A 248,680-nucleotide genomic window follows, 5' to 3' on the forward strand; every position below is an offset into this window, starting at 1 on the left:
CTTGGCAATACAATAAATACATAACCTACATAGACAAATGCCAGACCGCTGGTACTCATTAAATTCTTTATTACAAAAAACATTATAATTTAATAACATACATGATTAAAATAATCTTTTGGTATTGTGGAAGCAGGCATATAGAAACCCTTAAACAATACTTGGTGGAAGCATGTATATTGCACCCCTTAATCAGTATTTTGTGGAAGCAGGTATATCAAACCCCTTAATCAGTATTTTGTGGAAGTAGATATATCGCACCCCTCAATCAGCATTTTGTGGAAGAAGGTATATAGAACCCCTTAATCAATATTTAGTGGAAGCAGGTATATCGCACCCCTCAATCTGTATTTTGCGGAAGCTGGTATATCAAACCCCTTAATCAGAATTTTGTGGAAGCAGGTGTATCGCAGGCCTCAATCAATATTTGGTGGAAGCAGGTTTATCAAACCTCTTAATCAGAATATTGTGGAAGCAGGTGTATTGCAGGCCTCAATCAATATTTGGTGGAAGCAGGTATATCAATCTCCTTAATCAGCATTTTGTGGAAGCAGGTATATCAATCCCCTTAATCAGTATTTTTGTGAAAGCAAGTGTATCGCAGGCCTTAATCAGTATTTGGTGTAAGCAGGTATATCAAAACCGTCAATCAGTATTTTGTGTAAGCAGGTATATAGAACCCCTTAATCAATATTTGGTGGAAGCAGGTACATCGCACCCCACAATTAGTATTTTGTGGAAGCAGGTATATAAAACCCCTTAATGAATATTTGGTTGAAAATACACAATATTTAACGTAGTCAATATGTACCAGCTACACGCACAAGTGAAAACCCTTCCTCAGGTGCGAGTAGGCGACAGAAACTGCAGCGGTATTTGGTCGGGCCTAATGCGGCTCTACAAATGGTGAGGCCTGAACATATACAGGCAATAGTAGATTGGGTTGCTGACAGTGGATCCAGTTCCTTTACAATGTCTCCCACTCAGTCTCCTGCTGAAAGACCACAGTTGGCACCTGCAGCCGATGTCCATCAGTAAAAAGAATTCAATAATTTGCCTGTTACATTTTCTGGTGAAATTCAAAAAATTTTGGGTGTGAAGTACCACTGCTATACCTAGTAGACCGAAATTTGTACATTTGCGCCTTAAAAGCTTTTCCCACATTTTCGCTTGACTCTTTTGGCCCACATTTGGGCTCCTCAAATTTGTACAACATTTGCGCCTTAATAGCTTTTCCCACATTTCCGCTTGACTTTTTTGGCCCACATTTGGGCTTCCATAATTTGTCAACATTTGCGCCTCAATAGCTTTCCCCACATTGTGTATTGTCTGAACGCGTGTTTAGCACGACTGGAGGGTTATATTTACCAATGTTTTGGGGTGCACCCTAATTAAAAACTAGGCTACCTCCTCCACCGCCACTTCCACCTACACTGCCACATCCACCTACACCGCCACATCCACCTCCTCCTCAACCTCCTACTCCATATGGACCTCGTCCTCCTAGATCAAGATTATTATTTTTTATTTTTATGTATTTTATGTTATTTAAAGTAACTTCCCTATCCACATTTGTTTGCAGAGCACTTGTCATGCTCTTAACCACATTTTGATGACATTTGCAGCCCTCTAGCCCTTTCCATTACATTTTTACAGCCATTTTAGTGCTCAAAAGTTCGGGTCCCCATTGACTTCAATGGGGTTCGGGTTCAGGGTCAAGTTCGGGTCCCGAACTCAAACTTTTTTCTGAAGTTCGGCCGAAGCCATCGAACCCGAACATCCAGGTGTCCGCTCAACTCTACCCCTTAATCAATATTTGGTGGAAGCAGGTATATCGCAACATTCAATCTGTATTTTGTAGATGCAGGCATATCAAAACCCTTTAATCAATATTTTGAGTAAGCAGGTATATCGCAGGCCTTAATCAATATTTGGTGGAAGTAGGTATAGCAATCCCCTTAATCAGTATTTTGTGGAAGCAGGTATATAGAACCCCTTAATCAATATTTGGTGGAAGCAAGTATATTGCAACCCTCAATCTGTATTTTGTAGAAGCAGGTATATCAAACCCTTTATTCAGTATTTTGTGGAAGCAGGTATATCTCACCCCCAATCAGTATTTTGTAGAAGCAGGTATGTCAAATTCCTTAATCAGTATTTTGTGTAAGCAGGTATATCACATCCCTCATTAAGTATTTTATGGAAACAGGTATATAGAACCCCTTAATCAATATTTTGTGGAAGCAGGTATATGAAACCCCTTAATCAGTATTTTCTGGAAACAGGGGTATCGCAGGCCTCAATCAATATTTGGTGGAAGCAGGCCTATCATTCCCCTTAATCAGTATTTTGTGGAAACAGGTATATAGAACCCCTTAATCAGTATTTTGTGTAAGCAGGTATATCGCACCCCTCAGTCAGTATTTTGTGGAACCGTATATATAGAACCCCCTTAATCAATATTTTGTGGAAGCTGGTATATTGCACCCCTCAATCAGTATTTTGTGGAAACATGTATAGAACCCCTGAATCAATATTTGGTGGAAGCAGGTATATTGCACCACTCAAGCAGTATTTTGTGGAAACCTGTATATAGAACCCCTGAATCAATATTTTGTGGAAGCAGGTATATCACACCCCTCAATCAGTATTTTGCGGAAGCAGGTATATAGAACCCCTTAATCAATATTTGGTGGAAGCAGGGATATCGCACCCCTCAATTAGTATTTTGTGGAAGCAGGTATATAGAACCCCTTAATCAATATTTGGTGGAAGCAGGTATATTGCACCCCTCAATCTGTATTTTGTGGATGCAGGCATATCAAACTCCTTAATCAGTATTTTGTGGAAGCAGGTGTATCGTAGGCCTCAATCAATATTTGGTGGAAGCAGGTATATTAATCCCCTTAATCAGTATATTGTAGAAGGAGGTTTATAGAACCCCTTAATCAATTTTTGGTGGAAGCAGGTATATCGCAACCCTCATTCTGTATTTTGTGGAAGCAGGTATATCAAACCCTTTATTCAGTATTTTATGGAAGCAGGTATGTCAAATTCCTTAATCAATATTTTGTGTAAGCAGGTATATTGCACCCCTCAATCAGTATTTTATAGAAGCCGGCATATAGAACCCTTGAATCAATATTTTGCGGAAGCAGGCATATCGTACCCCTCAATCTGTATTTTGTGGAAGCAGGTATATCAAATTCCTTAATTAGTATTTTGTGGAAGCAGGTATATCGCACCCCTCAATCAGTATTTTATGGAAGCTGGCATATAGAACCCCTTAATCAATATTTTGTGGAAGCAGGCATATCATACCTCTCAATCTGTATTTTGTGGAAGGAGGTATATATCAAACCCCTTAATCAGTATTTTGTGGAAGCAGGTATATCGCACCCCTCATTCAGTATTTTGTGGAAGCAGGTATATAAAAACCGCTTAATCAGTAATTTGTGGAAGCAGGTATATCGCACCCCTAAATCTGTATTTTGAGGATGCAGTTATATACAACACCTTAATCAATATTTGGTGAAAGCAGGTATATCGCACCCCTCAATCAGTATTTTGTGGAAGCAGGTATATCGCAGGCCTCAATCAATATTTGGTGGAAGCCGGTATATCGCACCCCTGAATCATTATTTTGCAAAAGCAGGTATATAGAGCCCCTTAATTAATATTTGGTGGAAGCAGGTATATCGCACCCCTCAATCTGCATTTTGTGGAAGCAGATATACTAAACCCCTAATCATTATTTTGCGGAAGCAGGTATATCTCAGGCCTCAATCAATATTTTGTGGAAGCAGGTATATCAATCCACTTCATCAGTATTTTGTGTAAGCAGGTGTATCTCAGGCCTCAATCAATATTTGGTGGAAGTAGGTATATCAATCCCCTTAATCAGAATTTTGTGAAAGCAGGTTTATAGAACCCCTTAATCAATTTTTGGTGGAAAAAGGTATATTGCAACTCTTAATCTGTATTTTGTGTAAGCAGGTATATCAAACCATTTATTCAGTATTTTGTGGAAGCAGGTATATCGCACCCCTCAATCAGTATTTTGCGGAAGCAGGTATGTCAAATTCCTTAATCAGTATTTTGTGTAAGCAGGTATATTGCACCCCTCAATCAGTATTTTATGGAAGGAGGTATATCAAACTTCTTAATGAGTATTTTGTGGAAGCAGGTATATTGCAGCCTTTAATCAGTATTTTGTGGAAACAGGTATGTCAAACCATTTATTCAGTATTTTGTGGAAGCAGTTATATTGTACTCCTTAATCAGTATTTTATGGAAGGAGCTATATAAAAGCCCTTAAATTAGTATTTTGTGTAAGGCATTTTGTGTAAGGCGGTATATCGCACCCCTCAATCAGTATTCTGTGTAAACAGGTATATAGAATCCCTTAATCAATATTTTGTGGAAGCAGGTATATAAAAACACCTTAATTAGTAATTTGTGGAAGCAGGTATATCGCACCCCTCAATCTGTATTAAGTGGAAGCAGGTATATCGCAGGCCTCAATCAATATTTGGTGGAAGCAGGTATATCGCACCCCTGAATCTGTATTTTGTGTAAGGCGGTATATCGCACCCCTCAATCAGTATTTTGTGTAAACAGGTATATAGAATCCCTTAATCAATATTTTGTGGAAGCAGGTATATAGAACACCTTAATCATTATTTGGTGGAAGCAGTTATATTGCAACCCTCAATCAGTATTATGTGGAAGCAGGTATATCGCAGGCCTCAATCAATATTTGGTGGACGCAGGTATATCGCACCCCTGAATCTGTATTTTGTGAAAGCTGGTATATAGAACCCCTTAATCAATATTTGGTGGAAGCAGGTATATCGCAACCCTCAATCTGTATTTTGTGGAAGCAGGTATATAGAACCCCATAATCATAATTTGGTGGAAGCAGTTATATCGCACCACTCAATCTGTATTATGTGGAAGCAGGTATATCAAACCCCTTAATCAGTATTTTGTGGAAGCAGGTATATCGCACCCCTCAATCGGTATTTTGTGGAAAGAGGTATATAGAACCCCTTAATCAATATTTGGGGAAATAAGTATATCGCACCCTTCTGTGACGAATACCTTACCCTGACTGACGTTGGACGTCAACTACATAGAGCGAGATACGTTATGGTCACAGTTTACCAAGGCGCAAAGTTACTCCCTCCTGGAGAAGCAGGTAAGGTCAGCTTGATACAGTTTACACAGACACCTCCTGTCCACGCAGGCACAGAGAGGCAACAAGCTAAGAGAGCCTTTTCACTGCCCCAGTGAAACAGCGTGTTCTCAGCCTGGGTATACTGCCACCATACCAACCCACGGTAGAGTATTACTAGGCCGAAATACGCACATGGGGATTCGTGATCAAGATACAAGACAGCACAAGATTAAATTATATATTTAATCGCCTTAAGGGCTCGCTAGAAATAACACTATACACACAAACAATATACACAGTGGTCTGAGGTTACAAATACAGGTAGTATGGTACACACAGGATTAAACACAGCAAAAAGTCAGTTTACCAGGTATATGAGTCCTTTGGGTTGTAATGGATAATAGTGGTTGTAATCCTTGGGCGTCTTTACCTGGGAGGCAGTGATGTCGGCTGTTTCCAGGTCCCTTCCAAACACCTGGTGTAGCGTGACCCCCCCTTCGGAAAAAGACACGCCGGCTTGCTGCTACAAGTCTTTTAACCAATTAAGGCTCATGGCTCCAGACCAGAATGACACAGGGAGGTGGTTCTGGGACCAATGGATCCGACTGGGTTCCGGCTACCATTAGAGTCCAAGCATGGAACCTTTATTTGGTTTCTGTGGGAGATATATATATTTCCTCTCCCTGGCATCCCACCACCAAGCTAGGACCACGGGCCTGTTCATCATTTCCACAGGGACACAAATATGCATCTGTTTTATGTCTGTGATGGAAAGGCGATTTACAATTCCTTATGAACTGCCGGTTCCATGATGTTTGATAATGTTCATTGAACTGGGGAATGGCATAAACTCCCTTCAGGGATGTTTTTCCTGATCCATTAATTGGGTTCCTGACTGGTTGAATGGAAGTGAGAAACGTAAACAAAGGTGGACTGCTAGAGGCTCTCTGCCATCTGGCTGGCTTTGAAGCAGGGCCCTCCTGTGGAGTTTGCTACCTCTGCTATCTTTCAGCAGATGGTTGGTGTGGGTACATGGCTGACATTAAATATTAATCCATACTTATCACACCTCCCCCTTTTAGAGGGCACTAGGGGCAGCACATTGCTGTGTTTCCCGTGCGCCCATTTGCACCCTCTCTGGTGGCGATTGGCAAAGTGGTACGGCGGGTACCTTTCATTCGTTCCTGACCAATGGAGTCCCCCTGACTGAGCATGACACCGAGGCCACAATTACTGGCATCAGTCGGTACTATAAATGGACCCGTGAAGTCGGCTGCCTGGGGTACCTGGAAGCTAAAAAGTGCGTCCTTCAGCGCCTGGAAGGCCGTCTTGCAGTCGTTTGTCCAATCGACTGCGGAGGGCAGCTTCTTTCTGGTGTGGTCTGTCAGTGGTCTCGCCAGGCTACTATAGTGGGGCGCGAACCCTCTATAGTATCCGGCGGTGCCCAGGAAGGACATCACCTGGTTCTTGTCCTAGAGGGTGAGTCAGGATGTGCTGGCATCCACACTCCCGGGCTCCGGTTCCAAAGTTTCCATGCCTGCCTGGGGCCCCTTGCTTATGCCCAGCTGGCACTTTCCTGGCATAAGGGTCAAGGCTGCCTGGCATATCTGCCTGAGCATCTGCACCAGATGCTCTCGGGGATCCTCCTATGTAGGACCGAAGATGGCAATGACCTCCCTGTATGCCACCACGTACCCTTCGAGTCCCTTAAGCAGCTTGACCATCCACTTAGAAGTGGCAGGGGCATATTCCATGCCCAAAAGCATCTTGGTGAACTCCATTTTGGTAAACATTTCCCGGAAGGGGCGGCATTCCGGGAGGGCAGCTGCCTCCCGCTCATGATTCACCTGCATCAGGTCCACAGGGAAGGCCTTCTGCCTTCCCCGGGCGTGGTTCAGGGTGACCAGGTACATCCTGACATTGAGCCGCTGGTGCGCCAGGTACGGGCCTTCCCAAGCCGCCTGAAGCTTGTCCTGAGGTACGGGAACCAGTATGCACGCTTGCTGACCCACCTGGTGGGTCTTCTCACAAGCCTTTAGGTCGTACTCCCGCTTCTAATCAGTCTGGGCCTGCCCCATACTGTTGTGCGGCGACCGCGACAAGGCCTGCACCTTTTCCTGGAAGCGCACGACACACTCTATGACCGACACCCCAGGGGTGGCTAAGTCTCCCAACCAGGCCTCTGACTTAGCGCAACCCACAAAACCTCCGCCCTGAATGGATAGGGTACCACAAATTGTCGGTCCCTAGGCCACGCCTCCTTAACCCCTGCTGGACCGTTTCCCAGCACAACCATCCTTGGACCCAGACGTCCTCTGGAGGTCTGAGTCCAAGGGAGGCCATGCCACCTGCTCCGTGAGAGCTTTCAAGCTAGCCCCTAAGGCCACCTGAAACCACTGGTGGGACGTGACCAGAATAGACAAGACTGCCACGTCCCCTATCAGTTCTACTACCTGCCGGTCCCTAGGCCACTCCTCCGGTGAGCCTTGCTGGAGCGTGACCCGGTATAGCAGTCCTTGGTCCCAGACCACCCGCTCGAGGTCTGAGTCCGAGGGAGGCTGTGCCACCCCTGCTTCTTGAGAGCGGTCAAGCTGGCGTCAGCCACTAAAGCTGCCTGAAATTCCTGACTGGACGTTGCCAGAATGGATGAGACTGCCACATCCTCTCTCAGGTCCCTGGGACCTGTCTCCTGGCCTCCTTTTGACTCAGAAGCCACTTGGTCGGAGGGGGGAAAGCCATCAGACCCCTGAGGGGCCCCTAAGGCCCCAGCACTCCCACTGTGCGTGAAAACAGCTATGGCCGCTTCCACCGCTGGTAGTGCCTGCTTTCCCTTAGCGTCGCCAGTCCAGACAGACTAAACTGGCCCTCTGACATCCCACTTGTGGAGGAACCCTGCACTGAGGCTTTACCTGGGAGCCCTGCTTCTCCTGGGACAGCCCTGACCTAATTTGCATCCTCCTCCTCCGCAGCTGTCTGCCCCCTGCTTGTCCCCTCAGTAGCCCTACCTGAGGACAACAAGTTCCAGCATGCTTTCTGGCCACACCCTGGGGCCTCAGCACAGCTGGCGTGAATGACCCCCTCTCCCCTGAGGCAAGAGGCACACATTACATCCCCCACCCCTACATCCTCATCAACAGGCATGTTATAAACATAAACAGTATCAACAGGGGTGGACATGGCATCACATTCTGGGGAATCGGACCTCGGGGTGTCAGCGGCGACATACTTAGACACAAGCCCCCCCAGGTCCGTCCCCAGCAAAACACTAGCAGGATATTTGAGGATACCCCCACCTCCCTTACTCCTCAACAGGCGCCCCAGTCCAAATAGACCTTGGTGACGGGCAGCGCCGGTTCTACGCCTCCAATTCTGGAGACAGTAAGGGATCTCCTGGGCAATATATTATGGGGTGCCACCAGTTCAGGCCGTACCAGAGTCATCTCAGCGCCGGTGTCTCTGAGTCCCATGGCCACGGCCTAGCCCAAGGTGACCGGTTGAAAATTGTCAAGGGACCTCCCACTACTGCCACCCACACACAACACAGTGGCCAGTTTCCGGGTCGATGACTGGGACAGGTCTCTCGGGCGCTGGGGACACATGGCCTTGAAGTGTCCTGGTTGTTTACAGAGGTTGCAAAGTCGGTGTTCCCCCACCGACGTGGAAAGTGAAGCCGGGGCCAGTGCCTACTTGGGCCTAGGGGCAGGGGCAGCAGGAGCAGAGTGTGTCTTACCCCCTCTCCAGCCAACAGGTTTCCACGCCTCTGAAGTCCTGTTGGTAGTGTCATGGAGGCTTCCGGTCATGGAGGTACTGCTGGAGGTCCTCCAGACAATTCCACAAGAACTGCTCTGTGGCGATGAGCTCCTTCAGCTGTTGGACAGTGGAGAGGTCCAATCCCGTGGTCCATTGATCAACCACTTTCAGCAAGGCCCGCATGTGATTGGCCCAGCTCTGGGTAGGACCCCACTGCAAACTTCAGAGCTTTTTCCGGTACGACTCAGGGGTTAAGTTGTACTGCCGGACCAGAGCCTCCTTGCTGTTCTCATAGCTCAGGATGGTCTCGCTAGGCATAAACCCAAAGACCCAGATTGGATCTCTCAGGCTGAGACCAAGTTGCGGGGTTTGCGGCAGGGAGAACGTTCGGCGGAGACCTATTGCTCTGAATTTTGGAGATGGGCTATCGATACTGAGTGAAACGATCCTGCTCTCTGTAGCCAATTTTGTCAGGGTCTCTCTAAGAGACTGCAGGACGCGTTGGTTTTCATGAAAATCCTGTGTCATTGGAAGCAGCTATGTCCCTTGCTGTACGTCTAGATAGACGCCTGAGGGAGAGATCTAGGGGTCCTCACCTTCAGGACATACTGTCCAATAAGGGTACTGCTTCCTTTGACACTTATGGTGGAGAGACACTAGTGGTTGCGCCTTGCGAGGAGCCTATGCAGTTAGTAGGAGCTACTCCTGGTACTACTGGCAAAAGTTTGGGTCATATGAAAGGAGTCTGCTTTTATTGTGGCAAGAAGGGACATTTTGTGAATATTTGTCCGTACTTGCAGCATCAAGGTGTAAACAAAAAGGAAAAAACATTTAATTCTCAAATTACTATTGGTGGTGTGGATGGGGAACAAGAAAACCTACTTTTGTCTTTTACTGGTAGTACCCGTTTTCTCCTGTCTGCCGAGGTGGCGCTAGAGTCCAAAACTGTGAAAATCAAAGCATTTATCGACAGTGGGGCAGGAGTTAACTTGATTGATGGACAGTTTGTACGCATTCACGGGTTAACTACTAATGCATTAGAGAAAAGTATTTCTGTCTTTGCAATTGACTCAGCACCTCTCACCCAAAAATGCCTGTCGCAGGGAGTAAATGACATTCATTTAAGAGTGGGTGATTTGCATCAGGAATCTATCTCCTGTTATGTGTTGGAGGGTCTGCCTGCTCCGTTGGTGTTGGGCTTACCATGGTTAGGCCCCATGCACACTGCCGTGTTTCACGGCCGTGTGCGGGCCGTGGAACCGCGGCCTGGATCTCTCCTGAGAGCAGGAGCGCACGGCGTCACTGGTTGCTATGACGCCGTGCGCTCCCTGCTGCCGCCGCAATACAGTAATACACTGGTATGATCTATACCAGTGTATTACTATACTGTGCCGGCAGCAGGGAGCGCACGGCGTCATAGCAACCAGTGACGCCGTGCGCTCCTGCTCTCAGGAGAGATCCAGGCCGCGGTTCCACGGCCCGCACACGGCCGTGAAACACGGCAGTGTGCATGGGGCCTTAGGCAAACATAACCCTAACATCGACTGTCAAGCGAGACAGATTCTCGATTGGAGTGATTTTTGCATGGACAACTGTCTTAATGCATCGTTCTCTATGGTTACCACTAAAACTGTACCCTCGCTCATTTCAGAATTTTTTGATGTTTTCTCTGAGAGTGGTAATCAGGAGTTGCCTCCGCACCAGTAGTATGACTGTCCCGTCAATCTTATTCCCGGAGCTAAATTGCCCAAATCTCGGTTGTATAATCTTTTGGAACCCAAAAGAAAGGCCATGCAAGAGTATATTATCGAGAGTTTGGCAAAGGGACATATTAGACCATCCAAGTCCCCAGTGGCTGCTGGGTTTTTCTTTGTAAAGAAAAAAGATGGTACCCTGAGACCATGCCTGGACTTCCGTGAGCTCAATTGTATTACCGTCCGTGATCCTTACCCCCTTCCTTTGATTCCGGATTTGTTTAGTCAGATTGTCGGTGCCAAGGTGTTCTCTAAATTGGATCTGAGGGGGGCATATAATCTGGTAAGGATCAAGTTGGGGAATGAGTGGAAGACGGCATTTAATACCTCTGAGGGTCATTTTAAAAACCTGGGCATGCCCTTTGGGTTAACCTGCGGTTTTTCAACACTTTGTCAATGACATCTTTCATCATCTGGTAGGGAGGTTTGTCATTGTATACCTTAATGACATACTAATTTATTCACCTAATATGGAGACTCATCAGGATCATGTGAGACAGGTGTTACAGATCCTAAGAGAGAATAAGTTGTATTCTAAGATGGAAAAGTGTGTATTTGCTGTACAGGAAGTGTTATTTCTGGGTTACCTGCTCTCATCCTCAGGTTTTCGTATGGATCCCTATAAGGTCCGTGCTGTGTTGGACTGGGATCGACCCGAAAATCTGAAAGCGCTTATGCGGTTTACCAACTTCTACCGTAAATTTCTCTTGAACTATTCATCGGTGGTTAAACCTTTAACAGACATGACTAGGAAGGGTGCAGATATTTCTGTCTGGTCTGATGCGGCATTACAGGCCTTTTCTGCTGTGAAAGAATGTTTTGCTTCGGCCCCTATTCTGGTGCAACCGGACATGTCTCAGCCATTTATTGTTGAGGTTGACACGTCCAAGGTAGGGGTAGGAGCAATCTTGTCCCAGGGTCCTTCACCTAGTAAATGGAGCCCATGTGCATTTTTCTCTAAAAAACTTTCTACCGCTGAAAGGAATTATGATGTGGGGAATAGGGAATTGCTGGCCATAAAGTTGGCGTTCGATGAATGGTTGCATTGGTTGGAAGGAGCAATTCACCCTATTACGGTAATTACGGATCACAAGAATCTGGCCTACCTGGAGTCAGCTAAGCGGCTGAACCCAAGGCAGGCCAGATAGTCATTGGTTATTTAGACCGGATGCACACGGCCGTGTGACGTAATTCGGAGGGAACAAACAATTTCCCCGGAGGACAAGAGTCCAGAGCATCCTCCTGTGCCTCCAACACCCTGGCCTCGAGATCAGGATAAAGAGCAGATATGACTACCCCTTCAGATAAAATGGGACTAGGGTCATTAGACTCAACCCCCCAGGAAAGCTACGCGACAAAGCGTCCGCCTTGATGTTCTTAACCCCATGCGCTTCATGCCGCCGCTGGAGTACAGTAATACACTATACGAGTGTATTACTGTAGTCCTTCGGCGGCATGAAGTGCACGGCGTCATAGCAACCAATGACGCCGTGCGCTCCGGCTCTCAACAGGATGCCAGGCCGTGTTACCACGGACGGCTCTCGGCCGCGGAACACGGCCGCGTGCATTCGGCCTTAACTTCATAGTCACTTACCGCCCTGGGGTTAAGAACACCAAGGCGGACGCTTTGTCGCGTAGCTTTCCTGGGGGGGGTTGAGTCTAATGACCCTAGTCCCATTTTATCTGAAGGGGTAGTTATATCCGCTCTTTATCCTGATCTCGAGGCCAGGGTGTTGGAGGCACAGGAGGATGCTCCGGACTCTTGTCCTCCGGGGAAATTGTTTGTTCCCTCCGAATTACGTCACAAGGTGTTTGAGAAGCATCACTGTACGGTGCTTGCTGAGCACTCTGGGAGCAGATCGACTGTCGATCACATATCTCGCAGATTTTGGTGGCCAGGGTTGCGTAAGTGTGTTGAGGACTATGTGTCAGCCTGTGGTACCTGTGCACGTGCTAAGGTGACACATACTCGCCCTTCCGGATCTCTGCTTCCATTGCCCATCCCGTCCAGACCTTGGACCCATTTGTCCATGGATTTTATCACGGATTTACAGAATTCTTCAGGACCAACCGTGATTCTGGTGGTTGTAGATCGTTTTAGTAAAATGGCACACTTTATTGCATTACCTAGTCTACCCAATGCTAAAACTCTTGCACAGGTGTTTGTCGGCAACATCATAAAAACTATATGGCATTCCCTCTTATTTGGTGTCCGATAGAGGGAGGGATTTGTTTCCAGATTCTGGAAAGCGTTCTGTACTCGTCTGGGTGTACAATTGTCCTTTTCTTTGGCTTTTCATCCTCAGTCGAATGGACAGACGGAGCGCACTGATCAGAATCTGGAGATTTGTGATGTTTTGTTTCAGAGAATCAGGAAGAGTGGTCTTCATTTTTGTCGTTAGCTGAGTTTGCTATAAATACCGTAGACAAGAATCCACTGATAAGTCAACGTTTTTTGGGGCATATGGGTTCCATCCACAGTTTGGTACATTTTCTGGTGCTCAAACTTCCAGCATTCCTGAGGAGGAACAATTTTCCTCTTCTTTATCTTCTATTGGCGGAAAATACAAAATAACCTGAAAAAGATGGGCAACAGGTATAAGCGTGCGGCTGACAGGAGACGTATGAGTAGTCCGGACCTGAGAGTGGATGATTCTGTGTGGTTGTCTACAAGAAACATTAAACTTAATGTACCTTCTTGGAAGTTGGGCCCAAGATTTATTGGTCCATATAAGATCACTGCCATTGTTAACCCTGTAGCCTTCCGTCTTGAACTTCCTCAGGCATTGAAAATCCATAACATATTTCATAAATCATTGCTAAAGAAATGTGTCGAACCTGTTGAGCCGTCCTCCTTACCTCCCGCTCCTGTCATGGTGGATGGCAATTTAGAATTTCAGATCAGCAGGATTGTGGACTCCCGAGTTCTCCGGAGATCCCTCCATTATCTTGTACATTGGAGAAAGTACGGACCAGAGGAGAGAATGTGGGTTCCAGCGACCGATGTTAATGCTAGTCGTCTGGTGAGAGCATTCCACAGAGCTCATCCTGATAAGGTCGGTCCTGGGTGGCCGGAGGTCACTCGTAGAAGGGGGGGGGGGGGGGTACTGTTACAGCTGTGACAGGTCTCAGAAGGTCTGAAAGATTATCTACGCATTAGTGATTTGACAGCCTCTTTTTGGTTTCACTTTGTGTGTTGCTGGTATGTCCACACCTCCTGTTCAGGTGTGGATCATGTGACCTTCACCTCGCCCTATTTAGTCTGACTTTACCCATCACTCCTTGCTTGAGATAGCTTTATTTGGTTTTGGAAGAGCTGGAGTGTGGTTCTTGTTGAAGTTCTGTTCATCCATCATCCACAGAAGTTGTGTTTCGCTTGTTGTGTTTTTGTATTCCCCCCCCCCCTTTGTTGTTTACTAGGCCTCAGCGAGATGCTTGTTCCTTTACCAGGGAAGGAGCAGGTTTCCTCTGCCCTGTCATTACCTTTAGGGCATCCGAGGGCCATCAGGGTTTTCTAGGTTCCTGTGTATGGGCATCTCTACCATCGAGAGGTGCCCATACGGATAGGAGTTAGGGCCAGGAGCAGGGTTTTATAGGTGGTGACCCTTTTCCTTCCCTAGCGGTGAGGCCTAGTGTCTTTTCCCTTCCTTCTTGTTGTCTTTTGGTGCTCTCCCCTACTACATCCGTGACATTGGCTGATTTGCAAGGGGGTGAGGTGAAGGACTGATGGACATGGGCTGCAGGTGCCAACTCTGATCTTTCAGCAGGAGACTGGGTGGGTGGCAATGTGAAGGAACTGGAGGCACTGTCAGCCACCCAATCTACTATCGCCTGTACTTGTTCTGGCCTCACCATTCGTAGAGCCACATTCAGCCCTACCAAATAACGCTGAAGGTTCTGTCGCCTACTCGCACTTGAGGAAGGTGTTTCAATTGCGCGTGTAGCTGGCACAAATCGACCACATCCTCCCCCTGCTACAGGAGCTCCATCACCGGGGCCACGTCCCTTATTCAACGCTTTCCTCATTCTCCCCAAATTTAGGATCTTGCCCAAAATGTTTTTTTTTTTTTAAATAACAGAATATAAAAGCAGTCTCTAACTCGTGTATTTCACACTGGCAGATGCAGCAAAGGCCGCAAATTTTGTATTTGCCTAAAAATTGGTGTTGTTTTTAATAACAGAGGAGAACAGCAGTATCTAATGGGGGCATTTCACACTGACAGATGCAGCAAAGGCCGCAAATTTAGTATTTTGCCCAAAATGGGTGTTTTTTTAATAACAGAAAATTATTGCAGTAATTTAAGATTATATTTCAAACTGACAAATGCAGCATAGGCCCCAGATGTAGGGTGTTGTCAAAAATGGGTGCTTTTTTAAACTCAGAAAATTATGCTGACCACATTATTTGAGGACCCATAAAAATGAATGGGTCCATGTGCAATCTACAAAAAATAACAATAGGACGCGGACCATGAGCATGAGGCCTAATCCATATGCAAATGGTCAGTTAGTGCATTGAGGGCATACCCAGGACATACTGTGCACCCTTGCTCCTCTGGCTTCCTCTGCAAGCTCATCCCTCTCCTTTGATTGACAGACTCAGCGAGATGACTATGCAGGAACTTGCTGTCTAGGCATAGAGTTTCATGGCAGTAATATAGCTGTTTACACAGGGTAATGTGCTGCCAATAAAATTATGTAAAACGTCCAATGTATAAATGGGCCTTAAAAGTTCAGGCTTGGTACCCTGGTCTTCCTTTCTGACTACATACATTTGGCAGCCGGGAGCTTCCACCTATTGCAGAATGCATGGATCTGGATGCCAGGGTGTAGCTAAAGGCTCATGGGCCCCGGTGCAAGAATTCAGCTTGGGGCCCCCTTCCCTCGCTTTTTGGCCAGATAACCTTCATGCTGCTTGAGGCAAAAATTTAAAAACGGCACCTCCCCAATGCCCTCAATTATTGACCTAACCCCTTCCCTCCAGCCAGAGGTGTAACTTGACCACCCAGCACTTTCTATAATACCGGTGTCTTACTATGTGGCATAAGAGTTTTTGGCGACTGCTACCTCTGCACCCCCTATAGCTACGCCTTAGCTGGATGCTCTAACTGATAGCATCCAGCTCCATCTAACTCGGTAGAGGCACTTCTTAGCTCACAGTACAAACATTGGGCAAAAACATATGGAGGGAGTTACAGGGGTTGCCCTGGATCAGAAGAACAGGACCAGTGTCTTACTAAAACCGAACTGTCCATGGGTTGCATCTGATACTACAGCTCAGTGCATTGAACTGAATGGGGCTGATCTGCAACACCATTTATAACCTGTAGTTGGGAGTGGCACTGTTTTTAGAATAAAGTAGCTGTATTTGTTCTAATCCTGGACAGCCCCTTTACATTTGCAAGTGTATGTCCTTACAATAATGTGTTATGTAACAACAAATGTACAATGAAAAAGAAGATCATATTTTATGGTTTTCCCAATTAAAACTTAGAGACAAATGGAATTTTTAGTTAAACCAGATGAGTAGATATAATAAAAAAGAAGGAATATGAGTCTCTAAAAAAAAAAAAAAAAAAAAAATGTACCAAAACCAGACATAATACTGTTAATTTTCAGAAATCCCACATCTTTCTTTCCTGTAGTTACTTCTCAGGCTTCAAGTTATATTAATCTATATATATATATATATATATCTATATATATACACACATACACACACATATACAGTGCTGCCCATAATTATTCATACCCCTGGCAAATTTTGACTTAAAGTTACTTTTATTCAACCAGCAAGTAATTGACATAGGTGTCTCCCAAAAGATAATAAGACGATGTACAAGAGGCATTATTGTGGAAAAAAAACATTTTTCAGCTTTTATTTACATTTGAGCAAAAAGTGTCCAGTCCAAAATTATTCATACCCTTCTCAATAATCAATAGAAAAGCCTTTATTGGCTATTGCAGCAATCAAACGTATCCTATAATTGCAGACCAGCTTTTTGAATGTCTCCACAGGTATTTTTGCCCATTCATCATTAGCAATGAGCTCCAAATATTTCAGGTTGAAGGGTCTTCTTGCCATCACCCTGATCTTTAGCTCCCTCCACAAATTCTCAATTGGATTCAAGTCTGGATTCTGGCTGGGCCACTCTAAAACGTTAATGTTGTTGTCTGCTAACCATTTCTTCACCACTTTTGCTGTGTGTTTTGGGTCATTGTCATGCTGAAATGTCCACTGGTGCCCAAGGCCAAGTTTCTCTGCAGACTGCCTGATGTTGTCGTTGAGAATCCTCATGTATTTCTCTTTTTTCATTGTGCCGTTTACTGTGATTAGGTTTCCTGGACTATTGGCTGAAAAACACCCCCAAAGAATTAGGTTCCCACCACCATGTTTCACAGTGGTGATGGTGTTCTTTGGGTTGAAGGCTTCTCCTTTTTTACGCCAAATGAAGGAAACATCATTGTGACCAAACAATTCAATTTTTGTTTCATCTGACCATAACACAGAAGACCAGAAGTCTTCTTCTTTGTCCAGATGAGCTTTCGCAAAGGCCAAGCAAGCTTTTGTGTGCCTTATCTGGAGAAGTGGAACCCAGCAGTGTGCAGTGTCTGTTGGGTTGTCTGCCTTGAGACATTGCCACCAGCAGAGCCCAGATTCACCAGGATGGCCTTGGTGGTGATCCTTGATTCTTTTTCACCTCTCTAACTATCCTCCTGGCCAACACAGGTGTCACTTTTGGCTTCCAACCACGTCCTCTGAGATTTTCCACAGTGCGGAACATCTTGTATTTTTTGCTCAAATGTAAATAAAAGCTGAGAAATGTTTTTTTTCAACAATAATGCCTCTTGTACATCGTCATTGTACATTATTATTTTTTGGGAGACACCTATGTCATTTCCCATCAAAAAATTACAAACCGGAGTCCAAAAAAGTTGGGACACTAAACAAATTGTGAATAAAAACTGAATGCAATGATGTGGAGATGGCAAATGTCAATATTTTATTTGTAATAGAACGTAGATGACAGATCAAACATTTAATCCGAGTAAATGTATCATTTTAAAGGAAAAATACGTTGATTCAAATTTTCACGGTGTCAACAAATCCCCAAAAAGTTGGGACAAGTAGCAATAAGAGGCTGGAAAAAGTAAATTTGAGCATAACGAAGAGCTGGAAGACCAATTAACACTAATTAGGTCAATTGGCAACATGATTGGGTATAAAAAGAGCTTCTCAGAGTGGCAGTGTCTCTCAGAAGCCAAGATGGGTAGAGGATCACCAATTCCCACAATGTTGCGCAGAAAGATAGTGGAGCAATATCAGAAAGGTGTTACCCAGCGAAAAATTGCAAAGACTTTGCATCTATCATCATCAACTGTGCATAACATCATCCAAAGATTCAGAGAATCTGGAACAATCTCTGTGCGTAAGGGTCAAGGCCTTAAAACCATACTGGATGCCCGTGATCTCCGGGCCCTTAAACAACACTGCCCCACAAACAGGAATGCTACTGTAAAGGAAATCACAGAATGGTCTCAGGAATACTTCCAGAAACCATTGTCAGTGAACACAATCCACCGTGCCATTCGCCGTTGCCAGCTGAAACTCTACAGTGCAAAGAAGAAGCCATTTCTAAGCAAGATCCACAAGCTCAGGCGTTTTCACTGGGCCATGGATCATTTAAAATGGAGTGTGGCAAAATGGAAGACTGTTCTGTGGTCAGACGAGTCACGATTTGAAGTTTGTTTTGGAAATCTGGGACGCCATGTCATCCGGACCAAAGAGGACAAGGACAACCCAAGTTGTTATCAACGCTCAGTTCAGAAGCCTGCATCTCTGATGGTATGGGGTTGCATGAGTGCGTGTGGCATGGGCAGCTTGTATGTCTGGAAAGGCACCATCAATGCAGAAAAATATATTCAGGTTCTAGAACAACATATGCTCCCATCCAGACGTCATCTCTTTCAGGGAAGACCCTGCATTTTTCAACAAGATAATACCAGACCACATTCTGCATCAATCACAACATCATGGCTGCCTAGGATCCGGGTACTGAAATGGCCAGTCTGCAGTCCAGATCTTTCACCTATAGAGAACATTTGGCGCATCATAAAGAGGAAGGTGCAACAAAGAAGGCCCAAGACGATTGAACAGTTAGAGGCCTGTATTAGACAAGAATGGGAGAGCATTCCTATTTCTAAACTTGAGAAACTGGTCTCCTCGGTCCCCAGACGTCTGTTGAGTATTGTAAGTTGTCCCAACTTTTGGGGATTTGTTGACACCATGAAATTCTGATTCAACATATTTTTCCCTTAAAATGGTACATTTTCTCAGTTTAAACTTTTGTTCCGTGATTTATGTTCTATTCTGAATAAAATATTAGAAGTTGGCACCTCCACATCTTTGCATTCAGTTTTTATTCACGATTTGTATAGTGTTCCAACTTTTTTGGAATCCGGTTTGTATTTGCTAGTTGAATAAAAGTAACTTTAAGTCCAAATTTTCCAGAGGTATGAATAATTATGGGCAGCACTATATATATAAAGCAAAAAAGCAAAAAAGCAAAAAAAGAAGGCAGCACTCCAAATAGTGAAGAAAAGTGGACGATTTATTCACCCAACCAGCAGCAACGTTTCAGCTCTCACAATGGAGCCTTTATCCAGCTGAGTAACATGTGCAAAAGAGCATACATAAATAGGGACAGTGATTAACAAAACAATACATTAATTCATAATACAATAAAGTGCAAGTGCTTAAAAAGTACAGTCACATTGATAATATAATCCATCCATAATCGTAATATGAATCTGTTAATACATGAATAGCATCATACAAAATCCATAATAAATTCATGAAGCGCAGAAAAATCGATAACTTGCATAATTAATAATCAGTGTAAAGTGAATACAAGTGATGACAATATAAATAATTGAAAATTCAGATTAAAAACCTTTGAATGGATCAATGTTGGTTGAAGAGACATAATGGAGACTTGGCGTCCGGAAGAAACAACGGCGCATGCGCCGCTGGATCTATCATCGCGAGATTGACATTACTTCTGGGTAACCAAAAACCACAACAAAGATGGCCGCCGTGGAAGCATTTACCTCAGGGCGCATGTGCAATCAGCGCAGCCACCCATACAGCATCAGCGACATCAATTATATCGGAAAAACACTGCAGTACATAGCAGAATGAACTGGTCCATGAATTGGGGACCAGCAAGTCAATGCCAGTCACCGAAAGGATATCTGTGTGAGCAGGGGGCTGTGGTTGTCACAACGCCACCACCCTGCACCCCAGATCTGCCAGCAAATCCGCTCCGTGTCACCTCACCACTGCCGTGTGAAATCCACATTGTGAATAAGCCACACATACAAAAGTGGGAGGTGCCCGGATACACTGCATCAGTGAACAATAGTATCAAAATAAATAAATAGATATGTCAAACACACGTCAGTCCGATGTCACCCGAGTCCCAACACACACACAAAAAAATAAAATAAAATATATGGCACATTACATGACCCATATTAGCCAAGAGAAGATTGCGGGTCCTTCATTCTTTGACTAACTGGCATACAAACAGTCACATGACCCAATTGGCCAATAGGAGCTTGCAGGTTCTTTACTCTAAACCTCACTGACACACACAGTTTTACAGCAGGTTTCCATAACAACCCAGTTATTTATAACCTGTATCATATCCTAACATACACAAGGTCACATGACCCCAATTGGCCAATAATGCTCACAGGTTATGGGGGCTCTGTAAATATCACTGTTATGGGGACACAGTGGATGTCACTGTTATGGGCCAACACAACCAGTGGCGTAACTAGAAATGACTGGGCCCCACAGCAAATTTTTGAATGGGGTTCCCCAATCAACATCTTTGCAACTCCTCCTCTGGTGCATACAGTTTTTAGTCCTTCTCCTGGGTGGACCTCTTCTAAGTACAGGCCCCAAGGCAGCTGCTTTCCCTATAGCTAGGACTCAAGATGTTGGAGGTCATGTGATTAATCCACATGACTACTTCTGTGGCTGCATGCCTTTCTGTGCAGGCGCTGAACAATAATTGAACATGTTCAGTAGATGTGCAGATGCAGGAGATTCTGTGGCCTGCATCTATGCATGCACTGAACATGTTCTACAACTTGTTTCTGACCATATGCTGGAGTTGCTCTACAGCCTGTACCTGCGCATTCGGAAAGACACTCTTTGTAGTGTATTCTTCCAGGGCTGTGAAGTCGGAGTCAAAGCTGGTTTTTGGTGGAGTCAGAGTCAGTAGAAAAGTACGGACTCTAATTCCAGCTTAAATAAATATCTGTTATTAATATTGTGTAATTTACTTTTATAGGAACTTAGAAAATTTAGGACAGGAGCGTGCAATGCTGGCTGGACAGGGTGCCAGCCATTATCAGTGATGTCATGTATAGTGGATGCAGCGGCCACAGCCATTGTTTATAGGAGCAGCAGCAAAGACCAAAAAAAGAAGGAACAGAATATAGATGCAAGTTAAAGGGAACCTGTCAACATCATGATGCCCCTCAACCACATGCAGTACCTTACAGCTGAAGTCATCTTGTCTCTTATGGTGTTTTTTGCTATTTGGTCTGATGGTCAAGTTCACAGCAAAAATAACTTTATTCCCCCTGCTCGGTGTATGCAAATGTGTAGCTGTAAGATAATGCGGACGGTTGGGGAGAAATTATAGTGATGACAGGTTTGCTTTAATGAATAAAACAGGAGCAGTGACTGTGAAATAGTGAGTAACATAAAAAGATTGCAAAGTGGTCAACACTATTATTTTGGAATTAGATTGCGAGCTCCAATGAAGTTGGCGTGACAGCACCTGGAGAGAGTGGGGCTCCGCGCTAAAAAGCCATCATCCTTGTGCTGCCATGCAAGCTCTGTGCATGGGGCATATAATTGATTAAAATAAGGCAGTAAGTTTAAAAGACAGTGGCCCATGTTTACTATTGTGAGTGCATCTAGATTCTGGTGTAAATTGGCCACATCTAGGTTTAGAGAAATTGGTTGTCATTTATTAAAGACCAGAGTTTAATGTCAGTCTTTGATAGTCCCCTGGAGGACTTGTTTACTTTATGACAAGTCGTAGGCCTCATCATAAATTAGGCACATCCTCCGGCAGTCTGTCTGCCTAGATAGAAATCTATTCCAGCCCCTAACTGGAGTAGATTTTGATCATCATTAATCCCATGACACTGGCATAAATTATTGTGAATATGCCGGGGGCATCATAATCCCTTATGACTAAGAACACTGCTGTTCGAAACGCGCAAATCTACTGGGAGTGAGTGGGAACCAGTGCCACTGTTTGCTGTATCTATTTGGAATATTTTCGTGAATAAAGATCGGGATTGTTGAAACGTCAACACCTGGTGCTGGAGCTTTTTTTTCTGTTCATGTGGATCTACATTGGGACTGGCTTGGGTCCGCCCCGTGCACCGTCATATAGGATGCTAGAGGTGAGCTGGCTGTAACCTTTTCTTCTAGGCTAACCAATAGTTGCTCTAAAGTAAGACAAAAGTGTCTACCCCTGCATAAAATTCAAGTCCCTGTGATTAACGTTTATCTAAAGTCACATCGTCTATAGGATCAGTTAATCCGCCCCATTGTATCTTACAGAATACAATATTAATAGAGTCCAGACACCAAGACTTCCATTCCTTATAATCAATAGAGAAGGGAGAATGGGTGGAGCAAAGCACCCTGAGAAGCCCAAGAGGAAGCATAATTCTTTATTAAGATATATTACAAAGTTTCTAATATTCACCTGTACCTTCTCTGCCTTCAGTCCGATGCCATCTCCAAGTTAGGGTCTTTTCACATTGTATCTACAGTGTATGATTACTATATGAGCTGAGAAATCTCCTAGCACTTATGTTAAAAGGCCCCCAATAAATCAACAAAGGCTAAAATTGTTCTTTTGGCCTCCATTTGGTAGTATCCAATGGTGTTTCTACCACTTCAACATGCTAGGACTTCTAGTTTTACAACGGCTGTTTGGAGAACATTAGGTTAGTGTATTCCAAATCAAAAGAAGCTGGTAAAGATTGGCAGCAAGGATGCTGCTTCATTCTTCTTTCCGGACAGTGCATTATATTGTTTTTCTGCAATTTAGGGGAAAATCTCTTTCATGTTTTAACAATATTTCACAACAATAATTTACTGTATATAAACTTTGCTTTATTTATTACCCAGATGTTAAATGTTGCAATATCTACTTCTCCATTCATATAAATAGCTGCCTAGAACATGCGGCCGGCTGTCCCGGTAAAACTGGCAATGACTAGCATTTAGTAAGACTGGCATGGGTAAACGTGTCCTATTTCCATGTACTCCAATTGATACATTTTGGAGGCCACCAATATATTTTTCATGACTTGAATAAGAAGAAAGGTAAAGATTCCTTGGGAAAATTTGCCACACAGTCCGACTGGTAGTACTCAAATTTTACACCATGAACTGCCATGAACACATTGATAAATGAGGCCCACTATGAACAATAGCAATTGTGTTCAGCTAACCACAATTAGTATCTGAAGTTGCTTCGCTCAAAACTTTGGATCAATGCTGTACAGAGATCTGTCTCCATACAGCAATAGAATGTACAGCCTCCGATGAGGTTAAGTCAGTTATGCCTCATTCACATGTCAGTGTTCAGTCAGTGATTTCCATCAGTGATTTTGAGCCAAAACCAGATGCGGCTCTAAACACAGAACAGGTGCAGATCTGTTTTGGCACCGTTTAAATTTTTTATTTACAACATTCATCTGACAGGTTAGATCATATGGTATTTTTATAGAGCAGGTTGCCACGGATGCGGCGATACCTAATATGTATAATTTTTATTTATTTATGGAAATTTTACACAATGATTTCATTTTTTAAACTTATAAAATCATGTTTTAGGCCTCTTTCACACTTCAGTGTTTGGTCAGTTATTTCCATCAGTGATTTGTGAGCCAAAAGCAGAAGTGAAGCCTACACAAAGTTAAGGTATAATGGAAAGATCTGCACATGTTCTGTGGCTTTTACCCATACCTGGCTTTGGCTCACAAATCACTGATGGAAATCACTGACAAAACACTGAAGTGTGGACGAGGCCTTAGGCCCCTTTCACACGGGCGAGTATTCCGTGCGGATGCGATGCGTGAGTTGCATAAACAAAAGTCCCTTTTAGAGACCCTCGGGATATTTATATATATATGGCGATGGTCTAATGAGACCTTGAATCCCTGTAGGGGTCCCTAACTGATATTAAAACTTATATCTTTAATGGTTATTAATTAAAAATTTGAAACGAAAAAGAAAAAACACGCTCAGAAGAACAGTTATTTAAAATTATCAGTGTCTGATATTGGCTAGGGTTAATTCGGAGTGGTGTGGTCGCGTTCCCTTTAAATCAGCGGGATGTTTTGATGGATGTGAATACGTCCCACCTAGTGTTGTGGGATAATATTGGAACCAGCAATTGGATTGAGGGTGATTTGCTTTATTCAGAGTGATTCTTGGTCACATTACATGTGCTGGCTGAAGTGTCACTCCTACTATGGGTTCACTGTGACCTTTAGTAACACTCTGCTAACAATGTTGCCGTTTCCACTCCTGCAGATGTAGCAGTCAGCTTCTCACACGCAGCTATCGCTACTATCATGTGCTGGCTGAAGTGTCACTCCTACTATAGGTTCACTGTGCCCTTTAGTAACGCTCTGCTAACAATGTTGCCGTTTCCACTCCTGCAGATGTAGCAGTCAGCTTCTCACACATCGCTATCGCTACATCACCATTCATCCTCTATCTGTGCTGGCTCCCTGTCATCTCCCTCTGCTTTTACTCTAGCGTGGCCTCTATTAACATTCATAGAGGCACGCTGTAGCACTATCTATCCCTGTTAGGGTTCGCTCTCACACTCTCTCCTATGTTTGCAATGCTGCTGATTGCAGCGTACTAAATACTTCGTTTCCCTGCCGGTCAGACACTGCTTAAAATTGACAACACATTTCCCTCCCTCCCGACATGTTTCGCCACACCGTGGCTTCGTCAGGGGATAGAGGTGTATGTGTCCGCGCGCTCATTATGACCCTCCTATATGTCCTTGTGGGTCCCGCCCACCTCTCAACGTTCACCATTCCAGCCAATCACTGTAGCCTGCATCAAGTCATTCATCCATGACACAGGCTTCGTTCACCGACGCGCTTCCTGTGCGCTCCTCTCCTACTTCTCCGTCATCTATTAGTGACAGGTAAACAATAATGTTGCATGGTGCATAGGCGGTTCTGATCCATTTGAGATCGCATTGCAGAGGCTCCACCCTATCACCACATTCTCTCCTCCTCCATGACTAATCCCATTAACCCTTTAGTGCCCCACAGTATTGTCACTCCATACATACTATATATCATATAGATATCCTTGGGTGAGGGCACTGTCGGATCAGGACTATGACAATTATCTATGTTAATGGGTGTGTATTATGACATATATCAATGTCAGATTTTTTTTTTTTTTTTTTTTTTTTTTTATTATTTTATTATTATATAATTCAATACACCACTAACAGGTTTTTAGTGAAGGCACTAACGAATCTGGACTGTTGCAGATGTCTATGTTGATAAATGTATATTGTAACATCCATCAATGTAACATTTTTATTGTTATTAAATTGTTACGTAATTCTACACATCAATACCAGATTTTAATTGCATAGATGGATGTCATGGTATTCATCTAAGATGGAGGGAGGGGGGGGGGGGAGCGCAGCCATATCGTTTGTGGCTGGAGCGAGGATAGACCACTTCTTGTATCTTTATTTTGATATTAATATGTAATGTCTCAAAGCTGCCTACCTTTTTTATGGACCATCCACCATGATTTATACCGCTCCATAGACTAGTACTCCTATCATCTCTCTTCGTGGATGTGATTCCATGGCAAGCTGCTTCAATCAGAGCTATAACGTAGTCATATACTAGTGAATCAGTGGTTGCTGGAATGAAATTGGGGTCAAATTATGATTCTTCTAGTTTGTTCTTTCAATATGATGTTCAATAATTATTTACTTATAATTCTTATGTCATTTTTTTTAGGCATTTGCTATGTATATTTTATTTTAAATGAAGGCCGTATATGAAAAACCCTCATTTAGTCCTCCAGGGCTCAGAGTCTGTAGTTTGTATATCCATCTGGCCTCTTCCTGCAGTAGTTTAGTATCTAAATTGCCTTTTCTTGGTCCTAGAGTTTTTTTCTCCAGGCCCCAAAACTTCAAAACCTCCAAATTTCCACCATGTACATAGGTGATATGTCTATATAAGGACGTATCTTTGCCCGTATTGATGGCACTGATGTGGCCAGATATTCTGCGCCTCAACTCCTGTGTGGTTTTGCCCACATATAATTTGGGACAATTACATGAGGCAATGTAGATAATGCCACTACTGCGGCAATTGAAAAATTCTCTGATCTCATAGATACGTCCATCCATGGGGTTTTTGAATTGTTTTACTTTTGGCAAAAATTTACAAAACGTGCAACTTCCGCAAGGAAAAGAACCAATGATACTGGACTTTAACCAGCTTGCATCTATCATTTGTCTTTCAGGTAGGAAGCTGTGAACAAGCTTATCCCTCAAATTTGGTCCTCTCCTATATGTGACGCTGGGATGTGATGGTAGTACATCCCTCAGCTGTTCATCACTGGTAAGTATCCTCCAATGCTTCTTTAAAATCTTCATCACCTGTTGGTTACCACAATCATAGGTCCCTATGCATCTAATCCTTTTGTCTTTTTCTTCTTTCTTCTGATTAATTTTGTAATTCTGAGATATTAATTCATCCCTATTTATGCTTTTGACACGATTAAATGCCTTTTTGAGGCATTTACGTGGGTAACCTCTGCTCCTGAATCGATTATAGAGCTCATCCGCCTCTTTCTTAAATGCCTCTTCAGTAGCGCAGTTCCTTCTGGCTCTCAGATACTGCCCTGTTGGTATTCCTTTTCTCAATGCTACTGGATGCCAGCTCGTCCAATGCAAAAGGCTATTGGTTGAGGTTGGTTTTCGAAAGATTTGTGTCAGGATTTGCCCATTTTCGTCCTTCTGGATCACCAGATCCAGGAAGCATATTTGGTTGGGGTGAATTTCAAAGGTGAAGTGCATACCTATATGATTGTGGTTTAACCTGTCTACAAAGGTGACAAACTCATGTTCCTCCCCCTCCCAGAATAACAGAACATCATCGATGAAACGTCCCCAAAATAAAATGTGACTCGTGAATTGTGCCATATTCTCCGTGAAAATTATAGTGTCTTCCCACCACCCCAAAAACAAATTAGCAAAAGTCGGTGCACACGGCGTCCCCATCGCGGTACCTTTCATCTGTTGATAGAAGGTACCGTTACAGAGGAAGTAATTGTGAGTTAGAGAGGTGGGCGGGACCCACAAGGACATATAGGAGGGTCATAATGAGCGCGCGGACACATACACCTCTATCCCCTGACGAAGCCACGGTGTGGCGAAACATGTCGGGAGGGAGGGAAATGTGTTGTCAATTTTAAGCAGTGTCTGACCGGCAGGGAAACGAAGTATTTAGTACGCTGCAATCAGCAGCATTGCAAACATAGGAGAGAGTGTGAGAGCGAACCCTAACAGGGATAGATAGTGCTACAGCGTGCCTCTATGAATGTTAATAGAGGCCACGCTAGAGTAAAAGCAGAGGGAGATGACAGGGAGCCAGCACAGATAGAGGATGAATGGTGATGTAGCGATAGCGATGCGTGAGTTGAACGCATTGCACCCGCACTGAATCCGGACCCATTCATTTCTATGGGGCTGTGCACATGAGCGGTGATTTTCACACAGCACTTGTGAGTGAAAATCGCAGCATGCTCTATATTGTCCGATTTTCACGCGACGCAGGCCCCATAGAAGTTAATGGGAAGCATGAAAATCGCATAGCATCCGCAAGCAAGTGCGGATGCGGTGCGATTTTCACGCACGGTTGCTAGGAGACGATCGGGATGGAGACCCGATCATTATTATTTTCCCTTATAACATGGTTATAAGGGAAAATAATAGCATTCTGAATACAGAATGCATAGTAAAAGAGCGCTAGAAGGGTTAAAAAAAAAATTAAAAAAATTTAACTCACCTTAGTCCACTTGATCGCGAAGCCCGGCATCTCCTTGTGTCTCCTTTGTTGAATAGGACCTGTGGTGAGCATTAAATACAGGTAAAGGACCTTTGATGACGTCACTCCGGTCATCACATGGTCTTTTACCATGGTGAATCACCATGGTAAAAGATCATGTGATGTACCATGTGATGACCGGAGTGACGTCATCAAAGGTCCTTTACCTGTATTTAATGCTCACCACAGGCCCTATTCAACAAAGGAGACACAAGGAGATGCCGGGCTTCGCGATCAAGTGGACTAAGGTGAGTTACATTATTTTTTTTTTAAGCGCTCTTTTACTATGCATTCTGTATTCAGAATGCTATTATTTTCCCTTATAACCATGTTATAAGGGAAAATAATACAATCTACAGAACACTGATCCCAAACCCGAACTTCTGTGAAGAAGTTCGGGTTTGGGTACCAAACATGTGCGATTTTTCTCACGCGAGTGCAAAATGCATGACAATGTTTTGCACTCACGTGGAAAAATCGCGCATTTTCCCGCAACGCACCCGCCTCTTATCCGGGCCAAAAATAAGACGCCCGTGTGAAAGAGGCCTTAGTGTTTCAATAGTCTGAGAGCAATAGTTTTTTCAGTTTTTGGGTGATAATCTTGGGTTGGATACGATTTTTGCAGGATGAGATGACGGTTTGATTGGCACTATTTTGGGGTGCGTATGAATTTTTGATCGCTTGCTATTACACTTTTTGTGATGTAAGGTGACAAAAAATTGCTTTTTTACACTTTTTTTTTTACAGTATTCACCTGAGGGGTTAGGTCATGTGATATTTTTATAGAGCAGGTTATTACGGACGTGGCAATACCTAATATGTATACTTTTTTTATTTATTTAAGTTTTACACAATAATTTCATTTTTGAAACAAAAAAAAGTCATGTTTTAGTGTTTCCATAGTCTGCGAGCCATAGTTTTTTCAGTTTTTGGGCGATTATCTTCGGTAGGGTATAATTTTTGCAGGATGAGATGATGGTTTGATTGGCACTATTTTGGGGTGCATATGAATTTTTGATCGCTTGCTATTACACTTTTTGTGATGTAAAATGACAAAAAATAGCTTTTTTTACACCGTTTTATTTTTGCGGCATTCATGTGATATTTTTTATATAGCAGGTTATTACGGACGCGGCGATACCTAATATGTATACTTTTTTTTATTTATGTAAGTTTTACACAATGATTTCATTTTTGAAACAAAAAAAATCATGTTTTAGTGTTTCCATAGTCTGAGAGCCATAGTTTTTTCAGTTTTTGGGCGATTATCTTGGGTAGGGTATGATTTTTGCGGGATGAGATGACAGTTTGATTGGCACTATTTTGGGGTGCATATGAATTTTTGATCGCTTGGTATTACACTTTTTGTGATGTAAGGTGACAAAAAATGGCTTTTTTTTTACACCGTTTTTATTTTTATTTTTTTAATGGTGTTCACCTGAGGGGTTAGGTCATGTGATATTTTTATAGAGCAGGTTATTACGGACACGGCAATACCTAATATGTATACTTTTTTTTTAATGTAAGTTTTACACAATAACAGCTTTTTTAAAACAAAAAAATTATGTTTTAGTGTCTCCATATTCTGAGCCTTAGTTTTTTATAGCATCCGGCCACTTTTAGAGCATCGCCCGCCCCACCGTTGATCAGCGTTGTACCGCTGATCAGCAAGTTTGAACTTTTTTTTTCTAACACTTTTTATTTTATTTTAGCTTTTTAGTACGTGAACACCCGTGCCCCCACAAACACTCACATTAAGTTTTACACGCACGCACATACACACGCACACACACATACCCATGGCCCACTGGACGTTCTCGGCCGAGGAGTCATATGCCCAGCTTGCCTCCGACTCCGAGAGCCCCAGTGAGGATGAGGATGACCCCACGTTCTGCTTGTCATCCGCATCCTCCTCATCATCATTTGATGACAATGAGCCCCCAAGGCAGAGGAAATGCTGCCAGGCGGAGCCAGGGGCCCCACATGCTAGGGGCCCTGAGGCCCACACCAATACGAGCTGCCCTGGGGCTCGTACTGGTTTCCCGGCCCACCAAATAAGCCCACCGGAGCCCCCTACCAGTGAACTTAGCTGGTGTCCCCCAGTGGATTTTGAGCCTGAGATTCCGGATTTTGTTGGCAATCCAGGAATCCAGATTCCCACAGTGGGCTTCACTGAAATGGACCTTTTTAGTATTTTTTTTCAGTGACCCATTTGTGAATCTGATGGTGGAGCAGACGAACCTGTACACCCAACAGTTCGTTGCTCAGCACCCGGGCTCCTTTTTGGCCAGACCCGGTGGCTGGACGCCAGTCAGTGCAGCCGAGATGAGGACGTTTTAGGGTCTCGTGTTGCACATTGATCTAGTGCAAAAACCGAGTGTCAGGCAATACTCTACCAGACCCCACTCTACAGTATGGCCATGACACGCCCCCGGTTTGAGGCCATCCGTAAATGCCTGCATTATGCAGATAATGCAGCATGTCCCCCCAGAGGTGATCCTGCCTATGACCGTCTGTATAAGATACGGCCGGTCATCGATCACTTCGGGGCCAAATTTGCGCAGGCCTACGTACCTGGAAAGGAGGTTGTGGTTGATGAGTCTCTCGTTGCTTTCAAGGGGAGACTCAGTTTCCGCCAATACATTCCCACTAATCGGGCGAGGTATGGCGTGAAAATGTACAAAATTTGTGAGAGTACCTCAGGGTACACTTACAAATTTCGTGTGTACGAGGGGCGAGAGTCCCGTATTGAACCCCCAGGATGTCCCACCACTCTGGGTGTTAGCGGGAAAAATAGAGAAGGGTTACCACTTGTACGTGGATTACTTTTATACTAGCATTCCCTTGTTCAGGTCCCTTGCCGCCAGATCCACGTCCGCTTGTGGGACCGTGTGGAAAAATCAGCGCGGCCTCCCTGCCCACCCCCTCCAGGTACCTATCCCTTAGGGGTGAGACCCATGCCCTTTCCAGTGGAAACCTGTTACTGGTCCGGTATGAGGACAAGAGAGATGTCCTTATACTGTCCACAATTCACGGTACCAGCATCACCCCTGTCTCTGTGCGAGGTACCGCGGCAACGGTCCTCAAGCCCGATTGTATTGTTGACTACAATCGGTTAATGGGAGGAGTTGATCTCTCTGATCAAGTCCTCAAGCCACATAGTACAATATGTGACGAAAAAACTATCTCAGAACGGCCTGGGTTAGTAAAGTCGTTTTAAAGTTATTCATACATAAAGTGACACTGGTCAGATATTCAAAAAATGTCCTTAAGGTGAAATAGGACTAAGGGGTTAAGTACCGGGACAGCATGCCATACCAGTACGTCATGTGTCCTGAAGAGGTTAAAGCAAGGCGAGAAAACCTTTGTACATACAGAATATGATTGTGCATGCCACAATTTTTTTTCATACGGAATCCAACAGTGAAATCCTCTGCATGTCTCCATAAGAAATTGGAAGCATTATGCTACATGCACACAACGGTTGTGTGTTTTGCGGTCGGCAAATTGCGGATCCGCAAAACACGGATGGCAAATTGCGGAAGCAGCACGGACAGCCATTAATATAACTGCCTATTCTTGTACGCAAAACGGACAAGAATAGAACAGGTTATATTTTTTTTGCGGCCCACGGAACAGAGCAACTGATGCTGTCAGAGTGCTGTCCGCATCTTTTGCGGCCCCATTGAAGTGAATAAGTCCGCATCGGGTGCAGACCAAAACAACGTTTGTGTGCATGAGGCCTTAGAAGTAGAGCTAAACTCCATACACTTTGACTTTGAAATTGTACAAAGCATTAGTCCAGCTGTGTGCATGAACCCGTCATTGTGTGGAATTCTTTTGCTAAGGCAGAGCCAATATCATGAAATGTGTTTTTGATAAGTTTCCTTTCTGCGCTGCTTTTTTACCTAAGAATCTAATTCCAACATTGAACATCACATTTACAAGTAGCATAGATGAGTTTGATGCGGTCATTGCAATGAAGAGAGAAGTAATGTGCAGTTAATGCCCTGTGAATAAAGTGTGCAGTTTTCACAAGAGTTGAACTGGGAACTACTGTCAAGAAAATACATCATGTGTAAATCATCCAAGTTGTACGGATCCGTGATTGGTCAGTGTTTGAGGCCTTATTCTGCCTCTGTATACCATTGATTTCATATGGAGGGACTGTATTTGAAATCTTTTTACTCTTAGATTCCGTATCAATCTCCAAGTTTATGTATTTTGGGACCTCTGGAGCACTATGATAGGCTGTGTTCGGGGAATTTCATGAAATTACAATTTCATACTAAGTCCCAAATGACTAGTCCTATATTTCTCTCTAGCATAGAAAACTAACGCACTGAATAAGGTCAAAGCTAATAATCATATGGGTTGAGGTGGGCAGTTTTATCAATGTCTAATTAGTCACAGCATTAAAGGGGTTCTCCAACCACTACTTAAAAACTGACTTTTCTCAGAACCAGTTCACTTCTGAAGTAACTTTGAGGGGCTTACATAATAGAAACTGCCCATAAATTACCCCCTCAACTTATTCAGAAACTGATTTTATGTAAACCCTTTACGTGTTTTACAGGAATGAAAGAAAATGGAGTTAAAGTAAAAAAAAAACAAAAAAAATACATTTTTGGGCAGAATTTTTCATTTTTTTTCTCTAACACAGCAAGGGTTTACCAACAAAACAAACTTCAATATTTATTACCCTGATTCTTCAGCTTACAGAATCCCACCATATGTGGTTGTAAATTGCTATATGGGCACACGCCAGGGTTTAGAAGGGAAGAAGTGAAATAAGGCTTTGGAAGGGCAAATTTGGGGGGAATGGTTTTTGGGCACCATGTCACATTTAACCTCTTCCGGACATAGAGCATACAGGTACGCCCTGATGTCCGGTACTTAAGGACACAGGGCGTACCTGTACGTCCTATGTATTTCTGAGCACCGCCGCGTGGCGGGCGGTGATCGGAACTGGGTGCCTGCTCAAATCATTGAGCAGGCACCTTGGGTCAATTCTCAGGGGGGTCCTGTGACCCCCCCCCGTGCCGGCGATCGCCGCAAACCGCAGGTCAATTCAGACCTGCGGTTTGAGGCTTTTGCCTTCTGTGGCGGTGGCGGGCGGCGCTGCCATCGGGTCCCCGTGGCCCTGTAAGGGGGACCCGATGGCATGGAAGGCAGCGCGATGCCTTCCTTAGGCATTGCTCTGCCTTACGGTGATGAGCCTGTGAGATCCAGCCCCCTGGATCTCACAGGCAGGAAGCTGTATGATTATTACACACAGTATTACTCATACAGCCAATGCATTCCAATACAGAAGTATTGGAATGCATTGTAAAGGGGATTAGACCCCCAAAAGTTGAAGTCCCAGAGTGGGACAAAAAAATAAGGTGAAAAAAAAGTTGAAAAAATTACGTTTCCCCCCAAAAAAATTAAAAGTTTCAAGTAAGAATAAAGAAAAACATCATTTTCCCCAAATAAAGTAAAAAAAATTGGTAAAAATTAGGGGAAAAAAAGACATATTAGGTATCGCCGCTATAGACCGGCTCTAAAAACATGACCTAACCCCTCAGATCAACACCGTAAAAAATAAAAAATATAAACTGTGCTAAATAAACAATTTTTTTGTCATTCCCAAAATGATCCTAACATGAAGTAGACATATGGGGAATGTAAAGTCTAGTCCTGCCCCTACTAGGTGCTTTTGATTGGCTCTTCTGGTGGAGTCTGGGCGTGCCCTCTGACACATTTCTGACACTGCGGTCATGTGTTTGCTCAGTCTAGTCCTGCCCCTACTAGGTGCTTTTGCCTCCACTGACTGGTCCTCAATTACTGGAGCTTCAACTCCATTGGTGTTGGCGTCATTCAGGTCCTGCAATCTTAATTTTCTTCCACACACCTGTGTGGGCACTATATAGGGGAGAGGTTTTTACATGTTTTCATATCCCCGGAAGAAGCCAGGCTTACTGGCGAAAATGGCGTTGGGTCAGGAGTCGGCCGAGAGATCTTTGCACCACTCAGGGTATGTTTAAGCTTGTCCATGCACTCTAATCTCAATCTCTACAATTGCCTCCTTTGCACTTTGTTTGGGGCGTTGCTGTCGTGAGGCTTTGAGGTATGCTTTTTTAGCTAGCATTCTTTTTTCCCTGTTGTTATTTTTGTGCACTGATCTCCCGACCTCTCCTTGGGGTCCTGCTCCTCATCTGTGTGTCCTGCATTGTGCTGCCTTTTTTTTTATTATGCATGTATGTATTGTTCATATATATTTATAATAAAGTCTTTTGGATTTTCATATATATACGTAAATCAGTTTCATTTTTTGGTGATTAATATGGGGAATGTAAAGTAATAACAATTTTTGTAGGTATTACTATGTATTATAGAAGTAGAGAAATTAAAACTTGGAAATTTGCAAATTTTTCAAAATTTTTGGCAAATTTGATATTTTTTTTTATAAATAAAAATGCTTTTTTTTAACTTCATTTTACCAGTGTCATGAAGTACAATATGTGATGAAAAAACAATATTAGAATGGCCTGGATAAATCAAAGCATTTTAAAGTTATCACCACTTAAAGTGACACTGGTCAGATGAGCAAAAAATGGCCTGGTCCTTAATGTGAAATATGTGTCCTTAAGGAGTTAAAGGGAACCTGTCACCTCCAAAAACCATCCCAAGCTGCCAGCAGTACCTGCGTGTAGCCAGCATCGTGTTTATGATGATGCCTTTCCTCCTGAAGGCAGATGCAGCAAAAGTACTAAAAACGTTGTTTTATCCCATGCCCGGCGCGCTTCTCCACACATGCTTGAAGTCCAGGGAGCAGCGGCCTCTTTGCTTCAAGTCATGGTAACCACGCCCCCTTCCCCGCCCCTTTGCTGTGAACAGTCAGTTGTTCGGCAAAGGCAACCGAACTCTCATGCATAAGCGCTATCAGTCACAGTGAAGGGACAGTAAAGGGGCGTGGTTACCGTGACTTGAAGCAAGGAGGCATGTGTGGAGAAGCGCTGGGCAGGGGATAAAACAACGTTTTCAGTACTTTTGCAGCATCTGCCTTCAGGAAGAAAGGCATCATCAGAAACACAGCTGGCTACACGCAGGTACTGCTGGTGGCTTGGGATGGTTTTGGGAGGTGACAGGTTCCCTTTAAAGAGATCCTGAGAAGCGACCCCAATTTGGAGTGACCCCAAACTACACCCCTCACAGAATTTTTTCAATAAAATGTCACATTAACCAATACATTTTTCATTATCACGAGATACAACAGGAGAAATTGCAGAGCACAATTTGTTACCCATTATCTCCTCAATATAGCAACACTCCATATGAGGTAATTAACTGCTATATTGGCACACTGCAGAGTTCAGAAAGGAAGGAGCACCATATGGTTTTTGAGGGCAGATTTTGCTAGAATGATTTTTGGGTGCCATGTCACATTTGAAGAGACCCTGAGGTACTCCTACAGTGGAAATTCCTTAAAAGCGACCCCATTTTGGTAACTACACACCTCAAAGAATTTTTCACATGATGAGGAGCACTATATGATTTTTGGAGGGTAGATTTTGCTGGAATGGTTTTTGGATGCCAGTTTGCATTTGAGGTGTTTCTTGGTTATGCTGTGTTTCCTTGTTAAAGAAACATCCTACATGTGCCCTATTCTTTTGCCTGAACATGAGAGGGCTCAGGACAGGAGTATAAGAGCAGCATGCACATTCTGAAGCCTAATGTGGTGATTTCACCACTTGTGCTGACAACTGCGGAGAATTCTTGGGTAAAAAAATGTAACCCAAGGTATTCAGAGGAGTGAGAAATTTGATGCCACCTGAATTTTTCAGAAATGAATGCGCTGTGGACCATGCAAAATAAAAACTTTTTTCCACATCTATGGCATTTATATGTTGCACCCAGCTCATGCTAGCTGGGATTTACCTATAGTATTTGAATTCATAGGCAGGTTCTACTGGGTGTGGAAATACCATAAATGCCATAAAGTATGAGCACATTGCAGGGCTCAGAAGGGAATGAGCGCCATTTGGCTTTTGGAGTGTGGATTTTGCTGGAATGGTTTTCGATGGAGTTCTATATCACATTTGCAGAGCCCTGTGTCATGGAACCATGAACCAGACGTACAACAAGAGATAAGTGGAAATAAGAAGGCTTTATTGAAAATCAAGCTGTAAGCAAAAGTCCAAACGGATGGCTAAACCGAAGCAGGGTCTTGCGTAGACAGAGGTCAGGAACCAGAAGGGTAGTCAGACGAAGCCTGGATCAGGAACCAGCAGGGTAGTCAGACGAAGCCGGGATCAGGAACCAACGGGGTAGTCAGACGAGGCCAGGATCAGGAACCAGAAGCAGCAGCAGTCTTAGAAGCATGTGAACACAGGAGGACCAAGCAAGGAACTGAAGCCACAGACCTCCTATATATATGAGCTAGGCATCCAGCTCCTCCCAGTGGGAAGGAGAAGCCGCAGGGTGGGAGGCTACAAGAAACCCAGAAACCAAGATGGCCGCTAGCACATGTCAAACGAAGGAGAACAGTAAGAAGGTAGAACCATGACAGTACCTCCCCCTCAAGGGCCCCTCCTCCGCGGAGTAAGGAACGGTTTCTGAGGGAAGCGTGCGTGGAAGGCTCGGAGCAAAGCAGGAGCATGGACATCTGCGGAGGGAACCCAGGAACGCTCCTCTGGACCATAACCACGCCAATGGACCAAAAACTGCAACCGACCGCGGGCCAGGCGTGAGTCCAGGATATTGCTCACCTCATATTCTTCACGATTGCCCACTTGGACTGGACGGGGCCGAGGAACCGAGGAAGTGAAACGATTACACACCAATGGCTTCAACAGGGAGACATGAAACACGTTGGAGATCCGCATGCCAGGAGGAAGCGCAAGGGCATAGGCTACCGGGTTTACCCTGCGAAGCACTCGGAAGGGACCAACAAAGCGAGGCGCCAGCTTGGGAGTGGGCACTCGAAGGTTGAGGTTGCGGGTGGACAACCATACACGGTCTCCGACCTGGTAGGAAGGAGCGGGCGCTCGTCTGCGATCAGCCTGGAGTCTCTGGCGCTGCGCAGAGACCTCAAGGGACCTCTGGATCTGTACCCAAGAAGCACGTAGGACGGAAAGGTGATCCTCCACAGCCGGAATATCCTGGGGAGAGAATACCTCCGGTAACACGGCAGGTTGGAACCCATAATTGGCCATGAAGGGAGACGTCCCAGAGGAAGAGTTCACCGCCGTGTTCCTGGCAAACTCAGCCCAAGGCAGGAGGTCAACCCAATTGTCTTGGTGATCGGAGACATAGCAACGAAGGAATTGCTCCAAGGCCTGATTGGATCGTTCTGCGGCCCCATTGGACTGAGGGTGGTAGGCCGAGGAGAAAGAGAGATGAATCCCCAACTGGGAGCAAAAGGCGCGCCAGAACCTGGACACAAACTGACTCCCCCGATCCGACACAATCTCCTTGGGCAAACCGTGCAACCGGAAGACCTCCCTGGCGAAAATCGTGGCCAACTCTTGTGCAGAGGGTAACTTCTTGAGAGGAACACAGTGGCACATTTTGGAAAACCGATCCACAATCATGAGAATGACCGTATGGCCTCGGGATGCAGGGAGGTCCACAATGAAATCCATCCCCAGGTGTGACCATGGGCGCTCCCCGGTGGCTATGGGTTGCAAAAGGCCCAACGGAAGGTGCCGAGGGGACTTACTCTGGGCACAAACGGAGCATGCCGCTACATATGCGGCGATGTCGGAACGTAGAGAAGGCCACCAGAACAGACGTGAAACAGCCCAGGACAGCTGATTCTTTCCAGGATGCCCCGCGGCCTTGGAGTTATGGTAGGTTCGCAACAACCGAGTGCGCAACTCCTCAGGCACAAAACACCTGCCGTTGGGTCTCCCAGAGGGAGCACCAGATTGAGCCGCCAAAATCTGCTCACCCAGGGGAGAGGTCAGGCTGGTGCGAATGGCGGCCAGGATCTGATTCGGAGGTATGACCGAAGTCGGAATCGACTCCTCCCCGGACAGCTCGGAGTACTGCCGTGATAAGGCATCCGCTCTGATGTTCTTGGAACCGGGTAGGTAGGAGACCACGTAATTAAATCGTGACAAGAACAGAGCCCATCTGGCCTGACGTGGTGTCAATCTCTTGGCCTCAGAAAGGTAGGTCAGATTCTTGTGGTCCGTCAGGATGAGAACCGGAACCACCGAACCCTCGAGCAAGTGCCTCCATTCCTTAAGGGCCTGCACGATGGCCAATAACTCCCTGTCACCAATCTGATAGTTGCACTCCGCGGAAGACAGTTTCCGGGAGTAAAACCCACAAGGAAGCAGAGGACCCTCTGGTGTTCTACGCTGAGACAGAAGGGCGCCTACTCCCGTCTCAGACGCGTCCACCTCGAGGACAAAGGGCAACCCAGGGTTGGGATGCGACAGAATCGGAGCCGACACAAAGGCGGACTTTAGAGCCTCAAAAGCTCGGATGGCCTCGAGCGGCCAGACCTGGAAATTACTGCCCTTCCTGGTCAGATCCGTGAGAGGCTTGGCTAGCATAGAAAAGTCCCTGATGAACTTCCGATAATAATTGGCGAAGCCCAAAAAGCGCTGCAGGGCACGGAGACCACTGGGCTGGGGCCACTGTAAGACAGCCGAAACCTTCTCAGGATCCATGGAGAACCCCTCAGCGGAAATGATGTAACCTAAGAAGGTTACCTGGGATCGGTGAAATTCGCATTTCTCAAGCTTACCGAACAGCCTGTTCTCTTGTAACCGTTGCAACACTCGTCTGACATCCATAATGTGGGCCTCCATGGATTCAGAATATACCAAGATGTCATCCAAATAGACCACCACACACTGCTGCAACAGGTCACGGAAAACATCGTTGATGAATTCCTGGAAGACTGCGGGCGCATTGCACAACCCAAAGGGCATAACCAAGGATTCATAATGACCGGTCCTGGTGTTAAACGCGGTCTTCCACTCATCGCCCGCCTTGATCCTTACCAGGTTATATGCCGCCCTCAGGTCGAGTTTGGTAAAGACCGTGGCCCCTTTGAGGCGATCGAACAGCTCGGAAATCAAGGGTATCGGGTAAGCGTTCTTGATCGTGATGCAATTGAGACCCCTGTAATCGATGCAAGGCCTCAACTCACCGCCCTTCTTTTTCACAAAGAAAAATCCAGCCCCTGCCGGGGACGAGGATTTGCGAATGTGTCCGCATGAAAGCGCCTCCCTCACGTACTCCTCCATGGCCTCATTCTCCGCTACCGACAGTGGATAGACTTTGCCACGAGGAGGAACGGCACCAGATTGTAACTCTATGGCACAATCGTATGGGCGGTGCGGAGGTAGGGCAACCGCGCGCACCTTATCGAATACATCCCGGTACTCTTCGTATTCAGGAGGCAACAGAGAGTCCGAGGAAGTACACAGCAACTTGACAGGCCCATGGATGCAACTAGCCCCACACTGCGGTGACCACGAGAGGATCTCGGCCGATCTCCAATCGAAAGTCGGATTATGCTTCTGGAGCCAGGGGTACCCCAAGACCACCGAGTAGTGTGGAGACGAAATCACCTGGAGACAGACCGACTCTCTGTGAACGGCACCAATGGCTATCCCCACTGGAAGGGTCTCATGAGTCACGTGTGGCGGCAGAAGGGGTCTGCCGTCTATCGCCTCAAGAGCCAGTGGGGAACCTCGAGGCTGCAGAGGAATGGAATTGGCGGCAGCGAACACACTATCAATGAACAAACCACCAGCACCAGAGTCCACCAACGCCTGGGTCGTCACCGAGCCCCCGACCCAGGAGAGGACAACAGTGATCAGTGGTTTGTCAACACAGGAAACCGGGGATGAGGAGACTCCACCCAAGATCTGCCCCCGACAGGATCTCAGGTGCGAGCGTTTCCCGGACGGTTCGGACATGCCAACCGAAAATGCCCACCGAGACCACAGTACATGCATCGGCCCTCGCGTCTCCGGAGTACCCTCTCCCCCTCGGACAGGCGAGCAAACCCCAGCTGCATGGGTTCACCCCCCGATGAGTCATCCCCAGGAGGCGTGGGAGGAGAGGGAGGCACGGGTGGGACAGCAAACGTAGGCGCCAATCTGTTAGAAGACCTCCGCAGGCTCTCCTTAAAGGAAGGTCTCTCCCTGAGTCTGGTGTCAATCAAAATCAGGAAAGAAATAAGAGACTCGAGCTCCACAGGTAGGTCCTTAGCTGCAAACTCATCCTTCAAGGCATCCGAGAGACCATGAGAGAAAGCAGCGACCAGGGCCTCATTATTCCAGCCCACCTCTGCTGCCAGGGTACGAAACTCAATGGCGTATTCAGCTACGGATCGTGAACCCTGTCTGATGGACATAAGGAGCTTCGCAGCAGAGGCAGCACGAGCCGGCACATCGAATACCTTCCGAAGAGAAGCAACAAAACCGGAAAACTCGGATTGTTGTTCTCCCATAAAGGGCTGGCCCAGGCCAAGGCCTTGTCCGAGAGCAGCGAGATCAAGAAGCCCACCTTTGATCTCTCAGTAGGAAAGGCATGTGGCAGCAACTCGAAATAAATGCCCACCTGGTTAAGGAAACCTCGGCACTGAGTTGGCTCTCCCCCAAAGCGCTGTGGAAGGGGGGCAGAACCGGTCATACCCCGAGACACCGCAGGCGCAGCAACAGGTGTCGGGGTAGACTCTGGCGCAACAACCGGAGCGGCAGTAGGAGCGGGCCCAGGAGCGACAACCGACCCATCGGCAACGGAAGCGAAATGAGCCGTGCGTTCAAGCAGGGTTTGCAACGCCACAGCGAACCGACCCAACAGGTGATCCTGCTAATCAAGTCTGGCAACCAGCGTAGGTAGCGAGGATGGCCCTGTACCGTCAAAATTCATGGCTTGGTCCTAATGTCATGGAACCATGAACCAGACGTACAACAAGAGATAAGTGGAAATAAGAAGGCTTTATTGAAAATCAAGCTGTAAGCAAAAGTCCAAACGGATGGCTAAACCGAAGCAGGGTCTTGCGTAGACAGAGGTCAGGAACCAGAAGGGTAGTCAGACGAAGCCTGGATCAGGAACCAGCAGGGTAGTCAGACGAAGCCGGGATCAGGAACCAACGGGGTAGTCAGACGAGGCCAGGATCAGGAACCAGAAGCAGCAGCAGTCTTAGAAGCATGTGAACACAGGAGGACCAAGCAAGGAACTGAAGCCACAGACCTCCTATATATATGAGCTAGGCATCCAGCTCCTCCCAGTGGGAAGGAGAAGCCGCAGGGTGGGAGGCTACAAGAAACCCAGAAACCAAGATGGCCGCCAGCACATGTCAAACGAAGGAGAACAGTAAGAAGGTAGAACCATGACACCCTGTGGTATCCGTACAGTTAAAACCCCAAATAAATGACCACATTTTAAAAACTACACCCCTTAAGCTATTTATTAAGGGGTGGAGTGAGCATTTTGACACAACAGGTACTTTGCATAAATTAATGAGCAGGGGACTGTGCAAAATGAAAATTGCAATTTTCCACAGATAAGGAATTTCAGTGCCCAATGTGCTGTGCTCAGATTGTGCCAACACCACAAGCCTTCAATGGTTAGGCAGGCATTTTTTTTAAAGTAATCATGTTTTTGTGTTGCCATTTTCTGACAGCCACATTTTTTGTTTTGGCGATAGTCTTGTGTCAAGGCTTGTTTTTTGAGGGATGGTGATGTTTTCATTAGTAGTAATTTCGTGTACGTATGATTTTTTTGATTGTTTGACATTATATTTTTTGGGAGGCGAGGTGTCCAAGAAATGGCTTTTCTTGGCATAGTTTTTATGCATTTTTTACAGTGTTCACCTGATAGGTAAATCATGTGATATTTTTATGGAGCTGGTCATTGGGATGTGGCGATACCAAATATGTCAATTTTTTTTTTCTTTGTAGTCAATAGCTTGAAGGGGGAAAGGGGGCTCTTTTTTCTTCAAACTTTTATTTTTTAATTTTATAACACTTTTACAAATATAACACAAAAACAGGGAGTCCCAGGCTATGAGCTGTGCGCTACGATTGGCCAACGCTGCAGCAAGGGACAACCCTAATACAAAAACTCCACAACAGAGGGAGCTGCAGACACCGGAGCCTATACCGGGCGAACGGAGAGGCGCCCAGACATACTAGTAAGTGCAGGGGGACCCCTGGGCGCTGCTCTGCCCACTGATATAGTTAGTTTTTAGTTTTTAAACTAGTGAAAGGTCCTCTATAAATAGAAAAAAAGTTACGGGGTCAGACCGCGGATCCGCAAAAAACGGAATCCACGGTCGTCCGTGTTGCCTTCCGCAATTTGTGGAACGGAACGGGCGCCGGCAATATAAAAGCCTATTCTTGTCTGCAAAGTGCGGACAAGAATAGGACATGTTATATTTTTTTTGCGGAGCCGTGGAACTCTGTGTGCTGTCCGCATCTTTTGTGGCGCCATTGAAGTGAATGGGTCCGCATCTGAGCCGCCGAAACGGCGGCTCGGATGCGGACCCAAACAACGGTTGTGTGCATGAGGCCTTAAAGGGAAATTCTCAGAAATGTGCCCTGTTGGAGCCTAGAAAAATGTTATTTTAGGCCACAGGAGTATGGCATTTAAAAATTAAGCATTCACCTGACATAAAAGAAATTGTGATTATGTGGCTAGAGGTACATTATGCGGTCACTGAATAACAATTTCACTGTAGCCCACTTTTTTTTTCCACTTATTTTGGGGGCAACTCGTATATCACACCATTAGAAATTATTTGTTCCAATGTTGTTTGTCACTATCTGTAGCTGAGGTAACGCAGCAAAAGCAAATGCACTACCTAAATGCACTATATAGAAAGTATATAATTGGTATATAGCACTCCTGCTTCAATCAATTTTTTGGGGGGCAACTGGTATATCACACAAGTAGAAATCAGGGCCGTCTTTAATATTGATTGGACCCTGGGCAAAAATTTACTTGGGCCCCCTGGATCCCGCCTTCCCACACCTTAGCAGGCAATCACACCCTCCACCACAACACACACACACAGTGAACTTCCAGTTCTGAAGACTCCAGCAGCTCAGGATCAGTGCTCTGGGCAGCTGGGCTCAGGCTGGAAGTGGGCACCGCTCAGCAGGAAGGAGACCAGGGCTCAGCTCACCCTAGTGTTACAGTGCACCCCAGCACCCCACAGTATGCAGTATAGCACCCTATAGTATACAGCACCACACAGTATGCAGTATAGCACCCCACACTATACAGTACCCCACAGTATATAGTAGAGCAGTATAGCAGCCCACAGTATACAGCACCCCACAGTATACAACACCTCACAGTATAGCACCTCACCGTATACAGCACCCCAAACTATACACGATACAGACCCCCACACTATACAGTCCAGCAGTATAGCACTCCACACTATACAGCACCCACAGTATACAGACCCCCACAGTATACAGTACAGCAGTATAGCACTCCACAATATACAGCCCCCCCCCCACAGTATACAGCCCCCCACACTATAAAGGGCCCCCCACAGTATACAGACCCCCCACAGTATACAGACCCCCCCCACAGTATACAGGTCCCCCCACAGTATACAGGCCTCCACAGTATACAGCCAACCCCACAGTATACACCCCCCCACAGTATACAGGCCCTCCACAGTATACAGTCCCACACAGTATACAGGCCCCCCACAGTATACAGCCCCCTACAGTATACAGGCCCCCCACACTGTATACAGCACCCCACTATACAGTAGTATACAGTATATTAACATACCAGCCCCTGTCACCTTTTTCTGATGTAATCTTCACACACAAAAAACTCCACAGTTAACTTCTGCAACACTCCTGGTAGGACCTGTGATGACCTCATAGCCATGTGACCAGTAATATTGCTAGGTTACTGGTCACATGGTGATGATGTCATCTAAGGTCCTAGATCACAGCTCTAACACAATACGATGCGACACCCGGGGCAGTGGCTAGCAGGGTAAAGACGGCCCTGGTAGAAATTATTTGTTTAATTAGTATTTGTCGCTCTGTAGCTGAGGTAACGCAGAAAACCCACAAACAAATGCTGCACTACCTAAATGCACTATATAGAAAGTATATTATTGATATATACCACCCCTGCTTCAATCAGTTTTTTTGGGGGGCTACTGGTAAATAACACCAGTTGAAAGTATTTGTTTCAATAGTGTTTGGCATTCTGTGTGGCTGCAGTATCTCAGCAGAACCGCACACAACTGCTGCACAGTACAAATGCACTATAATATACTTTCTACAAACCGGATTCCCAAAAAGTTGGGACACTAAACAAATTGTGAATAAAAACTGAATGCAATAATGTGGAGATGGCAAATGTCAATATTTTATTTGTAATAGAACGTAGATGACAGATCAAACGTTTAATCCGAGTAAATGTATCATTTTAAAGGAGAAATATGTTGATTAAAATTTTCACGGTGTCAACAAATCCCAAAAAAGTTGGGACAAGTAGCAATAAGAGGCTGGAAAAAGTAAATTTGAGCATAACGAAGAGCTGGAAGACCAATTAATACTAATTAGGTCAATTGGCAACATGATTGGGTATAAAAAGAGCTTCTCAGAGTGGCAGTGTCTCTCAGAAGCCAAGATGGGTAGAGGATCACCAATTCCCCCAATGTTGCGCAGAAAGATAGTGGAGCAATATCAGAAAGGTGTTACCCAGCGAAAAATTGCAAAGATCATCTGTGCATAACATCATCCGAAGATTCAGAGAATCTGGAACAATCTCTGTGCGTAAGGGTCAAAGCCGTAAAACCTAACTGGATGCCCGTGATCTCCGGGCCCTTAAACGACACTGCACCACAAACAGGAATGCTACTGTAAAGGAAATCACAGAATGGGCTCAGGAATACTTCCAGAAACCATTGTCAGTGAACACAATCCACCGTGCCATCCGCCGTTGCCAGCTGAAACTCTACAGTGCAAAGAAGAAGCCATTTCTAAGCAAGATCCACAAGCTCAGGCATTTTCACTGGGCCAGGGATCATTTAAAATGGAGTGTGGCAAAATGGAAGACTGTTCTGTGCTCAGACAGGTCACAATTCGAAGTTCTTTTTGGAAATCTGGGACGCCATGTCATCCGGACCAAAGAGGACAAGGACAACCCAAGTTGTTATCAACGCTCAGTTCAGAAGCCTGCATCTCTCATGGTATGGGGTTGCATGAGTGCGTGTGGCATGGGCAGCTTGCATGTCTGGAAAGGCACCATCAATGCAGAAAAATATATTCAGGTTCTAGAACAACATATGCTCCCATCCAGACGTCATCTCTTTCAGGGAAGACCCTGCATTTTTCAACAAGATAATGCCAGACCACATTCTGCATCAATCACAACATCATGGCTGCGTAGGAGAAGGATCCGGGTACTGAAATGGCCAGTCTGCAGTCCAGATCTTTCACCTATAGAGAACATTTGGCGCATCATAAAGAGGAAGGTGCAACAAAGACGGCCCAAGACGATTGAACAGTTAGAGGCCTGTATTAGACAAGAATGGGAGAGCATTCCTATTTCTAAACTTGAGAAACTGGTCTCCTCGGTCCCCAGACGTCTGTTGAGTGTAAGAAGAAGGGGAGATGCCACACAGTGGTGAAAATGGCCTTGTCCCAACTTTTTGGGGATTTGTTGACACCATGAAATTCTGATTCAATATATTTTTCCCTTAAAATGGTACATTTTCTCAGTTTAAACTTTTGTTCCGTGATTTATGTTCTATTCTGAATAAAATATTAGAAGTTGGCACCTCCACATCATTGCGTATTACGATTTGTATAGTGTCCCAACTTTTTTGGAATCCGGTTTGTATGTTAGAAAGTATATTATAAGTATATCACACCCCTCAGTATATCACACCTATCGATAGCACACCTATACCAGTCCTTAAAAGGACTTTTGTGGCCTCATTATCTAGCGTCTGGTGTCCCTAACAGTCTGTCCCTGCTCCACACAGCAACCTCTCCCTACACTGGCAAAAGACTGAATGTAAAATGGCGGCCAGATCAGGTTTATTTATAAGGTAGGGGGTGTGTGCATGTGCTGAAATATCTCAATTGGCTGTCCTGTACCACCTGATGGATGTGTCATGGGTCCAAGTTCTTTACAATGTAAAAGAATGTGGCGCCGGCGGACATCGCCATATGTTCGCCTGTTCGGCGAACCGCGAATGAGCAATATTGACCGCAAAACGACCGCCCGGTGAACCGCAAGACCATCTCTACCCCTGGGGTATCTGCAAAGCTTTGGTTTTTTATGGAATGTTAATAATATTAATGCTATGTAATACACACTAAGTTGTTCCAGCATGAGCCAGACATGGCCAGAGTTAACAATCCTAGCTCACCCATTTCTGGAGCTCAGGGCATGGACTGTAGTCAGGAGAGTAGCTGTACAGAAGGAGGAAGCTGCAGTTTCCTTGTGCTCCACTCTGATATACTCCAGGTCCAGGCCCTGGAGCCTCGGTCACCTCCATGAGCTCAAGGAAATGCAAGCAAGTAAGAACTACAGTGTGAGATTCAGCAAGGTAAACCAGCTTAAATAGTTCCAGATCCTGCTGCTGCAGAGGGATAACAAGTTAACTCACCCTTTGCACCCCAGACTAGTGGACACTACAGCCACTGTTGCCAGATTGTACTTGCTAGCCAGAGATGCCATTAACAGAGATTTTAGCAAGAGAAGGTATAACTAGAGGGCCATTGCGAAAACAAGCTGCCTAGCTCATGCTTGGACATCTGGGAAGAATTTGCACTTTGTGCAGATAACTTCCGGATGTACTATAACTCCTATTGTGAACACAGTAAAGAGACTCTCTTAACACCCCATGCTCCCATGCACCCCGTGTCCTGCCTAGCATCATGTGCCCCCCCCCAAACCACCATCAGGCAGGGAGCTCACAGCTACTAAGTGCCCGAAGGGAATAGAGGGTGCCTCTCCTTCACTGCACCAACAGCAGGGATTGATGGCCTGAGGGTGTACACCATGACACATCATCATCAGGGTCACTACCACTCACATCCTCTGGCTCCTCAGGGGCTCGCTGCATTTGTAACCAGATGTTGTGTTGTAACATTTCAGATCCCTGCTTCGATCGTTTTTATAGAGATGAGTATCATGTCCATTTTGGAGGCAAATCTTTGATTGCTGTCAGTGAATATTAGTCTTCATTCTTACATTCAGAGGCTCAAAGTCTTTGCTACCATGGAGGAAATTCAAATGTGCAGAAGTACTGTCCAAGTGATTCAACAGTCTCTCCCCCAGTTCAAGCTGCACCATTTTTTATAAACAATGCCAAATCAGACCCCACAGTGTTTTCAGTTTTTGGGTGAAATTGGAATAACTTAAAAATTGCTTTGACCTGAATAACATATTTTTCTATGCACACAAAAAATATATATATTTATCTGGGCAATCCTAGACTGAAATAAATGTACAGAAAAAGATACAAAACATCCTGCACAATATGATAATAAATATGCGGCTGTGCGTGGCTACATTTATAAAATCACGGAAAATAATACATTAAAATAATAGATGCAAACATAATATATAGACTAAGCCCTCACTCTGATATGCTAAAATCTGAGACTCTCAGCCAATATATTTTGATCAAAACACATCTGTGCCCACCTACCAGTACCAAGGTGGTCTCAGTCAGGCAGGTCCTACTCTAAACCTACCTATGCCGTTCCGCACCTACATGTAGGAGAGCAGACCCCGCACATATAGTGGGCTGCTCCTCGTCACCTCTATGTGCATCCAGCAACCGATGAGAGGAGGAGCAAGCACACCTATATGTACCACCTAATCAAGGTCGCCTAATAGATAGGAGGGGCAAAAGTGCACAAGAATGCTACTCCCAAGATAGAAGCGCATTCGCACATGAAGGTGCCACTCCTTCAGTACCAATCAAAAAATGTACGGAAAAATATATAAAACATGCACAATATGATAGTAAATATGCGGATGTGCATGGCTACATTTATAAAGTCACAGAAAATAATGCACTAAAATAATAGATGCAAGCATAACATATGGACTAAGCCCTCACTCTAATAATAAAATCCTAGACTGAACTATAAGGGGATGCTCACATATGATATATGCGTTGCCAAATTTCACAGTGGAATTACCATATATCTTCCAATATCCCATCCAACGCTGCGGAAAAAAACCTGCAATGAAATCCGCACATAAGTTAACTTCCTGGATGGACTTTAAATCTGCAACATGTTTTATGCTGGTGATTTCCGCCACAGATTGGGCTCTTTTCGATGCATAGGTAAATGCGATGTACAAACAGTAATTTCCTCTTATAGAGTACGGTACTTCCTTTATCCTAATATCTCCATGCATCCTGTTATATAAGGACTGTTTACTATACAAAGTGCACATTCTGGAACTGTAATTGATATGATTTTTATATACAGGTGTATGTTGATCGGTGGTGAATCCATTGGGCAATTGCTGATAATGCGGTTTCTTAAAGGGAATCTGTCACCTGCTTTTACCATTTTAAGCTGTCACCATCGCTATGTTCACTAAAGTACCTTATTTCCAGCAGTCTTCTTTTTACTTTATTTTGCTAATGAGGCTCCAAGGTGCCCAGGGGGGCGTTTTTTTCCTTCTCCGGTGCCCAGTGACGCCCCCCTGCAGTGCCCAAGAACGCCTCCTGATCCTTAAATAACCTCCCACAGCCCCGGCAAATGGTTCCGCCCCCTCCCCACGTCATAGTCTACCTTCTAGAAATGCCCCGTCCTTCTTCCTGTCGGCAGCCAGAAAACTCGCGCAGGCGCAGTACCGCCTGCGCGATAATCAACCTCATCAGGGCAACAGCGCTCAGGTTACATCACTGGGCTCAATGCATGCCCAGTGAGACTTTTGAGGCTGTTGCCCTCAGGAGGTTGATGATCGCGCAGGCTGCAGGCGGTACAGCGCCTGCGCGAGTTTTCTGGCCGTCGACAGAAAGAAGGACGGGGCATTTCTAGAAGGTAGACTATGACGTGGGGAGGGGGCGGAACCGTTCGCCGGGGCTGTGGGAGGTTATTTAAGGATCAGGAGGCGTTCTTGGGCACTGCAGGGGGGCGTCACTGGGCACTGGAGAAGGAAAAAAACGCCCCTCTGGGCACTTTGGAGCCTCATTAGCATAACATAAAAAGCGCTTTTATATCAAAAGGACAAAACAAAATAAAGTAAAAAGAAGACTGCTGGAAATAAGGTACTTTAGTGAACATGGCGATAGTGCCAGCTTAAAATGGTAAAAGCAGGTGACAGATTCCCTTTAATATATCACCAGCTCATCAGGAGATGAGGACCCATATGGTTGGTTAATATAAGTGCTGCTCTGAACGCTATATAGATTTCAAGTACACATTCATACGGCTCACACAAGACAAGTAAACTCTTGTCCAAAAAGGCCACTCAGGAAAATCCAAAATGATTCCTTAAAACATAGCTCCATTCATGACTTGAACGTGGAGACTTCTGGTTCCAGAATTAAACTGTTTACAATCTCACGTCTCCCATTCATTCACAGGGGAAATTGGTGTGTCAGGGGAAAGATGAAAGGGACTATGGATGAAGTCAAAGGCTTGAAGGTTAAGAGACCCTCTTTTCAGGCTCTCCCAGATGTCTGGAGAAGGAGCCCCTCCCTTTCTGTCAGGCAGAATCCTCCCTTTATGCAATGCACATAGTCAGCTGGGTGACAGCCGAGCAAACCCCTTATTGGTTGGAAGTTTTTTTATATTGAGCAGCAGAACTTTTGTCTGAGGCTGTGTTCTCCCTCCCATCCTGTTTCCTCCCCAGGCCCTTCTCCTCCCTCCCACAGCCAGCCCTCCACACCAGAGCAGTGGTCAGTGGTCAGCATCTCAGAGACACCTTCTGCCTCCCCATCTCCAGGGATCCAGCTCTGTGTCCGGCATCTAAAGTCCATGTGAAAAGCTTCAAGCCAAGCAACATGTCCAGGTCCGATGAGGTGAACAGACTGACAGAGAATGTATACAGAGTAAGTACTCTTTGAAGAGATCATTTAGTCTTCACCCTTTGCATACCGTTCATTCTTCTTATACTGCTTCTTTTTATGATGTGAGTACAGATGTAGAGGAGCTGAATTTGTCAGTTAACCCTTTGTGGTTGCATGCTTGCCCCATGATAATGCTGCAGGCTACCGATCATAATGAGTCAAACTCTGCTCTGGAAACACTGTCGGTAAATTACAGATAAAAATCATGTAAAATATCAACAAGCAAAGGTCAGATTTAGATAGCCATACTGGGAACGTTCTACAGTCCTCCATCTGTGCCATGTCTGTAAGACATTGATTTTTTGCCTTGCTCTGGATCAACATTGTGGCATAATAGGCTGAACTGGACGGACATCTGTCTTTTTAATAAAGAAACTTTAATAAAAGTCAATATAAAAGATATAACTAATAATTTGTGAAAAATAACTCTGTTTGTAGTTTACACAGCCTAGCATGAAAGACCCTCTTAGTTTTCTCACAGGGCTGTCTATGGACTCGTACCGGACAGACTGTTTTGGGGTAGACTAATCATCGGCTAATGGGGGCATTGTGCATGGATTGCTGTGGTCCACTTAACCCTTCTGTCATTTAGGATGGGGGAAGGGAGCTATTTTCATTGTATCCTGACACGGTCCCAGCAGTCTTCCTCTATAATGTCTTGAAGTTACAGTACGAGTCCCTCGTTTGGTGGAAAAAGGTCCCCTAATCAGGAGCCTTAATGTGTCTCTAATTGTCAGGTTTGATCTAGAATGAATGCTACATACATTTTGGAATAATTAACATATAGATGACCTCCCGATACTTTCCTTGATGGTTATGTATTTATTCATTTACATAGCACTTACATACGCTGTAGCGTTGTACAAAGATTGCCATCATGAATATCAGTCCTTCTGCCCGTTGGGGCTTAACATCTAGATTCTAGGTCATCAATATCAGATGGGTAAGGTTCCAGAACCTGGCACCCCCACCGATCGGCTGCAGAGCAGGAAACTTTACTGCTCCATACACAGTGTGGTAGTTGGGGTATTGCTGCTCAGCTCTCATTCAAGTGAGTGTCCAAAGCCTTCTGCTTCTGTGCTGTACACTACATTGTTTCTACAGCCCAAAACAGCTGACCAGCAGGGTGCCAGACCCCCACCAATCTGATATGGATAACCTCTCCCGAGGATAGGTCATCAACATCTCTAGCTCAGGAACCCATTCAACCTATTTGTATCTTTTTGGAGGGAACACAAGTAAGGGTGGGTTGACCCATGGCTTCCGTTATAACATGGTTATAGTGGAAAATAACGAAATCCATAAGATGGAAGGACGGATCGATTCTTCTGCCCATAGACTTGTATTATGACGGGATGCAAAACGGAAGCCTTTAAAAGGCATTGCGTTTGCTTTCCGTCCTAATAGAAGTCTATGGGAATCAAAACGGATCCGTCTGGGTCCCGTTATGCAAGACGGAAAACAAAATCCTGTCGACAGGACTTTGTTTTCCGTCTTGCATAACGGGACCCAGACGGATCCGTTATGCTTTCCCGTAGACTTCTATTAGGACGGAAAGCAGACGGAATGCCTTTGAAAGGCTTCCGTTTTGCATTCTGTCTGGGCATTCTGTTATTTTTCGTTATAACCATGTTATCATGGAAAGCCATAACGGAATCCCTAACGCTAGTGTGAACCCACCCTAACCAGTAGAAACCCACACAAACACAGGGAGATCATATAAACTCCATCTACAAAGATGATGTCAAATATTCCCTGTCCTGAAAACTAGTGATGATGAGCAAATCAAAGTCCGTGATCCAAATTTCAGGATAAATTTGATATGCCGCGAAGCCGAATTTATTCGTGCTTCACGATAGCGAATCAATTTAAATTGAAATAGTGTAATAATAATAATACTTACCTGCTCCATTTGTTTGTGACGGGCCAGCTGCCGCCATCTTGCTTGAGGATCTCGGCCGAAATCCCATGTGCGGTGACATATGTCACTATGCTGGCCATTGTGATGACGTCATCTCAGCCCATGCGTTATTTTGCATAGACCATTAACCAAGATGGCGGGGGTCGGCCACTTGCGAGCAAATGGATCAGGTAAGTATTACAACACTGTTGTTAAAATCAAATGCCGCAATCATGTATGAACGCAGCATCTGAGGGATACAATGACGGGGAGCGGCGCAATCGCTGCCCCCTTTCATTGCACCCACTTTCTTACAAAGAAATGCGCTTAAACACCCTTAATAAATGAGTACAATGAAACCCATATCATCTTAAAATTTATATAGTCTTTATTAGAAAATCAGAATGAACATGATTACATAACTTTATAACAATATTTCGTAAAAGTTGTACCAAGCCATAAAAGTGAAAGTAACTAATTTCTACAGAGCCGGTTCATATAATGTGACTATTCTCATAGAAAGGGATCATCTGGGTCTAAAACACTGCACAATGGTGGACTCTATTAGGAATTGTATCTGGGGTGTACTAGAATCTGTATACTAGTAGCAAACACCCATTTAGCTATATAAAAGAGACTGACACCAGGGCGGTGGGCAAAGTGCTAATTAGTGAAGCTGAAATCTAAAGCTACTAACCGTAAGATGAAAATGTAGAACCAGTCAAGAGGGGTCAAAGAATGAGGCTCTGGATCTCCCCGACGTACGTTTCGCCGTTCTGCGTCCTCAGGAGGAGTAAATTAATGGGGCTAGATGACCAGTTTATATTGATATATGTTATCCAATGAAATGGGGCGTTTGGGATCACATGTGTCGACTAGTCGACACATGTGATCCCAAACGCCCCATTTCATTGGATAACATATATCAATATAAACTGGTCATCTAGCCCCATTAATTTACTCCTCCTGAGGACGCAGAACGGCGAAACGTACGTCGGGGAGATCCAGAGCCTCATTCTTTGACCCCTCTTGACTGGTTCTACATTTTCATCTTACGGTTAGTAGCTTTAGATTTCAGCTTCACTAATTAGCACTTTGCCCACCGCCCTGGTGTCAGTCTCTTTTATATAGCTAAATGGGTGTTTGCTACTAGTATACAGATTCTAGTACACCCCAGATACAATTCCTAATAGAGTCCACCATTGTGCAGTGTTTTAGACCCAGATGATCCCTTTCTATGAGAATAGTCACATTATATGAACCAGCTCTGTAGAAATTAGTTACTTTCACTTTTATGGCTTGGTACAACTTTTACGAAATATTGTTATAAAGTTATGTAATCATGTTCATTCTGATTTTCTAATAAAGACTATATAAATTTTAAGATGATATGGGTTTCATTGTACTCATTTATTAAGGGTGTTTATTGATATTTCCGAGTACCCCAGTAACAGTATAGTTACTACTTTTCTGACCGTCTAGGTATTTTTTAAAGAAATGCGCTTTGTGACAAAGTTATTTGTCACAGAGCAGACAATTATTTATTTTTTTATTCGGCGAAGCAGTCAAATCGAATTTATGAATACTTCGCTCATCACTACTGACAACAGTATCCATAAAATAAGGATCGAATTTCCATCTGCTAATATTTTGCAGATAATTGCTACCTGTATGGTAACCTTAAAGAGTACCCCCTCCCCCCCCACATACACTCTGTGCCCTAATTCTAACCACTGATTTTCCAATATCTTGTGCTGGAGACCAGAGGCCACTTCACCATTGCAAAAGGTGCTGCGCTTCGGCTTCGTTCACATCACCGCTAGGCTTTCCGTTATATTTGTAATCCGTTCAAAATAACGGAAAGTAAATAAATAACGAAAAGCCAACGGACTCTAAAGGAATGCATATTTTCAGCCTTTTTAATGGATTGACGAAACGGATCCGTTTTAAAAAACGGACACAATGCAACCGTTTGTTTTCCGTTATGTTCCGTTATTCAATGTTTTCAAATGTTTTTTTTTCTTTCAAATTTCATTTGAGCATGCTCAGAAAAAAAAAAACGAAACAGAAAAACGGATTGCATAACGGATCACATACAAAGCAATCCGTTACAATCCGTCACTCATTGACTTTAATGAAAAACAAAACGGATACGTCACAAATCCTTTTATTTTTTTTTCTGTCAAAAATAACGTGAAGCTGACGGAAAGGAGCCAAACGGAGTGTAACTGACACTTTACCACCTCCATAGAAGAAAATGGGATTTACAACGGATCCGTTTATTTGCGTTTTATTTATCTTCTGAACGGATGAATAGAACAGAAATCCAGACGGTGATGTGAACGAGCCCTTACAGGAGCCTGGAGATTCAATGTAGTCACCCACTGGCTGTAGCTCCTGTTGCTAGGCAACAGCTTGATTTTATTCAACACAAAAATAGAATTTGTCAATAAATAAGTAGAATGGCAAACTCTCTCTTTACTGGAGTTTCCCTTTAACACCAAGTATGCAAGTCACGCAGGAAATTCCATTCACAGTGCCTGCCTGCTACTGCCCCTAATGGCACCCAGTGACATCAAAATTAGTGGTGTCTGAGCAGTCTAAGACCGTTCTGTGTATAACGGGGCCTCATCTTGGCTAACGCTGCCTCCAGTGCTTAAACGTAGGGGCTGCCAAGGAAGAAAGGTTGGATCCTAGAAATAACAGATGTGAAATGATTTTCTTAAATTCCAACAGCAAAAAAACATTAATAGCTAAATATAAGCCATATGATGCTTTGGGAGGCTTCTCACGGTGTTAAACACGGCTATGGACCAATAAAATAGGGAACAATTGTGTGGTTTCCATATTAGACTTGCAGTGGAAGATCACTTCCCGCCTGTACCAGGACTATTGTGTGCGGAAGCAATTTTATATTTTTAATTCAACCTGCACTAAATTGCTAAAACTTGCTAGAGACCCAAAAGTCCTTTTAAGGACTATAGTTGTATCTGGCAGCAATATATATTTTTAGCGCAACCTGCGCTAAATCGCTTGCAATTGTTTGGCCTCTGCAGACAGCGACATTATCTGTGCTACATCTCCTGTGTAACGTGTGCACAGCCTAAAAATATCTGTGACATCCAGTGTACTTTTCCCGTAGACGGTGTCCGCTGCAAATAGTTACATTACCTGCGCTACATCTCCTGTATAACGTTAGCGCATCCAAAATATCAGCGACATTCAGTCTAATTATTTTCGCTGCTGGTGACAGCGACATTATCTGCGCTACATTTCCCATGTATCATGTGCGCAGCCTAAAAATATCTGTGACATCCAGTGTACTTATTCTGTAGACTGTGTCCGCTGCGGACAGTTACATTACCAGCGCTACATCTCCTGTATAACATTTGCGTATCCGAAATATCAGTGACATTCCGTCAATTTTTTTTGCTGCTGGTGACAGCGACATTACCTGTGCTACATCTCCTGTATAATGTTTGTGCATCCTAAATATAAGTGACATTCAGGAGGATGACCAGAGTGAGGAAGTGGAAGAGGAGGTGCTGGACGATGAAGTCACTGACCCAACCTGGGAAGGTGACAAGCCGAGCGAGGAGAGCATTACAGAGGGGGAGGGATCCCCAGCACCACAACAGGCTGGAAGAGGCAGTAGGATGGCAAAAGGGAGAAAGCGGGCCACACCAAACAGGCCCGCAACTGTTCCCCGGAGCACTCCCTTGCGGCAATCTCCCTTGCCAAGTGGTAGGTGTCCCGCAGTCTGGCGCTTTTTTGAGGAAAGTGCGGACGATAAAAGAATTGTCATTTGCAACCTGTGCGGTACCAAAATGAGCAGGGGCGTAAACACTAGCAACCTTACCACCACCAGCATGATCCGCCACATGGCATCAAAGCACCCTAATAGATGGGCCGAACGCCTGGGTCCACAACCATTGTCTGCGGGTCACACCACTGCCTCCTCTTCCCGTGTTACGTGCTGGGCAATCTTCTGTCCAAGACGCAGACCCAGACCGGATGCCATGCTCCTGGACCTTCGCAAGCACCATCAGCTAGCACATCCACTTCTGTGTCCCAGCACAGCGTACAGATGTCTATACCCCAGGCCTTTGAACGAAAGGGCAAATACCCAGCCACCCACCCTGAGATGATAGCACTAAATGCGCACCTTTCAAAATTGCTGGCCCTTAAAATGTTGCCATTTAGGCTTGTGGACACAGAGGCTTTCTTCAGCCTGATGGCGATAGCTGTCCCACGGTACTCTGTCCCCAGCCGCTAATATTTTTCACGGTGTGCACACTGTCCCAGCCTTACACCAGCATGTGTCCCATAACATCACCTGTGCCCCCGACCAACGCAGTTATTGGGAAGGTCCACTTAACGACTGACAAATGGACGCTACATTTCCCTGACGGCACACTGGGTGAGCGTTGTGGAGGCCAGGAGTGGGTCGTACTCTGGGATGGCACAGGTGCTATCGACACCAAGGATTGCGGGCCCTACTTCCATCAGGGTTCCGCCGCCACCTACGTTAGTGGCTGCAACTGACCCTTCTCCTCCTCCACTTCCACCTCTGAATTATCATCTTGCAGCACCAGTCAGCCATCAGTCAGTAGCTGGAAGAATTGTAGCACTGCAGTGGGAAGCGGCAACAGGCCGTGCTTAAACTGATCTGCTTAGGTGACAAACAGCACATCACCACAGAGCTGTGGCAGGGGATAAGAGACCAGACTAAGCTGTGGCTCTCGCCACTCAACCTACAACCAAGCATGGTTGTGTCTGATAATTGCCGTAACATGGTGGCGGCTTTGGAGCTCGGCAAGCTCACATACATACCATGCCTAGCCCACGTGTTCAACCTAGCCTGTTTAGCTGTTTCTCAAAACCTACCCTAATTTGTCTGAGCTACTGGTGAAGGTGCACCACGTGTGTGCCCATTTCCGCAAGTCACCGACAGCTTCCACCGGTCTGGAAACGCTGCAGCAGCGCTAGCAATTGCCAGCTCACCGACTGTTGTGCGACGTGAGCACGCACTGGTACTCGACGTTTCACATGTTGGCCAGACTTTGTGAACAGCAGAGGACAGTAGTGGAATACCAGCTGCAACATGGTCGTCACCTTTTCAGTCAGCTTCCGCTCTTCACAAGCGACGAGTGGGCATTGATGTCTGACCTCTGTGAGGTTTTACGCAACTTTGAGGAATCAAAACAGATGGTGAGCGGCGATGCCGCTATTATCAGCGTAACCATCCCACTTCTGTGTTTACTCAAACGCTCGCTGCTCACAATTAAGGCAGATGCTTTGCATGTTGGAGAGGTGAAAATGGGGGAAGAAAGTACACAGGGTTATAGCCAGACCACCCTCAGTTCGTCTTCTCAGAGCGAATTGGATGAGGATTAGGAGCAGGAGATGGTTGCCGCCGCTACAGAGGGTAGTACCCATGGAAGTTTTATTCCATCTGTTCAGCATGGAAGGATAGAAGAGGAGGAAGAGTATGAGGAGATTGAAAGTCATCCTCCTGATGAGGACAGCAAAGTCTTGTCTGTTGGGACTCTTGCACAGATGGCTGACTTTATGTTATGCTGCCTTTCCCGTGACCCTTGCGTTGTACGTATTTTGGCACCCCGCCAGCACCCTCAACCTGATGCGCGGCCTAGTGTCACAAGGAGGGAAAAATTTTGGAAGATGGTGAAGGAGTGCGTAGCAGACCGTGTCAGTGTCTTCAGCAATCCCTGTGTGCCTTACAACTATTGGGTGTCCAAGCTGGTCTGCCCCGCCCCCAGTGTTTTGTCAGAGTGTGTATTTAGTGCTGCTGGCGGCATAATAACTGATAAGCACATCCGCCTGTCAACTGAACATGCTGACCGGTTAACTCTTATAAAAATGAACAAGGCCTGGATTGCCCCTGACTTCTCTACTCGACCAGAAGAAAGCGGCTGAACATAAAGGCACTTTAAATGTGGCTTTTATGGTGTATTGAATACACTGTATTCCAGGGGCGTTGCTAGGGTCTCAAAAGATCCAGGGCCCAAGCCCCAATGAATATTTCCCAATTCTCAAAGTCAACCAATCGCCCCCCAACCCCTCCCCCTGCAAACACGAGCACTGAAGACATTTTACTGTACTTTTCTATACAGCAGCATGTACCTTTCACATCAAGTGCCTCCCAGGTGATGTCTCCTCTGATAAAGATCTTCTCTGTCATCATCTTCTCCATTCTGTCCGGACAACTTCTCTCAGCTGCGCCTTGTCTCTGCAGAATGTAAAACACAGACATCTTAGCTTTTTTCTACACCCAAATACTATCCTGAAGAAAAATTTGTGCCCCCCATAGTAATATTACTCCTCATAGTCCCACCAATAGTAATTCCCTTCTAGAATGCCCTCATTAGTAATACTGCCCCCTACAGTGCACCCAACAGTGATAGTGCTCCCCAAAAGTGCCTTCATTAGTAGAAGAGCCCACCGGTATTAATAATGTCCTTAACGAGCCCCTAGTAGAAATAAGGCCCCCCTATTGTTATCTCAGTAGTAATAAAGCTCTCTACAGACCCCTCAATAGTAATAAGGCCCCCATAATGCTCTTAATAGAAATAATGTGGATCTATAAGTCCCTCCTATAGAGCCTCCAGTAGTAATAAGAACGTTTAATGTCCCCTGGATTTAAAATGTCCCCACAGTACCCCCAGTATTTATATTGCCCCCTACTGTTATAATGCTCGCCTTGAAGCGATCCCAGTATTTATGGAAATTATAATTCCTCAGCCCCTCCACCATACAGTCCCATGTAAATATTATTATTTCCCTCCTCCGCCATAGAGTCCCATGTAAATGCCATCACACTATTTCTCCAGCCCCCTCCAATATACAGTCCCATGTAAATAACATCCCTTTCTATCTACAGCCCCTCCAAAATACAGTCCCACATAAATAACATCACCTAACATCACCCCCTCCCCATCCACCTTCAACATACAGTCCCATGTAAATAACATCACCGCTCAATATTCAGTCCCATGTAAATAACATCACTCGACCCCACTGTCCCACGTAAATAACTTCAGCCCTAACATACAGTCCCAGTTAAATAACTACAACTCCCAACATTGCTCTGCCTCTCACACTGAGTAATCTACCCCTTCACTTACCTCTCCACATGTAGCAGACCTCACCACAGCTTCTTTTAAGGACTTTTCTTCACTGCTGAGCCATCCTCTCCTGCACTGGTCACATGATGGTGACATCATCGCAAGCCCTTTTCAGCTACTGCATTTAGAACTGATCACATGAACTGTAATGTCAGCACAGGTCCTTCAGCTCTTGCAAGGCATTCGATTCAACTGTATTGCCATCCTGAGGATGGCAATACAGTTGGATCTATCTGGCCCTGAATGTTTTGACCTAGCAATGCCCCTGCTGTATTCCCATGCACCCCTTCCACCACTAAAAAGGGTATATGGTTCAATCTCCCTTTCCTTGTCCTCCTCCTCCTCCCCCATCATATCAACATGCTTATTAGGCTGCCCTCGCTCCTAATGTTTTAGAGGGTCAGCTCAGCAGCAGGCCCTCAACCATAATGTTTTAGAAGGTCACTAGCAGGCCCTCACCCATAATGTTTTTGAGGGTCACCAGCAGGCCCTCAACCATATTGATTTAGAGGGTCAGCTCAGCAGCAGACCCTAACCCCTAAAATTTTAGATGGTCAGCTCGGCAGCAGGCCCTCACCCACAAAATTGCTTAGATGGTCAGCTCGGTAGCAGGCCCTCGCCCACAACATTTTTTAGATGGTCAGCTCGGCAGCAGGCCCTCGTCCATAATGTTTTAGATGGTCAGCTCGTCAGTAGGCCCTCTCCCACAATTTTTTTTAGATGGTCAGCTCGACAGCAGGCCCTCGCCCACAACATTTTTTAGATGGTCAGCTCGGCAGCAGGCCCTCGCCCATAATGTTTTAGATGGTCAGCTCGTCAGTAGGCCCTCTCCCACAATTTATTTGGATGATCAGCTTAGCAGCAGGCCCTCACCCCTAATGTTTAAGAGGGTCACCAGCAGGCCATCAATCATAATTTTTCAAGGGTGTGTATGATGCCCTCCTTTATGTGTAACAAAGGGTGTATTGGTGTGCCGGTTCCTTGTAATTTTTGGCAGCCCTTTCACTTAGTGCATAGGCTTTATGAGTGTAGGAGTCCCACTACCTGGACAATTGTACCACAATGTGAATGAGGCCCTTTATGTGATATACAGGTTGTATCGGAGTGCCTCTTCCTTGTAATTTTTGGCAGCTCTTGCACGTTATATACAAGTAAATATGCAGGAAAGAATGTTTCCTAACAATTTTTCCTCTAAAATCGATTTTATCTTCGGTTTGGTGTGTATTATTGTTAGTCTGTAAAAGTGGCGTACTACTCGGACAACATCGTTCCCAGCAGCGACCTGGGAGTCCAAGGTGCATCTATCCATGCTGTTCTCGAACCATTTCAGTGGTGTTTCCATCAATTTCTGACCTTTTCCTATGAACCAGACACCCTTCCCTCTTCAGAGCAGGGGGTGCCTGGTTTAATGCTCGGGTTCTCCCATTGACTTACAAAGTGCTTGGGTGCTCTGTAGAGCACCCGAGCATCCCGAGATGTTCTACTCGAGCACCCGAGCACTTTGGTGCTCGACCAACACTAATAACTGTAATAACCACAAATATCTATTTATGATTGCTCCTCATATAAGTGAGCGATGATACTAACAGTATAGCTTTAGGTCTCTTTCACGCATGTGTCTTCATTTCAGAGTTTTATTTGGGCCTGTAAGAAAACAACATACTTTTTTTGTGGTGTTTTTTCTAATCTTGATGACATTTTAACCATGCCAATTTTTTATCATTATTTTTTTATTCTATAGAGAAGCCTATGGGTAAAACGTGGTGTTTTTCCCCAAAACACTGTGTGTGAATCCACCCTTAATACGCTTAGTATAATTGCATGCATGCATTATAAATGTACTGGATTCTTTAAATAGTTGCTCCCCTTTGTGTGCTGCTAATCACTGTAAGTTGCAGCTAAAGAGACGGCATAAATCACAGCCTATGGGGTCATTGTTTGGCCAGCAGTGCTGTCTGAGAACAATGCCTAGGCTGCACAGATATTGAGGACACACCATATGCTTTGAGCTGCTTTTTGCTATTGCTTTTTTACTTTAGGACACTGAATGGGCAGATAAATGACAAATGCACTTTCTCACAGCAAGCCATTAGATCACTTATCATATGTAGACCACTAAGGATACCTCCACACGGTAAGGTTTCCTGACGCAGTTTTAGAAGCTAAAATCAGGAGTGGATCTTAAAAAGAGAGAAAGTATAAAGGAAAGATACGTCTTCTTATTTTTTAATTAATTCCTGGTTTTGGCTTTCAAAATTGCATCAATAAACCTGACTGTGTGACTGTACCCCAACAAGCTACTCTGTCAGTAAGGCTACTTTCACACCTGCGTTTAGGTGCGGATCCGTCTGGTATCTGCACAGACGGATCCGCACCTATAATGCAAACGCTTAGATCCGTTCAGAACGGATCAGTTTGCATTACCATGAACAAAACAAAATGCAATGCAAACTGATCCGTTTTGATCATGCAAACTGATCCGTTTTGACTTTACATTGAAAGTCAATGGGGGACGGATCCGTTTGAAATTGAGCCATATTGTATCAACTTCAAACGGATCCGTCCCCATTGACTTACATTGTAAGTCTGGACGGATCTGCTTGCCTCCGCACGGCCAGGCGGACACCCGAACGCTGCAAGCGGCGTTTAGGTGTCCGCCTGCTGAGCGGAGCGGAGGCTGAACGCCGCCAGACTGATGCATTCTGAGCGGATCCGCATCCACTCAGAATGCATTAGGGCTGGACGGATCCGTTCGGGGCCGCTTGTGAGAGCCTTCAAACGGAGCTCACAAGCGGAGCCCCGAACGCAAGTGTGAAAGTAGCCTAACAGGAATATTGAAGGTTTGGTGAAGATCTGCAGTTGTACACTGTCAACGATGTGTTATAATATATTTCTGGTAGAAAGAATGCAGACCCCATGATGGAACATGACACTCCCCATTATAAGCGGTGTCTGTTATATGATGGGTCTATCACAGCTTGGGTTCCATTTTAAGAGCAGAAAAACGACTTTACAACACGCATGTGAACTTGGCCTAAGATGTTGCTATCTGAGTACATAAGAGTAGGATGAACATTATAGTTTATATCCAGTTGTGGTCTTAAAAATGTGCTACCCTTGGCTACTGAGAGTCAGAAGTTAGCTTCTTTCATTTTTGGATGCTTGCTACCCTTTAGTTCTCTTCCATTAGGCCACTATTATGATTTATGGTAGCAATTTATTTGCAGTATGAAAATTAGGTCTGAGGTGGTCTAAAATCCAGTTTTCCTAACAGAGGCTAATGATGCTCTTCCACCCATCCTTTACACTGCAGTTCTGCTTTTTTTTTACACTGTAAAGGTACACCAAGGAAAGAATGATTGATTATAAACTGAAAGATACTAAATCATCTGTGAACATTATTATCAGGGAACTGTCATGCTTTCTTCTGGACAACTTATTCAAAGCTCACGGACAACCAACATTTTTTTACAAACAAATTGGAAAGTTTACTGAATGATAAAGATAATAGGTAATACATACTGTATATGTGGGCCCTCAGGTCCCTGCTCCACCATTCCCCAGCTATCAATGGTTCAGTACAGGCAGGCACCACGCAGTAACATTATCGTGCCTGCTGCGCCTAGCCACAGACAGCCCCGATAGGATAGTGGATCAGACCTGCTCTGGTTTGTTTGGTTTAGGAATGTAGGGTAGGGGAGAGCAGAATAGATCTGTAAGAAATCAGCACCGCTGTATAGGGGCCATATATATGGCATTGCTACCTGTGTGATCCAATACAGTGAGGTAAATGGTCTTCTGTAACTGAGTAGGCTATAGATCTGCTTTACAGGGGGTCTATGAGGTCAATAAACATCCCTACAACAAAAGCGCACAAGCCATTACCTAATGTTCATGCTCGTTATGGAGTGTACATCTATTATATACTTTTTGGGGATATTTTCCCCAAAACTTGCAAACCCACAACTTTTCCATGGACTAAGGATCATCACTGTTCATGTGCCCAGAATGTGTGTAGACAGACCAGAACCTTCTCAGACCCACCCTACATCTGCGGTTACTGACATCATCCACACTTTAAGACAGGAAATATTATATTAATAATATGAAAGATATTGCTTTTGGTGTAATTACATGAGATTTAAACAGATGCCCCTTAGCAACACATTGCCACTTAAAGGGGGGGCCTGTTGGCCGTTAGTCTCATGGGGTGGGCTGTTGTTGTCTATAAAGTGTTCTTGAGAATTTGCCAGAACCGGGATTGTGCTTGCGCTGTATATTCTGGATGACAGATGCCGCTGACATCTTCAGTTTATTGAATAACACAAGAGAACAGAGAAAGTAGGGATCCTCTGTTTTTACTGCATTGTAAACCCCGGTGACTGCTCTCTGTAGACCCTCTTAGATATAATAGAGGGGGCTTACCCACTTGGAACCTCTGTTAGCTAAAGCAGAGAACCACTGCAACGTGTAGCTCTCTTTGGAGCAATGTTTCTTAAAGTTCCCCTCAACAGGCCGTGTCTGCAGGATTTCCTTAGTATAGTCAGAGCGCCAGGCACTTCCAAACCTCTTCTCTCTATGGGATATTTTCAAATCAAAGAAAATTTTTGCTCTAGAAGACCTGGCTTATCAATACATTTCATGAATACCCAACTGATTCCCAAAGGCTGGATCTCAATACCGGAATTAACAACGCAAGTAAAGTAGCCTAACATATTGAGGTTCCTAAACCTCCTCATATAGCGGTATAATTAGTAAAACCAGTGACAGCATGTATTTTAGTGATAAATTGAGCATGACCAGTGCATGTGTTAGCTGTTTGAGAAACTGATGCACTTTTGCAGACATGGAAGCATGGCAGACTACATATTTTTTGCCAAAAAATCAGATGCCGAGATTAGTATGAGAAACCGGAACAGTGCTTTACTGTTCCCACAGTGCTGGTCTGCAGGATCTTCTGCTATTGCCGTATAAAGATGGCCAGTATGAATAGCCTGTTATATCCACCAGGATACCCACTGCAGGATAAACAACTTCATTTCCCAGGGATTAGGAAAAAGAAATGTTGTATTTAATGCGAATATCTAAAAAACATTGGTGTAGCCTGAAGCCCCTAAAGCCCAAATATGTACCAGCCCCTTCCCCCGACATTCACGTGTCATTTATAGTACTGCTGTTCTCCTTCATAGCAGAGAGGTGTATGAACTCCCTCAGGCATCCAAGCTCTGGAGCAACTGCAACCTCTTCAACCCTGTATGTAGCCTATTGCTTATAGCTTTCTTTCAACAAGGCCATAAAGTACTGCTCTCCCTCTGTACTAGTCTGTCACTCAGTTCGTTTATTGTGCTTATCGATGTTCATTTATCTACTGTATGTACAGCACCCTGGAATTAATGGTGAAGCAAAAAGAACAATAGTGAACACATAAGGCTCTGTTCACATCATGTCTGATCCTTCCATCAGATATATCAATAATATTGCCAGACATAGCTCTGATAGAGAGCATTGACATACAGTGGTCCCTCAAGATACAATGGCCTCAGGAAACAATATTTTCAACATACAGTGGTCTTTTCTGAACCATCGTAAGTTGAAACCGGACTCAAAATAACATCAAATGATAATTTAATAAGCTAACATCTTTCGAATAAACAGATGACTACAGTTTAGGCATTAATAATGGAAGTAACAATGCAGTTCCAGATCCATCATGTAATGGATTCCAATGCTGCCTGTTAGACTCCATGGACTTACAGTAGGGTCTGTCGGGGGTTCCGTTGTGCTTCCTGTTGTTTTGAGAGGAAGACTAGGGATGCATGCAGACTAAGGATTCCACTTGAACTGCTGAGAGAACCTCCAACACACTACAATTATAAAAGCTTACCCTTACTACCAGTTATACCAGTCAAAACATTTTAGGATGTTCAGATTTGCTGTAGTCCTTTATGCAGGAGCCAGTTTCACACAAGCAAGCCTGTCTACAAAACATGTTCCTTTGATGGCCGTATTTCCCAAACTGACCACTGCATACCTGGTCCAAACTTACAACATTAAAGGTACTTATGATGCTGTGAGTTCCTATTCAACCGCGGGTATACAGTATTCGCATGATTCTGTGAGTACAGTACATTAAACTCGCAGTTGAGCAGGAACTCACAACATTAAGCACTACAATGTTGTGAGTTCAGGTCAGATGAGTAGCACTTGGTCTAGGAAATGGAGCTATTTTCCTGGACCGAACACTCTCATGTGAAACTGGCCCAAGTTTGACAGACAAAATAAATTGCATGTCTTACCAAGCAGGGAATGATCAGCAGTTTTGTCTGCCCATAAAGGGAATTTGCTAGATAATAAAGTCCTGTGATTACGGCAGCCTCAGCAGTAATTCAAGTAGTGTGTAGGGAGGGAAGAAGTGAGAAGTAAGTGAAATGTGAGCAAGTAGACTTGTAGTAACAGTGACTGGTCACCAGGCCACAGCTTGATTATATTTGTAATATGGCAAATAACTAACAAATTCCTGCTAGTCAGGAAGGAGAGGTCTGCAGCATAGACAACAGAGCTTCAAAGGGAAAGGCTTCTCAAAGGTGACATATAGTTTTTCCACTATACTGTAGGTATTCTTTAAGGTGCAACTATCCTTTAAGTCAGGCATGTCCAAACTGCGGCCCTCCAGCTGTTGCAAAACTACAACTCCCGGCATGCCTGGATAGCTTACAGCTATTAGGGCATGCTGGGAGTTGTAGTTTTGCAACAGCTGGAGGGCCGCCGTTTGGACATGCCTGCTTTAAGTGATATGATACACTCAGAAGTATTGAGGGTCCAGGTGCCGAGGCTCCCACCAATCTCTAAAATGAAAGGACCCCTTTCGCTGTGATTGGCGCCTTATAGAAATGAATTATAAGTATGTATTTTGTGAATGAGAAGAGCTGATCACAGCCACTTCTACACCTTCATTCTAGCAATCAGTGAGGAACAGAGGACCTGGCCGCCCTGTTACTCATCAACACTTCTAACATGTTATTATGGCATGTCAACATTTTTGTGATAGGACAGTTACTCTTTAATTTCATTGTAAGAATTATTATTTTGTATTCTTGGGCGCAACTAATGTTTCTCGAATTTTTTGGACTTGCTGGAATAGGGGATATGGTGTTGTGGAAAAGGCTTGGCCTTAGATGTGACCTTTTGCTCCAAAAAAGTTCTGTCTCGAAGTAAGCCAACTAATAGTTGGTATAAAGTTATACAAAAGTATCTATCCCTGCATCACATTTATCATCCAGCCTGAGCCACTGTGATAAATCTGGTGTAAGTCTAGACAGACTGTTTACTCCATCTATAGGTTTAGTAAATCTGCCCCATAGTATCTTTTTTTTGGAAATGTTATTAATCCGCTCTAATGCAATATATCTCCAAGGGTTCCAAAACGAATGATCTGAACAGGTTGAATACTGTGACATTTTCGTTTGCCTGCTGTCTTTGGGTGTACACAAATGTATCATAAATATTGTACATTATTATTTCCTGCATGTAGCCGCAGATCTACAGGCAGAAGCTGGTTTTGTTTGTAGAGGTGTCATGAAGGATTTCAAGGCAGAAAGCCTGAATCGTAGTGAACGCACAGGGGAAGTTCTAGTTCATGCCAGCTGGTTCCAAACTACAAAGACCACGAAACAAGTAATGTCAGCTTAGAACATCCCTGCAAGTTTGAAGCTGTTTGAGACCCCCTCGGGCTGTTATGAAGTTCAGGAAAATAATGTGAAATGAGATGCAGCTATGGTAACCTCTTCTGTGCCATGGGCATTCACAGCTCGGCTGTTCAGTGCCTGGCATAAGGTGGTTTGAGTGTTTTGCTCGATGTATTGTAATGACCAGGACTCCACGGCTTTTTCATAAGGAACGCTAGGGCTTTTATGGATAATTACCGGGGATTAACAAGAAACCATAGTAATTACACGAATATCAACAGTGAATAAGAAATGCTAATAGGTAAAGATCACGGTCCAACTTGGGCAGACAATTATACATATAATTATGACAGACAATAAAGCAGTCAGCAAAAATCATTCACAACAAAAAAAATGTAATTAAATATGCACATGCAAAGTGATACCAGAAAACATGGTATACGTGTGCCAATACATAAGGTAGCTGATCACTTGTGCATCTATACTGTACATATTAAACCTACACAATGTATTACAAGTTACAACTGCATGCCCACACTATACTGGAACTGGAAGTCCTAGGCCCAAAGTCATTATTAACAAAATGACAACATCACCTAGAGACAGGTTGCCATATAAATACACACAGCGGGAATTACTGTAATAACCACAATACAAAATTATGATTCCACGATAAGTCCTATTTACTTATCACATGAAAATGTCCGGTGTGCTGACCCAGCACATGTATATCATGTAACACTAATGCTTACTGAATGTAATTGATTATATGATGTGAAGAGTGTCACACAACTGATGCAATGTTTCAGTTAGGCCATTATACATTCTGCTGCATATAGAGGTCAACTGTCTGATATAAGAAAGATATCTATACAGAATTCTAAATACATTTATATTTTAAAATAGTTGTAATTTCCTATAATATAAAAAAAAAAAAACCTGGAATAAACCTTTAACCATGCACATGACCGCAATGATGGGGAATGGCGATCATGCTGAACCCTGTCATTTAACCCCTAAGATGCCGCAATCAGCACCGATCATGGCATCTATGAGGTAAGGTAAAGGGATGCAGCTCCCTCTGCCTTCCAATCAGTGCCCCTCACAGTGAAAGCCATGGCAGCTTGGATGCTTCTGAAGCTTACCAGGCCTGCCAGGGTAAGCCTCTTGCTAAGCTGAGCACGAAGCACAGCTCAGCAGGGAGTGTGTCAAAATCCCATTCACCCTAATAGAATCTCTATTAGGGTGAATGGGACACGGGATCAAAAGATTCCAGGTTTTAGCCCCCTAAGGGGGTTAAAATTTATTATTACGAGAATTATTTTTTTTTTAAACCCATTAAAATATAAAAAAAAGTTTAAATCACCCTCCTTTCCCTATTTTACATATAAAATATATAAAAAATAAAAAAATAAGCATATCATGTATCACCCCGTCGGAAAATGTCTGAACTATTAAAATATTTTACCCTTTTTCTATGTGGCGAACAAAAAAAAGTGAATAAGTGATAAAAAGTCACAAATACCGTACCGCAAAAATGGTACCAATAAAATGTACAGTTCGTCCTGCAAAAAAAGCGCCCTCATACACCTACACAGGTGCATTTTATTGATGGCATTTTGAATGCACAGAGATACAGGGACGAGATCCTGAGGCCCATTGTTGTGCCATTCATCCATGACCATCACCTCATGTTGCAGCATGATAATGCACGGCCCCAAATTGCAAAGATCTGTACACAATTCCTGGAAGCTGAAAACATCCCAGTTCTTGCATGGCCACCATACTCACCGGACATGTCACCCATTGAGCATGTTTGGGATGCTCTGGATCGGCGTATATGACAGTGTTCCAGTTCCTGCCAATATTCTGCAACTTCGCACAGCTATTGAAGAGGAGTGGACCAACATTCCACAGGCCACTATCAACAACCTGATCAACTCTATGCGACGGAGATGTGTGGCACTGCGTGAGGCAAATGGTGGCCACACCAGATACTGACTAGTTTTCTAACCCCCCCAGTAAGGCAAAACTGTGCTTTTATTGCGGGCAGTCTAGGGCACACCTGTGCAATATTCATGCTGTCTAATCAGCACCTTGATATGCCACACCTGTGAGGTGGGATGGATCATCTCGGCAAAGGAGAAGTGCTCACTAACACAGATTTAGACAGATTTGTGAACAATATTTGAGATTAATGGGTCTTTTGTGTATGTAGAAAATGTTTCAGATCTTTGAGTTCAGCTCATGCAAAATGGGAGCAAAACCAAAAGTACTGCATTTATATTTTTGTTCAGTGTATAAAAACATTATGGCTGACAGAAAATGGTGATGCAAAGAAAATTTTCATTTTTTTAAAAAGTTTTTATTTTTTAAAAGTAATAAAACAGATTTGGTATGGTCTTATTCGTATTGAGCCACAGAATAAGGACATCATATCAATCTTGGCGCAAAGTGAATGCTTTGATGTCAAAACCCCAAAAACCTTGGTGGAATTATATTTTTTTTTATTAAATCCCACAAAGACTTTTTTCCCATTTTCCAATAACAGACATAGTAAATGAATGAAATGGTGCATAGAACTTAACCTAGAAAAAATTAGCCCACATATAGCTATATGAAAGGAAAAATTAAAAAAGCTATGGTTATTGGAACGTTGGGGGAGGAAGGGGGGGGGGGGGGGCGGGATGAAAATACAAAACTAAAAATGGTCCCAGTATTTAAAGGGGTTCTCCGACCTTTACTTGAAAATGTATCCTTGAAAATAACCGGTGTAGGGAACATTATTATATTAATACTTACTGTCTGAAAATGAGTGAGAAATAGACTAGCAGGATTCATGTATGGGTGTAGCTACTAACTGATCCTCATACAGCAGCATTGTTTCTGAGCAGCAGATTATACTGTCTCACCAGTGATAAAAAGTAAATGATAGTTTACTTGTCTGCATTACTTGTCTGCACTGATGGACGGGATTTGGCTCTGCCCTAGCCAGTAAAACGGCTAGGGCAGAGCTAAAGCCCGCCCCTCAGAGCCGGTGACATCACCGAACACACTGCTGGGCGGAAGTTACCGCCCGGCAGTGTGTTATTGAAAACACAAGAGCCTGTTCCCTGCGCGATCTAGCGCAGGGCACGGGAGCGCATCGGAGCATGAGATGCTCCAATGCCAGGCTCAGGAGGGCTGCCGGGGTGAAAATAAGGGTATGTCCGGGTTCAGCTCTGAACCCGGACAACCCCTTTAACCCTTTGTGACAGAACTGCTCAAGTCCAATTGAAAAAAATATTTTTTTGTCCAAAATGAGTAAAATGCAATCATAACAAAAATTGCCCATGAAGGTGTACATATACTTTATGTCATTAAGATGCCTCATAATAAATTAGGCACATCTCTGCCCTGCCGTACCCCAGAAACTGAAATCTGCACCAGCCGGGGCGAGTGCAGACTTTAGCTATATTTTATGCCGGTTTCTGGTGTGAGTTATCGTAAAACATTGGATATATTTCAGGCAATATCGCTTGGTACAATTTTATAATGAATGAGTTAAAGTGATTTAAAGGGAATCTGTCACCAGGTACCTCACTATCAAACTGCTTACATGGACACATAGCTGTGGTTTGTCTGATTATAAATGCTGTTTTACTTTTGTTAATCAAAGGCTCTGCAAAATATGGTTTTGGTGCATTGAGGGTGTCACTATTACTCTTGTTGCACCCGAGCTCCACTCTTTCCTGTGGCCAGCCCCTCCCTGGCAGCTTTACCACTGTCTTGCCCTGTCAATCAAAGCAGCCAGGGAGAGACTTGCCACAGAGATGAATGGAGCTTGGGAGCAACAAGAGCAATGGTGGTGCCGCCATTGCACCAAAGACCTAATTTGCATATTACGAATAAGCATCATAACTCGGCAGTGGATCCTCAGAAAAACAGCATTTTAATAAGATGAACTACATCTAGGTATCTATGCAAACAACTGGATAGGGAGGTCGCTGGTGACAGATTTTCTTTAATAGTGTTGGTACATTATAAATATTTTGTGTCTTGTTGCAGCAGCGGGATTCTTAGTTCTGATAAGCTTCCTATGGATGCTCTTCCCATCAGGTTGCTGGAATTGCACAGTGTTATAAAATATTGTGCCAGGGAGGCATAAGTCACCTGGAACCTGTTCAGCAGCGTTTGTGCTAACACATTGCAGAGTTGGCTTGCTGGGTTATTCTAGAGAAACCAGAAGGACATCCAAATGCAGAAGTGACATGTAAGTTGCCAGGACTCCTTTTTTTTAGCCAGTGGTCTGACCTCCATCCTGCCTGGTGAGGTCTCACTTTTTTTTTTTTACTTACATTTTGGCTACTAATCTAGATGTTTTTTGCCAGTTCCTTTTGGAGATACTTACATACTAATCCTCATTAGAAAAAGATCTACGGTAATATTTTCCTTCACAGCAGGGAAGTGCCTGTGACAAGCTACAATCCCTACAAAATCGTATCCATATTATTTACGTCACATTGGTGCAATACACATGCATTATTGTGAGCTTGAAAAGCATAAAACTAGACAATAGCGGTGGGGCAGAAAAGTTTGCCATACGTTTCCATAAGGCAATCGATAGCATGCCCTAAGATCTGCATACATTTTCCCTACATGTGAATGGGGATCTGTAAAACCTCATATACTGTAGTGTATTTGATTGCAGATTTTCATTTGTGACTGGGGCCCTAATTGCGCATGCTATTTGATCTTGGTGCATTGTTTGACGTTTCCTCTTTCCTGATTTACCTGGACAGTTGAAATCTTATAGAAATAATAGAGAGTAATTTCCCACCCCTTAAAATACTTTGGGGAACATATATAATTCCCCTACACCAGAAAACCACCATCAAAAAGTTGTAAAGTTTGGTACATGTCATGATTGCACAAAGTTTTTGGGTTTAAAGCCCCACTTGGCACTTTTCCAGAAAGTGGGAGCAGCGGGGTGCTGGTGGTGTAGGGTAGCCATATCTGACCCAGCATATTTATTATAGCATTGATTATACTACATGTTATGGCGGTGGGTGTGGTACTACTGTGTCAACCAACAGATCTGGCATTCTGCTACTCCTAAGTATGTTATCCCGGCAGTCATGCACACGCACCCTATTGACCCAGAAAAAGAGGCCTAGCTGGCAAGCAGGTCACAGCCTATGTAGAAGGACAGAGCAACTCCAGTAGCTGAGCCCACGGAATTGAAGAGTAGGGGGCGGGTTTGCGCTGACCGGGATACAGAAAAACTGGACCAGTGAGTAAAGCAGTGGTAGCTGAGGCCCGCTGCTGTAACACTGGACAGCTCCCTTGTTGGCGTAGATTTCTGTTTTGGTGCAAGAACCTGCACAGATGAGCCACGATTGTTCAGAGCTGAACCCGGACATATCCCCATTTTCACCCAGGCAACCCCCTCGACTTGAGCATTGGAGCAGTTCATGCTCCAATGCTCTCCTTTGCCCTGCGCTGAATCGGGCAGGGCAAAGGCATTTTGTGGAGTTCCGGTGACGTACCGGGCTCGCCTCATGCCTGCAAAGTGGAGGCTTCCGCCCAGCAGTGAGCCTGGTGACGTCACTGGCACTGATGGGTGCGCTTTAGCACCGACCTAGCCTGTAAAACAGCTAGGGCAGCGCTAAAGCCCGCCCCCGAGGAAGCCGGTGACATCACCGTACACACTGCTGGGCGGAAGCGATCCTGCGCAAGGGAGAGCATCAGAGCATATACTGCTCCGATGCTCTTGTCAGGGGGCTGCCTGGGTTAAAATATGGGAGTCTGTCGCCTAATCTGAGGGTTTTAGACCGCTCGGGATCAGGTTATAGACTCTGACCCTCATTACAATGGTGCCTTTCTTTTTTGTGTCCCTCGTCGAGATCATGAAAAAGACACTTTTTAAACGCATGCAAATGAGCTAATTTGCGGAAGTCACGAAGGGCACAAAAGGACCGTGGACTGGCAAGTCTCAGCGCAGTTGGCCCGCACATGCGCACTGCTCTGCGGAGGAACAGCTTTTCATATTGCACATGCGCCGGACAACTAAAGACAGCTGCGCTGAGACTTGCCAGCCCGCCGTCCTCTGGTGCTGCTCGTGACTTCCGCCGGCTGGAGGCAGAGGAGGAGGTAATAATAGGATAAAAGGGCGGGCCAGAGGGCTGAAAGAGGTGTGTTTTTCTGGGCTCATTGCCGAGGGGCCTGGGCACTTGCAGCAGTAACGCCGCCCCTGGGCACTTGCAGATGCTCATTTGCATATGTTTAAAAAGTGTATTTCTCATTATCTCGACGAGGGACACAGAAAAGAAAGGTACCATTGTAATGAGGGTCAAAGAGTTTATAATCTTATCTGAGCAGTCTTAAACGCTCAGATTAGACTCCCTTTAATAATTGTGGCACATCAGGATTAGCATGCAGTATGCTGATCTTCATAAATGGACCCCTATGTATTTGAATTCAACCATGTTTACTATCTCTGCTAGCTGTTAGTTAATTAAAGCATTTGCTGTAGGTTCTCATCCTCTGAATGTAACCTATCATATGTTCTGCTTTCACAAAATTGTATAGTTTATACAATGTATCAGTGTTGGGAATCCTCAGCTGTCTACATTTGTATGTCTTTACTCTGCTTTATTTTATGTCCAAATGTATCATTCTGATGTAACACATGATGATAACGAAAAACAGTGGCAGCAAATATCTCTCGCCTGTTATCTAGATTGATACATTTTAAAAACCTGTAAAAGTAGGACAAAACTATAGACAAGATTGTCCCCACTCACTGAAACCATGAAATCATGAAACAAATATAAATTACGCATTTTTTTTCTGGCAAATATGATGGAATCTGCGATGGAGGCCCTAAACGAAGTCTCCGACGCAGATGTGCAATCACACCCTTTTCTTAACTATTTAAAGAGAATGTGTCATCAGAAAATGACCTACTGTTTACATTTTTTATGTTTAACATATTTTTAAATAATTTTTGATTATGTTATTTTTAATTTATCATGTCACTTTTTATATTTAAACTAAAACTAAAAAAATCCTGCAGTTTTTGCACTGGCCATTATATCTAATAATTGGTTTGTACAGGCCACATTACTGCAGTTATATATTATTCTAATCCTGCCTGTAATGATATCACCTCTGTGTATAGATAAGACAGGATCCACCATTCACAATAGGTGATAGTCAGAGTTCAAATATTCTTCCCTTGTACAAACCGGATTCCAAAAAAGTTGGGACACTAAACAAATTGTGAATAAAAACTGAATGCAATGATGTGGAGATGGCAAATGTCTATATTTTATTTGTAATAGAATGTAGATGACAGATCAAACGTTTAATCCGAGTAAATGTATCATTTTAAAGGAAAAATACGTTGATTCAAATTTTCACGGTGTCAACAAATCCCGAAAAAGTTGGGACAAGTAGCAATAAGAGGCTGGAAAAAGTAAATTTGAGCATAACGAAGAGCTGGAAGACCAATTAACACTAATTAGGTCAATTGGCAACATGATTGGGTATAAAAAGAGCTTCTCAGAGTGGTAGTGTCTCTCAGAAGCCAAGATGGGTAGAGGATCACCAATTCCCACAATGTTGCGCAGAAAGATAGTGGAGCAATATCAGAAAGGTGTTACCCAGCGAAAAATGGCAAAGACTTTGCATCTATCATCATCAACTGTGCATAACATCATCCGAAGATTCAGAGAATCTGGAACAATCTCTGTGCGTAAGGGTCAAGGCCGTAAAACCATACTGGATGCCTGTGATCTCCGGGCCCTTAAACGACACTGCACCACAAACAGGAATGCTACTGTAAAGGAAATCACAGAATGGGCTCAGGAATACTTCCAGAAACCATTGTCAGTGAACACAATCCACCGTGCCATCCGCCGTTGCCAGCTGAAACTCTACAGTGCAAAGAAGAAGCCATTTGTAAGCAAGATCCACAAGCTCAGGCGTTTTCACTGGGCCAGGGATCATTTAAAATGGAGTGTGGCAAAATGGAAGACTGTTCTGTGGTCAGACGAGTCACGATTCAAAGTTATTTTTGGAAATCTGGGACGCCATGTCATTCGGACCAAAGAGGACAAGGACAACCCAAGTTGTTATCAACGCTCAGTTCAGAAGCCTGGATCTCTGATGGTATGGGGTTGCATGAGTGCGCGTGGCATGGGCAGCTTGCATGTCTGGAAAGGCACCATCAATGCAGAAAAATATATTCAGGTTCTAGAACAACATATGCTCCCATCCAGACGTCGTCTCTTTCAGGGAAGACCCTGCATTTTTCAACAAGATAATGCCAGACCACATTCTGCATCAATCACAACATCATGGCTGCGTAGGAGAAGGATCCGGGTACTGAAATGGCCAGTCTGCAGTCCAGATCTTTCACCTATAGAGAACATTTGGCGCATCATAAAGAGGAAGGTGCAACAAAGAAGGCCCAAGACGATTGAACAGTTAGAGGCCTGTATTAGACAAGAATGGGAGAGCATTCCTATTTCTAAACTTGAGAAACTGGTCTCCTCGGTCCCCAGACGTCTGTTGAGTGTTGTAAGAAGAAGGGGAGATGCCACACAGTGGTGAAAATGGCCTTGTCCCAACTTTTTGGGGATTTGTTGACACCATGAAATTCTGATTCAACATATTTTTCCCTTAAAATGGTATATTTTCTCAGTTTAAACTTTTGTTCCGTGATTTATGTTCTATTCTGAATAAAATATGAGAAGTTGGCACCTCCACATCATTGCATTCAGTTTTTATTCACGATTTGTATAGTGTCCCAACTTTTTTGGAATCCGGTTTGTGCAATGACCTCTGCACAGGGTACAGAGCATGTCTAGAAAACTCTCCCATAGAAGTAAATAGGGTTTCCTCCTGTGCATTGTCTATGGACCTTGGGGATGCCATAAAGCAATTTTCTTAATACTTTGTAAATGCTAATAAGAACAGTTCAAGCAAGATGGCTGCCCTCATAATAATGTTTCGGAAACAGGATAAAACAATTCTACAATCAGAAAATAAAAACAGATGAAAAAAAAGGAGACGTGCTACTATCTGATTTTAACTGGCAGATAACATTTTTGGTGACACATTCCCTTTAAGTCTATTTTTCTCTGTAAACTACCAGTAAGGGTTCATTCACACGTCCGCAAAACGGGTCTGCATCTGTTCTGCAATTTTACTGAATGGGTGCGGACCTCTTCATTTTCAATGGGGCCGCACCGTGTGCTGTCCGCATCCGCACTTCCGTTCCGCGGACCCACAAAAAAATAGAACATGTCCTATTCCTGTCCGCATCCACTGGCAAGAAAAGGCATTTCTATTATAGTGTCGGCCATGTGCGGTCCGCAAAATGTGGAACACACATGGCCAATGTCCGTGTTTTGGGGATCCGCAATTTGTGGACCGCAAAACAGTTGCGGACATGTGAATGGACCCTTAGAGGGCTTGCAATATGTTTACTGTAGTATTTACCTGGAATTACCTAGATTTACCACATAAAATGTGGCCTGATTGTTATATAAGTGTCACGTACGTTCCCGCGACAGGTGGCAGGAGATCGGTGAGACACGTGGATTGATCTGACATGTTTTCTGTTTGGATCAAATGACATCTGTATTGTTTCTGGTGCTTGCCACACCTTCTTTCCCCAGGTGTGGGTATTCGGGTCATTTGAATGTTTCTATTTATAGTTACTTCTACCACAATGCTGTGCGGTTTATAGATTCTGTTGGACCTGTGGATAGTTGGTGGTTGGATCTCGGCTGAATTCCTGGTGCTTTCATTGCTTCTTTGAAGTTAAGTCTTTCCTTTGCCTTTTGTATTTTGTTTGGGTTCTGTGTGTTGCATTTCCCTATTGTTTGTATTAGGCCTGACGGAGACTCCTGTTCGTCCCTCCTTTCTGAGGAGCAGGTAGTCTTGTCCCTGCCATTAGTACCAGGGTCCTATAGGGCTTGATAGGACTCTAGGTATTCCTGCGTATGAACTACCTTTGTCGTCTCTTCATACTGGTAGTCAGTCAGGATTTTGGTTAGGGTTTTCACTAGGAGGTGTCCATTTTCCTTCCCTAGTTCTCAGGCCTGATTCCCTATCCCCCCTTCCCTCCTATGCTTGGTGTGGTGTTTCCCTCCCCCACCGAAGCATCACACTAAGTCACAATTATAGCCAAACACAGTGTAACTAACCTAATAACACACATGAACAGTTGTAGCATTCATATCTTTTAATGAGCACATGAAGTAAACATCCACAATACAGTGAGAAAGAGTAAGTGAACCGCTGTATTAATGACTTCTCCAAGACCTTATTGAAGAAACGCGTTTCAGTTAAGGAGATGCAGTTGGAAGCATGGGTTTCACAGGTGATTTGCTCATAAAAAAATTAAAAATACAAAGTCTGGTTACTCACAAATACTTTTCTTCTCAAGAAAGATTATTTACTGTGAACTGTACCTTAATGCAAACAACTTTCAGAAGACCTTAGAAGAAATGTTATAGCATAAAACTAGAAGAAGCTACAAAGGCATTGATGTACACCTGAGTGATTTATCTACAAATGGAGAAAATGTAGTACTGTTGCTACTCTCCCTTGCAGTGAAAATCCTGTTAACGTCACTTCATGAGAAATACAAGCAATCCTGAAAGAGATGAGGAAGAACCCAAGAGTAACAGCAAAATAACTACAGAAGATTCAACTAAATGTCTGTGTATATGTACTGTGTTTAAAAAAAAACACTGAACAAGAATGATATTCATGGAAGGACACCACAAGGAAAGACACTGCTGTCCAAGAAAAACACCGGGCTTGTCTCAAATTTGCCCAATAGCACCTGGATATTCTACAATTTGTCTGGGAAAATGTTCTATGAATAAATTAGATAAAAGTGAACCTTTTTAGCACAATTGCTTAAAGCTATGTCTGGAAGATAAAAACACTGCACATCAAACCAAAACCTCATCCCATCTGTGAAGCATGGTGGAGGGAGCATCATGGTTTGGAGCTGCTTTACTGCCTCATGACTTGGACGTCTTGTGATCATTGAAAGAACAATGAATTCTAAGGTGTAAGAGAACATTTTACAGGAGAATGTAAAGGCAACAGTCCATGACTTTAAGTTGGAGAGACATTGCATAATACTGTATAACTAGACAATGATCCAAAACACACAAGTAAATCAACTAAGGCTACTTTCACACTAGCGTTTTTGATGGATCTGGCAGGGCTCAGCAAAAACACTTCCGTTACTGATAATACAACTATCTGCATCCGTTATGAACAGATCCGTGGGACATCCTAAAACATTTAATGTGAAACTGGCTTAATGTAGCTTAAAGGATAACTGTCACACTTAGACCCTAATTTAAATTTTCATATATGTAGCAATGTACTAATAACATGATATTCCAGAATCAGTTACTATTAGACTGACTTACCCCATATTTAATAAGATTCAGCCCTTAGCAACCAGTCTGCATAAAACGGCAATTTCACTATTCAGTTAAGATGGCCGCCACTGCCCTCACCCTGAGGCTAATCCCGCCTGCCCTCACTAGCCAGTAACAATAGCCCCCGAAAAGTGTCAATAACCAGAGCCCTCCCTCTTAAGGGTTAATCTCCTGCAGCAGAAAGGGGTCCTCTTACCACATGTTGCTTTCATTTATACACTGAGCAGACGGCAGATCTCCCTTCCCTGGTCTGCGCTGCTTCAACTCTGCATTCTCCAGCTCTGCTGAGTGAGGGAGCGTCTGCCAAGCGTAGGGACAGGGAGAAGTGCACACAGCCCAGGCACTGTTATCAGCTGCTGGGGAGGACATGGCTTTAATCATTTACTTACAGTCCCTGGCTGTCAGTAATGTGACCTTGCAGGCAGCCTGCTTCTGTCCTCTGTCCTTCAGGACCCTGCATAGCAACCTGATTTTAAGCAGAGGTAAAAGTAGGCAGTACAGGGAACAAAACTGTGGAATTAAGGGATAATTGAATACACAGTGAAAAGTTGAAATAGGGCCACCAAGGAGATATTAATCACCACAATCCAATACTCCCAAAAAAAATATATGACAGTTATACTTTTGTACCATAATGTGCCTAAACCTCAATCAATTGCCTTGAAACTTTGCACAACCTAAGATCTCAGCTTCCCAAACCTATCTTGGAAGTTTTCTGGATTTTGGCTAACCACAAGGCAAATGAGTGACATTAAGCTTGTTTTTTGGGGAGCTTAATGTGCTAGAGAGACGTAATCTCGCGATACAGTGTCAGCATAGTGTTCCTTCCCTGTCTTGGCATCATCCTCAGGGAATGAACTGCGCATGCGCTAGCTCGTGCATGGCAAGATTATGACGCTCTAGCTTTGTGACGTCTGGGAGCAAGGAGGAGATTCGGAGGATGCGGGCGGTGCTGGGCTCCTTCACGCTGGATTCCTCTCAGGGACAGGACTCATTTCAGGTTAATTTGCATATCTATCAAATAGTTTTTGTGACACAATAAAAGCACACAGAGCTATGGGGACTGGACATTGTGGACGTGCTAGCGGCAATCTAGCAGCCCATGTCCTCAGCTCTATTGCCAAATTCCAGGTGACAGATTTCCTTTAATGTAAAAAGAGCTTAATGTACCATAATGTGCCTAAACCTCAATCAATTGCCTTGAAACTTTGCACAACCTTAGATCTCAGCTTCCCAAACCTATCCTGGAAGTTTCATGGATTTTATTTACCCACAAGGCAAATGAGTGATATTAAGCTTGTTTTTGTGGAGCTTAATATGCCTTAACGTAAAAAAAAAAAAGATGATTTCCCCCAAACTTCCTATACTACAAGACTCTCTCTATGCCAACATATAGAGAAAACATACCAAAAGTTTTTCACTTTAAACTATTTTATTCCCATCTTAAAACATTTAATGTGAACAGCTTAATGTAAAAACAGCTTAATGTACCATAATGTACATAAATTTCAATTAATTGCCTTCAAAATTTGTACAACGTAAGGCTACTTTCAAACTTGCGGCAGGACGGATCCGACAGGCTGTTCACCATGTTGGATCCATCCTGCGGCTATATCGCCGCTCCGCCGCTCTGTCCCCATTGACTATAATGGGGACGGGGGCGGAGCTCCGGCGCAGCACGGCGGTGCATGGCGAAAGCCGCCGGACTACAAAAACCTGACATGCAGTAATTTTAGTCCGGCGGCCTTTCGCCGTGCTGCGCCGGAGCTCCGCCCCATCCCCATTATAGTCAATAGGGATGGAGTGGCGGTCCGGATTTGCCTTGTGGGTAGCCAAAATCCATGAAACTTCCAGGATAGGTTTGGGAAGCTGGGAACTTAGGTTGCGCAAAGTTTCAAGGCAATTGATTGAGGTTTAGGTACATTATGGTACATTAAGCTACATTAAGCCATTTTCACATTACATGTTTTAGGATGTCCCCGGATCCGGTTGTATTATCTTTAACATAGCCAAGACGGATCCGTCTCTATTGAAAGGCAATGGGGAACCGATCTGTTTTTTATTTTGTCAGATAGTGTCAGAGTTAAACGTCCCTTGCATTGTGGGTCATGACGAATCAGTCTTGCTCTACATCCCATGACGGAAAGTAAACCGCAGCTTGTATGAGAACGCAACCAAATGGAAAGAAATGCATTTTGGAGCATTCCATTCTGTTCAGTTACGTTTTGTCCCCATTAACAATGAATGGGGACAAAATGGATGCGTCCTGACTCCTGACCTTAACCCTGTTGCTGTGGAATGACCTGAAGTGGGCTATGTACACAAGTCATCCCAGAAATATTGAGGAAGCCAAACACATTTGAAGGGAGTAAAGGTCCAAAATTCCTCCTCGAAGCTGTGCAAATCTTATTTGAAGCTACAGAAAATATTTTGTGGGGGTAATTGCTGGTTAGGAATCGACAGATTATGGCATTTACTAAGTGATATATGTCAGTTTTCTGGCACATATCTGTCACAGTTTGCGGCACCAGGTCTAAAAAAGGGGATGCGGCGTGGTGGGGAAGGGGACGGGCCATTAGGCCTGTCTCATTTATCATTTTCTATGCCTGTTTTAAGCGTAGAAAATGGTCTGAATTTAAGTCAGCAAGGAAGTCTTAAACACTGGTCTTACTAAATAACCCACTATGAATGTCAAGTGTTCACTTATGTTTTGTCACTTCAGTGTAGAAGCTTACTCAATGTGCTCAATAAGACATGAACAAGACATCAACTGTACAACTGTGTGATTAAATTGTGATTGTCTATAATTGTGACTTAGATAACAATCAGATCACAATTTATTAGTAATCAGTGCAGATATGAATGTCATTCCAAATGGTTCACTTACTTTTTTTTGCAATTGTGTATATTTTCCTTCAGGTCATAGTAAATGTGCACTTCAGAAGACTCAAATAGTCATCCTTTGTAGGTCAGATGTGTGGTTGATGGTTTCCACTTCACTGTTTGTTAAAATTAAAATGTGTCCTTAAAGAGGAATCTCTTGAACCAATCTCATATCTATGAACACTGCCTCATGTCAGTAAATAGAGACAGAAATTTACCATATTTTTCGTTCCATGAGATTCAATAGACCATAAGATGCACCTAGGATATAAAAAATATATAAATATATTTTTCATAAGATCTCAGCTCAGACCCCTAAGCTCCATCAGATCAGGCCCCTAACAGACCCCGAGCTCCATAAAACCTCTGTATCAGACCCCTATTTCTTCTTAGACTTCAGATCAAACCCCCGTTCCTCCTCAGACTGCGGATCAGACCCCCAAGGTTCATCAAACCTCTTATCAGACCCTTATTCCACCTCAGATTAGACCCCCAAGGTTCATCAGACCTCATATCAGACCCTTAGTCCACCTCAGATCAGACCCCCTCCAGACCATACTGACACTCCTGCTCCAGACCATGCTGACACTCACTGCTCCCTGGTGTTCTGTCAGCCTAGCTTTGCACTGTGACCGGATATCGCACAGCGTCACACCATAGTTCGCGCCTCTGTGCACTATGTCCTGACACTGTAGGCAGTCAGGACACATGCAGTGCAGTGCCTGGAAGTATAACAGGGGGCAGTAAGTACAGCCAGCGCAGTGCTACACTCACTGTTCCCTACATCTCCTGGATACTAATGACCTCTCCCATAATGGAAGCGGTCATTAGCATTCACACCATAAGATGCACTGTCATTTTCCTCCCTTCTTTAGGGGGAAAAAGTGTGTCTTGTAGTCCGAAAAATATCTTTTTACAAAGAACTGTTATTTTGGTTTTGCATATTAATAGAAAAGTCATAGTAATATAATTATACAATCATCTAACCAATTATCCTGAAGTGTTGATCCAGAGGAAGGCAAAACATCCCCCAGGGGAAAATTCCTATTGACTAGCCATGTTTAGGTTATCACCATCAATATGTGAGCAGGATGAGACCTGTTATCAAGAATCTATTCTTCACACCTTAAATTATCTCTGTTGTCTGTTCATCATATCACTGCCTGTACATAGAATTAAACTGGGGATAATAGAACAAGAGAAATACTTTGATCTTCTGGCCACAGGCAAGCCAAGCAGCACTCAATGTCAAGCAGCAGATGCAAAAGCAAATGAGATTTTAGGCTGTATAAAACAAGAGAGAAAACCCCATGATCCCAATGTCATATGACACAGCTAAAAGTGTAATATAGCCCTTGTTTTCAAACGTGGTACTAGGCAGCAGTTTCCGTGTTTTCCCAGTAACTCCTATCAGTGACTGCATCCATAACTGATGTGTAAGTCAGTTATATTATTCTGGACTGCAGAAGAATTGTAATCTGCACCTAATCAGATAGATCGGGTTCTTCGCATGTTTTATGTTTATATGATCTTTAAAATAGCCTTTATTCATGTGAAAAATTCTCCAAACTTTTGATGCTAGTTTCAGTTTTTCCGCACAGTAGATTACACTGCTGCATTTGCATTTCCTCCAGAAATTCTCAGACAATGGTAACCAAGGTGCTTGCTATATAACTGCAGAGTGAATCACGAAGGGATCATGGATAATTTACATGGTTCTAGTACTGATGGCAAATAGAAAAGAAAATATGTGAATCATGACACCAGGGACAATCCCCAAAGGAAGTTTGTTTCAGACATTGGATTACTGTGTGTACCCCTTCCCCCCCACCATTTAGTTTATGCCTGCTCGACTATGGCAGGGCTAGTTTGGCTGTGAATGAATGAATAATGATTTGTATAACAATCAATAAAAGTATTGGCTAGAGGCTTCAGAAGATATTCCCTTCTACTCCTGACATTGACATCCATAACTCCACACCCAATTTTGTATATAAACAGACATGAGGTTCATGTTAATGCAAGGTTCCAGGCATTTGATTATTGCCTTTGACCTGGTTGGGAAGACTTATTGCCTTGCATTGTGCATTGTTTGATTGTTCAATTAAACTATTATTTTAGGCAAAAATGAATTAACTTTTGGCTTAAGTTATAATAATCTCAAATCCCATGAAATCTCCCTAGAGCAATGTTCCTGATGTTGCCACTACCTATGCTGAATTTTGTGAAATCTATAGGAGGGAGATGCGTATGTTCAGTACTATGGAAATTGGGCGCCCCATAGCAGATGCAGAAGCTGATAATTATGAAGCGTTCAACTTTCATAAGGTCAAGTTCAGTTGTATTAAGACGTAAATTGAGAAGATCCTCTTTACAGATTGTCTTAAAGGGGTTGAGCCATAAACTACTTTTCACTCTGAAGTGTACTCGAGCTCTTATTCCTACTTGAATCGGGTGTTTTTTTTTTTTTGTTTTTTTTTTAAATTTACATCATTCACCATTTTCTCTTAGCCCCCATGCTTTAATCCTACTTCCTGGTTTGTCATGCGTCTACTACCATCATGCCTTGGAGCAGTGAGATGTGCCCTGACATCAGTAGGACATGTGACACTAACCACATCCCTTGTTCTTACCTATGACACTTCCTACGTCCTACATTACAAGGCTCCAATGCAGGACGTAAACTGTATCAACTGAAAATTAAAACAGATTTGCCACAGGGTACAATGGTAGGCTACTAAATTTAGAATAAGGCAGTTTTGATTAATGGTGATATTTGGGGGACGTAATATAATATCTGTTGGGCGGGATCCATTTATATTTACATTAGTGGCGTAACCGCTTTAATAAAATTCTGCTTAAAGTCCTGCTGATGACTCCTGAATAGCAACCACATGAAATCAGAAATCCCATCAACTATCTAGGCTGCTACACACATAAAAAGATAGCATTTTCCATAATTATGTGATTTGTAAAATATTACAGACAGACCTAGATAAGCTGGTAGCATGGGCAAGAACACGCAGATGAGTTTTTAATGTTGATAAATCCAAAGTAATGCACCTAGGCCCAGGAATCGTATTATTGTATAGAAATTAAATGGAGTAAAACTGGATATAATAGAACAAGAGAATGCCTTGGTTATCCTGGTTACAGGTAAGCTAAGTAGCAGTACTCAATGTCAGGCAGCAGCTGCAAAAGCAAATAAGATTTAGGATGTATAAAAAGATAGATAAAATCCTGCGATTGCTATGTGAAGTGACCCCTCTACAATTCCCATTTAAGGCCACATGTTGAATGCTGGATTCAATGTTCAGTTCCATACTGCAAAAAGGATATTGGAGAGTTGGAATAGGTTCAAAGGTGGGCACTCATATTATTATAGAAGGTCTGTCTTATAATGAGAAGCTTAAATAATCGTCCTTGTTAAGCCTGGGAAAAAGACGCCTTAGAGGCAATCTCATTTACATGTATAAATGCGTGTGTGGTCAATACAGAGATCTGGCATGTCTTATTTTTTCCAGGACAGGGGTCATTCATTACATTTGGAGGGGAGTAGATTTAGATATCAGTACAGGAAAGGATTCTTTGCAGTTAGAGTATTCAAACTATGGAATGCCCTACCCCAAGAGGTAGTAATGGCAGATATTATGTCAGCATTTACAAAAGGGCTAGATGCTTATCTAATGGCAAATTGCACCGATTGTTATAATTAATCTAACAATTAATGTCATATGACTGATCTGAGAAAGGGTGAACTTGATGGTCATGTCTTTTCCCAACCTATGTAACTATGCAGTTATGACCTTTGGTTTACTTATGAATGGCAAGTGACACCTTTTTCCTCTCTTTCACAGGTTATATTAGATCAATTCAACCCAAGTCTTAAGAACTTTGTCACAATGGGGAAACATTATGAGAAAGCACTTTCAGGTATTATTTACTATTGTAATATTGTAATAATATCTCTGTTTGATAATAACTTAATGGAATAGATACAGAATATACTGTAAGTTGGCTTATAAAAATGACAATGTGATTGACTGCTGCAGTTAACATCTAGACTCAACTGATTTATGGTATGGTAAGGTATTACGTTTAGATCAAAATCATCTTAGATTCTATTCACATTGTGTTTGAACTCTACATTCATCATATGTAAGTGGTGTTTGCCACTGTATGCCAATACACTGACATGCCACTGTGCTTGAGATTGGACCTTGTTTTCCAACACATCACACAGATCCTTAATTGGAATGAGATTTGGGGAATTAGGAAGAAGTCAACAACTTCAAATCTTTGTCATATTCTTCAAACTATTCCTGAGCATCAGCATTCTCCTGCTGAAATAAGCCACTGCCATTAGGGAATACCATTCCCATGAACTTGACCTCCAACAATGTTTACCTAGGTAGTACGTTTCAAAGTAACATCCATATGAATGGCATGACCCGAGACTTAGAAAAGTAGTAATAGATGTCCAGCACCGAGATAAATAAAAATCTTCAGTCTTTATTTCATAAATATAAAAGAATGCAGTTTCTTCACATAGATGATGGTGACGCTGCTAACGTGTTTCGATCTATACGATCTTAATACTATGATTAAGATCGTATAGATCGAAACGTGTTGGCAGCGTCACCATCATCTATGAGAAGAAACTGCATTCTTTTAAATTTATGAAATAAAGACTGAAGATTTTTATTTATCTCGGTGCTGGACATCTCTTACTACTTTTCTGGATCTGTACAGACTGGACCGGGTCCTTGCACGAGACACCATATGTGGAGGTGCTGGCTTACTCTTCTAATCGTTATATATGACCCCAGACTTCTCAGCAGGACGTTGCCCAGAGCATCACACTACCTCCACCAATCTTTTTTCTTTCCACAGTGCATCCTGGTGCCATCCTTTCCCCAGGTAACAAATGCACATGCACCTGACCGTTCACTTAATATAAATTCATCAGAGCAGGCCACCTGCTTCCATTGGTCTGTGGTCCAGTTCAGATGCTCACATGTCCATTGTAGGCTTTTTTGGGGACTATGGGTGACATTGTATGCTTTTTAGGGGACTATGGTGAGTATGGACACTCTGGTAGCTTGTCAGCTTCACAGCAACATACATAGCAAGCTGCAATGACTGAGTACGGACACAGTTCTGTCTTAACCAGTGGTAGCTCTTCAGCAGCAGGGATTTGGCTATTGCCTTTTTTTCCCTCTTTACTAACATTATTTGGTGCAGTTCCTATGCAACCTTCTTACACATGTTGGTGGTCAAATGACCACCTTACTAAGCTTGGTTAATTCAGGAGGAGTTCTTGATTGGTTAGCCTGCCTTCAAATGTTTATGTTTTTTGCTCCATAGTTGCTGGGTATAGCATGAGTTAAAAATCCTTAGTATTCTTTGTACCCTGTTCTGAGGATAGATGTGTGTCCTGTTTGTGTAGCTTGGTAGCTGTAGTCCTTCCTAGCCCCTTAATTACTGTTAGCATTTTTCTGCTAAGTCTGTCAATTATCTGCTTGCTCAGTCTGGTTTCTGGTTTGTCTCTGGGTCTTAGGGCTTTCTTGCTCAAGTCAGCATTGCAGATTGGGGTAGTTTCTGTTCACTGTCATTCATCCACTCCCTATCTGTATATGATCACCTTTCATCTTCCATCTCCTCCATTACCTGACTGCCATCTCCATTTACCATCAATATTTTATTTGTGTCATCTATCAGTAAGTTTACTTCAGTATATTTATTTGCCTGCCAGTGTTCCTAATATTTTGACCATCCTGTTGTTATGCAGTTTGGCCCTACTGTAAGTCTTGGGGGTATCCAGGTCTGTTTCATCATAGCCCTCAGTAACTTTTCAGCATTTTGTGCTACAGTAGCTCTGACAAATTAGCCATCTTTCCCCATGTGTAACATGAAACATGTAACATGAAGCCTTGGGCACTCATGGCCCTGCTGCTGGTTTACCAGTTGTCCTTCCTTGGAAACTTTAGGTAGGTGCATTGCTAATTATTGAACATCCCACAAGACCCAGATGCACTGACACAGTTGTCTTGACTATCTGGACCTTTTCAAAGTCTCGCAGAATCTTACCCATGTCTATTTTTACTGATACGAACACTTCGACAACAACAACATCAAGAGCTGACTGTTAATATGAAGATCATGCTAAGCCATGCTGTATGTCCTTCCTTGGTAATGGATTGTTGTGGTGTATGAAATTTTCAGCAAAGGACCCTTCATGGAGACAGAATCTATACAATTAGCTGTTGGGAACTGCATGCTGTATCCTCCAGCACAGTCAGAGGAATGCACCGAGCAGCCTACATCATATGCCTAAAGTAGCTTATTTTCATTGGCACTTCTAATGTCACATAACCATGTCATATCACTCCTCAGTTAAAATCCACTTCATTAGCTTTTTGTGGGAAAAAGCTAACATCTACAGTACAGACCAAAAGTTTGGACACACCTTTTCATTCAAAGAGTTTTCTTTATTTTCATGACTATGAAAATTGTAGATTCACACTGAAGGCATCAAAACTATGAATTAACACATGTGGAATTATATACATAACAAAAAAGTGTGAAACAACTGAAAATATGTCATATTCTAGGTTCTTCAAAGTAGCCACCTTTTGCTTTGATTACTGCTTTGCACATTCTTGGCATTCTCTTGATGAGCTTCAAGAGGTAGTCATCTGAAATGGTTTTCACTTCACAGATGTGCCCTGTCAGGTTTAATAAGTGGGATTTCTTGCCTTATAAATGGGGTTGGGACCATCAGTTGCATTGTGGAGAAGTCAGGTGGATACACAGATAATATTCCAACTGAATAGACTCTTAGAATTTGTATTATGGCAAACAAAAGCAGCAAAGTAAAGAAAAACGAGTAGCCATCATTACTTTAAGAAATGAAGGTCAGTCAGTCTGAAAAATTGGGAAAACTTTGAAAGTGTCCCCAAGTGCAGTCACAAAAACCATCAAGTGCTACAAAGAAACTGGCTCACATGCGGACCGCCCCAGGAAAGGAAGACCAAGAGTCACCTCTGCTGCGGAGGATAAGTTCATCCGAGTCACCAGTCTCAGAAATCGCAGGTTAACAGCAGCTCAGATTAGAGACCAGGTCAATGCCACACAGAGTTCTAGCAGCAGACACATCTCTAGAACAACTGTTAAGAGGAGACTGTGTGAATCAGGCCTTCATGGTAGAATATCTGCTAGGAAACCACTGCTAAGGACAGGCAACAAGCAGAAGAGACTTGTTTGGGCTAAAGAACACAAGGAATGGACATCAGACCAGTGGAAATCTGTGCTTTGGTCTGATGATTTCAAATTTGAGATCTTTGGTTCCAACCACCGTGTCTTTGTACGACGCAGAAAGGGTGAACGGATGGACTCTACATGCCTGGTTCCCACCGTGAAGCATGGAGGAGGAGGTGTGATGGTGTGGGGGTGCTTTGCTGGGATTTATTCAAAATTGAAGGCATACTGAACCAGCATGGCTACCACAGCATCTTGCAGCGGCATGCTATTCCATCCGGTTTGCGTTTAGTTGGACCATCATTTATTTTTCAACAGGACAATGACCCCAAACACACCTCCAGGCTGTGTAAGGGCTATTTGACCCATAAGGAGAGTGATGGGGTGCTGCGCCAGATGACCTGGCCTCCACAGTCACCGGACCTGAACCCAATCCAGATGGTTTGGGGTGAGCTGGACCGCAGAGTGAAGGCAAAAGGGCCAACAAGAGCTAAGCATCTCTGGGAACTCCTTCAAGACTGTTGGAAGACCATTTCAGGTGACTACCTCTTGAAGCTCATCAAGAGAATGCCAAGAATGTGCAAAGCAGTAATCAAAGCAAAAGGTGGCTACTTTGAAGAACCTAGAATATGACATATTTTCAGTTGTTTCACACTTTTTTGTTATGTATATAATTCCACATGTGTTAATTCATAGATTTGATACCTTCAGTGTGAATCTACAATTTTCATAGTCATGAAAATAAAGAAAACTCTTTGAATGAGAAGGTGTGTCCAAACTTTTGGTCTATACTGTATATGAAATGTGACAGCAGTATATGAATTCCATTGATACTGCTTTAGATATTGAGAACTGAGATCATTATAAAGAATTTAGTAATGGAACCCTTAAAATAGCCAAAATAAGTCCAAAAACATTAAAAGTATATTTATATTTGTGGATGATTTGGAGAGGCGAGGTTAAGAGTCACATGCAACACCCTTACATGAAAAATGAGAAAAATTGTAAAAGTATATTCATGAGTTTCATGGCAGAAGGATATGATTTTATACGGCTGAATCTGCATTGCTAAAATAAATCTCTGGCATTATTCTCATGAGCAAGGAAAATTAAAATTAACAGTGCTATAGGCTACCCCTAAAAGGATTTGAAACTGTTATCCATAAATTCACAGTCTGAAATAGTGTACCATTGCCCAGATTATGTAGTGTTCATAATAAAAGTAAGGCAGCCATTATGTTTTTAAGAAGGTGAGGTGTAAAGATGGCAACACACGCTAATCTTGATTTGGTAAGAGCTATGTACATCTACCTTGTGGTGCCTAGCCCATTGCATTTGGCATCATGAAGTCAGTGCAGTATCGTGAACATGTACAATTCCATGCTTCTGGACACCAACCGCAATGAGAGGGGAAACTCCATATCTGGCATGCACCATATGGATGATCCGTGTACTTTCCACATCCTTTAGAACATGTCCTATACTTCAGTGAAATCAGGTGATAGATGGAAGATCTTTCTGGGAACCTTCTTTCAAAGAAACATCCTTTGTCCTTGAAAAAGTCAAATACAACAAACCTCTTTTCAGACAATGGGTTGTGATTGGTGAGATAAAATGCTTATTTATTGTTAAATGTCACCCAAAGAACTATCATTTTGGTGGATAATCCATTTTGATCAACTTTAAACTAATGTGTATGGCCATTAGTGACCACCAATATGACTTTTTACGTAACCCCACTCCAAGCACTCCTAAAAAGAGTTAATAAAAGTTAATCAGTAAGCTATGTGTACCCCATAATAGAGCAATTAAAAACTACAACTTGTCTTGTGAAAAAGAGTGAAAGTTCTTGGAAATAGTTATAGTTCTTGGAAGTTGATGAAAAAATGGCCTGGTCATTAAGGCCCAAAACAGGCTGGTCACTAAGGGTTAATAGGTCATTGTGCCACCTTAAATGCAAATGTTGTTATTAAATATACTTGAACTCGAATGTACCACATAAAAGTCAATGGGGTTCATCAACATCTGTTTGAATCAGTTGAATCAGTTATTTCTATGGGGTTGACTTATATGGCTCTGCTATTTTCAGTGGCGCCATAGAAATGAATGGTTTGTTCTCGTTAAAGGTGCGGGACCCAGCGGTGAAACCCGCACCTATTAGACAATGGGGGCATAGCCTAGCGATATGCCCCCATTGTCTGAGATGGCAATACCCCTTTAACAAAAACATCACTGCCAGCAAACAGTTCTGTTTAGAGACTTAGACAGAGGGAAGGAGTACTTTGACCCCCAACTACTGCTGCTGTCCATACACTTTCATTAGGGATGAATTGCTCTGTGTTTTATGCCGTGGAGCCTTGCCTTCTCATTGCTGGAAGTACGACAACTCTTATGCTGCACTTTAGTAAAAACTGACCTATTTATTAATGCCAACTGACCTGGCTATTGGCTATCATACTTCAGCTGCTGCGCCCACACTCCTGCCTTGCAGCCTGCTAAAACAACTGACATTAAGGACACCCCAACTATCACCAAGCAGGAGCCCCAATACCAGGGTGAGCCCCAAGGGAAAAATAGGTATCCTTTTAGTGACAGCATGGTCCGAGGGAGAGCCAGAAGGGAGATTGCCACTGTAAACTGCTCAGTATTAATACCATCATGTAGGCCACAATCATTACTCACATCCTCCTCCTGCATCCCCCCGATGGACCGCTGCACATGCATGGTACTATTAGAAAGCTTGTGAAGGTACAAGGAATGATTCCGATAACAAGTTATGGAACTTCTACGTATTATGTATTTGAAAATGGCTTCCGGGCACAGTTTTACTTTGTAAGAGTTGGTTCAGTAATCTGATTTCCCATTTGTTTCTCAACTGTTTATGCACAAACAGTTTTACTTTGAATGGAAGTTCTAAATAGCACAAGTATATTTGTTCTTCTGTGGTACTTGGCCGTAGATTTCCAGAAACCTGTTGGGATCTGTCTTTAATTCCTTTGCTAGTGAGTTTCTAAGCCTTGAGGTAGAAAATGCAGGCTGTCTGCCAGTTTATTGCTGGACTACTTACATTGATTATATTCACTGATTGGTTCCTAGGTCTGGATATGAGTTACAAAGAGGATATCCTGTATTGCTCATAAGGAGACTTAGATGAGTACATAGGGCAAGGAACTATATAAAGGCAATAGTGATGGGTTTGAAGCTGTCCTGTGCCCTTAGGTTCTGCTTCTCTTTGACATTGTGAACTCTGCAATTACTAAAAAAATCCCTATGTAATCATGTTTCCAGGTCTAGAAAAGAAACCGTAAAAACAGACACTGCATAATAAAGATTACTTCACAAAATCCCTGGTGAAAACAGATAGAAAAATTGGTTGCCTGGAGTTTTAAGAAATGTGTCTAAGGGCAGGAAATAGTATATATATATATACAGGTCCTTCTAAAAAAATTAGCATAATGTGATAAAGTTCAGTATTTTCTGTAATGTACTGATAAACATTAGACTTTCATATATTTTAGATTCATTACACACCAACTGAAGTAGTTCAAGCCTTTTATTGTTTTAATATTGATGATTTTGGCATACAGCTCATGAAAACCTAAAATTCCTATCTCAAAAAATTAGCATATCATGAAAAGGTTCTCTAAATGAGCTATTAACCTAATCATCTGAATCAACTAATTAACTCTAAACACCTGCAAAAGATTCCTGATGCTTTTAAAAACTCCCAGCCTGGTTCATTACTCAAAACCGCAATCATGGGTAAGACTGCCGACCTGACTGCTGTCCAGAAGGCCATCATTGACACCCTCAAGCAAGAGGGTAGGACACAGAAAGAAATTTCTGAACGAATAGGCTGTTCCCAGAGTGCTGTATCAAGGCACCTCAGTGGGAAGTCTGTGGAAAGGAAAAAGTGTGGCAGAAAACGCTGCACAACGAGAAGAGGTGACCAGACCCTGAGGAAGATTGTGGAGAAGGACCGATTCCAGACCTTGGGGGACCTGCGGAAGCAGTGGACTGAGTCTGGAGTAGAAACATCCAGAGCCACTGTGTACAGGCGTGTGCAGGAAATGGGCTACAGGTGCCGCATTCCCCAGGTCAAGCCACTTTTGAACCAGAAACAGCGGCAGAACCCAACATTCTGGATGAGCTTAAGGCCGCTATCGAAGCATCCTGGGCCTCCATAACACCTCAGCAGTGCCACAGGCTGATTGCCTCTATGCCACGCCGCATTGAAGCAGTCATTTCTGCAAAAGGATTCCCGACCAAGTATTGAGTGCATAACTGAACATAATTATTTAAAGGTTGACTTTTTTTGTATTAAAAACACTTTTCTTTTATTGGTCGGATGAAATATGCTAATTTTTTGAGATAGGAATTTTGGGTTTTCATGAGCTGTATGCCAAAATCATCAATATTAAAACAATAAAAGGCTTGAACTGCTTCAGTTGGTGTGTAATGAATCTAAAATATATGAAAGTCTAATGTTTATCAGTACATTACAGAAAATAATGAACTTTATCACAATATGCTAATTTTTTTAGAAGGACCTGTATATATATATATATGACACATGGTTCGGCTAAGTCTTAGTCAGGGAGAGCTGTGCTGTAGAAGGGACAGATAGTGTAGGAAATTTAATTAAATTTTTTTGTTAGGCAGGTTTGGTGTTAGAGACCCAAAAGTCCTTTTAAGGACTATTATTGTATCTGGCAGCAATATACAGTCAGGTCCATAAATATTGGGACATGGACACAATTCTAACATTTTTGGCTCTATACACCACTACAATGGTTTGAAACAAACAAGATGTGCTTTAACTACAGACTGTCAGCTTTAATTTGAGGATATTTACATCCAAATCAGGTGAACGGTGTAGGAATTACAACAGTTTGCATATGTGCCTCCCACTTGTTAAGGAACCAAAAGTAATGGGATAGAATAATCATCATAAATCAAACTTTGACTTTTTAATACTTGGTTGCAAATCCTTTGCAGTCAATTACAGCCTGAAGTCTGGAACGCATAGACATCACCAGACGCTGGCTTTCATCCCTGGCGATGCTCTGCCAGGCCTCTACTGCAACTATCTTCAGTTCCTGCTTGTTCTTGGGGCATTTTCCCTTCAGTTTTGTCTTCAGCAAGTGAAATGCATGCTCAATCGGATTCAGGTCCGGTGATTGACTTGGCCATTGCATTACATTCCACTTCTTTCCCTTAAAAAACTCTTTGGTTGCTTTTGCAGTATGCTTTGGGTCAGTGTCCATCTGCACTGTGAAGTACCGTCCAATGAGTTCTGAAGCATTTGGCTGAATATGAGCAGATAATATTGCCCGAAACACTTCAGAATTCATCCTGCTGCTTTTGTCAGCAGTCACATCATCAATAAGTACAAGAGAAGCAGTTCCATTGGCAGCCATACATGCCCACGCCATGACACTACCACCACCATGTTTCACTGATGAGGTGATATGCTTAGGATCATGAGCAGTTCCTTTCCTTCTCCATGCTCTTCTCTTCCCATCACTGTGGTACAAGTTGATCTTGGTCTCATCCGTCCATAGGATGTTGTTCCAGAACTGTAAAGGCTTTTTTAGATGTCGTTTGACAAACTATAATCTGGCATTTCTGTTTTTGAGGCTCACCAATGGTTTACATCTTGTGGTGAACCCTCTGTATTCACTCTGGTGAAGTCTTCTCCTGATTGTTGACTTTGACAAACATACACCCACCTCCTGGAGAGTATTCTTGATCTGGCCAACTGTTGTGAACTGTGTTTTCTTCACCAGGGAAAGAATTCTTCGGTCATCCACCACAGTTGTTTCCTGTGGTCTTCCGGGTCTTTTGGTGTTGCTGAGCTCACCGGTGCCTTCCTTCATTTTAAGAATGTTCCAAACAGTTGTTTTGGCCAGGCCTAATGTTTTTGCTATCTCTCTGATGGGTTTGTTGTGTTTTATTTTCAGCCTAATGATGGCTTGCTTCACTGATATTGACAGCTCTTTGGATCTTATCTTGAGAGTTGACAGCAACAGATTCCAAATGCAAATAGCAGACTTGGAATGAACTGAAGACAGTGACATTATCTGCAGTACATCTTCTGTTTAACGTGTGCTCATCCTAAAATATCTGTGACATCCAGTGTACTTTTTCTGTAGACGCTGCGGACAGCGACATTATCTGTGCTACATCTCCTGTTTAACATGTGCGAATCCTAAAAATATCTGTGACATCCAGTGTACTTTTTCCGTAAATGCTGCAGACAGTGACATTACCTGCACTACATTACCTGTATAACGTTTCCGCATCCCAAAAATCGGTGACATCGACTGTAATTTTTTCTTAGCCGCTGTTGACAGCAGCGCCATTACCTGTGGTACCTCTTCAGTTTAACGTTTCCACATCCCAAATATCTGTGACATTGACTGTAATTTCTTCTTAGTCACTGTTGACAGCAGCGCCATTACCTGTGGTACCGCTCCTGTATAACGTTTCCACATACCAAATATCAGTGACATTGACTGTAATTTTTTCTTAGCCGCTGGTGACAGCAGCACCATTACCTGTGGTACCTCTCCTGTATAACGTTTCCGCATACCAAATATCTGTGACATTGACTGTAATTTTTTCTTAGCCGCTGTTGACAGCAGCGCCATTACCTTTGGTACCTCTCCTATATAAAGTTTTCGCATCAAAAATATCTGTGACATTGACTGTATTCACTTAAAAAAACTGTGCTACTGTATGTGTAACATACTTGCAAGCATATATACCATTTAATATGATGAAGGCAAGCAGTAAGGTACGGGGAAGTGGCCGTGCTGCTGAAGAAGCAAGCAGAGGCCGTGGCCCTGGATGCGGTGAAACTGTGCCTGCTGGCAGAGCACAAGAAACACACTGATCCACGATACCTAGCTTCATGTCCCAGTTTGCAGGGCGGCGCAGGACACCACTCTCGAAGTCAGACCATGGCAAGTCCAGACTCAGTAGCCACAAGTCTGGTCAACAGAATCCTTGCCCTGATCCACCTTCCTCCCACCATGGAGAGTCTTTACAAACAAGTGATCTTTGCAAACAAGTGATATTCTGAGGCGCTCTTTTTATCGCCATTTCTAATTTGGGCCTCTCGCCAAGCCCGCTTGAAGAGGGACATGAGAGATCTTGTGCCCTGACTCTTGAGCATGCACAGTCAGAAGAAGTTGGCGGTGAGGAACGACAATTAGTGTTTCACGAGGTGGATGATGATGATGAGACACAGTTGTCAAAAAGTGAGGTTGTTGTTAGGTCAACAAGTCAGAAGGATGACCAGAGTGAGGAAGTGGAAGAGGAGGTGGTGGACGATGAAATCACTGACCCAACCTAGGAAGCCGAGCGAGGACAGCAGTACAGAGGGGGAGGGATCCGCAGCACCACAACAGGCTGGTAGAGGCAGTGGGGTGGCAAAAGGGAGAAGACGGGCCACAACAAACAGGCCCGCAACTGTTCCCCGGAGCACCCCCTTGCGGAAAGTGTGGACAATGAAAGAATTGGCAAATACTTTTTTTGTGCCACTAATACATGCAAAAATTGGATTTGCAACATATAACTGCATCGCTGAACATCAAATATATTTTTATATTGCCACTATTACATGACAAAAATGGCTTTAGAACATATAACTGTACCACTGAACGTCAAATATATATTTTCTTTTTCCACTAATACACTCCACAAAAGGCTTTAGAACATATACCGTAACTGCACCGCTGAACGGCAAATATATATTTTCTTTTTCTACTTATACACTCCACAAAAGGCTTTAGAACATATAACTGCACCGCTGAACGGCAAATATATATTTTCTTTTTCCACTTATACACGTCACAAAAGGCTTTAGAACATACACCGCACCACTGAGCGGCAAATATATATTTTTCTTTTTCCACTAATACACGCCACAAAGGGCTTTAGAATATATAACTGCACCGCTGAACTGCAAATATATTTTACTTTTGCCACTAATACACAACAAAAAGGGCTGTAATTTTAGCACTTAACCACACAACGGCTAATAAGCCTTTCCCCCCCCCCCACTTATACAATCCAAAAAATGCTTTAAAACATATAACTGTACCGCACAAGGGCAAATAAGATGTAGAAATATTTCCTTGTAGTAAAATCTGTTAATGCCTGTATCAAACAGCACTTGCACCCTAATAAGAACAGTTTGCTGGAATTACAGAGCTGTAAAATGGCAATTTGGATCCCCAGTCAGTGCAGCAAGGTGTAATAGGATTGTTCCTATTACCCAGGCTGTAACCTCCCCCACTGAACCCTGTTCAACATAAATGCTGTGGAATGATTCCTCCCTATCCTTTCCCTACACCTTGAATAATCTTTTCTTGCACTTCTAAATCGTTGTTTTTTTTTTGCACAATTAAGTTTTTTCTAGCACTGTCCCTATCGCCTGCTGACGTATCTCCCTGCACTAAGGACACCGGAAAATGGCAGAATCCAAGCTGGCTGAGGCTATTTATAGGGCTGTGACATCACAGGGCTGGCTGGCTGCTGATTGGCTGCATGTATGGCAATATATGTGTGAACCCGCTTTCCCAGAGTTCCTAGCTCCATGTCCTCACACGTGCAGCAGCCATTTTGGGACCACGAATCACGAGGAAATTTGGCTTCGGAGCGAATCGAATTTTTCCTGACCTTGCTGACCTTGAAGGCAATCATTTGTCATAAGGGTCTATTTCTTATGAGGTGATTTATAAATAACTCATTAGACCTTACTGAGGATATGTCCTGTGTCTGTAATAATAACAGCAAACATGTTGCAGATGAAAGTGAATGTATACATTTCTATATAGTTGGGTGAGGACCCTCAGAACAGTGTCCTCTGGTAGGCTCAAGGAACCTCAGTCTGACTTAGTAGTCTTGTGGAAAGCAGTGTTGTTGCCTTCTAGGTAAGAGAACAGCTGATGACTTATTGTTGTCATGCCGCTAATCTCTAGTATTGAAGCAGGAAGCATCGGGTCCACGTTTTACTTGCCCTGGTTTTGATAAATCCTCCCTGCAGTGTTTCTGCAATGGTTTTTTATGGCAGAATTTTTGTATCCAGGCCAGAGAAACTGAGACAGGAATTTTGAAAAGATAATCAATTAAAGGGCTTGTTTTTATTAAAAATTACAACATCACCTGTAGAGACAGGCGGCAATTTAAATACACACATGAAGTCATCTAGTTATTGTAATAACCACTATAATAATCTGTTTTCACCACTAGTCCTATTTAGTTACCACTAGTCCTATTTAGTTTAGTTACTAGTCATGTATTCAGACAGTGCATATACTGTATGTCACGTAACACTACTGCTTACTAAATGTCAGGGGCCACATGATGTGAAGGGTGTCACATGACTGATGTCAGATTTCAGTAAGGGCATGCATACATTACACAGGACTGATTCACGGGTTATACTATTCTACTTTGCATCTCTAAATTACTATCAGTCCATAAACACTGATTTAAGCCACATTATTTTCAATAAGATAAGGATTGAGCTTTAATGAGTGTTTATAAGGTCTGAGAGTAGAGAAAAGGAGTCGTCAGCTCGCTGCCTGATGGAAAGGAGAGAAAATTCAGATCCTGCTAGTAGAGCATCTCAGCTCTGTACAGAGAGAATGACTTCATATTTTAAATAAAGACCAATTGAAAAAAATATTTTAGCTCATAATAAGTAAAATCCACTAATAAAAAAATAATGCCCCCAAAGGTGTACATCGCCTTTAAAGGGGTTAGGCCATGAAATATTCTAAATTTTTCAAACCAGCACCTGGATCTGAATACTTCTGTAATTGCATTTAATTAAAGATTTAGTATATCCACTGTGAAATTCAATAAAATCTATCTGCATAGCGCTGCTGTTTGTTCTTGTCCTTTTTTCTTGTCCACCACAGTGAGGTGGTCGTGCAAGCTCAGTTTAAATCTTCAACTGCCACCAGCTATATCTTCGGTTAGAAGCTGTGGCAGTTACAGAGATAGAGCTTCAGCAGAAAGAACACACTCCCTGAGCTGCCAGTCTGAAATAATTCTAGCAGAGCAACTGAAGAGATCTCTGGATCCATGTGAGGTACGGGGCTAGTTGTAGCTCTGGTAGAAAGGTATTGTTATGTACTATATGATGTCTGATTTTCATTTTTTTACATAAGCCATGGCATAACCCTTTTAATGGAGTTTCTTGGGTGCTGCTGGTGCCTGTTGGGTGAAGAATCCAGAACTTTATTGCGGTATGCATCCAAAATGGAAACCACACTACAGATGTAAACAGAGGCTTACTTAGCTAATGAGCAATCAAAACGACAAACCTGAGAACAGGGGTTGTCCTCTAAAGAAGTGAACTGCTGAGAGTACATAGCCCACAGTGAGGCATCTAGCCTTAGAAATGTATGACTACACCAGTCCACGGAGCAGAGTCAAAGCTGTATGAATTCTTCTTATTTTACCATGAGTTAATTATAGTGAAGAAAGCGATTTCTGACAAACTGTGAGTTTATGATGAGAAACCTGTGCTTTCAGGAAGTTGTGTCACTGTCAGATGGTTCTGAAGGGATGAATCACGTTCCTGTGTCTTATTAATCATTGGTCCTGTCATAAATTTTAACCTTATATGTTTCTGTATAAAGGCCTTCATATACATCAGTGTATTGTTCTCGGCTGACAGTGTGTGTGGGGAGCTCCCGACTATTTTTCATTTCACCCCATCCTTCTCTTCCATGACATCATCTGTCTGAGGGGAGAAGGTTTGGGTGAAATAATTTTTTTCACCCAATCCTTTTGTTCTCCCAGGAGATAAGCTGCAGCCAGAAGTGTCTGAGAGCCTTCTTCTCTCTCTCCATTGAATACACATACATGTTCCCCCAAACAGAACGTGTATGGGGAGTCGGAAGAGCTAGTTGTCAGCCAAGCGATCATTCATCCGACAGCTGTTGAATGTGTGTGTCTATGTAAAGTTACACAGTAATTATATCATAATGTACAAATAATGACCCTAAATTCAGCTCCAATATCCAGCGTCTATGGTCTTTTTAGGTTTGAGAAATTTACACTATATTGATATTCAAAGGGATTATCCAGAAAAAGATATTCATGACCTATCCTTAGGATAGGTCATCAATATCAGATCTGCAGGGTTCCGACACCCGGGATCCACTCCAGTCAGCTGTTAGAAGAGGCCTAGCACTCTCCGTGAGTAGGACCGCCTCTTTCTAGGCCAATGACGTCACCACACATTGGTCACATGGTGTAGTTGCAGCTCTGCCTCATTCAAGTCAATGGGGCCGAGCTGCAATACCAAGCACTGCCACTATACAATTTATGGCACTGTGCTTGGTGAGCTGCCGGGAGCCTGTATTGCTCACCAGAGCTCCGGTGAGAGCAGTTGCTCAGAGAAACAGCGGATTGGCCGGCATGCCGGAACTCGGACTCCTGCTGACGTGATAATGATGGCCTATCCTGAGGATTGGTCGTCATTATCTTTCCCAGGATAAACCCTTTAAAGGAAACCTGTCACATTGAACAGGCAGTTATATCTGTGGCCAGCATGTTATAGAGCAGATTGATATATAGCTTTGTGAGAAAATATTCTTGTCACTTATTTGTTTAAATCTCTGTTATCTCTATGCTTAGGAAGAAGTTCAGTGGACGTCCTTCTCAGTGATTGTCAGCTGTTTCCCAATGCACTCATATAGGGAAGCCTGTCAATCACTGAGAAGGCCCATTGGTATCCTATGTATAGAAAGTTATATTACACTTCCCATGGGAAGCGAGTCAGAAGGCCTCATACACATTAGGTGGTTGGCCAAAGTAGAGTAGTACACAGGAGGAAACCGGTTACGTTGAATGTTAGGTTATGTCTGATCCTTTGCAACATGTTACAGAGCAGGAGAAGGTGAGATTTCCTCTAGTGTAGTACCCTACTTCGGCCAACCCTCGCAGATCAGCTTTTTGAGAGGCACCGGCTTTCACAGTAGCGCCGTGGCCTTCTTGCAGCTTTCCAAGCACAGCACCGTACATTGTATAGTGGCTGTGCTTGGTATTGCAGCTTATCCCCATTCACTTCAATAGGGCTGAGCTGCGCCTAGGTCATGTGACCATTGATGTCAGATGGCCTAGGGAAAGCTGCGAGAAGGTTGTTGTGCTATTGCAAGCGCTGGCGCCGTCTTCTCAAACAGCTGATGGGCGGGGTCCTGGGTGTTAAAAAATCCCGGAAAACCCCTTTAGGCATGGGCAGTAATGTCATAGAACAGAATGAATAAGGCAAAGGGTCATGTATGTCTACTTCAGGGTCTATGGGAAGCTGAGCGACCAACCGATAAGCTCGGGAATGGCTAAGGTACTATTATTTATTCAGCAGCAGTCACTGATATAGGAAACCAATGTGTTTAGCCAAATAAAATATCAAATGACTTCACCTAAGAGGAAAACTTAGGGACTTTCAGACATTGTTAACACAATTGACAAAAGCAAAATACGTTCCTGCTGCTGTATAACTCCAGACAGTCCTAGACAATTATAAAGCTAAATTTATATCTGGTGCTTTCTCCACGCAGGTGTTACTGTAGCGGCAAAAGGCTATTTTGATGCCCTTGTGAAGCTAGGGGAACTTGCCAGCATCAGCCAAGGGTCTAAGGAGCTGGGTGAGTTGCCTATGTTCATTTTTCTATTCAACACCACTCCATCTATATCTTCTACTCTTGCTTTTGGCTCCTTTATGTTCTTTAAGTATAGAGTGTAGGACCCTTCAAGATCAGGGATTCATGACCAGACTCATTAAACAGGAAGCCCTGCCTTCCTGTGGAGAAATTCCTGTTAACTGTCTCCTCTCACATATAACTGCTTGGAAGTCAAAGATAGTGTGGCTCCCGCAGGGGGAATGTAAAATTAAGCGTCCGTCAGTGTCTGCTCTGTTCCTTCCTTGACAACTCTGCCAGCTCCCGGCTTTTCTTAATTTAAATCACATTCCCCGTTTTGCTGCCCTGGCAACCTCCTCGGTGCTAGAATGGATTGTGAGCGGTGCAGACAGTCGGTGCCTGCATTTTCCGCGGCCTCCCTCTTCATGCCAGGGTTTCTTATTTCCATTAACACCTTTTGTTGCCCAAGTGACCTTCATATAGATACAAAACACTTCGGTTTAAATCACCATCTCTGTGAGGACTTCTATCATCGGGGAGCCAGGCAGCATTCACAGCGATTCAAATATCTACTGAACTTCCGATCCACACTAGGCTTGGAGGGGGATTTATCAACCATGCACTCCAGAATTCTGCCTTCAAAAATTACTTTTCCACACATTTTGAGACATTTAGCATTTTTACTGGTGGGCATGGTTAGCCAGATGAGCTGATTTAAGCCAGATTTATCAACTGAGACTTTTTAAAAAGTCCTAAAGAATTGTCTCAGTCATAGGCCTCTTTCACACGTCAGTGAATCATGGCGGTGTCCTGTCTGTGTTCTCCACGGACAGCACACATACCCATTAGTTTTAACCCCTTTACGTCTTTTGTCGTCGCAGCAGATATGGAAAGGTTAAAAGCAGCCAAAGCGCTCAAGTGCTAAGAACCGTCTGTTACTAACAGCTTGGGTTCTTAGTGCATCCTAAGCTTCACAGCTGGGGTTGGAGGAAGTTCTAACCCTGTCTGTTAACCCTTCGATCATGCCGTGGTCGATGATTAAAGGGAACTTCCCGTCCAATCTGGTCCTCCAATCCAGACTCCCCCTCCAATCGGGCCCTCTGAAAGACCCCAGGGCTGTCTGTGCAGTAAGCCTGCTGTTAGAGCACAATAGTGTTACTCTAACAGCAGCCAGTTACATACTGGACCAGAGTATAATGGTTCTTCGAAAAACCACTGACACAACACGGACAATATCCGTGTTTGGTATGTGGTTTTTACGGACCATTGGTAGAAGATGCTCTGGAAATTAATTTTCAGCCTAGCAATGTCTGTGGAATACTGATGAAACATGGAGGGCAAAAAACAGACCTACTGACCAAACATGGATCCTTCACCTACATCTTCAGGGCCGATCTACTTACCATCTTGTCATGGACGTCAGTAACAATAACGTGGTGGTGTAGAAAGAGGAGTACTATCTGCAGACAAAAGTCTCAGACTTGATCCACCCTGGCAGGGTTGATCATGCTGATTAAAATGATACAATTTTTTTCTGTATGTTAAACAGCTGCGGATATATTTGCACTTTTATTCATATACAAACTTTGGAGCACCAGGGGGTGGGGCTGAATCCTTGGGACACTGCTTTTGTATCACCCCCTGTGTCTGCACACATGATACGGCAGTAGTCTGGAGGTAAGTGGTCAGCCTTGCATGTTGATGTCTCAGGTTCAAATACCAGGAGAGACTTCTAGATTTTTTTTTTCAGTTATTTTTTCTCTCCCTTATATAACCCATGGTAAAATGCTACAGCATTACTATATAGAGAATTGAGGTTTATGAGGTCTATGCTTAGAAATCGAATACATATAAGGTTCACACCTTGTGGTTCACCAGAAAACATATATTTTGTCCAAACAGACCTGCAGGCATGATATTCCAGTAGGGCGTCTTAAAGGGGCATTCCCATCATGGGTGTCATATTTGGCACTGTTTGTGTAACTCGAGAGCTATGTATACAGTGTAGCTAATATAGCTCTAATAAACTTCTATAGGATTTACGGAAACAGTCTGCTCCACTGTTTCCGTAACCCCCACCATCTCTGGCCACCATATAGGACAGGTATTCTAATCTCAACCATAAATGCTTAGATGGGGATAACTCATTAACCCCTTAACGCTATATGATGAATATATACATCATGTAGCACTTCTGCTTAGTATTTCATGACGAATATACTCGTCATGGCACTAAACTGTCACCATGTCTATATACATAGTGACAGTGCTGAGATTGCGGCGGTTATACACAGCCAGGCTTCTTAGCTAACCAGCCCGGGATCAATGAGGGCAGTCCCGGGCCGGTGATCACTCTGATTGGTTAGTCTGTACAGACTAGCTAATAATAGCATTGTAAGGCTGGCTACAGGTTTTGAACCTGGTGGCGATCAGAACCTGGTGAAATGTCTAATTGCCCCGCCTGCTGCAGTTCCCTTCAGCCCTCAAAGTGCCTCTATCCTTCCCCTTCAGCCCCTAATGTGCCCCGATCCAGGCCCAAATGTGCCCTGCCGCACCCACAATGCCTGTCCTCCTGTTCCAGGATGACCATACAGCTAACACACTGCTGTAACGGCAGAGATTGATGCTGGCACCGATCCCCACCATTTAAAAATTGAATAAAAAGTCATATGTATGCCAAAATGATACCAATAAAAACTACAGCCTTTCCTGCAAAAAAACAAGTCCTCTACACAGCTGCATTCATGAAAAAATAAAAATGTTATGGATGTTAGTATATGGTGATGCAAAATATATTTTATTTTTAATACAAAAGGGATTTTATGCTAAAAAAAGTTGTAAAACATAAAAAAAACTATACATTTGGTATTGCCATAACCATATCAACCCACAGAATAACATTTAAAAAAAACTGACAGAATTGCAATTTTTGCCCACCTCACCTACTAAAAAATGGTATTAAAAGTAACCAAAAAGTCATTTGTACTCCAAAATAGTAAAAAAAAAAAAATAAGCTTGTCCTGCAACAAACAAACAAACTCCCACACAGCTCAGTCAACAAAATGTTATGGCCCCTAAAAACAATTTCAGCAAATTCCATGTTAGAAAATCCTGATGCCTCTCCTTCCCTTCTGAACACTGCTGTGCCTCCAAACATCAGTCTGGGGTGTTGCTGTGTTCAGGAAAAAATGCATAACAAAATGTGAGGTGCATTTTTCCTATTATGCCTTTGGGCCTAAAATGACATTTTCTTGTAAAACATGTACGTTTTCATTTTTACGGCCAAGTGTTTCTTGAAGCAAAGTGCTCCCTACCCCCCTTGAAATATTCCTTGGGGGGTGTAGTTTCAAACATGGGGTCACTTTTTGGGTGTTTCCATTGTAGAGATGCATCAGGAGGTACTCAAATGCAACATGGGCCCAGTAAAATTTGCCCTCCAAAAGCCATATGGTGCTCCCTCCCATCTGAGCCCTGCGCTGTGGCCACACCACAGTTCACAACCACTTATGGGGTGTTTCTGTAAACTGCATGCATTGTAAGGGTATTTTTAAGTACTGATTGGTTTTGTCCCCTTTAACTCTGTTTAATACTCTGTATAATAGTTTACAAGTTTTCCTTGTGAATCAGAGTAATAAATATTGAGGTTTGTTTGGTTGTAAAACCTTGCTGTTTTACAGGAAAATTGGTTTTGAAATAGAAAATTTGCAAAAAAAAAGTGACATTTTCAAATGTCTCCTCTATTTTCCTTAAATTTATAAAAGAGACCTAAAGTGTTCAGATCCGTTTTGAAAAATGTGAGGGGCGTAGTTTCTAAAATGGGGTCATTTATGCATGATTTCTATTATGTAATCCCCACAAAGTGACCTCAAAACTGAATTGGTCCTTTAAAAAATGGGTTTTGGAAATGTTCTTAAATTTTTTTAAATTTGCATCTAAAGTTCTAAACCTTCTAACGTCCTAAAAAACAAAACGCATTTATAAAATTATGCCAACATAAAATAGACACATGGGGAATGTTAAGTAATAACTATTTTATGAGGTATTAGTCTACTTTCACACTCACGTTTGGTGCGGATCCGTCATGGATCTGCACAGACGGGTCCACACCAATAATACAACCGTCTGCATCCGTTCAGAACGGATCAGTTTGTAATATATTTAACATTGCCAAAACAGATCCGTCTTGAACACCGTTGAAAGTCAATAGGGGGCGTATCTGTTTTCTATTGTGTCAGTGAAAACGGATTCGTCCCCATTGACTTGTGTGTCAGGACGGATCCGTTTGCCTACGCAAACAGCGTTTCGGTGTCCGCCTCTAAAGCGGAATGGAGACTGATCGGAGGCAAACTGATGTATTCTGGGCGGATCCTTTTCCATTCAGAATGCATTAGGGCAAAACTGATCTGTTTTGGACCGCTTGTGAGATCCCTGAACGGATCTCACAAATGGAAACCAAGACGCCAGTGTGAAAGTAGCCTTCTATCCATCTTAAAAGCAGAGAAGTTCAACCTTTTTTGCCTGTATGACATACCCTCCATTCTGGGAATGGCACCAAGACTACTTTGCAGTGAATTACTCATACAGATTTTTGATTTGCTGACCAGCAAACCTAAATTTTTATTTTTTTATTTTTTTTATTCCAAACCTCCCTTTGACCCAAATGTAACCTCAAAAGTCTTTGAACCTTTTGCTCATGCAAAAGACTTCCATGTAATGCCAAACTGGCACGGAACTGAAGTTACAGAGGGGGCAACACATTTTGGGGGAGAGGGGAGATAAACTATCTATATTGTCCACAGCAACCAATCACAGCGCATCTTTTTTTTAAAATACTTTTTTATTGACAGCATCGGATCTGAAAGTTGCACCATGATTGGTCGCTATGGGCAACAAAGAGAGGTTATCTCCTCCAAAATGTACCTTTACAACTCAAAATGGCGAGCCACCTTGCCCGTTCTGCGACCTCTGTTTTTTTGCCTTTTATACAGTTTTCATAAATGTGCCCCATTATGTATCATGCTTAATATACAAAGAGTCTAACGGGCTGTAATAACCCCAGTACAGATATCTTTTCCTTTCAATATGATTATCAGGAAAGTGCTGGACTGTAACTGGCACAGCCCTACTCGGAGTCAAATACGTTATTGTCAATATCAATTTCCTTATCACCTACAATATTGTATTACCATGGAATACCCCACTTATCGGAAGTGCACCCTCCCGTCTAAGACCACAGCCACGTTATAACATTATAATGTGTCCAGACATCGGCATCCCGGCCGGAGTATTTCAGCTATGTGGGAGTAAGCGATTAGTAATGTCTTAGTCTTCTTAAATAGAATGGAACTGGAAGATAATCTGAGTCACGTTGAACTGCAAGAATGTCATAATTAGGGTAGAAACAGTTGGAAACAATATTCATCTTTATTTCTGCTCGGTAGGATAATTATTTATAGCTGCCAAGTAGATGTGTCCATTATTACTACAGCTGCAGTAATAACATACAGAACGTTCTACCAACAGCTACAGTATGTGATCTATACAGTACGGTATAGCATTCCTAGTTCTACCATTAAAGGAAATGGATAACAAACCCTTACATGTTCACACGGTTGTTTTTTATGTGCATTGCAGTGCGCATTCTATGCTAGAATTTGCCTAAAGTCTGCCTTCCATTGTTTTCAGTGGGAATCTGTGCAGTGACCCCGTGGATCACTGCTAAAGGTTAATTACCGTACTTGCAAAAAGTTAAATGAGGTGATTTAATGCTAGAAGCACTTATGTCCCTATGCACTATAGGGCACATTTAAGACAAGCATTTTAGACGCCCCATCGCTGGTGGTGGATCCCCAAAGTTATGAAGAAGTGCAGGCCTCTCCATCACTTTGGCGCATCCAGCACCAGTTCTAAATGTAGGACAGCATTCTTGCTGTCTTACATTTAGACCATTTCTCTGCCTAAAAAATGATGAATGCCGTCCTCTTCCCCGTCAATGCACGCTCACAATTTTAGACCTGGCGTCAGCTGGGAGAAGTTGCAGATAGCGGCACCATCTGTGCCTGAAATACGCCCTATGTATTCAAAATAGTTGGACATAAAACAGTTGACACTGGCAGTCTTGGTTAGGTTGCTGGTCTGGCCTCCTCTAGTCAGTTAACTGGGGCACATTTACTAAAGTATTTGCACCTGTTTTAGTCAAAAAATGCTGTTGTAGGGCTCGTTCACACGACCGTGTGAAGCACGTGCCCGTGCTGTGGACCGCAAATTGCGGTCCGTTAACCATGGGCACCTGCCATGTGGCAGCCACATAGGGATCGCGGCCCCATTCACTTGAATGGGTCAGCGATCCCTCTGTTCCGTAAAAAGATTGAGCAAGCTCTATCTTTTTGCGGTGCAGAAGCACGGAATGGAATCTCAGAAAGCACTCTGTAGTGCTTCCGTAGTGTTCCGTCCCGCACCGTTTGTGATCCGCAAAAAACGGAAACCAAACTGAAAAACGGAACAGCAAAACGGAACGGAAACGGATCCACTACTGAAACAAAAAATGGAAAAGCAGATCCGTTTAAAAAAACTGAACACTTAAAAAGCCATACGGTTCTGTGCAGAAGGCCTAATAGCAATATGCCTATTCTAATTCATCAATTGCTGTGAAACTTTCACTAAATGTTCGGCAAAAAAAAGACAGCGGAAAGAAATACGATATGCCCCCAATGTCTGAGATGGAATAACCCCTTTAACTGAGAAACTAAGCCTGAGAGAACGCAGGACAGATTTCCACACACTGTTTAGGACCCGGTGAGTCCATGTGCAAGGACAGTAAAGATAACCTTGGACTTTGCCGTGCATGTTTAGGGTATATTGCTTCGGCGCCCTCCACACTGGGACTTTCACGCCCATGGTCAAATTTAGGAAGATTGCAAAGTATTTAGACAAGAGACTCAGGGACTACTACTGCCATCATTGCCACTGCTAATACAAAGCCATTGGGAAAAGTAAACACTCAGAACTGTACCTATTGCTGCTAACTATACTGCAATTCTCATCCTGTGTAAAGATAATAGCAACCAATCAGATTCCACCTTTCATTTATCACCGCTCCTTTGGGAAAATGAAAGGTAGAATCTGATTGGTTGCTCTGGGCAACTAAGCCAGTTCTACTTTACACTGGTTTGATAAGTCTCCCCCAATGTGTTTTGCCCTGCATCTGCCCTCCTGCCTTGCACCCTGCCAACTGTACGCCATCACAGGCACTCCAACAATCACCAGGCGGGAGTCCTAAAAGGCACAGGGTGTGCACAAAGTGAAGAAAGGGTACGTCCTCCATTCACTGCTGCATGGCCCCAAGGGGCGCTATAATGAAGACAGCCACAGTGAACTACTATCTGTGCCTCCATTACCACTCTCATCCTCCTCACAGTTCTCCCCCCTTCGAGTCGTTGCATCTGCACCTTAGTTCACCCAGCTATGGAATTTTCTGCCCTGGATATGAAATCCACATTGCAGAAAAAATTGCCAAGTCAATTCTTCATCAGACAAGATACAAATGGACTCTCCCCATTGGAGTGGGACTAATCCACATGCAGACCAACTCAAACTGCAAATCCGTGGCAGAAATCCAAGAGTCAGTGTGTGATTTCTGACACATATTCCACAGATGATTTTTCCTCTTGAAAAAATGAGCCATTTGAACATGCCCTTAAAGGGCTTCTGTCACCCCCCATTGTGCAATTTTCATTAGCCAACATTAGCCATTTGCTAATGTCAGCTGAGTGCAATCATACGTGTCCTACCTTTGTCTGTGGCCTATTTCTTGTAAAAATCATACTTTTATCATATGCAAATTTCTTCACTACCAGCAAGTTGGGCGTGTACTTGCTGGTAGCCGCCGCATCTGCCGCTTCTAGACACGCCCCATCTCCTCCTGATAGACAGGGCCAGCGAGCACTCTCCTGCTTCCGCTGGCCCCGTCTGCTGCTGAATTCCCGCGCCTGCGCTGTAACGTTTTTCGATCGGCGCAGGCGTACTGAGTGAAGGACGCGCGCTTGCCAGCTCCATCCCTAGTGCACCTGCGCCGATTACGTCACACTACACCCGGAAGAGAAGACTGACGATTATCGCTGATGCCAGCAGTCTTCTCTTCCGGGTGTAGTGTGATGTAATCAGCGCAGGCGCACTGAGGAAAGAGCTGGCAAGCGCGTGTCGTTCACTCAGTACGCCTGCGCCGATCGAGGAATGTGTAGGCGCGGAAGTTCAGCAGCAGACGGGACCAGCAGGAGCAGGAGAGCGCTCGCTGGCTCTGTCTATCAAGAGGAGATGGGGCGTGTCTAGAAGCGGCAGATGCGGCGGCTACCAGCAAGTACACGCACAACTTGCTGGTAGTGAAGAAATTTGCATATGATAAAAGTATGATTTTTACAAGCTTGCGGCTTTTACTGTAGGTTGCGGCTTTTACTGCCTTCCATGCCATCGGATCCCCGTGTGGCTGTAGGGGGGACCCGATGGCATGGAAGGCAGTGCAATGCCTTCCTTAGGCATCGGCGCTGCCTTCCGGTGACGAGCCTGTGAGATCCAGCCCCCTGGATTTCACAGGCCGGAAGCTGTATGAGAAAAAAAAAAATGTAGACATATAAGGTATCACTGCATCCGTATCGTCCGGCTCTATAAACATATCACATGACCTAACCCCTCAGATGAACACCTTAAAAAATAAAAAATAAAAACTGTGCTAAATAAACAATTTTTTGTCACCTTACATCACAAAAATTGCAACAGTAAGCGATCAAAAATGCGTATGCCCACCAAAATAGTACCAGTCTAACCGTCACCTCATCCCGCAAAAGAAAATCGCCCAAAAAATAAAAAAACTATGGCTCAGAATATGGAGACACTAAAAAAGCATTTTTTTGTTTTATAAAAGCTGGTATTGTGTAAAACTTAAGTAAATAAAAAAAGTATACATATTAGGCATCGCCGCATCCGTAATAACCTGCTCTAAAAAAAAATCACATGACCTAACCCCTCAGTTAAACACCGTAAAAAAAAAAAAAAGGGTAAAAAAGCCATTTTTTGTCACCTTACATCACAAAAAGTGTAATAGCAAGCGATCAAAAAGTCATATGCACCCCAAAATAGTGCCAATCAAATCGTCATCTCATCCCGCAAAAAATGAGACCCTATCTAAGATAATCTCCCAAAAACTGAAAAAAATTTGGCTCTCAGACTATGGAGACACTAAAACACGATTTATTTTTTTATTAAAAAAATTATATTATTGTGTAAAACTTGCATAAATAAAAAAAGTATACATATTAGGTATCGCCGCGTCCGTAATAACCTGCTAAAAAAAATCACATGACCTAACCCCTCAGATGAACACCGTAAAAAAAAAAAGGGTAAAAAAAGCAATTTTTTGTCACCTTACGTCACAAAAAGTGTAATAGCAAGCGATCAAAAAGTCATATGCACCCCAATATAGTGCCAATCAAACAGTCATCTCATCCCGCAAAAATCATACCCTACCCAAGATAATCGCCCAAAAACTGAAAAAACTATGGCTCTCATTACATTACATGAGAAAAATTACATGAGAAAACATTAATTTTTTGTTTCAAAAATGAAATCATTGTGTAAAACTTACATAAATAATTTTGTTTATACATATTAGGTATCGCCGCGTCCGTGACAACCTGCTCTATAAAAATACCACATGACCTAACCTGTCAGAGGAATGTTGTAAATAGCAACAAAAAAAAAACTGTGCCAAAACAGCTATTTCTTGTTACATTGCCTCACAAAAAGTGTAATATAGAGCAACCAAAAATCATATGTACCCTAAACTAGTACCAACAAAACTTCCACCCTATCCTGTAGTTTCTAAAATGGGGTCTTTTTTTGGAGTTTCTACTCTAGGGGTGCATCAGGGGGGCTTCAAATGGGACATGGTGTAAAAAAAAAAACAGTCCAGCAAAATCTTTCTTCCAAAAACCGTATGGCATTCCTTTCCTTTCCAAATCAGGGCCATAAATATTGAGTTTTGTTTGGCTGTTAATCCTTGCTTTGTTACTGGAAATAAATGGATTAAAATTGAAAATTTGCCCAAAAATTTAAATTCAGAAATTTCATCTCCATTTGCCAATAACTCTTGTGGAACACCTAAAGGGTTAACAACGTTTGTAAAATCAGTTTTGAATACCTTGAGGGGTGTAGTTTCTTAGATGGGGTACATTAATGGAGTTTCTACTCTAGGGTTGCATCAGGGGGGCTTCAAATGGGACATGGTGTAAAAAAAAAAAAAAAAACAGTCCAGCAAAATCTGTCTTCCAAAAACCGTATGGCATTCCTTTCCTTTTGCGCCCTGCCGTGTGCCCGTACAGTAGTTTACGACCACATATGGTGTGTTTCTGTAAACTACAGAATCAGGGCCATAAATATTGTGTTTTGTTTGGCTGTTAACCCTTGCTTTGTAAAGGTAAAAAAAAATATTAAATTGGAAAATCTGCCAAAATCTGCTTTGTAACTGGAAAAAAATTATTAAAATGGAAAATCTGCCAAAAAAGTGAATTTCTGAAATTGTATCTCTATTTTCCATGAATTCTTGTGGAACACCTAAAGGGTTAACAAAGTTAGTAAAATCAGTTTTTAATACCTTGAGGGGTGTAGTTTGTAGAATGGGGTCATTTTTGGGTGGTTTCTATTATGTAAGCCTCGCAAAGTGACTTCGGACCTGAACTGGTCCCTAAAAATTGGGTTTTTGAAAATTTCTGAAAAAGTTCAAGATTTGCTTCTAAACTTCTAAGCCTTGTAACATCCCCAAAAAATAAAATATCATTCCCAAAATTATTCAAACATGAAGTAGACATATGGGGAATGTAAAGTAATAACTATTTTGGAGGTATTACTATGTATTATAGAAGTAGAGAAATTGAAACTTGGAAATTTGCAATTTTTTACAAATTTTTGGTAAATTTGGTATTTTTTATAAATAAAAATGATTTTTTTTTACTTCATTTTACCAGTGTCATGAAGTACAATATGTGACGAAAAAACTATCTCAGAATGGCCTGGATAAGTCAAAGCTTTTCAAGTTATCAGCACTTAAAGTGATACTGGTCAGATTTGCAAAAAAATGGCCAAGTCCTTGAGGTGAAATAGGGCTGAGTCCTTAAGGGGTTAAGGTGAAAATGAGCCCGGTCCCTAATAGGTTAAGAGAGGTCCTCTAAAAGTTTAAAATCAACATATTTAGTGAACCGGTGCTGCTCTGCTGAGTTATGTTGTGCTGTTTTCATCTCTGTTGCCTGCGGCTCCTGAATTATCGGGGCCAGTGGCATACCTACCATGTAGGCAGACCATGTGACTACTATGTGGCCTAGGGCTAAGGTGGTGCCTAGCACTGAACTTCTTCTACTGTTCCCGACATGAAAACACTGCAGTTTTATTTAGCTGCCACTAAGTGGAGCTCAGTGAAAAGATATTTTACAGCTTCCATTTGCAGTGAATGGTACCTGTATAAATTCCTATGCACTGATCGCCCCCTAGTGGTGGCTACAGGCAGAGAATTTTGTAACATAATATGTGAAGGAAAGCAAAGGGCTTTAGAGCTGTATGAGGAGATTTATGAATGTATTCATGCCAGTTGTCTGGTGTAAATACTTTGAGAAATATGATGTTCAGAATGAGCGCCATATTTATATTTTATTTTATATTATTTTTCCAACAGAAGTCAGATAAAGTAGGAGAGGCCAGAGGGTGAACTTTTTTATAGCAATTTTTTTAAATTAGCAATTATTTTGCTTACCCCTTAGAGACCGCCAAAGTTCTGATCTGGGTTGTATACCCGCTTAGCTGCCACAGTCTGTATGAAAAGGTGGCAGTGTATAGCCAAGTGGGCAGTCCACATGACTGGGGGGGTGATCTTCATTGCTCTGATGATGTCCAATGAGCACAAAGAGCATAACACCAGGAAAGATCCCACCTCCTTGAGCACTGAGTGCCCTGACTACCCCCATGGCTATACATGACTGCATTTGGATATCAGCTACCAAAACTATTGGCCTTGATAATTTGGTAATGTGGTGGAGGTGCGGTAAGACAGAGTAAAATATAGCGCCACATTACTCAGCAGAGTGGCGTCAATTCATGGAGGTATATACGTATCTCTTGCTTCATCTTCTCCTGACAGTAGCAGATGATCACCAGGAGTTTCTAAATGTGAATCTGAAGCCGTGACCGGAATGCTGGATTGGACAATGTCCAGCCTATATCATGTGTTGCAGACCAGGAAGAAGAGGGATCTAATGGCCATTTTGAACACAGCAAAATGTTATGCGTTCTTTATACAGATGTAGCACAGGTAACAGTCACTTTCAACTCTGCTACATCTGTAAGTACAGGATAGAGAGAGGATAGCAGCAAAGGGGTAATGTAACAGACTGCTTAGTTGCCTATGCCATGATATGCGCAATGTGACATAAGAAGTCACAAATTACCTCTATCCATATGCCTTATTAGAATATATGGAATTTATAGAGGTGTATCCTCTGCAAAAAGTGACTCTTGCTCTGGAAGACCTTGTATTACATTGACAGCCATTGATATGAATGGGCATTATGCAATGCAACATTGCTCCTTCAGTGGCCGCTGCAGGAGACATACACAGCCACCTGCAACCCTCCATGATAATAATGAAGTACTGTATGTGAGTGGCCGACACTACGCAGCAGGAGTCACACAGCATAGAGGGTTAAAAGGGGTTGTCTCATCTCAGACAATGGGGGCGTATCACTAGGATATGCCCCCATTGTCTTAGAGGTGCGAGTCCCACCACTGGGACCCGCACCTATATCAGGAATGGAGCCCTGCAAAGTGGTAGTTGGAGGACTCCGGTTCGGACACCACTAAGCGGTATCCCTATATAAGTGATTGGGAGCGCACCGCGCATGACCGGGCACCGCTCTCATTCAATTCTATGGGCCTGATGGAAATAGCCAAGCCAGCGGCCCATAGAAAATGAATTGAGGACAGCTGCTCATGCGCAGTGCGCCCTCCACCACTTTCGCGGCTCCGTTCTCGATATAGGTGCGGGTCCCCTTTAATAAATGATTGCTGTTGTTTTGTCAGTCCATACATGTGAATGTTTTTTTTGCAGCATGTGCAATTATGCATAGATTTCTGCAAACCCCATTCGGATATAGAAATTCGCACGAATCTGCAGCGTGTGAATATACCGGTATATGTATAGCTCACTTTCCAGATGCCACCTGTTGTTTAACCATGTGATCTGCCGGACATTTACTAGTCTTCCTGGTTGATTGCAGGTGATACTTTATTTCAAATGGCTGAAGTCCATCGGCAAATCCAAGTCCAGCTGGAGGAAGTGGTGAGTATTTATTTTTTATGGTATTTTCTAATATCCCCCACATTCCAAATCACGAGAGGAGGTCTTGGCCACATTCCTTTCTTTGTTGTAATGAAGGGTGGCATGAAAACTAGTTGGTCTGACGTTGCAAGTATGCCATAGACTAGAACATGGGACTGGCTGGTCCAACATCTAATGTGTATAAAATGCCTAGTCAACATATGTCAGAGGAAGAAAAGATTGGACATGTTGAATTTCAACATGCCTGATTGAAGATAAGGTGGACTGGTAAAACACAACAGTTTACTGACGACAGCTTGACAACTGTTGAAAGTGTACGGCCAGCTTTAGTTCGGTACAAGCTACGTAGTTAGAGTGACTACAGTGTATGGTCTGGGTGTAATTACATTATTACTACTGTTAAATGGGTTGTCTGGGTTCAGCTTATATCCCCTTCTTCTCCCAGGCAGCCCCTCTGAGATGAGCATTGGAGTATTTCATGCGCAGGGCAAGGGCTTTTTCTGCAGATCCAGTGAAATACCGGGTCTCTGCCTAGCACTCTTGCCGGTGATGTCACCGGCACTAATTAGGGCAGCGCTAAAGCCCGCTTATTAGTTTTAACGACGTCACCGGCAACACTGCTAGGCAGAAGTCTCCACCTAGCAGTGTAAAAATGTAAAAAAAAGCCCTTACCCTGCGTGATGCAGCTCAGCGCAAGGGATCGCACATTGGAGCATAAAATGCTCTGATGCTCATCTCAGAGGGTCTGCCTGGGTGAAAAAGGGCATAAGTCTGGGTTCAGTTCTGAACCCTGATTAACTCTTTAAAGGGGTTGTCCCATGACAATAAATTATCCCCTACAACAGGCATGCTCAACCTGCGGCCCTACAGCTGTTGCAAAACTACAACTCCCAGCATGCCCGAACAGTCTACAGCTATCAGCCTACAGCAGGGCATTGTGGGAGTTGTAATTTTACAACAGTTGGAGGGCCGCAGGTAGAGCATGCCTGCCCTACAAGATAGGGAATATGTGTCTGTTTGGCAGGGGTCTGACTGGTGGGACCCTCTTTGATCCCCCAATTCAATGAAGAAGCAGACAATCATGCGTGTCTGCCACTCCAATCTGCATGGGGACTGCCGGAGATAGTCGAGCACTTGTACTCTTGTCGCTGGGACATAAATAAGTTTTCCCACCAAAGTTCTGGTATATTGCAACTTCCACAATTTCCTAATCAGTGGTCCAACTACTGAGATACCACCAGGAGTTGCAGCCCCTCCATAATGATTGCTTGAGGGGTATATCAGTTTTTCAGACTCCCACTAATCAGGAGGCTAGTATAACACTTTTTTTTATGCTGGCAAGTAGAGATGAGCGAAGTTATCAAAAATTTGATTTGGTTGCTTTGCCAAAGTTCACAAATAAATTTGATTAGTTACGAATTACTTAGTCACAAATCGCATTTCATTTTATGTAGCAAGCGCAATGACGGGAAACGGCAATCTGATAGTAACATTGAGACCTTTCAGGGGTTAATCAGGAGTTAAAAACAATCAAATACATACTCACCTCATCCATTTGCTCTCGGAGAGGCCATCCTGGCCATCTAGATTGAAGAAAATGCTCCAAATGTCACGCGCGCTGACCGATCTTGTGCTCACTGATGACGTCACCACACCCGGCCAGCATGATGACGTGGTGACATCATACATCAGCAGGTTTTCTTCAATCAAGATGGCCTCTCCGTGAGAAAATAGATGAGGTATTTTTTTTTTTTACCACCATTCACGAAAAATTGATTCTTTACCACGAAGCGCAAGGAAATGTGTCTTCGTGACTGAACTACACAGCTCCATTCATTTTGTAGTGGAAGGGGCTGGTTACTGCTTCCATTCACTTCAATGGCAGCAGCACTGCAGTAACCAGCTCCGTCCACTACAAGGGTACTGCAGAACGGCAAATTGTTGGGAGTGCGGAATGTAGGACCCTTATCAATCAGATATTGATGGCCTATCCTGAAGATAAGCCATCAGATGGAAAATCCTAGATAGTGTTGATCGCGAATATTCTAATCACGATTATTGGCACTTTGAGAATTCACGAATATCTAGAATATAGTGCTATATCTTCGTAATCGCGAATATTCTAGATTTTTTTTCATCAGTACCCATGATTCCTCACTGCTTCTTGCTTGTGGGCCAATGAGAAGGCTGAAATATCTTTGACTTTAGGAGTAGTGCTGATCGCAAATTTTTGTATTGCGAATTTTCCGATTGCCGATTTTCACAATCAATAAAATAATCACTGGAGATCACGAATTCTGGAATTTGAATATTGCCCCTGCCGCTCATCACTGATAGACAACCTCTTTAAAGATTCCTGTTTCCTTGGGACTGATCTTACATGAAACCTTCTCTGGCCAGTAGAAAAAGCAGTGCTACATGTATTTCATCATTGAAAATGTTGTCAGATTGTGTCACACTGTAGAAAGGTACAGTGTATTAAAACACAAAATAATATATTTTTTCCCTTTTTTTTTCTCAGCTGAAACTTTTCCACTCAGAACTCCTGGCTCAACTGGAACACAAGCTGGAGCTGGACATTAAGTATTTAACCGTGCGTAGTTTGCCTTCCGTTTGGTCACATTGTCTATTGTGATATTTGTCCCACCTTCTTGGTATCAGGGGATTGTCACTTTTTAACTGATAGCATTTCCTTCACTATCCCCAGGCGACACTGAAAAAATATCAAGTTGAGCATCGTTCCAAGTCAGAGTCTATTGAAAAATGTCAGTCTGAGCTGAAGAAACTGAGGAAGAAGTGTCAAAATAGCAAAAACCCCCAGAAATATGGAGACAGAGAGGTGCAGGTACAGTGGAACCATATGTATTGTAGATAAAGTACATGCTATCTACCCTATCATACAGTCATAGTGACATGTATGTTCAAGGACTGGATAGGTAGTAGTTTAGCTCTTCTGCCAAGCTCCTAAAATGTACATTCTTTCCCCTTTTATTGTAATCTTAGCGTATATTTACACCGTGTTTGCAGTGTGGGTTTAAAGTATATGGCAGGAAAGCTCCAAGCACATATGTCAAGCTTATCCATGGGCCCTGATGGAGGCCAAAAGGGTGTCCAGTTCGGGATACATCTGTATACTTTTTTAGGCTGGTTAGACAATCGTAGGAGACTATGCTGTTCTATTTTGATGCATCCCCCAAAAAAGTATATTAGTCTACAAGTTGGAACTCGTAGGCCCTTACAGTACTGTACATATGTTGGGGAATAATCCTGATGTGTGCATCCAACATACAATGCAAGCCTAGTGTGAACCCTCCCTTATATTGTTTCTGGGGTGCAGGTTTATGCCCTTGGACTTGGACTCCTATCACCCTTTCCCCATCTTCTAGATTTGATATGGGTTCTGGAGAAGAAAGATGCTTGTAAAAAGAAGCACTTCTGTAGTCGAGAGTGAAGGTCTTCACCAAAGCTATGATCTTCGTTCTGGTAGCATTTCTGTTTACAGCAGTCTTTTTTACTTTCATACCTGTTTCTGGTTTACTTGTCCTTGGTGAGGAACTTGCCACCGCTTATATACTGTATATTTTTCATGCTGATGACCTATCCTCAGTGTTCAGCGAATGGTGCTAGAGTCAGTACCCAGGCCAGTGGTTTAAAATAAATAAGTTTGTCTTTACTAAAGTGCAGACCGTTAATGCATCTAACAGTATTAAAGCACTGTTCCAAAAAAATCACGGCCTAATTCTTCCCCGATAGAGGAATTATCACAACTCTCCTATGTTTTCAAAGTCTCTCTCTCTGCAGTTATCTAAGGCTGGTAATGGGGTTTTTGCAAACTTGTCTGAGGGGTACAGGATTAAGATACGACTCGCCAAAACCATGTCAAAATGTGGAAGGGTGTATTGGCAGTGTTCGCTTTCACAGCAGCAAAGTCCCTATCAGTCTTATATAAGCATGATACCTTGCTAACTGACTCCATTGCACTGTCTTGCAGAATCTGGACCTTCTAGTTCTTTCTCTTCTCTCTCTCTGGAGTTCCTTAATGTAACAATTGCTTTCTCCCATAGATATCTCAGAGATGATGCTTCTTTAGGGTTTTGGACCTAGTTTTCTGAGGAGTGAGCACATGTAGCTCCTCTCTCTTCCTCAGCTAGCACTAGACTCTCAGTAGGGGTGGTATTAAGTCTATCTCCTAGCTTCCTAAAAGGGGCTTAGTCAGGTTTGTTAACCCTGACCTACCTATACAGAACCATTGGATATACAATACAGCAAATCAGGACAGTACATTTAACCAAATAACATAATAACAACGAATCCTTTTTGCAAGTACTGTATTCTGGCATACTGCATATCCATATCCACTCAGAACATAAAATGGCCATAGATTAGTAAATCAGAAAGCAGTAGCCAAAGTTTGCTTTTTACTTAGCGAGATATTATCATTTTTAGCTGTGTCACTCATTCTTACAAGCAGTGAGTGCTGCCATATTGCCCCAATCCTTTGTTTTACCAGGAGATATCTGATGTCCTGTTCTTGAACCTTACAAGATTCTTCTTTGGGTTCTGGAGAGACCTGTTACACCTGGGTCACTGTTACATCTATATTATAGAATCCCTAGAGTCCTTTGTGGTATTTGGAATTAGGATGAGATTATCCTTTCAAGGAGCTGCTGCTGCTGGATGCTACAAGGATGTGAACTTTAAAGGAAGCACGTCATCAGAAAATGAAATATCAAATTTTTATGTTAGAGATATTTTTTTACATTTCCCATGTCATTATCTAAATACTCTTCTTGGTCTGTAGAGATTACTTCTCAGCAGTCATTTCATTATCATCACAGGTAGTGCCAGGGCCATCTTTAATATTGATTGGACCCTGGGCAAAAATTTACTTGGGCCCCCTGGATCCCGCCTTCCCACACCTTAGCAGGCAATCACGCCCTCCACCACAACACCGACACAGTGAATGACTGTAAATACTTCCAGTTCTGAAGACTCCAGCGGCTCAGGATCAGTGTTCTGGGCAGCTGGGCTCAGGCTGGAAGTGGGCACCGCTCTGCAGGAAAGAGACCAGGGCTCGGCTCACCCTAGTGTTACAGTGCACCCCAGCACCCCACAGTATGCAGTATAGCACCCTATAGTATACAGCACCACACAGTATGCAGTATAGCACCCCACACTATACAGCACCCCACAGTATATAGTAGAGCAGTATAGAAGCCCACAGTATACAGCACCCCACAGTATAGCACCTCACCGTATACAGCACCCCAAACTATACATGATACAGCCCCTCACACTATACAGTACAGCAGTATAGCACCCCACACTATACAGTACACCACAGTATATAGTAGAGCAGTATAGCAGCCGACAGTATACAGCGCCCCAAACTATACACGATACAGCCCCCCACACTATACAGTACAGCAGTATAGCACTCCACACTATACAGCACCCACAGTATACAGTATACAGACCCCCACAGTATACAGTACAGCAGTATAGCACTCCACAATATACAGCCCCCCACACTATACAGGCCCCCCACACTATACAGGCCCCCCCACAGTATACAGTACAGCAGTATAGCACTCCACACTATGCAGCACCCACAGTATACAGTATACAGACCCCCACAGTATACAGTACAGCAGTATAGCACTCCACAATATACAGCCCCCCACAGTATACAGGCCCCCACACAGTATACAGCCCCCACACAGTATACAGCCCCCCACACAGTATGCAGCCCCCCACACAGTATACAGCCCCCACAGTATACGGACCCCACACTATATAGGCCCCCCACACTATACAGGCCCCCCCACACTATACAGACCCCCCCACACTATACAGGCCCCCCACAGTATACAGCCCCCACACAGTATACAGGCCCCCACACAGTATACAGGCCCCCCCACAGTATACAGGCCCCCCACAGTATACAGCACCCCACTATACAGTAGTTTACAGTATATTAACATAACAGCCCCTGTCACCTTTTTCTGATGTAATCTTCACACAAAAAAGCTTGACAGTTAACTTCTGCAACACTCCTGGTAGGACCAGTGATGACCTCATAGCCATGTGACCAGTAATATTGCTAGGTTACTGGTCACATGGTGATGATGTCATCTAAGGTACTAGATCACAGCTCTAACACAGTACGATGCCTGGACTCAGTGCCTGCAGGCATGGCATGGCAGCACCCCCTGTGTAGCTGGCTAGCAGGGCTCAAGAGGCAGCTGCCTTGGGCCCCCCAGGAGCAACTGGGCCCGGGGCAGCTGCCCCTTTTGCCCCTTGGTAAAGACGGCCCTGGGTAGTGCTACAATAAAAAGTAACCACTATATATAGATAACACAGGATCACACCTTCTTCCCTCCCTGTACAATGACTTTGTACTGGTCACAGAGTATGCCCCCAACATTCTCTTATAGAAGTCAAGGAGGCGTCTCCACACTATTTACCATCAGAAATTAAAAACAGATAAGAAAAAACTATATGTATCAGTATATGGTTTGAATAAGTCAAAAATATATGATACATTCCTTTAAGATACTATATATCCTAGGACACATGCAGGTGATCGAGAGTGGCGTTTGGCTCTGTCTCCATCCTTACAGTGAAAAAATTGCTTCATTTTCCCTGCAGGGAAATATCCCTTTATGAAAACATCCCGATCTTCTGATATCTCATTGGTACAAATGCTTGATGTCTGACTGGATCCAAATTTTGCGAGCACACCCGACCTCACACTGCTCTCCTACTGTATATCTCCTCAATGCAAATTTGAGAAAAGTAGCACAGACTGCATTCATTGTATTTTGCTAATCCTCACCCAAGCTGAATACTTTAGAATATTTTTTGACGGGATCTTCGGACGAGCATACAGTTAGATTGATTGAAGCCATATTCTGTATAATTGTTCAAAGACCAGCATGGAAAAGACAACAATATACAAGTATCTATTAACCGGGATGTGGAGGGGAATCAGTCTTTAGGCTCAACACATGTCCCATAAAATGGCCAAATCCCATTAGTAATACAAGGGCTTTGTAATACATTGAAATCTTATGCTGGATCCAGGCAATGGTGCATACCAGCGCTTAACTGTTTAGTGGAATGAATGGGGATGGGAGCATTCAGGTAGCCGAGCGGCCTAGTGGAACTGTGGCTTATGAGTGAAAGCAAATAAATATAAACAGCAGCCATACAAAGACCGGGATCAAAGAGCTTCATTCACAGAATTCAGACTGTTCACCTCGGATGAATCACATGCGTGGCTAACCGACAAAGAAAAGCTCGCAGCAGCCACCCAGCATACAAAGTGCATGGATATAGACAGGAGGGGACATTTAACGTCTGTGCTGGTCCTGGTAATGCAGCAGAGCTACTCCAAAAAAATGATGCCAGGAAATCACTGAGCACCAGCTGGAAAACCGTCACCACTGCCACATTGGTCAAACTTTACTTAGTGAATATATAGCTGGGAAGATATTTCTAATCCAGTTATTCCATTTCATAGGTAATGACAGATTTCGATGTGGTCATAGTTCACACTTTGGCCAATATTAGTAATGTATGATTGTGTGATGTAATAGGTTGCCTAAGGAAAAATAAGGAGGGGAGTCCCAACAAGACAAAGCTTTTCCATATGTCCTATTAGGACATTCGGATGTTATAGAGGATTGTCCAAATCTTGAGAACCCCCCCCCCCCCCTCATCCAAATAGCTATAGACAAGAACTGCTGCACTGACTGGCTTCAATTCTAAAGGGCATGCACCATTGTGATAAATTTGATGACGTTTGTGCATGTCTGGTCTAATTTTATCCTGGCCAATGTTAATAATTCTGCCCCATTGTTCTATGATTTTTACTAGTGTTTCCTTACATGAATAAGCTCTTGGGGGTTACTGTTTATACTTGTGGAGACCACCAGCTATCGTAGGGAGTCACTGTCAGCCATTGTGGGAGACAACAGTCTTACTATAGCCACTACAGGTAGTTATTCTGTAAGTCCAGGTAGATGGGTGTCTTCCTTTTGGAGCAGACTTGCTTGGCTAAAATCCCTACCATAGTTATGTTATATGGGTCTTTAATGGGTTGGACACCTCTTATAGGTGGCTTTAGAGAGACAGTTTTATTCCTTCTAGAGGAGAGCTAGATTGCGCACACACACACACACAATATATATATATATATATATATATATATATATACAGTACAGACCAAAAGTTTGGACACACCTTCTCATTCAAAGAGTTTTCTTTATTTTCATGACTATGAAAATTGTAGATTCACACTGAAGGCATCATAACTATGAATTAACACATGTGGAATTATATACATAACAAAAAAGTGTGAAACAACTGAAAATATGTCATATTCTAGGTTCTTCAAAGTAGCCACCTTTTGCTTTGATTACTGCTTTGCACACTCTTGGCATTCTCTTGATGAGCTTCAAGAGGTAGTCACCTGAAATGGTCTTCTAACAATCTTGAAGGAGTTCCCGGAGATGCTTAGCACTTGTTGGCCCTTTTGCCTTCGCTCTGCGGTCCAGCTCACCCCAAACCATCTCGATTGGGTTCAGGTCCGGTGACTGTGGAGGCCAGGTCATCTGGCGCAGCACCCCATCACTCTCCTTCATGGTCAAATAGCCCTTACACAGCCTGGAGGCGTGTTTGGGGTCATTGTCCTGTTGAAAAATAAATGATGGTCCAACTAAACGCAAACCGGATGGAATAGCATGCCACTGCAAGATGCTGTGGTAGCCATGCTGGTTCAGTATGCCTTCAATTTTGAATAAATCCCCAACAGTGTCACCAGTAAAGCACCCCCACACCATCACACCTCCTCCTCCATGCTTTTTAACGGTGGGAACCAGGCATGTAGAGTCCATCCGTTCACCTTTTCTGCGTCGCACAAAGACACGGTGGTTGGAACCAAAGATCTCACATTTTGACTCATCAGACCAAAGCACAGATTTCCACTGGTCTAATGTCCATTCCTTGTGTTCTTTAGCCCAAACAAGTCTCTTCTGCTTGTTGCCTGTCCTTAGCAGTGGTTTCCTAGCAGATATTCTACCATGAAGGCCTGATTCACACAGTCTCCTCTTAACAGTTGTTCTAGAGATGTGTCTGCTGCTAGAACTCTGTGTGGCATTGACCTGGTCTCTAATCTGAGCTGCTGTTAAACTGCAATTTCTGAGGCTGGTGACTCGGATGAACTTATCCTCTGCAGCAGAGGTGACTCTTGGTCTTCCTTTTCTGGGGCGGTCCGCATGTGAGCCAGTTTCTTTGTAGCGCTTGATGGTTTTTGTGACTGCACTTGGGGTGACTGACCTTCATTTCTTAAAGTTATGATGGCCACTCGTTTTTCTTTACTTAGCTGCTTTTTTCTTGCCATAATACAAATTCTAACAGTCTATTCAGTAGGACTATCAGCTGTGTATCCACCTGACTTCTCCACAACACAACTGATGGTCCCAACCCCATTTATAAGGCAAGAAATCCCACTTATTAAACCTGACAGGGCACACCTGTGATGTGAAAATCATTTCAGGTGACTACCTCTTGAAGCTCATCAAGAGAATGCCAAGAGTGTGCAAAGCAGTAATCAAAGCAAAAGGTGGCTACTTTGAAGAACCTAGAATATGACATATTTTCAGTTGTTTCACACTTTTTTGTTATGTATATAATTCCACATGTGTTAATTCAAAGGGACTGGTGAAAAAATGTACAACTGGAGACGAACAAATAATTGTCCATCTGACAACTATCATGCTAAACTTAAGGAACCATAAGAACCTGAATCAGAACTTCTTGGGCCCTGCTATTCTTGTCCCACCCTTGGTTCCAATCCAGGTTTGAGCAGAACAGATTTAATTTGAGACAGACTAATTTCTAGGGAGTCACAGATTACATAGGACTTCAGCCCAGACTGCCACTGAACTAGGGGCAAAGAGATGCAATTAGGATTGGTAGGTTATCTCTTATTGCCATATCAATCATTAGATACATTGGCCTTTAAGCTTCATATTGTTTTATGTGAACTTCTGGTACCAGATATGGACTTCAAAGGAGAAGTGGAGATGCATTGGTATTTATGGTATTATTCCTGAAGGTCAGGAGGTTACTCCCAGAAGAATGTTGGTCTTCCTGCCAAAGCCTATACTTATAGTTCTCTGCAGACCTCTTTTAATGACATAGCCTAGTCATTTCTGTAGGAGCTGATCGTATGATATTCTATGTCCTTATTTCACCATAGATTCCTATGTTTATAATACGCCTCTTGTCCCTATATAGTCTTTATTGTATCAGGAAATGTGCTTATAGAATAGAGAACAATGGGATTTTGCTCTTCCAAATTCCTTTAAAAAAGAACAAGAGCATTGACATCACATCAGCACAGGAAGGAGTGAAGTGGGGGACCTGGCAATGAATCCGTTCTAGAGGACAGTAACAATGTAAACCTAGAATTCACGACTTCCTCTTTCCTTTTCCAAATAGAATTGTTGTCATACTCTATGCTTGCTATAATGTTATGTTAAAGTTTTTTTTTTTTTTTTTCCGGAAGTTCGATATTGATGACCTGTCCTCAGGATAGATCATCAATATTTGAGTGGTGGGGGTCCAACACCCAGCACCCCCACCGTTCAGCTGTTCAAAGAGGCCAAGGCGCTCCATTGAGTCAGATTCCCATTAATCAGATATTGATGACATATCCTGAGGACAGGTAATCAATATTGAACTCCCAGAAAACCCCTTTAAGTGGAAATCTATATGTACACAATACATGGCATATGATACATATAGCTATATGTAACAGATTATTATTGTCTGTAATACAGCACCCATATAGGTCTACGGACACATGCGGTACCTCAGTATATCTCCCATTTCATATAGCTTTTATCTGGGGGTACTATTGCTCCTTGTGGAGAGCACCTAGTAGCCACAAGAAGTCTTATAGGCCATGCAATGCTCATCTCAGGAAAAGCAAATTAGCTCTTGTTACAAAATAAATAAAGAACAGCTTTTTTTTCTTCTTCGGAAAGAAAGCAAATTTGCATGCCCTTTTCCCAGGAGAGCATTGCATAGCATATAAGACTCCTTACACTACTAGACACTCTACACAAGAAGAAATAGCACCTCCTGGATCCCAGACAAAGGCTTCTTACCCAACTACCGTAAGTCACTTCTCTCTGATCTGCACTCATGAGGGGCAGTCATCCTGCAACAACTGTCTGTAGATGAGAGGCTGGCTTGGGATGGTTAGTTGAGTGAATTGGTAACAACTGGATCCTCATTAGTTGTTCAAAATGGCAAAATCTATGAATCCTTATCCTGAACCAACTCTAACATCTCAATGAATCCACTGTATCTAATTCATGAATAATTCTGGCCATTAATAAGTTAGCGGTTGGTTTCTGGTGGGATAATAATATCCCTGAGGTCTAAAGGAGTAATAATAGTATCACTAGCACCTAGTGATGAGCGGCAGGGGTCATATTCGAATTCGCGATATTTCGCGAATATTTTTTAGAATATTCGTTGAATATTCGAAAATTCCCGAATTTTTTTTTACTAGAAAAATCGGCAAGGTAATGATTGTGTAATATGCAAATTTTCATAATTCGAATTTACGGATTCAAATTTTTTATTGCTAATTTTTCAACTTACAACTATTAGACAAAGAAGATTATAGCACTATATTAGCTAAATTGCTCTATATTCGATTTTTTCTGAATATTTGCTATATTGCTATAACTTCGTTTTTTCGAATATTCGTAATATTCTAAAACAAGAATATATAGCAATATAGCGAATATTCGAAAAAAAAAACAAATATAGAGCAAAATTTGCAAACACTACTACTCCTAAAGTCAAGTATATTGAAGCCTTCTTATTGGCCCACAAGCTAGAAGCAGGGAGGGATCATGTGTACTGATAAAAAAAAAAAAAAAAAGGAAAAATCTAGTGGGTTAACATTGAGTGTAGTTCATCATTTTTATTTTTGGTGCTGTCTGTTTCTAACTTGGGTGCCTAGTGGGCTTAGAATCAAATCCATAGCGTTGAGTGGCTTTCATAACTATTGGCAGTTGCTTAAAAGGTTATTATACCCTTTGTGTCTAGCTGGTTAATAAATATCTAATAGGTTAAAGGGGTTGTCTCACTTCAGCAAACAGTATTTATTATGTAGAGGAAGTTAATACAAGGCACTTACTAATGTATTGTGATTGTCCGTATTGCTTCCTTTGCTGGCTGGCTTCATTTTTCCATCACATTATACACTGCTCGTTTCCATGGTTATGACCACCCTACAATCCAGCACTGGTGGCCGTGCTTGCACACTATGCGAAAAAAGCACTGGCCACTCTAGTGGTCAGGACCGTGGGAGTGCACATACTGTAGGCTAGTGCTTTTTCCTATAGTGTGCAAGCACGACCACCACTGATGGATTGTAGGGTGGTCATAACCATGGAAATGAGCAGTATATAATGTGATGGAAAAATTAATCCAGCCAGCAAAGGAAGCAATATGGACAATCACAATACATTAGTAAGTGCCTTGTTTTAACTTCCGCTACATAATAAATGCTACTTGCTGAAGTGAGACAACCCCTTTAGTTGTAGCTTTCCTAGTCCCCCCTTTTTGTTTTAGCAGAGAAGAAGCCAGATAACATTGTATTGGCAACTATTCTGGTGCCCGTAGGAGTTTATCACCCAGCTTTCTGAAAATCCTGACTGAAATGTTGTTACACTGCTGCCCCCTCTCACGCTCTCTTTTTCTCCTACTGTTGTTCTTGTGGCAATCTTCACTGTATTCCTGGGATTGTATTCAGTGATATCTTCAAATGATTAGACATATAGGTCCTGCTATGACATCTGTAGACCTGGTGGTATCTGGAATAGGTCCTTAAAAACAAATGATTGTTTACATGGTAATAGACAGGGTAGAACATGACTTGGATCGTTTAGTATATATACAAAATGAGTCCTAATTGGTGTTGTCTAGTCCTCTTAGCTATAATTAGGCCTCTGTAACCTCTGTAGTCCGCCTGTGAGATCATCTAGGTGGAGGTAGACGCTGCAACCTGTCAGATTCTATGTTTTTCATAGGAGGTTTAAAAATGAGCGCCTCCATTGCTATGTGTGATGTCATATACATCATTCTTATGGCGGTGCTAACAATCCATTAGAGATACGTAGTCTTGGCTTGGATGTTCATCACCAACATTTTGGATGTGGAGCTGTGCAGCTGAACAGTGACCTCCGGGTCACCCCTCGTACAAGAATCCTGTGCAGGGAGATGCGCTGTGATCTGAATACATAGTCCAGCTGTCCTCTCTACAATGTCATTAGGAAATAAATCCTTTACAAGAGATCACAATACTTCCAGTACCTACAAACTCATTGTTACATCTGTTTCCGGGAAGGTTGTGTGACCGTGGGCAAGATTACAAGTTCCAGACAAGTGGGTTCACGCATAGGTTTTTTAATGACACTTTTGCGGCTTTAGTGACTTTTTTTTTTTTTTTGCTTCTGAGCGTTTTTTGGTAAAAAAAAAAAAATCCAGCTGCAGATGTTAGCTGAAAGTCTATGGGAAATATGAAACGCAAGACACAAGCTTTTTCTTTTTATCTCTAGCGGTGTTTTTGATAATTAGTTGATATTTAGGGTCTCTGGCTTTTTTCTTTTTGTAATGCAGCATGTTGGAGATGCATTTTTCTTTTTTGGCATTTCAGGAAAAAGTAGTTGCGTAAAATGAAAAAACTAAAAATGCTGTAAATCATTTCTGTAGAAATTTTGGAAATTTTTACAGTTGTCCGTTTTGACAACCGAAGAGACGGATCCAGTATTGCAATGCATTTGTGAGATGGATCCAGATCCGTCTACAAATGGTATCCGTTTGCATACAGATTGCCGGCGACGGAACTGCCTGCCGGAATCCAACAACGCAAGTGTGAAAGTACCCTTGGGGCTCATTCAGACAGCTGTATGTTGTCCTCAAAAATGCGGATATGTTTTTTTGCGGACAGTTCAGCATGTCCGCAGAAAAACGGATTGCATTCCGTTTTTTTTGCTGACCCGTACACTTTAATGGGGCCACGTCCTGATTTTCACTGACAAGTATAGGACATGTTTAATTTGTTTTGCTGAGCCGTAGAACAGAAGAAAAGGGCCCCATAGAAGTGAATGGAACAGCGTCTAATCCGCCAAAAAATGGATACACATTTTCGCGGACAGCATACGGCCGTCTGAATGAGCCTGTAATGTGGCACAATGAGCCTAAGTCTAAGGCCTCTTTCAGACGGGCATTGCGGAAACCTGTGCAGGTGCATTGCGGGAACACCCGCGATTTTTCCGCGCCAGTGCAAAACATTGTCGTGCGTTTTGCACTGGCGTGAGAAAAATCGCGCATGTTTGGTACCCAAACCTGAACTTCTTCACAGAAGTTCAGGCTTTGGATCGGTATTCTGTAGATTGTATTATTTTCCCTTATAACATGGTTATAAAGGAAAATAATAGCATTCTGAATACAGAATGCATAGTAAAATAGCGCTGGAGGGGTTAAAAAAAAAAGATTTTTTTTTAACTCACCTTAGTCCACTTGCTCGCGTAGCCGGCATCTCCTTCTGTCTTCATCTTAGCTTTGTGTAGCAACAAGGACCTTTGGTGACGTCACAGTCATCACATGATCCATCACCATGGTAAAAGATCATGTGATGTCTGTGACGTCACCAAAGGTCCTTGTTGCTACACAAAGCTAAGATGAAGACAGAAGGAGATGCCGGGCAGCGCGAGCAAGTGGACTAAGGTGAGTTAAATTTTTTTAAATATTTTTTTTAACCCCTCCAGCGCTATTTTACTATGCATTCTGTATTCAGAATGCTATTATTTTCCCTTATAACCATGTTATAAGGGAAAATAATAATGATCGGGTCTCCATCCCGATCGTCTCCTAGCAACCGTGCGTGAAAATCGCACCACATCCGCACTTGCTTGCGGATGCTTGCGATTTTTACACAACCCCATTTATTTCTAAGGGGCCTGCGTTACGTAAAAAACGCAGAATATAGAGTATGCTGCGATTTTCACGCAACGCACCAGTGATGCGTGAAAATCACAGCTCATGTGAACAGCCCCATAGAAATGAATGGGTCGGTATTCAGTGCGGGTGCAATGTGTTTAACTCACGCATCGCATCCGCGCGGAATACTCGCCCGTGTGAAAGGGGCCTAAGTCTGTAATGTGGCACAATATCATGACATGTTCTCAGGTGAACAGTATTTGCTAAATGAATAAAGGCTAACTGATTGATATGACTTTCTCCCAGTTGCCAGAATAAGAGATCCCAGTTACAACCAGCTGTTAAGACTGTGGCTAGGAAGTGATTGAATAGAATGGCGCCCTGCCACTCCATTCAAAGTCTACAGCACTGGTGGAAACAAGTGACCACATTACATAGTTTGAATGGACCTTTCAAGGTCAGATATTGCAGGATACCTTCAGAGGTCTTAAGTCCATACCGTGAAGAGTCAGAGCCGTTTTAGCAACACAATGCGGGGTGTTTTTAGGGTTATGGCTGATTGGTGTGCATATATATATATATATATATATATATATATATACGCACTGTATTGCACTTTATATGTGCCACTAGCCTGTTGACATACCTCACAGACACAGCTATAATCACTGACAAAAAGAGTTGACCCCAAAAAGTAGAAGTGAAATCTTGAGCCTTGACTTATAGGATAATATTGTCTTTGATACCCACTTGGCCAAGATCTCAGCTGGAATGCATGAAGAAATGGAGTATAATTGAATCTGGTGTCATCGTCAACACATATTAATAGCCCCTTCCTTCATTATCCAGCTCAGGCCTTTGATTTTGTGTGTGCCTAGATCTTTCTGCATCACTCTTCGTCCATTTTTCATTAGCATGTCAGCTGTGTAAGGGGGCTGAGGGAGGAACAACATTTGGCTCCAGTGATTTAGAAAGGCTAGGCCATTATCTCTGCATCCCCTTTGTAAACAGGGTTGTCATGGGAACCATTACTTTTGGATCATGGCTTGCCTACTTGAGGCCAGTTTTGTAGAAGAGCGGTCTGGGGGAGGTGAACTGGGGAGGGAAGATGAGAGCAGTGCTGGAGGCAGCAGAAAAGAGGGAGGGGGCAATGAATAGTTACTGTTTCTTAAAAAGAATGTAAGGATGTCCCCCTCCCTCCCCCGCCCCTACCCCAGCTTAATGATTTGGTACCATCCTGTTTATTGAATCACAGATCAGGAGGCCAGAGACCTCATTGTAACCCTTTCTCTGTCAAATTGTCCTTCATGCTGAGGATTGCCTTATTAAATCCTGCTGAAGTCTACTGGAGGGCTCAGAGGCCTCATAGACAGATTCTGACTCAGCAAGACGTCTTCTAATTTTCTTAAGTATTTGGTTAAGTTCAAAATGGCTGTGATAGACTGTGATAGGAGACTGCCAGATGTGTAAGAATTGTTCTAGTCAGGAGCTCTGGTAAATAAGCAATTGTCAAGAACCTTATCATTGTGGAAGTGAAGCAACCTGGGGTTTGTCTGCCCGCTGACATTTTGACATCCTTATCAGTGACCAGTCATTTTGTTTTTGTAGATAAAGATTTAATGGCAGAAATTCCACCAACTAAACTGTTCACCTCTGAAATTAAGAAAACAGTTCTTTTCTCAGATATTTTTTTACTTCATATACTTTTTTAGGTGAATTGTGCATTTAGGTCCAGAAAAAATAATAATGTGTATATATCATGAAAATGGTAAAAAAAATTCAATAAAATGGGGAACTTCAAATTATTTGCTCATTGATCTAATTTGACCCAAAATTACAAATGTATAAAATTCATTCTGAATCCTTTCTTTATGCAGTGTTTTTATTGTTTTTCAACACCTGCCAAAAAAGTATTATGAATGTGTTTTTGGTGGCATTTCTTTTATTCTGTGACCTTTTGCATATGCTTTCTTCAGTTCGAGAAGCCTATGGGGAAAAAACTGTACAAAAAAAATGCCATAACAAGAGTATGCATAGTTGCCAACAATCCCGAATTTGCAGGTACTGTCCCTATTTATCAGAGACAGACCCTGCAAATTTGGGCTGCCCCTGGCCAACATGGGTGTGATTTATATAGGTACTGTACATAAATGCGTGGTCCCACGCTGTTTATTCCCAGGGAGGGCCTATTTACTAACTGCAAAGTTGGTCAATATGGAGCATGCTGTGTTTTGGCCACAAACTAAAATGCTCTGTAGTTAGACTTTTCAATATTTCACCATAAACTTTAAAGCAACATTTTTACCTACAAAAACTGTGTAAAACACCAACGGAAATGGCATGAAAGTGCAACAAAAACACTCTGGAAAGGTTTCGCGTACAGTGTTTTTTTTTTTAGCAATATGCCACATGGAGTTTTTCCTAACACTATTTTTTAACTTTTTGTTTCTACAAAAATATTGTGGCCAGATGTTATATGTAAGTCAATAGGGAAATATAAAATGCACCACAAATAGTGCATTTTTCCTAACTTTTGGTGCACTTTTTTGGAGTTGCTTTTAAAAATCTAGTATTCTAGAGTTCTTTTCATGTAAAAATGCATGTAAAAGAATATATATATAAAAAAAAAACACTTGTAAAAAATGCATAAAATTCATGGTGTTTTTTACAGGCCTAAATAACTATCAAGTGGAATTTATTGACAGCTCTGCACCTGTTATTTTGGTGTAAAAAACTGATTTGTGCTACAGTTTTGATATTTTCTCCCCTGCCTCCACTTTTTTTTAAAGTGGTAAGAAAAGTGGTTGTAGTTAAATGAGAACCAGCAAGTTTCTGACAAGTAGTTAAGGCTGCCGTGCAGCCTGTATTTGTGGGAGGGGCATAGGCCCTGCCCCCTGGCTACTTATGCTGAGGAGTGCAAGGGATGGGACGTGCAGCCAGGTACCTGTTACTTCCGGTCACGTCTGGTTCTGCACGTCCCGCTCCTTTAAGCTCGGTCTGGGTAAGTATTAGGTCGGCGTTTTTTCAGCGACTCGCACGGCTCAGGTAAGCGGGGATCCGGTGCCGGGCATCGGCAGCATTGGCGAGCGCACGGCTGGTCGGGTCCTTACCCCACTGCGGGAGCGATGTACGTACGTTGGGGGGAGTGCCGTGGTCCCGCCTCACTTCATCTCGTCATGTCGGGTTGAAGTATGTGTTGTTTTTCCACGGCCATAACAGTCACAGGTCTGGGGTCCACCGCACTTCTGTTGGGGGCAATAGAACTAGCGCAAGTTGGAAGCAGGCCTCCGCCGGCCGGTCGTGTGCGGGCGTGTGTTCCGTGGGGCGGCCGCGTGTGCCGGTTGCTAGGCGCGCTCGGCGGCTCCGCCCCCGGCAGCGCACGCACCGTACATGAGGACCGGGGGATCTGCGGGCATGTTTGTCGGAGGCACGGGGTTACAGGCATGTACACAGCAGCAGGCAAGTTCCGGTGGCTATTGGGCAGAGGATCACATATCAGAGTTACCTTATCAGGCATGTCTAGATATGACCAAGCACCAGGTGGTCACATTGAGTTCAGTACCACAGGATCCAACAGGGATCCGGTGGTTTCCAGCATGAATGCATTGGTCAGTTGTTAGGTTATCACACAGAATTGTTGCTTGCTGAAGCTGCCCCGTGCTGGAGCAGCAGTTGCCTGCGTTCGGTGACAGGCCTGTGGCTCCAGCAGGGGAGCTTGGCTGGCCCTGCAAAAAAAAAAAAAAAAGGGGGGGGGGGAGTTTCGCCTTACCTGTTACATTGTTGTAATGCGTCATCATATTTCAGTGGCTGTGTTCTGGTCGGTTATCTGACGTCTCTCACCATTCCAGGATTCCTTACTTACAAGTAGGTGGCACGTCCGGAGTCCCATACGGGTTTGGAATGTGTCACGGGGGTTTGGCTGCAGGCACGTTCACACGTCTTCCATGTCATGCCCGCTGCACCAGTGGCATGTGGTTCCCCTTGGCACGTCCAGGTTGTCACACCCGTTGCTCGTTTGCTTGAAACGTTCAGGCGCTGTTCTGTGGGCCACCCCAGGACTCAGGTCTCTCCCTGGAACGTCCAGGTTGTCACTTTGTCTGTGTGTGGTACGTCTGCTTGAAGCGTTCAAGCTATGTTGCATTTGTCTCTTCTGTGGCCTGTGGTCCTGCTCTGAACTCCAGGTTGTCACTTTGTTCATTGTGGGTCGCCTGTTTATTGTGGTTCGTCTGCTTGAAGCGTTCAGGCATCGTTGCGTCCGCCACTCCGGTGGCATGTGGTCCTGCCTGGAACCCCAGGTTGTCACTTTGTTTATTGTGGTACGTCTGCCTGAAGCGTTCAGGCAATAGTACATCCTCCACTCCGTGTCCTGCCTGGATCAGGGTGTCTGTTATCTCATGTGGTACGTCCGCTTGAAGTGTTCAAGTGTCATTGTGTTGGTCACTCCGGGACAGCGGGTCCCGCCTGGAACGTCCAAGTGCCATACTCGTCTCCTGTTACATGTCTGCTTGAAACGTTCAGGCAAAGTATGTCTGCCACGCCGGTGGCACGTGGTCCTGCCTGGAACGTCCAGGTTGTCATATTTGTCTCCTGTGGCATGTCTGCTTGTAAACGTCGGTCAAATGTTACGTCCGCTACCCCGGTGGCACGTGGTCCTGCCTGGTACGTCCAGGTTGTCTGCCTCGTCTCTTGTTGCACGTCGGTCTGAAGCGTTCAGGCAATGTCGCGTCAGCCGCCTCGGTGGCCTGGTGTCCTGTCTAGCACGTCCACAGGGTCTTTTTCACCAAGATTGGCGCACATCCACCCTTAGCGGCATGCACAACCCAGCAGTACGACCGGGGGGGGGGGCATATCATCCTGGTTGGTGGCACTTCAGTCCTCAGCATCTTGCCTAAACCGTTTAGGCCATGTTTTTTCGTTTTTCCCTCAGGGGTAGACGGTACAAGCCTGTCGCAACCAGGTTGGTAATATTCCGGTGCATTTAGATTTCATATTTGTTTTTATTTGTACGGCAGCACGTTGGGGGTCTCAGTGCCTTCGGCTTCCCGTTAACAAGGCGTCCACCTCGGTCAGTGGTACGAGCCTCCAGTACGGTATCGGTACCATTTTCATCAAATTCTATAACCAGGTGAGTATCAATTCTGGTCCATCAGGCCGGCCTTAGGCCGGGGGCGGTCTTACTGATAGGGGTATAAAAGGGGGGGGGGGCCACCGGGATGTCTTAGGCACGCCTGGTGTCCACACGAGTAACAAGGGTTTTGTCCTCAGGTGATATCCAGGGCATAGAATTATCACAACACGGTCAACATGTCCCAGGCCTCAGACATCGATGACGCCTCGTCCATCTCCGGGTCCGTGGTTTCCGGTCTGGCTGGTCATGGATCCTTGAGGAACTGGACCATTCCGAAGCTCGTGGCAGAATTAAATAGAAGGGGCATCAGTCACCCGGCTTCGGCCAGGAAAGCCGAACTTTATAGGCTGCTGGTATCTAGCCCGGTTCCACCCAGTGAGCAGCTGGCAGTGCCTACCATCCAGTCATCACTGGCTCAGTTAAATGCCACTATGGGGAGTCTGGCTGCCTCAGTAGTGGACATCCAGCACAGGGTCATGGAGCTGGAGTCCAGGGCCGCCACCACTTCACAGGCGGTGGCACCCGTGACTGCGGTATCATGGCCATTGGCGGGTTCCCCAGGTATGTCCTCTACCCCGCCGGCCATTGTCCCAGGTCATTTTGTGGCCGAGAATATTAGAAAAGACATACTGGCAGGCAAAGAGGTCAACCTGGCATCTATCCTCATAGCATCGCACGATGCCAGCGAGCACAGAACAATTGATTGCGGGGAAGTGTCAGTGGTGATGAGGTCAAAAGATGCCCGGTTGAACCGCAAGTTGTCTATACCAGAGTTTGTTCTCGCATTCAGCTTGTTCCGAGACGTCATCTGCTCGGCGCAGCCGAGTAGGAGGGAGGAGCTGGACGCTTATTTATATCAAGTCACTGATTTGGGTCACAAGTATGGGGGCTCGGCGTTCTATGATTATCACCGGTCCTTCGCGGCTAAAGCCGCAGCCTCCTTAGCACAGTTCCAGTTCATGACCAATTGGGCTGTGCTGGATATGGAGCTTTTCTGCAGGCATTTTGCTGGTCTCCGAGCCCCCACTTGTGGCGCATGCCAGTCCATTTTTCATGCCACGGAATGGTGCCCCAACGAGGCATCTGCACATCCGGACAGAGCCCTTCCAGGAACATCGGGTGTTCCCAGGGGCCCGGCCCTCATGGACAAATTTGGCAGGCCGATTGTATATCTGGGCAAGAGCCAGATATGCAATAATTTCAACTTTGGTCACTGCATGTTCAGTGGGTGCAGGGCCCTTCACGTGTGCACGGTCTGCTTTCGGGCACATCCCAGGTCTACCTGTCCCAAGAAATCTGCCAAGCAGCCATGACTGACCGACGTCAACGTGGATCTCCTGGAGGCGCTCCTGGAAGGTCATGACGACCGGCAGTTCGTGCATCATTTGATCTCTGGCCTGTCTCTAGGGTTCCACACGGGATTGGTGGCCCTGCCACATTCAAATTGGGAATGTGAGAACCTTCTCTCTGCCAGACAAGATCCTGAGGCGGTGCAAGCGGCATTATCCTTGGAGTTGGATAAAGGGTTCATCATCGGCCCATTTGACGCGATCCCCTTTGAAGTATGGAGGGTCAACCCGATTGGAGTGGTGGCTAAAAAAGGCTCAAATAAAAAAAGGCTGATCTACGATCTCTCGGCTCCTCATTCCTCGCATATCCCTAGTATCAACTCTCTCATACCATCAGAAGAGTTCAGCATGACATACTCCTCTATTGATGAGGCCATTCAGTTCATCCTCAAAGCAGGCAGGGGGGCCTGGTTGTCCAAAACTGATATTGCCGATGCCTTCAAGTTTCTCCCGATCCTCCCACAACTGTGGCAATATTATGGCATCAAATGGGCAGGCAAATACTAGTTTGCCAATCGTCTAACATTTGGCTCAAAAAGCAGCCCTTGGCTGTTTGACCGGCTGGCCCATGCCCTGCACTGGATCCTGGTGGAGCATGGCCAGGCTCCTATGTGTATCCACTACCTGGATGATTTCCTGCTGGTGGAATCACCCTCCTGTCAGCCCTCTGGGTTATCCTCCCTGCTGGAGTTGTTTTCGGCGCTGCAGGTTCCGGTCGCCGCGGGGAAGACGGTCGGTCCTTCCTCAACGATCACCTTCCTGGGGGTCATTCTGGATTCGGTGAAGTTGGAAGCAAGGCTCCCAGAGGAGAAATTACAACAGATCCGGTTGGCCATCCAGGAGGCGGCAAAATCCTGCTTCCTGACCAAATCAAGTCTCCAATCATTGCTGGGCCGGCTGAACTTTGCCATGAGGGTCATGCCCCGGGGGCGCACCTTTGTGTCTCGGCTCCTGCTGCTCCTACGATTAGCCCCGGAACAGGACAGTGTCGTCCGGTTGGACCAACAAGCCATGGCAGACCTGTCCATGTGGAGCACGTTTATGTCCTCATGGAACGGCGTCAGGTTATTTATTTCCCCCCGGGACCCGTCCTCTCCCACGGTTTATTCTGATGCGGCTGCATCCAAGGGCTTTGCGGCCATATTTGGCAATCACCTGGCTAGCCGGTGCCTGGCCGTCCCAGATTATGCTGGACGGGCATGCCCTTCGGTCTTCTCCCTTGTTGGAGATGTATCCAGTGGTGGCAGCAGCTCATGTATGGGGTCACGTTTGGTCAAACTCAAGGGTACTATTCATTACCGATAGTCAGGACTTGGTCGACATCGTCCGCAATGGCAGAGCCAAATCCCCAAAGATCATGTCTCTTATGCGTAGGCTGGTGTGGTTGTCCATGGTACACAACTTTTGCTTCGAGTGCTCTCACATTCAGGGTTCCAAGAATACGGCTGCTGATGCGCTATCCAGGTTTAACATCGATGTCTTCTTTCAGAACATGCCACTCGCAGACGTAACAGGGGCGGACGTTCCGGCTTACAGCGACCTGGTGTGGGACTGACATCGTCGATCAGCAAAGCAAAGGACCTGTTGCACCGGAGCTTGTCTGAGAATACAATCAGGAACTACCGTACTGGAATCTGTTTAGGAAATTTGCCGAGAGTCACCCACAGGGCGATGTGGATGACGTGTCATTTATCATGGCCTTCATCGCACATTGCCATGCCAACCTCGGACTCGCTCACAATACCATCCGCCTGTATCTAGCGGGAGTGCAACATCAGTTCACATTGGACAATCCGGCCCGGATTTTGTTCTTTACATCACAAGCCATCAAGGTCACGCTTCGGGGAATTTAGAAAGCCGGGGCAAGCAGGCCGGTGGTCCGGCAACCCATGTCCGGCTCCTTATTTAGGCAATTGTCCCTGGCTCTGGATGGTGATCCTTTTGGGCCATTAATTAGCACAATCATCAAGGCCGCCCTTTATCTAGGGTTTTACGGGTTCCTTCGTCCAGGGGAATTCACCACCTCCGTCCGCAACGGCCGTCATCTCCAGAAGCAGCACTTGTCCTGGCACCACGATCTGTTTGTGCTGAGCATTCCATCTACCAAGACCTCCCAGACAGGGCCTCCAACCCTGGTGTCTTTCTACCCCTCACACAACGCCTGGTGCCCGGTCAAGGTGCTGCGTCAGTTATCTGTGGCCCTGCAGGCGGCGGCGGCAGCTGACAGCCCCCTACTTCCCTTCAATGGAGGGCCGTTGTCCACGCCTCAATTCATGTCACATGTGCGTTCTTTAGTGGCCGGGTTAGGTCACGACCCAAAGGGCATATCGGGGCATTCCTTTCGTATTGGGGCGGCCTCCGCGGCATCCAGGCACCAGATACCCCCTCATGTCATCAGGTGCATGGGGCGCTGGAGGTCATCATGTTTCGCTAGGTACGTTCCGAATCCCCAATCCGAAATCCATGATGCTTTCTGTTCTCTTGCCCTGTAATGATATAATAAAGTATCTATGGTACGATTGTGTCTCCTTTTTGGCCCCTTTTAGGCCTATCCTCGTTACAGGCTTCCGGCATTCACCAGCCAGAGGTTGGCGCTAGCTCCATCATCCAGGGACCGTCGCCCTGACCACAAGTAGTTAAGGCTGCCGTGCAGCCTGTATTTGTGGGAGGGGCATAGGCCCCGCCCCCTGGCTACTTATGCTGAGGAGTGCAAGGGACAGGACGTGCAGCCAGGTGCCCCTCCCTCCCTTCCCCTTTTTATTAGCTCTCCCCTTAGGATAGGCCCCCTTTTAGGCCTATCCTCGTTACAGGCTTCCGGCATTCACCAGCCAGAGGTTGGCGCTAGCTCTCCTTCATCCAGGGACCGTCGCCCTGACCACAAATGTATTATTATTGCCTCATGCACACGACGTATTTTTTCACGGTCCGCAAAATGGGTTTCTGTTGTTCCGTGATCCGGGTCCGTTTTTTCTTCCGTGTGTCTTCCTTGATTTTTGGAGGATCACCAGACCAGAAAAGTGAAAAAAAAAAATCAAAGTCAAGTTTGCCTTGAAAATGATAGGAAAAAAATGGACACGGATGACGGACGCGGATGACAATCTTGTGTGCCTCCGTGATTTTTTACTAACCCATTGACTTGAATGGGTCCACGAACCGTTGTCCTTCAAAAAAATAGGACAGGTCATATTTTTTTGACGGACAGGAAACACGGATCGCAGACTCGGATGACAAACGGTGCATTTTCCGAGTTTTCAACGGACCCATTGAAAGTCAATGGGTCCGCAGAAAATCACGGAAAATGAAACAACGGACACGGATGCACACAACAGTCGTGTGCATGAGGCCTTAGGCCTAGTTCACACGACCGTATGGCTTTTTCAGTGTTTCGCGGTCCGTTTTTCACGGATCCGTTGTTCCGTTTTTTGTTTCCGTTTCTGATCTGTTTTGCCGTTCCGTTTTTCCGTATGGCATATACAGTAATTACATAGAAAAAATTGGGCTGGGCATAAAATTTTCAATAGATGGTTCAGAAAAAACGGAACGGATACGGAAGACATACGGATGCATTTCCGTATGTGTTCCGTTTTTTTGAGGACCCATTGACTTGAATGGAGCCACCGAATGTGATTTGCGGGCAATAATAGGACATGTTCTATCTTTGAACGGAAAATCGGAATTACGGAATGCATACGGAGTACATTCCGTTTTTTTTGCGGAACCATTGAAATGAATGGTTCCGTATACGGACCGTATACGGAACACAAAAAAACTGCCCGTACACTCGCAAAAAAAACGATTGTGTGAACTAGGCCTTAAGGACATAAAATGGTACAAATTATAGCTGAGATCTGCACCTTATCAAGCTATTAGGGTCCTTATACACATGAATTTGGCACAGTTTTTTTTACTACTAACAAGTTAGAATATACTCATTCATTTCTTTTACAGCAGTTGTTTATTTGGTGTGGTTTTTGTTGCCTTTTAAGTGGTGTTTCTTTTTCTGAATGGCTTTGTAAACTGCATTTTTTTCTGGCTTTTTTCCCCTATAGTAAAAGAGATGTAAAAATTGCTGGAAATAAAAAGGCCTAGAGCCGCAACATTTTGAAAAAAATAAATTGCAAAAAGACAAAAAAACATCACTTATCCAATAAAAACACCAGTAACAAAAAAATGTGTGTTCCATGTTTCATATTTCCCATAGATATTTAGCTGGATCTGAAGTTATTATTGTAAAAATCATGGCAAAGAGATGCAAAAAAGAGCAAGCGTGCAGAAAAACGCCACTAAACACCTATGTTTTAAAACAACCTTAATGAGGGTTTATCAGCTCTGTGATTGTGACCAGAACAGGGCAAAATGCCTTCATGTGACAGAAGAGGAGGATTTATTTTATGTCAGTAACATGGAATGTCTGGCAGACCCCTTAAAAATGCCCTGATCAGTGAATCTAAACAAAGCTCCTCTGATATCTCTGCAGTGGTCAGATGGCCGGGAATGTGTTTATATAGTCCTGACACAAGCCCGACCTCGGTAACCATTCACTTACACTGAGCCTCACTACAAAACATGTTTTGATGCTATTCATGTAACATTGCATGTGCATCTGTAAAAACAAAGATAAAAACATTAAAATTAATTTTAATCAATCGAATAGGGTTGCAATACCAGACACAGCCCATGTACCAGGGTGGTGCTGTTTCTGAAAAGAAAGCAGATAACCGCTTTAAAAATGAAATGTATCCCTATATAAGAAAATACCAGTCCAGCAACATTTTCCAAGAAAAAGCTGTGTCAGATGAAGACCAGTTTTCATTAGTGTCTCCAACTGCATGTAGGAGCAGAAGCAAACTGCAGTTGATTTCCACCGGAGGGTAGTCCTGTGTGCATTGTTTAGAAAGGTATATGACAAACGGAACTGATTATCTAAGTACTTTGTATAAATGTTTTCCAGTATGTTGAGATCATGAGCACCAAACAGTGTGAGTTGGACCAGTTTGTGGCAGAAGGGTATAAGTCAGCGCTCACAGAAGAACGGAGAAGATACTCTTTTCTGGTGGACCGTCAGTGTGCTGTATCCAAGCACTTCAGTGCCTACCACAGCAAGGTATTAAAAGATATTTGTCTACCACTCGCCATCCCAATGAACTGTAACAAACATCAAACAAACTGGTGAAGGCCATGTTCACACCACATTTAACAAAGAAACAACAAACAGGGTGCTCCAGAATTTACTGTACTAGCGGGTGTACATTTATTAACAAGTATGGAGAACTGATAGGTCCTCTTTAACATAACATTGCTTCTGGAACGGTGAGGATGCATTCCACTCTTTGGAACTCTCTTGGAATGGAGTTGTCGCTAATTCAGCCAGATACATAATGGCTCTTAAAAAATACACATTAGCGTATTGTTAGCTGAACCCACCGATAATAGTGGGTTTGGCCGACAGTCTAAGGCTAGGTCTACACGACGACATTTGTCGCGCGCAATTTTTATAACTGCAGTCTATGGTGTCGCACTGCAACATGCGACATGCTGCGACTGCGACGCAACAGTCGCAGAAAAATCCATCTCGAATGGATTTTCTGCGACTGTTGCATCGCAGTCGCAGCATGTTGCATGTTGCAGTGCGACACCATAGACTGCTACTATAAAAATTGTTGCGCGACATTAGTGCAACAAAATGTTGCGCGACAAATGTCGTTGTGTAGACCTAGCCTAAGGCTACTTTCACACTCACGTTTGGTGCGGATCCGTCATGGATCTGCACAGATGGATCCGTTCAGATAATACAATCAATCTGCATATGTTCAGAACGGTTCAGTTTGTAATATCTTTAAAGGGGTTGTCCAAGTTATGTTTACACCTAACCGTACCATTGAAATGAATGGGACAGCTTGGGTGTAATTACACCTGCTCACCACTGCAGATGCAACGGTGAGAAGGTAAACAGTGAAGAGGAGGCAGCGCTGGCACGGCACGTGCCTCCTCTTCAAACAGCTGATGGGCGGGGGTGCCGGGTGTCGGACCTCTACCGATCTGATATTGATGACCTATCCTGAGGATAGGTCATCAATAAATATAACTTGGATGACCCCTTTAACATAGCCAAGACAAATCCGTCTTGAACACCATTGAAAGTCAATGGAGGACGGATCCATTTTCTATTGTGCCATATTGTGTCACAGAAAACAGATCCATCCCCATTGACTTACATTGTGTGTCAGAACGGACCCATTTGGCTCAGTTTCATCAGACAGACACCAAAACGCTGCAAACAGCGTTTTGGTGTCGGCCTCCAAAGTGAAATGGAGACTGAACGGAGGCAAACTGATGCATTCTGAGCGGATCCTTTTCCATTCAGAATGCATTAGGGCAAAACTGATCCGTTTTGCACCACTTGTGAGAGCCCTGAACGGATCCCACAAATGGAAACCAAAACGCCAGTGTGAAATTAGCCTAATGTGTGTGGGGAGGTCACAAAACTACCCTGACAAATGATCAGGCGAAATGGATATTTTTCCCCGATCCTTTTATTCTCTCTGAGGATAAACTATCGCCAGAAGTGTCTGTCAGTGGCTTTTTTCCTTCTCCCCATTGAATACACAGACACATTTGGCCGAACTAAACGTGTATGTGTATGGGGGGAGCTGAGAGGGAGTTGGTAGAGATAACTGACGGATAGTATTAAGCCTCATTAACATGTCAGTGTTTTGGTCAGTGATTGGGAGCCAAAACGTGGATTGGAGCCTCCACAGACATAAGGTATAAGGGAAAGATCTGCACATGTTCTGTGTTTAGAGCCGCACCTGGTTTTAGCTCACAATCAATGATGGAAATAACTGACTGAACACTGACGTGTGAATGAGGGTTAACTTGTATTTTATTCCGCATTTAAATCTTTCCACTTTTTATGTTTAGGAGTCCAGTGGGAGGTTCTATCAGTGACTGACAGCCATCTTTACATGTATACGTATACAAGGAAAACTGTCAATCACTTGATAGGACCGCCCACTGGACTCCTAAGTATAGAAAGAGACAGGATTTAAATAAATGAACTTTATAGAATCTTTTACTACAAATCTATATATTAATCTGCCCAGCGCCGTATGTTCTATTATCTACTACCCTTCCTTTATCAGAGGCCTATGTATGGAATGGTTTAGTCTACTACACTATTCAATATATTTTTTGTACTATACTGATGTATACCATCCCAAACAAATAACATTCTTTTGGTCTTTGATGGGTTAATAGGACCCTTTAAACACACTTAACATGTATGTTGGGAGCTTTTCCTGTGTACATGCTAAGTGGAGGCCATTAACGTGATGTAAACATGACCTTAATTTTCATAATTATTCTACTTTATTTCCACAAGATAGGTAACTTTTTTAAGAATGTAACAGAAGAGGACAAGACTAATTACATTACACAGGAAGACACTGAACCGCTCATTTTCCTTCCTCCACAAAATGCTGACTATTCACATTCTAATGTATGAGCTGTGATAGGTGATTCATGTCCTTGATGTTTTAAAAGGTGAAGGAGTTGTTAAGTGCCAAGCTCCCGTCATGGCAACAGACGTGTACTCAGCCCACTAAACTTCCAGAGCGTGCGCTGATGCTTGTGAAACAAACTGCTAATGCATCCAGTGAGCCCGTCATCTCAGATCCAGTGCCAAGCACAAAACCACTAGATGTTCCTCCCGAACTTGCGCCCCTTCTAGGGGGAGGACTGTCTATGAATCATGTAAGTGTCTTCCAAACTGTATTATGCATAACTGGATCATTTGACCCTTGAAAACCAGTTTAATTCGACCTACATGTTCTGTAAGTGTGGTAGAAGTAATAGGAAGAGGGCACAGCATGATAAATTATTGTGTGCACTGGACATTTGGACATGATATAGAAACAAAACATCAGGCATGTATTATATTATTTTGGCCAATTCATAAGGCCTCCATACAGAATACTGAATTGTCGGACTTGTGGGTTTGGATGGGAGTCTAATGTTTGTGTGGAGCTTCCGACAACTCCCCGATCTTGTGAAGGTAGAGAAGGATCGGGAAAAGTGAATATTTTCACCCCCTCCTTTTGTTCTTCTGGGAGATGAGATACAGCCAGAGGTGTCTGGCAGCCGCTGTCTCCTTTCTACTCCTTAAATGCCCATACACATTTGAACAAACCAAACATGTATGAAGAAGTCGGAAGATTTAGTTGTCAACCAAATGATCATTTGGGTGACAGCTCTTGAATGTGTATGGCAGTCATTAGTGTTTAATTGGATAAATATGTTATGCAGAGAAGGACGAGCCATATGTACAACCTATAGCAAAGGGTCCTAATATATGTTATAGGGGTAGATCATATTCTTCTGTTTAATGCCTTGTCCCCTCAAACCATGGTTCTCACAGTACACAGTCGAGATAGTTCGATTATTATGACCACTTCCTACTTTGGATGTCGGCACTGCGTAGCTAATGAGGAAAGTCACGTGTCGTGGACTGGCTTGGTGGATATATAAGGTGTGTGATAGGCTGTCTGCACACATCTCTCATTGCTGTTATGGTGTCATCCATTTGGAAGACACTTTTAACTGATTTGGGTATTAACCCATCTTTCTGTCCAACAAGACTGACATGTCACACTGCTAGAAATGGATGACATTGTTTGAACATGAACAAGACTTCCAAGTACCACCCTGGCCCCATAATTCCCCAGACTTTAACCCAATTGAGCATCTGTAGGACCACCTTGATCGGCATGTTTTTTCAATGGATCCTCCCCCTTACACCCCTCAGCAGCTGTGGGATGCACTGCAGTCAGCATGGCCCCAGATACCTGTGACGACCTACCAGTACTTTATTGAGTCACTCCCAGTCCGTATAGCTGCTGTCCATACTGCACAGGGCAGTTACTCTGGATATTAGCTGGTGGTCATAATAATGTGACTCAACTGTGTAGTCGCATGTTCTGCCTTTATTGTATATACTCCACTGATAGTAGTAATTCTTATTGTCTAGAAAATTGCTTGTAAGGAACTGCACCGATGAGTCTTATGGCTCGCAATGTTGTAATGTATGTAATGGTAGATTACAAATAATTATATATACAATATATATATATATATATATATATATATATATATATACAGTACAGACCAAAAGTTTGGACACACCTTTGCATTCAAAGAGTTTTCTTTATTTTCATGACTATGAAAATTGTAGATTCACACTGAAGGCATCAAAACTATGAATTAACACATGTGGAATTATATACATAACAAAAAAGTGTGAAACAACTGAAAATATGTCATATTCTAGGTTCTTCAAAGTAGCCACCTTTTGCTTTGATTACTGCTTTGCACACTCTTGACATTCTCTTGATGAGCTTCAAGAGGTAGTCAACTGAAATGGTTTTCCACTTTATAGGTGTGCCCTGTCAGGTTTAATAAGTGGGATTTCTTGCCTTATAAATGGGGTTGGGACCATCAGTTGTGTTGTGGAGAAGTCAGGTGGATACACAGCTGATAGTCCTACTGAAAAGACTGTTAGAATTTGTATTATGGCAAGAAAAAAGCAGCTAAGTAAAGAAAAACGAGTGGCCATCATTACTTGAAGGTCAGTCAGTCCGAAAAATTGGGAAAACTTTGAAAGTGTCCCCAAGTGCAATCACAAAAACCATCAAGCACTACAAAGAAACTGGCTCACATGCGGACCGCCCCAGGAAAGGAAGACCAAGAGTCACCTCTGCTGCGGAGGATAAGTTAATCCGAGTCACCAGCCTCAGAAATCGCAGGTTAACAGCAGCTCAGATTAGAGACCAGCTAAATGCCACACATAGTTCTAGCAGCAGACACATCTCTAGAACAACTGTTAAGAGGAGACTGTGTGAATCAGGCCTTCATGGTAGAATATCTGCTAGGAAACCACTGCTAATGACAGGCAACAAGCAGAAGAGACTTGTTTGGGCTAAAGAACACAAGGAATGGACATTAGACCAGTGGAAATCTGTGCTTTGGTCTGATGAGTCCAAATTTGAGATCTTTGGTTCCAACCACCGTGTCTTTGTGCGACGCAGAAAAGGTGAACAGATGGACTCTACATGCCTGGTTCCCACCGTGAAGCATGGAGGAGGAGGTGTGATGGTGTGGGGGTGCTTTGCTGGTGACACTGTTGGGTATTTATTCAAAATTGAAGGCATACTGAACCAGCATGGCTACCACAGCATCTTGCAGTGGCATGCTATTCCATCCGGTTTGCGTTTAGTTGGACCATCATTTATTTTTCAACAGGACAATGACCCCAAACACACCTCCAGGCTGTGTAAGGGCTATTTGACCATGAAGGAGAGTGATGGGGTGCTGCGCCAGATGACCTGGCCTCCACAGTCACCAGACCTGAACCCAATCGAGATGGTTTGGGGTGGGCTGGACCGCAGAGTGAAGGCAAAAGGGCCAACAAGTGGTAAGCATCTCTGGGAACTCCTTCAAGACTGTTGGAAGACCATTTCAGGTGACTACCTCTTGAAGCTCATCAAGAGAATGCCAAGAGTGTGCAAAGCAGTAATCAAAGCAAAAGGTGGCTACTTTGAAGAACCTAGAATATGACATATTTTCAGTTGTTTCACACTTTTTTGTTATGTATATAATTCCACATGTGTTAATTCATAGTTTTGATGCCTTCAGTGTGAATCTACAATTTTCATAGTCATGAAAATAAATAAAACTCTTTGAATGAGAAGTTGTGTCTGTACTGTATATGGTCTGTACTGTATATCTACTGTATATATATATTAGATATATTAGACTTTCTGTGTTATTAGATCACAAGCCTCATCCTTGTTGCCTGGAAAGTTGCCTCTTTGAAATTCAAAGTTACAAGACATAAAGGTTTATTCATCTCATAGAGTGATGGCAATGGATCACTCTTTGCCTTCAATTTGTGACCTCTGGGACCCCACCAACTCTGAGAATCAAAGGGGCACAGCACTTGCCCCTGCACAGCGGCGCTCCCAGGCACCTGCTGTGTAACTGGAGGGTGGCCCCATTCAAGTGTAAAGACAGCAGTTGTCATGATAAGACTGATCTTTGAAATATTATCAGTATATTAGATTGCTCAAGAAAATATTTGTGATCTTGCATTTATAGCGGATGTCTGTACAAGAGGTTCTTCCCATACCTAATGGAGAGAGCCATCGAGCAAAAGGACCCCGGGACATAGGAAACCCTATTCATTTAGATCCAATACCATCCAATCAAGTGATTCCACCACATCCATCAACACCAACTTCAGTTACGCCTCCAACCCCTAAAGCCAATGAATTGTATTCATGTACTCTACCAATACCACGCAAGCCAGCCTCTGAGAACAGACTGGCAACGTTAGGTGAGCATCTTATTTATTATCCTATGGAATCACCAGCACAGGACAACTATATGTAATGACTCACTGCCTATGATACCTCCTTCATTATTATCTAGCACAGTGAGCATCTCATTTACCAATGATGGATGTGTGTGTTGAGATATAGGGTATACTTACTACAAGCAGTGCCATTTGGATGTGGTTCCAGCAGCCATATCCAGAGATGGTGAAGCATTTGTGACATTTCTAGGATATTATAAGAGTATGGACTGATGGTGCGGCTGGATGCAGGTGGCCAATTCAGGTCCACCTGCAGCAGCCAATGGCCACATGAATGAATGAATAACTTATATAGCGCTACAATTGCGAACTAAATCGCCTCAAGGCGGTTTTGCAGCCCTTGACCGCCTGTGCTTTCAGAAGAGGTGGGTCTTGAGCTTCTTCCTGAAGGCTAGATGGTTTTCTTCTGAGCGGATCTCCGCAGGTAGAGTGTTCCATAGCCAGGGTCCTTGGACTGCGAACCTTCGTTCGCCTTTTGATTTAGCTGACCGGAGGGGGCGACCTGGGGTGTAGTGCTTCATTTTTATTTTATTTTTTTGCAGAGGTATTGGGGTGCTTTCCCTTGTATACATTTATGGGTGAGGCAGAGGGTCTTGAATTTGATCCGATCCTTCACAGGTAGCCAATGGAGGGTCTTCAAAGACATGATTTTGCAATAAAGTAATGGGGCCGTTGGCTGCGGCAGGCGGGTGTGGATCGCTTGCATGCGGTCAGCCACCTCATCGGGCCATACCCTAAGAATATTTTTTGGTTTTTTCACATCAACATTAGCTCAAGAGGTTTTCAGAGTGTGGACTCCTATACTAATCTTTCCAGGTGATTGCTGGTAAAAAGATGTTTGACATACAGAGCATTAGAACATTGTACATGGTTATAGTTGTTTTTCAGTACAGTTAGCAAAAGCATGTAAAACAGTGAGAGTTCACATCCACAAGCATACAACAGGGCAAACATACATTTGTGGTGCATGTAGGGGAGATATGCTGAACATATAACTCCAATATATGCCACTTTTTTATCATATGCTTTTATACATCTGCCATGGACTCCCACTGTAAAAGTTTTTGTAGGTGTATGTTTTTCTGCTGGATCCCCTTGCATTGAAAATCATAGTTGGCTATTCTTTTTGTATATAGCCTGAACTATGGGCGTAGTTATAGGGGTGCAGATATAGTAGTCACACCTGGGTACCAAATGCCCTTCTGCCTCTTTAGATGACACCAGCATTATAAAAGGTACATAGTAATTGTGGGCTCTGTTCCTGGCTTTTGCATCAGAGCTCAGGTGCTTTTAAGGCTATGGAAACCGTTACCTATTTTTTTTATTGTTTATTTGCTTCCTAAATGCAAAATCCACAACTTTCCAGATAGACTTAAAGGGGTTCGTTTCATCATAGACAATGGGGGCATATCACTAGGATATGCCCCCATTGTCTTATAGGTGCGGGTCCCAGCGGGGCCGCTGGGATCGGCAGCTATATCGAGAACTGGAGAACTTTGGTCTGGTCACTACCAAGCCAGCTCCCCATAGAAGTGAAGGGGAGCATACCGCGCATGCGTGGCCCCCCGCTCCCATTCATTTTTATGGGGCCGACGCTCGGCTATTTTCACCGGCCCCATAGAAAATAAATGGAGGACGGCTGCGCATGCGCAGTGCGCCCTCCTTCACTTGCAGGGCTCCGTTCTTGATATAGGTGCGGGGACCCATCCCAGCGATATGCCCCCACTGTCCATAATGAGCCAACCCCTTTAATTAAAAAATTCCAACCATTTTGATTCTGTAAAAGGTTGCTGCAGTTTCTGAATCTAACATAAATCCGTCCTGCTTCTGATGGCTCCCTTTTTTCTCCTCCTCCATTTTCTTAGTGTTATAGATAGAACAGGAGGTTTACATAACAGATACACATTGGGGAAGTGGGGGGGGGGGGGCATGAGCCAAGGAGGACAGCTCACATGGGCTGTAGATAGGGAGGAAAGAACACACAAGGCAGTTTGCAGGGGGAAGATAGCAGCATCCTGGACACACAGATCAGCATGTATTACTGGGAGGGACACATATACATGAGAAAAGCCTTAAACTAGGAGCAGGTTGCAAACTGGATATCAGGGGTCTGAGAATGATTTACACTTAGATTGTAGCCTGAAACTTAGTGGAGTTTTTTTTAATTCACGGTAACCACTAACATATGCTAGAATCCAGTGGCATGACTAGAACTGACTGGGCCCCACAGCAAATTTTTTTAATGGGCCCCTGCCAGCAACCCCCTCCTCCCATGCAAATCTCACTCTTGTGGCTAGTCAAGATAGCTCTGTTAGACCAGGCACAGAAGCCGCTCTGTCTGTTTTCTACATGTATATACTGTATGTCATGTCACTGTATATAATGTCATTGCATAATAGTGTTGAGGGGGACCTGACAAAATTCTTCAGTCCTCCTCTCAGTGGGCCCCTTATGAGTTTGGGCCGCACAGCAGCCACTTCCCCTGCTTCCACTATAGCTACGTCCCTGCTAGAATAATTTTCTCCCTGTCAAAGTTATCCCTAGCCTTTATGTTACAGCATTGTCCCAAACATGTGCCAAAAGGCAACTCTTTTGGCGCACATTTTGACCTTAGCACTAGTGTTGATCGAGTACCAAAGTGCTCGGGTGCTCGAGTAGAACACTTTGGGATGCTTGGGTGCTCTACAATGGAAGTCAATGGGAGAACCTGAGCATTAAACCAGGCACCCCCTGCTCTGAAGAGGGGAGGGTGTCTGGTTCATAGGAAAAGGTCAGAAATTTATGGAAACACCACCAAAATGGTTCAGTAACAGTGAGAATAGTGATGAATAGTGTCAAGCACGAATATTCTAATTGTAAATTTTTATTTTATCTATTATTAATAAACTTTTATTATAAATATTTGATCTATCATAAGTATATTTTTATTATAAATGTTTTACCTATCACTAATAAACTTAATATAAGTATTATTTTACCTACCATTAATAATTTGTTTTTATAGATACTATATCATTACCTGTAACAATAGACAACATATAACCACACAAAGGCTATATGCCAAAAACTGGGTATGTGCAAGCCAACAATCTATCCAGAAGACAGATAGTCAGCATACCTTACAATGGCAGCCTTGTGTGCAATGAGACATTCAAGCATCTCTCATCTGACTGAGAGCTGGTAAGTAGGGATGAGCGAACTCGAACTGTATAGTTCGGGTTCGTACCGAATTTTGGGGTGTCCGTGACACGGACCCGAACCCGGACATTTTCGTAAAAGTCCGGGTTCGGGTTCGGTGTTCGTCGCTTTCTTGGCGCTTTTGTGACGCTTTCTTGGCGCTTTTTGAAAGGCTGCAAAGCAGCCAATCAACAAGCGTCATACTACTTGCCCCAAGAGGCCATCACAGCCATGCCTACTATTGGCATGGCTGTGATTGGCCAGAGCACCATGTGACCCAGCCTCTATTTAAGCTGGAGTCACATAGCGCCGCCCGTCACTCTGCTCTGATTAGCGTAGGGAGAGGTTGCGGCTGCGACAGTAGGGCGAGATTAGGCAGATTAACTCCTCCAAAGGACTTGATTAACTGATCGATCTGCAGCTGTGGATCATTGAGCTGCTGATCCTCAATTGCTCACTGTTTTTAGGCTGCACAGACCGTTTGTCAGTCTCATTTTTCTGGGGTGATCGGCGGCCATTTTGTGTCTTGTGGTGCGCCAGCACAAGCTGCGACCAAGTGCATTTAACCCTCAATGGTGTGGTTGTTTTTTGGCTAAAGCCTACATCAGGGTGAAGCTGTGACACCAAGTGCATTTAACCAGCAATAGTCTGTTCATTTTTTGGCCATATCCCAGTCTAATTCTGTCACTAAATCCATACCGGTCACCCAGCGCCTAAATACTAGGCCTCAAATTTATATCCAGCTAAATCTGTCCCTAGTGCTGTAGCTGGGCGAGTTATTTAGTGTCCGTTCAAGCACATTTCTTGTTCTGGGTTGAAATACAATTCCCAATTTAGCAATTTCATAATTTAGTGGTTCCTGCTATATCAGAGCTCTTTGAAATCTATCCCAAAAAGGGTATATAATATTGAAGGTGCACATAGGGTCATTCAGAGTAACTTCACACACACCCGCTACTGTGTATTTCCAAGTCTAATTCTGTCACTAAATCCATACCGGTGACCCAGCGCCTAAATACTAGGCCTCAAATTTAATTCCCTCTAAATCTCTCGTTACCCACCGCTGTACTGTTGTTGCTGGGCAAGATATTTAGTGTCCGTCAAAGCACATTTTTTGTTCTGGGTTGAAGTACAATTCCCAATTTAGCAATTTCATAATTTAGTGGTTTCTGCTATATCAGAGCTATTTGAAATCTATCCCAAAAAGGGTATATAATATTGAAGGTGCACATAGGGTCATTCAGAATAACTTCACACACACCCGCTACTGTGTATTTCCAAGTCTAATTCTGTCACTAAACCCATACCTGTCACCCAGCGCCTAAATACTAGGCCTCAAATTTAAATCCCTCTAAATCTCTCGTTACCGTTGTCCTGTTGTAGCTGGGAAAGTTATTTAGTGCCCGTCAAAGCACATTTTTTGTTCTGGGTTGAAGTACAATTCCCAATTTAGCAATTTCATAATTTAGTGGTTCCTGCTATATCAGAGCTATTTGAAATCTATCCCAAAAAGGGTATATAATATTGAAGGTGCACATAGGGTCATTCAGAATAACTTCACACACACCCGCTACTGTGTATTTCCAAGTCTAATTCTGTCACTAAATCCATACCGGTGACCCAGCGCCTAAATACTAGGCCTCAAATTTAATTCCCTCTAAATCTCTCGTTACCCACCGGTGTACTGTTGTTGCTGGGCAAGATATTTAGTGTCCGTCAAAGCACATTTTTTGTTCTGGGTTGAAGTACAATTCCCAATTTAGCAATTTCATAATTTAGTGGTTTCTGCTATATCAGAGCTATTTGAAATCTATCCCAAAAAGGGTATATAATATTGAAGGTGCACATAGGGTCATTCAGAATAACTTCACACACACCCGCTACTGTGTATTTCCAAGTCTAATTCTGTCACTAAACCCATACCTGTCACCCAGCGCCTAAATACTAGGCCTCAAATTTAAATCCCTCTAAATCTCTCGTTACCGTTGTCCTGTTGTAGCTGGGAAAGTTATTTAGTGCCCGTCAAAGCACATTTTTTGTTCTGGGTTGAAGTACAATTCCCAATTTAGCAATTTCATAATTTAGTGGTTCCTGCTATATCAGAGCTATTTGAAATCTATCCCAAAAAGGGTATATAATATTGAAGGTGCACATAGGGTCATTCAGAATAACTTCACACACACCCGCTACTGTGTATTTCCAAGTCTAATTCTGTCACTAAATCCATACCGGTGACCCAGCGCCTAAATACTAGGCCTCAAATTTAATTCCCTCTAAATCTCTCGTTACCCACCGCTGTACTGTTGTTGCTGGGCAAGATATTTAGTGTCCGTCAAAGCACATTTTTTGTTCTGGGTTGAAGTACAATTCCCAATTTAGCAATTTCATAATTTAGTGGTTTCTGCTATATCAGAGCTATTTGAAATCTATCCCTAAAAGGGTATATAATATTGAAGGTGCACATAGGGTCATTCAGAATAACTTCACACACACCCGCTACTGTGTATTTCCAAGTCTAATTCTGTCACTAAACCCATACCTGTCACCCAGCGCCTAAATACTAGGCCTCAAATTTATATCCAGCTAAATCTGTCCCTAGTGCTGTAGCTGGGCGAGTTATTTAGTGTCCGTTCAAGCACATTTCTTGTTCTGGGTTGAAATACAATTCCCAATTTAGCAATTTCATAATTTAGTGGTTCCTGCTATATCAGAGCTCTTTGAAATCTATCCCAAAAAGGGTATATAATATTGAAGGTGCACATAGGGTCATTCAGAGTAACTTCACACACACCCGCTACTGTGTATTTCCAAGTCTAATTCTGTCACTAAATCCATACCGGTGACCCAGCGCCTAAATACTAGGCCTCAAATTTAATTCCCTCTAAATCTCTCGTTACCCACCGCTGTACTGTTGTTGCTGGGCAAGATATTTAGTGTCCGTCAAAGCACATTTTTTGTTCTGGGTTGAAGTACAATTCCCAATTTAGCAATTTCATAATTTAGTGGTTTCTGCTATATCAGAGCTATTTGAAATCTATCCCAAAAAGGGTATATAATATTGAAGGTGCACATAGGGTCATTCAGAATAACTTCACACACACCCGCTACTGTGTATTTCCAAGTCTAATTCTGTCACTAAACCCATACCTGTCACCCAGCGCCTAAATACTAGGCCTCAAATTTAAATCCCTCTAAATCTCTCGTTACCGTTGTCCTGTTGTAGCTGGGAAAGTTATTTAGTGCCCGTCAAAGCACATTTTTTGTTCTGGGTTGAAGTACAATTCCCAATTTAGCAATTTCATAATTTAGTGGTTCCTGCTATATCAGAGCTATTTGAAATCTATCCCAAAAAGGGTATATAATATTGAAGGTGCACATAGGGTCATTCAGAATAACTTCACACACACCCGCTACTGTGTATTTCCAAGTCTAATTCTGTCACTAAATCCATACCGGTGACCCAGCGCCTAAATACTAGGCCTCAAATTTAATTCCCTCTAAATCTCTCGTTACCCACCGGTGTACTGTTGTTGCTGGGCAAGATATTTAGTGTCCGTCAAAGCACATTTTTTGTTCTGGGTTGAAGTACAATTCCCAATTTAGCAATTTCATAATTTAGTGGTTTCTGCTATATCAGAGCTATTTGAAATCTATCCCTAAAAGGGTATATAATATTGAAGGTGCACATAGGGTCATTCAGAATAACTTCACACACACCCGCTACTGTGTATTTCCAAGTCTAATTCTGTCACTAAACCCATACCTGTCACCCAGCGCCTAAATACTAGGCCTCAAATTTAAATCCCTCTAAATCTCTCGTTACCGTTGTCCTGTTGTAGCTGGGAAAGTTATTTAGTGCCCGTCAAAGCACATTTTTTGTTCTGGGTTGAAGTACAATTCCCAATTTAGCAATTTCATAATTTAGTGGTTCCTGCTATATCAGAGCTATTTGAAATCTATCCCAAAAAGGGTATATAATATTGAAGGTGCACATTGGGTCATTCAGAATAACTTCACACACACGCTTCTGTGCATTTCCAAGTCTAATTCTGTCACTAAATCCATACCGGTGACCCAGCGCCTAAATACTAGGCCTCAAATTTAATTCCCTCTAAATCTCTCGTTACCCACCGCTGTACTGTTGTTGCTGGGCAAGATATTTAGTGTCCGTCAAAGCACATTTTTTGTTCTGGGTTGAAGTACAATTCCCAATTTAGCAATTTCATAATTTAGTGGTTTCTGCTATATCAGAGCTATTTGAAATCTATCCCTAAAAGGGTATATAATATTGAAGGTGCACATAGGGTCATTCAGAATAACTTCACACACACCCGCTACTGTGTATTTCCAAGTCTAATTCTGTCACTAAATCCATACCGGTGACCCAGCGCCTAAATACTAGGCCTCAAATTTAATTCCCTCTAAATCTCTCGTTACCCACCGTTGTACTGTTGTTGCTGGGCAAGATATTTAGTGTCCGTCAAAGCACATTTTTTGTTCTGGGTTGAAGTACAATTCCCAATTTAGCAATTTCATAATTTAGTGGTTCCTGCTATATCAGAGCTATTTGAAATCTATCCCAAAAAGGGTATATAATATTGAAGGTGCACATTGGGTCATTCAGAATAACTTCACACACACGCTTCTGTGCATTTCCAAGTCTAATTCTGTCACTAAATCCATACCGGTGACCCAGCGCCTAAATACTAGGCCTCAAATTTAATTCCCTCTAAATCTCTCGTTACCCACCGCTGTACTGTTGTTGCTGGGCAAGATATTTAGTGTCCGTCAAAGCACATTTTTTGTTCTGGGTTGAAGTACAATTCCCAATTTAGCAATTTCATAATTTAGTGGTTTCTGCTATATCAGAGCTATTTGAAATCTATCCCTAAAAGGGTATATAATATTCAAGGTGCACATTGGGTCATTCAGAATAACTTCACACACACACGCTTCTGTGCATTTCCAAGTCTAATTCTGTCACTAAATCCATACCGGTCACCCAGCGCCTAAATACTAGGCCTCAAATTTATATCCCGCTGAATTTGAATACAATACATTGGGCCAAATAATATATTTGTTGTTGTGGTGAACCATAACAATGAGAAAAACATCTAGTAAGGGACGCGGACGTGGACATGGTCGTGGTGGTGTTAGTGGACCCTCTGGTGCTGGGAGAGGACGTGGCCGTTCTGCCACATCCACACGTCCTAGTGTACCAACTACTTCAGGTCCCAGTAGCCGCCAGAATTTACAGCGATATATGGTGGGGCCCAATGCCGTTCTAAGGATGGTAAGGCCTGAGCAGGTACAGGCATTAGTCAATTGGGTGGCCGACAGTGGATCCAGCACGTTCACATTATCTCCCACCCAGTCTTCTGCAGAAAGCGCACAGATGGCGCCTGAAAACCAACCCCATCAGTCTGTCACATCACCCCCATGCATACCAGGGAAACTGTCTCAGCCTCAAGTTATGCAGCAGTCTCTTATGCTGTTTGAAGACTCCGCTGGCAGGGTTTCCCAAGGGCATCCACCTAGCCCTTCCCCAGCGGTGAAAGACATAGAATGCACTGACGCACAACCACTTATGTTTCCTGATGATGAGGACATGGGAATACCACCTCAGCATGTCTCTGATGATGACGAAACACAGGTGCCAACTGCTGCGTCTTTCTGCAGTGTGCAGACTGAACAGGAGGTCAGGGATCAAGACTGGGTGGAAGACGATGCAGGGGACGATGAGGTCCTAGACCCCACATGGAATGAAGGTCGTGCCACTGACTTTCACAGTTCGGAGGAAGAGGCAGTGGTGAGACCGAGCCAACAGCGTAGCAAAAGAGGGAGCAGTGGGCAAAAGCAGAACACCCGCCGCCAAGAGACTCCGCCTGCTACTGACCGCCGCCATCTGGGACCGAGCACCCCAAAGGCAGCTTCAAGGAGTTCCCTGGCATGGCACTTCTTCAAACAATGTGCTGACGACAAGACCCGAGTGGTTTGCACGCTGTGCCATCAGAGCCTGAAGCGAGGCATTAACGTTCTGAACCTGAGCACAACCTGCATGACCAGGCACCTGCATGCAAAGCATGAACTGCAGTGGAGTAAACACCTTAAAACCAAGGAAGTCACTCAGGCTCCCCCTGCTACCTCTTCTGCTGCTGCCGCCTCGGCCTATTCTGCTGCTGCCGCCTCGGCCTCTTCCTCCGCCTCTGGAGGAACGTTGGCACCTGCCGCCCAGCAAACAGGGGATGTACCACCAACACCACCACCACCACCTCCGTCACCAAGCGTCTCAACCATGTCACACGCCAGCGTTCAGCTCTCCATCTCACAAACATTTGATAGAAAGCGTAAATTCCCACCTAGCCACCCTCGATCCCTGGCCCTGAATGCCAGCATTTCTAAACTACTGGCCTATGAAATGCTGTCATTTAGGCTGGTGGACACAGACAGCTTCAAACAGCTCATGTCGCTTGCTGTCCCACAGTATGTTGTTCCCAGCCGGCACTACTTCTCCAAGAGAGCCGTGCCTTCCCTGCACAACCAAGTATCCGATAAAATCAAGTGTGCACTGCGCAACGCCATCTGTAGCAAGGTCCACCTAACCACAGATACGTGGACCAGTAAGCACGGCCAGGGACGCTATATCTCCCTAACTGCACACTGGGTAAATGTAGTGGCAGCTGGGCCCCAGGCGGAGAGCTGTTTGGCGCACGTCCTGCCGCCGCCAAGGATCGCAGGGCAACATTCTTTGCCTCCTGTTGCCACCTCCTCCTTCTCGGCTTCCTCCTCCTCTTCTTCCACCTGCTCATCCAGTCAGCCACACACCTTCACCACCAACTTCAGCACAGCCCGGGGTAAACGTCAGCAGGCCATTCTGAAACTCATATGTTTGGGGGACAGGCCCCACACCGCACAGGAGTTGTGGCGGGGTATTGAACAACAGACCGACGAGTGGTTGCTGCCGGTGAGCCTCAAGCCCGGCCTGGTGGTGTGTGATAATGGGCGAAATCTCGTTGCAGCTCTGGGACTAGCCAATTTGACGCACATCCCTTGCTTGGCGCATGTGCTGAATTTGGTGGTGCAGAAGTTCATTCACAACTACCCCGACATGTCAGAGCTGCTGCATAAAGTGCGGGCCGTCTGTTCGCGCTTCCGGCGTTCACATCCTGCCGCTGCTCGCCTGTCTGCGCTACAGCGTAACTTCGGCCTTCCCGCTCACCGCCTCATATGCGACGTGCCCACCAGGTGGAACTCCACCTTGCACATGCTGGACAGACTGTGCGAGCAGCAGCAGGCCATAGTGGAGTTTCAGCTGCAGCACGCACGGGTCAGTCGCACTACAGAACAGCACCACTTCACCACCAATGACTGGGCCTCCATGCGAGACCTGTGTGCCCTGTTGCGCTGTTTCGAGTACTCCACCAACATGGCCAGTGGCGATGACACCGTTATCAGCGTTACAATACCACTTCTATGTCTCCTTGAGAAAACACTTAGGGCGATGATGGAACAGGAGGTGGCCCAGGAGGAGGAGGAGGAGGATGAGGAAGAGGGGTCATTTTTAGCACTTTCAGGCCAGTCTCTTCGAAGTGACTCAGAGGGAGGTTTTTTGCAACAGCAGAGGCCAGGTACAAATGTGGCCAGCCAGGGCCCACTACTGGAGGACGAGGAGGACGAGGATGAGGAGGAGGTGGAGGAGGATGAGGATGAAGCATGGTCACAGCGGGGTGGCACCCAACGCAGCTCGGGTCCATCACTGGTGCGTGGCTGGGGGGAAAGGCAGGACGATGACGATACGCCTCCCACAGAGGACAGCTTGTCCTTACCCCTGGGCAGCCTGGCACACATGAGCGACTACATGCTGCAGTGCCTGCGCAACGACAGCAGAGTTGCCCACATTTTAACCTGTGCGGACTACTGGGTTGCCACCCTGCTGGATCCACGCTACAAAGACAATGTGCCCACCTTACTTCCTGCACTGGAGCGTGATAGGAAGATGCGCGAGTACAAGCGCACGTTGGTAGACGCGCTACTGAGAGCATTCCCAAATGTCACAGGGGAACAAGTGGAAGCCCAAGGCCAAGGCAGAGGAGGAGCAAGAGGTCGCCAAGGCAGCTGTGTCACGGCCATCTCCTCTGAGGGCAGGGTTAGCATGGCAGAGATGTGGAAAACTTTTGTCAACACGCCACAGCTAACTGCACCACCACCTGATACGCAACGTGTTAGCAGGAGGCAACATTTCACTAACATGGTGGAACAGTACGTGTGCACACCCCTCCACGTACTGACTGATGGTTCGGCCCCATTCAACTTCTGGGTCTCTAAATTGTCCACGTGGCCAGAGCTAGCCTTTTATGCCTTGGAGGTGCTGGCCTGCCCGGCAGCCAGCGTTTTGTCTGAACGTGTATTCAGCACGGCAGGGGGCGTCATTACAGACAAACGCAGCCGCCTGTCTACAGCCAATGTGGACAAGCTGACGTTCATAAAAATGAACCAGGCATGGATCCCACAGGACCTGTCCGTCCCTTGTCCAGATTAGACATTAACTACCTCCCCATAACCATATATTATTGGACTCCAGGGCACTTCCTCATTCAATCCTATTTTTATTTTCATTTTACCATTATATTGCGATGCTACCCAAAGTTGAATGAACCTCTCCTCTGCCTGTGTGCTAGGCCTAAATATATGCCAATGGACTGTTGCAGTGGTGGCTGACATGAAGCCTGATTCTCTGCTATGACATGCAGACTAATTCTCTGCTGACATGAAGCCAGATTGTCTGTTACGGGACCTCTCTCCTCTGCCTGGGTGCTGGGCCTAAATTTATGACAATGGACTGTTGCAGTGGTGGCTGACGTGAAGCCTGATTCTCTGCTATGACATGCAGACTGATTCTCTGCTGTCATGAAGCCAGATTGTCTGTTACGGGACCTTTCTCCTCTACCTGGGTTCTGGGCCTAAATTTATGAAAATTGACTCTTACAGTGGTGGGTGACGTGAAGCCTGATTCTCTGCTATGATATGAAGACTGATTCTCTGCTGACATGAAGCCAGATTGTCTGTTACGGGACCTTTCTCCTCTGCCTGGGTTCTGGGCCTAAATTTATGAAAATTGACTCTTACAGTGGTGGGTGACGTGAAGCCTGATTCTCTGCTATGATATGAAGACTGATTCTCTGCTGACATGAAGCCAGATTGTCTGTTACGGGACCTTTCTCCTCTGCCTGGGTTCTGGGCCTAAATTTATGAAAATTGACTCTTACAGTGGTGGGTGACGTGAAGCCTGATTCTCTGCTATGATATGAAGACTGATTCTCTGCTGACATGAAGCCAGATTGTCTGTTACGGGACCTTTCTCCTCTGCCTGGGTTCTGGGCCTAAATTTATGAAAATTGACTCTTACAGTGGTGGGTGACGTGAAGCCTGATTCTCTGCTATGATATGAAGACTGATTCTCTGCTGACATGAAGCCAGATTGTCTGTTACGGGACCTTTCTCCTCTGCCTGGGTTCTGGGCCTAAATTTATGAAAATTGACTCTTACAGTGGTGGGTGACGTGAAGCCTGATTCTCTGCTATGATATGAAGACTGATTCTCTGCTGACATGAAGCCAGATTGTCTGTTACGGGACCTTTCTCCTCTGCCTGGGTTCTGGGCCTAAATTTATGAAAATTGACTCTTACAGTGGTGGGTGACGTGAAGCCTGATTCTCTGCTATGATATGAAGACTGATTCTCTGCTGACATGAAGCCAGATTGTCTGTTACGGGACCTCTCTCCTCTGCCTGGGTGCTGGGCCTAAATATATGCCAATGGACTGTTGCAGTGGTGGCTGACGTGAAGCCTCATTCTCTGCTATGACATGCAGACTAATTCTCTGCTGACATGAAGACAGATTCTCTGTTACGGGACCTCTCTCCTCTGCCTGGGTGCCGGGGCCTAAATATCTGAGAATGGACTGTTCCAGTGGTGGCTGACGTGAAGCCTCATTCTCTGCTATGACATGCAGACTAATTCTCTGCTGACATGAAGACAGATTCTCTGTTACGGGACCTCCCTCCTCTGCCTGGGTGCTGGGCCTAAATATATGCCAATGGACTGTTGCAGTGGTGGCTGACGTGAAGCCTCATTCTCTGCTATGACATGCAGACTAATTCTCTGCTGACATGAAGACAGATTCTCTGTTACGGGACCTCCCTCCTCTGCCTGGGTGCTGGGCCTAAATATATGCCAATGGACTGTTGCAGTGGTGGCTGACGTGAAGCCTCATTCTCTGCTATGACATGCAGACTGATTCTCTGCTGACATGAAGCCAGATTCTCTGTTACGGGACCTCTCTCCTCTGCCTGTGTGTGTGCTGGGCCTAAATATATGCCAATGGACTGTTGCAGTGGTGGCTGACGTGAAGCCTCATTCTCTGCTATGACATGCAGACTGATTCTCTGCTGACATGAAGCCAGATTCTCTGTTACGGGACCTCTCTCCTCTGCCTGTGTGTGTGCTGGGCCTAAATATATGCCAATGGACTGTTGCAGTGGTGGCTGACGTGAAGCCTCATTCTCTGCTATGACATGCAGACTAATTCTCTGCTGACATGAAGACAGATTCTCTGTTACGGGACCTCCCTCCTCTGCCTGGGTGCTGGGCCTAAATATATGCCAATGGACTGTTGCAGTGGTGGCTGACGTGAAGCCTCATTCTCTGCTATGACATGCAGACTAATTCTCTGCTGACATGAAGACAGATTCTCTGTTACGGGACCTCTCTCCTCTGCCTGGGTGCCGGGGCCTAAATATCTGAGAATGGACTGTTCCAGTGGTGGGTGACGGGAAGCCAGATTCTCTGCTATGGAACCTCTCTCCAATTGATTTTGGTTAATTTTTATTTATTTAATTTTTATTTTAATTCATTTCCCTATCCACATTTGTTTGCAGGGGATTTACCTACATGTTGCTGCCTTTTGCAGCCCTCTAGCTCTTTCCTGGGCTGTTTTACAGCCTTTTTAGTGCCGAAAAGTTCGGGTCCCCATTGACTTCAATGGGGTTCGGGTTCGGGACGAAGTTCGGATCGGGTTCGGATCCCGAACCCGAACATTTCCGGGATGTTCGGCCGAACTTCTCGAACCCGAACATCCAGGTGTTCGCTCAACTCTACTGGTAAGCCTCAAAGTTGCCTGATCTGATTTGGATAGCTTGGGGGACCTGCACATCTAGACCATTATGATTATGGTGACACAAAAAAAAACATGGTCATATGGGAAAGACATGCAAATTAGCAGAATCTGTTTTTCAGCTGAAACACTATTTGCATGTCTTTCCCATGTCTTTATATTGTCTATTGTATGTTATAGGTAATGATATAGCATCTATAAAAATAAATTATCAATGGTAGGTAAAATAAAAACTATAAAAAAAAGTACAGAAGATAGATAGCATAATAAGGATTTAAGATTGCAAAGATTTTGTGAACTCTCAAAGTGCCGATATTCGCAATTAAAATATTCACACTTGAGAACACCCGGTGTTCGGCTGAACACCGCGATGTGTCGAGTATCACGATGCTCGAGTCAAAATGGTTTTCGGCCCAGCATGCTCGCCCAACACTACTTAGCAGAAATCTGTCATATAAGCCGGGAGATTGTTCCCAAAGTGTATGTAGAACATGCATCACAAATGTCTAAGCACTCATGAGAATATTACTTATTTAATAAATCATTTAGTGTTACACCACTTTGCTTCATTAGACCACAACATGCATGACCAATCGAATCGTGGTTTCTACATTTTATATTAGATATGACCGATAATGATTATATAGATATTATAAGCACATTGCATATGCAACCATTTCAAAATGTAGTGTTTTTTACCATATTGCACTGGTATCGGTAGGGCTCTAAAAGTACAGGTGACTGACAGACCCTATTACTGCCTGCATGACCATAATCAGAATACAGGCTGCTGTGTGTGGTAGACTTTATTATGCCCAAGGCATAACACTATGGACGTTTGTCTTTTTTCAACCGTATTAACTATGTAACTATCTAGCGTGTTTCCGAGGTAGGACTTGAATGTTGTCTTTATAGTATAAAAGTTAACACCATTAACAACACACAAAACAAATACAGTTTCATGTCATTTTTAGAACATTTCAACTGAATCTTTTTTTTCTCCCCTGCAGTTGAAAATAAAACTCTACCTCGGATCAGTCCGCTATCTGTTTTGCCCCCTCGAGTGGAACGACGCAGAGTCCAGGCTGTCTTTTCTCACACCGCGGGGGAGAACAGCACTTTACTCAACTTCCAGGAGGGCGACGTTATCCTTTTGTTGGTACCAGAGGCCAGAGATGGCTGGCACTATGGAGAGAATGAATCCACCAAAATGTGAGTGGTACATAGAAATGCCAATGGCTTCTCATACAGCAGACTTACTCGCAGTAAGAAGGATATCCTCAAGTCCTGAACCTGTGTATCCCACTCAAAGATATGAATACTTCATATTATAAAACATTTAATAAGATTCATTTGGGTAGGATTAAAGGAGTTTCTGGTTTTATTTAAATGTTTTGCAGCTTTGTAGTATACTTTATGCTTTGTATACTTTATGCTTCCATTTCTCACCATTTTCAAAGTCTCTGCTTGTTATCCATGTGCTCAAGTGTGAGAATTTTAATTGCGCATATCGGCACATTGAGAATTCTTTTTATAGATGCTATATCATTACCTATAACATACAATAGACGACATATAATCACACAAAGGCTGTATGCCAAAAACCGGGTATGTGCAAGCCAACAATCTATCCATAAGACAGGTAGTCAGCATACCTTACAATGGCAGTCTTGTGTGCAATGAGACATATCCATGGTTTATATCATTCCTGCTTATATTGAGAATCTAAAAACTTGTTCTGAGCTACTGCTTCTCACATGTGAGGCCGGCAGATGGGGACGTGTGTACCAGACCACGTGACTGTAATGGGGGATCATCCCTGGTTGTCCAATCCACTTGTCTACTGGGTGGCCAGAACCTATGCAGGACTGCACTTTCTAGAAGAAATGCACTATGAAGCCTGTTAGTATGAATGCTAGTTAGCAATCATCTTTCAGCGTAATGCTGCCGCCTATCACCTGATGAATGAGCAAACGCTTGATCATCGGGCAATCCAAATCTTTTGACATGTTGAAAAAATTCCGTTTGCAGGCGGCAGATTGTGGTGTCTAATCATGATCTGCTGCGGCAAACCACTACACATCATAGGGATGAGCGTTGCACAGTTTTACTAATCCCGTCTAACCTTTAGACAATATAAACCTACACAGCCAAAGATGTGCCAAAGTTTTCACAGTGGCTGAATCTGGATGATACATCTGGTGCATAGTTAGACTGTCTTGGATTTATACTGTCAGGGTTGTCTGAGTTATGAAAAAAATATATAGCACTGTAAATCTGATGGTCAGCAATATATACATAAACTAAGCAAGTTTTAGGCAAAAAGAATTATATTTCCTAATTTCCCTGGTTCTCTTCTGGCCCTTTGTTTACATGCAATAACAATCTCTGAGGTTTTCCTCTTTAATATTTATGCCCCTCCCCCTGCTCTGCAAAGGGAGTGAATAAGTCTGCCCTGAGTGACATGGCTGCCTGCTGGGATACTCAGCAGCATGTTGTATGTGTAGGACTACAAGTTCCAGCTGTACAATGACACTGCTGATACAAACAAGATCTTGCCCCTACACGTGCTTGTGCAATGCTCTGCAGAACTCCTCCAGTCTGTCTGTGTCTGCAGGATGAGGAAGAAAGATCCTCTTCACTGCCTGCAGCTACTCAGGAAAGCCTCCAGCCCTCTCTTCTGCTTAAGGGGTTAAAGTTTTCTGAAGAATCCAGGGAGAGGGAGACACAGGGCAGACAGCAGCAGACGGCAGTTCAGGGGGGCGTGGCCAGCACAGTGAAGTCTGGTTTACAGACACATATCTGCTCTCTCAGGCTTGTGCACGAAACATCATCAGAGCAGGGAGAGAGGCTGACATCACAGGTCATGTGACCCTTCCCCCCCCCCCAGTGAGATCTGAGAAAGCAGCCACTGCAGATACAGTAAGTGCATTGTAAACCCCTTACATTTGCCCAGTTAGAAACATACAAAGGACAAAAAAAAATAACTCGCACAACCCCTTTAATAAATGTGGCGCAGGGCATGTAAGGCTGATGCAATTAATAAATCTCCCCCAATGTATATTAGAAAATGTATATTAGAAAAGGCAGAGTTACTAAATGGGTTACATAGCTCTGTTTTTTTACAAAAGAAGAGAAAGGAGCTGATATCTGTGGTGCTGGGGCTGTTACTACATCCAGTAATATGCTCAATTGGCTAACTGTAGATATGGTCCAAGAGAAGCTAAATAGGGTAAATGTAAACAAGGCTCCAGGTCCAGATGGATTACACCTGAGAGTTCTAAAAGAGCTCAGTTCAATCATTGATGTGCTCCTGTTTATCATTTTTAATAATAATATTATAAGTGATGACCAGCATAGGTTTACCAAGGACAGAAGTTGTCAGACTAACCTGATTTGTTTTTATGAGGAGGTGAGTAGTAGCCTGAACAGAGGGGCGGCTGTGGATGTAGTGTTTCTGGATTTTGCAAAGGCTTTTGATACTGTCCCTCATAAGTAAAGTTTGTAATTGGATTGAAAACTGGTTGAAGGACCGTGTCCAGAGAGTTGTGGTCAATGATTCTTATTCAGAATGGTCCCAGGTTATAAATGGTGTACCCCGAGGTTCAGTGCTGGGCCTTCTATTATTTAATTTATTTATGATATGGAGGATGGGATTCATAGCACCATTTCTATTTTTGCAGATGACACCAAGCTATGTAGTACTGTGCAGTCTATGGAAGGATAAATAGCTAGACCTGCTCTGACTGCTGGTGCTAAATAGTAATATAATGTTGCTAGTTTCTTGGTTACAATCAAAATATCAACAATACCACAAGATAAGTACTTGCCAGTGATGTTGCAGGGTGTAACACTTAGCAGGGATGGTAGCGCTTCCACACTGTGAATCTTCAGTCTTCAGCTTCCTCTACTTGCGTGTGCGGCCCCGGCCGGTGGCTCATGCACGCGAGGGAAGCCACACTAGTAATCTTAGGGAGCAAATCTTCCGTGTGATGTCACACCTAGAGGCTCCGTCTTCTGACTGTTCGGCACGCCTATTTTGCTTTGATGGGCATCTCTGCTCTGCGCTTTGAAAGTGAAATCCTGCGCCTGCGCCGTCCCGTTTAGTGTTCAGCACAGGCGCAGTGAGTGAAGGACGCTTACCTGCTGCTGGCTGTCTTCACTTTCGGGGAGCTCTGTGACATATTCGACACAGGTGCAGTGAGGAAGCCGGCAGCAGGTGAGCACACACCAATAAAGGTTATAGGGTACTAAATACACTAAATTAGTAGCAACAAATTTTAAAGTTAACTTACTTTTATGGAGAAAAGAATGCACAGATAATGCTTAAAAGGTGTTGCCCCATCTGGGACAATTATGGCATATCAATAGGATATGGCAAAAATATCTGATAGGTGCAGGTCTAACCTAATCTCAAGAATGGGGCTCCCAAGAAAATGGAGAGCAAGCCACATATTTGTGGCCTGCATTTACCACCATGGGACTGGCTCGGCCATTTTTGGAAGACCGATAACAGGAAATGGAAAGGATGTGGTACATGAAGACTATACAAGAGGCTACAACACTGATCAGACACAGTTTGTGGCAAAATAAATATTTAAATTTAGTGACTTGGAGGTGACGTCTTCCCCAGAATTATTCTCTATCTGGTTCAGACCATGATGTTGATTTCTCCAGGCCACGACTTGTCACTGTATAGTTTGTCAGCCATAAGTCTTCAGCTTGTTGCTTTACCAACACATCTGCACCCTACATATTAACACAAACACTTTAGTGCCACATGCTGTGTGTTCTGAACATAACAATCATGTCACATACCATACCCCCTGAAAATAAAATGCCACACACAGTACTACTCATGGTAGTGCTCCCTACAGATAGTGCCTTGTACTCTATGCCTCATTTATTTAAGGCTTCTTGCTATGTGCCCGCTCTAGTGCCTTTTGCTATGTGGCTCCATAGTGCGTTATGTTCTCTTCCCCAATACTTTGCTTCATTCTTTGCGCCACCAGTGACTTATCGCTGTGCCCCCATACTGTGTCTCATGCTCTGTTCTCCCATACTATGCTTCTTCTCTGTGCCCCCATACTCTGCCTCATACTCTGTGCCTCCATCCTATGCCTCTTTTCTGTGCTCCCATATTGTGCCTCTTCTCTGTGCCCCCATGTATGCAGTGCACACATTTATAATACTTACCTTTCCCTGTCCCCAACGACGTCCTCAAGCGATGTAGTCCTGGCCTCTTCTGGCCAGACCTGCACCTCAGAAATGTGTCAGTTGGCGTGATGCATCACAACAAAGCGCCGAATGGCTGAGTAGGAACCAGCAGTTCCCATCATTTCAGTGTTGTCACAGTATATGAATAATAAACCCAGTTATGTTATAGCATAGGGATAGAAAAAAGTCATATTACATGTATAATAAACCCAGTGATGTCACAATACCTGGATAATAAGCACAGGGATATCATAGTACATGTATAATAAACTCAGTGATGTCACAATACCTGGATAATTGTCACGACCCTGGGTCTTAGTCGTGACTCCTTGGGAGCCGCATGCAGTTACCCGCGGTTTTGGTGTTGTGACAACCGCAGCTGGGGGCACTTAGTGGTTTGCCTCAGGTGCGGTTGCCGCGGATAACACGCATGCGTGCGGTTGCCCTTGGCAATGTTTTTTATGGGCACTTCCTTGTTTGTTTGTTGTGCACGAGGTGATGTTTAGTATGCACCTGGACTCCTCCCTTCACCTGCGGTTGTCCGCGGCAACGTCTGGTGATGTTTGCATGCTGTGGAAGTGTCTCGGCCTGTTGGCTGTTCTGGAGGACACGGTTGCCACGCATGCCGTTGCCGTCGGAGACAGGTGAGTGAGGTTGTGTGCTTTCCCCTTTATGTGAGTTTCCCTTCTGTGGTGCTTGAAGGGTTCATTTCCTTCCCAGTGTGTGTGTGATGTCACTGGGTGTGTTCTGACCGTTGGGTGTGGCCTCTTGGCCTATAAAGCCTCAGTCCCTGGCTGGGTTCAGTAGGTTGCTCTCAGCCATGCTGGCTGGAGCAGCCTCCTGTCTCCTCCATCTGCCTGGTGGGGACCATCCTTCTGGTCATAAACCTTTGTTACCTTGTCTGATGTTATGTTTATGTTTATGTGTATGTGGTTGCTGGCTTGTTGCACCTTATGGTTCCCTGGTTCCCTGTGTGATGTATGGTGTGTGCTGTTGTCTTTTCTGTTGTTGTAGACAGACAGCACTTTCGGTTGGGTTCCGGGCGGTGTGTTTGTGGCAGGTAGGTGAGGTTGTAGTTCCACCTACCTGCCACTGCCATAAGTGGTATTGGATTCCCCTTATTACCAGCTTGGTCTTTCTAGGCTCCTGTTCCTCCGTGTTCTGGAGGAACAGGTAGTCTATCCAGCTCCTAGCCTAGGGACCTGCGGAGGGATAGTAGGGACCCGAGGTTCCTGCGCATGGGTCCTCCTACCCTAAAGGTCGGCCCATGCAGGTTAGGAGTTAGGGTCAGATCAGGGAGACTTTAGGAGGTGACCTGCTCCCTGATCCTGTGGTCTTGCAGCGACCAAACATCTCCGGGTACCGCACGGCTGGGGGTTTCCCCCACCGCCAGTCATGACAATAATAAACACAGTGATATCATAGTACATGTATAATAAACACAGTGATATCATAGTACATGTATAATAACACAGTGATATCATAGTACATGTATAATAACACAGTGATATCATAGTACATGTATAATAAACCCAGTGATGTTACAGTGCAGGAATAAGAAACAGTGATTTCACAGCACAGAGATAGAAAACACGGTGATGTCATGGTAAAGAGATAAGAAACCCAGTGATGTCATCAAACAATTTGAATAAACCCAGTGATGTCACAGCATAGAGATAACAAGCACAGTGATGTCAAAATACAGTCCTGATCAAAAGTTTAAGACCACTTGAAAAATGGCAAAAAATCATATTGTACATTGTTAGATCTTAACAAGGTTCCAAGTAGAGCTTTAACATGCAACAAGAAGAAATGAGAGTGAGACAAAACATTTTTTGAGCATTCAATTAATTGAAAATAACGATTAAACTGAAACAGGCTGTTTTTTAGCTGATCCAAATTTTAGGACCACATGCCTCTAAAAGGCCAAATCTGTGCAAAGATGTGGATTCATTGTCATTTTCTGTCAGGTAGTCACACGTTGTGTTGGCAAAGGCAAAAAAAAACTCTCCCTTTTTGAACGTCGTCGGGTTGCAGCCCCATAACCTTAAGACGGCATCTGAGACTGAAGGGCTTCAAAAACAAAAAACGTCTTCAAAGACCTCGTCTCCTTGAATGCCACAGAACTGCTCGTTTGGACTTTGCAAGAGAGCACCAAACATAGGACATTCAAAGGTGGAAGAAAGTTTTATTCTCTGATGAGAATTTTTTTTAACCTTGATGGTCCTGATGATTTCCATCGTTGACAAGCAGATCCCACCTGAGATGTTTTCTACGTGCCACAGTGGAGGGGGCGCCATAATGGTCTGGGGTGCTTTTTCCTTCAGTGGAACAATGGAGCTTCAGGAAGTGCAGGGGCGTCAAACGGCCGCTGGCTATGTCCAGATGTTGCAGAGAGCATTCCTCATGACTGAGGGCCCTCGTCTGTGTGGTAACGACTGGGTTTTTCAACAGGACAACGCTACAGTACACAATGCCCGCAGGACAAGGGACTTCTTCCAGGAGAATAACATCACTCTTTTGGCCCATCCTGCTTGTTCCCCTGATCTTAATCCAATTAAGAACCTTTGGGGATGGATGGCAAGGGAAGTTTACAAAAATGGACAACAGTTCCAGACAGATGGCCTTCGTGCGGCCGTCTTCACCACTTGGAGAAATGTTCCCACTCACCTCATGGAAACGCTTGCATCAAGCATGCCGAAACAAATTTTTGAAGTGATAAACAATAACGGCGGAGCTACTCATTACTGAGTTCATGTTTGGAAGTTGGATTTCTGTTTTGGGGGGGTTTAGTTTTTTTTTTTGGGAGGTGTGGTCCTAAACTTTTGATCAGCTGAAAAACAGCCTGTTTCAGTTTATTAATTGTTTTCATTAAATTGAATGCTCAAAAAATGTTTTGTCTCACTCCCATTTCTTCTTGTTGCACGTTGAAGCTCTACTTGGAACCTTGTTAAGATCCAGCCATGCTAAATATGATTTTTTGCAATTTTTCAAGTGGGCTTAAACTTTTGATCAGGACTGCATATAAATAATAAACAAAGTTATGTCACAGTACATGGATTATAAACCCAGTGATGTCACAGCACAGGCATAATAAAAACAATAATGCCACAGTACAGGGTGTTAGTAGAGGGATAGCAAAACTAAGTAAAATTCTGTGTGCAAGTAAGCCAACCAATATATAAATAATATATACAGTATATGTGTGTAATGGTATAAATAAAAACTATAGCTCATCCCATCACAGTATACTTCTAATAAACCCAGTGATGCTATGGCACACGGATATAGATCATCATTTATTTTACTTTACCTTACTTTTATTGCTGATATAGAATTACCCATTTGCTGTTGTAATAATTGAAGTATTGATGCCTCCTGGTGGAAAAACTGAATACTGCATGCCAAATAAGAGCATCAAGACAGAACAAGGGCAAATTTGGCCACAAATAGTTGTGTGTAAATAACCAATAGCAGTTGTGTGAGCCCCCAGAATTCAGAACACGCACAGTGTGACCTGAAGTCTGGGGCCGGGATGCAGCAGGGTGGGCCAAATTCTATATCCACCTTCCCATCACTACAGAACATACAGGGTAATACAGCGCCCCATACCTCTTACATCCAGTGATGTCCCCTCTGATGTAGATGTTCTCTTTCCTCGTCTTCTCCTTTCAGACCTTCAGACCAGACTAGACCACCAGTTTTCAGCCATTTCTTGTCTCTGCAGTTTGACAAACAAAATCTTAGTTTACTACTTTTCCATCATCCTCCTATCTTCTGGACAAATCATCCTACTACCCCCAATACTGTGCCGCTGTGCTCCCTAATACTATACTGCAGAAACAGATAAACCCCCTGATAATACTAGTACCACACAGATAATGCCCCCTTCAACAATTATTGGTACACAGTGCCCTAAAATAGCTGCACCCAGCAAATAGTGCCCCTGTGTAAGCTGATACTGTGCCAAGGTGCCCCCACAGTAATAGTGCTCCCAAAAGTCCCACCAATAGTAATAATTCTCTGCTAGAGCACAGATGGTAGTAATAGTGCTCCTACAGTGCCCCTAACATGTCCCCACTGTGCCCCAGAAGTAATAATGCTCCCATAGTGCCCATACTAGTAATCATGTTCCCCATAGACCCCCAGTTGTAATGAAGCCCATCATAATGCCCCCCCCCCAGTAGTAAATATTCTTCTTATAATATGCCAGTGAAAAAATACCACCTTATAATGCCCCCAGTTGAGCTAATGTCCCTATAGTGCCCCTATAATGTGCCAGTATAAAATACCCCTATATAGTGCCTCCAGTAAATGGCCCCATATTGCTCGTCTCCCCCCTTCCTTCTAGTGCCCCCCATAATGTACCAGTATAAAATGTCCCATATATAGTGCCCCAGTAGATGCCCTCAGTGTTCCCCATAATTTGCAAGTATAAAATACCCCTTCTTAGTGCCCCCATAGATGAGCCCATAGTACTCCTCTCTCCCCTTCCCCATGGTACCCACCATAATGTGCCCCAGTATAAAATGCCCCTATACAGAGACCCCCATATAAAATACCACTTCTTTCTGGCCTCAGTGAATTCCCCCATAGTACCCCCAATAATGTGCCAGTAAGAAGTGTCCCCATACATGCCCCCCAATAATGTGCCAGTAACAAGTGCCCCCATAGATGCCCCCCAATCATGTGCCAGTAACAAGTGCCCCCCCGTAATCATGTGCCAGTAAGTAGTACCATATAAAAAAAATAAACACTTATACTTACCTCCATCAGGCCGTCAGCGATGCGAGGCAGGCCTCTTTCGGCCTGTATCCCACGCTGTACGGCTCAGGCCTACAGCCTGTACGGTCTAGTGCCTGCAGCCTATCAGAGGAACGGGAAGGGAGACGCCTCTCCCCTGCCCCGCCGCAGCACACCCATCTGTATCACTGTCCTGAGGATCGTCCACGGACGTCTGCATGAGGCTTTAAAGAGTAACTCTCACCTCTCTTCCACATCTGTTTTAGTGAGTACATGTATTTTTCAAGTAATGTCAGCAGCTGTTCTAAGCTGAATGTGCCTGCACTCGTCAGATCACAGGCATTACACAGGCGGGCAGTACCAGCATGGGAGACTGGCTGGGAATCTAATAGCACATGGCAGTGAGGGTTGTAAGTAGTCTGACAATGCTGTATAATTGATCTGATAAAGGTTAAACTTAAAGGGAACCTGTCACTGGGATTTTGTGTATAAAGCTGAGGACATGGGCTGCTAGATGGCCGCTAGTACATCCGCAATACCCAGTCCCCATAGCTCTGTGTGCTTTTATTGTGTGGCTGAGAGCGGCTGAAATTTAGACACTTACCTCGGGTGGGTGACGGGAGACGGTGGGGGCCTAGTGGTCCTGGCGGGTGGCCCACCCGCTGTTGTGCCTTTTTCTTGCCTGGGAGGGCGGTGGACCCCGCAGTGGATTCCGGTGGACTGCGGTGTCTGGTTGTAAAAGCCGGTGAGTCGTCTGTGGAGGCTGGACTTGGATGCTGTGGAGTCTGGAGAGCCGAGTCCTTCCGTGTGCCTGAGAGGGGATAAGGCCACAGATAAATGCCAGCTGAGGTTTCCAGAGCCACCCGCGATTGTTAGGTGCCTCTGTTTGCCTCGGTTTGTGTGTCTGGACGGATTTGCCCTCTGGATAAAGATCATGCGCTGGGAGGCATTTAGCTGGGCGATTTGATAAATCTGTTTGCTGGGTGGAACTGGCATACTTGGGGGGCTCCATTGGGAGGGCAGGACCGCGAGGTCCGAGGAGGCTTCTGCCGGATTCACCGAAGGTGAATTATATTTCAAATTCTTATCCAGCAAGATCTCTAGATATACAGTGGCTTTTGCTTGTATGTTCTTTTGCTACATGACCCAGACTGACATTTGGGGTTAAAGGAGACCTCCGCCTGTATATTCTGTATTGCCTGTATATTGTGACCTTAATTTGGTATAGCTGCGGGAGTGTTTATGTATACAGCTGAACATCTCTTATAGTTAACGCAGGGTATTTCCCATGTAGATCCGGATTGCCAGTGGATCTGGTATTGGAAATCCTCCTATGTTTCATATTGTCTGGCTCTAATATTAAGTTTCTTTTTTGTGGTAACTGTATGTACAGTGGTTTTCTATTAGGCTCCCTAAAATGCCGCCTAAGTATCGTAAATCAAGACGGATGTCCTCGCCGAAAGGTGGCCGGGGGGAGGGCACCCAGGCTCGATTAGAATCATTTTTGAAGTCACCACCACCACCTAAAACCCGGGGATGTGTGCAAAGATCTGTCCCACAGGTCGAGCAGGGAGTGGTTAATACGGACCGGTCAGAGTTGGGTACTTTAAAAGCTAGCACGCCCCAGAGTGAAGGTTTTGAGAGTATTAATAAAAAAACTTTCGGATATATTGGAAGTAGTAAATTCTACTAGCACCTCCGTTGCAGAGTTGGCCTTTTCCCTCTCAGTAGTACAAGGAGATGTCACGATAATCAGAGATGAGATGACCAAATTGAGACTGAAGGTGAAGGAACTGGAATCTGTTGTTAACTCTGCCACTTTAGAGAACAGTTGTCCCGGATGGTGTTACAGAAAACTAGAAGACACAAATGAAGATCCGACTGACTTGATCCAAAATTAAGGAACAAAAGGGTAAGCCCTGTAACAGCCCTAGCTCTCTCCCTTACTGCTAAGCCTATGCAAAAATCTCAATGGTAGAAAATTGCATACCCTCGTTCCTCGACTGTATGACACCTGAACACCCTATAATAGTGAGGGTACACGACCACCGGCTCCCTACACTTAATACGGAGGGAGTCAGGGTCACCTAGGATCAAGCCCACAGAAATAAAGAAACAGACTTATCTTGTGGATGCAGCAGTAACAGCTTCTAGCATCAGCACCAGTATGGGGAGGAGATATATAGGGAGGAAATCACTGCTGATAGATGACAGCTGGGAGAGGGAGGAGAGATGTCAAAACAAAAGCAAAACAAAAGAAGATCATGAGATCATGCAGAAGGTACTGAAGAACGTCTAACAGAACTTCTCAAACATCTGGTGGTGACAACAGTCTATTAAAAAAGAGACTAGAAGAGGTAGATGAGGATCGTTCCTGGCTCATAAGGAAAGTGACAGATCGGGAGCATAGGTCTCGTAGATACAACTTGCGACTGGTAGGTTTCCCAGAAGGAGCAGAACAGGATAATCCTCCTAATTTTATCCAAAAATGGCTGGTTGAAAATCTAGGGCCAGATCACGATGCATCTACCTTTTGTGTGGAAAGTGCCCACAGAATCCCCTCTAAAAAACTTCCTCCAGGGCCCCCCCTAGGGCAATCTTGGCGAAACTAGTTTGCTCAAAGGACCGGGACTGGGTACTTAGACGTAAAAGAGAAGTATTGGATACATATTTTGATGGTAATCTGATATCAATATACCTAGATTTTTTGCGTGAGACCCAAACTAAAAGAAGATCCTTTTTGGACGTTAAAAAAAGATTGACTGCAGCTAACATTAAGTACTCAATGCTATATCCAGCCAAATTGAGGGTGATACACAAGGATTCGGTCCGCTTCTTTTCTATACAGGCGGATGTTGTTCAATTGCTGGACTCGATGGGGCTATAAAGAAAAATATAAATGTGGGGAGGAGGGAGGTTAATGGGGGAAGTGGCCGGGGGGGAGGTTTGGTGGATTGGAAGAAGTTGATGGGTAATGTGATATTCCTTATCAACCATGGATTTCTTTTTTTGGGGGTGGGTATAAGGGAGGGATTGGCTATCGTCACTTGATTTCTAGGTCTACGTGTATCTCTCCTAGATGGGGGACCGGGATTGTCATTTATACACTGCTTATGCCACGTAATATTCTATTCTGGAATGTGAGACGGTTGGGAGACAGAGTGAAGAGGACGGTGGTGTTTGATCTTATGGCCCGTCATTTTGCCGGCAATTGTGGTATTTTTAGAAACCCACGCAACAGTAGATAGGCTCTATACATTGAAAAGAAAATGGGCTTCGTTGGAATATCATGCTTACTTCTCCTGTTATGCAAGAGGGGTTAGTGTATATATTCACTGTGGGATGGAATTTCTACCGGTGGGTAACATGATTGATAAAGTAGAGAGATTTGTCTTCCTGCATGGGTTTTGGAAAGGGCAGGAGATTATATTGGCATTTATCTATATTCCTCCACCATATAAATCAACTGTCTTTTCTTTATTATCTAAATACCTAGCCACAAAAAATCAATGTCCATTATTAATAGCCAGAGATTTTAATGCTGATCCTGAGTTGGATCGTTTTTCTGCCTCTCCTGGGCGAGGTCGGACTGGATCTCCTTTGATTACTATTTGCCGGGAGCTGGCGCTAGTTGATACCTCTATGGCAATAAGAAAATTTTCTCTTGCTTTAGCCAGTCCTACGGGTCCATGTCCCGTATTGATCTGGCTTTTGCAAGCCGTGATTTGAGTCATCAAATTGTGAAAATGAAGTATGAACCTCATTCCACCAGCCACTATTTGGGGGTTAAGATTGGGGTTCCCATAAATAGGTTTTATGATCTGAATTTGGCCCCGGTTTTAAATAAAGTTAAGTCTAAAATATGCACTTGGCAGAAATTGATATTGGCACAGACGGATCGAATAGCGCTGGTCAAAATTATAATCCTGCCTATTGTGATGTACCCGATTTGTGTGCCTCCCCTGTTTGGATCGATGATCTTTTCTTTTATTGATTGGAGACTCTTATTAACGATCTAATATGGGGAAGGAAGAGGGTGAGGATAAAACAGAGTTACTTATGGCTGTCGGAATCAGATGGTGGGCTATCATTTCCTTTTTTTCAAGGATATTATTTATGTGCACAGGTTCAGCGTTGTTGTAAATTTAAAGAGGGTGTATTAGCACAATATTTGACGCAGGGTTTGGAAAAACCAATAGAGAATATTTTGACATGTTTGGAATCTGGTTATTTGGGAGTGAGGAAGTCCCTATTGATCCCTTGGACCCTACAGATGGTTTGGAAAAGGCTTAAGAGGATTCTGAAAGTCTCCTGCTCTTTTGCTTTCACCCCTCTGTGGGAGAACAGGAATCTGGTGGAATTCTCCAAAATCACAGATTTTGTTTATTGGCTACGTAGGGGGGTTGTTAATGTGTGTCATCTTTTTGTTGTTGGACACTTTAAATCCTTTTCGGATCATAATTTCATTGATAGTACAGCATTAGATGTGTTTAAGTATTCACGTTTAAAGCACGTTTATGAGGCTTCTAGGAATAATGGGTATATTTTTCCACGGGAGAATGTATTTTTTTATTATTGTAATGCCCAGACAGATGAGAGGGTTAAGATAGCAAGTCTATACAGTAAACTTCGAACGGCACTGGCAACTGTAACTCTATTTAAAAGCTCAAGTAAATGGGAACAAGAGTTGCATTGCCCACCATTACAATGGACTAGTATTTATAGAAACATAAGAAAGGCTACAATCTCTAATGCTCACAGATGAATTAAATTTAAAATCTTGCATCGGCTGTACTATACGGCAAAAATCCAAGCAAAGTTCCCCCAAAATAAAGTCAGAGACTGTTGCTGTCCTAAATGTGGATATGTGAACGCGGATTTCAGGTATTTACTTTGGGAATGTAGTAAAATAAAAAGGTACTGGGAACAGGTTTTTGTAGCTTTACAAAAGGAGTCCTCTTCGACATATAGCCCTGGGATGTTGATAGTGATGTTGGGATATTATGCTCTAGACACGGAGGTCCCGGCCCGGGTAAGACAGATCTGGATGAGGGGTCTGATGGTGGCAAAAGTTAATTTAGGTAAATATTGGGGGTCTGTCTCCCCACCCTCGTTAAATGAATGGATCCTGTACCTTCAACAAATTAAAGTCTATGAGGATATGGAAAGGAAACGGAGAGCGGCACGTGTGACTGTTCAGACATAGTTACTAGTGTAATTATGTCTGTATTTATCAGAGCCACAGCAACGACAGCCAATTGGGGGTGGGGGGGGGGGGGGGTTATAGTTTTATTTGTTGTGTTAATTGTGAATCTACAGTTATATTCACAATCTATGCAGGAGTCTGTGGTATGTTATAGGGTAGTTGACTATTGTTATATAGTGACTATCCTGTATTGGCTGTCTTTTCTATTATAATATGTTGTTGTTTTGTATCGTGAAGAAAATAATACAAAAATGGAAATAAATAAATAAATATTGTAAGAGCCCACACAGATGGTGGGGGAGGGTCAAGATGGAGCTGAGTCCGACATTAATACCTTGACTGCTATGTCAGCAGCATTCCCCTTGCGTCAGTGGCAGGTAGCGTGAATGTATTGTCATGCTGCATTATTAAAACTCTCCACTATTAGTAAATTGCTTTTTATGTTATATATTAATGCGGGGACTTCACTTTAAAGGGGTTGTCCGACCAAAATGTAAAATTAAGTGAAATAAAGGAGTCACTCAACTTTTATGAAAGGCCTGCTATTCCAGCGCTGAGGCTCAAATCCTCACCATTTCTGGTCCACATCGGACCAAAGTGATGGCGTGTTTTCCCATTCACAGAAACGCTGCATTCAATCACTGGCTTTAGCGGTCATGTGCCAAGAACAACACATAAGAACAAGGAGCTCAGCGGTCACCTCCTGCGACTGCTGCAGCCAATCACTGGCTGCAGTGGCTCAGTGAATGGCAACAGCAGGTCATCATTTCCGGTACAGCAGAGACTGGAAACAGCGGGAAGGGAGCTGAAGCGCTTTCATAGGGGCTTTCATATGGTGAATCTTTTTTTACTTGTTTTAAACATTCCACCAGCCTTTACTTAATTTAACTTTTTGGTCAGACAACCTTTGTAAGACAACATGCACATGGGTGAGTTACAGTTCCATTTTGTAGTGATTCATGAGACTTCTACATGACTCTGATTTCATATAGATGCATGAGACTTCTACTGTACCTCTGTATGACTCTGATTTCATATAGATGCACGAGACTGCTACTGTACCTCTGTATGACTCTGATTTCATGTAGATGGATGGGACCTCTACTGTACCTCTGTATGACTCTGATTCCATATAGATGCATGGGACCTCTACTGTTCCTCTCTATGACTCTGATTTCATATAGATGCATGGGACCTCTACTGTTCCTCTGTATGACTCTGATTCCATATAGATGCATGGGACCTCTACTGTACCTCTGTATGACTCTGATTTCATATAGATGCATGAGACTTCTACTGTACCTCTGTATGACTCTGATTTCATGTAGATGGATGGGACCTCTACTGTACCTCTGTATGACTCTGATTCCATATAGATGCATGGGACCTCTACTGTTCCTCTGTATGACTCTGATTCCATATAGATGCATGGGACCTCTACTGTACCTCTGTATGACTCTGATTTCATATAGATGCATGAGACTTCTACTGTACCTCTGTATGACTCTGATTTCATGTAGATGGATGGGACCTCTACTGTACCTCTGTATGACTCTGATTCCATATAGATGCATGGGACCTCTACTGTACCTCTGTATGACTCTGATTTCATATAGATGCATGAGACTTCTACTGTACCTCTGTATGACTCTGATTTCATATAGATGCATGAGACTTCTACTTTACCTCTGTATGACTCTGATTTCATATAGATGCATGAGACTTCTACTGTACCTCTGTATGACTCTTATTTAATATAGATACATGAGACCTCTACTGTACTTCTGTATGACTCTGATTTCATATAGATGCATAGGACCCTACTGTACTTCTGTATGACTCTGATTTCATATAGATACATAGGACATCTACCATACTTGTGTATGACTGATTTCATATAGATGCATGAGACTTCTACCGTACTTCCGTATGACTCTGATTTCATATAGATGCATAGGACATCTACCATACTTCTGTATGACTCTGATTCCATATAGATGCATAGGACCCTACTGTACTTCTGTATGACTCTGATTTCATATAGATACATGGGACTTCTACTGTACCTCTGTATGACTCTGATTTCATATAGATGCATGAGACTTCTACTGTACCTCTGTATGACTCTGATTTCATATAGATGCATAGGACCTCTACTTTACCTCTGTATGACTCTTATTTAATATAGATACATGAGACCTCTACTGTACTTCTGTATGACTCTGATTTCATATAGATGCATAGGACCCTACTGTACTTCTGTACGACTCTGATTTCATATAGATACATAGGACATCTACCATACTTGTGTATGACTGATTTCATATAGATACATAGGACATCTACCATACTTGTGTATGACTGATTTCATATAGATGCATGAGACTTCTACCGTACTTCCGTATGACTCTGATTTCATAAAGATGCATAGGACATCTACCATACTTCTGTATGACTGATTTCATATAGATGCATAGGACATCTACCATACTTCTGTATGACTCTGATTCCATATAGATGCATGGGACATCTACCATACTTCTGTATGACTCTGATTTCATATAGATGCTGATTTTCTTTTTGTGTAAGATTCCTTCGGTTGGCTTATGTATGTAGGTATTCTCCTATAGAAGCATTGCTTCTAAAGAATATCTGTGTACATACTGCACATGATGGGGCCTCTACAGAGGTTGTGCAGCTCAATTCTATATGTATTTACAAAGGGTCTATAGACTGCACATTGATGGGTACAGGAAGTCTATTGTGTGTGTAAAACATAAGGAAACATAGTTTTTTTTCTTCTCTTGATAGGAAAGGATGGTTCCCATTTTCCTACACTCGGCCTCTTCCACCGGCAGATAACACAGAAAAACATGGCTCAAAGTAAGACATTCTTTGATGTTTGTGGGTTTAGTGCTGCATCCTAGTCCTCTCCTCAAAGCACTGACAAATAGATGGTCATTGCTTATTACTTACTTTTAGTAATTGTTACATTCATTCTCCCTCCTAAAAACATCCATCCTCATACCTGTATCTAACATGATCTTGCTTTCTTGCAGTTTTCCGCTTAGTAAATTGAACAGTAGCAGCACTGGAAATCTGGATAAAGTTGGTGTGTCCATCCCTGAGTGTGAAAGTGTCCGGATAGAAGCGGTCAGATATACCCCCTCACCTCGCACAAGCACCTTCCGCCAGCGGCCGTACAGCATGATCAGTCCTGACCTAGTGCAAGTAAGTATGTAGATGACAATGTAATGGAGAGTCTGTTATGAGGGTACACATGTATGTCAGGTGGATTTGTCCTGTCCATAATTGGCGGGGAAGGGTATGATCCGCCACTCTTTTCTCCCACTTCCTCAGGAATTCTTGTACCTGGTGAGCTTGCATGTTATAAGGGGATCGCTGGATATTTATTGTCAGCACTTACAGCTACTCTACGCATGACATGAGACATCACATACATGTCCATTTTTGTAAATACTTGTATTCCTCATGAAACAATTCTGGATATTTTTTAGAGCTCTGTGTTATGCCATTCCTCTTTTATTCCTTCTGGAAATTAATGAATATATTGACAACCTGGGTGTTACCAGTTGGGGTGTCTCTCTAACACCATCCAATCACTGCTGACAGCGTCAGACTGTACAGAAACACACCACTTTAACAAGGGAGAATGATAACAGCTATTGTCAATATTTAGGAGGAATAACAGAGGAATGACACAATGCAGAGTTAATAGATAATAGAACAATAGATTCTTCAGAACTGTTATTTCATGAGAAATATAAGTATTCACTAGTACAGACATGTCAGGAGTGGTGTCAGGCCCCCTTTATGGAGGGTGTGTAGTAGATATCGCTCTTCTTGTAGCCAGAACTATAATGCCAGCGTATGAACCATTGTCCAAATGATGACGGTCTGAAAGCAGTGGACATCCTGACCTCCACTGATCAGATATGGGTGGTATATCCTAATGACATGCCACCAATGTCTGCGATGAGACATCCCAGATAATGAAAAATGTCGTCAAGTGTAACTATTTAAAAATAGCCATGATGGATCCATCTCTAAAATCATTGTAAGTCGATAACGTGACTATCTGGAGGAACGGCACGACACCAGAGCGCAAGGAAGTCTTTGGACAGTGCATTGGTCCTTATCCTAATGGGCTCCTGATAATGACGACCGTGTCTGAGGCTAAGTGGGATGTATCTGATTGGTCCGTTTGAACCCTTGCACCTATCAGTATTTGCGCTATCTGGTTCCGTAAACTCCATTTGTATCATGTTATAATATAAATGCATCACAATATATCATAATTATTTTTTACTAAGACGGTTCACCCATGACTGTTTATTCACCCCATGATGAACCTAAAAATAGGGGAAACACGTCGGGGATTATGCTTTAAAAAGCCTGGGAACATATGATCATCGTTACGTTTCCATGGGGCTTTTTCTATGGTGCCAGAGGTGGCATCCACACCGTCGCACCTTATGTCTTTTTTTTTGGGCTACTGTTAAAACAGGCGATAACTAACCTGTGACACTAGCTGTATCCGTCTTATATACAGGTTGCCAGAGTTTTTTGGGTCATTGAGAGGAGGGTGTGCGTAGGGCAGTCAGTCCAGGTTCGAGGACAGGGAGTCTCCACCACCAGGGGACGTCCCTGGGCTGAGGTTTTATAGAGGGTGAACGTAGGGATAGGATAGACGCTCTAATACTCCCCATGCTGCCTTATGTACACCAACCTCTATAACCATATCAGTGGTAGGTAACTCTGTATATGACGGATCTCAGTAGCGGAAAGGGAAAGCGCAGGTGTGAAAGTAGCCTTATACTGATATGTTACTATGTAACAATCCAATAACACAAATCTTCTGTTTTTTAGTTAGCAAATGAATTTGGAAGCCCAGCACCATCTCCTTCCAGGTGAGCAGAACTAAGAAGAAAGAAACCTTGTAAAGTGGTTGTCTGAGATTTTGATATTGATGACTTATCCTCAGGACAGGTCATCATTTTATGATCGGTGGGGGTGCGACTCCCGTCACACTTGCTGATCAACTGTTTGAAGAGACCTCGGTGCTCCAGTGAGCGCCGCATCCTCTACCTAAGCCGTGTGATGTCACATTCCTCCGCCACATGGCCTACGCGCAGCTCAGTACCATTAAAGTGAATGGGGCTGGGCTGCAATACCAAGGACAGCTGCTATCCAATGGACATCGCCGTTCTTGGTAAGCTGCAAGCGCCACAGCCTGTCAAACAGATGATTGGCAAGTGCGCCTTAGGCCTCATGCACACGACCGTTGTGTGCACCCGTGGCCGTTGTGCCGTTTTCCGTTTTTTTCTGCGGCTCCATTGACTTTCAATGGGGCCGTAGAAAACTCGGCTTGTGCACCGTTTTTACACCGCGCCCGTGACCCGTGTTTCGAGGCCGTGAAAAAAATATAACCTGTCCTATTTTTTTCACGGCCAACGGTTCACGGGCCCATTCAAGTCAATGGGTCCGTGAAAGAACACGGATGCACACAAGATTGGCATCCGTGTCCGTGATCCGTGGCCATAGGTTGCTTTCATACAGACGGATCCGAAGATCCGTCTGCATAAAAGCTTTTTCTGATCTAAGTTTTCACTTCGTGAAAACTCATTTCCGACAGTATATTCTAACACAGAAGCGTTCCCATGGTGATGGGGACGCTTCTAGTTAGAATACACTGCAAACTTTGTACAAGACTGCCCCCTGCTGCCTGGCAGCACCCGATCTCTTACAGGGGGATATGATAGCACAATTAACCCCTTCAGGTGTGGCACCTAAAGGGGTTAATTGTACTATCATATTCCCCTGTAAGAGATCAGGGCTGCCAGGCAGCAGGGGGCAGACCCCCTCCCCAGTTTGAATATCGTTGGTGGCACAGTGTGCCAACCACCATCGCCCCCCCTCCCTCCCTCTATTGTATTAAATCGTTGGTGGCACAGTGTGCCAACCACCATCGGCCCCCCTCCCTCCCTCTATTGTATTAAATCGTTGGTGGCACAGTGTGCCAACCACCATCGCCCCCCCCGCCACCCCCCTCTCCCTCTATAGCAGTAACATTGGTGGCAGTGTGCGGTCTCAACAGTAGAAGATTCATACTTACCTGCTTGCTGCTGCGATGTCTGTGAACGGCCGGGAGCTCCTCCTACTGGTAAGTGACAGTTCTTTAGCAATGCGCCGCACAGACCTTTCACTTACCAGTAGGAGGAGCTCCCGGCCGGACACAGACATCGCAGCAGCAAGCCGGTAAGTATGAATCTTCTACTGTTGAGACCGCACACTGCCACCAATGTTACTGCTATAGAGGGAGGGGGGGGGGCGATGGTGGTTGGCACACTGTGCCACCAACGATTTAATACAATAGAGGGAGGGAGGGGGGGGGCGATGGTGGTTGGCACACTGTGCCACCAACGATATTCAAACTGGGGAGGGGGGGGGGGCTGCCCCCTGCTGCCTGGCAGCCCTGATCTCCTACAGGGGAATATGATAGTACAATTAACCCCTTTAGGTGCCGCACCTAAAGGGGTTAATTGTGCTATCATATCCCCCAGTAAGAGATCGGGTGCTGCCAGGCAGCAGGGGGCAGTCTTGTACAAAGTTTGTAGTGTATTCTAACCTGAAGCGTCCCCATCACCATGGGAACGCCTCTGTGTTAGAATATACTGTCGGATCTGAGGTTCACGAAGTAGCTCATATCCGACAGTATATTCTAACATAGAGGCGTTCCCATGGTGATGGGGACGCTTCAAGTTAAAATATACCATCGGATTGGAGAAAACTCCAATCCGATGGTATAAAAGAACTCCAGACTTTACATTGAAAGTCAATGGGGACGGATCCGTTTGAAATGGCACCATATTGTGTCAACATCAAACGGATCCGTCCCCATTGACTTGCATTGTAATTCAGGACGGATCCGTTTGGCTCCGCACGGCCAGGCGGACACCAAAACGACTTTTTTTTCATGTCCGTGGATCCTCCAAAAATCAAGGAAGACCCACGGACGAAAAAACGGTCACGGATCACGGACCCACGGACCCCGTTTTTGCGGACCGTGAAAAAAAAACTGTCGTGTGCATGAGGCCTTACCCAATATAATCTAGACATATATATATATATATATATATATATATATATATATATATATATATATATATATACGGTACATAATAATAAATAATATTAATATAATAATATGTAATAATAATATGAATAATAGTTCTAAACATAACTTTTAAAGGGGTTTTGTGACTTTTTACAAAATGTACCCTAAGCCACCAAGCTCATGAAATAATAATAAAAGAATATATACCCACCCATTTCACACCGTACCACCTACAGCGCTAGCACTCCCATCCTACCCGCGGGGCTTTGATTGATAGGCTGCCTCGAAGACATGCCTGCATAATATACCTGAACACTGCAGCCAATCACTGGCCTTAGCAGTCTTGTGGTATATACTGCTGAGGTCAGTGATTGGCTGCAGTGGTGTCTGGTGTATAATAGCATGTCACCTATGCAACCAAGAGGATGAGGTCATGGCTGCAGGGAGGATCAGAGTGGCAGCGCAGGAAGTGGCTGGGGATGAAATGGGAGTTTATGTTCTTTTATTATTCTGTGGCAATTGCTGGCATGGGAGAAAATGAACAACCCCTTTAATAACCTTTCAACATACATAAAATGTTATGTTTTCCTGTTACTTAATATTGTCACATTTCTTTAATTTCTCAAGGACCAACCCCTTTGCTCATGTTAAACTGAAGCGAACAGTTACTAACGATCGTTCAGCCCCTGTCATTCAGTGACCTTGTGATGTCCTTCAAGAAGATGCTGCTTCAGGAACACTTTATAGAAGACATTTGTTTCTTCAGATCTCTTCCATAGACTGGAAAGGCCTGATGTAAATAAAACTATGATGCTTGGTCTTTTCTGAAACCAGCAAACATTATAACTATGGAAATATTCTGTTTACAGCAGTTATGAGAAATTTCCCAGCAATGTCTGTGTTGACTTTACCGTCAGATGCATGGTAGCACGCGTTTCGGTAAACACACTGTCAGCTGAAAGTATTCATGACCTCAGCAGTATTATACAAAAGGTGACCTTCTCTGATCATATGACCAGAGTGTAGATTAGCCATGCATTCTTAAGATTGCTTCATGTGGCTTGGAAATGGGTTACCTGTAAGAGATGCCTAGACACATGAGTAAGGGCACCAAGTTGGCATTCTGAAGGCGTAACTACACTACAAAGCTCAACAGAACTGTCAGAAAAAGAAATAATAGACAAGATTAAGGTTGGAGTTCAAGAAGGAGTGGTCGCTTTCTCTGCCTTTGCTCTTTTGCCGCTCTCATACTATCTGTAAAAGATGAAATTCCAATTGTGAATACATCTGTAACATATATAGGTATTTAAATTGTGTTTAGTGTGCCATATGAATGTAGCGCAATGGGGCAGATTTTCTAATTTTTTTTAAAATGTAGAGTGGCTCAGGCTGTCTTATAAATTTGGGGCATGGATAGACACTTTTTCAGGGCCGTCTTTAATATTGATTGGACCCTGGGCAAAAATTTACTTGGGCCCCCTGGATCCCGCCTTCCCACACCTTAGCAGGCAATCACGCCCTCCACCACAACACACACACAAAAAATTCACACATCTGGTAGAGTACAGTGAATGACTGTAAATACTTCCAGTTCTGAAGACTCCAGCGGCTTAGGATCAGTGCTCTGGGCAGCTGGGCTAAGGCTGGAAGTAGGCACCGCTCTGCAGGAAGGAGACCGGGGCTCGGCCCTAGTGTTACAGTGCACCCCAGCACCCCACAGTATGCAGTATAGCACCCCACACTATACAGTACCCCACAGTATATAGTAGAGCAGTATAGCAGCCCACAGTATACAGCACCCCACAGTATACAACACCTCACAGTATACAACACCCCAAACTATACATGATACAGCCCCCCACACTATACAGTACAGCAGTATAGCACTCCACACTATACCGCACCCACAGTATACAGACCCCCACAGTATACAGTACAGCAGTATAGCACTCCACAATATACAGCCCCCCACACTATACAGGCCCCCCCACACTATACAGCCCCCCCCCCCACAGTATACAGCCCCCCCCACACAGTATACAGGCCCCCATACAGTATACAGGCCCCCATACAGTATACAGGCCCCCATACAGTATACAGCCCCCCACACAGTATACAGTCCGCCACACAGTATAAGGCCCCCACAGTATACAGCCCCCCCCCACAGTATACAGCCCCCCCACACAGTATACAGCCCCCCACACAGTATACAGCCCCCCACACACAGTATACAGTCCCCCACACAGTATACAGCCCCCCCACACAGTATACAGCCCCCCACAGTATACAGCCCACCACACAGTATAAGGCCCCCCCCCACACAGTATACAGCACCCCACTATACAGTAGTTTACAGTATATTAACAGAACAGCCCCTGTCACCTTTTTCTAATATAATCTTCACACAAAAAAGCTCCACAGTTAACTTCTGCAACACTCCTGCTAGGACCTGTGATGACCTCAGCCATGTGACCAGTAATTGCTAGGTTACTGGTCACATGGTGATGATGTCATCTAAGGTCCTAGATCAAAACGTTAAAGTACACAGACAGCTTGACACCAGGGGCAGTAGCTAGCAGGGCTCAAGAGGCAGCTGCCTTGGGCCCCCCAGGAGCAACTGGGCCCGGGGCAGCTGCCCCTTTTGCCCCTTGGTAAAGATGGCCCTGCACTTTTTATTTGTACACCAACCACTGGTTAACTTAGTCTGCACCAAAATTTTGGTGCATGTTATTTTATTTTAAGAGGGTTTTCCAGGAATTTAATACTGATGGCTTATTTTCAGGATAGGTCAGTTGTTTGAAGAGCTCGTGGCACTCTAATGAGAGCTTCAACCTCCACACAAGTCACCAAACACAGTGCCAAACATTTTATAGTGGTTGTGCTTGGTATTGCAGTCCAGGCCCATTCACTTGAATGGGACTGAGCTGCATAAAGACCATGTGACCAATGAATGTGACATCACTGGAGTGCCACAACTACTTCAAACAGCTAATTGGAAGGGTTGCCAGAAGTTGGATCCCCATCAATTACATAGTGATGACCTATCGTGATATTGAACTCACCGAAAACCCTTTAAGCCACGCCCCTATTTGCCAAGACATGGCCTCTTTTGAACTGGAAAACTGAAACAGGGAGGCTAGGGGCAGTAGATTATTCTTTTTAGTGCATTTGCTTCATAAATTTATCTAAAAGGTGATCAGAAATGTGCCCAAATTGTTCTCTATTTTGCGACAAGGTCTAGAAGCAATTACATTAGTAAATCTGCCCTGATATTTTTTCAAGATGGTTATGTACGTGCCAAACTTGAGGTAACAGGAGATGTCCATGGAAAGTAAAACGAAGTTGAAGAAAGCGTGGGGAGAGATATAAAGTTATTAAAAGAAGGCTAAACAGAAAGTGAATTGAAGGTGAAACAGTCAACAGGGCAGGATTCATAGGCACACATGGAAGTAGGTGTTAATGAGAAAGTGGTGTTTCTGCCTTAGGCTGGGCATACATCTGAGAGTTATACCAAGGTATGTGATGGAAACCATCTATATTCTATATAACTAAGGCAGCAAAAGACAACCAGGGCTCTCCAGAATTACAAGCTTCAGTAGATCTCCCTGGTCAACACTGACATTGTATGTTGGGAAATGGCATGAGGTGCAGTATAGGCTTGGAGATAATGAGATCAATGTCTAAAGAAGCATATATACCCTGATTCTACTGGTCTACTGTCAGGTGATTTTTAGACATAAGAGTTATCTCTATGTACTAAACAATGTCTTCACAGCTATGGACGCTCTATGGTGTTGACTACATGTATTATATAATATCCTGCTGTTGGATATTGAATATATTGAAATGTTTTTGAAGGCATATGGAAAGTGTGAGTAACATGATAAATGTTATGTGTTCATGGTTTCTCTATATGATGGGACACTTTAATAATGTCCTTAATGGGAGAAACCAATGTCATATGTACTTTCATTGGGAAAGATCAATAAAGAAAAGCCTACCACAGGTAGCCATCCTGTGGATATTTGAAGAGGTTGACAGGTTTAGAAAAGTAACACATTAGGAAATTCTGAAAGATTCTTTCTCTCTCTTCCTCCCCTGGGCTGAACCAATTTGCTCTTCCTTAATGTCAATACATTACATAAACAGTCAATTCATTCTAACTTTGATGGTGCTGCATGGAAAGTGAACATTGCTGCCAGATTTTTTCACAGATTTTGGCTGATCAGTAGGGACCAAGTGAAGGAATAATCTGGGATACTGATTGTTGGGGGCCCATCTAACAAAAAAGGATTTTCCGAAGCAGACAACTCCTTTAAAGAGAGCCTGTCAACTAGTTTGGGGCCAGTAAACTGCCAGCATGCTGTTATATAGCTTGGGTTTAGGGTCCCAAACCTTGCCATAGCAAAGTAAATGAAATTTAAGATGGGTTTGCTATAGGCACGTTTGGGACTCTAAACCCAAGCTACATAACATGCTGGTGGTTTAGTGGCTCCAAACCAGGTGACAGTTTCCTAATTGAGCTTCAGAGCCTGAGTTGAGAAGATGAAAGACCATAAGGTCTTCTGTCTTGTAATATAAACAGGCAGGCTTCACTTATGCCAATGACCTGTTTTACCCAAAAATATTTAATAGGTTTAGGCATGATTTTAAATTTAAACAGGACCTAATGTTGATAGTTCAATGTTTTCAGAAAAATATTTCTTTTTCCTTAATGTATATTTTAGTTTATTTTAGTTTAGGCCTCAAACCTGTCTATAGAAAACCCATATATCCCCATAAAAGAGTATAAATGACATTCAAACTTATTGGGAGAAGAGTCTGGAATGCCCCACCAGTGGCATTGGGCACATGCACAGATGAAGGCAGGGATGGCACACCACGCTTCACTGCACATGCACGGCTCAATGGGTATGCACAGTGTGGTGAGGTGTTCCACCTTTGGCTTCATCGCCAGAATGCGCATGTGCCCGATGCTGCTGAGCCCTGAGTCCTGGACTCTTCTCCCTGGAAATTTGAATTTCATTTACTTATCTGCGGGGAAAGATGGGTTTGGTATGGGCAGGTTTGATACCCTAAACTGCAGCTGCATAACAGCATGCTGGTGGTTTGGTGGTCTCAAACCAGGTGCAAGGTGTTAAGAGACGCCATTTGTGCCGTGTGCTATATGTTTCTTTAGTTTTCTAGGCACATTTATTTATATAAAATATATTATTATTTCTGAATCCAAGATTGAGCAATGCATTTGAAGTTATACCATATGAAGTGCCATTTGTAATCTTAGATATTACTGGAGGACTAAATGATACTAGTAGATTCTGTTTGGACAACGTATAAATTATAAAGTTTGTGAATGACAAGAGATGTTATTTTTATGGCAGCAACCCTTGTAGGTTGAAGATTATTCCTGTTAACTTTATTTTTAGTCAGTCTGGATCTTATCATGCATAATATTGCTACACGTAATATGTGGCACAATGTCATAATGAACACGACAAGCATTGCTCATACAGGTTTTCCTAGAGATAATAATAAATCATTTATAAATTGTGACCTTGTGTTGGCTTATCAATGACTTTGTTTATTCATAATGAATATGTATGCCAAGAACAAACTGTACAGTGCCTGTTAGCTTGTTGTAACATAGTGTAACATTGTAATATACATTGTACTATGTTGAAATATTTCACTAACTGAGCAAATAGATATTATATTAATCCAGACCACTGTGTTTTGTGATGACTGAGTGACATTCTGTGATACAACTGTGTGATGTATAGTATCTATAGATGGAGCCTGTATACATCAGTAGAGATGGCCTTGCGGTTCGCCCAGCGGTCGCTTCGCGGCGAACTTTGCGCGTTCGCGACTCACCGAACATGCAAACATATGGCGCTGTCTGCCATCACCATATTCTTTTGCATTGTACCAAACTTTGACCCATAACACATTCATCAGGTGGGACAGGACAGCCAATTTGAGATGTTTCAGCACATGGACACACCCCCACCCTATCAAAGAACCCGATCTGACAGCCATTTTACATTCTGTGTTTTGCCAGTGTAGAGAGAGGTTGCTTTGTGGAGCAGGGAAAGGCTGTTAGGGACACCAAACGCTAGCTAATAGGGCCACAAAAATCATTTTAGGACTGGCATAGGTGTGCTATCGATAGTTGTGATATACTGAGGGGTGTGATATACTTATAATATACTTTCTAACATAGAAAGTATATTATAGTGCATTTGTATTGTGCAGCAGTTGTGTACAGGACAAACGCTATTGGAAAAACTAATTGCAACGGGTGTGATATACCTGTTGCCCCCAAAAAACAGATTGAGGGGTGCCATATACCTTTTTTCACAAAATACTGATTGAGGGTTGCAATATACCTGTTGCCCCAAATAAACAGGGTGGTGTGATATAACTTGCAAAAATTTTTATTGAGGGGTGTGATATACCTGCTTCCACAAAATACTGATTAAGGGGTTCAATATACCTGCTTCCACAAAATACTGATTAAGGGGTTCAATATACCTGCTTCCACCAAATATTGATTGAGGAGTACGATATACCTGCTTCCACAAAATACTGATTAAGGGGTTTGATATACCTGCTTCCACCAAATATTGATTGAGGAGTACGATATACCTGCTTCCACAAAATACTGATTAAGGGGTTTGATATACCTGCTTCCACCAAATATTGATTGAGGAGTATGATATACCTGCTTCCACAAAATACTGATTAAGGGGTTTGATATACCTGCTTCCACCAAATATTGATTGAGGGCTGTGATATACCTGCTTCCACAAAATACTGATTAGGGGTTCGATATAACTGCTTCCACCAAATATTGATTGAAGAGTGCAATGTACCTGCTTCTACAAAATACTGATTAAGGGGTTCAATATACCTGCTTCCACAAAATACTGATTAAGGGGTTCAATATACCTGCTTCCACCAAATATTGATTGAGGGCTGCGATTTACATGCTTACACAAAATACTGATTAAGGGGTTTGATATACCTGTTTCCACCAAATATTGATTGAGGGCTGCGATATACCTGCTTACACAAAATACTGATTGAGGGCTGCGATATACCTGCTTCAACAAAATGCTGATTAGAGGATTTGATGTACCTGTTTCCACCAAATATTAATTGAGGTCTGCGATATACCTGCTTCCACAAAATATTGATTAAGGGGTTTGATATACCTGTTTTACAAAATAGTGATTGAGGGCTGCTATATACCTGCTTCCACAAAATACTGATTAAGTGGTTTGATATAGCTGCTTCCACAAAATAATGATTAAGGGGTTTAATATACCTGCTTCCACTAAATATTGATTGAGGGCTGCAATATAACTGCTTCCACAAAATACTGATTAAGGGATTTGATATGCCTGCTTCCACAAAATACTGATTAAGGGGTTCAATATACCTGTTTCCACAAAATATTGATTGAGGCCTGCGATATACCTGCTTCCATAAAATACTGATTAAGGGGATTGATATACCAGGCTTTCACAAAATACAGATTGAGGGCTGCGATATACCTGCTTCCACAAAATACTGATTAAGGGGTTTGATATGCCTGCTTCCACAAAATACTGATTGAGGGCTGCGATATACCTGCTACCACAAAATACTGATTCAGGGGTTTGATATACCTGTTTCCACCAAATATTGATTGAGGCCTGCGATATACCTGCTTCCCCAAAATACCGATTAAGGGGTTCGATATACCTGTTTCCACCAAATATTGATTGAGGTCTGCGATATACTTGCTTCCACAAATACTGCTCTTCTCTAGGGACTAAGGCACAGGGTCATTTTGAAAATGACAGGCAGAGGAAGAGGCAGGCCGTTCCACAGGGGTGGTAGGGGTCGGGCAGGTGCACCAGGCCGGAGCCTTACTTCAAAGGGCGCACCAGAGTTGGTTGAGTGGCTCACTCATCCTTCCGCTTCTGCACCCTCCTCACCTCTGCTGTGTGCACCCCAAATGCACCACCACCATAGCCCCTCCACTCTAGTCAGAGGAATTATTTTCCTATCCATTCCCAGACCTTACTGATGCGCAGCCATTATTTACATCGGATGAGGAAGAGGAGGTAGCAACCGCCGCCACCAAGTGGTGTGACGACAGTACCCAGATCAGCCCAAGGAGGGAGGTCCCCGCTGTTGCTGCCTACTCCAAGATCTCAAATGTCAGTGGTGGTGAAGGTGATGATGATGACATGTCGATGGACGTCAGGTGGGTGCCCACAAGAGAGGAAGATGAGGGGAGTTCAGAGGGAGAGACGGAGCAGCAAATAGGGAGGAGAAGGAGGAGAAGCAGGTGGCAAAAATCAGACTGCAAATGTATCTGGAACGAACCATCCACCATGCACAGTCACTTCTGGCGCTCCCAGGACACCGGCACATGGCTCCGCAGTGTTGTCTTTTTTCAAAGTGTCAGCTGCTGACAATAGTGTTGCCATCTGCAGCCTGTGCTTTTAACGCATAAGTCGCGGTAAGCCCAACACTCACTTAGGGACGACCGCCTTAACCACCTCCGGACCGCCTAACGCAGATCTTCGGTCCGGAGGCGGAAGCTCTGCGCAGAGTCACGCATATATGTGTCATCTCGCGAAAGCCGTGATTTCCTGTGTACACGCGCACATAGGCGCGCGCGTTCACAGGATCGGAAGGTAAGCGAGTGGATCTCCAGCCTGCCAGCGGCGATCGTTCGCTGGCAGGCTGAAGATGTGATTTTTTTAACCCCTAACAGGTATATTAGACGCTGTTTTGATAACAGCGTCTAATATACCTGCTACCTGGTCCTCTGGTGGTCCCTTTTGTTTGGATCGACCACCAGAGGACACAGGTAGCTCAGTAAAGTACCACAAAACACCACTACACTACACCTCCCCCTGTCACTTCTTATTAATCCCTTATGAACCCCTGATCACCCATGATCACCCCATATAGACTCCCTGATCACCCCCTGTCATTGATCACCCCCCTGTCATTGATCACCCCCCTGTAAGGCTCCATTCAGACGTCCGTATGATTTTTACGGATCCACGGATACATGGATCGGATCCGCAAAACACGTACCGATGTCTGAATGGAGCCTTACAGGGGGGGTGATCAATGACAGGGAGGTGATCACCCATATAGATTCCCTGATCACCCCCCTGTCATTGATCACCCCCCTGTAAGGCTCCATTCAGACGTCCGTATGATTTTTACGGATCCACGGATACATGGATCGGATCCGCAAAACACATACGGATGTCTGAATAGAGCCTTACAGGGGGGTGATCAATGACAGGGGGGTGATCACCTCATATACACTCCCTGATCACCCCCTGTCATTGATCACCCCCCTGTAAGGCTCCATTCAGACATCCGTATGATTTTTACAGATCCATGGATACATGGATCGGATCCGCAAAACACATACGGACGTCTGAATGGAGCCTTACAGGGGGGTGATCAATGACAGAGGGGTGATCACCTCATATACACTCCCTGATCACCCCCTGTCATTGATCACCCCCCTGTAAGGCTCCATTCAGATGTCCGTATGATTTTTACGGATCCACGGATACATGGATCGGATCCGCAAAACACATACGGACGTCTGAATGGAGCCTTACAGGGGGGTGGTCAATGACAGGGGGGTGATCACCTCATATACACTCCCTGATCACCCCCTGTCATTGATCACCCCCTGTCATTGATCACCCCCCTGTCATTGATCACCCCCCTGTAAGGCTCCATTCAGACGTCCGTATGTGTTTTGCGGATCTGATCCATGTATCCGTGGATCCGTAAAAATCATACGGACGTCTGAATGGAGCCTTACAGGGGGGTGATCAATGACAGGGGGGTGATCAATGACAGGGGGTGATCAATGACAGGGGGTGATCAGGGAGTGTATATGAGGTGATCACCCCCCTGTCATTGATCACCCCCCTGTAAGGCTCCATTCAGACGTCCGTATGTGTTTTGCGGATCCGATCCATGTATCCGTGGATCCGTAAAAATCATACGGACATCTGAATGGAGCCTTACAGGGGGGTGATCAATGACAGGGGGGTGATCAGGGAGACTATATAGGTGATCACCCCCCTGTCATTGATCACCCCCCTGTAAGGCTCCATTCAGACATTTTTTTGGCCCAAGTTAGCGGAAATTTATTTTTATTTTTTTCTTACAAAGTCTCATATTCCACTAACTTGTGTCAAAAAATAAAATCTCACATGAACTCACCATACCCCTCACGGAATCCAAATGCGTAAAAATTTTTTGACATTTATATTCCAGACTTCTTCTCACGCTTTAGGGCCCCTAAAAAGCCAGGGCAGTATAAATACCCCACATGTGACCCCATTTCGGAAAGAAGACACCCCAAGGTATTCCGTGAGGGGCATATTGAGTCCATGAAAGATTGAAATTTTTGTCCCAAGTTAGCGGAAAGGGAGACTTTGTGAGAAAATACAAAAAAAAAAATCAATTTCCGCTAACTTGTGCCAAAAAAAAATAATTCTATGAACTCGCCATGCCTTGGAGTGTCTTCTTTCCAAAATGGGGTCACATGTGGGGTATTTATACTGCCCTGGCATTTTAGGGGCCCGAAAGCGTGAGAAGAAGTCTGGGATCCAAATGTCTAAAAATGCCCTCCTAAAAGGAATTTGGGCCGCTTTGCACATCTAGGCTGCAAAAAAGTGTCACACATGTTGTATTGCCGTACTCAGGAGAAGTTGGGGAATGTGTTTTGGGGTGTCATTTTACATATACCCATGCTGGGTGAGATAAATATCTTGGTCAAATGCCAACTTTGTATAAAAAAATGGGAAAAGTTGTCTTTTGCCAAGATATTTCTCTCACCCAGCATGGTTATATGTAAAATGACACCCCAAAACACATTCCCCAACTTCTCCTGAGTACGGCGATACCAGATGTGTGACACTTTTTTGCAGCCTAGGTGGGCAAAGGGGCACACATTCCAAAGTGCACCTTTCGGATTTCACCGGTCATTTTTTACAGATTTTGATTGCAAACTACTTCTCACGCATATGGGCCCCTAAAATGCCAGGGCAGTATAACTACCCCACAAGTGACCCCATTTTGGAAAGAAGACACCTCAGGGTATTCCGTGAGGGGCATGGCAAGTTCCTAGAATTTTAAATTTTTTGTCACAAGTTAGTGGAATATGAGACTTTGTAAGAAAAAAATAAAATAAAAAATAAATCATCATTTTCCGCTAACTTGTGACAAAAAATTAAAAGTTCTATGAACTCACTATGCCCATCAGTGAATACCTTAGGGTGTCTACTTTCCGAAATGGGGTCATTTGTGGGGTGTTTGTACTGTCTGGGCATTGTAGAACCTCAGGAAACATGACAGGTGCTCAGAAAGTCAGAGCTGCTTCAAAAAGCGGAAATTCACATTTTTGTACCATAGTTTGTAAACGCTATAACTTTTACCCAAACCATTTTTTTTCTACCCAAACATTTTTTTTTTTATCAAAGACATGTAGAACAATAAATTTAGCGAAAAATTTATATATGGATGCCGTTTTTTTGCAAAATTTTACAACTGAAAGTGAAAAATGTCGATTTTTTGCAAAAAAATCGTTAAAGGGAACCTGTCACCGGGATTTGGGCTATAGAGCTGAGGACATGGGTTGCTAGATGGCCGCTAGCACATCCGCAACACCCAGTCCCCATAGCTCTGTGTGCTTTTATTGTGTAAAAGAAAAACGATTTGAAACATATGCAAATTACCCTGAGATGAGTCCTGTACGTGAGATGAGTCAGGGACAGGACTCATCTCAGGTAAATTTGCATATGTATCAAATCGTTTTTTTTACACAATAAAAGCACACAGAGCTATGGGGACTGAGTATTGCGTATGTGCTAGCGGCCATCTAGCAACCCATGTCCTCAACTCTATACACAAAATCCAGGTGACAGGTTCACTTAACCCATGTAATCACATAATGTGAGGAGATTAATCATAAAAAAGGACAAATCACCAAATACACATTCCCAATTTCAAATAGATTTCAAACACTTTCAGATAACCATTAACCATCACAAATCACGAAATCGGAGGACACCATCACAAACACCCGAAAGAACTCACCGTTCAATATCACCATTGATTCACCCTTACAATTTAAGACACAGGCAACCGAACAGAGATTCCAGAACACAACATCACCAATACAGTGTAACACAACACAATTCAAGACACAGGATTGTGAATCAGGATTGAGAATCCAACCCAGATCACCAACACGATGCCAACCAAATGAGGGAGACACACCTAACTCCAAAATACAATCACAGGCAGGAACACTCATACCATTAATACCAAAGAGAACAATCACAGGAAGAAGTAAAAAGAAAATACGGAGGAGACGAAGGTAAAAGAACCAGAGGAAACAAGGGACCACTGAGACCATAGATCATGACGCCATAGTGAATTTGAGTTTGGTAGTTTGAACAGAGACACAGAAGAATCTGTTAAACAAGGGCCTTACATTTGCTCCTACTGCAATGATGAATAGATTTGATGCATATGTAAGAATAGAGAAATTCATTAGAAAATTATGTTTAAAAAAAATACTATTTAAAGAACCCCATTTCCTATAATACATCTAAACCTAACAAGTTTCTACATACAGAATTACGACCCAAATCAAGGAAATTCCCACGGCAGGAAATTAGCTATGAGAGGCAGCTTTCAGGAAAATTGTGGAGACTGACCTGAGGAAGATGAAAGATATCTCCAGTAAAAAAAAGTGCAAAGCAGCCAATCAAAAAGCGTCATACTACTTGCCCCAAGAGGCCATCACAGCCATGCCTACTATTGGCATGGCTGTGATTGGCCAGAGCACCATGTGACCCAGCCTCTATTTAAGCTGGAGTCACATAGCGCCGCCCGTCACTCTGCTCTGATTAGCGTAGGGAGAGGTTGCGGCTGCGACAGTAGGGCGAGATTAGGCAGTGATTAACTCCTCCAAAGTACTTGATTATTGATCGATCTGCAGCTGTGCATCATTGAGCTGCTGATACTCAATTGCTCACTGTTTTTAGGCTGCCCAGACCGTTTGTCAGTCACATTTTTCTGGGGTGATCGGCGGCCATTTTGTGTCTTGTGGTGCGCCAGCACAAGCTGCGTCACACCAAGTGCATTTAACCAGCAATAGTCTGTTTATTTTTTGGCCATATACTACATCAGGGGCAAGCTGCGCCTGTCACCAAGTGCATTTAACCCTCAATGGTGTGGTTGTTTTTTGGCTAAAGCCTACATCAGGGTGAAGCTGTCACACCAAGTGCATTTAACCAGCAATAGTCTGTTTATTATTTGGCCATATACTACATCAGGGGCAAGCTGCGCCCGTCACCAAGTGCATTTAACCCTCAGTAGTGTGGTTGGTCAAGCTATCACACCAAGTGCATTTAACCAGCAATAGTCTGTTCATTTTTTGGCCATATACTAAATCAGGGGCAAGCTGCGCCCATCACCAAGTGCATTTAACCAGCAATAGTCTGTTCATTTTTTGGCCATATACTACATCAGGGGCAAGCTGCGCCCGTCACCAAGTGCATTTAACCCTCAGTAGTGTGGTTGGTCAAGCTGTGACACCAAGTGCATTTAACCAGCAATAGTCTGTTCATTTTTTGGCCATATACTACATCAGGGGCAAGCTGCGCCCGTCACCAAGTGCATTTAACCCTCAGTAGTGTGGTTGGTCAAGCTGTCACACCAAATGCATTTAACCAGCAATAGTCTGTTCATTTTTTGGCCATATACTACATCAGGGGCAAGCTGCGCCCGTCACCAAGTGCATTTAACCCTCAGTAGTGTGGTTGGTCAAGCTGTGACACCAAGTGCATTTAACCAGCAATAGTCTGTTCATTTTTTGGCCATATACTACATCAGGGGCAAGCTGCGCCCGTCACCAAGTGCATTTAACCCTCAGTAGTGTGGTTGGTCAAGCTATCACACCAAGTGCATTTAACCAGCAATAGTCTGTTCATTTTTTGGCCATATACTAAATCAGGGGCAAGCTGCGCCCGTCACCAAGTGCATTTAACCAGCAATAGTCTGTTCATTTTTTGGCCATATACTACATCAGGGGCAAGCTGCGCCCGTCACCAAGTGCATTTAACCCTCAGTAGTGTGGTTGGTCAAGCTATCACACCAAGTGCATTTAACCAGCAATAGTCTGTTTATTTTTTGGCCATATACTACATCAGGGGCAAGCTGCGCCCGTCACCAAGTGCATTTAACCCTCAGTAGTGTGGTTGGTCAAGCTATCACACCAAGTGCATTTAACCAGCAATAGTCTGTTCATTTTTTGGCCATATACTAAATCAGGGGCAAGCTGCGCCCGTCACCAAGTGCATTTAACCCTCAGTAGTGTGGTTGGTCAAGCTGTGACACCAAGTGCATTTAACCAGCAATAGTCTGTTCATTTTTTGGCCATATACTACATCAGGGGCAAGCTGCGCCCGTCACCAAGTGCATTTAACCAGCAATAGTGTGGTTATTTTTTGGCCATATCCCAGTCTAATTCTGTCACTAAATCCATACTGGTCACCCAGCGCCTAAATACTAGGCCTCAAATTTATATCCCGCTAAATCTCTCGTTACCGCTGTACTGTTGTGGCTGGGCAAGTTATTTAGTGTCCGTCAAAGCACATTTTTTGTTCTGGGTTGAAATACAATTCCCAATTTAGCAATTTCATAATTTAGTGGTTTCTGCTATATCAGAGCTATTTGAAATCTATCCCTAAAAGGGTATATAATATTCAAGGTGCACATAGGGTCATTCAGAATAACTTCACACACACACGCTACTGTGCATTTCCAAGTCCAATTCTGTCACTAAATCCATACCGGTCACCCAGCGCCTAAATACTAGGCCTCAAATTTATATCCCGCTAAATCTCTCGTTACCGCTGTCCTGTTGTGGCTGGGAAAGTTATTTAGTGTCCGTCAAAGCACATTTTTTGTTCTGGGTTGAAATACAATTCCCAATTTAGCAATTTCATAATTTGACATGCTATGACATGCAGACTGATTCTCTACTGACATGAAGCCAGATTGTCTGTTACGGGACCTCTCTCCTCTGCCTGTGTGCTGGGCCTAAATATATGCCAATGGACTGTTGCAGTGGTGGGTGACGTGAAGCCTCATTCTCTGCTATGACATTCAGACTAATTCTCTGCTGACATGAAGCCAGATTCTCTGTTACGGGACCTCTCTCCTCTGCCTGGGTGCTGGGCCTAAATATATGCCAATGGACTGTTGCAGTGGTGGGTGACGTGAAGCCTGATTTTCTGCTATGACATGCAGACTGATTCTCTACTGACATGAAGCCAGATTGTCTGTTACGGGACCTCTCTCCTCTGCCTGGGTGCTGGGCCTAAATATATGCCAATGGACTGTTGCAGTGGTGGGTGACGTGAAGCCTCATTCTCTGCTATGACATGCAGACTAATTCTCTGCTGACATGAAGCCAGATCCTCTGTTACGGGACCTCTCTCCTCTGCCTGGGTGCTGGGCCTAAATTTATGAAAATGGACTCTTACAGTGGTGGGTGACGTGAAGCCTGATTCTCTGCTATGACATGAAGACTGATTCTCTGCTGACATGAAGCCAGATTGTCTGTTACGGGACCTCTCTCCTCTGCCTGGGTGCTGGGCCTAAATTTATGAAAATGGACTCTTACAGTGGTGGGTGACGTGAAGCCTGATTCTCTGCTATGATATGAAGACTGATTCTCTGCTGACATGAAGCCAGATTGTCTGTTACGGGACCTCTCTCCTCTGCCTGGGTGCTTGGCCTAAATTTATGACAATGGACTGTTGCAGTGGTGGCTGACGTGAAGCCTGATTCTCTGCTATGACATGCAGACTGATTCTCTGCTGACATGAAGCCAGATTCTCTGTTACGGGACCTCTCTCCTCTGCCTGGGTTCCGGGGCCTAAATATCTGAGAATGGACTGTTCCAGTGGTGGGTGACGGGAAGCCAGATTCTCTGCTATGGGGCCTCTCTCCAATTGATTTTGGTTAATTTTTATTTATTTAATTTTTATTTTAATTCATTTCCCTATCCACATTTGTTTGCAGGGGATTTACCTACATGTTGCTGCCTTTTGCAGCCCTCTAGCCCTTTCCTGGGCTGTTTTACAGCCTTTTTAGTGCCGAAAAGTTCGGGTCCCCATTGACTTCAATGGGGTTCGGGTTCGGGACGAAGTTCGGATCGGGTTCGGATCCCGAACCCGAACATTTTCGGGAAGTTCGGCCGAACTTCTCGAACCCGAACATCCAGGTGTTCGCTCAACTCTAATAACTAGATATAAATAAAAACATTTTTCATAATTTTTATTTTGAATCTGATTTTTACCTCCAGACCAGGGGTACTGCCATGGGGACCAGATGTGCCCCAGCTCTCTAGTGCCCTCAAAACCAGGATGTCCACAAAAGGCAGAATCATGACACTCACCCAACACCTGGAGACAAAATTGTATGGGGACAAACAACTTATCTGTTGCCGGATGTTGTTCAGCCTTAATGAGAGCCGATATATCTTGGGTTAAGGGTGCTACGAAGATATTTTCTGATAAGATGGATTAAGGCCGTGGCTCTGTAGGCTGAAAAGCATGAAAGCTCTGAGATAATGCATCAGCCTTCACGTTTTTACTTCCAGGCATGAAAGTAATGGAGAATTCAAAACGAGTAAAAAACAGTGCCCATCTAGCCTGACGGGGATTCAACCTCTTAGCAGATTTGAGAAACATAAGGTTCTTATGGTCAGTGACAACAGTTACACAATGCCTTGCCCCCTCCAGAAAATGCCTCCAATCCTCAAATGCCCACTGAATGGCCAGCAACTCCCAATTCCCTATGTCGTAGTTTCTCTCGGTGGAAGAAAATTTTCTTGAAAAGAATGCACACGGTCTCAGGTTAGTTAGACTAGCAGGACTTTGTGAAAGGACTTCTCCTGCGCCGTCCTCAGACGCATCCACCTCCACAATAAAAGGTCTCTCCTGATCTGGCTGGATCAGAATGGGAGCGCTACTGAATGCCTTTTTTAGTGTTTCAAACGAAGTAATGGCCTCAGTAGACCAGTTCTCCAAATCCGCCCCTTTCTTAGTAAGGTCGGTCAATGGTTTAGCAATTACTGAAAAATTCTTAATAAATTTACAGTAGTAATTGGCAAAACCTAAGAACCGTGTTAAGGCCTTTAAGGATGAAGGCCTTACCCATTCCTTAATAGCTAGTACCTTACCAGGATCTATCTTGAAGGCGTGAGGGGTCAGGACATGCCCTAGAAACAGTATCTCCTGTACACCAAAGACACATTTCTCTTGTTTAGCGGATAACTGATTCTCCCTCAACACCTCTAATACTTGTCTAACATGAGACACATGAGATTTAAAATCAGGAGAAAATATAAAAATGTTGTCAAGATAGACAATGACAAATTTACCTAAAAACTCTCTAAGAATATCATTCATAAAGTTTTGGAACACAGCTGGGGCATTGCTGATTCCAAAAGGCATAACCTGATATTCAAAGTGTCCTGCCAGAGTATTGAATGCCGTCTTCCGTTCGTCTCCCTCCTTGATTCGGATTAGATTATATGCTCCTTTCAGGTCAATCTTAGAAAACCAGGTTGCCCCCAGAACCTGGTTAAATAATTCCGGAATCAATGGGAGAGAGGATCTATTCTGGATAGTGATCTTATTCAATTTCCGGTAATCGATACAAGGCCTAAGACCAAGAATTTCACAGTAGAAAATATATATACAATGTAGGAATATAAATAGGGATGAGCGAACTCGAACTGTATAGTTCGGGTTCGTACCGAATTTTGGGGTGTCCGTGACACGGACCCGAACCCGGACATTTTCGTAAAAGTCCGGGTTCGGGTTCGGTGTTCGTCGCTTTCTTCGCGCTTTTGTGACGCTTTCTTGGCGCTTTTTGAAAGGCTGCAAAGCAGCCAATCAACAAGCGTCATACTACTTGCCCCAAGAGGCCATCACAGCCATGCCTACTATTGGCATGGCTGTGATTGGCCAGAGCACCATGTGACCCAGCCTCTATTTAAGCTGGAGTCACATAGCGCCGCCCGTCACTCTGCTCTGATTAGCGTAGGGAGAGGTTGCGGCTGCGACAGTAGGGCGAGATTAGGCAGATTAACTCCTCCAAAGGACTTGATTAACTGATCGATCTGCAGCTGTGGATCATTGAGCTGCTGATCCTCAATTGCTCACTGTTTTTAGGCTGCCCAGACCGTTTGTCAGTCACATTTTTCTGGGGTGATCGGCGGCCATTTTGTGTCTTGTGGTGCGCCAGCACAAGCTGCGACCAAGTGCATTTAACCCTCAATGGTGTGGTTGTTTTTTGGCTAAAGCCTACATCAGGGTGAAGCTGTCACACCAAGTGCATTTAACCAGCAATAGTCTGTTCATTTTTTGGCCATATACAAAATCAGGGGCAAGCTGCGCCTGTCACCAAGTGCATTTAACCCTCAATGGTGTGGTTGTTTTTTGGCTAAAGCCTACATCAGAGTGAAGCTGTCACACCAAGTGCATTTAACCAGCAATAGTCTGTTCATTTTTTGGCCATATACTAAATCAGGGGCAAGCTGCGCCTGTCACCAAGTGCATTTAACCCTCAATGGTGTGGTTGTTTTTTGGCTAAAGCCTACATCAGGGTGAAGCTGTCACACCAAGTGCATTTAACCAGCAATAGTCTGTTTATTTTTTGGCCATATCCCAGTCTAATTCTGTCACTAAATCCATACCGGTCACCCAGCGCCTAAATACTAGGCCTCAAATTTATATCCCGCTAAATCTGTCCTTAGTGCTGTAGCTGGGCGAGTTATTTAGTGTCCGTTCAAGCACATTTCTTGTTCTGGGTTGAAATACAATTCCCAATTTAGCAATTTCATAATTTAGTGGTTTCTGCTATATCAGAGCTATTTGAAATCTATCCCTAAAAGGGTATATAATATTCAAGGTGCACATTGGGTCATTCAGAATAACTTCACACACACCCGCTACTGTGTATTTCCAAGTCTAATTCTGGCACTAAACCCATACCTGTCACCCAGCGCCTAAATACTAGGCCTCAAATTTATATCCCGCTAAATCTGTCCTTAGTGCTGTAGCTGGGCGAGTTATTTAGTGTCCGTTCAAGCACATTTCTTGTTCTGGGTTGAAATACAATTCCCAATTTAGCAATTTCATAATTTAGTGGTTTCTGCTATATCAGAGCTATTTGAAATCTATCCCTAAAAGGGTATATAATATTCAAGGTGCACATTGGGTCATTCAGAATAACTTCACACACACCCGCTACTGTGTATTTCCAAGTCTAATTCTGGCACTAAACCCATACCTGTCACCCAGCGCCTAAATACTAGGCCTCAAATTTATATCCCGCTAAATCTGTCCTTAGTGCTGTAGCTGGGCGAGTTATTTAGTGTCCGTTCAAGCACATTTCTTGTTCTGGGTTGAAATACAATTCCCAATTTAGCAATTTCATAATTTAGTGGTTTCTGCTATATCAGAGCTATTTGAAATCTATCCCTAAAAGGGTATATAATATTCAAGGTGCACATTGGGTCATTCAGAATAACTTCACACACACCCGCTACTGTGTATTTCCAAGTCTAATTCTGGCACTAAACCCATACCTGTCACCCAGCGCCTAAATACTAGGCCTCAAATTTATATCCCGCTAAATCTGTCCTTAGTGCTGTAGCTGGGCGAGTTATTTAGTGTCCGTTCAAGCACATTTCTTGTTCTGGGTTGAAATACAATTCCCAATTTAGCAATTTCATAATTTAGCGGTTTCTGCTATATCAGAGCTATTTGAAATCTATCCCTAAAAGGGTATATAATATTCAAGGTGCACATTGGGTCATTCAGAATAACTTCACACACACCCGCTACTGTGTATTTCCAAGTCTAATTCTGGCACTAAACCCATACCTGTCACCCAGCGCCTAAATACTAGGCCTCAAATTTATATCCCGCTAAATCTGTCCCTAGTGCTGTAGCTGGGCGAGTTATTTAGTGTCCGTTCAAGCACATTTCTTGTTCTGGGTTGAAATACAATTCCCAATTTAGCAATTTCATAATTTAGTGGTTTCTGCTATATCAGAGCTATTTGAAATCTATCCCTAAAAGGGTATATAATATTCAAGGTGCACATTGGGTCATTCAGAATAACTTCACACACACCCGCTACTGTGTATTTCCAAGTCTAATTCTGGCACTAAACCCATACCTGTCACCCAGCGCCTAAATACTAGGCCTCAAATTTATATCCAGCTAAATCTGTCCCTAGTGCTGTAGCTGGGCGAGTTATTTAGTGTCCGTTCAAGCACATTTCTTGTTCTGGGTTGAAATACAATTCCCAATTTAGCAATTTCATAATTTAGTGGTTTCTGCTATATCAGAGCTATTTGAAATCTATCCCTAAAAGGGTATATAATATTCAAGGTGCACATTGGGTCATTCAGAATAACTTCACACACACCCGCTACTGTGTATTTCCAAGTCTAATTCTGGCACTAAACCCATACCTGTCACCCAGCGCCTAAATACTAGGCCTCAAATTTATATCCCGCTAAATCTGTCCTTAGTGCTGTAGCTGGGCGAGTTATTTAGTGTCCGTTCAAGCACATTTCTTGTTCTGGGTTGAAATACAATTCCCAATTTAGCAATTTCATAATTTAGTGGTTTCTGCTATATCAGAGCTATTTGAAATCTATCCCTAAAAGGGTATATAATATTCAAGGTGCACATTGGGTCATTCAGAATAACTTCACACACACCCGCTACTGTGTATTTCCAAGTCTAATTCTGGCACTAAACCCATACCTGTCACCCAGCGCCTAAATACTAGGCCTCAAATTTATATCCCGCTAAATCTCTCGTTACCGCTGTCCTGTTGTGGCTGGGAAAGTTATTTAGTGTCCGTCAAAGCACATTTTTTGTTCTGGGTTGAAATACAATTCCCAATTTAGCAATTTCATAATTTAGTCGTTTCTGCTATATCAGAGCTATTTGAAATCTATCCCTAAAAGGGTAGATCATATTGAAGGTGCACATAGGGTCATTCAGAATAACTTCACACACACGCTTCTGTGCATTTCCAAGTCTAATTCTGTCACTAAATCCATACCGGTCACCCAGCGCCTAAATACTAGGCCTCAAATTTATATCCCGCTGAATTTGAATACAATACATTGGGCCAAATAATATATTTGTTGTTGTGGTGAACCATAACAATGAGAAAAACATCTAGTAAGGGACGCGGACGTGGACATGGTCGTGGTGGTGTTAGTGGACCCTCTGGTGCTGGGAGAGGACGTGGCCGTTCTGCCACATCCACACGTCCTAGTGTACCAACTACCTCAGGTCCCAGTAGCCGCCAGAATTTACAGCGATATATGGTGGGGCCCAATGCCGTTCTAAGGATGGTAAGGCCTGAGCAGGTACAGGCATTAGTCAATTGGGTGGCCGACAGTGGATCCAGCACGTTCACATTATCTCCCACCCAGTCTTCTGCAGAAAGCGCACAGATGGCGCCTGAAAACCAACCCCATCAGTCTGTCACATCACCCCCATGCATACCAGGGAAACTGTCTCAGCCTCAAGTTATGCAGCAGTCTCTTATGCTGTTTGAAGACTCCGCTGGCAGGGTTTCCCAAGGGCATCCACCTAGCCCTTCCCCAGCGGTGAAAGACATAGAATGCACTGACGCACAACCACTTATGTTTCCTGATGATGAGGACATGGGAATACCACCTCAGCATGTCTCTGATGATGACGAAACACAGGTGCCAACTGCTGCGTCTTTCTGCAGTGTGCAGACTGAACAGGAGGTCAGGGATCAAGACTGGGTGGAAGACGATGCAGGGGACGATGAGGTCCTAGACCCCACATGGAATGAAGGTCGTGCCACTGACTTTCACAGTTCGGAGGAAGAGGCAGTGGTGAGACCGAGCCAACAGCGTAGCAAAAGAGGGAGCAGTGGGCAAAAGCAGAACACCCGCCGCCAAGAGACTCCGCCTGCTACTGACCGCCGCCATCTGGGACCGAGCACCCCAAAGGCAGCTTCAAGGAGTTCCCTGGCATGGCACTTCTTCAAACAATGTGCTGACGACAAGACCCGAGTGGTTTGCACGCTGTGCCATCAGAGCCTGAAGCGAGGCATTAACGTTCTGAACCTGAGCACAACCTGCATGACCAGGCACCTGCATGCAAAGCATGAACTGCAGTGGAGTAAACACCTTAAAACCAAGGAAGTCACTCAGGCTCCCCCTGCTACCTCTTCTGCTGCTGCCGCCTCGGCCTATTCTGCTGCTGCCGCCTCGGCCTCTTCCTCCGCCTCTGGAGGAACGTTGGCACCTGCCGCCCAGCAAACAGGGGATGTACCACCAACACCACCACCACCACCTCCGTCACCAAGCGTCTCAACCATGTCACACGCCAGCGTTCAGCTCTCCATCTCACAAACATTTGATAGAAAGCGTAAATTCCCACCTAGCCACCCTCGATCCCTGGCCCTGAATGCCAGCATTTCTAAACTACTGGCCTATGAAATGCTGTCATTTAGGCTGGTGGACACAGACAGCTTCAAACAGCTCATGTCGCTTGCTGTCCCACAGTATGTTGTTCCCAGCCGGCACTACTTCTCCAAGAGAGCCGTGCCTTCCCTGCACAACCAAGTATCCGATAAAATCAAGTGTGCACTGCGCAACGCCATCTGTGGCAAGGTCCACCTAACCACAGATACGTGGACCAGTAAGCACGGCCAGGGACGCTATATCTCCCTAACTGCACACTGGGTAAATGTAGTGGCAGCTGGGCCCCAGGCGGAGAGCTGTTTGGCGCACGTCCTTCCGCCGCCAAGGATCGCAGGGCAACATTCTTTGCCTCCTGTTGCCACCTCCTCCTTCTCGGCTTCCTCCTCCTCTTCTTCCACCTGCTCATCCAGTCAGCCACACACCTTCACCACCAACTTCAGCACAGCCCGGGGTAAACGTCAGCAGGCCATTCTGAAACTCATATGTTTGGGGGACAGGCCCCACACCGCACAGGAGTTGTGGCGGGGTATAGAACAACAGACCGACGAGTGGTTGCTGCCGGTGAGCCTCAAGCCCGGCCTGGTGGTGTGTGATAATGGGCGAAATCTCGTTGCAGCTCTGGGACTAGCCAATTTGACGCACATCCCTTGCTTGGCGCATGTGCTGAATTTGGTGGTGCAGAAGTTCATTCACAACTACCCCGACATGTCAGAGCTGCTGCATAAAGTGCGGGCCGTCTGTTCGCGCTTCCGGCGTTCACATCCTGCTGCTGCTCGCCTGTCTGCGCTACAGCGTAACTTCGGCCTTCCCGCTCACCGCCTCATATGCGACGTGCCCACCAGGTGGAACTCCACCTTGCACATGCTGGACAGACTGTGCGAGCAGCAGCAGGCCATAGTGGAGTTTCAGCTGCAGCACGCACGGGTCAGTCGCACTACAGAACAGCACCACTTCACCACCAATGACTGGGCCTCCATGCGAGACCTGTGTGCCCTGTTGCGCTGTTTCGAGTACTCCACCAACATGGCCAGTGGCGATGACACCGTTATCAGCGTTACAATACCACTTCTATGTCTCCTTGAGAAAACACTTAGGGCGATGATGGAAGAGGAGGTGGCCCAGGAGGAGGAGGAGGAGGAGGAGGAAGAAGAGGGGTCATTTTTAGCACTTTCAGGCCAGTCTCTTCGAAGTGACTCAGAGGGAGGTTTTTGGCAACAGCAGAGGCCAGGTACAAATGTGGCCAGCCAGGGCCCACTACTGGAGGACGAGGAGGACGAGGATAGGAGGAGGTGGAGGAGGATGAGGATGAAGCATGGTCACAGCGGGGTGGCACCCAACGCAGCTCGGGTCCATCACTGGTGCGTGGCTGGGGGGAAAGGCAGGACGATGACGATACGCCTCCCACAGAGGACAGCTTGTCCTTACCCCTGGGCAGCCTGGCACACATGAGCGACTACATGCTGCAGTGCCTGCGCAACGACAGCAGAGTTGCCCACATTTTAACCTGTGCGGACTACTGGGTTGCCACCCTGCTGGATCCACGCTACAAAGACAATGTGCCCACCTTACTTCCTGCACTGGAGCGTGATAGGAAGATGCGCGAGTACAAGCGCACGTTGGTAGACGCGCTACTGAGAGCATTCCCAAATGTCACAGGGGAACAAGTGGAAGCCCAAGGCCAAGGCAGAGGAGGAGCAAGAGGTCGCCAAGGCAGCTGTGTCACGGCCAGCTCCTCTGAGGGCAGGGTTAGCATGGCAGAGATGTGGAAAACTTTTGTCAACACGCCACAGCTAACTGCACCACCACCTGATACGCAACGTGTTAGCAGGAGGCAACATTTCACTAACATGGTGGAACAGTACGTGTGCACACCCCTCCACGTACTGACTGATGGTTCGGCCCCATTCAACTTCTGGGTCTCTAAATTGTCCACGTGGCCAGAGCTAGCCTTTTATGCCTTGGAGGTGCTGGCCTGCCCGGCAGCCAGCGTTTTGTCTGAACGTGTATTCAGCACGGCAGGGGGCGTCATTACAGACAAACGCAGCCGCCTGTCTACAGCCAATGTGGACAAGCTGACGTTCATAAAAATGAACCAGGCATGGATCCCACAGGACCTGTCCGTCCCTTGTCCAGATTAGACATTAACTACCTCCCCATAACCATATATTATTGGACTCCAGGGCACTTCCTCATTCAATCCTATTTTTATTTTCATTTTACCATTATATTGCGAGGCTACCCAAAGTTGAATGAACCTCTCCTCTGCCTGTGTGCTAGGCCTAAATATATGCCAATGGACTGTTGCAGTGGTGGCTGACGTGAAGCCTCATTCTCTGCTATGACATGCAGACTGATTCTCTGCTGACATGAAGACAGATTCTCTGTTACGGGACCTCCCTCCTCTGCCTGGGTGCTGGGCCTAAATATATGCCAATGGACTGTTGCAGTGGTGGCTGACATGAAGCCTGATTCTCTGCTATGACATGCAGACTAATTCTCTGCTGACATGAAGCCAGATTGTCTGTTACGGGACCTCTCTCCTCTGCCTGGGTGCTGGGCCTAAATTTATGACAATGGACTGTTGCAGTGGTGGCTGACGTGAAGCCTGATTCTCTGCTATGACATGCAGACTGATTCTCTGCTGACATGAAGCCAGATTGTCTGTTACGGGACCTCTCTGCTCTGCCTGTGTGCTAGGCCTAAATATATGCCAATGGACTGTTGCAGTGGTGGCTGACGTGAAGCCTCATTCTCTGCTATGACATGCAGACTGATTCTCTGCTGACATGAAGCCAGATTGTCTGTTACGGGACCTCTCTGCTCTGCCTGTGTGCTAGGCCTAAATATATGCCAATGGACTGTTGCAGTGGTGGCTGACGTGAAGCCTGATTCTCTGCTATGACATGCAGACTGATTCTCTGCTGACATGAAGCCAGATTGTCTGTTACGGGACCTCTCTGCTCTGCCTGTGTGCTAGGCCTAAATATATGCCAATGGACTGTTGCAGTGGTGGGTGACGTGAAGCCTCATTCTCTGCTATGACATGCAGACTGATTCTCTGCTGACATGAAGACAGATTCTCTGTTACGGGACCTCCCTCCTCTGCCTGGGTGCTGGGCCTAAATATATGCCAATGGACTGTTGCAGTGGTGGCTGACATGAAGCCTGATTCTCTGCTATGACATGCAGACTAATTCTCTGCTGACATGAAGCCAGATTGTCTGTTACGGGACCTCTCTCCTCTGCCTGGGTGCTGGGCCTAAATTTATGACAATGGACTGTTGCAGTGGTGGCTGACGTGAAGCCTGATTCTCTGCTATGACATGCAGACTGATTCTCTGCTGACATGAAGCCAGATTGTCTGTTACGGGACCTCTCTGCTCTGCCTGTGTGCTAGGCCTAAATATATGCCAATGGACTGTTGCAGTGGTGGGTGACGTGAAGCCTCATTCTCTGCTATGACATGCAGACTGATTCTCTGCTGACATGAAGCCAGATTCTCTGTTACGGGACCTCTCTCCTCTGCCTGTGTGTGTGCTGGGCCTAAATATATGCCAATGGACTGTTGCAGTGGTGGCTGACGTGAAGCCTGATTCTCTGCTATGACATGCAGACTGATTCTCTGCTGACATGAAGCCAGATTGTCTGTTACGGGACCTCTCTCCTCTGCCTGTGTGTGTGCTGGGCCTAAATATATGCCAATGGACTGTTGCAGTGGTGGCTGACGTGAAGCCTCATTCTCTGCTATGACATGCAGACTAATTCTCTGCTGACATGAAGACAGATTCTCTGTTACGGGACCTCTCTCCTCTGCCTGGGTGCCGGGGCCTAAATATCTGAGAATGGACTGTTCCAGTGGTGGGTGACGGGAAGCCAGATTCTCTGCTATGGAACCTCTCTCCAATTGATTTTGGTTAATTTTTATTTATTTAATTTTTATTTTAATTCATTTCCCTATCCACATTTGTTTGCAGGGGATTTACCTACATGTTGCTGCCTTTTGCAGCCCTCTAGCTCTTTCCTGGGCTGTTTTACAGCCTTTTTAGTGCCGAAAAGTTCGGGTCCCCATTGACTTCAATGGGGTTCGGGTTCGGGACGAAGTTCGGATCGGGTTCGGATCCCGAACCCGAACATTTCCGGGATGTTCGGCCGAACTTCTCGAACCCGAACATCCAGGTGTTCGCTCAACTCTAAATATAAACTATTTATCACTGAGTAATTATCCTACTTAAAACTTAACTTTTAGTCATTATTAGTTAAAATAAGTCCCACAGAAATAATGTGTATATTTATGATAGCTGCATAGGTCAGATACTATGGACTTAAGTACAATGAGACACAGGGTAAATATGCAATCTCAGGTGCTCGGATTTGGACCAGAGGTCCCACTCACGGTTTGATGATATTTTCGTTGTATGGAGATGAATTATACCACAACAAAAATAGACGTAGTAGGAAGGTCCATAGAGATCTTGATAAATTTGATGAATTTATCAAGATCTCTATGGACCTTCCTACTACGTCTATTTTTGTTGTGGTATAATTCATCTCCATACAACGAAAATATCATCAAACCGTGAGTGGGACCTCTGGTCCAAATCCGAGCACCTGAGATTGCATATTTACCCTGTGTCTCATTGTACTTAAGTCCATAGTATCTGACCTATGCAGCTATCATAAATATACACATTATTTCTGTGGGACTTATTTTAACTAATAATGACTAAAAGTTAAGTTTTAAGTAGGATAATTACTCAGTGATAAACAAGGCCTAAGACCACCATCCTTCTTCTTAACGAAGAAAACCCCGCTCCCATAGGAGAGACAGAAGGTATAATGTGCCCTTTACCGAGGCTTTCCTTAATATAATTTCTCCATGGCCTTGCGTTCGGGCTTAGAGAGATTATAAATACGCCCCTCAGGGAACCTGGCACCTTCTACTAACTCTATGGCGCAATCATAAGGTCTATGGGATGGTAGAACCTTCGGGGTAGGTGATGAGAACACATCAGAATATTCCCTAATGACCGTGGGTAATATATCAGATTCTACTGAGACCCCAGCTTGTTCCACAGACAAGCACGATACTCGTGCTTGTCTGTGGTACAAGCTGGGGTCTCAGTAGAATCTGATATATTACCCACTGTCATTAGGGAATATTCTTAGGTCCCCATTTCACCAATTCCCCCCTGGACCAATCAATAGTGTAATTGGAGCCAAGGCAACCCTAGTACCACCTCGACAGGTAAGTTCTCCAGGACTGAGGGAACATTTCTCAGAGTGGCACACCCCCTCGGTTAAAGAAATCTCTGAGGTACATGACCTCACCATACCACCTACCAGGGAAGTGGCGTCAATAGTCATGACATGGATAGGTGTAGGAAGAGAAAAAATTGGAATACCCAGTCTAATGGCGTACTCAGAGTCAATAAAGCTGGCCGCTGAACCAGAGTCAATAAAGGCCTTACCCGGCCATTTATTAACCCCCAGAGATATTGTTATAGGTACCAAAAGCTTACATTTTGTAATATCAGGGTGTACCTGGTCTTTAGGTTGCCTTTCAATGGGAGACTTAACGGAGAGGGCCTTTTTATGACACTGGTTGATCCAATGGTCAGGATCTCTACAGTAAAAACACACTCCACGTCTGCGGCGCAAATTCCCTTGAGTCATGTCGACCTGCATGGGTTCATCGGTAGAGACCTCAGCGTTGTTTCTGGGATAGACCTTAGACTAAACTACCATCTGAGAAGAGAAAAGTCGTTCCTGTCGTCTCTCTCTAACCCGTCGGTCAAGTCGGACTACAAGGGTCATCATCTCCTCTAGAGTCTCTGGAAGCTGATAACTCACTAGAAGATCCTTTAAGTTATCAGACAGACCTGACCTGAACTGACTCTTAAGAGCTGGTTCATTCCATCCTGAGGGAACACACCACCTTCTGAATTGGGTGCAATACTCCTCCGCAGGTAGATCACCCTGCACCAGAACTTTTAGAGCAGTCTTTGCTACCAGTGTCCTGTCTGGTTAATCATACAGGCTACCCAGGGTCCAAAAAAAACCCTCCACTGATGTTAAACAACTGGCGTCAGCAAGTAAAGAAAATGCCCAGTCCTGGAGATCAGCCTGTAACCGAGAAATTACAATGCCCACGCGTTGACTCTCGGGGCCAGAGGATACGGGGCGCAAATGGAAAAAAGTTTACAGGTCTCTTTAAATGAAATAAACTTCTTCCGATCTCCAGAAAAGGGCTCAGGAAGCTTAATCTGGGGCTCTAAATGTAGACTGGAGGCCTGAGGGATTGTCCTAGCTCAAAAGAACAGAGTTTCTCCCCTAGCTCCTGCACCATCTGCGTCAGGTTAGAGACATGGTCAGTCAGAGTCACCAGAGGATTCATGATACAGTGGTTAGGTTACGGCCTGTTAATCTGTGACGGTCACGTACACTACACACAGGGGGGAGGATAGTGACCATTGCGCTCCACCATCACCTCTGGCCCTGCCTACTTGCCTTGCAAGTCCTAATGACAGGGGACAACTAGACGGCAGTCCCTAACTTAGGATACGTGCTGGGAGGACGGACAATACAAATAACGGAATGTAAATGGACCGGGTCAGAACCAAGAGAGCTACGCATTACAAAGGGTTAAGCAAATAATGGTCAGGAGAAGCCGGGGTCAAATATCATGAGAGTAGAGAAGTACCAGAGGAGTCTGCAAAGAGTAGTTAGGTGGGAGCCGAGGTCACAATACCAGAAAGGATGCGCAGTACAGGAGGAGCAGGCAAAGGATCGTCAGGGAACAGGATCTGGTGAGTAATCAGTAGTCCAACAAATAGCCAGGAACCTAGAATTAACAAGCAACCTGTGGCCAGCAGGCTGCCTGTATTTATATTGGGGTCTGAGGGTCATGTGACGTGGCCAGCGTCACATGACCGACAGACAGACAAGTCGAGCACCGAGTGATCAGCTTGGCACTCAAGGCAGACCTAGGAGAAGGGAGCCTCCCAGTCAACAAAGCTGCCCTGGGAACGAGGCCAAACACAGATGCTCGCTCCCGAAGCTAAGCAGCAGGTCTGCGGCTTATGGGAGACCGAGTGTGCCTTTGGCGCCCCGTGTCAGCACCTCAGTATCTATTTATCAACTCAAGGAATTCTCTCAAAGTATCTCATACTGACTCGAACAACTGCTTATTCAAATCAATTCTGTCTACTATAGCTATATGAACTGTGGATTTTGTTTGCTTAATATCAAGCGAGGGGCCCATCCAATTCCCACCCATAGGCCTCAGGAATTGGGACTACAATGTTGGTGTGCGTTTTATTGCAAATTTATGTTGGTGTGCATTTTTAATAGCGATTTTATTCATACGATTTTACCAATGCAATTTTTTATATGCGATTTTACACATGGTATTATTGTATGAACCATTACATATGCATTACCAATTTTTTACTCTGCAAATAAATTATCTATATACACTATCGCATGGTGTCAAAGGTTAAGTACCAGTCACTAAATTCTATATTAAATAAATTGTACCCCCTCACAGTAGTATTGCCCTCATTGTACAACCTTCACAGTAGTTTTGTACAGATATGTGCCCCCTCACGGTAGTTATGTCCACACTGTACAACTTTCAGAGTAGTTATACCCACATCATGCCCCCTTAAAGTACTTATCCCTTCATTGTGCCCCTGCACAGTAGTTATGCCCTCTCTGTGCCCCTTTCATAGTAGTAATGCCCTATCTGTGCCTCCTTCACAGCTGTAATGCCTGTTCTGTGCCCCATAACAGTAATAATGCCCTCTGTGCCCCTTCACAGTAGTAATGCCCATTGTGCTCCATAATAGTTATGCCCACCTGCTTCACAGTAGTAATGCCCTCTGTGCCCCCCTTCACAGTAGTAATTCCCTCTGTGCCCCTTCACTATATAATTCCTTCTGTGCCCCCTTCATAGTAGTAATGCCCATTGTGTCTCCTTCATAGTAATAATGACCAATGTGCCCCCTTCATAATAGTAATGCCCTCTTTGTGCCCCTTCGTAGCAGTAATGCCCATAGTGCCCCTTTCACAGTAGTAATACCCATTGTGCTCCCTTAATAATAGTAATGCCCTCTGTGCCCCTTTATAACAGTAATACCCTCTGTGCCCCTTTAGAACAGTAATTCCCTCTGTGCCACCTTTATAACAGTAATGCCCTCTGTGCCCCCTTTAAAACAGTAATGCCCTCTGTGTCCCCTTTAAAATAGTAATGCCCTCTGTGCCCCCTTCACAGTATTTACCTCTCTGTGCCGTCTCTGTGTTGGTTCTGTGTCAGTTCCTACTCACCTTGTCCTGTTCCTAAAGCTCACAGTCCTCTCCCCCTGCAGACACAGATCACTCCGCAGCAATGTGTGGGTGGAGCTTATGCAGACTCCCAGACTTCAGGCCTCCGCCCACAGAGGCCGGCAGCGTGATCTGTGCCTGCAGGCTGAATGGTGGAGCAGGGAGAAGTCTCCCTGCTTCACCATTCTGTGTGCTGCTGGCATGAAGAAGGGGCAGAGTGCGGTGAGTTGAGATGTCGGTGAGTGACAGGACCGCAGCTCCCGGTGCTCCAGCAATGAGAGCTTCCATCTGTATTGATGGAAGCGCTCATTGCTTTTGGCACCCCCCTGAGAGCAGGCACTTGTGGCAGACCACCCCCAATGCCCCCCTTAGCACGCCACTGCTCTGAAATCTGATGGAAAATATATATGTTTTTATTATTTTTCGTCTCCAAATCCTTCTTATAGTCAGATGCATCTTATAGTCTGAAAAATACAATACTATTAGAGAACTGATGCGCTCCATTGGCGTAAAATATATGTATATCAATTTATTGTAAATCTAACTATGAATTCTTTTATCCTCATTAACAAACATACTCACTAGCGCTAATGAAATATCTAGCTGTATTTTACTATCTCTTTTTTTATGTCTGATAGCCTCTATCGCCGATGTATATCCCTACCAAGCAGCAGAATTTCCTATTTGGGCTATTTTGTAGTGGAAAAAAAACGTATGAAGTGATGAAAAAGTATACGTCCGTGTAATTCATAGATAGAGCAAATATATAGTGAAGGACGTCAAAACTAAAACAAAAAAGTTTAATAATGATCGTATGATTAAAAACGCAAAACAAAGGTGTATGGCCTAAAACCATACGAGATAATGGACTGACTAAGGGTCAGATAACTAATCTGTGAGGACCACTACGACTGCCTAGGTATAGCCCTGATTTAGCACTCAATACCAATAGAGCATCTGCCAGTCATGTGAAAACAATTATATATTCAGACCCTATCTCTAGAGGTACATTGAGCAAATTGTGGTCTGTAGTGTGTATATTGACACTATATCATAGATGCCCAATGGATGAACACAGTTCTGTGGTTGGACCTCAATACCAGAGGTTAAGACCCCGATGATAAATATATCACATTGGGCAATGCGTGGCATATAATGTATGTTATGCCACTATGTCCCAGAGATTAAATGGTGTCAAACCTCTGGACTGGAGCAGAGTACCCAGCACAGGATACAGTAACCTCAATAAAGTTGCCACTGGATACACGATTGTCACACAGCGGATGGCTGTGCACTCTGCCATCCGCTGAGGACAACTGCAATGGTGTCTTGCTTAGGCCAGTGAGGTGGACAGCTGATGTGGCTCATACACAGCCAACCATCAGCACAACCCGGCCAGAGTGTAGATAATACAGGGCTCGACGCGTTTCTGTGCACTAGTGAGTGCACTTCATCAGGAGCTGATAATGTATATAGCACCAGATATATAAAGCCTGCCTAGGCCGTATTTCTCTAGTTTGAGATTTGGCGTGCTGGTGTGGCTCAGGTGTAAGCCACTGCACTATGATGGCCGTGAAGCGGCCACCGATGTGCCGTGGTTTAAAGGGCCTTTTGTAGTGGCCATGATGCAACCACTGATCATTAATTGCTCACACTTATCGTCCCTCATGATTGTCTATGCTAGGAATTATGGGGAAGCCTATTGGGCCATTATCCAAGGTCAGGTGATCCTTCTCTGTCTTATCTGTAAAAAGTTGGCTGCCATTTTGAGCAATTCATTTGGACCATATCCCTAAAGTTTCAAATTAGCTGAAATCCTAAACTTTTGTGATTTTTCGATTGAATCAGAATTACATCAGTTAATTTGCTCATCTCTAATTAGCAGTTCTTAACTGTCCCCTTAACTGTGACCTCCACAGAAGCCTGCCCCTAGGGTGGCTAGAGGTCCAGTTTTAGGCTGGACAGTCCGGCTTTCAGACTCCCTGTGCTCTGTCTAATTTCAATTTTCATATATGTAGTTACTAATAACATGATATTCCAGAATCAGTTACTATTACACTGACTTACCCTATATTTAATAAGATTCAGCCCTTAGCAACCAGTCTGCATAAAACTGCAATCTCACTATTCAGTTAAGATGGCCGCCACTGCCCTCACCCTGAGGCTAATCCCGCCTGCCCTCACTAGCCAGTAACAATAGCCCCCCAAAAGTGTCAGTAACCAGAGCCCTCCCCCTAAAGGGTTAATCTCCTGCAACACAAAGGGGTCCTCTTACCACATGTTGCTTTCATTTATACACTGAGCAGACGGCAGATCTCCCTTCCCTGGTCTGCGCTGCTTCAACTCTGCATTGTCCCAGTCTGCTGAGTGAGGGAACGTCTGCCAAGTGCAGGGACAGGGAGAAGTACACACAGCCCAGGCAATGTTATCAGCTGCTGGGGAGGACCTGGCTTTAATCATTTACTTACAGTCCCTGGCTGTCAGTAATCTGACCTTGTGCTTCTGCGTCCTCCGTCCTTCAACACATAGAAGGACCCTGCATAGCAACCTGATTTTAAGCAGAGGTAAAAGTAGGCAGTACAGGGAACACAACTGTGGAATTAAGGGGTAATTGAATATACAGTGAAAAGTTAAATTAGAGCCACCAAGGTGATATCAATCACCACAATCCAATACAAAATATATATAACAGTTATCCGTTAACATCCAACCTCTCACAATATATTGATAGATTACTCCAACCTGTAGTGAAACAAACAGCATCTTATATTAAAAACACGACCCAGATTGTTAAAATCATTGAAAAGCTTGACTTTATAGAAGTATCAAACATAAACAGGGAATAATGGCCCTTAAATCACAACTGGACAAAAGTCAAATGTTTTATATGAATCAAATAGACTATATAGCAGAAGGTGTAGACTTTATCTTAAAACACAATTATTTTTACTACGAATCAGATTTTTTTTCTTCAGGTTACCGGGACCACCATGGGCACCAGGTTCGCCCCCAGCTACGCTAACCTCTTTATGTCCAACTGGGAGGGTCACATTATATGGCGTAGACTGGGGATGGACCTGGTGCTATGGCATCATTATATAGATGACATCTTTTTTTGTTTGGAAGGGTGATGAGGCATCCTTGAAATATTTCCTTGAGGATATTAATGAAAATGAGTACAATTTAAGATTTACTGCGAGTACCTGTCACAACCAGACAGCTGAGAAGCTCTGACAGAAGCCTTTCAGAACCTCCTCCTTGAGTTTTCTTTGTTGTGGTATTCAGTTGCTCATCTCGTTAGCCTCTCTCAGCTGTCATGTAGTTGGACTGATTGCATCCCTTTAAATTCCGCCCCATAATGCATTACTGGGCGGCTTATACTTCTTCCTGGAGTGTGTGTGCATGCTGATCCTGTTTCCCCGTCTGCTACAAAGTTAAGTGCTGTACATTTATCTGTTATTTTCTGTTTGCTGGATCCCAGGTGACCCTGACTCCCTCCGTGTCTGGTGTAGGGAGCCGGTGGTCGTGTCCCCTCACTATTGCAGGGTGTTCAGGGGTTATATAGTCGAGGTACGTGGATATGCAACCATCCACCTTTGGGATCTTTGCATAGGCTGAGCAGCCAGGGAAAGTGCTAGGTCTGGTGCAGGGGTCTCCCTTTTGGTTCCTTAGCTTTGGATCCAGTGAGTCATATATGCATGTTGCTTTGTCTTGTTTCCTGTACACCGTCCGTGACAGTACCAGTAGGACAGAGGTGGTATTTTTGGATCTTACTATAAAAGTTTATTCAGGCAGACCGAACTGTTGCACGTATTATAAACCAACAGCAAAAAATAGTTTTATTTTGCACTCTAGTTGCCACCTTCCTAGGTGCCAACTTAAAGTGCCAACAGGACAGTTCAGACGTCTGAAACGCAACTGCTGTCACAACCAGACAGCTGAGAAGCTCTGACAGAGGCCTTTCAGAACCTCCTCCTTGAGTTTCTGTGTTGTGGTATTCAGCTCCTCCTCTTGTTAGCCTCTCTCAGCTGTCATGTGTTGGACTAATTGCTTCCCTTTAAATTCCTCCCCAGAATGCTTTTCTGGGCGGCTTATACTTCTTCCTGGAGTGTGTGTGCATGCTGACCTTGTTCTCCTGTCTGCTACAAAGCTAAGTGTTGTACCTTTATCTGTTATTTTCTGTTTGTGGAATTAAGGGGTAATTGAATATACAGTGAAAAGTTAAATTAGAGCCACCAAGGTGATATCAATCACCACAATCCAATACAAAATATATATAACAGTTATCCGTTAACATCCAACCTCTCACAATATATTGATAGATTACTCCAACCTGTAGTGAAACAAACAGCATCTTATATTAAAAACACGACCCAGATTGTTAAAATCATTGAAAAGCTTGACTTTATAGAAGTATCAAACATAAACAGGGAATAATGGCCCTTAAATCACAACTGGACAAAAGTCAAATGTTTTATATGAATCAAATAGACTATATAGCAGAAGGTGTAGACTTTATCTTAAAACACAATTATTTTTACTACGAATCAGATTTTTTTTCTTCAGGTTACCGGGACCACCATGGGCACCAGGTTCGCCCCCAGCTACGCTAACCTCTTTATGTCCAACTGGGAGGGTCACATTATATGGCGTAGACTGGGGATGGACCTGGTGCTATGGCATCATTATATAGATGACATCTTTTTTTGTTTGGAAGGGTGATGAGGCATCCTTGAAATATTTCCTTGAGGATATTAATGAAAATGAGTACAATTTAAGATTTACTGCGAGTACCTGTCACAACCAGACAGCTGAGAAGCTCTGACAGAAGCCTTTCAGAACCTCCTCCTTGAGTTTTCTTTGTTGTGGTATTCAGTTGCTCATCTCGTTAGCCTCTCTCAGCTGTCATGTAGTTGGACTGATTGCATCCCTTTAAATTCCGCCCCATAATGCATTACTGGGCGGCTTATACTTCTTCCTGGAGTGTGTGTGCATGCTGATCCTGTTTCCCTGTCTGCTACAAAGTTAAGTGCTGTACATTTATCTGTTATTTTCTGTTTGCTGGATCCCAGGTGACCCTGACTCCCTCCGTGTCTGGTGTAGGGAGCCGGTGGTCGTGTCCCCTCACTATTGCAGGGTGTTCAGGGGTTATATAGTCGAGGTACGTGGATATGCAACCATCCACCTTTGGGATCTTTGCATAGGCTGAGCAGCCAGGGAAAGTGCTAGGTCTGGTGCAGGGGTCTCCCTTTTGGTTCCTTAGCTTTGGATCCAGTGAGTCATATATGCATGTTGCTTTGTCTTGTTTCCTGTACACCGTCCGTGACAGTACCAGTAGGACAGAGGTGGTATTTTTGGATCTTACTATAAAAGTTTATTCAGGCAGACCGAACTGTTGCACGTATTATAAACCAACAGCAAAAAATAGTTTTATTTTGCACTCTAGTTGCCACCTTCCTAGGTGCCAACTTAAAGTGCCAACAGGACAGTTCAGACGTCTGAAACGCAACTGCTGTCACAACCAGACAGCTGAGAAGCTCTGACAGAGGCCTTTCAGAACCTCCTCCTTGAGTTTCTGTGTTGTGGTATTCAGCTCCTCCTCTTGTTAGCCTCTCTCAGCTGTCATGTGTTGGACTAATTGCTTCCCTTTAAATTCCTCCCCAGAATGCTTTTCTGGGCGGCTTATACTTCTTCCTGGAGTGTGTGTGCATGCTGACCTTGTTCTCCTGTCTGCTACAAAGCTAAGTGTTGTACCTTTATCTGTTATTTTCTGTTTGCTGGATCCCAGGTGACCCTGACTCCCTCCGTATCTTGTGTAGGGAGCCGGTGGTCGTGCCCCCTCACTATTGTAGGGTGCTCAGGGCTTTATAGTCAAGGTTCGTGGATATGCAAACCTCCACCATTAGGATCTTTGCATAGGCTGAGCAGCCAGGGAAAGTGCCAGGTCTTCTGCAGGGGTCTCCCTTGGTTCCTTAGCTTTCGGATCCAGCGAGTCATTTATACATGTTGCTTTGCCTTATTTCCTGTACACGTCCGTGACATTATAAGCCGCCATAACCGTCTCAAGCATGGATCCGGTTTCACTTTTGGCTGAACGCTTCCAGGGTCTTTCATTAGAGGTAGCTGATCTCCGTAAGACTTTTTCTCAGCTCAAGTGACCGGTTCAGCTTGCTTTCATGGAGTTTGTTCTGAGCCTAAGATCTCGCTCCCGGATACGTTCTCCGGGGGTAGTGAGAATTTTGTGCGTTTTAGAGAGGCTTGCAAACTCCATTTTCGCCTTCTTCCCCACTCCTCTGGTGATGAGGAACGGAGGGTGGGGATCATTATATCACTGCTCAGAGGTAACGCTCAGTCCTGGGCCTTTTCGGTGCCGGAGGGGGCACGGCCTCTCCGTTCAGTGGATGAATTATTTTTAGCCCTGGGTCAGATATATGATGATCCGGATCGTATTGCTCTGGCTGAGTCTAGACTACGTCTATTATGCCAGGGTAAACAATCCGCAGAAATATACTGCTCAGAATTTCGGAGATGGGCAGTTGATACTGGTTGGAATGATGCTGCACTCCGAAGTCAATTTTGCCATGGTCTTTCAGAGGGATTGAAAGATGCATTTGCCTTTCATGAGAGGCCTATTTCTTTGGACTCTGCTATGTCTCAGGCTGTTCGTATTGACAGGCGTCTTAGAGAGAGAGGAGAGATGTCCTCTTCCTGTCATACTCAGTCCCAGGACAGTGCAGCGGTCCCATTCTGTGTGCATGGGTCTCAGTCGCTGTCAGCCCCTTCTGAGCAGGAGCCCATGCAGCTGGGGTTGATTGCTTCTGACAATAGAAGATTCAGCCCGCATGGGAGGGTTTGTTTTTGTTGTGGAGGTATAAATCATTTGGCAAATATTTGTCCCTCTAGGAGATTCAGGCAGTTTTCTGGGAGTAATAAAGAAACAAACAGGAAAAAATCTTTTAAAAATGTTCCGTCTGTTACTATTGGCAGGGTTGAGGCGGAAATTGAAGGTTTTCCATTTGCTTGTAGTTCCCGTTTTGTCCTGCCGGCTAGGGTGGCGCTAGAGAGCAAGAACATTTTTTGTGAGATTTTTGTGGATAGTGGAGCAGCGGTCAATCTCATTGATAATCAATTTGCGATAACTCATGGTTTCCAGGTGCGCACTTTGGGAAAGGATATTCCTGTTTTTGCTATCGATTCCGCTCCACTTTCTCAAAAATCATTAAAGGGCATAGTTCACAATATCCGTTTAATTGTGAGTGATGCTCATGTTGAGGATGTGTCATGTTTCATCCTTAGCGGTTTACCTACCCCTCTGGTGTTGGGGCTGCCCTGGCTCACTAAGCATAACCCCACCATTGATTGGCAAGCGAGGCAAATAAATGGTTGGAGTGACTTTTGCAGAGAGAATTGCCTCATGACATCTGTTTCTGAGGTTGCTACTAAGACTGTACCATCTTTTCTCTCTGAATTTTCGGATGTCTTCTCTGAGAGTGGAGTTCAGGATTTGCCCCCGCACAGGGAGTACGATTGCCCTATTAATCTCATCCCAGACGCCAAGCTGCCTAAATCTCGTTTATACAATCTTTCCCAACCTGAGAGGATCGCTATGCGTGCTTATATCTCTGAGAGTCTGAGAAAGGGACACATACGACCCTCGAAGTCACCTGTTGCCGCTGGTTTTTTCTTTGTTAAGAAAAAAGATGGTTCTTTAAGACCTTGTCTGGATTTCAGGGAGCTGAACAATATCACAATTCGTGACCCTTATCCGCTTCCTCTGATCCCGGACCTGTTTAACCAGGTTGTTGGGGCTAAAGTCTTTTCCAAATTAGATCTAAGAGGGGCATACAACCTGGTCAGGGTCAGAGAAGGGGACGAATGGAAGACGGCCTTCAATACCCCTGAGGGCCATTTTGAAAATTTGGTTATGCCTTTTGGTTTGATGAATGCCCCAGCCGTTTTTCAGCATTTCGTGAACAGCATTTTTTATCATTTGATGGGAAAATTTGTATTGGTGTATTTGGATGACATTTTGATTTTTTTCTCCCGATTTCAAAACTCATGAGGAACATTTACATCAGGTCTTGCTCATCCTGTGGGAGAATAAATTATATGCGAAACTGGAAAAATGTTTGTTTGCGGTTCCAGAAATTCAATTTCTGGGGTTTCTTCTCTCCACTTCTGGTTTTCGCATGGACCCCGAGAAGGTCCGCGTGGTGCTTGAGTGGGAGCTTCCTGAGAATCAGAAGGCGCTGATGCGTTTTTTGGGCTTTGCCAATTATTACAGGAAGTTCATTTTGAATTATTCTTCTATTGTTAAACCACTCACTGATATGACCAGAAAGGGGGTAGATTTTTCTTCTTGGTCAGTAGAGGCGTGTAAGGCTTTTTCTGATATCAAGGAGAGTTTTGCTTCTGCTCCCATCTTGGTGCAACCTGATGTTTCTTTACCCTTCATAGTTGAGGTTGATGCTTCTGAGGTGGGTGTGGGGGCGGTCTTGTCTCAGAGTTCCTCTCCTGCCAATTGGCGACCGTGTGCCTTTTTCTCAAGAAAACTCTCCTCCACAGAGAGAAATTACGATGTGGGAGATAGGGAATTGTTGGCCATCAAGTTGGCTTTTGAGGAATGGCGCCATTGGCTAGAGGGAGCCAGACACCCTATTACCGTATTTACTGACCATAAAAATCTGGCCTACTTGGAGTCAGCCAAGCGTCTGAACCCGAGACAGGCCAGATGGTCTTTGTTCTTTTCTAGGTTTAATTTTGTTGTCACGTTCCGCCCTGGAGTTAAGAATGTGAAGGCAGATGCCCTGTCACGTTGTTTTCCGGGAGGCGGGAATTTTGAAGACCCGGGTCCCATTTTGGCTGAAGGTGTGGTGGTCTCTGCTCTTTTTCCTGAATTGGAGGCAGAGGTGCAGGCAGCCCAGTCAGAGGCTCCTGATCTTTGTCCTCCTGGGAGGTTGTTTGTGCCTCTCGCTTTAAGACACAAGATTTTTAAAGAACACCACGATACGGTCCTTGCTGGGCACCCGGGGGTAAGAGCCACACTGGATCTCATCGCTCTGAGATTCTGGTGGCCTGCGCTTCGTAAGTCGGTTGAGGGTTTTGTGGCAGCCTGCGAGACTTGCGCTCGTGCCAAAGTCCCTCATTCACGGCCATCAGGTCCTCTCCTTCCCTTACCCATTCCTTCCCGTCCTTGGACACATCTGTCCATGGACTTCATAATGGACCTGCCTCGTTCCTTGGGGAAGACTGTGATTCTGGTGGTGGTGGACCGTTTTAGCAAAATGGTGCATTTCATCCCTTTTCCTGGTTTGCCCAATGCTAAGACGCTGGCGCAGGCATTTATTGATCACATTGTCAAATTGCACGGTATTCCTTCAGACATAGTCTCTGATAGGGGCACGCAGTTTGTTTCCAGATTCTGGAAGGCTTTCTGTTCTCGCTTGGGGGTTCGGTTGTCATTCTCTTCTGCTTTCCACCCGCAGTCGAATGGCCAGACAGAGCGCGTCAATCAGAATCTGGAGACATATCTGCGCTGTTTTGTGGCGGAGAATCAAGAGGATTGGTGTTCTTTTTTGTCCCTTGCTGAGTTTGCTTTAAATAACCGTCGTCAGGAGTCCTCTGATAAGTCACCATTTTTTGGTGCATATGGGTTTCATCCGCAGTTTGGGACTTTCTCGGGAGAGGGGTCTTCTGGTTTACCTGATGAGGACAGATTCTCCTCGTCTTTGTCATCTATTTGGCAAAAGATTCAGGATAATCTAAAGAGCATGAGCGAGAGATATAAGCATGTGGCAGATAAGAGACGTGTGCTTGGTCCGGACCTGAATGTTGGTGATCTGGTGTGGTTGTCTACCAAGAATATCAAATTGAAGGTTCCCTCCTGGAAGTTGGGTCCTAGGTTTATTGGGCCTTACAAAATCCTGTCTGTCATCAATCCTGTTGCATACTGTCTTGATCTTCCTCAGACTTGGAAGATCCATAATGTTTTTCATAAGTCCTTATTGAAACCTTATGTTCAACCCATTGTACCCTCGCCTTTGCCTCCTCCTCCGATTATGGTTGATGGGAATCTTGAATTTCAGGTCTCTAGGATTGTGGATTCTCGTCTTGTCCGCGGTTCTCTTCAGTACCTTGTTCATTGGGAGGGGTATGGTCCTGAGGAGAGGATGTGGGTCCCAGTGACGGACATTAAGGCCTCTCGCCTCATCAGGGCTTTCCATAGGTCCCATCCTGAGAAGGTGGGTTCTGAGTGTCCGGAGTCCACTCGTAGAGGGAGGGGTTATGTCACAACCAGACAGCTGAGAAGCTCTGACAGAGGCCTTTCAGAACCTCCTCCTTAAGTTTCTGTGTTGTGGTATTCAGCTCCTCCTCTCGTTAGCCTCTCTCAGCTGTCATGTGTTGGACTAATTGCTTCCCTTTCAATTCCTCCCCAGAATGCTTTTCTGGGCGGCTTATACTTCTTCCTGGAGTGTGTGTGCATGCTGACCTTGTTCTCCTGTCTGCTACAAAGCTAAGTTTTGTACCTTTATCTGTTATTTTCTGTTTGCTGGATCCCAGGTGACCCTGACTCCCTCCGTATCTTGTGTAGGGAGCCGGTGGTCGTGCCCCCTCACTATTGTAGGGTGCTCAGGGCTTTATAGTCAAGGTTCGTGGATATGCAAACCTCCACCATTAGGATCTTTGCATAGGCTGAGCAGCCAGGGAAAGTGCCAGGTCTTCTGCAGGGGTCTCCCTTGGTTCCTTAGCTTTCGGATCCAGCGAGTCATTTATACATGTTGCTTTGCCTTATTTCCTGTACACCGTCCGTGACAACTGCACTCAGAATACAGCTTTTGAACTTGAGGCATTTAAGATGAAAGAACAATTTATATATTGACATAGAGACATCTCTTGAAAAAGTTAGAAAACTGGATAGGAGTACCTTTTTTTAACCTATTGATAAAAGACCCTCTAATAGAGAAATAGATTTCAAATCTATACAGATTATTCTACCATTTAACGCCAATTATAAATACATTGAATGGATAATACACAGACACTAGCATTTTATTTTGAAGGATAAAGTAATAGGCCCTGAAATGAGTACAACACCGAGGATAGTCTACACAAAAGCAGCGAATCTAAGTTTGAAAGTTGCACCAACAATCAAACCTCCCCAAAAATCGCAAAAGAACCCTATAAGCAGCTGGTTGCAGTTAAGTGGCTTTTTCAGATGCAACAGCTGCAGTAACTGTAGAGTGACTAACTTTTCTAAGAAAACTATGAAGATTTAATCAACGACTAGCTCATTTTCATATGAGATAAACGAGTTTTTAACCTGTAATAGTAAGAGCGTTATCTATGTATTGAAACAAGCAATATGTGGGCCTCACAAAAAGAATTCTAAAGAAGAGGGTTACCTTACTAAAATAAGGAATGGTTTTGAGAACCTTACAGTCTCCAAACACTTTAAGACCCACCATAACCAGGATCCTTCAGGTCTCTCTTACCTAGCCATACAGAGTTTAAATCCAGATTGGAGAGGAGGAAATTATATAAAAAAAATGTCTCGTATAGAGTCACATTTTATATTTGATTTTTACTCACTGGTACCTGGTGGTTAAAATGCATAATTGGAGATATTTGTTTTTCTATAGGTAGGCGCCTCGACCTGACGGGTGAGCAGAGGTACTTTGTTTCTACGTACTCTGGCTCTCCCCTTGAGTTAAGGCCTCAACCTACATCTTCAATCAATAAAACACAAGGTTATGAAAAGAATGTCTATGAATACATCTACGAATATATAGGTATACCGGTTTTTAATACATTTTATATAATATATTTCACTTTTTGTATCTAAGGGCCCTTTCACACTTGCGTTGGCCGGTTCCGGCATAGAGTTCCGTCGTCAGGGCTCTATGCCGGAACAATCCTGATCAGGATTATCCTAATGCATTCTGAATGGAGAGAAATCCGTTCAGGATGCATCAGGATGTCTTCCGTTCCGGAACGGAACGTTTTTTGGCCGGAGAAAATACCGCAGCATGCAGTACTTTTTGCTCCGGCCAAAAATCCTGAACACTTGCCGCAAAGAATGCCCATTGAAAGGCATTGATCCGGATCCGGCCTTAAGCTAAACGTCGTTTCGGCGCATTACCGGATACGACGTTTAGCTTTTTCTGAATGGTTACCATGGCTGCCGGGACGCTAAAGTCCTGGCAGCCATGGTAAAGTGTAGCGGGGAGCAGCATACTTACAGTCCGTGCGGCTCCCGGGGCGCTCCAGAGTGACGTCAGGGCGCCCCAGGCGCATGGATGACATGATCGCATGTACACGTCATCCATGCGCCTGGGGCGCTCTGACATCATTCTGGAGCGCCCCAGGAGACGCACGGACTGTAAGTATGCCGCTCCCCCGCTCCTACTATGGCAACCAGGACTTTAATAGCGTCCTGGCTGCCATAGTAACACTGAAAGCATTTTGAAGACGGATCCGTCTTCAAATGCTTTCCGTACACTTGCGTTTTTCCGGATCCGGCGTGTACCTCCGGCAAGTGGAGGACACGCCGGATCCGGACAACGCAAGTGTGAAAGGGCCCTTAGTTATATTAGGACCCATTTAAAATGTTTTATGACACATTTAAGCAGTTCTGGTGATGAAAATGCATTATATGAGAAAAAAACCGCATGAAAACCGCATGTGCGTTTTGATGTTTTTTAGCCAGTATTTGTTCATTTATATTGTTTCTAGATATGCACAAACATTGAACACAAGGTTATGAAAAGAACATCTATGAATATCTCTTTGAATACATATGTACACATATGCACTGGTTTGTAATACATTTTCAAACAATATATTGCACCTTTTGTATCTGAGGAAGGGGTATAGTGGAAACCCCGAAACGCGTTTGGTAAGAACCTGCTATATTTAAGGATGAGCAACTGTATATTTGCCTTTATCCACCGTCTTCTTTCAAGAATTGCAGATTGAAAGATATTCCTCTGAAATCCCACCGACTCCCCGGTGTTGCCAGATACTGGCTGTACTGTACACCTTGAGATTTCTGCGAACATTTGAACGTATTACTCATCATAAACTTGGTCAATTGAGGACCATATGAACGGGCCCGTTCACTAAGGATACTTACAGCAATAGAAACTGTCCGGAAAGGTAAAAGGCGTTTTAGGCAGTGCGGTACAGTGGGACGCCACAAATACACCGCAAATCCTTCTGCCATATCGCCTTATTTTATGACTGTTTTACCGTTCATTATATGACCGCTTCACATTTTACTAATCTGTCCTGGAACAGTGTGGGTATTTTCCTGCAGTTGGATAAACACACCTGTCGATTAATTAATGACACTGGCAAACTGAACTTGAGGTGTATACACACTCACCATTTAAACCTGAGGTGGATACATACCAAACCTTGCTGATTCTACTACTTCACGTATTTTAACCCCTTCATGTGAGAGGATTAACTGATACTATATTGCAATATATTGCCACATTTATTTGGATCCATATAATGCAGAGTTTATTTTAGCTTTTATTTTAGGACTTATATGTCCTTGTTCTTATATGTCAGTTGTAAATCGCTTTTATTGTGTATACCTTGCAGAGAATAAATATTCTTAATTTATTACCTTATATATGCAGTATTCCAGTATTTGAGTGCTCAGCCCAATCTTTAACTTTCTCTATTTATAATTGTGTTGGTTGGGTGAATCAACGGGGCTTTGTAGCACCACTACTTTGTTAAAGGTACAGTGAGCCACTATTCCCTCTGTCTTTCCTCTCTTAGAAATATGCCACATTCTAATCTTTGTGGTGCATACAGATGAGAAGTGAAACCGAACACAAATTTTACTCGAGCATCGAGTCTCCTCCCCGTACGTTTGTTGGCTGCTACGCAGCCAATAAGCATGCAGGCAAGTACTGCCATTCACTGTAATGCCGTAGCCATGTTGGCTGCTGGCAATACAGTGATTGGCTGGCGGGAACGCGTCATCGGGTGCTATATAGACACGTGTTCGGCTCAGTCTTAGTCAGGAAGAGCTGTGCTGAAGAAGGGACAGATAATGTAAGGAGTGAAATAGTAATATTTTATTAAATAAACTTGTTAGAGACACAAAAGTCCTTTTAACCTGGGGCGATAAGTTGGGAGTCTCTGCCCTCATATACAGACAGACTGCAGGTGTAGCCGGTTGTGCTCTCGAACACCTTATATAATTTTACCCCATATCTGGCACGCTTGGAGGGAATAAACTGACGGAAGGAAAGGCACCCTTTAAAACTAAAAAGGGATTCATCAATGGACAGATTTTTATCAGGGGTATATCATTTTAAGAATAAATCCCTAAGGAGGGAAAAAAGGGGTCTCAATTTATTTTGGCGGTCGTAGGCTGGGTCATTTCTGGGGGGGGACTTGGGAATTATCTGAAAAATGCATAAACCACATTAGGGCTTCATAGCGGTTTCAGGACATAACTGCTGCAAACACAGGGGTTCAGTGGACAGTACTTGCAGCCCAATAGGATCGGACAAATTACTTTTTTTACAATGCCAATGTCCAGGGTAAGCCGCCAATTTTTTTTTATTTCAGGGACACTTGTGGAGGTCCACCGTCTTATATAAATAGACGTGGGCTTTTGTACAGAAAATAGTGTGGTGTACAGATTAGTCTGCTGCACAATTAATTCCAGGACATTATTGTCTACAAATAAATTAAAAAAAATCATAAGGGGTAATATTGGTGACGTCCACATTAGTTTGGGGAGTAGATAAAAATTGGGGTACTTAGGGGTATTTTCGGTGATCGCCGTGATACACTGTATCACAGCTATCACTTGATCAGAGACCTTGTCACAGTCTCTGATAATTGCCCCCAGCCCTCAGCTACCTCCGGAGCTCCTGCACTTTTTTGTAGGGCTAGCTTGGGCTGAAGTGCTGCCCAAGTCCCTCCAGCCCAAGTCCCCTTAGTGACCGCCGTAAAAACACGTATGGGTAGTAAATAAGGGGTTAAAGCTGACCTAAAGCAGTGAAGAAAAGTGGCTGGGTTCTTATAGAAGCCTGGTATAAAACTGTGTGTATGTGGAGACTAAGGGCCTGCGAGCTTCTATTGGCTGATATGGGTCATGTGACCAGACTTCTATTGGCTAATGCATTTTTCGGGAATATCTCACACAGGAATGTCCTTTTGAACAGCTCACTCTCAGACAGCAGCACTGTGCTGGGTAAGCGTGAGCTATAGGGAGAAACTCACTGTCCCTCCCACTCCTGCAGCAGAAGTTGATTTTTACCTTCATTATTGAAGTGGGAGGGGCGTGGCCTAGCAGGACCTGGGGGCAAGGTTTTTGAGTCTGTCTTTTGAGGGTGTCCCACTGAATTGTGACCTACACAGCACTCTGCTCCTTTTACAGTGTCATCCATAGCGCCCTGCCCCTTTAAAGCTGACCTGCAGCAGTGAAGAAAAATGGCTGGGTTGTTATGGAAACCTGGTGTAAAACTGTGTGTATGTGGAGACTAAGGACCTGCAAGCTTCTACTGGCTGATAAGGGACATGTGACCGTGTGTATGGCAGTTGGGATATGAAGAGAAAGACCTGCAGGCTTCTAGTGGCTAATGTATGTCATGTGATGTGCCATATTAGCATTTTTTGGGGAATATCTCAGTAACGGTACGTGCTAGAGAGCTGAGACCCGGTCTAAAACCTTCCCGAACACCTGATGTACCTGTGTGCCAAATTTCGTAATTGAAAATACGACATTGCGGATTCCTTTAGCTGACATACTTACATACACACACATGCATACACTCATCTTTATATATTAGATATATACAGTCAGGGCTGAAAGTGTTTGCACCCCTGAAATTTTTCCATAAAATGAAGTATTTCTCCCAGTAAATTATTGCAATTACACATGTTTTTTTTATACACATGTTCATTCCCTTTGTGTGTATTGGAACAACACAAACAAACAGAAAAAAAAGGCGAATTCGACATAATTTCACATAAAAATCCAAAAATGGACCGGACAAAATTGTTGGCACCTTTTCAAAATAGTGGGTAAACAACTTTGTTCAAGCATGTGATGCTCATTCAAACTCAACTGTGGCAAGTAACAGGTGTGGCCAATATGAAAATCACACCTGAAACCAGATAGAAAGGGGAAAAGTTGACTCAATCTTTGCATTGTGTGTCTGTGTGTGCCACTCTAAGCATGGACAACAGAAAGAGGAGAAGAGAACTGTCTGAGGACTTGAGAACCAAAATTGTGGAAAAATATTAACAATCTCAAGGTTACAAGTCCATCTCCAGAGATCTTAATGTTCATTTGTCCATGGTGCACAACATAATCAAGAAGTTTACAACCTATGGCACTGTGGGTAATCCTCCTGGACGTGGACGGAAGAGAAAATTGTATGAAAGGTTGCAAAGCAGGATAGTCCGGATGGTGGATAAGCAGCCCCAGTCAAGCTGTCCTTAAGGCTCAGTGTGCATCAGGGTCACCACAAACTATTAGTTGACATTTAAATGAAATGAAACACTATGGCAGGAGACCCAGGAGCACCCCCCTGCTAACACAGAGAAATAAAAAAGCTAGACTGGAGTTTGCCAAAATGTACAGTACAGACCAAAAGTTTGGAAACACCTTCTCATTCAAAAAGTTTTCTTAATTTTCATGACTATGAAAATTGTAGATTCACACTGAAGGCATCAAAACTATGAATTAACACATGTGGAATTATATACATAGCAAAAAAGTGTGAAACAACTGAAAATATGTCATATTCTAGGTTCTTCAAAGTAGCCACCTTTTTCTTTGATTAATGCTTTGCACACTCTTGGCATTCTCTTGATGAACTTCAAAAGGGATTCACCTGAAATGGTCTTCCAACAGTCTTGAAGGAGTTCCCAGAGATGCTTAGCACTTGTTGGCCCTTTTGCCTTCACTTTGCGGTCCAGCTCACCCCAAATCATCTCGATTGGGTTCAGGTCCGGTGACTGTGGAGGCCAGGTCATCTGGCGCAGCACCCCATCACTCTTCTTCATGGTCAAATAGCCCTTACATAGCCTGGAGGTGTGTTTGGGGTCATTGTCCTGTTGAAAAATAAATGATGGTCCAACTAAACGCAAACCGGATGGAATAGCATGCCGCTGCAAGATGCTGTGGTAGCCATGCTGGTTCAGTATGCCTTCAATTTTGAATAAATCCCCAACAGTGTCACCAGCAAAGCACCCCCACACCATGACACCTCCTCCTCCATGCTTCACGGTGGGAACCAGGCATGTAGAGTCCATCCATTCACCTTTTCTGCGTCGCACAAGGACACGGTGGTTGGAACCAAAGATCTCAAATTTGGACTCATCAGACCAAAGCACAGATTTCCACTGGTCTAATGTCCATTCCTTGTGTTCTTTAGCCCAAACAAGTCTTTTCTGCTTGTTGCCTGTCCTTAGCAGTGGTTTCCTAGCAGATATTCTACCATGAAGGCCTGATTAACACAGTCTCCTCTTAGCAGTTGTCTAGAGATGTGTCTGCTGCTAGAACTCTGTGTAGCATTGACCTGGTCTTTAATCTGAGCTGCTGTTAACCTGCGATTTCTGAGGCTGGTGACTCGGATGAACTTATCCTCCGCAGCAGAGGTAACTCTTGGTCTTCCTTTCCTGGGGCGGTCCGCATGTGAGCCAGTTTCTTTGTAGCGCTTGATGGTTTTTGTGACTGCACTTGGGGACACTTTCAAAGTTTTCCCAATTTTTCGGACTGACTGACCTTCATTTCTTAAAGTAATGATGTCCACTCGTTTTTCTTTACTTAGTTGCTTTTTTCTTGCCATAATACAAATTCTAAAAGTCTATTCAGTAGGACTATCAGCTGTGTATCCACCTGACTTCTCCACAACACAACTGATGGTCCCAACCCCATTTATAAGGCAAGAAATCCCACTTATTTAACCTGACAGGGCACACCTGTGAAGTGAAAACCATTTCAGGTGACTACCTCTTGAAGCTCATCAAGAGAATGCCAAGAGTGTGCAAAGCAGTAATCAAAGCAAAAGGTGGCTACTTTGAAGAACCTAGAATATGACATATTTTCAGTTGTTTCACACTTTTTTATCTATGTATATAATTCCAGATGTGTTCATTCATAGTTTTGATGCCTTCAGTGTGAATCTACAATTTCCATAGTCATGAAAATAAAGAAAACTCTTTAAATGAGAAGGTGTGTCCAAACTTTTGGTCTGTACTGTACGTGAGTAAGCCAAAATCCTTCCGGGAAAACGTCTTGTCGGCAGTAGATACCAAAATAGAGCTTTTTGGCAAAGCACATCATTCTACTGTTTACTGAAAACGGAATGAGGCTTGCTAAGAAAAGAACACTGTACCTACAGTCAAATATGGTGGAGGCTAAATGATGTTTTAGGGTTGTTTTGCTGCCTCTGGCATTGGGTGCCTTGACTGTGTGCAAGGCATCATGAAATTTGAAGATTACTAAAGGATTTGGGGTCGCAATGTAGGGCCCAGTGTCAGAAAGCTGGTTTTGTCTCCTAGGTTATGGGTCTTCTAGCAGGACAATGACCACAAACATACTTCAAGAAGCACCCCTAAATGGATGGGAATAAAGCACTGGAGAGTTCTGAAGTGGCCAGCAAATCCCATTGAACACATGTGGAGAGATCTTAAATTTGCTGTTGGGAGAAGGCACCCTTCAAATATGAGAAACCTGGAGCAGTTTGCAAAAGAATACTGTCCAAAATTCCAGTTAAGAGGTGTAAGAAGCTTGTTGATGGTTATAGGAAGAGAGTGATTTCAATTATTTCTTCCAAAGGGTGTGCATCAGAAATGTTCGGTCCCTTTTTGGAGTTTTGCGTGAAATTATATGATTTTTCTCCGTTTTTTTGTGTTCTTCCAATACACACAAAGGAAATAAACATGTCTATAACAAAACATGTGTAATTGCAAATAATTTTCTGGGAAAAATACTTCATTTCCTGGAAAAATACAGTCCTGATCAAAAGTTTAAGACCACTTGAAAAATGGCAAAAATCATATTTAGCATGGCTGGATCTTAACAAGGTTCCAAGTAGAGCTTCAACATGCAACAAGAACAAATGGGAGTGAGACAAAACATTTTTTGAGCATTCAATTTAATGAAAACAACAAATAAACTGAAACAGGCTGTTTTTCAGCTGATCAAAAGTTTAGGACCACACCTCCCAAAAAAACCTAAACCCCCCCAAAACAGAAATCCAACTTCCAAAACATGAACTCAGTAAGTAGCTCCGCCGTTATTGTTTATCACGTCAAAAATTTGTTTCGGCATGCTTGATGCAAGCGTTTCCATGAGGTGAGTGCAGGGCCGGTGCTACCATAAGGCAGACCAAGCGGCCGCCTTAGGGCGCACCCTGGGGGAGGGCGGAAAAATGTGACATGGAGGGAGAGAAATGTGACATGGGGGTCTGATGGCTGACATTGGGGGCTGATGGCTGGGGGATGATGTCTGACATGGAGTTCTGATCTGAGGTCTGATTAACATTGGGGGTCTGATTGGGGCTGTGAGCTGAGGTCTGATTAACATTGGGGGTCTGATTGCTGGTCTGACCTGAGGTGTAATGGAAAATATTTTTTTCTTATTATCCACCTCTAAAACCTAGGTGTGTCTTAGAGGGCGAAAAATATGGTCCTTAAACCAGCCATTGTCTGAAGCAGAGAGAAGATACCAGGACCACAGAGAGGAGAAGCGTGGGGGGGGGGGGGGGGGGGCGCCAAAATGTAGCTTCGCTTGTGTTGGCAAAAATCCTTGCACCGGCCCTGGGTGAGTGGGAACATTTCTCCAAGTGGTGAAGACGGCCGCACGAAGGCCATCTACTGTCTGGAACTGTTGTCCATTTTTGTAAATTTCCCTTGCCATCCATCCCCAAAGGTTCTCAATTGAAATTAGTTAAGGGGAACACGCAGGATGGTCCAAAAGAGTGATGTTATTCTCCTGGAAGAAGTCCCTTTTCCTGCAGGCATTGTGTACTGTGGCGTTGTCCTGTTGAAAAACCACACAGATGAGGGCCCTCAGTCATGAGTAATGCTCTCTGCAACATCTGGACATAGCCAGTGGCCGTTTGACGCCCCTGCACTTCCTGAAGCTCCATTGTTCCACTGAAGGAAAAAGCACCCCAGACCATTATGGCGCCCCCTCCACTGTAGCGCATAGAAAACATCTCAGGTGGGATCTGCTTGTCATGCCAGTAACATTGGAAACCATCAGGACCATCAAGGTAAAAAAAAATTCTCATCAGAGAATAAACCTTTCTTCCACCTTTTAATGTCCCATGTTTGGTGCTCTCTTGCAAAGTCCAAACGAGCAGTTCTGTGGCGTTCAAGGAGACGAGGTCTTTGAAGACGTTTTTTGTTTTTGAAGCCCTTCAGTCTCAGATGCCGTCTGATGGTTATGGGGCTGCAGTCAGCACCAGTAAGGGCCTTAATTTGGGTCGAGGATCATCCAGTGTCTTGACGGACAGCCAATTGGATCCTCCGGCTCAGTGCTGATGAAATTTTTTGGGGTCTTCCACTTGACTTTTTTGTTCCATAACACTCAGGTTCATTTAAAAATTTAAGAAATTCCAAATGACTGTCTTACTGCGTCCCACCTCAGCAGCGATGGTGCGCTGTGAGAGACCCTGCTTATGTAGTTCAACAACCCGACGACGTTCAAAAAGGGAGAGTTTTTTTTTGCCTTTGCCATCACAACGTGTGACTACCTGACAGAAAATGACAATGAATCCACATCTTTGCACAGATTTGGCCTTTTAAAGGCATGTGGTCCTAAACTTTTGATCAGCTGAAAAACTGCCTGTTTCAGTTTATTTGTTGTTTTCATTAAATTGAATGCTCAAAAAATGTTTTGTCTCACTCCCATTTGTTCTTGTTGCACGTTGAAGCTCTACTTGGAACCTTGTTAAGATCCAGCAATGCTAAATATGATTTTTTGCCATTTTTCAAATGGTCTTAAACTTTTGATCAGGACTGTATACACACATACACACACGCACACACACCTGGGAGTGCTGGTATTTAGTGTTCTCATTTGCAAAGACTTGTAAGGCTTTTGAATTGGTGCCAAAGAACTTCAAGTTTGACCCCTGAAACCAAACATCCTAGTTGTGAAACCCTCAGTCCCCTAAATGTCATCATAATAATTTTCCTAGTCTCATTTCTGATTGTGTTCATTTAGCTAGAGATTTTATGTAATGCGAGTTAGGAACTTAAAGGGGTTGTCTCACTTCAGTAAGTGGCATTTATCATGTAGAGAAAGTTATTACAAGCCACTAACTAATATATTGTTATTATCCAATTTCCCTCCTTTGCTGTCTGGATTCCTTTTTCCATCACATTATACACTACTCGTTTCCATGGTTACAGACCACCCTGCAATCCATCAGTGGTGGTCATGCTTGAAAAATATAGGTAAAAGCACTAGCCTATGTGCGCTCCCATGGTCCCGGCCACCAGAGAGGCTGATGCTTTTTCCTATAGTGTGCAAGCACGACCACCACTGATGGATTGCAGGGTGGTCTGTAACCATGGAAACAAGCAGGAGGGTAAAAGCGGATTGGAAGATTCGTATGTCACTGCATTTAGAAAGTGCAGAAGAATCCTATTGTGAGACGCTATCCCTTGATGGAGAGTGAAGCAGCGCGGTCCTCTACCTAAAGTGCATAATGTGATGGAATGTGATGGAAAAATGAATCTAGCTAGTGAAGGAAGCAATATGGACAATCACATTACATTAGTAAGTGGCTTAATTTCCTCTATATAATAAATGCCACTTACTGAATATTCAGTTTTATTGATTTTTACCGATTTTCTTTCAGGGGGATATCATCAGTTTAAAAATTAAGCTAAGAGCATGAAGGTTGCTGCTTCACTGGTCCTCAGTGGTGTTTATTTTCACGCAGCGGTGATGTGTTTTACATCTGTATGACTGCTGCCCATCACTGGTCTCAGCAGTCTTGTGCCGTGCAAGTTAGCCATTTATTGGCTGCAGTGCAGTGGTTATGTTCCATGTCATCAATGCATGGAAATAACCCAAGAGCGCAGGGGACCATCTGGGTGTTGAATCACCTGTCATATTATCTGAATCCATTTAATTTTGGTTCTCTGTGTAGACAGCCGGTGGCTCTAAACACAAAGGTGGCTCTAGGCAATGGCAAAAGCAGATGATGTGGTTATGTTCTATATTCATACCTTGGGGAACTTAGACTGGTAACTGACCACATACCACTGGAATAATTATAGTGTGTGTAGAGGTTGCAGCCATACCCGGTCTTTTAAAGGTTCCCAATGGCCCCTGTATTACACAGGAGAACCTTATTATTATAATGTCACATGGTGGTTGGGGGGCTTCACACTTAAACTACCCATAAACAGAACCATCAGGGGAAAGCCACAACTATCAGACACTCACCACCCTTGTACATTGGCTGCTGATCAGGGAAGAACAATACTTTTTCCTGATCATTGTCCCAATGCGAACATGCTGCTGATTACCCAATAAATGAAGTGATCACATATTTTATGAGGCAGTAAAAATGATTGTTTGTCAGCAGCACATCACCCCGCATAAACTGGGATTGTTCTTCTCTATAAAATCACTGCCACATGTAATTGTCAATTAACGAGCACCAATCAACATGCTGTTATTGCCAATTGGCGCTTGTTAACAGGCAGAATATCTGCGCTTGCAAAAGTTTACTATGTCCTACATAATCATTTACAAAGTGGAGATGTGCAGATACAGAAAACTGAAAAAGCAAGACAGTCAGTATAAGATCTTATTTTAATGTTATTTTTTCCCTTTTTGGCAAACATTATTTTGGCGAACAAACACCATTTTGAATGAAAAAAATTTGTTTCAATTTGCACTTAAGAACAGCAAATGTATCTATTTACAGACAAATTGTCAAAATACATCACATTTTAACCATGTAAAAATAATGTGAGTTTCTGAGAGATAATACTGCAGTCTTTATGGTTTCTTACATATATATATTTTTTATACTCTTTTAACCCATTTTATACATGATGGAAGGGGCAGTATTCCCTCATCTGCTAAAGCTCTCCTACTACAGATCTTATAGAACCTAATGAGAAACAAACAGTGAAAAAAGTCATTCCATATTTCTGTCTTCTGCCCAAAACCTCGTTAGAATAAGTGGGACATTTTAATAACACAACATCAACAAATGTCTAAGATTAGTAAGTGGTCACCTACTATACCTCCCAAAAGCAGAAAATTATTACACTGAAGATGGTCAGTCTGTCTTAGTTCACCTCAGATTCACATGCCATTAGCTTATATAATCATGGAACCGTAAGTGAAGTCAACCTAAAATATATAGTTGATTCTAGAGTGCTGCACGGTCAACAAAGACACAAAGGTGGACATTTATGAATACTGTTGCATAGGAAAAGTGCAGTAACCCAAACCAAGCAATAAGTGTGCCAACATCTAACTGATCACGTGGCCACAGCACTCCTTGGTACATCAGTTGTAAATGTCCCAGACTTGATTTGACAAACCTCCTCTTAATTTCTGATGACAATTCTGAACATGACCTTACACATGTGTAACACAGAGCCTGACCTAATTTTCAGTAGGAGATATGTACATATCTAACTAATATTGGCTCATAATTTGCAAGCACTTTGTGATTGCAGGAGCCTATTCCACCAGAAAACATTTTTGTTGAGCAGAATAGCACAGCCTGCTATGCCATTCTAAACACGGAACTGCCATTCAGTCATTTCTATCATGAAGTCAATGAAATAATTGGTTGAATGCATGGAAGGTTTCAGCTTTCATCTGCTATGTTCTGAATTTCTAATCATTAGAAGCAGAACCATCAATAATTGAAATTAATTATCATTGTGAAGAAAGCCTTAAGGTACCCCTACACATTAGAGTTTTCTGGGCCGGCCAACATGTGTATGGATAGTATTGTGCCGCTGAATTTCAATGCACAATTCTTTTGTCCTCCAGGGAGGAAAAATCTGCCAATAGACATGTCTGTCAACGACTTTCTCCTGTAGATAGCATTTGACTGACAGCTATTGGGGGTGTGAGTACCTTTAGTCCATAAGATGTTTTCATCTGTCAAGTTCTATTATCCTCTTTCTAGCTTTATATGGGTCGTTCGGCAGGATCATTTTAGTTAGAATTGGTTCAACTCAATGAACCCCACTGATCTCAACTCCTGGCCTGGCACCCAGGAAACGGCAGAAGATGCCTGCTGCTGTGCATTAAATTCGGACTCGGAAGTTGAGACCATCGGTAACACAGTAACCATTTAAATGGCAACAGCGGAGGATCGGTGAGTATTATTTATTTTACTATTTTAACCCATTCTATCCCTCTAGTTGTCTCTGGGAATACTGGGTGATATCTAAGATGGCCACCATAAGGAATCCCACGGTTGTCTCTCAGCTTGCCTATGATTAGAGAGGGAAACATCAGCCAAGAAAAACTGGGCAATAAACCATTCACTGGCTAAGAAGGTCATAACAGGTAATATGTTGGGTTATCAAATAGCTTTCCCAGGTTCTGAATTGGATGAATGAAATTTTGAACCATTTGACAGAAGAGGACTGAAGGACGTACATTTCATTGCAATTTATCCTAATCATACATAGTAACAGATCAACATCTTCATAGACTTTCACCATGCAACATTTTGAACATCGAACAGACATCAGTTTCGGTTTGACTTTTACCACTATTATATTTTAAAGAAGCAGTACTAGATACATGATTTGTTTCTATAAAAAGACTGGGTTTAGCAGGTTGTTATTCATGTTCATGTCTGTAAATTGTAATTATACATATACATGCATATATAATATACACACATATATACAGTAAATGTACATAGTATACAAACATGTGGCTTTCAGCTATTCATTTCAATGTCTAAAACCACACATCTAGGATTAATATATACTAAGATATTTTATCTTTGAAACGGTACAATGTCAGGTAAATCTTGATGTCTGTGAACTATATTGACAAGGTATATATTTTTTCACGTTAGGTTGGATAATAGAGATGCCTTACATCCCTATCACCATTAGTGGGGCAAGTTAGATAGAGAAGACAGAGAGGTGTCCAGTAATTAGCACTAGTTTCTAAGGCCTCTTTCACACTTGCGTTGTCCGGATCCGTCGTGTACTCCACTTGCCGGAATTACACGCCGGATCCGGAAAAACGCAAGTGTACTGAAAGCATTTGAAGACGGATCCGTCTTCAAAATGCTTTCAGTGTTACTATGGCACCCAGGACGCTATTAAAGTCCTGGTTGCCATAGTAGTAGTGGGGAGCGGGGGAGCGGTATACTTACAGTCCGTGCGGCTCCCAGGGAGCTCCAGAGTGACGTCAGAGCGCCCCAGGCGCATGGATGACGTGCCATGCGATCACGTCATCCATGCGCCTGGGGCACCCTGACGTCACTCTGGAGCGCCCCGGGAGCCGCACGGACGGTAAGTATGCTGCTCCCCCGCTCCCCGCTACACTTTACCATGGCTGCCAGGACTTTAGCATCCTGGCAGCCATGGTAACCACTCTAAAAAAGCTAAACGTCGGATCCGGCAATGCGCCGAAACGACGTTTAGCTTAAGGCCGGATCCGGATCAATGCCTTTCAATGGGCATTAATTCCGGATCCGGCCTTGCGGCAAGTCTTCAGTTTTTTTGGCCGGAGCAAAAAGCGCAGCATGCTGCGGTATTTTCTCCGGCCAAAAAACGTTCCGTTCCGGAACTGAAGACATCTTGATGCATCCTGAACGGATTTCACTCCATTCAGAATGCATTAGGATAATCCTGATCAGGATTCTTCCGGCATAGAGCCCCGACGACGGAACTCTATGCCGGAAGACAATAACGCAGATGTGAAAGAGCCCTTTGTCAAGAACTACAATAACTGCATGCTTAGTTTCAGTCTTAAAGGAGTATTCCCAGCTCAGACACTGATGGCATATCACCTCTGAGACCCACTAATATTTCCAAAACAGACCCCCTGAAGTGAAGGCGAGTGCACCATGCAAGCATGGCTACCATCCGTCCACTGCTATGGAAGGTCTGAAAATAGCACTGGTTTAACTATTTCCATCTGTCACATTACGGTGGAGAGGTATGTGGATATATTGTATGATTCTTATAACCAAAAGTGCTTGATATTTCGCAAAGAGTAATTTATAACATAAAATCTCTTTATAACTAACAGATTTGTCAGGGGGAACAGTGAGCCAACGATAAGATGTCTCGCTGACCTTTGGCTTTTTTTACAAATTTGGAACCACAGCAGCAACATTAGTTTACAATACAGAACTACAACCATCTAAAACGCATTTTGAAAAAATTGAAGTCTGAGCCCTAGAAATTACAAATCTGGATGTTTTGCATTGCTTGCCCTAGCCCTGTCTAGTACTGCTTCTTTAATAAGGAGAGGAAACATACTGCTTACTAACAATTACCTTTCTTTAGCTCACAGTTATTGTAACATATAAAAAAATATGGATGATCATAAAGAAAAATAGAAAATAACATACAAACACACATTCATGAAGCCTGGATCCTTACGATGCATTGTAAAAGCAGTACAAATTTAGTGGTAGTCGACGGGATGGGATGCTGGGTATAGGCTGTGCCACTCATGGGACCCAGAGAGAACTTGGCGCTGACCGTGCGGTGAGCTGGAGAAAACGATCGCTATGGAGTGCATTTGGTGGAATCTTATAACAAACCAAGATTTCAGTATAGTCATTAGATTTAATCCAGCATGAAGAATGTGAAGTTAGAAAATTCCACAATATCGGAACATCTCCTTAAAACGAGGCAAACTTATTTCTAATGTCTCTGTAGTAGATAATTTGATCATTTTTTTCGCTGTTGCAGCACGAGTCAGCCAGTTCATGTCTTCTGTACTGTTGTCAAGTCAGCGTGGCCATTGTGTTTTAATAAAAAAAGATATTCTCACCAGTCATGGAAAGCAGCCATGTGTATCCCAGCGGCCACTAGCACAGTCATTATTGATGTCCATCTCCATGTGACAACCACTTTGTTTCACAGTTAAAATTCCAAAATCAGGCCTTTTATGCATCTTGGGGTATAGCCTCACTACCACCAGTGCAAACAAAAATAAAATCAGTGTTGCAGTGAGTTATTTCATTGTACCATTTGCATTTATAATAGTTCTCTATATACCAAAAGTCAATTATGTCATTGCTTTAACCAATAAGGCTCCCTATTGGGTTCATTTGGCACTAGGAGTAAACCAGATTATGGCCAGCAGCAGGTTTACAGTCTGCACTTACTTTGCAGGCAACAAAACAGCTTGGACAAAATGCAGAGGGGGTGACAGCACATAGAACATCCTTGCCAACTTTATAAAGTGTGTGGAGAGGGAGTGTCCTGTGCAGAGTCAATCTGCCCACGAGGAAGGAGCTGGGGCCAAAAAAGAGTTGGGTCATCCCTCTCCAGGAGGCACCACAGTAACTTCTATGACATACATTACACTTTAAAACATAAACAGCAAATGTCTGATATATTTTTGTGGGTCACCCTAAAAGTTATAATGATACCTTTTCAAAAACTGACCCTATAAAAGAAAAGTTCATTAGCAAACACCCATTGATACGCATTGATATGTTGCCGCTTTCCAGCAGGAACATCAACATCTACCTACTCTAGGAATATGATAAAATACACATCTATTTCTTAACTTCACATAATCTTTCAATAGCATTGATACTCGAAGCTCAGCACATAGCTTCAAAAAAGCAACCATTAACTTTTCCTTCCTCATCTCACCTGCACTATAAAAATGTCTGCCTATAAATAGTCCCTGTACATAGCTTACAAAACGTCTTCCCCCACTGCATCTGCTCGTGAAAAATGCGTCATTTGCTGGTGCTGATGGTTGATAAAACTTCTCAGCTAAACACCTATGTTATATTTCTATCCAATGCCAGCCCTGCCCCCAATTGGCAGAAAATGTCTGAAGGTGCCAATTCTTTACTTTTATGCAAAAAGAATACTGCAAATTGTAATTCACATAGAAGTGAGCTATAAGATCATAAGCGTGTTACTGTAATCCTCTAACTGAAGAGTCGTTTGGCCTAGCATAATGTAAGGTAAAGGGTCAAATTCATTGTTTGGCACTCTGAGAATAAGGCGGATATCCAAACACATATTTGAAAAAAATGTTTCACTTCCCAGTTTTAAGACTGACTTTGCAACCTCAGAACATTTATACAAGACCCTTCCATGGTAGGACGTACATTTACAACAACATATTGGAGCAAGCCAAAGGAAAATGAATGGATCATGAGGGTTACTAGATTTGCATTGAAATGAGAAGTCAATATGACTGGTGCTTTCATGGCCCAAATACCCATGTATGATAAAGATGGTCCTTGAAATGGATCTCAGATCAAGAAGCTAAGAAATTGAAATAATATGTTTAAAAAAGCAATAAAAAAGAGCTGTAAACTGAGGCTGTAAACACTGCAGTCTAATTCATTGGGCCCACAAGACGCTCACGTACAGACTGAAGACCAAAGCTGGAACTGGACATCAAATAAAATGGAGTCAGTTTGGCACATCATTTTTTTTCATCTCCCGCAGCAGACAAGATAAGAGCTGATTTTCCAAGATATCTGATGAAGAGTTCCCGTGCTGGCTTGATGATGAAGAGCATGTACAGGATGGTCAACAGTTTCTTTTAAAGTCATAAATTGCGGCCTACGGTGCTTGCGTATGTGTGGATCTTAATAATCCAGAGTGAATCTACAGTCGTGGAAAAAAGTACATTTGCTCAGGTGTAGAACTGGCCGAGCTGAAAACAGAACCATAGAAAGTTCATAGAAAAGTAATATGAGGCTTCATTGACTCCCGTATGTCAGCTATATCTCTTAGCAGGAAACATTTCTTCAGTTTTCAATAGCACCTGGAAATAGATAATTGTCATGAATCCTATGTTGATAGAATTAACAACGAATGTCAAACTTATTTTATTATTTTTGCTAGAGATGAGCGAATTGAAGCTGACGAAGTGGAATTCGATATGAATTTCAGGAAAAATTTGATTTGCACCGAACACGAATTTCCTCACGCTTTGTGCTAACTAATCACATTTTTTCCTAAAATGGCTGCTGCACGTGTGAGGACATGAAGCAAGGAACTCTGGGAAGGCGGGATCACCCATAATGCCATGCATGCAATAAATCATCAGCCAGCCCTGTGATGTCACAGCCCTATAAATAGCCTCAGCCATCTTGGATTCTGGCATTTTCCGGTGTACTTAGTGCAGGGAGAGACATCAGCAGGCGCTAGGGAAAGTGCTAGAAAAAAAACTTTTATTGCGCTAAAAAAACTATTTACAAGTGCAGGGAAAGATTATTCAAGGTGTAGGGAAAGGATAGGGAGGAATCATTCCACAGCATTTATGTAGAACAGGGTTCAGTAGGGGAGGTTACAGCCTTGGTAATAGGAACAATCCTATTATACCTTGCTGCACTGACTGGGGATCCAAATTGCCATTATATAGCTCTGTAATTTCAGCAAACCGTTCTTGTTATTGGGGTGCAAGTGCTGTTTGATACAGGCATTAACAGGGTTTCTTAGAAGGAAATAATTATATCTCTTATTCGCCATTGTGTGGTGCAGTTATATGTTCTAAAGCATTTTTTGGCTTGTATTAGTGGGAAAAGAAAAATATACAGTGGGATGCGAAAGTTTGGGCAACCTTGTTAATCGTCATGATTTTCCTGTATAAATCATTGGTTGTTACGATAAAAAATGTCAGTTAAATATATCATATAAAAGACACACACAGTGATATTTGAGAAGTAAAATGAAGTGTATTGGATTTACAGAAAGTGTGCTATAATTGTTTAAACAAAATTAGGCAGGTGCATAAATTTGGGCACCACAAAAAATAAATTAAATCAATATTTAGTAGATCCTGCTTTTGCAGAAATTACAGCCTCTTAACGCTTCCTGTAGGTTCCAATGAGAGTCTGGATTCTGATTGAAGGTATTTTGGACCATTCCTCTTTACAAAACATCTTTAGTTCATTCAGGTTTGATGGCTTCCGAGCATGGACAGCTCTCTTTAAGTTACACCACAGATTTTCAATTATATTCAGGTCTGGGGACTGAGATGGCCATTCCAGAACGTTGCACTTGTTTCTCTGCATAAATGCCTTACCGGATTTTGAGCAGTGTTTAGGGTCGTTGTCTTGCTGAAAGATCCAGCCCCGGCGCAGCTTCAGCTTTGTCACTGATTCCTGGATATTGGTCTCCAGAATCTGCTGATACTGAGTGGAATCCATGAGTCCCTCAACTTTGACAAGATTCCCAGTCCCTGCACTGGCCACACAGCCCCACAGCATGATGGAATCACCACCATATTTTACTGTAGGTAGCAGGTGTTTTTCTTGGAATGCTGTGTTCTTTTTCCTCCATGCATAACGCCCCTTGTTATGGTCCAAATAACTAAATTTAAATTTCATCAGTCCACAGCACCTTATTCCAAAATGAAGCTGGCTTGTCCAAATGTGCTTTAGCCCACCTCAAGCGGCACTTTTTGTGCTGTGGGCGGAGAAAAGGCTTCCTCTGCATCACTCTCGCATACAGCATCTCCTTGTGTAAAGTGCGTCGAATGGTTGAACGATGCACAGTGACTCCATCTGCAGCAAGATGATGTTGTAGGTCTTTGGTGCTGGTCTGTGGGTTGACTCTGACTGTTCTCACCATTCGTTGCTTCTGTCTATCCGAGATTTTCTTGGTCTGCCACTTTGAGCCTTAACATGAACTGAGCCTGTGGTCTTCCATTTCCTCAATATGTTCCTAACTGTGGAAACAGATAGCTGAAATCTCTGAGACAGCTTTCTGTATCCTTCCCCTAAACCATGATGGTGAACAATCTTTGTCTTCAGGTCATTTGAGAGTTGTTTTAAGACCCCCATGTTGCTACTTAAATTAAAAGAGGAGGGAAACTTACAATTGACCCCCTTAAATACTCTCTCTTAATTGGATTCACCTGTGTATGTAGGTCAGGGGTCACTGAGCTTACCAAGCCAATTTTGAGTTCCAATAATTAGTTCTAAAGGTTTTGGAATCAATAAAATGACAACAGTGCCCAAATTTATGCACCTGCCCAAATTTATAGCACACTTTCTGTGAATCCAATAAACTTAATTTCACTTCTCAGATATCACTGTGTGTGTCTCCTATATGATATATTTAACTGACATTTTTTATCGTAACAACTAACGATTTATACATTTAAATCATGACGATTAACAAGGTTGCCCAAACTTTCGCATCCCACTGTATATGCTGTTCAGCGGTGCAGTTATATGTTGTAAAGCCTTTTGTTGCGTGTATTAGTGGCAAAAGCAAAATATATTTGCCGTTCAGCAGTGCAGTTATATGTTCTAAAGCCCTTTTTGACGTAAAATAGTGGCAAAATAAAAATATATTTGCCGTTCAGCGGTGCAGCTATATGTTCTAAAGCCTTTTGTGATATGTATTAGTGGCAAAAGAAAAATATATTTGCCGTTCAGCTGTGCAGTTATATGTTCCAAAGCCTTTTGTAGCGTGTACTAGTGGCAAAAGCAAAATATATTTGCCATTCAGCAGTGCAGTAATATGTTCTAAAGCCTTTTGTGGCATGTATAAGTGGCAAAATAAAAATATATTTGCCGTTCTGCGGGGCAGTTATATGTTCTAAAACCTTTTATGGCGTGTATTAGTGACAAAAGAAAAATATATTTGCTGTTCAGAGGTGCAGTTATATGTTCTAAAGCCTTTTGTGGAGTGTATTAGTGGCAAAAGTTAAATATATTTGCCATTCAGCGGTGCAGTTATATGTTCTAAAGCCTTTTGTAGCATGTATAAGTGGCAAAATAAAAATATATTTGCCGTTCAGCGGTGCAGTTATATGTTCTAAAGCCTTTAGTGGCGTTTATTAGTGGCAAAAGAAATATATATTTGCCGTTCAGCGGTGCAGTTATATGTTCTAAAGCCTTTTGTGGCGTGTATTAGTGGCAAAAGAAAAATATATTTGCCGTTCAGCAGTGCAGTTATATGTTCTAAAGCCCTTTTTTTGCGTGTATTAGGGGCACAAGAAAAGTATTTGCCGTGTTGTAGTGAAGTGAGATTTTTTGGGGGGGCATTAGCAATACTGATGGATTACTGACCAAATGCTGACCGAGTAAAGATGGATCCTCAAAAGACAGGATATGGTTTTTGGGAATTATTGTTCTGACGGATCAGAGGAAGGGCAAAATAAACAGTGACATCAACACAAACTTACTGCTGACACCCTCTCCACTCTGTCAGAGGGGGCTCTACTTGTACAGGTCCTTCTCAAAATATTAGCATATTGTGATAAAGTTCATTATTTTCTGTAATGTACTGATACACATTAGACTTTCATATATTTTAGATTCATTACACACCAACTGAAGCAGTTCAAGCCTTTTATTGTTTTAATATTGATGATTTTGGCATACAGCTCATGAAAACCCCAAATTCCTATCTCAAAAAATTAGCATATTTCATCCGACCAATAAAAGAAAAGTGTTTTTAATACAAAAAAAGTCAACCTTCAAATAATTATGTTCAGTTATGCACTCAATACTTGGTCGGGAATCCTTTTGCAGAAATGACTGCTTCAATGCGGCGTGGCATAGAGGCAATCAGCCTGTGGCACTGCTGAGGTGTTATGGAGGCCCAGGATGCTTCGATAGCGGCCTTAAGCTCATCCAGAGTGTTGGGTCTTGCGTCTCTCAACTTTCTCTTCCCAATATCCCACAGATTCTCTATGGGGTTCAGGTCAGGAGAGTTGGCAGGCCAATTGAGCACAGTAATACCATGGTCAGTAAACCATTTACCAGTGGTTTTGGCACTGTGAGCAGGTGCCAGGTCGTGCTGAAAAATGAAATCTTCATCTCCATAAAGCTTTTCAGCAGATGGAAGCATGAAGTGCTCCAAAATCTCCTGATAGCTAGCTGCATTGACCCTGCCCTTGATAAAACACAGTGGACCAACACCAGCAGCTGACATGGCACCCCAGACCATCACTGACTGTGGGTACTTGACACTGGACTTCAGGCATTTTGGCATTTCCCTCTCCCCAGTCTTCCTCCAGATTCTGGCACCTTGATTTCCGAATGACATGCAACAGTCCAGTGCTGCTTCTCTGTAGCCCAGGTCAGGCGCTTCTGCCGCTGTTTCTGGTTCAAAAGTGGCTTGACCTGGGGAATGCGGCACCTGTAGCCTATTTCCTGCACACGCCTGTACACGGTGGCTCTGGATGTTTCTACTCCAGACTCAGTCCACTGCTTCCGCAGGTCCCCCAAGTTCTGGAATCGGTCCTTCTCCACAATCTTCCTCAGGGTCCGGTCACCTCTTCTCGTTGTGCAGCGTTTTCTGCCACACTTTTTCCTTTCCACAGACTTCCCACTGAGGTGCCTTGATACAGCACTCTGGGAACAGCCTATTCATTCAGAAATTTCTTTCTGTGTCCTACCCTCTTGCTTGAGGGTTTCAATGATGGCCTTCTGGACAGCAGTCAGGTCGGCAGTCTTACCCATGATTGCGGTTTTGAGTAATGAACCAGGCTGGGAGTTTTTAAAAGCCTCAGGAATCTTTTGCAGGTGTTTAGAGTTAATTAGTTGATTCAGATGATTAGGTTAATAGCTCATTTAGAGAACCTTTTCATGATATGCTAATTTTTTGAGATAGGAATTTTGGGTTTTCATGAGCTGTA

The 248,680-nt window shown here is 43.8% G+C and overlaps 1 protein-coding gene across 1 annotated transcript; it reads left to right on the plus strand.

Moving 5' to 3' along the window:
• The first annotated feature begins 49,671 nt into the window (after positions 1–49,671).
• Positions 49,672–185,457, plus strand: LOC122926631 (brain-specific angiogenesis inhibitor 1-associated protein 2-like). Its single transcript, XM_044278065.1, has 14 exons — positions 49,672–49,933; positions 84,881–84,956; positions 100,871–100,957; positions 114,265–114,326; positions 116,848–116,919; positions 117,034–117,171; positions 140,788–140,940; positions 143,379–143,588; positions 146,988–147,225; positions 162,624–162,825; positions 179,591–179,662; positions 179,839–180,010; positions 181,670–181,710; positions 184,545–185,457. Exons 1-14 carry the CDS (start codon positions 49,886–49,888, stop codon positions 184,615–184,617), a joined length of 1,644 nt encoding a protein of 547 aa, XP_044134000.1. The 5' UTR covers positions 49,672–49,885; the 3' UTR covers positions 184,618–185,457.
• Positions 185,458–248,680: the final 63,223 nt, after the last annotated feature.

Source organism: Bufo gargarizans, chromosome 2 (assembly GCF_014858855.1).
Source record: "Bufo gargarizans isolate SCDJY-AF-19 chromosome 2, ASM1485885v1, whole genome shotgun sequence".
NCBI lineage: Eukaryota > Metazoa > Chordata > Amphibia > Anura > Bufonidae > Bufo > Bufo gargarizans.

Coding starts and splice junctions, on each gene's coding strand:
- LOC122926631 (XM_044278065.1), top strand. CDS start 49,886: ATGTCCAGGTCCGATGAGGTGAACAGACTGACAGAGAATGTATACAGA. Junction 100,958..114,264: donor CCAAGGGTCTAAGGAGCTGG/GTGAGTTGCCTA, acceptor GGTTGATTGCAG/GTGATACTTTATTTCAAATG. Junction 179,663..179,838: donor ACAGAAAAACATGGCTCAAA/GTAAGACATTCT, acceptor GCTTTCTTGCAG/TTTTCCGCTTAGTAAATTGA.